The following is a 244,777-nucleotide window of genomic DNA, read 5'->3' as shown; positions in this document are numbered from 1 at the left end:
TGCTCTTGATTTAAGAGTTTTACAACCTTTTGAAACCAACAAATGGTAAGAAAAGTGTTTGTCAATAAAGAGATTGCGGAAAAAATAGAACAGTGTTTGGGGTTGCTAAAAGGACACATAATTAGTGTAACATTGACAAGCTTGAATGGCTGTGCCTGTTGGTTTTGGTTGTGTCTTGTGTATTTGTGTGTTTTATCTCCACATTTGTAAAAAAGACAAACGACCTCTTGGTGCGAGTGATCTTCGGTTTGCTTTATTGACATTCTTTAACTAGTAAATCATTTACAAGAAAGTTTAAAGCTAGTTAGACTTCAAGAATGTCTTGGAGACATCAAAACTTGGATAACAGGCAACTTCCTGATGCTAAACTCAGAAAAAACGTAAGTTATCCTGATAGGCCCAGAGCGCCTTCGAAGCCAGCTGTCACGTGATACAGTTTTTATGGATGGAATTGCTCTGGTACCCAGCAGCACCGTCAGGAATCTGGGAGTTCTCTTCGACCAGGATATGACCTTCAACTTGCATATAAAGAAGGACTGCCTTTTTTCATCTACGTAACATATAAAAAAATCAGGAACTTCCTGTCTAAAAGTGATGCAGAAAAAATAGTTCATGCGTTTGTCACTTCCAGACTGGACTACTGTAATTCTTTGTTATCAGGCTGCTCTTGTAAATCTCTTAAGCCTCTCCAGTTGATTCAGAATGCTGCAGCACGTGTATTAAAAAGAACTAAGAAAAGGGATCATATCACTCCTGTATTAACTTCTCTGCACTGGCTCCCTGTTAAATCAAGAATCGATTTTAAGGTACTTCTCCTCACGTACAAGGCACTTGGTGAGGCACCGTTGTATCTTAAAGAGCTTGTAACACCTTATTGCCCTACAAGGCAGCTGCGCTCCATAGATGCTGGGTTAGTTGTTGTTCCTATGGTTTTTAAAAAGTAGGCTGGGGGCCAGAGCCTTCAGTTATCAAGCTCCTCTTTTGTGGAACCAGGTTCCACTTTCAGTCCAGGGGGCAGGTTCGGTCAGCTCTTTTAAAGTAAAACTTAAAACTTTCCTCTTTGATTCTGCCTATAGTTAGGGCTGGCTCAGGTTAGCCCGGACCAGCCCTTAGTTAAGCTGCTATAGGCTTAGAATGCTCCTCTCTCACGCTCTCGTTCTACAATAATTCACGTTTTATTAATGCACATGACTAATTCAGCTTCTTTCCGGGAGTTTTTTTTGTGCTTTCTCCCATAGCAGGTCTCGTAGATCGTGGTTCCTTCGGGACCCTGGTCCTGACACCTGCCGTGGCCCTGCTGACGCCTGCTGCTGGCATCATCATCATCATTAGTATTTTTGATATTAATCATATTACTGTACTCGTAAACCAACATTACCCTCTCCTTAAGTCTCTGTGCTCTCCCTCCCCACAGGCTTCTGTGGATGGTGGTTCTATCTGATGGTGGTTGCCCCTACAGTGGTCCTGCTGTGCGCCTGGCTTACTACTCACAGTTACTTGAATCATTTCTGACATGGGAATTGCATGTATTATACATTGTTCATTCTGTACACATGGCATCCATTGTAGTCTGTCCATCCCGGGAGTGGAATCCCTCCTCTGACGTTCTCCCTAAGGTTTCTTCCCTTTTTTCCCTCTTGGAAGGCTTTTTTCATTTTTTGGGGAGTTTTTCCTGTGCCGATGGTGGGTTTCGGGACAGAGGATGTTGTATGTGTACAGACTGTAAAGCCCTCTGAGGCAAATTTGTAATTTGCGACTATCCATCCATCCATCCATTGTCAGACCGCTTATCCTGCACACAGGGTCGCGGGGGGGCTGGAGTCCATCCCAGCTAACTTCGGGCGATAGACAGGGTACACCCTGGATTGGTCGCCAGCCAATCGCAGGGCAACACAGAGACACACAACCATTCACACTCACATTCACACAACTACGGGCAATTTAAAGTCCCCAATTAACCTGATCCCCAGAGCATGTCTTTGGACTGTGGGAGGAAGCCGGAGAACCCGGAGAGAACCCACGCAGACACGGGGAGAACATGCAGACTCCACACAGAAAGGCCACTGGGCGGAATCGAACCCAGGGCCTTCTTGCTGTGAGGCGACAGTGCTAACCACCACGCCACCGTGCCGCCCTAATTTGCGACTATGGGCTATACAAAATAAAATGAAATCTTTAAATGAACAGTTGAATCAAGGTTATTAGAAATACAAATGGTATAATGTCAGATAGTTGAGATAGTTGGTTAATTGGATTTAATCCAAAATTGGTTTCTTGTCATATATTATTATTTCTTTCATGAGCTTAAATATTTACCTATGTTTTAACTCAACCTGAGTAAAAAAGACAAACGACTATTGGTATGAGTGATTTTCATTTTGCTTTATTGACATTTTGTAACTGGCATTGTAAATAATTTACAAGAGAGATGGTTTTTCAATCTTTAAATGAACAGTTGAACAAGGTAATCAGAAACAAAAATGGAATAATGTCATCGGACTGAAGTCTGTGAGATTATGCGCATTGAGCGCTGCAACGGCAGGCCACGTGGGCTTCGGCTGTTTCTCTAATGTCGGCGCTCTTCTCGAAGATACTGCTTAGACCCTCAGAGCGGTTCAGGTTAGATGCTGCAAAAAATGGAGGGAGTAAAGCAATTAAGTATGGCTTAATATAACATATTATATACGAATCATTTCCTTTTGTTTGTGCATGTTTTTTGCTGACTCACCAGCGGGCACGCAGTGGTAGGCAACATTGACGGTGGTTGTCCTCACTGCCACGCAGCCGGGCAAGCAGCGCAGCACAGGCTCAACAGAGTAGCATTTGGACTGTTGGCCATGGATGACCACCTGCTTCTCAAGCTTCACAGATTCAAGATTCATGTAACACTCTGAAAAGGGGGGAAATTGATTTTAATTATACATATATCTGCCTACAGCAGCAATCTTTTAAAGTAGTTTATTGATATTATTCATTTTATATTCTTCCAATGGCAAATGTTGAAGCAAGTTTTGTATTACCAGAGGCGTCACGGCAGCTTTTTCCAGGCAGAACCCAGCTATGAGCAAAGCTGACTGCGTTCTCGGTCTGGCGTTTGTTGGGTGTCTCGAACTCCTTTCTGATTTCGCCGTCAGCCGTTCCACAGAGTCCACAAGTCTTACTTCTCATCCAGTCCACAATTTGAACCTGGAAAAACCTCAAACAATTCAGTCTTTGACCCATTAACAGCTTGGATGTGAAAACACCTAAATCTTAAAGATAGCTTTTGGATTTCTGCAATCACCTTCACTGATGCCAGATCAAAGTAGACCTCCTGGAGACCAAAACGGGGAGCAAAGACAGAGATGCCCTCAGAGCTCTTTTTGATATTGAATTTTCCTAAAATGAATGAAGATTTTAAATATGTAAGTTTTCAGTTTCAGCAATTTGAAAAATTTGAGCATGACAAAATAAATTGAATTAATAGAATAAAGAACCTTCGGGTTGATCATAAGGCAGTTTGCTGAGTTCTACACCGTTAACCTTGGCCTTAATAGCACCGTCCTTGGGGTACAGTTCCACTTCACTGTTGGAAAACAATAGAAATACATGTATGTTTTTTTTTTATTGATTTGTTTTGTTTAGTTTGTTCCTACAATTTACTTAGAAATACTTGTTCTTACACGTTGTCGATCTTGACGTAGATCCAGTTCTCTTTCTTTGATTGATCCCTCTTAAGCAGAACAATGAATTTGAGTTCTTCGGTGCAATCCTGAGCCATGACCTGGAAGCAAGAGTGGGGCATCTCGATCCTGTGTTCCCTCTTGTTGAATGTGGTCAGCGTATCTTTGACCATGGAACACTCAGCTGAAATGGGAGGAAATGATCAGTAAGCTATCTATTTACTTGATTGCTGAGACTATTTCATAATACCTATGCCTTCAAATGTTTTCACCTGCATTAGCCTTGGTGATCATGTAGATGAACTTGGCGGCCAAGTTGTTCTCGTATGGTTTCAACTCAGCGGCAGCGTCACCGATTGGCAGAGAAATAGGGATAGGAATTCTAAGTTTGTAAAATGTCCTCTGTAATACCGAAAAATGAAAATGGTTATGAAGAGTGTATTAGCCAACTCTGTGACAAAGTGTGATGCAGACATTGTGTGTAAATAATGGGCAATCAAACCGTACCTTTGGTGTCTTCAGAACAACATTGAGGGTCTTCTCAGAAGCAGCAGCCAGAGACAGTTTGATCTCATTGCGAACATTTTGGACCTTCGCCTGGGTTATTCCAAATCTCGTTGTGTAGCGGGAAAGGAAGTCAGAGAGCCTAGCATTGCAAAAAGGGTTAATTAAGGTTATTTTAAATTAAAAACCAAATGTGTGGTAAACACGTATATCAGAAAAACTAAATTAAATAATGCCAAAGGAAATATATTATAGTAGTGATACAAATTTTGAATTTTCAATATAGTATACGTAGGTACACATAGGTAGGTATACATACGTATATGTAGTACATAGAGTATTTCGTAATGAATTTCTTTTTTTCCAGTAGTTTTTATAGCAAAACATTCCGCGTGAAATGAAAATCGCTGAAATCACAACAATTTACCTTTTTGCGAAGCGTTTCATGCTCTCTGGAAGTTTTTCCCAGGTAATCTTCATGCGGACTGCAGCGTCTTCTCCGATACGGCCAGTCTCAGCTGTGATCTCAGTCGAGTATTCTTTGCACTCAAGGCCCCAGGCAAGTTTAGCCTGCCATACATTTCGATCAAAATTAAAATCTCAAGTACCAGATAGATTTTTAACCAACGTTACATCACCAAATCCAATTTTTTACCATTAATTTGTGGTCGCTCAGCTTCACACCATCGGCACAGATTCTCCAGTGGTTATTCTGTTCCAGACTAGCGAAGACGATCTGCAGTCTCTCATTAGCTCTGTCAACATAAGCTGCGACCTGGTATCCCTGAACCTGGTCGTCAGCTCTCACAGCACGTATGAGAATGGTCACAGCAGGATTGAGGGTATAAGAAAGGTACTTGGCCTTTAAGGAAAAAGCAGAAATTGATAAAGATGACATTTTATATTGATTTTCCACCAATCACAAAAGTCTGTAAATGTCTTGGTCTTATGACTTACCCTATTGTAGATGTTCTCAAAGCTGTGAGCACTGCTTTTTCCGTTGGCACGTTCCCTGGAATCGGCATGCTGCAAAAAAAGAAACCATACATTTAGCCTGCTGAACATGTCATGAACAAAGTGCCTGTGTCATCAATCTGATGATTACCTGGTGGATGTGGTCCTTGGTGAAGTTCATTGCGTTTAGTTGTTGCTGCAATAGGAAATTAGATTATGAGATTATTTCATGTACATTTGGGTTTTAGTTTGTATTTTAGAGGTAAAGTTGAATCACCTTGGTCCTGTAGGTGATCCTGGAGCTGGAGGAGCTGGAGGAGCTGGAGGAGCTGGAGGAACTGGAGGAGTTGGAAGAACTGCTGCTGGAAGAGGACACCTTGCTCCTGCGGCTAGAAGAGGAGCTGGAGGAAGACTTGGATGACGCAGAGGAGGATTTGCTTGAGCGAGAGCTGGAAGTTTTAGCGCTGCTGGAGCTGGAAGAAGATGATGTTCTGTTCTTATGACCAGGTGCCAGGATTTTCTTGAGTTTCATCAGTATGTTCTTGTCCCCCAGAAGTTCGTCTTCCTCACTCATGTTAATCACTTTGATGATCTTCTCTGCTGCTTGTTCTCCAACCTGAATCTCAATTTCAATCCTCTCGACGGCTGGTCCGGCAGCTGCAATGGATCAAATGAGCAGATTTGAGCAATTAATAAAAATATTACGTACATACTTTTTTCCTTTGGGTTTGTGCAACTAAGCCTAGCAATATTGCACCTTTTAATTAGTGTTGGGTTTGGGAAATTTTGGCGAGAGGCACACCAACTAATTTAACGTTTTGCGTATTTGATTGCGTTTGCCTTTGAATGTTGTAAAGGGTTCTGTCCTTCATTGAATGCGTTTTTCGAACAACCTTGATTTGTTGTTGATTAACTACAGAAGCGATTTCATGACAAGCCAAGTCAGTCACCACAATTTTGATTAAGACAAACCCATATGTCTATATGCTACAAGTCGTCTAAAGCCGCTTCTAGAAGGTTGGTAAAGGGAAACTACAACATCATCCGTTGACTTACCTGGTGAAATCTCAACCAAGAAGCTGTGTTCTCCAATCATGCTGTAGAGGGGGCAGTCTTTGATGAAGGTGGCGTTGCGAGATTCAAGCTGAGAGCACGCCTTGATACCGAAGGTAAGGCTTTCAGCACACATTCTCTTCTGGATGGCCCTGGACCTCAGTGTGCTTTGAGCGTTACCCCCAAGGATTTCAGATGATGCTGACTGTAAAACAACAATAGAGGTCATAACATGAATTTGAAAAAGGGAAAAAAGGTGTTCAGTGAATCAAACTCACGGTGCTACTAGCCACAGAGGAAGCCACCCTTGACATCTTTGAGGAAAAGGTCCCCCTTGACACTTCAACTGCAGATGGAACCATTGGTGTGATTTTGGCAGCAGCGAGGTCTTCCACATTTCTTGCAATGGCAAAAGTCTCAACACTGTTGGAGGATAAAATAATTTGAGGCTACTAAAATGTCAAAAAAACTAGTTAATTAATGTTACCTGATGACCAGTACATACCGTGCGGATGCAATTTTACTGACACCCTTAAGAGGAAGGAGCTGAAGCTTGAAGTTGCCCTTAATCATGTCGAGTCTTGCTTCTAATTTTGCAGGAAGAAGTGTGTGAACTTTGGCTCTTGACATCAGAACAGCCTGGAGGAAAGCAGTGTTCACTCCCATAACTGCATACACATGTGTGGAAACACTGCAAAGGACAGAGCACATCAATGTTTAAGGGTATTCTATTCAAATAAATTTCCTTTTGATAGTTAAGCTGATGAGAAGAACCTGAGTATATTTTGAAGCTACAATTGTATTACCTGGGGCTAATGGTAGTCCTCATGCTTATGTCAGACTTCAGGAGCTGGGCAACTTGATAGTCAGCAGGCAGTGAGGGTGACACGGTTGCTTTGACTGTGAAAAACATTTTGGGCATTGGTTTTAATAGTTTGGAATTTAGTAAAATCAGGGACATTTAAACTACACAAATACGACTTACATTCAGCAGATGCAGCAGCCACAGCAGTAGTATATAAACTGAGCTCCATGGGCAGACCAACGCTGGTGGGAATGATGCGACGGACTTCAGACAACAGCAGCGGTTTAGCGTAGTGCAATGTGACACCCGCCAGCAGAGCATCCAAAGACTCTCTGCCATAGCTTTTCATTGCTGGTCCACTGGCAAGCTTTAAGCACATGATCTCTTATAAGACATCAAATATTTGGTGCACATTACATGTATTACTTAGCAGTCACTTCAAGTAAAGCTGTAAAGGATAATGGTGTACCTGAATAAGCTGATTGAAAACGTCCTTGTCAACATTGGCGAAGGCAACTTCCTGTCCAAAGACCTTCACGTAAACGGAGGCCAGGGGCTGGCTGGAAGGAGTAGCCCTCCACTCAGAAAGCTGTGCGAAGAAGAAAAGAGTTTAGAACACTGCATTCAACTTTTGGAAATGAAAATGTGCTTCGATCACATAATCCTTGAAGATTGGTAATATTTTTAACTTCAGAGTGGTCCTCCAAAACTTACAGCTTTCATCACTTGTCTCATCTTGGTCATCCTGTCAGCATTCTCAGGAACCTCCTTGATTTTCAGCAAGGCCTCCTGCATTCCCTCGGTTCTTACTCCAAGCTGAAAAAGACCCGCATTTGATGGTAAGTACTTTTTAAATGATTCCTATGTGAAAGGTTTACAAAACAATATTAATGCAGCTTGATTTATTGAAGGATACATTAATCGCCAGTTAATTTCCCTTTTTGCTATTATAATTTTACGCAGTATTTTGTGCAGAAGGGTAAAACAATGGACGGAAGATGGCCGATATATAATAAATAAATCTATATATATGTAAAAATAAAAGCCTCTCAGTGTTTAAGCTTGCTATGTCAGACATGATTACCTCAACAACATCGGCATAAGCTCCTGCCAGGTAGGTACGAGCTTTGGCCACAATGGATCTTGGCAAAACAGTTGCAGCATCGTTAATATAGAAGGCGCTGGCAGCAGCTCCCATCATCCAGGGGTCTGCACAGCAAAATACAAGGGTTAGCGTTTTATACATATACATAAATAACAACATATTTTAATCCTAAAATCTCTCTATCCTATCATGCTCTTACCGTTGTAGGTATCAACATAGAGAGATCTGCTGAAGCGATAGCTGAGTCTGTCGAACTTGGGACTGAGGATCCTCAGAGCAACATTGCAGGCAGAAGCACTGAAAGTAGCACATTATAACATAAGTGGTTATTGATGCTAACATGTTCAAATTGCAAAAAGGAAGAAAAAAACAAGATTTGATGATTCTTACACAGAGGCCAAGTCAGGTGAAGTGTTTCTGGTCATGGACTTCATGTAAGAGTAGACAAAGCTAGAAACCTGCAGGCTTTTCTCAGTCAAGAGGTTATTGGCAAGAGTAATCACCAGTCCCATGGGCAGCTTGGTCTCAAACAACACAATAGCAGCAGCCATACGGACTTCTGAGTGGAGAGCCTTGTCCATGAACAGCTGAAGAGCCATATCCTGGATCTGATTGACAAAGATTTGTTGTAAATAAAATGTCCTTGAATCTATCCGTTCATCCTTCGTAATACAAGGAATATGACCATGTAGTCTCACCATCTTGGGCTCCCTCTTAGCAATGTTCCTCATGGCCTGAACAGCCTCAATGTGAGCTCTGAGTGGCAGATCAGCAGCAGCACTTCCAATGCCAGGCAGGAACTTTGTGATTGGCTTCAGGCTGGAAGGATGTCCAGCATTTCCCAGTACTTTCAGAGCCATAATGAGTCCCTCAATGTCGTTCTTGTTAGCCTGGACAGCCAGTTCGTGGATGGGCTGTGGAAGGGACATGAAAACATTCATGTAACACGTCTTAGATGCTATAACTGAATGTAATATATGTATATATATATATATATATATATATATATATATATATATATATATATATATATATATAATCCCTCGCAATAAATGATACATACCCTCACAAGCTCAGCGGGGCAGGCTGGGTTCTCTACACAGTATTTAGAAACCAGGGTGCCGTATCCCAGCATGACAACCTCACGCAGAATTGGGTTTTCTTGGATCTTTTTTTCCGAAAACATGCTCTGAAAAGGGGTAAAAGAAATTGTGAATTGATGATAATCCATCCCAATTTTACAACCTTGAAATAAAAATGAAACAATGACGCTAACTTGCCTGTATCAGCGTGATGGCCTCGAGGTCAGCTGTCACCATGTGAATAGATGATATCAGTGCGTGAGTAGATTCTGCAACAGTCAGCTCGCCAGCGAGGAACTTCTCCTTTATGAACCTCAGAGCAGCAGAAGTACCAATGGCTGGGATAACATTCAGGATCCAGTGCCTGGGGAAAATAAATATCATATATAATTGCATTATCAATGGAACTTTTTTTTTTATGGCTCTTAAAAGTCACAATTACCTGTGATCGGCTTTAGCTTTGAACTGATTCCAGATGGCCTCGATACTCTCAAGTCTCGCCACACGCAGTAGCTGGATGAGCTCAAGGAACTTCAGAGGGGCATCTTCGTGGACCTTATCCACATTGAAGGTCACCAGGTGGTTCAGGATCTCAACAACCTGCCAGGATAAAATGTTTCTTAGCCTAGAGTTTGTCTCTTCAAGATGAATTAAAAAGAAAATCTGGGCGATCATTTTATAAAGTACCTGAGCCTCAACATTGCTGATCCTCAGCAGCTGGATGGGTGTCTGAAGAAGCTCGTTGCCGAACTCGTACTGTACTGATCCACGGTGAACATATTCAGCACTGTAAGGGGCCGATCGGGTTTCCTTAATCTCCAGGAAGGTCAGGTTTTGCCTGCAAATGAACATAAATTCTATCAATCTGCACAGTGACACTTTGAGTATAGTGCTGATAACACTGGTATTGCCCTCTTCTTTTTTATTTAAACTACTTACCTAGCCTCCATCTGAGCAGCACCGTTCATGATGTTGAGAGGGGAAAACTGGATGATCTCAATACCCGATGCATTCAAGAGCAGAGCACCGGTGGCTGTTTCCTTGATGACGTAGTTAGAAGCAGCGGCTGCCTTCAGGTTGTTTCCTCTCTGCAATGAGAAGACACAATATCACCACATCAGAGGTGTCAAGAAGTAAACTGTATTAGAGGTTATGAGCCGAGAGGGGAATTGCACTTACAGCCTCACACTGAACACATCTTTCCGTGTAAGTCAAACCAATGTCCTTCATGATTCTCTTCTGGCATTTGTTCAGGTCCTTAGACTTGGTCAACAGGATAAGCTCATCCTTTGCGTCCTCACTGAGGAGATAGTGGGTCTTGCACACACCTTGTGTTCCAGGCTAGTTGACATAAAAACAGTTTGTCAGTATTGTGGCAGTTTGTGAGTGGAAATGAATGAAAATGAGTTATTTGTACCTCTTGCAGCTCATAGACATTTTGAGTCTTCTTGATGTTCAGCTGGAAGATGTTAAGGACTCCTCTGTAGATATTCAGCACAGTTTCAGAGACACCAGCTGGAGCGAATACTTTTCCAACAACACCGTTGGAATATTCAAACTTGATGGGTGTCGTGAGCTGAGCAGCCAGGGCAGAAGTTATCTTGGTAGCTGGGGAGAAATCATCTTTGGGCCAGAGGCCACTGTACTCCAAGATTTCAGGCTCCTCAAGCTGCAAGGAACATGACACTTTGAGTAAATATAACACATGATTGTTTATAAATCACTTTTTCATTACAGTTAATTTGATATCACTCATAAATAAGCTAAAAAATTTAAATGGTCCTTACCTTCAGCGTGTAGCTGTTTTCCGCCTCTGCACTGATCCAAACTTTGCTGAGTAGTTTCACTCCGCTCCGTGCCAGACCCTCCTCGGGTAGGCCGCCCATAACAAATGCCTCATATTTGTAGACATAGGTCTTTCCATCAGCAAACTGGGGAGCTGAAATAATAGAGAAGAAAGCACAGTAGTGAAATATCCATTTCAGTTCAATTTTTAAACTGAGAAACCTTTTATATCCATGCACCATATATTGATAACGTAAAAGAATAACAACTTACCCAAATAGGTTTGGTGACACGCTGCAACACAGAAATATTGGTTATTAATAGTTATTTTGGCCAATTGTATTTATCTGGAAAGACAGTTTGTAAACCTGAAGAACCGTATGTTTATTTTTCTGCTCCATCATTGGTTGTGTATAAACAGCATTGCAGCAAGTGCTGAAGTAGTTTTTTGTTTAAAAATTTAATTCATCTTTCAGTTGATAGTTTTAAATACATAAAGAAAAACTCACCCGCAAGGGCTACCGTGAGGGCCAGCAAAATCACCCTCATGGTTTTTGGATGTGACGTTCTACAGGGAGAGGTCTCCTTTTAAAGCCAGGTTTTGCCGCTCAAAATTAATCATTAACTATGTATCAGCTTTCATTGTCGTTGATGTTACCTTGCCCTGACTATACAGACCAGACAAACAGAGTATGACACGAATGAAAAATGTCAGGCAAGTTGTCCTAACCTGACATCCTGGCAGCCTGATGTCCAAAATCTATAGTTTTGCTCTCTCTCCCGGCATAACCGTTTTGAGAGAATTAAAGGAAATCTTAATTTTTATTACAGTTAACACATTTATATATATATATATATATCCCTTACATTTCTTAACTAACAATACAAATCTTAACATGTTATTTATGTATGTATTTTTGTGTCACTCATTAATCAACAACAAAGATAAAACCTTTCAGTTTAAAACCTTCAGTTGTGAATTATCCAATGACTAAAAATACTTTCATTATCAAAAAAAACTTCCCAAATAAGACATGATAAAAAACAATTATGGAACGGTTACTGTTGCATAAACATGTCACCATTCAAATTTTTCATTAAAATGTCAGTGTGTCATGACCTGAGATTTTATCACGTTTTTGTCAGCTTGATCGAGAAATTGTTCACTCTGCAAACAACAATCCAATATCTGTTTACTTAAGCCACATTGTGTTACAAAATCACTTTGTGGAAAACAAAATTGTGGCTGAAGTGAGTGTTTTAGCTTTCAATACCCTTTTTCTGCAATAAAGTCTGAACAGTTTACTTTTACACATATTACACAGAAAGTTTACCATTGCCACAACAATCCAAGCGTATCCAACAGGACTCGGTCATTGAGGAAAATAGCACTGTGAGTCTGTCCTCTCCTGTTTCAGTTATAATTAATGACCTATTTTGTTTGAATATGCATATTTATTAGATAAATTAGATGTTCTCACAGACAGATGTTAGTTTGTCGGGGGCTCCAAATTTCAAGCCAAAAGACAAAGACAAAATCGTGGATGGATGAAAGCAGGTTGGGCTCTATATTCATAATGTAGCCTAATGCCGTTTTCTTTTGTTAAAATCATATACACGGCTAACAGACATTTAGCTTTTCAAAAATAGTTATTTGGGGAGTTCCCTAACGTTCGCGCGTATAGTTCTGGAGAAAGAGACTGTTGCTGACAAGTCTAAAAGTCTAAAACAAAATGTATCGTTTTCGACTTCGGTCTGAAAGTGACATTTTCAACTGTTCCCTTTCCCTTCAATTAGGCACACACGTTCGATTCATGAACGGCAGCTGATCGAAAAGAATCTCTCTGCGTTTTGGTGCGCGTTTGGGTACAAATGATCTGAGGCCTCATTTATAAACGTTGCGTACGCACAAAGGAAGGCGTACGCCGCTCTCTACGCAATAATTGGTATTTATAAAAAGCAAACTTGACGCAAGCTCGGACCCATGCGTACGCACAAAAACGGGTGAAATGAGAACCGTCGGAAAATGCAAGAAACACGCAAACGTGTGTGAAAGTGTGTAAAACTAGACTGTTGTAAAAGAAATGCCAATACTGCCTCTCATAAATAACACCTGTTTGATCGATCTGCAGCGTAAAACAAACAGAAATACAAATTAACACATTTTCAAAAAGGGAAAAGGGAAATATGTTCTGCAATAATATTGGCATGTTATGCAATTCATCCTCAAAACACTGCTGTTGCTTGTCAGATGCAATCAAATGGACGGTAATAAAATGGCATGATGCCATCACAATGCGTAATGACGCGAGATGGCTGATCTTGCGCTCTTAGAAGATGTGGCACATGGAAGTATTGGCGCTGTAGTGCAGCGCATCATCGGCCTGTTTAAGGGCAGATGGCGCTGCCTCGACTGCACTGGAGGGAGGTTACTGTTTACTCCTGAAAATGTGTGCAAAATCGTGCTGTGCTACATAATGTTGCACAGCTTCCAAACGTGCCTCGACCCCCTGACGCCGATGGCTGTGTTGGCCAAGACCCTGTCCCCAATCATTGCCGCCAGTCTCTCATCATTTCACTTCTCCTTTCCACCTTGCCAATGATGATTTCGACTTCACACTGAGTGAAGTTACGTTTCTTCGTTTTCCTCTCAGTGCCATGATTTCGCGATCGATGAATATTAATTTGTGGGGGTTCCACAGACTATATATGGGCAACTATGGGCGTGACATGAAGCCGCAAAACGCTGCGCTGCATTTAGAAGTGATTGTGATTTATTAAGGGAAAACTGCGTAGGACGTGCGTGCGCACGGTTTTATAAGTCTGAATATTTCTGTGCGTACGCACGTCCTATGTTTCATCCGTACGCCACTTCTGGCGCAAATCCTACGCAAGGTTTTATAAATGAGGCCCCTGGCCTTGTGCTTGAAATGGATGAAGATTGAGCCACGTCAGCCTCCGTAGCAGAGGCACTGCTCGGCCCACGTGACGCGTTCGCTGCTTGCAGTCTGACCGCACAGACGTCACTCGGTTCAAAATGCTTCCTGGCACTTTAACGTCGCGCTGTCTCCTGTTTTTGCCGTCGATAATCGCGGTGTGCGGCGCTGCCGCGTGCCCGTGCGAGGAACCCGAGCTCTGTCAACAGATCCGCGCGCAGAGAGACTTTGAGGTAACGTCACGTCTCGTTGAATCACCGCAAACTATCACGACGTGGTGTTGCGCAACGCGAACCTGCAGCACGCGACTACCAGGCTCATTGCCCTTTGCAAAGGTTCACCGATTCATGAGCTACTTTAATATCTAAACTCCTACAACACGCACAAGGGAGACAATGAATCAATTTTACAATCCTCAGTTCGCGATTAGGTCATATGGTTGACGTGGGCATTAAAGTGGCACTTTCTTCGAAACTACAAATTGCTCGCTGTCGAAACATGTTTAAAAATTAAAAGTATTTTTCGGGTTTTCTGTTCAATGTGTTTGCTGCATGGCAACAAGTAATATTTGCTCAGATTTCTATTATCACTTTTATTATTTATTTTGTTGTTCCTCTTTATCAGTGAAGTCAGTGTTTGTTTTACGGCCATGCGATGAATGAAAAGGCTTCCTTTTTTGGACACACGTGACCTGCTATTGAGCCCTTCTCTAACTGAACAATCCTCAATATCTAATATCTGATTAGTTGACACACTTGTAATGGACCCTTCTCCAATTTGACTTGACGGAAATGGGCTCGACTACTAACAATGATATTGTCCACTGTAACTCAGATTTTATTGGCACGCTGACATTAAGCTTAAAGTCAAAATAATTCTTGTTCAGTGTTTGCTGGTGTTAAATCATTAAATTGACATTACCTGAACATTTACTTTACATTGCTTCTTTTTCCAAAGTAGTTTTTGACACACCTCATTAGAAGAATGAACATTTATTGATCAACTTCATCGAAAGCCAGTTTTAACCAAACCGCTTAACATCAATCTTATTTTTAATACTTTTTAGTCCATATGAAACTATTTTTTTTTAGAAATCAGTCAGCTTGTGGTTGACATTTTACAGACCAAACTAAATTATTAATTAACATAAAATAAAAATCGATTTTGATAGTAAAAAAGTTATTTTGCAGCAACCATCTTCACCTGTACTTTGTTTATAATAGTCAGATAGTTATCAGGATGCCATTTTTTGTGGTAGGACAAGGAGTAACTGATATTAACGGACTATGTGAAATCAACTTCTGTGTATCAAGGTTTTTGTGTTTGACGTGGGCGGAAAGACATGGAAGTCGTACAACTGGAGCATGGTGACGACTGTGGCGACATTTGGAAAGTATGACACTGATCTCATGTGTTATGCGCACTCCAAAGGAGCACGGATTGTACTGAAAGGTAAGATAACCACTTCCTCTGTGGAATGGTATTCTTTTTAGCAACTGTAGAGTATGGTCCATTTTTCTTACTTTAGGTCAAGGCCTAAACAATCCATCTACATCAATATGACATGACATCCCCTGTCATTGAGATTTGTTGTGTTCATCCATCCAGGGAGTGTTATTGGCACAGAGCTTCAATCTAGAATCGATTCATTGCATTTAATACATTTTTCTTTCACTGTTCGCTCCTGCCGTCAACATGCATCAACCCCATTACCATCTCCGCCCCTCCATTTCCTTGTTGGTTGGAAAAGGCGACGTTCACCTCCCCTACATTGTGGACCCAAATAACAGGACGGCGTGGATAACCGGAAAGGTAGACTTGGCCAAGAGTCAATTTATGGATGGAATCAACATTGACATCGAGCAAGCCGTGGAGGAGGGTTCCCCGGAGTACCATGCTTTAACAGACCTGGTCAAAGAGACCACTGACGCCTTCCACAGCGCCATCCCGGGCTCCCAGGTGAAAGCTGTTTTTGACACGGTTCTCCAAAGTGTAGTTTTGATTATCAGATTTCTTTCTTGTTTTTCTTGTTTTTTTTACTCTTAAACTCTAAAACCTGGGAGGTAGTTTAGGTTTTCCATCCCCCTAAATGGGAATAAAGCGTGCAAGAAAATTAATGATTGAAGTACTGTGAGCCTTCCCTAACTGTCCTGTGCTCTCCCGTTTTATTGATATTATCCCTGATCTCAAGGTCTCATTTGACGTTGCCTGGTCCCCAAACTGTATCGACAAGCGCTGCTACGATTACGTTCGCATTGCTGAATCCTGTGACCTGCTGTTTGTGATGTCCTACGATGAACAGAGCCAGATCACGGGGGACTGTATTGCAACGGCAAATGCCCCACTCTCTCAAACATTGAATGGTTTGTTGCCCAGGTAGCGCATCACGATCATTTTTTTTGTCAATGCAGACCTGTTCAGCACCAACTTATGGAATGCCTGTTATTCTTTTAAGGTTATGACCAGTTTTTGAGTCTTAATATTGATCCCAAGAAGCTGGTCATGGGGGTGCCGTGGTATGGCTATGACTATCCGTGCCTTAACTTTTCCCAGGTAAGATGTGCTTGTATGTATGTTATATATAATTACACACACAGTGGGGCAAAAAAGTATTTATTTAGTCAGCCACCAATTGTGCAAGTTCTCCCACTTAAAAAGATTGGAGCGGCCTGTAATTTTCATCATAGGTACACGTCAACTATGAGAAAGAAAAAAATCCAGAAAATCACATGAATTTATTGGTAAATTATTGTGGAAAATAAGTATTTGGTCACCTACAAGCAAAATGTCTGGCTCTCACAGACCTGTAACTTTAAGAGGCTCTTCTGTCCTCCACTCGTTACCTGTATTAATGGCACCGGTTTGAACTTAGTTATCAGTATAAAAGACACCTGTCCAAACTCCACTATGGCCAGGAAGAGCTGGCAAAGGACACCAGAAACAAAATTGCAGACCTGCACCAGGCTGGGAAGACTGAATCTGCAATAGGTAAACAGCTTGGTGTGAAGAAATCAACTGTGGGAGCAATTATAAGAAACTGGAAGACCTACAAGACCACTGATAATCTCCCTCGAGCCGGGGCTCCACGCAAGATCTCACCCCGTGAGGTCAATATAATCACAAGAACGGTGAGCAAAAATCCCAGAACCACACGGGGGGACCTAGTGAATGACCTGCTGGGGGTTGGAAACATCATGCTTTGGGGCTGTTTTTCTGCAAAGGGACCAGGACGACTGATCTGTGTAAAGGAAAGAATGAATGGGGCCATGTATCGTGAGATTTTGAGTGAAAACCTCCTTCCATCAGCAAGGGCATTGAAGATGAAACGTGGCTGGGTCTTTCAGCATGACAATGACCCCAAACACACCGCCCGGCCAACGAAGGAGTGGCTTCGTAAGAAGCACTTCGAGGTCCTGTAGTGGCCTAGCCAGTCACCAGCTCTCAACCCCATAGAAATCTTTGGAGGGAGTTGAGAGTTCGTCATTTCCCATCGACAGCCCCAAAACATCACTGCTCTAGAGGAGATCTGCATGGAGGAATGGGCCAAAATACCAGCAACTGTGTGTGACAACCTTGTGAAGACTTTTGACCTCTGTCATTGCCAACAAAGGGTATATAACAAAGTATTGATGTACTTTTGTTATTGACCAAATACTTATTTTCCATTTCTTGCTATTGCTATCATCTCTATTATTTATTATATTTATTTTGTTTGTTGCAGTACATAATCATGCCTTTTTCCATACCAGGACGGAGTGTGTTTCATAATCAAAGTTCCTTTCCGTGGAGCCCCCTGTAGTGATGCAGCAGGACAACAGAAAACGTACAAGTGGATAATGAAGCAGGTGAACGACTCATTTTCCGGCAGGCTCTGGGACGACAAGCAGCAAGCTCCTTACTTCAATTACAAGGTACATTGTCTTTGTATTATATGGTTTAAATTATCTTTTAAAGCTCAACAATTGAGGTAAAGTTCATTGAGTCAGTTTTATCCAGAGTGTCGGCCTCTCCTCAGGCTACCAGACTGACTCTTCACCCATTGGACACAGCCATAAAATGGATACAACAAAAATAAAACCCGATACGTTTTATTATACTGTGATAAATCCTTTTCGGAAGCGAAGTTTTGATGACTCCAAAAACCTCCTACTTTCTCAAAGTTGTCATCCTGTTTATCAAAGTACCGCACTCATAGGTGTATAACTGATATTGCTCTTTCCAATAAGACTTACATTGGGTCGGTCAATCGGTTCATTCTCTTGGTCTGTTTCCATGTCATTTATGATTCATTGATGAAGTAGTCAACAAACTCAAGATTAATTGAGTTTTCAAATGAACATAAGGAAAAGACTGTCCCCAATGTAACTGTTTATAAACTCAAAGTAGCAATGAGGTCTTAAATGTATGGAAAGGCTCTTAGGGAATCATTCAGGTCAAATGTAATTTTATTTTTTCTCCCCTCAGGACCAGAAAGGACAGATCCATCAGGTTTGGTACGATGATCCACAGAGCATCTGTCCCAAGGCGCAGTCTGTGAAATCTAAAGGTTTGCGCGGCATTGGCATGTGGAATGGCAACATCTTGGACTACAGTGATGAACTGGTTGCCAAGCAGCAGACTGCAGGGATGTGGAATGCGCTCCTGGGAAGCTAGCTGGGGTTCACTTGACACTTCTGCAGAAATGTACATCACCCCTCATATGTGTTGCTTAATCAACACATCCCTTTGTAGCAGTAATAAGGTGCAGCTTCGCTCTTTTGTGGATGATATTGCTGTTGTCGTTGAATGTATTCACGTCTCAGACATTCCGCTGTTTAAACAGAAATAACTGATTCTGGAAAAAATGAGAAAAACAATCTCTTTAATGTGATTTGGACAGTATTTGTTATGACAAATATTGCGTTAACTGAGATCTTTGCACTTTAAGGCTTTTCATAAATTAAACATTTTCTGATATTCTGTTTTTCTATTTGTTATTAAAGTGAAATAACCGTTTAAACATTTTAGTTTTGGGCTCTTCCGTGATCCGAGATTAAGAATACCTTTTTTATAAAAGAATGTGTTTTGCTGTATTTGTCTTTAGTAATAACTTAAATAGTCTGAATACAGAAGGTTATGAACCTTGCTGTTGACAATTGTTGAATTTTCATAAATGAGACAAATGGAGATATAATGACTTGATGAACCCAGGTTTCCTTTGAACAATTTAATAAAAATATCTTTAGCCACATATATTGGACACATCTCAAATAAAAAAAAAATTGTCTTGATACTATTAAGTTGCTTTTAGGACAGACTATTAAAGGACTGTGCGGTGCCTTTTATTACTCTCACCGGGGGAACAAAATCACAGCACTCAACCAAGGGGGCTGTCAGACATTGTATAGTTTTTTTTTTTAATTTTTAATGGCACACTTTTTTTTAACGACATTCATTTTCTTTATTCTAAAATACCATTTTGAAAAAAAAATCAACTTCATATTAACGAATAAACAGGAAAAGTAAATGCACAAAATTACTTAACTGCAGCATAACAAATTAACATCAACTGGTCTCCCAACAAAGGAGTTATATTCAAAGCGCGTACGTTCTGAATTAAATGGAGATAGTATGAACTTGCGGTCAATCCCGTGTGGTCTTTCCAAAACCCAGAGAGGACAAGGGAACGGGATGAGAGGACTGACTCTTCTTCTGGGCCAGCTCAACCTTCAGGGCCTTCAGCTCTGTGGCAGCCTGTTTCCTCAGCTTCACAGTGAAAAATAACTTGTTAATAAAACGCACCAGCATATCTAATGTGATTATTACCCACATACAGGAAAAAAGATGAAACTCAAGATGAAACTCTTTTTATAGGGGTGTAACAATTCATTTTAACGATTGAATTCGAATCGCGATTCATGGTTGCCGATTTGATTCATGGACGATCTGGGTTAATTTAGAACAATTTGATTTGATTCAGTGACTTGAAATCGATTCAGTAACTTTACTGGACAGTGCAGGCAAAATTTCTGAGATCCCTGTTGTTTCTTGTAAGGAAATCAGGTTTAAATTAATTATGGATATTATAAACAAGCAAACAATTAATGGCAAATGTATTAACCTTTTATGTGAATCAAGTGCCATTTTCAATGTAAACATTACACAATAATTACACAATGTTTGGATCAATTCACAGAACCCCAGATTTTCAACTACATTGTAGGGTCGCATGTCTTTACCGATAAACTTGCCAATTGTTACTGTGATGTTGAGTTTGGTGCTGGCGAGGCCTGAGGTGTCTGCAGAGCTGGAGTTATCTGCTGATTTTTGTACTTAAATCCAATGTGCAGTTTCCAAGTATCGATACAATCGATTATGTACCATTTCAATCGATTTGTAATCGATATATGTCGTCTGGAATGCCGCCAATTTGCGGAGCACAGATCGATTCAGTTGGATCGCAGGAATATAAATCGATTAATCGATTCAGTGAATGAATCGTTACACCCCTACATTTTTAGTTTACTCGAGCCTTTCTATTTTAAGGAACTTTGTACTACATCTCCGAGGTGGAAGGAATAATATCCCGTGAGCCATCCATAATCTGGGATTATACCATGGTGTTGGTGAATACGTGATTGGCTGTATAGCATGTCTATTAATTTAAATACTGACAGTTTGAGTTTGTTGTCCTTCAGTCAATCATCCTTTAAACACAACAACAGTAGCTAGCTATTAAATCAGATTTTCACAACAATTGATAGGCCACCTGTATTGTCCACTGCAGCCTAAAGTAGCCAGTTGAATAGCAAATGGGATGTAATGGCGTGGTCAAAGTTGGAAGCCCGATTGTGCATATCTGACGTCCCCGTTTCAATTTGTCCAGGTCAACGTTAAGGTCACCAAATTGAAAGCGTGATCAAAGTTGGAGGCCAATCATTGTAATTATTAAATTATTTTTACTGTTAAAATATGCCAATTTTTATTGTAGATTACTAACCATTTTCATGCCTCCTGACCAACGAGTTATCAACTTCCTACGTTCTACTCATCTACTTTTTTTTCAAAGATTATAGAAACATTTATAGAGATTGATTGACAATCTGTTACCTTTATCTCCGTTACCAGCTTCATCTTGGCATCCTCTACCTTCCTCTTCAGGTTGTCAATCTCATGGCTCTCTGTCATGATCTGAATGATGAGCTCATTCTGCAACTCAGGAGGTTTCAATCGGCCTTTTGAAATTTGTGAATATTTCAAACTCGTACTACCTTTTTAAAAGACATTATGCATTAAAGCCAAGGTGAATTCTGTTTTACCTTCATGTGAGAGCTTCCCGATCGTCTTGGCTTCCCCCTGTTATCTCTGGCCTGGAGCTGGTGTAAGAGTTTGTTGTAAAATGTCTCCAACTCTCGCCGTAAACTTCTCAGATTTTCCTCCAATGGTGCTGTGGCCTTCTTGGTCTCAAAGTATTTTTTCTTCCAACTGTCACGTGCTTTACATCGATGAGAAAGGCGTGGGTCGCGTTACTTATGACAAACTTGACCTTTTCAAAAATATAGACATGCATTTATTTTATGTCTTAAGTGTCAACTGCAATTAAAAGAGACGTTATTCTACAACTCTGTATCAGCAACCAACAGTATTCAAACAGTGTTCGATTGCTCACCTTGGTTCCTGCGATGTCTGTTTTGAGCCAACAGATCTTTCCCCTTTCTCAGCAACTCCTGCCTCGTCCACTCCCGTTCCTTTCTCTCCTCCCTCACCAGCTTGATTTCCTCCATCAGTTCCTCCCCTAACAGCAACAAACGTGTTAGCAGGGTCACAGAATGAATTGAATCCTTGCTATGCGGTGACGGCTTACTGGTCGTCTGAAAGACGGGACGGACGGTTGTTTTTCGACCCGGAGGTGGAGAGGTGGGCCCAACACATCGAGACAATCCAACCTTAAAAGAAACAAGACATTGTGGACAGTCTGCTTTGAACGGACTGATCTTTTAACAGCAAACATTCTCATAGGTTTTGTCTTTGTAAAGTGTTGTCAGAAATTGGTCCACACCAAATGTTATACATTACCTTATTTGTTGGTTTAGTCCTTAAGGACTTCAATGCATGTAAATCTTTTGATTTGCCGAGCCTGCAAAAAGACACACTGTTAAGAAGCTAAGTAGTACGAGTGCTCACAGCAGGGTGCAAGTACTCCGCTCCATTATGCTGCAGTGTACCCGTCTGTGAGTGAGAAGCCGGAGTCTCTGTCCTCCAGAGTCTTCTGTGAAACAAGCAGCTTTGCCTTTTGATTATGAGGCTTCCTCGGGCGACATTCTTGCTCTGCCCACTCTGACTTGTTGGAAGAGAGACCTTCCTCTTCATTTTCTCCCTCTGCCTCTGAAGAACTATAGCTTGGGTCCTCATCTTCTTCCTCCTCCTCCTCCTCCTCCTCCTCCTCTTCCAGGCCCGGAGTGGGAGGTGGCTGATGGGAACACTGGGGGATGAGGGGGAATTTAATGGCCTCTTTTGTTCCAGGTGGCTGGTAACTGGTCTGGAGGTCTGGGGAGCTGCTGCTGGTGTCTGGGGTGAGCGAATTGGTGCAAACGCTGCAGTCGATCTCCACACTGGGCAGCAGGTAAAGTTCCGGCTGTGGGGCCTGCTGACAGGTGTCCACGTTAAGATTACTGGGCCTTAACTGGTACATTATGAAGATAATACATAGGCGCTACAACGCTATACAAAATTTATTAAGTTCATACCAAAATTTAAGGAGACATTAGCAGCGTTGATGGCATAATAAATACAAATTCAAAGCCATATAGTTACAGTCACACAAGTGAAGAGCTTTTACTTTAATAGACATGGCAATAAAATACGTTTGAAATCGTCTTCCTGTGATTAGACCTGCTTCTGCTTTTCAGACATTTTGGTTATATTGAAAACCTGAAGTACTATTAATTATAATAACAAAACGTAGTATTGTTTTGCAATTCTGTTTCTGATTCCAAAGAACAAAATAGCAAATATGGATTGTACATACATATGGTGGCGCGAATGTTTTCACTTTCAGATACTTCTCCTGTTTGCTCTTGACCTGCAGCAGAAAAGGATTTCTTTGTTGTGAGAGGCTTAGCAGTAAAAACTGTGTACTCAGTTCCCTCTCGTTTACGCGCACACACACAGACACACACACACACACACACACAGCTTGAATAGTGAACTTGGAAATCAAACTGTCTGTGTTGTTTCTCTCCACTGTCTGCTCGTTTAAAAACTGAACCGGCTTTAGAAAAGCACAACAAAAGGCAGCTGCACTCACCAGAGCCAAACTGCGGCCGACACATTTGAGGAAGGAGCATTTTTCGATTTGCCTCTCAGTGCCGAGAACAGCCACCAACTCGCTCCTCAGCGTTTTCAGGGTGATGTCGGGATAAACCCTGAGTAGTGAAAAGGAGTTTTGAGATAGCTCAACACTAATTATGTTTCCACACTTCCTTTGCATCTAAAAACCATCTATAAAACTATCAGAAATCTGGGTCTAAACACTGTCTAAGTAAATCTGAGGAAAATAAAACTTTCTGCTTTCAAGAATTCACGTTTAAATAGAAAAATCCTATTATGCTATTGAGGAAATATGACATATTACGAATGAAACATTTACAATGAAACATGCTGCACATGTGCTACAAAAACATCTTGAGATAGTAACTTTTTGGTTTCAATCGATAAATAAATAATATAACTTTCTACTTGTGTGACAGAAGTAGGCTGCTGATAACAGCTTTTTCTTTACCTTATGAAGCCGGCAGATATAAAGCTCTCTATGGCGTCAGCGGGGACTTTATTGAGCTTCACATTCCACTGGTCCTCTGGTACGTACAGCACATGGAGCTCCACAAACTGAACACATATAAAAAACGGTCAACACACTTCAGTTTGCATATTTGCATCATTACCTCCCCTGCTTTGATTTTCTAAGCGTACAGTACCTTGCAACTGGCCGGTCTTCCGTCCTCAGGATGTCTCATTGACTCACAAGACAGCTCCATCACCGGTCAGAGGAGTAGCAGAGAACCACACTAGGAGGTTTGTTTGTTCGCAGAAAGCCTCGTTTATTGGGGTGTGAAGGCGTCAACTGCTTGGTAACAATTTGGTGCATTCAAACACAGACTGGAATTTCTTTTATGAGAGTGCCAGCGCCGGTTGCTCTGGTGCCGATGATGACAAAACACTGCAGAGAGAAAGCAGCACATCCAGTTTGTTGTCACCTGGCGTTGTTCTTAAAGTTGCATCCGCTAATGCAGGCAGATTCAGTTTAATTAGTGCACGAGCACCGACGCAGACGGAAAGGAGGATTTATTGTTCATCTAATGTTTTTTAGTGATATTATTCCTTATGAAAACAAAGTCCTTTGGATAGTAGCAAGGTTGTGAAATTGGCATTTGAGGATATTTTTGCAAAAATTCTAGCGTTGAGGAAGAATTGTCTCACTGGCGCCCCCTTTTGATAGGCAACAATACTGGGTTACAGCTAGCTGCACAACATTTGGGATGTATATGTAACGTGATGGGACGTACAAAAGACCAACTCTTTCAAGAGATTTATTCTGGTTAATTTCATTCGGTCCTTATATTTTATTTTGTAATCATAACGGTGAGAATATATTGAACGGTCCAACAGTTCCAAATATTAACAGTTAGATAAGAATAATGTACATATGTCTAATTAAAGACAATTTTGGAATAAGTTTAGGATTGAAGCAGCTTTGACTAACTGTGGGAAAATTGTGGCCACATGCCGTGGCAGCAAAAAACACTCTACACTCAACATTCCTTTTCTGCAACATGTTTTGATTTAATATTTTTTTACTTTTATTTACACGACATTTTTTTCGATAAAATGTTTTGACCGCATATATTTCAACGTCTTCTTCCATGACATTTTTACTTCATAATATATGAAATTATATATTTTCACTTTTTTCGAAGACATTTATTCTAATGTATATTTGAATTTTTATTTAATTTAATATATTTTGAATGTCCCTGAGCAAGACACCCAAACCCTAATTGCTCCCCGGGCAAAATGTAAAACCACAGGTTAAAAATGCAATGTAAGTCGCTTTGGATGAAAGCGTCCGCTAAATGTAATGTAATAAGGATTTGGGATTTATGCATGAGCATGCTTCTATCAACTGATTGTCTTGGCGCCACCTACTGGCAACCCTGGCCAAATGCAGGAGTCTATAAATACTGCAATCCAGAAACCAAAGGGTTTTATGGCACACCACCAGAAAAACGGACTTCTTTGATGAAGTATTTGCAAATATTTGGACATTGTGGAATTTCATTGTCCCTCAACTCTTATGCAAACAGTGGTGGAAATGTACTTTACCCAAGTACAATTTTAAGGTACGAATACATGGGAATTTCTGTATGCTTGCACTACATGAAAGGAATTAACAAATATTGTATTTCCCTGGAATGCTTTATGATAACATAACCCTAACCTAGATTTGGATTGTTAATACTCAACTATTATCAAATTGATGACGCAGGATAAACACTAAATTGAAGTTGTTGCAATTTGGAGATGACTTCAGTTACTTTAGAGTCGAATGACTAAAGCAGAAACCTTTCTGGAAGTTTTGGACCCTTTGATGCCTCGTTGGAACTGTAACATCCTCAGTAGAGCTTCAGTCAATTTGGTGACGTGTAACTTCTTGTTTGTTTTCTTTGCCCTTTGTGTAATCTTAGAAATATTTATTGGTGCTTACGGGGCACAATATTAGTCTTAGCCTACTAGCTTAGTAACCCACTTCTGAATGGTACATTTTTCATTCCTGATTTAGAATAAATGCCATTTCCACAATTTAAATCTGCAGCAATGCATTTTATTAAAATTAGTCAATTTTGAAATGTGTTCGTTGCATCCATAATTATTTTCAAACTCCCATCAAATACAAATATGCTGCACTGTAGACATAATATGAACCATGTAACCGTTTCCAGACATGGTCATAATTAAGTCACTTCTTCTAACATTGAGCAGCATGTCAGGTTATGATCATGACCGTGATTCATTTTGAGCCACATTCATACAGTTTATAGAGATACATTAAAAGGAACTGCACACACGCCAGTACATCTGTGACATACACTTGTATTGAGGTTAGTGGGGTTCCTGTAGTCTTTCTGACTCCTCCATGGTCTCTCACATCCAACAGACAGAATAAAGTCCTTAGGATGAGCTACAGGCCCGTGTCCCCCACGTGGGAGAAGAAGCCGTTTTCAGGGGGAGTTTGAATCTACATCGATGTGATGATAAAGTCCAGTAATCCATGTTGTCGTCAAGATTAGTTGAAAGGACAGGTTGTAACTCGTCGTTCACCAAGAATCTGGATGTCCACTCATATGTCCTCGCCTGATCACAAATGCTGATTGTTGTTTTGCATTTAAAGTTGGAACTTTCGTCTGCAGGCATCCATCTCATGGCGCTGGAAACAGAAGAAATTCCTCTTTTAGCTTAACGGACATTATTCCTATTCTCAATTGCCGTTAAAAAGCACTTTGACAGTTTTCCAAGTGCAACAAAATTTGTATGACTATACGATATCCTGGCAGAAAATGTAGGCAAACATCAATGACCCGTAAGCAGCATGCCAAAGAGAAAATGACAATCGAGATGTTGATTCCATTGGTTCCACCACCACATCTCTTCTCAAAAAAAGAAAAAGGTCTGGCATTGAGAGACTCACCTTCAGGACCCACTCGTACTCCCCAAACTTTGAGTCAAAGGTGCCTTTCTGAAGAGAGCGCAGTTTGAGGGTGAAGCGAGGTCCCAGCTCCTGAATACCAACTTTCTTCTCATTCTTGAAAATGTACCTTGAGAGATCAGAGTATGCATTTATATACAAACTATATTCAAGATCAATGGCGGTGAAGCGCTTCTGAGAGATAAGGGATATATTACATTACTTTACATGTCATTTAGCGGACGCTTTTATCCAAAGCGACGTACAATAAGTGCAATCAACCATAGGGTACAAACTCAGGAGAACAAGAAACAAGAAAGTGCAATTTCCTCAAACAAGCCAATTTACAATTTGCTATAGATGAGTGACGTGGATATAATACCACGCAGGCCAGAATTCAGTTGAAATACCCACCGGTGAAACCTGAAAAAGACAAAGTCTCTCTGGTTGTGGAAGGTGGCGACCTGTCGACCCACAAACTGAGGGTCTTGTGGAAAGAGGGCAGCAAACATGCGGCCGATGCTGTGACCCAGACGCGTGGTGAAGTTGTTGAGGATAACCTCTGGAGAGTGTAAAGTAGGATCTTTACCCCGTCTCTGCAACGATAAAAAAAAAAAAATAATAATAATAATAATAATAAACAGCTCCTGTACCTACCTAAACCGTTAAAAGTTTTACTTTTGAGTAAGGAGGCTCATTTTCATTATGAACATTGTTTTCTTAAAAACACAAGATGCACATAGTTTGAATGAAATCAAATATAAACCATTCATATTTTCATTGAATTACAAAAATCTCTTAATCCAAACAGAATCAGGGAATAGAAATCAACTGGCCTTCATCTCCTTGCGTAATCGAACACTGCTGATCTTGAAGTGTGCAGTCGGTCCATCAGGAAGATGACAGAGAACCAAACCATCTGAAAGTCGGGTTAAGGGTAATGAACGAGGTTGGGCCTGGAGAACTAGCTCACCATGTCAACGTCTGCTAGGGAGTCATTCCAATCATGTAAATACTTATTGTATATTAATATCTTAGTTTTCATCATGAAAGTTGTCTCTGAACTTGGTGAGAGTCAAAGGTCATCAAATCAAAACGGCCTTGTATACAACTAAACACATTCCCCATTCAAAAGGCAGCAACATCACAAATATAGAATAACATAAAACAGTATACAGAGCATTGAGCACCATCCTCCAACCCCCTCACACAGATGGCAGAGGATACTGGGAACTTTGCGATCCTCATTGATGACCATCAGGTAGGTGAAGTTTCTGGCGACGCACTGAGGAATGACCTTCTTCAGGGCCAAACCTCTTCTGTAGTACACATGGGCGTCTGGGACCACTGTGGCCAACTGCTCACAAAACCTCACGGTCCTCTGAAAGACATTCATCACAGAGCTATTAAGCTTTCAGAAATGTATGAAGTATATGCAAAATATAAATTACACAGATGTTAAATATGCTAATAAATGTAACAGCTTAAAAACGTTAACTACTACACTGTGCCAAGATGCAAACTCCACTAAACAGCCACTTACCCCTCTTGGTCGGTCTGATGTCGTGATGAGCACTTTGGGGTTTGTCAAGCCGTTGAAATAGGCAGAAAACTCATCAGTTGCCTCGTCAAATGCAATCTGTACACGAGAAAAAAAAACACACGTCAATGCAAATCCATTCATTATAACCTGAGGCGGTTCCAACAAGCTCGACCGAACTTGGTAAAGACCTCTTCATCTTCTGGATCCACTGTGGTCTCGTCGTACACCCTCTGGTTCTCTATCGTCTTCGGGATCTCTTTCGGCGGCGCCTTCGCGAGGGACAGAATGAAATAAAACATGAATGTGCAGAATAAATGTGTACCAACTAAAAGGGTCACTTTAAAAACGTTAGTCTTTGACAACATTCGGGATGAGACACAGTATAACAAAACTTACCTTGTCACCTAAAGCTGCCCGTTCTTTTTTCTTCTTCTTCTTCAGCATCAGCTTCAGCTGAAATATGAAGGCAGAAAAAAATATAAACACCGACAAGCCAGGATTGTGATGTAACTTAAACGATCTTTAACGTAGAAAGGTGTAAACGTCAGACATTGAGAACTCTAGAACACGTACTGTCCTATAATGTTTTATGGAGTATTTATATTAAATTATTTTCATTTTTAAATCGTTATTTGCAGGACTAAAACGACGCATTAAATGTATATTTTGATCATTAACTGTGAGCACTTTAACTGGAGCTTTAAAGTAACATCAACGTGGCGGAGTGAGCAAACGCCTCACAACCTGGACGTTAACGTACAGTAGCTCTTCACCTTGCTTTTTTCCTGCTTGTATTTCATGAACATGAAGTGTCTTCGCTGTTTGTTCTTGATTTCGGACGCACTGAAGGCGGGGGGGAAGGCAGTTTCCTCGCTCTTCTCCATCTTGACGTCCTCCTTCGTCTCGACTCCTTCGTTTGCCGCCGGACTCACGCGCTTATTATTTGGCTTCTTGTTCTTCTTTTTCTTACTTGTGTTGTTCTGACTAACGGGGACCTCTTGGATGTCCATCTTGGGCTGTCTGTTTGGCAAAATAGTTTCCACGTGTGTGTGTGTGTGTGTGTGTGTGTGTTTGTAGCTAACTTCCGGTTCGCCTGCTCGCAACAGGAACCGGAAGTGACCCGGTTATGGTGGTCGAGAATAAAGGTGAGGGGACACCTGGCGGTGAGGAGTGGGAACTAACAACAACTGGCCACACTTTCAGGATAATTTTCAATGTTTAATAGAAATAGTAGTAGTAGTAGTAGTAGTAGTTGTAGTAGTAGTAGTAGTAGTAGGAGGAGTAGTATAATAATAGTTCCATTTAACATATTTAATATATTTTACTAGAAATAATCCTGTGATCCATGATCAGTACATTCAAGTATGATTGTCAAGGTCCCCGTCCACTCAACAATGTCTGTCACTTCTCCGTTATGTTTGAATCGTCACTGTGCAGATAGATGCATGTAAGAAAAGTATGCATTCATCTGTTTGAGTGGGGAGGTTTCTCTGCACAGCTTAACCCTTAATACTTGTATTATATGAAATCATTTGCAAACACATCATTGACAGAGTATTTATATTATGGATTACTATGGCCGCAGTGTTGGCAAACATGTGCTTGTTTACATGACTAACTAAATGAATTTGTAGGTTTGCATCTGTCAGATGAAGTCACATATTCACACTCAACATACCAACTCCTGAGAGAAATATCTGTCTCTTTAAGTGGTAAATGCTCACTGTAAGTGTTTTTTGGTTGTCGTGCAAAAAAAGTCGATGTTACACAACACAACGTCTTTCCAAGTATTTATTTAGGACATTTTAAAATGTTGACATATATGCTTTTAAGAGTGGGACCCAGAATTTAAAAGTATGGTGGGGTGGGGTGGTAGTGTGAACAGGAAGGTGTGGTGTCACTGGGCAACTTCCTCAATAATCAACACCAAAGTGCAACACACCCAGTGTATTTATTTACAAGTATGATCATCAGCATTTAAGTAGAATTGCCCCTTTTAGAAAAAGTCTTTTCTCACTTTTCACAACATTTTAAATGAAGCATCCAAAATCACAAGTAGACTAAAAACTGCAGATCCCATTTGTGCTCTTTGTCTCTCTGCTGGTCAAACCAGCATACATTACAACATTAACATGCCTCCCAATTGTATCCTGCAACCACGATACAGCCATACGAACCCAAGTGTCCTTCAACATAACTCTCAAATGTCAAGGGACTTTTTTGAGTGTTGTTCATTTTCTCGCGTTTCAAGTGAGAACAATTCAAAAAACAGAACACACCTTCAGCATTAGAGATTCAGTCACCTAAAAATGTTTCGGGTTGCTGTGAGTAAACTTATTTTGGAAAATTAAAAAAATCTTTATTCTAAAGTTGTGCTTCATATTCCTAAATGTGGAGCCAGTTAGGGCCATTGAGAGAGACCTTACTTAATAGTTTATGAGGGGTCTTAGAGGACCAGCCACATATTTTGCTCAAGGGGCCCCAAGTCAAATCTGTGCAAGTCTGACAAGCTAATCCGCTATGAAAAGGAAAGAACAAAACATAATATTTTTAATTCAATTTAATAAACATATAATTTATTACAATTAATTTCATCTGCAGTGATAACCTTTCTGATTGCATGAAAGTTCATGGTATAATAAAAAATAAATTCACTTACACTGAACATGGTGTATTTAACAACTATAATGTAAAGCTCACGGTAGGTTTAAGTCTGGGTACGTAAGGGTTCATGGCAATTAATGCCGGGCTGCAGTTTTGGTTCTTGGTCTGGTTGTGTAGACACGCCTTTCCTTACATTAACATAAAGGGTCGTTACTTTAAAGCTCTCTAGTTTGAGCACGAAGACGTCGTGGTGCAGGTTCACATTGTTCATACGAATCTACCATGGAACTGAAAGTGTTTGCAGCCGTACGTTTTTCAATGCATATTGCTCCTCCACCTCTCTTCATCTGACTCTGTTCCCTGTTCGTATCGGCTATGCAGGTCCAGTCACCATCAGGAGTCACGCACCACTTGGAATGATCTAATGTATTGTTAAAGGATTTCTTCGGCTTTGGGATCTTTATGGTCTCCACATTGTACACAATATGTGGGATGCTGGAGCTGCAGTTAGAAGGCAGAGGACCGGCCGTACGCATTTTCCCCCAACTCTTGACATACAGATTATTCTTCAAAGAGTTCACAATGAGTCCAGAGTAAAGATCTACAAAGGTTTTGAAGACAAGCAAAACAAAATAACTGTTAATTAAAAAAGAATTCCATATAGAATAGAGAAATGCAAAGGTAGCCCTAATTTTGTTTTGTTAAAAAAAAGCTTTGGGCTTATTATAAATCAAATGTGAAATTCTAACACTTGATTGGTTTATTGAGACCACTCACCGTCCCCAAAACGTGTGTATTTTGCAAAGCTGGTGAATTTGCGTCCGTTCCATGAAGTCAGCGCCTGCACACGAAACCACGGTTCCTTCTTTGGGAAGCATTGATTTCGCTGTTCAACACATCGCAGCTCATTGGGGAAGGTTGTTGGGATGTCAGAATCATATGGATAAGGATGGATGTACTTCAGCTGCAATCCTGAGAATCAAAATCAAGTCGTTTTGTTTGATGGTAAAATAACTTTCATGAATGTAACCAGCATTCACCTACCTATGTCCTTGAATGTATTGTAGGAGTAAGTCACACACATAAAAGTTTGACCATTCACGCTTCCACTATCTGGCCAGAAGTTTTTATTGCGATATTTTGGAAATCTTGGCGTACTGTGTGAGAGCCAAACTCCTGTTCGTCTGTCCAACATCACGACTCCTTTAGGAAGTAAAACAGAAGCACAGGTTTGTAACACAATGTTATACTTAAAAAAGTGGAAAATGTCTGCACCTACCTTTACTGTGGCCATATGATGCAGAGACACTTTTTGGACCTGGAGGATCTGGAGGTTGATCATTATAGAGCATGTATCCAAAACCTTCAGTCTACAACAAAACAACAGCAAATTGAATCAGTGTGCAGATTAAAATCTGTGTTGAGGAAGAGAGACACGTGTCCTTTAATACATCACCTTTCTGTCGTAGAAGTCAAGCAGAGGTTTCAGGGTGTTTGCCAGAGCACCAGATGTACTGCTGATTTGTTTTTTGCTGACTTGCCATCCGTTGGTGCTCTCATCCATGTACAGATAGCACAAACCGTTACTCTTCACTTTGGGCAATTTGTATAAAATATACCTAACGATACAGAGATAAATATATTCTATCACATACTCAGCTGACACTGATAATTGGCCGGGTGAAAAGATATCATATGAATAATTTAAAATTTCCACCAACCAGTCCACCTCATTTCCGTCATCGTTCCTGCACTTCACATCGGAATCACACCCTTTAAAAAGGATCCCGACACTGAGGAGTAATTCCAACATCGTTCGCTGAAACAAAACATAACAACAATAAGGACAGCAGTCTTGTTTTGCTGATCAATCTGTAGTTGATAAAACTCTTTTTACTTTTTAGACACTCAGACAATTACCAAACTTTGACAGATAAACGTCATATTGGCAGTAAGGAGTTTCGACAACCCAAAGTCCACGGAACAACCTTAAAGCCTACTGGCATGAATTACACAAATTTCTGAACGCAGACTACAAATAAAAGTAATCATTCGATGTTTTAATGATAGTAGTGGAGATTTAGGATACATCTGTATAACTGAACTTTTGAAGGGATAATTGTAACTGTAATTATCAATATGGGAATAGGAAACGCTGTATTACAATTTGTTTCAAGACTCACAAGTATTTCCTGTGTTGTTTTGGAAGGACGTTGATGAGTAATCAGAGGGCTAAAAGAGTTCTGCTTTTCTATAAATGAACTTCCTGGACCTACTAATCATTATCATTATTATCATTATCATCAGTGCAACACAACAGGTTTCATTTTTATATCAGCATTAGTATATAGTATTAACTATATAGTATTAACTATTAGGTCAAAACAAGAGTGAAGATTGGAATCTGAGAAAACATATTTTTACTGTAACAAAATATAAATACAGTAGTTCTTTGATTTAATCCAATTTAATTTCTTAAAAAATCTGAAACTACGAATTCATTTGAATACTTACGTATCTAGCCATCGTCATTTATCTTCACAGTCAACTGGGCATCTGTTTTGCGAAGCTGCGTTCGTGAAATCTCACTGTAAGACAGAGCTAAAAACCAATGTCTCTCATTTTCATTTGCTTCCTTGTTCCTTCTTCAAACACCACCTAGGTCACTAACTTACGTTGTGTCACACCAGAACCCGGATGTTCTCATAAGCCGGGGGCTAACCACAAAAAGTAAAAAGTACAGTGCTAAAAACTAAACTTGTTGTTCAAGGGAAACTTGAAGAACAGGTTTCTGCTGCAGCAGGAGCCCACAGACAATCAGCCACACGGCGGCCTGCATTTTACAGGCTTTGATTTCTCAATGGCCGTTGTTACCTGTAAACTTGCTCTATTTTCCGTTTCGCAGAATAAGGCCAATGTCTTTTTTAGTCCTAAGAATGTGACACGGTTCTAGAAAATCCTTAAAATAAGTCTGACCACAAGGAGACACTGTTTACCCAAAACAGTAATGTTATTCACTAAGTACATCTTCCTGACATGGTAGCAGCTACACAGACATAATGATGGACGATGCAATCCAAGTGTCTAACATAAACCTCCAATAGCTACACACGTGGTAGTTAAAGATGACGAGGAAAAGGAAGCAACTGCTTTTTACAGAGTAATGACCCATTGACATTTATATTGACACACTCCTGTGTATCTACAACTTCAGTCTGATATGAAGCTTGCTACTGGGCACAGTCCATTGAAGAATCTTTGGGGTTAAAGTACCTATTCGTGGAAACCCAAAGGTTGGAAGGAGGATTTCATTGCAGGCGAATGCTCTTTCCCCACACAGATTTAACTCACTTCCTCAGGCCGCCATTGTACTTGATCAATTACATTTCAATTTGTGACAGTGATGACTCACTTTTTTGTATATGAATTAATTCATTATTTTATTCATAGAGCCTCTTTACCTTTTTCAGCAGATTATCAAACCCGTTGCTATACCTCACATGCACATACATGTTATACACATACCAAGAGCCATTACTTCAGTCCAATCATGGTTTCATCTTTCATCATCATTTCATCATCTTTCTCTCTCGTTCAACAGCCAACGTACCGGTCCACAACCTGTCTGAACGCCTTGTAAATTACGGGGTTGAAGGTGCAGACCAAGCCCCCACCACGCCACATTTGGGCCTTTGCCCTGTTCAGATCCCCCAGGCAGGTGACCTGGTCCTCGTAAGACACGCACCACTTTGAGTGGTCATTGTAGGACTGGAACGGGAACGATCCGGGGATCTGAATCCTCTTGATGTTCATGGTGTGTTTGGGCAGGGAGCAGTTGGAGGGAAGCTTGTGGCCTTGTCTCTGCCAGGATTCTACCAGCAGGTCGGCATCCAGAGCCTGGGCGACCCAGCCTGTGTAGATGTCTGCGTGGGGGGGTTAAGATTAAGATGAAAAATGGTAAATAGAAAAATGTAGGTATGGTAATAGATAGATAGATGATTATAGGGACTGCAGTATATCTATGAAACACAAATGCAAACTTTTTGGACAAAACTAGAAATAATTTTTATTACTAAAATCTAATGTTCTGCAAAGTGTGAGTATGCAGTAAGGAGCCCTTAAATTCATATTCTGTATGAGCTACAATGTTTTATGCTGGGGGTTCAAAGATTACAAGATTGACGCCATAAAATGGGATGAGGGTCACAAGTAGGTCATGATTCATTCTAGAGGTTCACAGGCCAACAACATGCAAAGAGTACTTTGGAAAGCCTCGGGTGTGGTGTGTTCCTACGCCTCTGTGATAGTGTGTCTGCACCTGATAATGAGTCTGCAAAAAACACAGTTGCAGAAAAAGTGTTCTTGCTAATTAGTTTTTTTTTGCATCTATCTAATACATCTATCGTAAAAACTCTTTCCTCTGCACAGCAGAACAAATGACCAACAGTATGCATGGAAAATCTTACCATCCACAAAGTGTTCAGATTTGACGAAATAGACAAACTTGTCCCCTTGCAGTGAGAGAAGCTGCTCCACTCTCTTATCTGAGGCCAGAGGTGGTTTGGAGCCCTCGCATAACTTGGCCAACTGCGGCAGGTCGGCCATGAAGGCAGCAGGGACGGAGCAGTTATAGAACCGTGGGTACAGGTACACCATCTGCTTCTCTGGAGAGGGAAGTGAGTGCAACAAAGAAGAGGCGTGGTGTAGATTAGAAAACTAAAGGGTGCACTATGGAAAGCTTCGGCATCAAAATTGACAATATTTCTAAAAGCCAGAAAGAATGAATGAAAAAAAAAAACTTACATCCCACCTTGAACTAAATGATTGTGTTGACGCCATGCAATATTATACCAATAGCCACTTAGATTCAGTTTGTTCCAATGAGAACACAACCAGAAAACCTTCTCTCTTTTTATTTGTTTATTTAAATGCGTTGTTGACTTTCCATTGATAATTCAAAAATGTACTGAGCTCCCCAAAATCAACCCTCTCGGATCTTTATTATTTCTAAAGTTAATTTTGTCAATGAGAATTACTTCAACTTTCAACTTTTCCTTCTTTATTCTAATTTTTTTTTTTCAATTCAAGATCTCAGTGTACATCAAGAGTTACATCTGTATATGTGTTGGAGGTTGCGAGATAAGCACTCACTAACCTATGCGGAGGAACTGATCATAGGGGTAGGTCACGCAGAGGGCAGTCTGCCCATTGACTTCTCCGGAGGAGGGGTAAAGGTAGCCTCTCTCGGGGAATGACGGGAAATGGGGAATGCTGTGCGAAAGCCAGAAACCTTGAGAACGGTCAAAGAGCAGTACCCCTGCAAGACGCAGACAAACAACGCTTAATGCACACACCAAGTAACATGGCAAACATCAAAGTCATGTCACAGCAGTCATTAATCCAGAGTCAACGGCGGTTATCAGCTGTTTGCTCTTTGCCCGTTTCCTCCTACTGACACCAGAACAAACATATCGATCCGTTTTGAGGGGGGGTTCCCACAAAATCATAGAATTGCAAAGCTTGAAAAACAATATAGTGTCATTATCATGCACAGGTCCAAAAGGCACAGAGCGTTATCTTGTCACGTAGTCTAGAATCAATCAATGAAAACCCTTATTTTAAGGGCCGTACCTTTAGTGTGTCCGTATCCTTTTATGTAATCCAGGATTGGTGGTCCATCGTTGTAGAGTGCATACACTGAACTGTTGGACTGAGGGAAACACGTGTTTAATGTACACAACATATGGAATGGAATGCATTTGGGGGGGTGATTTGTTTCCAGTTATGTTGTATAAAGGAATAGTTTGTAAAACCTAATTTGCTTTCTTGTCAAAAGTCTTTCTGTACATGTGCAGAGTAAATGTAAAGCGACCGCCAGCAGAGTTAGCTTGTCGTAGCTCAGTCAATATGGAGCCACAGTCCAGGCAGCAATAGTTACGTAGGCTAAGCATAAAGCCCGGGAACTTCTTACTTGTCTTGATAACCTTTCTGATGTCCAAATACTGTAATGCACAATTGCAGGAGGATGATCGGCACGTTGGAGGACTTTGTTATTTGCTTCCATTCAGCTGGGGAAGTTGTTCCGTATCCAGCTTCAGTTCCCCAAATAAAACGAAAGACTGTCTACACAGCACCTTACGGGCCCTGTTATTATTGAATATAAACCACCTGACAAGCTGGAACACTAGTTCACCTTGTAGGCCTTTCCCATGTACAGCTGGTTCAATGTGTTCCCTATGGCTCCTTGACTGGAGTTAACCGTGAATTTGCTGAGCTGCCAGGTCCCCACTGAGGAGTCCAGGTACATGTAGTCCAGCCCACTGCCGATCTCACCAATCTTATACCTGGGCAGTTTGTAGATGATAAACCTGCAGTAGAAGGAAAATGAAATATTATTTTTTTTATTTTACAAAAAAGGTCGCGGGACATTTCAAGCGCCATAACTAAAATCTTTTGTGCAATGTATCAAATCAACTCACCAATCAACAGGCTCGCCAGCTTCATTCTTACAGGAAATGAAAGTAGTACACACTCGACAACACAAAAACATGATAATAATCTGGAAGCATAAACTGTGTGCAGCCATACTGAACGACTCCGACAGGCAATGTCACCAAAAAAGGGAATTTGAGAACTCGCGTTTGCTTGAGTGCTCCATGGTTGAGTAACTAGTGAAAGTGAAAAGCACTGCTGTATGTAAAGGCAAAACAGGAAGTCCTAAAATGTAATCACATGAAGGGGGATGTTCAAGGAAAAAATGAGAACTTATTGGAGCGATAATAAACTAAATGTTTGGAGGCTTTAATCTGTGTAACCACCCCAAGTCTCCTCACCGAACGTCTTCTTGTTCAGCGACAGTTTTCCCACCTTGTTACCTCCTCAGTCTAAGTATGTTCTGTGTTCTCACCTGGCAGCTTCCCAGTGCAACCGGACATCTTTTATTAGAGATGGAAACCACCTGATCAAAGGACACTTTCACCTTAGAAGAGAAAACTGAAGTAACACACTTTCATTTAACTTCATGCGTTCTAGTTTTTGTCAGAGGAATCACTTGAGACAGGTTTAATCAAGCATGTTAATACAACTTTAAAAGTTGTGCAGTTCATCTGTACATCTACATTACTTCCAAAATATAAAAACCCCCGTGAATGGTAAAACATGTCAGTCAACAATCAAATTATTGACATGAAGATCATTCAGAGACAAAACATTAAAAACATGTTAAGGTAGGATGAAGTCAGTGTTCATTCATGAATGTATTGGAATAAAATCCAGTCATCCTAAAATATGTCTTGTGCTTTTGAAGGGTCAAAAGAATACAAAAAAAATGAGGACACACGGCTGCTTCCCCTCTAGAAACTTGCTTGCGGCTGCATGTCCAGAGCACGTAAAAGGAAATAATAAATATAACTACCAGTATTATCTATGTTTTAAAATGTGTTTTTCACTTCTTTACCAGCACACAGTGAGTTCATACCAGAACATAGAAGCATATTGTTAATAGGATTCAGACATTACTCACACAATTTAAGCCGTGGTCACAAGTAAATGTTGTATATTGAGAGTAAAAAAAATGTAGAAAATCATGAAGAAAAACAACAAAAAACTAAAATAAGCCATTCAATAATATTCAGAGCATGGCATCAAAACAACTCTATCCTGTGTGAATATATAACTTTCTTGAGTAGTGGTTAAATCATATTTACACTTTATTTATTAACATATCATGGACAGATCTCATGTAAGAAACAGGATCATGATCCATGCAGGGTGTTTGAGCCACTCTGTCTAAAAATGTAACCTAAAGGGTTCAGTGAGTCAACAGGTGGGTCAATATAAAACAAAAAATATCTGTATTTATTTGTTTCTCAGACGTGTACATTGGGTTCTCTCACCATGTGCTTTTATTGAAGAGTGGGAATTTCTCTGTTCATCTACATGCCTAAAGAGTATTCATACAGGTTATAAAATGGGTTAAACTTCACCCAACGAGATCTCCAATAGCACCACCCTCTAAAAAAATCCTCCTCCCTCGGGAGAGACGTTTTATGCTGGAGAAGCTGAGCGCAGAGACAGAAGGTCAAGGAAAGAAATATATCATGGCAGCGGCTTCAGACCAGGTAACTATTTATTGTTTTATACATAACAGTTTTCTTTAATTTTCCAGATGTCATTTAAACACCTCAACCATGACGTTTCTCATTGTCAGAGGTCGACGACCATTGGGACAATCCACCCAACCAGTGTTGTCTCACAAAGACAAATAACGATGTCTTAATCATTCATCACGGGTCAATGCAGAATGTTTTTTTTATTTTCAATGTTGTGTTCCTCACAAATCCTCTTATTTCAAACAATACATGTTTGCATGAAAATTAATTAAATGTCTTCATTGATGCACATCTACAGATTTTTAAAATATATTTTAGAAACATCCTGTGAGCTTAATGTTAACACACACTCAAAAATCATGAAACTGTTACGGTTAAACACATTCATCTGTTAAAGGTGCAACAGAATGTGTTACGGCTGTCACCGTGGTCTGTATTTCTTGTCTTGTCTTGTCTGTACCAAGTAGGCTGTGCGGCCCTGTGGACTGAAGCCCCGCCTACTTACTGGTTTCGGTGGAGCCCCACAGGTTCACTCCAGCTCCAACCATTGGTCCACCGTGTCCCAGCGCGCCCAATGGCACGTCACCATCGCAGCCTTACCTCCAGCTCTTAAGCAGAGCCCACCAGTGGCTCTAGGCGGCTTGTCCTGGCCAGTTGACTTGTGTGCCTTCTGTGTTTGTAATTGAGTGCAACTGGGTAGAGTACTGTGTTTTGGTTCTGTGTGTTTTTGCCAGCACGGAGCTGACAAAAGGGGGTGAGTTAGGGCCAGAGTCTGTACTGATTTCACCACACGTAGTTCTGTGTTTGTTAGCTTCATAGGTGTAGTGGGTGCTGTGCTCTTTGTGTTTTTTTCTGGTAAGCGCCTACTGTTTGTTTAAACGTATATTCGGGCATAGTCCTCCTTTTGGGGATCTTTTATTTTACTTAGTTTGTCTTTTCACAGCACCCTCATCCACCCTCTTTTTGTTTGTTGTTACGTGCCTGTTTACCTCTGGTTGCCAATAAATACTACCCTTTTACAACCGACCAGGTTCTGCCCATATGTTTATGGTCCCCTCACCCCTAGACCATCCAGGGGGTCGTAACATATATGGGGGCTCGTCCGGGATACCTTTCTAGAGGAATCCCAATTGGCAGAGATTGGTCGCGTAGTCGATTTGTGTGACTAGCCGGAGCGGAGTACTGTAACGAGGTGCAGCTTGCCTGAGTGAGGGACTCATGGCCGCTGCCCGGTTTGACCTTGAAGCTTTCCTAAGCCAGCCCTCCGTGGAGCAGTTTGATGTGTGTCAGAAAGATGATTTGCTTCAGTTAGCAGCCCACTTTGGCATCTCGGTTCCCAAAACTATCCTTAAAAGGGTGTTGACACCTATGCTATCGTTAGCATTAGTCGAGAGGGGGATAATTGTAGTGCCAGAGCTGCCAGAGAAAGAGCTCATGTTCCCGGTTGCTGGTTCAGCTGCCAAAGGGGAGGTCACGCCTACCCCTGACCTTGCTACAGATGTATCTGATACCGACAGAGCAGGTGAGAGGCCTGCGACTCCTCTCACCCTGCCCCGGTTTGATCCTTCCTCTGACAGCAGTGCTCACTCGCTAGGAGGAGCGCGGCTAAAGGTTCGCCTTGCCCGCCTCCAGTATGACGCACAAGACAGGGAACGCCAGATGCGTTTCCAACTCTAAGTACGGCGAATGGAGATTGAGGCTGACCAGGCGGTGCGACTGCGGACGCTAGAGCTCGAGAGCGCCAACGCAGCCATGGCTGGTGGGGCCGTGGGTTCTGCTGGTACAGTTTCTCTCCCCCACTCATCCAAATTGGACTCGGTAAGTCCAGGGTTTGGTGTTTGCAAAAATATTGCTTTAGTACCTTTCTTCCGAGAAGCTGAAGTGGACTCGTACTTTCAAGTTTTTGAGTGAATAGCCTTGGCATTAAAATGGCCGCCTGAGGTCTGGTCTTTATTGTTGCAGTGCAAGCTACAAGGCAAAGCACAGGAGGCTATCGCTTCCCTTTCTGTAGAGGATAGTACAGACTATGAGACAGTTAAATCCGCAATCTTGCGAATTTATGAGCTTGTGCCCGAAGCTTACCGACAAAAGTTCCGGTCACATAAAAAACCAGTAACGCAAAGTTACAGAGTTTGCCCGAGAGAAAACCATACTCTTTGACCGGTGGCTTGCGTCATCTAGTGTAGCTGGGTTCAGTGCACTTAGGGAACTCTGCTTAGTAGAGGAGCTTAAACGCGGTCTACCAGAACGCATAGTGATGTACTTAAATGAACAAAAAGTGTTAACGTTATCTGCTGCAGCTACGTTAGCGGATGAGTACATGCTAATTCACCCCAGTGGGAAGGAAGAAGAGCGCCGTTGTTTCTATTGTCATAAGAGTGGACATGTTATTGCTGATTGTATGACTTTGAAACGCAAAGACCAGCTGTCATCGCGTGTGCATCAGCCTAAAGGTGTCGGGTTATTTAACGATTCGCAAAGCCCTAAACTAAATTGTGACAACCAAAGTGAGGTTGACGCCTGTTTTCGCCCATTTGTATTCAAAGCCCTTATTTCACTGACAGGATTGCCAGCAGACCAGCAGTCTGGTAAAGTGCTACGAGACACCGCCTGTTCCCAATCAGTGGTGTTGGCTTCTGCGTTACCCTTTTCAGCTGAATCCGCTTGTGGATTCGCGTCCGTCTTAAGGGGCATTGAAATGGGATATGTGCCTCGGCCTGTGCATAAGGTACACATCCAGTCTGATCTCGTCAGTGGGTTTTTTCCAGTAGCAGTGTGTGATGAACTTCCCATACAGGGTATTGTGCTGCTCCTGGGAAATGACATAGCCGGGGGTAAAGTTACTCCAACTTTGGAAGTGTGAAGACATTTCTTCTGGCCTGGGTTGAAGACCGATACAGCTACGTTTTGCCGTAGTTGTCATGTATGTCAGATGACTGGGAAGCCTAACCAAAAAGTTTCCCCTGTCCCTCTACATCCATACCTGTGATTGAAGCACCTTTTGGCAGAGTGATTATCGACTGCGTAGGTCCTTTGCCACGCACTAAGAACGGCAACCAATACCTGTTCACGATGATGTGTGCCGCTACTCGCTTCCCGGAGGCTGTCCCACTCCGTAACATCACTGCAAAGAGCATAGTTAGGGCGCTAACTAAATTCTTTTCCACTTTCGGTTTACCCCGTGTAGTACAGTCGGACCAAGGCTCTAATTTCCAGTCCAGGCTGTTTAAACACATACTAGGGACGCTCAATGTACGCCATGTTGTTTCGTCTGCATACCATCCTGAGTCACAGGGTGCACTAGAACGGTGGCACCAGACGTTAAAGTCTATGCTTAAGAAACATTGCCATGACAATGGCACTGACTGGGATGAGAGCACTCCGTTCGTTTTGTTCGCTGCTCGCGACGCTGTACAGGAATCACTAGGATTCAGCCCTGCCCAGCTGGTGTTTGGACATACTCTCCGTGGTCCTCTGCAGACATTGCATGACCAGGTTCTGTCGTTGCAAGGCGTTCCGGCACAAAACGTGCTAGATTATGTTAGTCAGTTCCGTGAGCGACTGCACAGAGCTAATGCCCTCGCTAAGCACATGTTGACTACCGCACAAACCGCTATGAAACGGAATTACGATCGTTCCGCTGTGGAACGTACCTTCAGTGTTGGAGACAAGGTCTTGGCACTACTGCCAGTACCAGGTACCACGTTGTCCGCCAAGTTCTCAGGGCCATATGAGGTTCACGAAAGGCTCAGTGACACTGACTATGTGCTAAGCACCCCTGATCGGCGTAGGAAAACACGTGTGTGCCACATCAACATGCTAAAACTTTATCATGCCAGGAATAAGGGCCCAGACTCCGAGGTTACTGCTAGGGGGTGCAGACCGCACTCCGTAATTGGGAAACCTCAGCTTGGAGTGGTAGCTTTAACTGTGTCTGACCCTATGCCTTTACCAGACGTCGACGATGTACGGCCGCGTTGTCCCGTCTATCCAGGTTCCCGTCTCACTAACTCGGAGGCGGTTGAGGCATTACCTACCTGCTTACCACATCTGTCCCATGCCCAAAGGCAGGACGTGATAGAGTTAATTACCCGCGTCCCATTAAGCAGCATCCGTACCGTGCAAATGTAATGAAAGGTGAGGTAGAGTACCTCCTTCAGCATGGCCTTGCCAAGCCTAGTTCCAGTCCATGGAGTTCTCCATGTCTTGTGGAAAAGAAGTCTGATGGTTCACCGAGATTTATCACAGACTTTAGAAAAGTTAATGCAGTCACTGTGCGTGATTCGTATCCCTTGCCGCGGATGGAAGATTGCGTTGATGCCCTCGGTACAGCCGTGTTTGTGAGCAAACTAGATCTCTTAAAAGGATACTGGCAAGTCCCCCTTACTGAGCGTGCATCTGAGATCTCAGCCTTTGTGACTCCAGATGACTTTTTACAGTACACTGTGATGGCCTTTGGGATGTGCAACGCTCCCGCTACCTTCCAGAGATTAATAAACACCGTGCTAGCCGGTGTTAGAAACTGTAATGCCTATATGGATGATCTCATTATCTACTCCAATACCTGGGAGAGTCACATGCTCACCCTCTCGGAAGTGTTTTCTCGCCTTGCCCACGCAAACCTTACCATTAACCTCGCTAAATGTGAGTTCGGGAAGGCCACTTTGACCTATCTAGGACGTCAAGTTGGCCAAGGTCAAGTTCGTCCAGTGGAGGCAAAAGTAGAAGCTATTTCTTCAAGTCCAGTTCCAGCCACTCGTAAAGCGTTGCGCTCGTTTCTCGGTCTGGCTGGTTACTACAGAGCTTTTTGTAGGAACTTCTCGTCTGTGGTCGAACCGTTGACCCGGGTTAGGGGGTTAGGGTTAGCCCTAAAGTCGACTTTGTGTGGACCCCAGAGTGTCAAGTCGCGTTCGATAGTGCTAAGTCCCTCCTCTGCCACGCTCCCGTCCTGGCGGCCCCCGAGTTTTCAAAGCCTTTTAAGCTAGAGGTGGACGCCAGCGCTGTGGGAGCTGGTGCCGTGCTTCTGCAGGAAGATGTAGAGGGTATAGACCATCCTGTATGTTACTTCTCAAAGAAGTATAACCGCCATCAGCTTAACTATTCGACCATCGAAAAAGAGACCCTTGCTTTGTTGTTGGCCTTACAGCATTTTGAAGTCTATGTGGGTTCCAGCTCTCTGCCGGTGGTGGTTTACACGGACCACAACCCACTCGTGTTCTTGGCCCGTATGTACAACCATAACCAGAGACTCATGAGGTGGGCCTTAATGGCACAAGAATACAACCTGGAGATACGGCACAAGAAAGGTTCAGAGAACATTATTGCAAATGCCTTATCTAGACTGCACACCTAATACAGCAGCAATGTGTTTGAGTCTAAACTGTCAAACTGGGGAGTTTGAGTTTATTGGGGGGGGGGGGTGTGTGTTACGGCTGTCACCGTGGTCTGTATTTCTTGTCTTGTCTGTACCAAGTAGGCTGTGCGGCCCTGTGGACTGAAGCCCCGCCTACTTACTGGTTTCGGTGGAGCCCCACAGGTTCACTCCAGCTCCAACCATTGGTCCACCGTGTCCCAGCGCGCCCAATGGCACGTCACCATCGCAGCCTTACCTCCAGCTCTTAAGCAGAGCCCACCAGTGGCTCTAGGCGGCTTGTCCTGGCCAGTTGACTTGTGTGCCTTCTGTGTTTGTAATTGAGTGCAACTGGGTAGAGTACTGTGTTTTGGTTCTGTGTGTTTTTGCCAGCACGGAGCTGACAAAAGGGGGTGAGTTAGGGCCAGAGTCTGTACTGATTTCACCACACGTAGTTCTGTGTCTGTTAGCTTCATAGGTGTAGTGGGTGCTGTGCTCTTTGTGTTTTTTTCTGGTAAGCGCCTACTGTTTGTTTAAACGTATATTCGGGCATAGTCCTCCTTTTGGGGATCTTTTATTTTACTTAGTTTGTCTTTTCACAGCACCCTCATCCACCCTCTTTTTGTTTGTTGTTACGTGTCTGTTTACCTCTGGTTGCCAATAAATACTACCCTTTTACAACCGACCAGGTTCTGCCCATATGTTTATGGTCCCCTCACCCCTAGACCATCCAGGGGGTCGTAACAAATGCAATACATACATCAAAATCAGTCAAAGCAGAGTTTAAACCTCCAACTTAAAAATACACTGGTCGTGAAAAACAACTGTCAGTAACATTATGCGTTCCTTTGTGTGCGCAGAACGTGGAGTTTGTGCGAACGGGCTACGGCAAGAACACAGTGAAGGTGCTGGTCATCAGGAGGAAGGCCGGCCAGCACTACATCATCGAGCTGAAAGCCGACGTGGAGCTCACACTCAACTCGCGCAAGGATTACATAACTGGAGACAACTCGGACATCATCCCCACCGACACCATCAAGAACACCGTCCACGCCCTGGCCAAGATCAAGGGGGTAGCCAGCCTCTCTCGCTACACACATCTACTGATCACACCACGTGGATCACTCTGTTGACAACAATGTAGGAAGTAATGGAGGGTAGTTTGGACCAAAAGGGAGTTTAAGACCTGACATGTCGACCCCTGCGAGTGATTAACGTTTTACGTTTTAAGGAATCGTATAAAACTGTGGTTATAAGCATAGTTTTTTGCCAGCCTTTTTTTTTTGCCCATCTGTTTTCTAGTGAGAAGGATGTTATCATGTTAAATTGAACATTGTGTGACTGAGGAGTTGTTGAAACTAAGTTGCGAATAATCAAGAGGAAATGGATTCACTCAGCTTTTAGCAACTACATGCAGCTGCACAGACGTCGAAAGGCGAGATTAAAGTAGATTAAACAGCGTTCATGTAAAGCACAGAACCTATTGCACCTTTTAAAGGTTCTTTTCTATGTGCTTAATAACGTTTTGTCAACCTGTGTTTAACTGGGATACTTTTCACATCTCCATATTGACACTAAGTGACACTGGTAACCTGCAGCACAAACGCACACTGATCAAATAAAATTAAGGGTTAACAAACCCTGTTGAGCTTCAGCGAGGACTTTAGTTTTAGGAACATCCAGCATGTTACCTTTCATCTACGAGAATGTCTTAAGATAGTTTTACTTACAATGTCTCACTCTGCTCTTTCCGTCATACTCACCTGTTCAGGTAAAGAGCATCGAGCGGTTTTCCCTGGATATCTGTCATCATTTCCTGACCTATTACAACCATGTGCTGAAGGTCAAAGTTCACATGGTGGAGGCTCCATGGAAACGGTTGGAGAAGGTAAAACACAGAGTTCAGTGACCAGTCCTGGATTATATCATTTGCATTTTTTTCTGGTCAAAACGGGAAAGGCGCATTTGGAGCAAATTCTTCTCCTGACATGCCAGAAGATCTGCACGATTTTCACTCTTTTTGTTTGTCATTTGTTTTGTTGTTCAGAATGGGGTCCAGCACGTTCATGCATTCATCCGCAGCCCAGAAGCGTATCACTTCTGTGACGTTGAACAGGATCTCAATGGTTAGCACAAAAAAAAAACCCACACACACAGTAAAAAATGCATTTGCTTGTCTGTTTGTTTTTTCTTCTGAGAGGTGTTCAACTTCCGACTTCGATTTTGTTCCTTTGCTTCTGTAGAAACCATGATTTTACTTTCTGTAGGTTTTGAGACCTAGCAGAGAACATGTGACCGCTACACGCACACTTGTTTTAATCATACAGATATTTGAGATATTTGTATATTATATTAATTATTTGCATGTTTTCAGGTGTTTATTTTTGCACATGAGGTTTTATGTGCTCATGTGCCTGTAGAGTGGTGTTAGTTAACCAGTGTTGAATGGGTCGGTAATCTGTGCTTATTGATTAAATCCTCTGTGGTTTGAACGTAGTGTAAATACCAGTTACAAAGGGATATTAAGCTGAAGTTTAGCCCTTGCGATTACTACTCATCATTAACTTTGCAAGCAAAATAATCCACGTCTACTGTGGCACGCGTCTCTTCTGCACTAGTGTGCAACTGTGAAGATGTTTCTGATATCTGTGCGCTCTGGACTGCAGGCGTCCCCGTTGTTCACAGCGGGCTGAAGGACATGACTGTGCTGAAAACCACCCAGTCCGGTTTTGAGGGTTTCCACCGAGACCGCTTCACCACTCTGCAAGAGGCCAAGGACAGATGTTTCTGCACCTCTGTGTATGCGAGGTGGCGCTATAACAAGACTCTGGATATCGACTTTGATGCAGCATGGTAATTAAATTCTAAAATGAACGTCACAAAATAGAATGAGTGTCTCAGCGCTTTCCAACCGAATGAGACGAGAGCCTTAGTGAAATAACAATTACCACATCACCGTCCTCACAGGAAGTGTGTGAAGGAAACGATTATTGAGAAGTTTGCCGGCCCGTATGATACTGGAAAGTTCTCACCCTCGGTGCAGAAGACTCTCTACGAAACACAGGTTACGGTCCTGGATAGAGTTCCTGAGGTAAGTCCACACTTCTCAAACCTCTAGGTAGTCGCTGCATGAAAATTAAGATTAAATTCAACACACACTTAAAACATCAACTCTAAGCCACACAGTAAGTATTCTGTCCTTTAGGTTGATGAAATAGAGGTGATCATGCCCAACGTGCATTACGTCACCATAGACATGACGAAAATGGGCATCACCAACAAAGATGAAGTAAGTTCTGTCATTACAACCAATCTTTCGTGTTCAGTCAACGTTGTTACTGACCTGTCATATTCCCCTAAAAAGGTTCTTCTTGCCTTGGATAACCCTTCAGGCAGCATCACGGGCACAGTGTGCAGGAAACAGCGAGCCAAGCTGTGAAGGCTCCTGCCCATGCATGAAATACTGCAGCTCATGTGATCTAAGTGTCAAGCTCAATAAGCCAATTAATATAAACGTAAACCCAAAAGGAAGTTCAGGAAACTAAAATGACCTTTATATACAACCAACTAGATTTCCTAAATGTGGTAAGCTTTGGATGTAAAGTAGAAGTAAATAAAATAAATTCATGAAACTAATATTGTGAGAAAAGAGCACCATTTATTGCAAATCTTAAATTCAGATATTCAAAATCCAGTGTTATGTTGCAAATATACATTGGTCATACACACTTCAATACAGTTGTCTTTGCAACATTTGTGAAAGCACCACAGGTAGGAATATAAGAATATATACACTAAGCTTTGCGCCTAAATAATGCAGGTGTGCAGGAACAAAGAGGTTTTTGTTTCAAGGAAAACAAAACGCTTCATTGTTACATGCCAAGGACGTTTCATGGACTCAGCTGCACTGTCCAGAGCATACGGACAGATTTGAAGGGAATCATGTTCTGCGGGTATCAAAATATCCAGGTACAACATATATAGTTGAAAAATGTTTATCATCTTTTATACAAATACTTTTTCTTTTTTTTTTTTTAAACCAGCATGGGTTAATTCACTTTGTACACACGTGCAAACACATGTACGATCACACACACACACTCACTCACTCACTCACAAAAATCCTACTTGCACAGTATTTGTACTTTCTTTCAAATAAAAAACAAACACACAGAAAAAACATACTGTATCTCAAGCAGAAAAAATAGAATGGAGGAAAGGGTAAACAGCTGCTATTTGTTTTGCAGTCCACGCTTCTAAAAACATACAGCATTCAAATTCTGTTAAGGTGCCACTGTGGCCAGAGAGGCCTTAGTGAAGTGAAGTGGCAGCTAACCTTGGGGGGGGGGGTGGGGGTCTCCTGACACAATGATTGTCACTGAGTTTGGCGCTGGGACGGCCTGCGGGGCTACGAGGCGTTGGTCTTGAGGTGTTGAGTTTGCAGCGGCTTCACGTGGTACTCGTAGATCTTCAGTGCGGGGCCCAGTTTTATCGACAGCCCCGTCAGGACGTCGTTACGCGTCATCAGCAGCAGGGACTTGCCGTCGATTTCCTTGCCGGGCGGAAGAGAGAAGCATCAAGACTGGGCTGTGTTGGTTGATTTTCGTCACGAGCAGGGGAAGGGTGGAGAACACCAACCTGATCCTGAAAAGCGGTGGCCTGCTCCTCGAACCCCGTGGCTTTGAAGTAGTTGACGACGTCGGCGACCCCCCAGTTGGCGGGGTCCGGCAGCTGGCCGTTCTCCACCGGGCTGCGCAATCACAGGGGATGCATCCGTCTCAACGTACACGCCGTTTAAACACGATGAATGTCTCACACTGAAGGGATACAATACCTTTTGGTGTCAACGGAGCCATTCGCCTTGTCTTCCATGCCAGCTGTAAGAGAAAGATTTTTTTTTGCTTTTTATAAGCTAATAAGCTTTGTCTAAGCTAATAAACTAAACTAAGAAATGCCAGTCCATTGACCATTAACAACTCAAGTCAAATTACAATAAAACGAAACAAATTGGGCAGTATAACGTATAGCAACGTAAAACACGGTCTCAACATTCCCCACAAGTTGTAACAAAAATAACTTTCTTTTCATGCCTCCTTGCTTTGAGTAAAAAACCTTCAGCAACATTCATTTAATTTTACACACATTACTTTTTTTTAGACTGGCGTGTTTGGTGTCATTATTGAAAATGTACACACTCATTTGTTGTTGTTTTTTAATTTTTTTTTAGATATTATGAGTTTAAACAATGCTTAGTCTGACAGATTACTGCTGCAATGTAACGAATGTTTAAACTTGGTACAAAAAGCTGCTCGAGTTGAGGTTTTCTTCGTAACTGACAAGCATGCTTTCTGCAAGCTAAAGCCATCCCGGGCTAAAGTGAGTCTCTTACAATCTGTAACGTTGCAGTAATTTTTCATCAGATATCTTCTCTCGGCAGCTCGCACACCATCGTCGTGTCTCTCTCTCTTTCTGTCTCTGTCGCGGGGTGTCTTCACTGCAACAAACATCCAACAAGTACAGGTGTTCCCACAGTCAAACACTAAAACGTGAAACCAAAACATCACCTACAGACCAGAACAAAGCTAACGCTAGTAGGGAGGAAAGGGAGGGAGGAGGAGGCAGTGTGTCAAAATGACGACCCCGACAAACAAAAAACAGAACTCGCGTCATTAGCTGGGTTTAAACATGGCACAATAACGTTACGCGCAACACTAAACTGCCTCAACTGTCACGTAACGTCACGCCGACAAGACGAGAAGCAGTAACGCAGGACGGCACGTTAGAGGAAAAGATGGCTCGTGCTGCGCAGCGACGGCTAACGCGTTAACACGAAGCTCTTCGTATTTGGTATTAAGCTAACGGGGGAGAGTTAGCCGGGGTTTGCTAATATGTCATTTAACGTTAACAGTTTAACGTTACCTTATTTTAGCCGAGTCCCGCTTGACAACGCGAGTGAGTTCAAAGCTGTACACGCACGTTGAATATATATTAAAAAAAGAGTATCACCGAGAGGTTTTACGGATGATTAATCGGCGGCATTCATTTGATAGAATCAAGATTTAATCAAGTAAAGGCAACTAGCCCTCTTCATCGGTTTAGCTTCCTTCGCCCACATGACAGCAGAGAATCATGGGAAGTGAAGTTTTTGACCGTTTCAACGCCATCATCCGTAGTTCAGTACGATCCGGCACCTGTTTAAAAGTATTTCACTACACACCATGTTTCATCACGTTTAATAATGACCATTTCAGTTATAATAAAAAGAATTTATTATAGTGACATATCATTTGTTACATAAAATCTGCTACAGCAAAGTATATTCCCCTTGCAAACACAAGTAAATATGGGTGGGAAAAATGTGTCAGCCTCCTAAATGATGTGAAAGATATCCCACAAACGTAATACAGACACATTTCAGATTATTGATCCCATACTGGCATGTGTGACTAGCTACGAAGAACTCAAACTGATTTCCTTCAGTCAGGAGTGTGAAGTGGCTCAAGAAAAGTGCTTGAATTTACATCAAATACGTAGGACAAACATTATTACACGCACGGGGGATAAATAACACATAAAGAGCTGTGGATTTCCTACACATTTTTACGGGAAGATTTATACACAGGCAGTTTGGATTAAAACATGCTGATTTTTCCCAGGTGTGGTTTTCAAAATTTGTCCAAATAGAAATGTCATCAATTCTGCATTACATTCTGTTCACCCTTCAAACTGGGAACTTAATGTTGGATCCCCTTTATGAAATTGGTTATTTTCAAAGTAATACAACCAAAAGGTTAAGAAAATTAATAAAACAATAACCTAAAAGGCTACAATTTGAAATCGGCATGAGAGGCATCAATGTGTATTAATTGTTGAAAATATTTTCTTTTAATGGTTTATTTTTCAAATGGACAAAGGTTGTACAAATAAATAAACCAAGATATTCACTAGAAATTACACTTTTTGTGAATAAAACAATAGGAGTTTCCTTATCTTTACCGAAAACTATGCAAGTCAAACAGTTAAAATGTCATTTTATTAGATATCTCTAATATAAATAAAAATAGAATACGAAAAAGTTCTTTTGAAATGAACCCGGGGCAAAATCAAATGTCACATCATCTGTTCAATTTATGAAAAGAAATGTTTGAATTCTGGCATAGCCAATGTCAATAAACAGCAGATCACTATCTTAAAAAAAGCACAGTCACCAAACCTTTTTCATATTTGGTTGTCTAGGATTGTTGAACTTGATTAAATTACATTTATTTCATTCCCAGACACTTGAGCACCATGTCAAACAATGATCTAAACCTCTGAAGACTTGTTAAAGGTGTGGACCGTCAACAATGCATTATCGTTTCCAACAAAAACTTTGGATTTCCCCAGAAACTATGTGCAGAAACCTGCAGAAATGACCTCAAACTGACCTCTGCATGGACAGCAAGGACAAACTTCCTTCTGGAAAATCAAAAGATTACTGAAGCAGGTGCAATTAAGTCTTCTCTGACTTCTGGAAGTTCAACGAGTGGACACCTTGGCCTTGTGGGTATTGAATCTTTGACATACAGACTCTATGATCCCCTGTTGAATGGGACTACATTTAAGCAGCAAGAACGGGCAATGTTCGCATTCATGGGGAATGAGTGGTGCTCTGGACAGACAGATCTTCAAAACCTCATTCTCTTGAGGGGAGAAATATGTATTAATTAGATGTGTCAAATATAACTTAACGGGAGGGATTTACAATGAAAATGTTCTTCAAGTCAGACTCTTTTGACCTTACTCTCTTTGAAAATCCGTAACAAGACAAAAATACTTCTGTCTGCTAAAGTTCTCTAACTGACCGGACAGCCTGAGCCATTTTGTGAGGAAGAGTGAGCAAATATTGCTTCATCACAGTGTATAAATTGGTTAAAAACAATGCAAAGAGAACACAAACTATAGTTGAGGTAATATGTTTCAACCAAGTGATGACCAAGATGAATACTTTAAGGTTATGATAATTCCGTTTTCTGTTATTATTCATGGTTAATGGTTTAGTTTAGCTTCCATGGGATTACTTAGAGCAATATGTCAGATCTCAGATCAAATCTTAGATCGAATGCATCCACATCCCAGGATATTAGACAAATTAAAAAGGTTAAAAAAACAACAACAGAAAAGTATCGGAACATTTTCAGGGCACTAGTAGCTCGTTGTGACACTGCTATACAGACGTAACAAACATGCAAAAGTAAAATTGAAAAGAAAAACCAAAAAAAAAAAAACATGGCAGTTGCACAATGTCTTCTCAGAGCTGTGTAAGCACAATTTACAAACAAAATCGGAGAGGAACCCAGGACAGGACAAAATACGCCCATGTGACCAACACAGCTTCCCAGCCACAGCAACATACTCTCGAGATAATCTAACAAACTGATCTTTCAGCAATTATACCATGTCAATACACTTCATACACTGGACGTACCAAAGACAGAGGACCCCTTTAGTGGTCCTTCCTGGTGAGTTGTACCTGAAAAATATATCTCATTCATTGCTTTCATTTTAGTTCCACACCCAGTGTGAGATGTGACCAGATATGGATAAACCGATGCTACAATTGACTTAATACAGCACTGACAAGTTTATGCTCCATTAGAACTCTTGTCACTTTTAATTTCTCTATTCAAGAACTGAGTGCTAAAGCAATCAGTGTTGCTATTATTTCACTGAGCACTAGTTTCTTTGTTGGAAATTTGGTCATGCTTTAAGAACACAAAGTGTTTGAATATGGTATGTCTCGTATATGTGTATTAATCTATATGCACAATGGTTCTGGGTCTTAAGAACACCAGAATGAAGAATAACGGTTAATGTCTAACAGAACCCTTAAACAGACAAGATAAAAATAGCAAGACTTAATGTCAGGAAATGCAAACCCCAAAAATCCTTTCTATTTTCACAAAGCTTGAATCACAATATGTGCAATACAAGCCAATACAATCATTCATTCTTCCTGCACCAAATGGGAATGAGATAGTTGCTTTTCAAATAACTATTTGAATTTAAATGAGAAGGAAGCGGCAAAAAAAAAAAAAGACAAGACAGATGATGACGTGGTCTAGTATTTTCTTGTGTTGCAGCACAAGGGGTGTCTGCATAATGTGCCTGTGTATAGGATAGTGCTAACTGCACGCAGGATCATGGCAAGAAGGACCTCATTATGCTGTGTGGAATGACGGAACGAGGCATTTGTTTTGAACACGCAATGGCCTCAGTTCCACCTTAACCCTCAGGAGAGTGCAAATATCCAAAAACTTGTGAGCCCTGACGGGACTCTTGCCCATCTACTAGAACTCGGCAAACTCTTTTGCACACTTTTCTGTTTGTGAGACACGGATGTCTTCCTCTTCGTAATCGTCAAAGTTGCTTGTGTCTCCTGGACCTCTGCACTTTGGCAAGAAGGGGGCTTCAACCTAGGGATGGAAAGAAAAGGATGGAATGCTTTTCAGATTATTATTTCAAATATGCCAGATACTGAACCTCATTAGGCCATTTCAAAGATAAAGAGAGTTGTGATGCCAACCATCAAGATAACATACGTTAACCTCATGTCTTCAGCCTATATAAGTACATGTTGGATAGTAACAGATGCTTCATTACATATTTTCGGGTTCACAAACAATGTTATTGTGACATAGTAGATACCTACCTTTCTCTCATAGATGGCGATCCAGTCTGTTTGAGAGAACCACTTGTGGTTCTTTATGTCATTCACACCATTCTTCAGGTTGCCAAATCTCTTTGTCAGGTCTACCTGCAGCAGGTTTCTCAGCAGATCCTTCAGGTCGGAGCTAAAGTGAGACGGAAATCGTACCTACAGGAGCCAAGCACGATCAACACAAGACATGTCATTCGCCCCTTTTAATACAATGAAAATGATGGGCTAGCGGATAGCGACAGAGTTTTAGAAAATCTCTGCATACCTTGCCAGACACTATCTTTTCGTAGATCTGGATCGGCTGATCAGCAAAAAAGGGAGGGTACCCAGCAGCCATTTCATAGATGAGAACTCCAAGAGCCCACCAGTCCACAGCTTTGTTGTAGCCCTGGAAGATTTTTACTTATTATTTTTGTCAGTACCTTAGACAACGACCAGAAGGGAAGGCTTAAGATATGCAGAGCAGATATATACAATACAGAGTGACACTTTTTTTTTATCTGGTTGCATAAAGACTACCTCAACTTTAGGGACACAAAGTAATGGGACAACTTGAAATCTCTGGTCTCAAACATGCACCCTACATGATCTGACATTACATTACATTACATTACAGGTAATTTAGCAGACGCTTTTATCCAAAGCGACTTACATTACACTTTCAACCCATGGCTTTTTCACATTTTTGCCCAGGGAGCAATTAGGGGTTAGATGTCTTGCTCAGGGACACATCGACATGGAACATGGGGCAGCCTGGAATTGAACCACCAACCTTGTGCTTCCCAGCACACTTTCTCTAACCCCTGCGCCACGACAACCCCCACATTAGTGGGGGCCTCGCACACTACAGTATATAATCAAGATCACGTGATCTCGTGAGGGAAGCCGATGTAAACAAAATGGAGACTGCCGTGGCGCTACAAGTTGCCGTAGTGATGCTTTGTTTTTGCAGGGAGAAAAAAAACGAGAAGCAGAAGGCCAAACAAAACTGGATAAGGAAATGTCTGGGGTCAACCAGACCCAGAACCAGCTATTCTTTCAAATTCTCTGGATCTGGTGGTGCGCTTCAAAGGTTGCTTGGAAACACAGTTATCTGTCCCGGCTTGTTTTTTCTACTGAGCAATTATAGTCCAGCTAATAAATATTGACGTAATAATTTAGATTTGAACTGGTTGAAATCAAACATGTTGAAATGATGGTAACAGATTTGGAGATCTAAAAGTAGATCTGTAATCCCCTTATGGTTCCTCATAATCAAGATCGAACATCAATAGCGACAAAGGTGCCGCAACGGAATTACCCCGATTGTAACTATTTAAACATTACATTACATGTCATTTAGTCCAAAGCGACTTACAATAAGTGCATTTCAAACCATTTATCTTGTACATGTTTGTATGTTTTTTATTGCTTAATTGTAACGTACTTTGTGATTTTGTTTTTTAATAGGATATAGAAATAACGTTATTACTGTCATAAAGAAAGCAACAATTCGTGACTATTTTCATGAAATATAAAAGGTGAAGGCCGTTTGAAATGGAAGGTCAACACTTGTATTGGGCACAAAGGGTTCACCTTGCTGAGGATAATCTCTGGAGCCAGGTACTCAGGAGTCCCACACAATGTCCAGGTCCTGCCTTTCACTCTTTTGGCAAAGCCAAAGTCTGTGACCTGAATGAAGAAGAACGGGAGCGTGATAAGAAAAGACGTGAAGGCAAAGTTCAAGTTTTAACATCCAACTTGGCTTAAGCAGACTAAATGTTTTAATTTGCCCATTTTTGTGTCACCTGTCTATAAATTCATGAGCAGTAGGCCCACCTACTCTTCCTTAGTTGTTTTCTATAAGCGAGTTTCTGATTACCTCTTCAGTTACAACTAATAGTTTACAGACAGAACTGATACCTTTGCATTCAGTTCACATGTTGTTATTATCAGTACCTGGATATAACCATGTTGATCTATGAGCAGGTTTTCAGGCTTCAGGTCTCTGTAGATGAGGTCTAGGGAGTGAAGGTACTCAAAGGTGAGTACTATCTGAGCTGCGTAAAATCTTGCATGGTGTTCGCTGAAAGAATGGAGGGTGGAAGGTCAGACATACTATATGAACACGAGGCTCCTCTAAGGGAATGAAAAAACTCAATGATTCATTGCACAGTCTGAAAACAATGTTGTTCATGAGCTGTTCCATCCATGACTTTGACAGACCACAGTTAGTAAACGAAAAGGGTCCAGATATTAGTGGCTGATCCAGTACTTAACAATACATCCCCTCCTCAAACATAATCTCAATGTAGACTTTACCTGAACCTTCCAATACGCCTGAGGTGTGAGAACATCTCTCCACCGGGCACATATTCCATCACCATGTAGAGGTTGGAGTTGTCCTGTTAGTCAAAGAAAGACATCTTTCAGCAGGAGGTCTCCAGTACCAACTGATGACATTTCATTTAATGATACAGTAAGGAAATGAAAAAACCCCCCCACAAATGTTATGGTACATTAAGAGTTTATCATTTGTTGAGGTGTGTTTTAATAAGCCCACATGTACCTTGAAGGAGTATTCCAATCTGACGAGGAAGGGGAAGGAGACGGCCTGTAGTATCCTCTTCTCATTTAGTGTGTGTTCTATCTGCTTCAACTTCACCACCTGGAAAAAAAGACAAGAAAAAGTACTACGCTTGTATCTTGATGAGAGAGCTATGCCAGATTTGAAAAGTAAACGAATAAATGTTCAAGCTAAATTGTGAGCATTGCATTTTTTTTCTCCAACTTCAGTCAACACCGGTTTCTGTTGGTTCTCCTCTGTCTGTTGCATGGGTGAAGGTGCAATAAGCTTGAAATGTCCCCCAATTTGTCCCTTTATCTGGCGAAATTGATGAGTTGGTGTGAATTTCGGACAAACATTACGTGAAAGTCAGGTGTTAAATGACTTTGCATTCACGGGAGGTTCTGAAAGTTAATTTACATACCCTACTGGAACATCTAAAGGGAAAACAATGACGACCAACACGTTGGAAAACCTGTGAATCCATGGCGTGCTTTTGAGAACGGCAATGGGGAATTTACATGATTAGTAGTGTTATGTATAGTAATATTGAATAAAATTCGAAACCCATGTGATACACTAATAAAAGTACAAGTGTGAATGTGAAAAAAAGGAGCCATGTGAGCGGACGTCGATGGTAATAAGGAACGCTTTCAGCATTACAGCTGAAACAGAAAGCACGAGAGCTTTAGCTCTTAAGCAAACTGTGTGAATTAAAAAAAACAGTGTACTGTTACATGAGGAAGGCGCGCAGGACACGCTAACAGATCGAAACTGCTATGTGAAGCGCCTCTGAGGTTTTCAACGATAACGTGGCCACAGTGCACGAGAGGAAAAGTTCCATTTCCTTTTGCAAGAGGTACGACATTGATGAAGTTACACTCCTTCTCAAGCGTTTTCTTTTTACAGATTACTTAGATTATAACACCAGTTCTTTCGAAAAGGGTAAAGAGAGTTCTTTAAAGCCACACACTTACTTTTTGTTTATCCAAGATCTTCATGGCGTAGAACTGATTTGATTCTTTATGTTTCACAAGCATAACTCGCCCGAATGAACCAGTGCCGAGCGTCTTGAACCTGTCGAAGTCATCCAGGCCAGTTGTACTCTGAGGAAACATAGCAAATGGAACTGAAGACAGCAAACTGATGATTGAAATGCTTTATTTTTTGCATGTAAGTTTTGTGCCAGTGGCATTTTGTCTCCATGAAGCTCTGAGTAAAAACACTTAAGCTGGGTGATGTTTATACAAAACTAGCAAACCAAAATACTATCAGCTAGCCTTCAAGTCAACAAGATCGGAGTCAGGAAGTGGCAAAGTGCTACGAGACCCAATGTTTATCCATCAGTTTGCCTCATTCACACTCAAAAAGTGGAAAGAAAATTAAAGTTAGAGTTTCAATAAAGCAAAGGAGATAACTTACCTGTGGTGGACACTCCCATTTTCTTAAAAAGTCTTCTTTGGCTTTAGCTAAGAACTCTTTCACTATAAAAAGAGACAGAGGTATCATTTATCAATCAGCGTTTTGGTACTCACACAATGTCAGTTAACACAGTGAGGAAAATAAACTGGACACTTTAACGTGTTGGGGAAAAACAAACATGTTCAGGGAAACCAATGCATCTAAGAGGTCAAGCAAATGTCAAGTAATTAGGATGCAGGAATCTACTTAACAAAACAACCAAAAAATATCCCCCCGCCCCTCCCTCAAAAACACACGCCTTAGCTGGACATTTTGTATTAATGAAGTGATGCAAAAAGCTTGACTTGACTTTACTTAACAGGCCAATTCAAAGACGAGCTTTTGTGCATCCCTTTCAGGAGCAGATGGGAGTAAAGGAGGGAGGCAGCAACACTGGGCAGAGCAAAAAACAAACAAAACAAAGTACCGAAAACATAACCGAGGCTACAGTGCAGGCAATAGAAAGACATTATAAAAGTCACAGCAGACATGAGATGTCCCAAGTCACAGAGCCATGGCGGGTATCCGTTACGGCCACATTCCCTATGCGGTTGCTGATTTAAGTGCATATACCTGGCATTGAAGAACTATGTGTGTTAACAGACTATCCAAACTAACCTGAATATTATTAATACTTATACGTAGGGTTATTCAAGCGTGGTAGAAATTAAACTGCAGGTTACACTCTTTCTCTGTGACTTAGGATGGCTCATGGAATAATGAGCATACCAAAAGTCTCTACAGTTCACCAAGGGTTTGCAGGAACATTCACCCACATGGATGGAGAAATGGTGGAGAAGAGAAAGAGAGGAAGAAACATTTATGAAGTGCCTGAAACAAGAAACATTTGACATCCAAGTGGTCTGAATGCGACACGTAACAAAATGACACAGGAGAGGACAGAAGTTGAACCTGATTTAAATAGTCTACCGTCAAGTAACTCAATGTTTTCAGTCAGAATTTCTTCTATTGCCTAAGAAAACAGTGCTGAAGCTAAAAGCAACAGTCAAGGGCTTTTAGTTACTTACAATTAAGCAATAGGTGGATATTTCTGTAAATGTAGGTTTGATTATAAACAGCAGGTAGCTTTAAAAACATAAACCTAACTGTCTTTCTTTCTTACCCGTCTTGTAGGAAGCTTTTACAGTCCTTCAGTGAACAAAATATCGTTAAACTACACGTATCTGTGACAGAGACAATACAACAGTGGTTGAAAAGACATTGTGTAAAGCACACATAAATCACATTTCACACTTGAAAAACAGTAAGCACAAAAAATGACGCAGGACAGAGATGATGCAAGCGACTGTGCTTGATACAAACTCGTGAAATCCTCAAAGCGTAGCGCTTCCCCAAAACCCGTCAATGGAGTCGTTCGACAGTAGACGAGAAAAGCCACTTCGGTTAAAGCTTCGTCTGAATCAGTTCCGGACACAAAATGTACAAACGCAAGCTGAGACTCGCCCCAACTCAAGGGCTGCAGATGGCATCCGACAAAGAGAGCGTAAACGCAACAGAACGCACTTACTGAACTTATCCCACATGATGGCGAACTCGGATATATGAGGCACCTCACTCTCTTGGACCTTCTGCTCTTGGCTACTCTTACGACATCTGTGGAATAGGCGACTGGCGAAGGATTGGTCCTTCCCCTGGGCCATTTTTAGACAGATTTCTTGCTGCGTGAGGGAAATGGCTCACAGGCAAAGTAAGTTTTCCGACTGAAGACCAATGAGTGATACACACTTCCTGTATGCAGCAGAGTGCATTGCAATGCTCGGCTAACCACACAAAAAGAAGCTTCCTGTTCAAGTATTCTGCTGCAGTTCAAGCGGACAACTGCACGCGTACTTTCTCTACACGGTATGAGAAACACTTGTTTGGTCTGAACAAAAACAGTGACGTTTTTTTTCTCACAAAAAGTATATAGATAAAGCCTAGCACGAATAAACGGCAGCCTCTTATGGTCATGTCAAAAACATTACACCGTTGTGGTACATTCCGAGTGCTGATAAAGGGAACTGCGGGGCCGTAACACCCACTGACTGACTGAGAGAGAAGTTATCTCCGGGTTATCATGCTCTCTGGCGGTAAAGTTTATCAACGCAGTTTCCCTCTGTGCTTAAAGTCACCCTGACAAACTGACTCCAAAAGCTGCATACTTTATTTTTCTGTTATTGAATCTGGTGTATTGAAAATGCAGGTTTGTTTTTTTTTGCGCTACAGCAGTGTGGGCCCTCTGAATTATTAAAGAAATAATAAATTAACTATATTATTGTACGGATCTTTCGATGCCTCCCTGCAGAAACTACGAGCACCGCGAGTAAGAAGGCTGTGCTGCTGCGAATAGGAAAGCAGGTCAAGATCCGTACAGTTTAGTGGATTAGTTTGGTCATTACTAACAAATGAACCCTAAACACGACACGCCGGCCTCTGGCGATCGGTCAAGGGATTGATGGAGCACTTTGGATTGAAAACACTGCCAGGTGCGATTTGACAAGGAGCCTCCTCTCCTTGATACTACAGCTCCAAGGCAAAACACCAACGACTTGATTTACAGTAAACTTGTCGACGGCTGACATGGCGCTTCCAGTGAGGGCCCTGGATATAAAGTGTGGCAGGGGGCCACAAACAAAAAAAAAAGCACTCACTAGACACCCAAAACATCACCACCTGTATTTCCATCCTAGCTTGCTTTGCCCACATCAAGCAGCCACCTGGTCAACTTGTCCTTCCATCTTATCAGGTACCCGGTACTTGTTGTTGTTGTTGTTGTTGTGGTTGCAGTGACTAGGCCTTGTGCTGCAACTTTAGTGCATTTGAAAACTTTACCTGCACGCCTGTATGATAAATAAATAAATACACTCACTTCGTTGTCAAGGACATACGTGCATTCGCTGCTGTGAGAGACCTTCAGCTGGATGCTGGGGAGCCTCACTGTCGTTTGCTCAAATTATCAAGTGTCAATAATGGGATTTATAGGTGCATCGTCCGCGGCACTGTTTCCCAAATGCAGACACCGTGACGAGGGCGCTAACAAACCCACACTGCCCCCTTTTACAGAAGATGGTTCTTCTCTGCAGCCCACATTACTGTACCGCTGCTGTCAGCTACCACTGGACAACAGCTGCTAACGGCTCGCGCAGACTTCATCATACGACGTTAACGTTAGCGCGACGTTCACTGATGACAGAATTGAGACGACTAACGGGGGCGGCTTAGCTGGACGGGGTTTTCAGACACTCACCGCTCTCTTGCTCGTTGCCTTTCTTGGCAGTCGCTGCGTTCCCCATCGTGGGAGGACAGGGCGATGCACAGCTGGCTGGGCGCGACGATGGTGGCGGTTAGCTAACAGGGTCCTCCGTTAGCTAACGCTAGCTAACGAATTTCAGCTCGTGCTGGCTGGTTGGCCGACAACAACATCAATGTCGTCCCTTTTGCGGACAGAACCCTCGACGCCCCGTTGGTCTGTACGTGCAATGTCCCTTTGGCGTTCAAGTATGACTCCGCTGGAATGAAAACATGATCCAGACTTTTCACCTCTGCCTGCTGTCGTTTTGTGATGCGTTCATGTCATGTGGGAATACCCGTGGAACAGACTTCAGTGGGGGAAACGCTGCTTTCAAGTACCGGGTGAAAATTGTAGTTACTCGTGTCACATGCGTTATTATGTAAAAGTTGTTTGTTGTATTCATAGCGTTTATATTATTCTGCAATTATTTATATACTAGACTCAGTCACTTTGAATGATGGCAAGTAATCGCTTTGTACCTATTCTGCCTCTCAAAACTGTTATTACTATTATTGTTTTGTTGTAATTACCATGTTGACCCAGCAAGTCTCCATCAGACATTACATCTAGGTGTGCTTTTCTTTGTTGACAAGAAAATTGGGTATAGAAAAAAAACGATATCGTCATATTTAACTATTTTAGAACATTTTTCGTATTTTGTATTCAAATGTGTTACTTAGTCAGGGATAGAGATTAACATTTTTAAGCCCTCAAAATACATTTTTGGTAACCCAAATGAAAATGTATGTATGTATAAGTGATATGTAATAAAAATGCATCCCTTCCTTTACATAGTGAACTGTCAACTGTCCTCTCTCAGTTCCTATAAAAGTAATTGTTGCATAATGAAAATGAATAGAAAATAAATAATTAAACACAACAATTCTCCTGACTGACTTGAAGCTTATTACCTAGAAAGTAAAAATGTCCATTTCAATATGGAGGCAGAAGTCAGTTCTTCCTATTCGGAGTAAACATTAGTGGAGGACATTAACCAAAATTAGGAGGGAATCCTTCCCATAAGATCCATCAGTGATCACGGTAAACCCTTAAGTAGTAAAAGCTTACATTTGAGGTCAAATGTTTGTTATATGTAAATGTTTAACTCCATAGTTTTACCACAACAACTCAGCGTTATGTAACAATATGTAGAACTTGTTAAACATACCGATCTTGATCTTCCTGAGATGCTCTAGAGGTGTTTGGACAGGGGCACAAGTCCAGTATTACATATCCTTCAATCAGAAGCGTTACATCATAATACACAGTTTTACACAAATCCGAAGGCAATTGTGTCTTGTGATTCGGAAGACCCTGTCCACTCGACGTCTCACGATAGTCAGAGATGTGTGTCTCAGAGTAAAGGAAACCCTCTGATATCTTTCCAGTATATCTGTTGACGCTGAAGAAGACCTTTGAGAAGCCTTGAAGCATATCTCTGTATAAATGGTAAATTATATCTCCTGCTTGCAAGTATTATTTAATAAACGCCCTGTTTAATTATTTTACACCAGTATTGTGTAAGAGAACAGAAACTTAAGTACGCCGAAGTCTTTAAGGTGTTTGAATAAATGAGTATACGAATGAATTGGTTAATAGAACAAGAATGAAAAATAAAAAACACTGAAGAAAGAACCACTGAAAAAAGCCAAAGTAGCATAATTTAATCTAATGGAATAAATTAGATTTCAAAACAGTGATGTCAAATAAAAAGAAGGATTTATTCAATTAAAGATGATTGAAGTAAAACCAAACCAAACACTAAACAAAATCGATGCTCTGAACTTCTTGAAAAGCTTGATTTTATTTCTCAGTTGACCGATAACATGTTAACAACCAAATAGTCCAATTAGCTGTTTATTGTAACGGTTATTTGGATATAACTACGTAAAATACACAAAATATGAATATGAAATAAAGTGTCGGTTTGAGATTATTGTCACGGCAATAAGTAGTCACCTCTGTGACCTCTGAGCGAAACGCAACCACGATCGATAGGTGCACTTTTAGCACCACGGTCAGCGACACAGTCGCTAAGGAGCTTCCCTGTGTTTGTATCTGCGAGTCGCGTGGAAACCCACGGAAAACAACGACCCGAACGACGGCCGAACTATACCTTACAGCTTTGGTGAGACTTATGCTGTCATTCACTTCTAGTTCAAACGAAAACAATATAATTTATATAACTACACACGTACTACCTGACAGCACAGCAAACGTTACGTTTGAACCAGATTGAGAATGCAAACTTCAGCACTTCATTCAGCGCCCCCCCCCTTCTCACAGAGCAAATGGTTTAGCCCATGGACTCGCTCCAACACACAGCACACAAGAGACTACAAGATACAGATTTAGTCAACCAGCCTCCGTTCGTAATAACGCCGTTTCACACCACAAACACTGTTTTGTTCTTTAAGCTACCGCGGCGGCTGAACTGTTTGTTTTTTTATTCTTTTAAAGAAGACCCCTGTGTACTTAACGGCGGCCGTGTCGCTCGGACGTCACGAGCGAAAGAGCCGCACTGTCTGGAATAAATAAGGTAACGTTAACGGGCTAACTTCCCCCCCTTCGCCTCTCCATCCTTGGCTAGGTAGTGCGGCTAAGCTAACCGTGCAGCCCAGGGTCACTGTGTGTGTTTCTCTCAGGTATTAGACCGCATCCCATTTAGCAGTGTGTCGTTTCCTTCGGACGCTGCAGTACACGGCGAGGCCGTAACGAAATAGCTGTCTGCAGTTACACTTGATGGAGTTAACCGGGGAAGCAGCACTGCCTGATTGCTTCCTTGTGTGATCCTTCCACCTGACCTATGCAACGTTAGCCACCCGCATTGCTAGCAACTCATTGACAGCGATAATTCACCTGCTGTGGAAAATGTGAGCAATTTCAACCCCTCGGAGGACAGGTGATAGCCACGATGCCCCTCTGCGCGGTTTAAGAAATCCACTCCCGAGTTAATCCCGGAATACAGACAAGAAGAGACGTTAAAGGGGATTGGCCTACTCTTGTTTCAGTGGTGAGGGTGATACCATGATGACAAGCACTGGTCCCCTAGCTGCTCGTGTAGCATGGCTTCTTGGTTCAGGCTAATGCTCTGTATGTAAATACATCTACCCCTCATGTGTTACATGGTCTTTGAAGAGCCATCTGATTTGTAGGTCAGGGGAGGGGGTGGGGGGGGGGGGGGGGGCATTTGGAGACCACGTTCCTAAAAAAAAGCAGATGTGTTACATAACATTTACAACATAACATCTGAGTTCTAGATGTCTTCTGGACTAATCCCAAGGGATACGGGAAATGTGTGAGCTTTTGTATTAATGCAGGCTAAAGTTTGCATCCTGCAAACGCTTCGGTCAATACGGGACACTCATTGCAGCACATTGAACCATCGATAACTAATCGAACAGACTCGGTTGCTGTTTGACACAAGGGTTAACACTTTTTAATTACATGCTATTTGCACAACAGTTCTGATACATTTGCTGTCACCGGTTGTTTTTTTTGTTACACTTTCGGACAGGGACCTTCCCTTTAAAGTGTCTCTGAGTTCCCTTATATCTCGCTCAGACCCTCGCTGGGTTCGTCAACCGTGAAGCACAACCTGAAGTCTCATTTGGAAAGAATCAGATTGGATTTTGCAAACTGTTCGATTGACAGTTGAACTCATAGGTGGTGAAAGTACATCTGCGTACAGCTCACCTTGAGCATGTTGCTTCGGAAAAACAAACAGCGATGTGTCGCCCACCGTTGAAACTGTGCCTTATTTGCTCTACAAGGTCAGACAAGATCCTAGTTAATGTCAAACTGTAATCGCGTAAGAGATGTCTGCATTTTACAAATAACAACTGTAGATCAAATCGAATGAAGTTAAGCATAGCATTCAGCGCTTGGTTGGTGTATTTCAGTACCCGGTGGGCTGACAGCTCCCACACTCGTTCCTATCTGGAAGAAGGCCCGAAGCAAGAGTTGGGTCACTGGTTTGAGCTAATTTTAGATCCACCGGCAATTCTAAACCAACTTCTTTGCTGTGAGAGTAGCCAGCAAAACTGGCTATCGTCTTTCCTGTTAGGACAATGTGGGGATAACAGCAAATTGGGCGATATAATTAGTTCTTACAAAGGGGCTTTTGCAGGCGTACTGAGATGTACACAATCACATTGGCGTTGTGCCTTTCGGTGTCAGGTGAATAGGGTTCATATTTTCAGGTCAAAAGCCATTTTGTTTACATTGGCTTTTCAGTGTTCGTTAGTATAACGTATAATGTATCCAGCCTTAGACAGTTTCTCTGCCCGTTTGAATGGTTGTAGATACCTTGAGGTCTCTGCAATGTTGTAACTACAAGACTGGGGCTCACTGCATGTAGAGAAAAGAAGTGCTGACACAAGGCTACGGGGTGTTTCCCCAAGCCTCTCTGTTGATTCTGTATATTTGAGGTTTTCAAGGCGTAGTTTTTTTGAAGAAAGGAAGAACTTAAAACAAACCCTAGGGAAGTACCTCCGGTTGTTGTGACACCGTCTGTCATGAATAAACAAGTCTGCTGCTTTGGTTCAGGTTTTCCTTTGGCACACTTTGTGCAAAGTGCTTTGTTCTGTCCTTTTGGATTTGCTTTTTATGCTTGCCGTGCTATTCTTGAAGTGTGATTGTCTTTTGACAGTTGGATAATAACATTGGCAAAATTAATTTCTCGATTGAGTTCTGAGCGAGAACTACTTTACTTCTTAGTATTGTGTCAGTATTTTTCCGTGATGTAGTCTTAATGCTGCAGAAGGAAAAGCATTCCTGAGAGAGGATCCTTGAGGAATAATTACGTGAATCACACATTTACAACTTCGACTTGTGGCAGGGCAATTAGGGGGACATTCTGCATAACGACGCCTTTGTCATGCATTGAGGACCCGTGAGACAGGGAGCGATACAGAAGAGCAGCATGAAGAGCTAGCTGTCCACAATGAAGCCTTTCTGTGCTGTCGAGACCGTGGGGAAAAGTGCATGAGATCAGCATCAATAAAGGTTCTGCCTGTTCAGCACTGCGCTGCCTTTGTGGTCCTACGGCTCCCTCTGCTGGACAAAAGGTGTCATTGCATTATAGGATTAACAGACTCTTTGCAGTGAAAGCAATGCATTTAATACTTCACTCAAGGATTAATTGTGTTGATGCTATTAGTAGAGTATATCGTCATTTTGAAGTCTTTACTCACGTTGTATTCCTCACAATGTTACACAAAAAAATAGGTGAAGAAAGGTCACATATTCTTCAGCATAACACAGTCTACTATCAATGATGGTGTTGTAATATAAATATAATTATTTTCAAGTAAAATGCAGTGTTTCTATTTTACTAAATTTTAAACAAAAAGACTGCACACTAGGAAGTATTGCGTGTGATGGTGACCACCGATCTCATTCCAAACCTCTATCAATCCCTCTAATCTGGTGTCGGGTTACACACAAGTCCCTCTCCTGTCATGTGAGTGCAGTTAAAACCAGGCAGTCTTGCCGCCGATAACCACCAACTAAGACAAATGAATAATACTCAAAGTCTCTCTGCTGGGTCATCTATCAGTGTGCAACCACCTGTGACCTCTACAGTAACGGGATCCATGCAAACAAGCATAGACAGAAATATAAAATCTAGAGGCGCCAAGGAAAATATGGCATCACATTTTCAGGGATGAAATTTAAAAAAACGGAATTTCTAATGACGAAGGTGCTCTATTGCTTTGAGTTGTCACCATAACACGATTTTAAAGTTGTGGTCGGAGGTTAATACAAACTACAAGCTGATGCTGATTGCATTTTTAGGGCTTTTATGTGATGTGAAGATGTGTACATCCAGAGCTTCAGCTACATCTGAGTAGATAGAGGATGGGTTTTTCGTGCAGTGGCACCACTAGAGGTTACTGTTGATCTCCGAATGAGAACGAGAATGCAGAAGGAGCAGCGAAAAAACGGTGTACTTTCAAAACAGCCCGGTATATATTACCGATGATTGGTCGTTCACGTAGTTATATATTTTACTATACTTCATGGACTGACAGCCAGTATCTTAATGAGTCATTTCTAACCGTGGCAATTTTTCCATGTAAAATGACACATCTTGATTAGAATGTGCATATCCCCGTTTCAAGAAGCTGAGCATGAAACTGCCTTACACACATGCAATGCGTGGTTCTGGTTTCTGGTTCTTGAGTCAGGAAGATGAATATGCCTCATTTTTCGTTAGAAAAAATATCAATTTTTTTCTCTCTCTTAATTGTGTCACAACAATTTATCCTTTCAACCTGTCGGTATGCATCGCTGTCGATTCAAAGTGGATCAGCTACATGCACGGTTTGACTTGTGAGGATCATGAGCAGCTAGACTAGTTCCAAGCATGCTGTAAGGTTGGAGTTTCCAGTTCACCTGAAAGGTTCATTGTCTTTACAAAGGATTTCAGGACACCTGGGTTTTAGTTTTGGGGGGGGGGTCGTATACCCAGAACTTTCTTTATTTTCTATAAACAAGTTGTAATTTTGAGGCTTTTCTTTGCACTCTTGCATCTTATTTGCATTTAAAGTAGGCTACATGTCTTCATCATTAAAAATATAAGGTGTGTACCACAAAAAAAACCCTGTTGTTTATATTACAGATTCATTAATTGTAGTGTTGTTGAATATATTAGCATATTTGTTGGTAACTGGTATTACACATCACAAACAGAGTACCTTACTGCTACCATCACCGTTTTTATTACTAGTTTGAAAAACTGTTGTAAGGAAACTTTTAACACATTTACTAATCCAGAACAATGTTGAAGCACTTGATTGAGTTTCTCTCTTTTTTTACTGCACCTCATGTACCTAATAGAGATGGTTACTTCAGATTAGATTTAGATTAAAATCAGAATAGCAGTACAAAATATATCATGTACAACATAATCTTACTAATACATTAAGATATATTATTAGTACACTACCCAGCATTACATAACAGAATAATGGCTTAACCCACTTCCACCAGCTCCATTGAAGTGATGAACAAATCATTCCAAGAGTCCTTTCACCACTGTTAACATCTGTTGATATTAATATTGAAATAGTATAGTAAAAGGTTTGTCTGTGTGTCTTTCTCTCTCTCCAGGCATAGCAGAAGTGTCTTAGACCATGCATTCTCTCCACTGACCAGCAGGGGGTCTGACGTCTTTACTTGCAAAAAGAAGTCTGAATAGAATCGTAAAAGAAAAACAGAAATTAGGCCTCCATCATATCTTGTAAATCAGAGTGCATAGTTTACCCTTTCTTCTTTTTAGTATAAATACAATAAGATAGTTTTTCTCCATTTCTCCTCCAACATTACTCTTCCCACTGTGACTCACTCGGCGCTCAGTCAGACCCCAAGGCAACGAACATGAACTGCATTTAATTCGACAGTCTGTTGCGTTATGAAGCCTATCGCACATTCACACACATTGCATTTAAATGATGTGTGCTGATGCCAATGTCTCTGACAATGTGAGGAACCTAGAACAACCTACAGTGACAAAAAGAAAAAACATGCAAACTCCACACAAATATCACAAAGACATTCCTTTTTTTGCTGTGATGCAACCATCACTAATCACTGGGTCACTCTGCGTACCCTGCCAGCATAAAACGAAATGTGACAAGGCATCTACGCAACGGTTGATGTTTGAAGACACACTCCGACCACAGCCAAACAATAACAAAATCTGGCGGGTGACTGGTGTTAATTTCCCCACACAACTTCATAGCCTGAAGCGTCCTTTTAATAAACCACTGCAACGATGCCATCTGTTTGAATGAAAGTGACCTCGGCCGTACACGGAAACCCAGCTGGCACGAGCGTCACACACAGTGAGATTCTGCGAACCTCTTTGCTCGACAACCACATTAATATTTCACGGTGGTTCCATGGAATACCAATTAGTCCGGGCGGACGTCACACTGCTTGAGAGTATTTCATTAGTTGTACTACAGCCTCGGAGCGGAACTAGGCTGGGTGTCAGATTGACTGATGTCGCCCGTGAAAGGCCTCTGTTCTTGCTGCTGCTGCTGCTGCACTGCATGAAAAGCGTGTCCAATGCCCTCCTGTCCAGCGAGAGCCTACGCGCACAGACTCACAGTGTGCGCTGTTGACACCCTCTGAGCAGCCAGCCTCCCACTACTGTACTGTAAAATATCGCTTTTTCCTTCTCTTCGCAGGCCCTGCGATCCATTCCTCTGTCCGCCCCCTGCTTCCTTCCCTCCTGTAGGGGCTGAAACAGAGCTGGGTCTGTGTAGACCGGCTTCCCCACCGCTGCCAACTCCGCTGCCCCTCTCGCACTCCGCTGCCGCTCTTTATGTGGCTGACCGGCACCAGGGAGACGCTCAGATGATCCACTGGGCCATCCTCAACCACATGGTCCACACGTCCAAAGACAGCGAGGACTAACTACTGCGAGTGCGAGAGAGCCGTCGGAGGGTGGTGTGAGTACCCTGTGAGGGCCGCCCTCCCCGTCGGGCCCGGCAGAAAGCTTGGCTCTTCCCTTCACACTCCCCCGGCCCCTGAGATGCCCTCTCCTCACAATGAAAGAGGTGAGTAAGAGAGCTCCATCTCTCTCTCTCGGGGGTAGCAGGGTTATTCTGTTACATGGTTAGTTGGCGTGCATCTTTTTTTTTTTTGTTGACACGCACAACGACCTGGTTATATATGTAGCCGCCATCCTCAGTGCCACGCTCTCCTGCACAGAGCCACACAAAGCACACGCCTACACACGAGCACACACACAGATCATGATGCATGCGTCTATAGCAAACTAGACGCCTAATTCATTTACAGCCCAGCTCCGTAAACAAACCCCACTAAATCCCCCGAAGACACGAGCAAAATATATTACAATACTCCAGCAACTCCGGCTCCCCTCCCAGTGTGGTGCACAAGCTGTGACTGTATCTACTGTTGTTTTATGCCGTCTTTTCCCTCCAGAGGATCAAGGAGCGTCCCCCATGAACAGGCCATCTGTGGGCTCCTTCCAGAGCATCGGGAAAAGGAAGGTGCGCACAAAAAAGAAGAAAGGCTCCATCGCCGCCAACGTCACCGGCACCAAATACGAGATTGGTACAGTATTCTGTTTCTAACACTTTTCAAATCACGTTAACCCACGGCCACAAATATATGGAAATGTTCAATGAAGACTTTGCAGTGGGACATGTTAGAAAAAGGAGCTGAACCGGGCAGGTGCACTTCAGATATACAAGACATCTCCTGATCACAGAGTTCGTCCTAATGGGAAACTAGTGCAGGATGAAAAGAGGCTTTCTTTGACATGGGTCATGAAACCCTTTCATCGATGTACATTATCCTAGTATTGATCTTTTTTTGTCAGAAAAGGGGTCAGTTGCCTGAAATGTTTAAGCCGCAGTGTCAATGGTTGGCTTCAGAGGTCGTATTAGTATAACTTTTCTCAGGTTACTGCTTGCTTATGAATGTTGGATGCCCTGCTAACTCACACTAAATTAAAATTGTCCTGGAAACCTTATTCCCATTTAGCTACATCGTGTATACTAAGCCTGTACCCCAAAGCCTCAGATATCACGCATTCAAGCATAATGATTTTCTTCATGAAAATTTCATGAGTGAGCCAGGACCAACATCTTGGGGGGTCCTGCAGGTAAGATGAATGTGCTGTGACAGTGGATTGTATATTCATTTTGGAAACTGCTCTCAGTATGGCTCAGTCAGTCCCTTAAAACACAGCAGATCTAATAACAATGTTGTCCACAATAAAACAGTACCCTGTGACGATAAAGTCTAATTAGCTTTGTTGGGTTGTTTGAAGGAGACCATTGTTATTTAACGTCTTAAAAATTAAAACTAATAGAGTTGCAGTCCTGCAACTAGCTGGCACTGAAGGCCGCTCGGCTCTGCGTGCATACATAAATCTTTATTGAGGTAATTTACCTTGGCAGTCAGGTCCTTTTGAGAAGGGCAAACAGAAGCATAGTAAGCACTCCTCACATGGTCGGTATATGCCAGTGTGGCAGCACCGCTCTCAGGGGTGAGCTCCAGCCTATGAAATGAAGGAGTCAGCAGCAGAAAGTGGAAGTTGGGGGCCTCCCGGACCCCGTAGGTGGATGGGAGTCTAGCTGTGATTCAGTTTGCCTGCTGTGACGAGACCCTCACGGTGGGCATTCGGAGAGTAGTGCAGGGCTACTATAAAGTAAAATTAACACTAAGGGCCAGATGGATGGCTCATTTCTGCTGTAGCCTTTTCTTCCCCAGCTGTCTTTTTTTTGTTTCAGAATTGATAGTATTACAGGTAAAGGCTAAAGGTCAGGGAATGTGGTGTTGGAAATGTGCTTTACACCCACTGAGAAGGGAATGTACACTCTGGCCTGAGGGGTGTCTGTTACGCAATATGTCTGAGTAAGGATTGATTACAGCTTTGCACTCAAAGACCCTACTGGTATCTGTAAGCATGGGGCCTGCTGTGATTCAAGCCCGGTTGGCCTCCACCGACATTAACAGATGGAGGAAGTTACATCGGAAACACCTTTTTCCCATTCAAGTGCCATCATGCAACATTAGGCAAGCCTTCTCCAGGTTTGTGAAGGCTTTCAAGAAATTAATTAATACCACGTTTCGTTAGGGCATATGAATTTTTCATTACCCACTGAATAATGAATAGTTGTTGGATTAATGTCCAAATGGGCTTGCCACCTATCTCTCATACCATGAGGTTTCCAGTGGGATTTGAATGCATTACAGACAATTAATTTATCTCTCTGAAGCGAGGCATTACGATAGGTTGCTCCATGAATGGTAAATATTGCTGCAAGCTTTTTGATATATAATCTCCCGGATCCATTTCTCTCTTAACGTATGCAAAAACAGAAAACAAGCCTAGCAGAAAGTGAAACTCTTTGAGTGAAACATTGATCTGTAGAGTGGAAATAATTGATTTGTGAGTCACATCTTGTGACATCTTTGGTGTCTACAACAGTAAGTTAACTTGTGTCATGAATAAAACGTTTATTTAAATAATTCCTGACCTAATTCTGCTCCTGGAATACAATCTAATGTGATTATTCTTTTCCCAGTTCGTATAGTCATCAACGAGGTGGACTTCACCAAGACCCGGGAAGATGACGAAACTGCCAACCTCATCTGGAGTGACTCGGCCGTGCAGCATGAGAAAATCGCTGAGCTCAGGAATTATCAGGTACACGCCATGGCTACCATGTCAAGTCAGCAAACATTGTTCAGGGGCACTCAAGTCTCGAGGTTAGAGAAGAAAATAACGACGTCAGATCCAATAGCAGCACTGAACAGGAAAAAAAAAACCAAGACCTTTGCCTTTATAGTAGGTCCAATAAAGCTATTCAGTGGCCTGCAGCAAAGGCCGTGATACTGATCAGCTCCCAGCGGATGTGCTGTATGTAACTTAGGAAGTGAAAGGCCTCGAACTGCAGTTCAGAAAAAGAACATTTGTGTCCAGCTAATTTTAAAGGCAAACCAAATGTTAAAGAAAAACCGCCCTACCTCTTATGTGTTTATCACTGGTCGGGCGAGGAGGGATTTTTGCTGAGGAATCCTGAGTGAAAAAAAAAAGGAGCAAGATATGAAACAGGGCACAAGTGGAACGGCATACAAAGGATGAAATAAATAGGGCAGCGACTGCAACCTACCCGTGCTTTTTCATGAGGATTGTGTCTAAATGATTTTCCCAACGAAGAAAAACAAATTTCCTCCTTCAAACTAGTTTGGTAGGCGTCGGATACAGATGACACAATTACCCGCAGTAAGTTTTTACAGCACAAACCATTTATGGATCAGTTTATACACTCTCTATGATAGATCAGTGTGATGCAAATGCCACAACCCTGCAGTGGTTTGAAAGCATAATACATTCTATTTGTCATCAACTCATTAAAGCTTATTTATTTCACTTAATTTGTTTTTTTCTATAACAAATGACTGTGGGAAGTTGATATTCAAATAAGAATCATCAAAACCAACTAAAATCAAGTTTCCAAAAAGTCTGCATACCACCCTGGCATAAAATATCTTTTTGTAGTTGTTTTGGGTAGAAATAAAAGTATAGGTAATGAAAAACGATTACTGTTAACTATATATAGATTCGAGCAGATGGATTTGGATGGTACGTAGAGACGTTTTGGTCACAGTAGTAGCAAATACCAGATTGCAGTAAAATGGAATAGAACAAATGAAAAAGTGGTGACGGATGGAGGACTCTGAAAGCGGCCATCTGCTTTTAATCAGACCCTGGGAGGTAAGAGGGAGACAGCAAATAGGAAAGAGGGAGAGGGAACAACACAGCGTACACAGATACAGATAAGAAGATTGACAGCAAGACCGACAAGTTGTGAGCAGCGGGGGGGTTCAGGCCAGGTTGGATGTCTCCAGCGATGTTGACAAGACGGGCCTAAACAACAAGGGTTGCTTGTGTAGTCTCCGAAATGATCTTACCTCTGTTTGACCCCCACCGCCCTTGTCCTGCTGACTGAACTGGTTTCCCTTCAGCTCTGACCGTTAACCATCCATCTTCCAGAGTGCTTATTTGATTAGACCGGGCACTAATGATCGATTAAATCACATGCTCAGGAAGAGCATGGCTTGTTAGGACAGGGGCAGCAAGAGTTCAGCGAAGCAGATTGAATATTGCGAATACTGTAACGGCTTAACGTGCAGCAATGTGGCAAATGTTTCTGCGTAGATCTGGTGATTCGCTGTCAATTGTTTGCCATTTGCTTTCGCTGCTGTGTTATTTCATAAGATCATTTCTCAGTAGAAAAGTGGAAGTCCCTCAACAATTGCTTTTGATTTCCCCTCACAAGCCACGTCGTCTCGCGGCATCGGCGTAATTGTGCAATCTCTTCCGAATCCCTAATCACGTCTGTCTCGTTTGGATAATAATCATGGGATCCTTTTACACTCTTCCCCCCCCCCCCCTTCGCTTTTTCTGTCTCCCTCCTTTAATTCTTTCATTTTTTCCCGTTTAGTGATGTACTGTGAGTTTGCTGTCAAGTTTCTCTTCATATGAGCCTAATTAACGCCCCTGTTCAGGCTCATTTGGTCAAAGAATACAGAAAACCCAGAGTTTTTCTTTTCCTTCCCACCACCCTTTTGGCGCATTCAAAGCAATTCATTCAACTGTCACTGCAGGAGCTTGCGATGCAGAACCAATTACCTCGGCCCCTCGCAGTTGAGATTGATCTTTTTTTTTTCTCGCCTCTTCCCTCCCCAACCTTTAAAGTTTAAAAAAAGAAAACATGCTACACTAAATAAGGGTTGAGAAAGGTCTCAGCGTCACCTTTTTGTTTTGGGTCCGTAATTGGGCATAAATGTCAGAACATTGTAAGCTCACTTCAGGTTGCTGCCTTTAATGTGCACATTTTTATGAAGGGGTGGGGGTGGAATTGAGTGGCGTAATGGGCCTAACAACATTATTATGTCTGCCTGTCCCTCTGCAGAGAATTAACCATTTCCCTGGCATGGGCGAAATCTGCCGGAAGGACTGCCTAGCAAGAAACATGTCCAAGTAAGTTTTCAAAAGAGATTGCCTTGGTAGAGTTAAATGTACAAAAGTGGCGTATTTCAAAGCTCAGTGTTTAGGCTTCTGGCCGGCTAAAGTGGGTGCTTGTTGCACTCCACCACTACCAGCCAAATAACTAGAAGATACTGAAAAAGCGCAAAATTCATCTTCAGTTCTAGAAAAAAAAATCTTCTTGTAACTTTAAAATGTACAAATGAAAAATCTTGCTTCACTCCCACACAGACAAACTGTCAAAAAACCTTTTTTTTTCCAGAATGATCAAGTGCAAGCCTCAAGAGTACAGCTTCATACCCAAAACTTGGATCTTCCCTGCCGAGTACACTCAGTTCCAGAACTATGTCATGGAACTACGGAGGAAACGCAAGCAAAAGACCTTCATCGTCAAACCCGCCAACGGAGCCATGGGTCACGGGTAGGTCAGAGGCCAGCGAGTGCCCTCTACAGCCATCTAACAAACTGGCTATAAGAGGCACAAAAGAGAGAGTCGCTGGGGCAGAGGATAGAAACTACCCAAGATAATGAGTGCGTTGGGTCAATGAGTAGAGGAGGAAAATATAGAGCAAATAGATGACAAGCACAACAAAACAAGGCAATAAGAGGTTTGTGTCCCTGACATGAGTGTCTATGGAGAAGGTATTAAGGCCAGGACCAGAATGAGTATTTGAGCTGAGAGAGTGTGGTGAATGTCATTGTTGGCCTCATTGTCCTCGATGGTCACAGTCTCCATAAATCAGAGGTTATCGGTGCCGAAAATGGACCAAGATGGCTGCTGCAGGGGCCTCTGTGTCTCGCGATAGCATCTCTTTTTTCAAAACAGCTGGCTGTGGCACCCGAATGCATATTTCATACTTCCAGTCCCATTTGGTTAGCGCCACTCTCAGTTTGTGATCTAAGACTCCTAAGGCATGTCTTTACTATCCAGGATGTCTTACAAGCCTTAATTATTAAGAGATCAGCATCAAATCATGGTGACTCCTTACTGTGACACGGCGTCCAGCCCCCACATTGACCAGTTTATTAGGTGCACTTTTACCCTCTTAAGCAATCAGATGTCAAATTCCAGCAATCAACACACTTTCAGTGAAGCCCAGAGTGTGAAAACAGGTGTGGACAAAACATTACAAAGCAAAGTTTACCAAAGGGTTGAATTGACCGCTCTCTGACACAGTGTCAACAAAAGGTAACTCTCTAAGCCTGGGTGAGTATCGGGGTGGCATTGATCTTAAAGCTGCTTGCTTGTGGAAGAGTTCCTGGTATCACTGACTGAGAGGAGATCTGTTGACTTAAATCAGCAATGTGGATATTTAAGCTTTCCTGCTCAATCTAGTACAAAACACTGACCGGGATACTTTTTTAACCAAAGTATGGTCGCATACAACACAAGCATCCAAAATTGTCTCCAATTGATGTAACTGATTCTAATATTCTCTTTAGGAGCAATAGAAAATTTGACACTTAAAACTGAATTGTTCTAATTTACTGTGTGCAGGTTGAGCTTGCATTTACTATGGATTCTGGGTTCTGAACACTACTTGCAATTTATTTTGCACATTGCACAATACAGAATAAATCGAAACTGTTCCGTTTGCAAAAAAATTAATAAGTATTTTACTTGCAATTCTCTGAAACTGTGATCCCTGTCGTGTGTGCGTGGAGAAACGCTTTGGAGTGCATTCATCACAAGCACCAATAGGTGGGGATATTGAAGTACAAATAGCTCAGTGTGCCTCACCTCCTTCTAATTCCCTTTGAATTTGTCCGTTCTGGTATAATGTGAGCATTACTTATAACTCCATGCTGCACTAAGCCCTTATTTATTAAAGAATAAAAGGCAGCAAAGGCTGAATCACAGCAATACATTAAGAATATGAAAGATGATGAGTTTAGCTCGACCACTCAGCGGCGGGCGTTCACAAGATTAGATTTTTCTCTATTTTTTTTTGCACGCTGTTACGCGGCAGGAAATTAACTTATATCTACCCCCTGTAATTTATTTTTCCGTCGGCCAACTAAATTAAGTTATTGTTTGTGTCTGAAGCGCAGCGTGTTATAAGGGAAACAAAATAAAAGCGCATAAAAAAAGCCGGCGATCCCCTCCAGTGCCAAATTAAATAGGCAGGGGAGAGTGGGCCGTGATTATCTGACACCCCAGCTCATCAATCATGGAGTCTTCTCCTCAGCTACTCCTCCTTGACTAACCAACGCTGTTAACCCCGTCTTCATCACTCAGCCTGCTGTTTGAAAGGCCCTTCACACACTCGGCCAGCCTGCTATCAACTTGTCCCCGTTCCTTTCTATTCCATCACTGTGATAAGCGGGCCGATGACACGCTTGTCCGTAAAGCGGCCAGATTTCAGTCGGCGGGAGCAAGTGGTGATGAGGAGCAGTTGATAAACCTGAAAGTAACAAGAGCGTAACTGACCTGAAAAAGCGATACCTGATCTGAGTCCAGATTCAGACTAAGAGGCTCATCCCCAATGCTCCAGTTTTTTCCCGTCATTAGAATGAAACAAGGTAAACTATCTTGTTGAATTACAACAACACAGAATGCTCTGTTCCAATGATACGTAACGTTCTAGCTGTGATTACAGAGCAGAATGACGTTTGCCCCCTCCCCCTCCCCCCTGTGGCTTTGTGCACAAAATATAGTAATACCTCAAACTTTTTTTTTCTTTTTCCTGACCATATATTGTGTTTTAATGTGGTGTTCCTGCTTGCATGTCTGCAATGGAGCCTTCCAGGCTGTGCATGTAACCAATTTAGTCCAAGTCTGCCTTGAGTAAGAGTGATGGTGATATAGGTCATTCGCGATGCTTGTACATAGTGGGAGATTGTTTAGAAAAACCGCCCCTCACCCTCCCAGCACACACACGCATACACCCACACACATAAGAACACACTTTCACATTCACCAAGTTTTAAAAATATTGCCCCTCAACCTCGCGTGCACGACCACATGAATGCACGTAAACTAACACAACTCTTTCTTGAGTCCAGCTCGCAAAGGCCTGCATACCATAAGGCCTGAGTGCCAGTGACATGAGACCAAAGCAAATGAATTAAAGTCAAGGTCTGACCAGAGCACAATGTCTGCCCCTATTAACCTGCGGCCAGCTAAAAGAGTCTGCTACAACATTCAATGCACCTTGCCATTCAAACTCATGGGGAGTTTGGCTTCAGAAAATCACAACGTCACCCAGACGCCTGCCAAATATTTGTCAGGACAAACCAGCATTGTGTCATAGCTGTCTGTTGGTTGTACATTTATTTTTTGAAAGAGTTGTATTTAAATGGCTGTGGAATGAAAAAAAGTAGAAAAACGGTTTAATGCCCCTCAGAGCCAAACAGAGTGTGCTGTTAAGACCAGACCAAAGGCATGCTGAGCGCACGCATTTACATATGTGTTTTTAAGGGAATGTTCTGTAGAAGTGGTCGCATCATGAATACCATCAGGGCACGGTGACTCTGACCCGCTCACTGCTAAGTGCTAAATGTCTTCAGTCATCTCGTGCCCAGTAAGGATATATCTTCCCCCTGTGATTGCATCTAGTGCTCGTTCTACTTTTCAAGTGAGAAGATTAAAAGTCCCAGCATAAATGGCAGATGTGTTCCCCCCTCCCTCCCAGTAATATGTCATCAACTTTTCCTGATGATTTGGAATGACATATCGTGCTAAAACCCATCAAATCTGTATACTGTTTGGCTTAATTCTTTTGCTTCAACGCGTATGTGAGACGGTGCCAATATCATCAGTCATGTTCATGGTCTCCGCTATGCTGCCATCGATCATTTTTTTAATTATCTTTTTTTGTCTTTACAACGCCATATTTTATTATCCTGCTGACGACATCCCAATTTCCCCCCCGAGGATTAATAAAGTTTCTGTCTATCCAGGATCTCGCTTATCCGCAACTGCGAGAAGCTGCCGGCTCAGGAGCACTTTATCGTTCAAGAGTACCTGGACAAGCCCTTCCTGATGGAGGGGTACAAGTTCGACCTGCGCATCTACATCCTCGTCACTTCCTGCGACCCACTTCGCATTTTCCTCTACAATGACGGCCTGGTTCGCATGGGCACGGAGAAGTACCACGCGCCCAGTGAGGCCAACCTGGTGAGTCAAACAATAATAGCGCTGATGAAGGCGATGGTAACCTTTGTTAGTGTAGGACTTTCCCCTATAGACTGAGAAAAGCGCACACATGCTCACACACGAACCTTGCAGCTCATAACAGGACTTGCGTCTTTGTGCACAAGGTCAGTTTGATGAGTTGTAGACACAAGCTCAACGCTTCATGGATTTAAATTTGGAAGGTACCTACAGAACTTTGTGTGTGGCCAATCGCCACAGACGGATAGTAGAAGGAGATTCACAACACACTCACGTGAACCGAAGACGTGGGCTTGTGGAAGTAATCAAATTAGACACACAAACACGCAGGAGACAGCGGTTGGGAAACAGAGTATGATCGCTGCATGATCACAAAACACGCATGCACTCATACACACACAGTCAACAGCGTCCCCAAATGCAGACAACTGTGAGGCTGATATTGGTTCACGTGCAAAATCGTGCAGACACCCACACACAGAATGGAAAAGCATACTGTATGAACAGTGTAAATGTCAATGTGCCAGATGTCTCCTGTAATATCAAGCCGTTCCTATTTGCCTCCGGGTTCTGCACCTGCTGAAGCACAGTCTGTCGCTCACAATGGGATGCATAGGCGCAGACACACACATACGTACACACACACACGTGTACACACACACACAGCTTCCCATCAAGTGTGATCCTTATCTATAATATGAACACACGCTCGCATAGATGCGCCGGACCCCTCCTGTGACACAAATGTGTATTGTCTTACCCAGTGTGTGACACATGATGGAGTGAGTCGTGCCACGGAGATGGATGTTCAATCCCACAGAGAGTGGCTCCCAGGCAGCCATCATGGGCTGGCGTGGCCCCCCGGTCACAGCGTTATTACCTTTGAGGCTAAGGACAAGGATGTATTGTCTTCAAACCGTGAGGGATAATGTTTAAAAAGACAGATCCTAAAAGGTTTACAAAGCATTTGGTTTTAATCATCATTGGTAATTCCCATATAGCAAAGCGAGCTGTTATTTCTACTGCACTATTTCTTACCATCTTTAGTTGTTGCCAAGGGACACAATTGTGATGTTTTTATTTTTTCCTTTATTCATGTCCTTATTACTTAGGAGAAAATGTTTCACATTACAATGTGGGTATGTGCACTGTGGAGATGAAACCATGGACACCCTCGAGGATGTTGTTTGCTCAGATGATTATAATCACTGACAAAGGTATAATTATGCTAAAGAGCACTTGCACGGGTACAATATACAGTTTATACTCCCATGTATTGAAATAACATTTCATTTTACCATGGAACTTGCTTCAGTGCAGTAATTTGTAGCCATTAGTACTATGTAGAAGATTTACCTGACAGCTCTCAGCTATGAATCCATCTAAATTTGAGGAAGGAGCTAAACAAGAGCCTGCTTTCTTCATCAGCTAAGTGAAAAAAGACATACAGAGGAGACGCCCTCTGAACTCCCCTTTGTCTCCACAGAGCCAGCTCTACATGCACCTGACCAACTACTCAGTCAACAAACACAACGAGAACTTCGAGCGGGACGAGACGGTGGACAAAGGCAGCAAGAGGTCCATCAGTTGGTTCACCGAGTTCCTCCGCGCCAACGACTACGACGTGGCCAAGTTCTGGGGGGACGTCTCTGTACGTGGGTAGTCCACACAAACAGACACAAACACAAAAAAAACTCTTGATACATGCAGACGTACGGCGGCGGATGTGCGGCATGATGACAAAGCACGCCACAAATGCAAACAACACAGGCACGCATCCCTAGGTGTAATCTGTGCACGCATACACTCATATGGACTCGTGCTCTTTCCACCAAACAAAACACGTTGCGCAGAGAACACAAGTAGACCAGCAAAAAGGTTTGATGTGATTTGTTATGACAGTGATTCAGTGAGCTTCGGAGCTTTGTTTAAGAGCTGAGTGAAAACATCATTCCAGGAGGATGAGCTTTCTCCATCCGGCCCTCTTCTCGGCTCATCCAAACACCTTTACCAGCATACATTTTCTTTTACCCATCCATCCCATCCTTTACCCTGACGTCTTTCTGTTAGTATTGTCGTAGGTACATCTTTCTTCTGGACCCGTTTCTTCAGCCCTTGTTCTTATGTCGTTTTCTATTTCATTCTTCTTGACCTTGACTTTTTGTCCCTCTGTCTGTATTCATTTAGGGTATATGGTCCCTCAGTGATTGTTCTATGTTCCACTGTCTGTTCTTGTGCTGCAAGCGTTCAACCTCAAAATCAAATCCCATTGGTTGTTATACTTTCCTCAAGGCAATTTCTTCTCTCCATCAGCTTTTGCTCTTTTTTGTGTTCACTTTGAACAAAGTGTTTTTTTAAACAGTTTTTACCTCGCGCTTTTAAGTTCTTGTTTAGGTAATGTTTCCTTTTATTACGCTCCGCTCCCATCCATCTTCTGTAATCTCTCCATGTGCCCCATTTTGTCTGGCCAGTTCTATTTTGTTTTTTCCTCGCTTCAGTTTATTTTTCTCACATCCTTCCTGCCTCTCGGTGACACATCAGAGTGTCATCCTTTGCCTCAGCCAGGCCGTCCTCCTCTCCTCCTGCTCTCTCGGCATTTTTGTGTCTGCTCTTTCCTCAGAAGCTGCCTCACTCTGGTGTTAGTGCTGTCCGTTTGCACTCACACACTGTGTTTTGTTTCAACTCTGTATTTATGCTCCCCGCTCACTCTCCTCGTTCCTTCTCTTTTTATCCCTCCTCTTACATTTTGTTCCTGTACGGACCAAGCAGGCCCCTCCCGCCAATGGTCACGGTCACAGAGTCCGAGAGTTTGCCAAAAGATTGTCTGTGGGGGTTAAGAATATAGTGAATGTGTTTCTCCCCTTCCCCCCATGTCTCACTGATATCTCTTTCATATTGAGGTATTATTGATGTGCTGTACGGGGCAGAGTGTCCAAGGTTTGGCCAGAAAAGCCACAGTTTTTATCATGTGGGGGTCATTTTGAGAGCAGCGTCTGACTACCAACGCTAATTATAGAGTGCACATCAACACCCGCGTGCCGTTCTCCTGCATCCCGCAGTGGTACCAACAAAACCGCAGGTCAGCAGCACTGCGTGGGGCTTGACTGTTAAGGGGAAAGTTAGTGTAGATGTTGTGTGTGTCAAAGTAAACAAGTAGTATTGGGCACATACATGCATATGTCAACCTGTTTAAGCCCTGCAGTATTTGCGCTGTTCAGTTTTTGTAAGAAAAATATTATGTCCTGAGTCAAGTCCCAAGTTGTAATCTTTAAGTTTCAAATCCTAAACAAGTCCTCATGAGCTCTTCAACAAATGTATTACCAGTTGCGTCTTTTTTGTTGAACCCTGCATAGTTTATGTATGCAACTCAATTATCTTTAATATCATTGTCTCCATCTGCTGTTTGTTTGGTTCTCTCATGCATCTTGATTGGATACCGTTGGATTGGTTCTAAGTCAGTGGAACTGGGGAATTAAGTGTCGACTTGCTGTTAATGAAAGCAGTTACCGTTAGTTGATTGATGATAATGATTGATTCTTGGCAGGTTTTTTAACTAGCATACATTTTAATCTTTGGGCTTGGGGGGACATTTTTTTCAAAAGACTTGAGTCCAAATGAAGTCACAAATAATTGATGTTAACGTCCATGTCTAGTTGTGCGTAATACATTTTGTGACTCGTCCTGTGACTTGAATCCACAACTCTGCACACCGCCGGCTGTGCTACAATGACATCGAGAGAGAAGTGACGCTACTAAAACCGAGACAATATAAATGTATCATACATGCAAACACATAATTTTAAAAAGTATGCCGGTAAAATACAAAAATGTATAGATAAAATGGTTCAAAGAGGATTCTAAAACCGTTTCAGCCCAATGCGAACAAAAGCGACATGCACAGTGCTGGGGGGAGTGGGGGCTCAGGATAAGGTGGGAGTTGATGGGAGTAGGGACAAAAACACAAATGCACACCAGCCAGTACTGGGGACTTTGGGCATAAACGGCGCGAGTGGGAGCAGGTGTTTGTGCGGCCTGTAGGTCAGACGCACTGATGGAGGTGTGTGAGCAACAGACAGAAAAGGGATGGGGCTGCCGCCTTATCAGGTCAGGGCCAGACCACCATACCCCACTCCTGCACCCGGCAGTCAGACTGGGAAGATGGCAGGCCAGCAGCACTTGCTTGGGGCTTGACTGGTGAGGGTAAGCTTTGTGCAGTGCTGCACTTTGGGGCTTAGGCCGGCAAGTGGCAGCCAGCAAAATGTGCACACACACACACACACATGAACACAGGTTGGGAGCCACTAGCCCCACAGATGGACCACAGGCCACACTGGTGAAAGTCTGTGTCTGAGTAAAATTGATATTTTTATACTTGTACATAAGTATCTTTGAACAAGTGAATAATTTCCCACCTCTTTAAAGCAGCTCTGTTGATTACAGGTGTAGTATGTGCTGCGATTACTCACTTGTCGGAGTTTAGTCCTGAATCTAAAGGTTCAAGCATCTGTCTGCAATCACAACCTGCAATTAAAGCCAGACCTTTAATTGCAGCATTTTCCGTTAAAGAGGACCTGCATAAAAAAGCAAGAGCTGCTATAAAAATTGCAGCATATAGCTTTTCAGGAGGTAGGCAAGTGACAAGCTCAGCATGGTAAACTCCATTTTTTTGTGTTTTTTGTCCTGCCAGGAGCTGGTGGTGAAGACCATAATAGTGGCCGAGCCCCACGTTCTGCACGCCTATCGCATGTGCCGACCCGGCCAGCCACCAGGGAGCGACAGCGTCTGCTTTGAGGTCCTGGGTTTTGACATTATCCTGGACCGCAAACTCAAACCCTGGCTGCTAGAGGTACAGCGCTGTGTGTCTATGTGTGAGGGAGGCGGGGTGAAATGGGCCAATCAAGTTTTTGTTTTTGGCATACTAAAAGTAATTGTATTTACTACATTTAAAGGCATTGTATCATTTACTGATTTATAAGTTGTAATTGTTGTTTTATATTTTGTCACATAATGAAAAAAAACCCGAAAAGCACTGTAGGGGACTTTCTTCTGTGATCTACAATGTCATTATAGGCTGTGTATGGGGGGGGGGGGCAGTCTAAGAGGGGAGGGCTGCAGTCTGCGCTGTCTCACCTGTCTGTGCTGCGACTAAAGTGACAGCGGCTCCCAAACTGAAGTAACGTGGCATCAGCGGGAGAGAGGGAGTCGTTGCTCCGCACTGACAGAAAGCATAAACACACACTGATTTTGCTTACACATTTTTGTCCCTGGTTTCTCTAACACACACACACACATCCACACAGTCTCAAGTATGTATTTATGCACAATCAAACACAACCAGAAGACACACTCTCATGTAAAATGAAAGGTATGTTCACAGCCACAAACATGCACACACAATTACATGGCTGTGTGCATTCACACACAGACACACACACACACACACCCACGACTGCAAATGGAGATGCAGGCGTACACAGCTGCATATAAGACAAGACAAAGACCCCTTTTCCCGACACAAAGGCAAACATGAAGGGTTTGAACACCCATTGTCTCCGTGTCAGTCTCTCCCAGTGTCACTAAAGCAGAAGATGGGTTTGAGTTTAGAATCCGCTCCAGGATTTCTGTCTCACCGTTCTGATGTCAGCCAGTCAGTTAAAGCTTGACCTAAATCCTTTAACCCAAAGTGGTTGCGCGCCTGCCCCCCCTCCTCTCCCACAAATTAACTCAAGGAAGAGAAATGCCTCCAGGGTAATTGTTTGTTTTTTTCCCCATCATGACATAATTACCTGACTCTGTGTGGTTGAGCAGTTGTATTAAGTGACAAAAGGTTGTAGAAGAGAGAGCAAGATGATGGTGTTCCTTTTGCTGCCATTGCACTGCGATAGTACGTATGTGTGTTTGTGAGTGTGCGTGTGTTTGTGTACGAGACATGGCAAACAGCCGTGAATGCAGTTGTTCCACTCCAGCAGTAATGATCCCCTCTGTGCTACTAGCAGCTCTCTATAGCTCATCAATTAACATCCCACGCACACACACGTACGCACACGCAACCAGACACACAAACAATAGTGTTTCTCTTTCACGCAACATTTACAGCAACAATCATTTATTTCCAAAATAATAGCTGATTAGTTAGGAGATACTTGTAAGCATAGTCTCAAATCCTCACTGTGGAAGCTGTCAAGCCTCAGAATAACTTTATTTCCTTTTTTTAGCCTGTTGACGTTCATTGTCACTCTGAAGCGACGCTACACACACAGTGTGTCCCGTAGGCTGGTTGCCACAAACGGTGCCCCATGGCAAGCCCTCTGGTCAAAATTTAATTTTTCAGCAGATTTTGTGGCAACACAAATGCATTTCACTGCATTTCAACATCTTTCATTTTTTTGTTTCTGTCACCCCTTCGAATGGGAAAACTTTAAAAATGGAATTGGAAGACAATAAAGGTCTCACAGGTTTGTTTTGAATTTTTGGACTACAGCTCTCAAGTTTCCCTAAGAGTGTCACTGTGAATTATGTGTGCCATGCCTCGTTGGGCCTTTACCCAGACTGCCGTTCCGACAACGTCTTCCTCTCTTACTCTTTAAAATGTCAAAATTGGTTGCTGGACATGCAAACTCTCAGCCAGGAAATGAAAGTTAAACCTGTGTAAACTCCAAGTCAGTCGGATACCTGAAAGCTAAATAGTATCATATACAAGAAACTGTCAAATAACATTAATCCTGCCCTTTGTATTTGTATTTGGGTCTGCTATTTTGTGTGTGTGTGTGTGTGTGTAGGAAGCTAAGGAGGCAAAATAAACATGATTGCCTCTCACATCCTCCAATTACAACTCCAGAAAGTAGCCACTGTTTTTTTTTTCAAGACCAGGTATTCAAAATAGTGCAACTCCAAACCCCTGTGATTAGAGGCAAGTTGTCGCCTCTATTTTGCCTTTGCAAGAAGAGCCCTGTTCAAGATTCAATACAGCGACTCTTTGTAAGCAGGCAAGCACAAAGAGAAATCCTTCCAAATATACTGATAACAAATAGGGACAGTCAAGAGGAACAACCCACAGACCAGTACAAACCTGCTAAACAGCTTGTCACAAGGGAAGAGGGGGGGTGGGGGGGGCAAGAGTGATGCTTCTCAAACCAAGGCCAGGCATCAAACACGCTTTACAGTATAGAAGGTTAAAAAGAGTGAGGCCGGCTTTTGTGGGATCCTTATCTTAATTCAGCAGAGTTTTCAACACAAGTTCTACCTGCTATTGACATTCAAAACATCAGCACTCCATAGGCACACACACACACACACACACTTGCTCAAATGTCGAAACCCGAGATGTTCGCTTTCACTAAACCAGCCCAGACAGCATCTGTGTCTCGTATGGGAAAGGCGTTTCATTGAGCCGTGATCTTCTCTTAACACGCGCACATGCTCACACGCTCACACACACACACACACACACACACACACACACACACACACACACACACACACACACACACACACACACGTGCACACATGGACAGTCGGCTTAGACCGTAGTCTGTACGGTTAGTATCCAGCCTTTTGCTTTAAAGCCGTTTAAATGTAATTTTTTTTTATTTCTATCGCAAAATAATGAATAATAGCAGGAAAAAAGATAATAATTGGAAAACAGAAGAGATAAAAACAGACTTAGTTAAGCTCAGGAACTTTCTGCTTGAATCTGGTGGTGTCTTAAAATTGGGGTACATGGATCAAAGAGAACGGCAGTCATTTCAAAAGTCAGTGTGTCATGAGGAATGAATTCTACTCGATGGAAAATATGGCAATGGGACAGCATTGCCACCTCTGCACCCCCTTCCTCTCTCAAGTATTTCCAGGGCCCATGTGCTGTAAGCCGGCGTGACAAATAAGAAAAAAATTACTTGAGGTTTGGTTTTAGTGGGCGTGACAAAGGGAATATTTTCACACGCAAAAGAACTTCTTTAAATGCTCTACTCTTTGTTTTGGAGCATAACTCGACAATGAGCACAATTAATTGTTCTCATGTCACAAGATCGGGTGGATTGAGGCACATCCTCATTACTGGCTGTGGCTGACTTCATTTTCTGTTTGGTTAGAAAAAGAAGCCGGTTTTAAAGCCTTTTTAAGCGCTGGCCAGCTCTAAATGAGAATGGAACAAATGTTTGCAGTGAGCATGTATAATTCCAAAAGCTCTGTGAAAGGCTGTCCATCTATTGTCGGGCTCCAGCAGCTAAAAGGCCAGTCGGCACACTCGTTAGGCCGCAGCTTGTGTGTGTGTGTGTGTCTGCTTGTATCAGTACATTCTACCAAAGCCAACTCCCTTCTGCAGAACGACTTTTTATCCAAACAGAGAGGCATCGGAGGATCCTCGCATAAAAAAAAAAGAAAAGATAAAAGCAGTATGAAACGGATTGATCAGAGGAGGAAGAAGCCTTGTGTGACGGCTTTTTGTGTTGTTTTTCGCTGCGTGCCGTGGTGCCATTGGACACAGAAGCTTATGCGGCTCGATTATTGATGGCTGCAACTTAACTAGCGTCTCCTCATCCATCTCTCTTGCTTTCTCCCCTCGTGCCCCCCCTTCAGGACGGCTCGTGCAGAGTGATTGGCAGCTAATGAGGCGGGCACGGTTTGGTCAACCGTGGCACTGGTTTGTTTGCGTCTGAGTGTGTTTGTGCGTGCCTGTGTGTGTGTGTGTGTGTGAATGGGCATTTCGACAACAGACTGCAGCTGGACTGCTCCCCTGAGGGCGGTGATTCTTCACCCCTCCTCTCCCTCCCTTCACCCCTTCCTGCAACTTTCCTCTCGTTCTGTGCTTTGCCCGCAATTGTTTCAAGATGAGTTTGGTTTTGCCTCTCCATCCCTCAGAGCCAACATAATCCAGACTTCCTCTTCTTTTGAATGCGAGTGGTATATGTGTGGGTGTTTGTGTCGGGGCTGTGTTTGCGGGGAGTAATCTGCGCTGGCAAATGTAAACAGATGCCACCAAAGCCCACGTACACATAGAAATAAACACTACTACTATATAAACTATTGCACATCTCCAACAAACATAAAAAAGACACTCGCAAATGTATTACAACTCCTGAAAATACTAAAAATTCAGTTTCTTCTGTGCCGAATTGGATGAAGACTCCTTCCGTAAAAAAAGTGTAGCCATTCAAAGTGTAAACAGTTTTCTTAGGAGTTTTAGAAGAAGGAGTTAGAGGTTACCCTGTCTTTCAGATGTTTTCAAGCCCTTACAACAAGCGAGTCAAACATTGTTGTGTATTCAGGGTGATTAAGGATGAATTTACTTGCTACCCATGCTCTCCAAATTTCATCCCCTCGTGATTGAATTTTCTAGGGTGAAAAATGATGCAGGAGAACAGATACAGTTTAATATACTCAATTATCTTTCAGAGTTTCTCTTGCACCCTTCCACCTTTCATTCTCATTTTGCCTTTGATCAATCTTTTGCACTTAGTGGGATTCATTCTTATTTAAATGTAGCGCTGAGGGGGCGTCTTTCTCCCTGCGATCCCTAGGTGGCAGTAGTTACCTACGAGCCGCTCTTTGGCTTCTATGAGGTTTATTAAAGAATAATTAGAATGATGTATGGGACTGTCTGTCTCTATCCACATCCATTTTCCCCCAACATGACTATTTCATGGAATAAGTATCAAATTAGGAGAGCACAGGCCTCGTATGTGGGGCAGTGGAAAACACACCCCAACATTTAGTCATTTATCATCAGGCATGTACGGCAGCAGCAGTGACAAGTGTGTGTGTGTGTGTGTGTGTGTGTGTGTGTGTGTGTTTGTGTGCATGCATTTGATTGAGGGGGAAGTTATATATTGCAGGTTTATGAGTGACATATGGGACCGTAGTGTGTGTGCGTGTGTGTGTGTGTGTGTGTGCTTGAGTGTGTTAGAAGCTATAAAGGGATAGAGATACTCTTGCATATTTATGACATACACCTCAGGTGTGTTTGGTTGTTGTATGCACGCGTGATTTTTGAAAGTGTGCGAGCACGGCTGCAAAACTATGTACACTTTTACCTTTCGTGCAACTTTAAAGCCCCCCTTTTGCTTTCTGTGGCTGCGTCAGATCGTATCTGTGTGTGTCTTTTAAAGAAGAGAAAAGAGTAACAACAAGAATTGCAGCCCTCGCTGCACCCCGCCAGCCAGCCAGCCAGCCAGCCAGCCAGTCATGCAGGTCAGGCTGACTGGTGACTACGCTAAGCGTCGGCCCGCTTACTCCCAGGACCTTTACCGCCAGCTCAGCGCGCGCAGCTAGATTTTCCTGTGTCTGACTGGACCAATAGCAACGCCACGGAAGGAACAAAAACAGTGATTGATAAGACGGCTGCAACAAGAGAGTGACTCCAACATGGCGGCCGGCTGTCTGTCTTTCTGTCGCTCCGCTACTCGCGCTCTCCCTTTCCGCCTCGCTCTCTCATTCCACCATTGTGCGGCAACAAACACTTTCTGACAGCGGTTGAACTGTGCCGATACCCTCGAGTGTGCGGGGCAGGATGGGAGGCTTGTCAAAGCAGTGGTTGTTTACACTCTGCCAGGAATAATAAGAAGGGGTTTTTTTTTTTTTTTTTTTTCTGAACCGATTAATCACGAGCAGCCCTTGCACTTGTCTGACGAGTTTTACAGACGCAGAATGGATGTCGATGGGGGGAAAGAAGGCTGGTGATTGTTGTTGATCCATGGCTGCTGCTGTGTCATTAGGGTTGGTGTGACACAGCAGAGGCCACATGCAAAAACTGCTCCAGGCTCACATTTTCAACAATGAGCGAGTCTGGAACGACGAGCGAGTTGGATTGGGAGTCATTGAGTCACTGAGATTCAGTGAATTCTCTCTCCATGTGAGCACCATGTCCCGTGGCCATGTTGATGGTAGTTTTATTGTTAGGGTGGGAATTTGCTGACTTATTAACTTTACTTGAGTAATTTTCCCCTCCACTCCCACACTACATCATATTAAACAAGGCAAGTTGAATTTGCTGGTTGCACTTCTACCTCTCCATACTTTTAGGGCCTGCAATAAAAATCAGTAGAAAGGATTTAGTTCACAGATAATTCAAACCTAATGGATAGCCGAAAAATAATAAAAGCCCCCCTCCCCACCCCCGTTATTTATGATCAGATGATCAGATAAACCTGTCCTGTGAAAAATTACAGACTGATATGTTCTTCTCCTACATGCTGGTTCTGCTGTTTGGCCAAGTGCTATTTGGGCTCCACTGATGCAATGCTGATGCTGAACCAAATCAAAGCATGAGTAAAAAGGAGTTTCTAATCTTTTCATCTGACATTTTTATTGAATGCGTCTTGGAGCAACCGAAAGCTCCTTTAAGACCCTGCCAGAGTCACTTAAGGAAATCAGAGTTGGGGTTTTGGGAGCCTGGAGGGGTTCATTAGTCCCAGACTGGTCCAACGTTCTTTGCCAGAGAGGAAAAGCAGAACACAGAAACACGGAGAAAGAAAGAAGAAGCGAGGTAATGACCAGAGCGTGAGTGGAGGGAGGGGAACGAGTGACCGGGCAGAAAGCGGCTTGAGTGACACAAAGACACCGAGTGGGAGGAGAAACTAACCAGAAGAAGAGGGCGACCAGAGGAGAGTAGGCGGAGAGAGAGAGAGAGAGAGAGAGAGAGAGACAAGAGATTGAGGGAGAGCAAAAGGGAGGCCGGGTGAGCCGCCATGCCCGTCCACTCACTGCCCGTGACAGCTTGACACCGCAAATCAAACTTAAGAAACGCAGACAAGTAACGAGACAACCGTCGCCCCGGATCACCGCCAGCCTGGCTGTTACCTGTGGGCCGCGGTGCTCTGAAGCCACACTCTTTTCATTGCGGCTGTCGTATCAGGGAGGGCGCTAAGTGGAAACAGACCCTTTCCCTCTTTTTCTTTTGTGTTTTCTTTCCTTTCAGCAAGGTACTGTAGGTCGAATGGGACAGTTCATTCTATTGAGTGACAGAGTTGGATAGCCGACCGTCCCCCTATCGTATATATTTGAGCCGCATGGAGCAGTTTCACTGATTCACTTACCGTCCAGAATTTGTATTTCTGAATTTTTCTCGGATTAATGTGTTTGAGTGGAAATGGACTAGCTGCCCTTTCGGCTGGAAACACATTCAACCCACTTGGCTCTCACTGTTCCTTGGACCCTGGTTGTGATGTAAATATGATCTTACAGAACTGTTCCCAAATCTGCCACACGGCATTGAGCACCTTTGTGTCAGGATTAGTAATGGCTCTTACCGTGGAAAAAAGAGAAAACGAGTTTCTGAGTGCTGCCCGTCTTTGAGGTTCTGTTGCGCATTTTTGCCCAAATATCTTACAAATGGCCTGATTTTGCTCACCGATGTGTTTTCCCTTCAGTATTATAACCCACGGTCCCTGATTGGTTGATTTTATGGATCTAAATACTCCGATTGGTTCAATGCTGCCGCGTTTATGGAAATCTCGATCCGTGATTGGCTGCTTTGCTGCTTTTTATGAGTTCAACTGTATCCAACTGCTTTTTTTCTAAAGGAAGACAGGAACAGGACGAATTATGTCTCTCCGACACAAATATTCATCCCAATTGCCGGTTATTGCTACGGATAGGGATGCATTTCGAGCCACAGCACGATTAGCTGTGACCTTTCTTTGATTGAAAATGATCACAGATCTTTACCAACGTATGCAGCCATGTCGGGTTATAGAATAGGAGTTCCAAGTTCTATAACTGAACTTGTGGGGGGTGGGGAGGGGGGCAAGTTTGCGTCAGTATGGTAAGAAACCAATGCTTTATTTCCACCCGAGAGCTGAGAAAAACATCAAAAGCCTATTTAAAAAAAAAAAGCAAACGAGTTTTAACGACGTTAGGACGAGACCTGACTTATTTCAACTATCAAGGTTTATTAACCTGAGCCAGCCTTTCGGAGGCCATCTGTTGCATTCTCATTTCAAGTCACCTCTTTGGAAGACACCATTTCCATTGCGCTTGCCAGTTCATTCGCACTGCCGCCGCACTTCTCTCCAGCTTCTAATCCTTTTTGTTGTCTCCCAATCTGTTTTCTCACCTTGGCAAGAAGACAAGAAGGAGCAAACAAAGAGTAAAAGGGAAGAATTGATTTGTCGTGTCAGTTATAATAACTGATATCTGAACAGCTGCACCATCGTCGGAAATGATTAAGAATGCTAAGCTGCTCTTGAATTTGTCCCCTGGTGCTGCTGGCTTTTGTACCTCGAATCACAGGTGGCTTATCCTGTTCTCGCTCAGTTAAGTCTCCCTATGAGCTATCTCAATTTGATATGATGGGATTGAGCCGAGCGCTGGTAGTCCACTGATGCTCACAAAGAGATTACCGGTGGCAGTGGTACGGATTGGCCTCGCAGTGCCTGGGACACGTAAATGACAGAGTCATGGACAGTTTGCCGGGGTCACTGATCTAGTGACAGTTTAACTTTAACACAATCTGTTCGTATGCATGCAGTCACACACACGCGGACTCCTCTTCATGCACGAGTTTACACACATCAGTGTCGGACAAGATTTAAGCCGAGGCAGTGAGTAAGAGATCCAAAGTGTCCTTCAAGAAGACAAAACTCTCCCTTTCCATCTCTTTCTTCTCCCCGCTCTCCTCTTCTTATTGCGGGAACAGATGTCTTCTTTTGCTTTTTTTTTCTTCTCCCAAATGTGCCCTGAATACACTCCTGTAATTGCATTTCTGTCTGCTGTGTTGAGAAGAAAGAGGGGGAAAAAAATGAAATGAAGTAGGAAAATATTCTTTGAATGTTTCTCTCCTCTCCTCTCTGGCAGATCAATCGAGCGCCGAGCTTCGGGACCGATCAGAAGATTGATTACGACGTGAAGAAAGGGGTGCTGCTAAATGCTCTGAAACTACTCAACATTCGGTACGGTTCTCCACCGTGGTCCTACACACCCGCGCGCAGGCTTGTTGATAAACATACATGAATCAAATTGAATTGTAGGGGCCCATTAAGTATTATGTGCAGAGGTAGACAAAGCTCACGGCAGAGCTTATTTTTCGGCGCTCTGAATTTCAAGATTTCAAATCGATTCTTTCAGGTTTCTTGGAATTACGTTGATGCACGGCACAATGCAGCTTTCATCCCGGTTCTCTTTTAATCTGACGTCACAGTGGGAACATTAGTCTGAAACCAAGAGGGGCTGTGGGTGTAAAAAATGTCTGTCCTTGTAAATGTGTGTTGGTGCTGCTGTAGTAGATATAAAAACAGACAATGGCCGAGGTACAAAGCTATGCTGCTACTGTGCGCTTTGTGCACCCTTTAATCAGGCATGCTGTGTGCGTCTGTGTGTGTGTGTGTGTGTGAGAGAGACAGAAACAGGATAACAATAAGTTCTGCTATGTCTATTTAAAAAGTTTACTTTTTTCTCCTGCTCTCTATAAGCTCACTGTGAACTTTTACTTTTGCTGTATTTGATTGCCTGTTTACAGGAGGTTATGCACACGCTCATTCTCGTTGTGTGTCGTGTCTTTTTTGTGTGTCTGCGTGCGTGTTTGCTGGCGTGCTTTTCTGTCCCCTGGCTACAGAGAGCCGGTCCATTGATTGATCATCGTACACCAGACCTCTGGATCTCTGCTCTCTTTTTTTCCTTTCTCTCTTTGTGCTTGTCCTCCTCTTACTGCTCTAAATATAGTAGCAACTCGGCGAGTCACACACATGCACAAATGCAGCAAACACACAGATCAATTGATCAATTACATGCATCCCCGTAGATGTAGTTTGGCCAAGCGTGGTGCTGGGTGCAGCCATCCCACATACCCCCCTTGCCCCCTCCCGCCCTGCTTCAGTCGACACAAACAAATCCCTTATCAAAATGATTGGTTTCATGGCCGATGTTTGCTGTGTTCCCACAGATTAAAAGGGGAGATTTGATTATTTCGTGGCAAATAAATCGTAGGAGGCCTTGAACGGCATCGGGGAGGTATTTTTCCACTGGACAAACTGCTTATGTTCATGCTGGAGTGAATGAAGGCTTTGTTCTACCTCGCTCACTTTTTCCTTATATAGTAATGGCTGTGCTTCCCACCAGGGAGGGGTCGCTGGTGTGTAGAGGTAGGGTCGGGTCTCAGCTCGGCTCCCAACAACTGTATCAACTTGGGATCAATTCAGACCCGGTCGGGCATGGACATTGATAAACCTCAGCCGGCCAACGGCATTCAATATCCAATTTAAGGGGCCAGCGATTGACTAAAATAAATTGCCCTTTCTCCAGACCGCAGGAGCCCACTTGTTCAGAATTAGCCGTCTGGTCCTGTTCATCCTATGGTTGTCACTTTGTTTGTGCCGCGGCTCTGTCCTTATCTCTGTATTGTGGAATTATTGTATTGAGGATTTTTTTTTTTTTTTTTTTTAACTACCACAATGATGTGAAAAGGCAAATTGAGGTTGGTCCAAATGTCACAGATGAGACCTGCATGCTGTTTCATTGTTTACATTCATGAACACTGCTTTCTGAGTTGTAGCAATAAAATACTGCTTGTGTATACTGAAAGAACTATGACAGTATGTTATGAAATAGATATGAGAAAGGTTATGAGAACACGAGCAGATTTAGACAACAACATTTCATAATGGTGCAGTTTAACCTGCTCAGAAATTTGAATTATTGATAAACAGCAAATGTGCTTTTTTCCTTACATAGAAATGCTATTTTGAGTGCTCAAGGATCAAGTATAAAAATGTAGACACCGTTTTCAAAGGTTTTGTGAAAAAAACTCTGTACATGTTTTCTCAGAGCGAGTGATAAGAAACGCAACCTAGCACAGCAAAAGGCAGAGGCTCAACGACGCCTCTATGGACACGGCTCCACGAAGAAGCTATCGGCTGCCTCCTCCGACTGGGAGAAACAACGGCACACGCTGGAGCGTAGGAGAGAGGAGCTGGTAAGTCACATGATAAAGAAGCAAATGATTACACTCTTTGGAAACGATGCTGAGCAAGACTAGAGATATTCACGCACATTCACACCAGTAGCCCCCCCCCCACGAAGACTTTCAAAACTAAAACTATCCTGTGCATTCGCACTGTACCTCCGGATCTTTTTAGGCCACACCAAAATAAGCACAAAAGGTGGCTTTGCTTCAGCAGCAATTGAGGGGCAGTCGCTCATCTCTTTGAAATGAAAGGGTCGAGGGAGCTTTTGGGGGGAAAAGTGGTGGCTACTAGTACTTTAGGCCTCCCTCGCTCCTTTATTAGCCTTGGCAGTAATCAATAGGAATAAGGAAAGGTGGCGCAGAGGCACAATTTTAAAAAGAGGACTACCTTGTGGTTGAGTACTGTTATTGCTTTAAGTGCAAGAAGGGGATCAGTTGGGTTGAAGGCACATATCGCTCAGAGCTCAATGAAACGGTATTGTCAGTATTGGAGTCAATCCCTCCTCTCGGTTTCATGCTGAATTGGCCAACTAATCTCCATAATTATACCTCCCTTACATATCAATAAGGGAATAGCTGGAAATAAGCCTCTTAATTATAAGGTATTGCTGGGTGAGAAGCCTTTTTGAATTCATCTTCCCTTTTTTGTCTCCTTTTTATGACTATTCTCTACTACTAGTCTCTATTCTTAAGAAGTGGTAAGTGGGGTGTTACGGTGACTTTCACCTGCGAGAATAAGTCATTTTCCTTTGCTTTTCCTTTGCTTCTCCCCTATTTCTAGAAAGAGCGACTGGCCCAGGTTCGCAAGCAGATCTCTAGGGAGCAGCATGAAAAGCAACATCTGGGGAACTACAGGTAAGGCAGAGGCCAACAGCTGGGTATAGAGGACTCTGACTCCAGAAACTTCCCACTATATCGGCACCCGCTCCGCTCACATTTCTGGGGTTATCTGCACACAGCTGCACTCTCAGGAGAATAAATAATACTGCTGCACAGAGAACAAACACAAGAGAACACCCAATGTCTTTAAGGAGGCGAGGTGGAAGAACTAAGACAGAGAATAAGTAAAAGGAAATGGGAGGTAGTTTGCCATGTCTAATACTAAACTGTTACTCATCTATTCATCATGTTTTCAGCATTTTACAAATTATAATGTATGTATACTTTGCCTGACTACTGCAATCTATTCTCGATCTCCTCCTTCCACCACATTTCTACGCTTTCCCCCTTTGACTCCAGCTGGGACTTTAGAAAACACTGAGCGCGTCAATTCTTTATAGTCACCTCACAGATGGAGCAGATCCATCTTCGTGCATGACTCACAAACACAAACTTCTGATTTGGCGATTATCACTTTCCAACTAGTTAACCCTCGTCAGTCCCTCAGTCTGTCTTCCTGCTTTTATCTCTTTGTCCAACAAAGTCTCTCTTCCCCAGACGCACATGCCTACACAATTTGCTCACACACACACACACACACACACACACACACACACACACACACACACACACACACACACACACACACACACACACACACACACACACACACACACACACACACACGCCTTGCTGTCTGCCCAAGTGTAAGTGACTTTTTGACTCATCACTTGACTGATAGTGAGAATACTGATCCTAGCCTGCGTGAAGTGCCGTCACATCTTTCCTCTTTTCAGACATGCAGCCAGACAGTCAATCAGACAGGCTGAGGTCTGTCTGGAGCATCCTTAATAAAGACCTCTTAGCATTCAAATGGTGTCCCAGCGCTGCACTGGAGTCTGATTAACACACTGCTTCTCATTAAATGAGTTTGGGTAATGAACTTACTTACATTCTGCTATTAGATGAGAATTGTATCAGCTACAGAAAAGCCAGGACCCCACGGTATCAGAAAGAAACCCAGCGGGCTGATGCTATCGTAGATGTTCATTCAATTGATGATTTGCACAGTAGCAACTGGGAGGTTTGAGAGACACCAGAACAAAACTATGATACCAGGATTTTTTTTTGTTTGGGAGGAGAATATGAACTGGCACGAACATTTCACTTAAATTTTAAAAAATACTCCAGGGTCACCCTCAAATAAAATGTCCATATGCTGCCAAAACGAGGGAGCAGTTAACACCCACTCCTAAAGTTTTGAACTTTTGCTTTTCACTCAAGTGATTTATCTGGCTTGTTGAGGATTTAAAAGTTCTGGCTCTCTTTATATATTACGATTTGAATACAGTTTATCCCCCTGTTATGAAGATCATTTTTTCCACATTTCTCACACATTTCTCAGGTTTGCTCTCAAGAGGAAGAGAAAATTGTCCATGTACCTTAAAGATGGTTAAAAATGGTGGCAGTTATACAATCTAATATAATAAGGGAAGGTAATAAAGTGATCCATGGAATTGGGTCAACCTCTCAACAATATGGAAGTCATATACTAAGAACTTCTAGCTTCTATGCATAAAGTTTTTAGATGGCAGATGGGACGCAGTAAAAGTTCACAGCTTAAACATTTTACTTGGCATTGTGCATCCATTAATATAGACAAATTGGAGGCCAATATGTGTGAATAGTTTGTATTAATGGCTTAGTCATGGCGCTGCATAAACATTACGACTTTGCATCTCTTTGTTTAGAGAAAACCCGGCTGTACTTTTAAGTCCCTTTAAACTGTTGATTTAAAAGGCCGACGCGGGGGGAATCTGGCTCTCGATGTCTGCAAAGACGCCAAACTATTTCCTTGCTTTTACACTCCGAACTGGCCCATGCTTATTAAACCGGTCCCTGTTTTGATTTGATGGCTAAAGTGACGACAGGAGGGGAGTTTGGAGATGTGTTATGAGCATAACCAGCCAGAGGTTTAAACATTTTCCAAATCCCGTATAGCCTAAGATAAACACTGCGCATTGTTAAGAAGAAGCAGAGCTGGGAAGAAGGTGCGTATAAGCCCATTAAAGTGCCCATCACAACGAGGGTTTATGAATATGTACTGCATGTGTGTGAAACAGCATTAATGCACTACTCCACCCGAAAGGGAGGAGTTTGAAGTTTGAAGTCTGTACGGTTTCGTGCCTCAAGGTCTCCATTAATACTTCTTCACCTTTCTTTTGTCCCTCTATCACGCCTGAATTACTTATAATTCTCCCCGCCTGTGTGTTTCTCTCTCCTGCTCGCTGTCTTTTTGTCCATCTTCCACACTCACCTGCTGTGCCTCGACCTCCCTTTGCCTCCCTCCATCCACTCCTCCCTCTTCCTCCCCCCCTCCCCCTTAATCTTTGTATTCTTTTCTTTCCTCCCTATTTCTGTTTCTCAAACAACCTACTTTCTCCACTTTTATTACCCTTCTTTTTTCCCCTCGTCATGGCTCCCTCCCTCCCAATTGTCCCCATTCCTCCTCTCACCTCATATCCTTCTTTTGCTGAACCCCAATACACCTCTTCCATTTCTTTCTCCCGCCGTCATCACCCCCACCCTCTCCTTGGTGAACCCAACCTGTGTTTTCTCTGTTTCATCATCTCTCCTCTCACCCTTCTCATCCGCGCCGATGACCCTCCTTCTTTGCCTTTTCTCTCTCCCTCTTTCTCCGTGCCTTCCTCATTCTCCTTGCTGTTCTCTCTCTCTGCGGCCCACAGACGTATTTACCCCCCAGACGACAAGCTGCTGCTGGAGAAGTATGAAAGCCTGCTCTCGGCCGCCTTTCAGACCTTCCTCGCCGGGCGAGCTGCCTCACTTCAAAAGGAAATGAATAATCCTCTGAAACGAATGAAGGCACGTACGTCAGTGGCAGACTGTCAAACACGCACACACAAACACAAACATCATATAAACATGCATAGACACACAAACATATAGACACAATATGCTCTTGTGGACCAGCACATTCTAAAGGGAAAGAAACACACATGCATTTCTATTAGGATTCTGCCCACAGAGATGCGAAAGGATGCGCAAATAATGTGGAAAGTGTGTTGCAGTCCTTTAGATTTGTTAAGACGTCCTTCTTCTCTATCTGCCTTACTCTTCGACTGTCATTCACTCACTCCCTCTGCAAATATCTATTGTGCTGTGTACATGAGCTCTTAAACGCAGACCAAATCCCGCAAAACAATGTCAATCCCGTTTGTTTTTTTATTCTTTAAGATTAAGGGACACACATTTGAACATGTATATGAGAACACACGCAACCGAGGACATGCACGTGCTTGGATGGAGGTAGAGGAATATAAATGTCAAGTCTCTTTTGGTACCAGAACAAATGTAGTTTCAGTTAAACCCTGAAGTTATTAAAATGTGGGAAGAAGAGAGCTAGATTTACATTACATACACCTTAAGAGTAGAAAGGGGGGTATGTGAATTGAAATTTATCTCAAATTATTCTACAATGATCAAATCATTTAAAATTAAGATTTAAAAATGTGAGCTTTGTGTGTAGTATAGGTCATTCACAAATGCATATCTCAATCCACACACAAATTCCAAGCACGATAGTTCATATTATATCAAGATCAGGAGATCAGGTGAACTGCATATCTACAAGTAATTACATTTGGGTGTTGAGTTTCTGCCCCCTGTTCAACATAAATCTATGCATACGTGCTGCGTTTAAGTGCTAATGGAAAACTGGGATTGCCGTGTTTTCTGAGAAAACGCATGTAATTTCAAAGTTGTGAATATGCTTTTCCGCAATAGACAGAATAACTTGTCACCCTTTGATTAAAACACACACATTTTCCTTCTATATACTACTGAAGCCCATGTAAAAATCATAGTTCTGTTGTACATCGAGCCACGCTAGCTGGTTCCGCCTGTCGCTGTGATATGGACACGTGGCAACTGTAAGGCAACTGTTAACGAATACTTAAGTCAACAGGTGCTGCGGTTTAAACAATAGGCTTCACAAAGAACAAATCAATTAAACAAAAAGACACAGAGGAAGCCGTTGTGGGATAATAAAACACATGGAGGTTCAAGATGCATTGAGTAGGAAAAATGCAGATAAACAAAAAAAAACATGGAAATAATAATAGTAAATACTACCCCTTTTTTTTATCTCCAACTAGTTTGGACATTACACATTTTCATCAAAGCACAGGGATGAGATGTAATATGCAATGATTGCATCGTTGATAGAAACAACGCTTCCCAAACAGCAACTAGCCCCTCGGTCGTTGTCTGTCAAGGATCTCTGCAGAGAATCCTTACAGAGATGTCATTTAAATACCAGGCGGGAGATGGTACAACAGGCCGAGGTGAATTTAATTAAGTCAACACAAAGAAATCTGACTGTTGTTCAAAGTAGGAAAAGAAAGAGATAATAGGAACATACAGTGCTCAAAAATGTGCAATCTAATAACATGATCATGAGTGACAACTGGACCGCCCGTATTAATGGACAGAGTGGGTGATACTAATCTTGGCCATTTTTAGAGAAGAAAGGATGTTCCTCAATTTGAATATGATTTTCAGCAGACAAGGGAAAAACACAAATTCATTTGAGTTACTTTTCTTTACAGTCTTCCTGTGGGGTTGCTTGTGCTCCTCACCTTTGCTTTTTGTTAAGTCATTGTCACTGATAGCACTGCACACACACAGAATTTAACTCCTTTATAGCCTGCTTGATTTACACTTAGTTTGAGTTCTATAAATGCCAATTCAAGTTGTTGGGAGTACTAGTTTTGCTTTTATCACTAACGTTTGTGTTAGTGTCAAATTTATACTAACCAATCTTTACTTAATACAACTGTTTTAAACTTTGTGGATGAACCTATTCCTCCTTACGGTTTCTACTGGAACAACAATTTATGATTGTGTGTTAAACCAAAGCCATTAACTATGTGCAATGTCACTGTACTTTGGCCCACAACCCTGGTGGGATCAATAATCTGTCATAATCTGACGTGAATTGCGCGTTTGGATGCTTTTTCTTGGGGCCAGAGGTCATTTGCCAGCAGTCCATCAACACATCTGTCAAGCCTGACACACATTGTACCTGCAAGACTCATGTTTGATGCCTTTGTGGCTTCACGGGGCCATGAATTGAGAAATGTCATGGACTGTCACGCTATCAAGGAAAATAAAACGTCTGTTATTATCCTGGTGAAAACATGCACTGCTGAGCTCGGCTTCATTGCTGTGCTGCAGACAATACACCCACTGGTTACTCCGGTTTCTGCAGGGTTTACATCACTCTTCTCCCCACTTTCATTACTGATGTTTGACAGGCATGCATCAAATTGTATGTTCTGTTGTTAGGTATCCGTGCTTTCCAGCTCGCTCAGCTGATGCATTCCCATTCTTCAATTTTTCTCATATGGACACTAAAAATAGAAAAATAAGAATGCAGGTGCTTGCTCAGCTGGCCTTTAGCAAGCTGTCAATGTAATGAAAAATGTTTGTGGGAGCACTTCACAGTCAGAGGTGTGAATCTTCACTGGCTCCGCAATTGGATTTGACTACAATCCACCTGTCAATGAATCAAGAAATTCTAGATGCATCTCAATACATTCTCAATGCATCTCAATATTTTATATTACGGCAGATACTTTCAGAAAAATCGGAATTATCTTTTTGAAAGAAAGAAAAATGCTTTGATGGAAACATCTGTGTGCATGCAGTGCGTGGTTGAAACATAGCAGCTAATATCGGTGGATACGGCAACAAGTTAGCGGATGGCGGAGTGCGTTTCTCAGCTCCCTGTGCACACAAAGCTTTGCCCTCGGTCAAAGGAGAGGAGAGAAAAAACACAGCGGGTCAGTAAATAACAGCAAAACACCAGTAATGACTGCCTGAGATGAAATGAAATCAAATACTCCTGTTGCGGACACATCAAACTTGACTTCCAGTACTTAAACCAGAATAGGAACATAGGAAGAAAACATGAGCTCTCCATGAGCTGAGTTTTATCGCGAAACACCGAAGGTTATTTTGAAAATACATTGTATATATCCAACAAGCGGATATTGACAAATGTAAAACTGACCCAGCGAGTCGGTGTAGCTTCACTGACCAAGTTGCTACATCTGACGAGTTGGCCGGTATCATCCAATGCAACGCTTTTCATCCTGCAGCTCCAGCCCGACCAGTGCCACCTACAGGCAAAAACAAAAACAGTAGCAGCTCTGAGCTGCCACCCATGTGCATGAAACGATCGGGAGAATTGTGTTTTTCACAGCTGCTGTTTGTTATATAACAATCCTTTAAAAATAGTGACATATTTTCAGTGAGAAGAGTCCCTACAAAGCTTATCCTTCATGCTTCGAAGAATAAATGAGGTGTCCTTTGGGTTTTTCTTTTATTTGTCTAAAAGAATGAGCATGATTTTAGCAAGAGGTTTTCTTCTGGCTCGGGGGGGTATGTTTTTCTTTTTTTTTCTAAGTAAAGGAAGTAAATCCCTCACCACGATGAGACAGACTCATCCGTCAAACAGCCAAGAAATATGAAGTCAGTGAATGTTATGGTAAAAGCTGCCAGCAATAGAGAAAATGACGGCTTTGTAATAATAATGGATAAAAATACAAAAGCTCTCTGGACAAGACTACAGACTCTGTCGTGCCAAAGAAGCACTTTGTTCGGACGATATAGTTTATGATCTCCATACTCAGAGATTGTTGGCGTCACATCCAGCCACATGGGCTAAAAAAACATTATAGTCTAAAATATTTATTTGTAAAAATTAGTCGGGAAATAGAATTAGAATTAAGATGTTAACTCTCCTTTTGATGTTTTCCACATTTCTTCTTCTGAACAGCTAAAACTGTCTGATCAATTCAGGCTTAATCATTTACAACTTTACACACCATCGCGCACAGTCGCACAAGGGTATTTTCATACTTCCAAACGTGAAAGTATGCCACTGTGCACGTACCGTTTGTATCCACACACAGATGTTGGTGCACAAACACGCCAACACCGAGAGCCAGAGCCCAGTGACCTTTTCAGGAACCCCGGAAAGCTGCTTGATGCCTAATCTGAGAGAAAACAATCACTTTTCAACCGTATTTGAGCGTTGAGTGGGAGCTTTTGATGTCCCCAGCCGTGAAGCAACATTAATCACCTTTGCTTACATTTCAGCGACGGCCAAATGGCCAAGACCCCAGTACTCTGGCCGTGACTCCGCCTTTTTTCAAAGTCAGCCTCCAAGCGCTGCCAAAAAGCAATGCATGTGCAGCCAGGGCCTTTTTTGTAACCCCCAGATAAGGTGCACATGCCTTAGTCAAACTTTTTCACGCCTCACCCTTTTTTAAGTAAAGTTTCTTAATTTCTTAAACTCATTTTGACTGCAAAGTAGTTAGAAACCATCAAAGAATTTAGATTACCAGCGTTAAAATTGAACTACTTTGTTAGCCTTTGGCGATGCATGAAACTTTATAATATGTTCTTAATGTGACAAACATCCTAGTTTGGGCGTATTCTCATTAACCTTGTGTTTTTGTTCTTTCCAGGAGGAGGACATCTTGGACCTGCTGGAGCAATGTGAGCTGGACGACGAGAAGCTGATGGGCAAAACCTCCAGGCAACGAGGCCCTAAGGTGGGTGAGAGTGAGACGGGGGACAGGGAGTCACAGACGAGACAGAGACGAGGGACAATAAAGGTCCACAAGGGAACCACGGAAAAGGTGCAAAGGAGACTATCAGAGAGAAGGAAAGAGGAAGAGGGGGACAGCGCAGGCAGATGCCTGAAGTCAACGCCCACGGAAAGCATACAGGACACGATTCTTAAAAATAAAGAGGGGGCCACCGGTGAGAAAGAAAAGAATCCCAAAAAGATCCAAAGAAAAGACCCGACTCCCCTGGGGGACGGCTGTCAGGCTGTCTCTCGTGCTCTCTGCGTGCTATCTTTCGTTCCGTCTACCTCCCTCTCTTTCTTTCTGTCCCTCTGTCACATACACCTCTATGCCCCCTCAATTTCCCACGACAGCACATTACTCCCTCCATCACCTTGCTTCCCTCTTCTCCCTTCACCTCATCCCTATTCTCTCTCTCTCTCTCCCTCTCCCTCTCTGCACATCTACATCCGTCCCTCACTCGAGGGCTAAATTGGCTGGAACACTCAAAGAGTGTGTTAGGGACTCGACAGCGCAGCATTAGAGAGGCCTTAGCTGCAATGAGGGCTTGTTCAGACACAATCACTGTTGTCCAAATTAATTTGGACTCCGTCAGTTTCGATTTTGCCGAGTGTACTGAGAGAGACATTGAGAGCAGGGGGAAAGAAGAGCTGTGACGGATAGATTCGCCCCTCGGGGGTGTAGCGCTCGCGAGCCATCTGGTGAAACGGAACCGGCGAGTGCGGGAAAGCTCAGAGGGAGAGAGGAGTGAGGCTGAGGGATTAGAGACAGGATTTTGAGGGAAAGGGAAGGGACGCTGAAGTTTGCTATTGCCGAGGAAATGTTCAGACGCAGAGGACAAGTGGTAGAGAGCAAGGAAGGCAGGAAGCCAAATGGTGAAAGGAGGGAGAGCAAGCCTCTCCTCATATTTAGTTGTTTCTTTTAATGGCTTCTTCTGTCCAATTTTTGTAACTAAGTTATTCACTGTATCAAATGTCTTCCTCGCTGTGTCCTCAGCTGACTACATAGGCTGTATATTGATTCACTCTCACTCAGTCACCCGAAGTTCTCGCTCCTCGTCTGTTCAGATGACCGGCCGTCTCTTTTTGTCTCGCGCTCTTGTGTTTATCCGCTGTGTGTTCCTGTCTCCTTTTCTCTCTCCCAACGCGTTCATTGTCTCTTTTGTCTCTCCATGCGACTTTCTCTCTCTCTCTCTCTGTGCTCATTTCCGTTCACTCCGTCCATTCAATGCCTCATCTCGGTTCCTCCCTGCTCCGATACTCAGATTCACCTTGTACTCCTCTTTATTTCTCTCACCATCAATCTGATGTTCCCATCTTCCCTTTTTATTCTCCTCTCGTGTATTTAATCTGTCTGTCTCCATCCACCTCTATCAGTCACCTATACAGCTACCCAGCGGTGACTGCGCAAGCCCTGTGATCACTTCCTGCCCATTAATTCTGGTGGCCTGACAGCACTGCCCGAGCTAACCGTTGAATAACAGATGTGTAAATCCTTTATTAACGCTATCAGTGTGTCCCCTTACAGGATGTGAAACAGACAAGGCTCGACTTAATGAACTCCTCGCTGTGAAAAATGTGTTTGTGTTTTTAGGGCGAAGTAGATCTTCATTTTACAGGCGCAGAACAAGGCCCACTTTTGATATGTGAGGAAACTTTTAAAGTCATATTTCTTAACTTTTTTACATCGACCAATCGGGTGCAATTTGTTCAAGCTGCCGCTCCCATTGACAGCCGGGTGCATGTGTAATCGTGCATCCCTGCATAATGAGCCCGCAAGCAAACATGCACTCATGTAGGGACGTGGACTCGCCGAGCCACCAGCAGGTCTCCCAGGGACAGATGGTAACAGACTGAGGGTGAGGCGAGGCTCAGGGAGGCTGACAACGTCTCAATGTATTTACGTACACGTGTGTGAGGGTTTGTTTACTGTTGTCCTCACGTCCTTTAGAGGGTGTTTGAGTTGTACACTTCCCAAAGGAGTTACTTCAAAAAGGCGTAAGGCTAGGAAGTCAACACAGTCACGTGATTTTGTGTTTGTGTGAGATCACGTAATAACGATCACGTCTGTGTCATCTAATGTAACATAGTATGTTTTTTGCCCATTTGTATTTGCCTTACGTGTCCATATCTGCGTTTGTTAGCCCATGACCGCCATGCCAGAATGCAGCCAGACACCAAGGCGTCAACGACCGGACTACCTGGCTGATTTCACCAGCTGCAGCAGCGCCGATAACTCCTGCTCCTCCTCAGACGAAGAGGAAGAGGACATGGGGAAAGCAGGAGGAGGAGGAGGAAGTTGCGGAGAGAAGAGGGAAAAGAAAGTGTCCTACGACCTCGGGGAGAGCAAGGACAAGAACTTGGCTGAGCGCTCAGGTAAAGAGGCAGGTTGAGTAAAAGTATCTCAATGTCTTCATTAAGAAGCCTGAGCGAGGAGGTTTGACAGGGACATTGATTCCTGCCATTTCTTTCTTGCTTTGGTTTCTTTTTTGTTTACTGTGTGTCTTTTTTAACCAGAGCTTTCCATCTGATTACAGCAATTAGCTTAATTGCTAACAAAACAAGTTTTTCCCGTATCAGACACATACACATTTTCTTTAAGATGTCTCTTACAGCATTTGGTTCTCAATTTAAATATCACAGAGAGTGCTTCCTCCAGCCTGATACAATTTCCACTTTAAACAGTTTGAAAAACAGTCATAGTTGTAAATAACCCATTGCCTTTAAAAATTAAAAAGTTTTTTTGCTTTGATCAGTACCGTCAGCTCACGTACACAGCACAGGGCCGGTTGTGATGATGTGAACCAGCCAGGGAGGGCAATAGAGATGTTTCTCATCCCAGTATTTATGTTCATATTTCACGTGATGAAATGGAAGGCAGGTACTTAGATTTTAATTAAAGTGCTAGCATCATGATCATTGTCGTGGTTGTTGGAAAAAGTGGATTTTTTTAAGTTAAGTAGTTTCCTAGCTTTATACACTAGCTGGACACACACACACACACACACACACACTCAAATGATGAAGGACTGAATAGCACTTGAGGGAAGGAAAGCACTGGGAACAGTACAGCAACACTCAACGGAAGGTGACGGCAGCAAAGAGGCAGGGAAAGAAAAGAAGACCCTCTTCGGTGTTTACCTTGAAAACACCTTGGGTTTATTAATAGAATATTCTTCGTTTTAAAGTGACAGCGATAAGTCCCAAGCAGTCCCACCAAATCGCATAAGTCACAAAGACTGACTCACTTGCAGCGCTTTGAAGTGAGGCAGACGGCACCTTTCACTGCAGTCTCTGTGCAAACCTTGTAAAGAATAAATTCTCTGGTTGCCTGTTGGGGCGGAGGGTTTCACTTTTCACTCGATGGGCTCATTCCATTTGTCACCAAATACGGGACAAAGCCATGAAAATTCCCAACTTTCAGATCTGTGTGTGTGTGTGTGTGTGTGTGCAAGTGTGCAGAGAGAGACAGAAACCCTGCCAAGCCCTACTCCATACCAAGCCACCAAAGGGTTGATGGACTAAGCCACATAATACTTTCATTTGGCAAAATGTCCAAACCTCGGACAGTTGGGCAGCGCCACGCACACACATGCACGCACATTCATAATCACTTGTGTGCAAACTTGATGTCAGGCGGACACAAACTGCACAAATCGACAACACACTAATATGCTGGCTGCTAGATAATCTGGAGGAGTCCAAAGGTTGACGCAGACGGTTAGTGCGGAGTTTCAGCTTGTGTGTCTCTGTGTGTGTGTTTGTGTGTGTGTGTGTGTGTGTGTGTGTGTACATCTGTGTGTCTGAAAGAGAGAGAGAGATGCTCTTTAATCCATCCCCAAAGCAGACAGGACTACTGTTCACTTTCTGGTTTCCACTACACATGCTACACACACACACACTCATACTAGGCCGCTGTGCCGGCGCGCCGGGGCGACGCGGCACTGGGAGTTTTAAAGCCACCAGGCAACGGATGGAAAGCAGAGAAGAGAGCTTGACAGTGACCGGAGCACAGAGACAGGATCAGGGAAGAAAAGAAATTGAAATGTGACAGTGTGTCGCTGCCCCCCCCCCCCCCCCTCCCAGCCTTCCCCCCTCCCCTCCTCCCACTCACTATCCCTCTCTTCTGTGTCTCTGCAGGTCGCATGCACTGGAAACCTCCAATCAAGTCACTCAAAACCAGCCCCGCTGCCTCCGTTTCGCCAACGCTTTCTGGTCCAATCAGACGCTCCATATCCTGCCCACGCTCCATCGCCTCACTCTCATCGCCCAATGAGCTGCGGGCGCCGTCTTCCAGGCCTTCTCCCACAGTTCCCGCGGCCACTCCCCTCGTCAGGCCGAGCTCCGCCACGCTGCGCTCTCACTCCCTGAGCCGCAGCGGCTCCGCCCACCGCGTGCCTCACAGCAACAGCCTGGGGACCATCCACTCCAACATAGTAAGATACTTGACTGTGTTACTCACAGCAGAATTTACATTACTTCGGAATGGCGGTCGGTCATAGAAAACTACGTGAAATTCATTTTTAAGTAGCGAAGCTGGCATTTTGTGGGAATCCTCTGCTGAGCTACTCCTTCAAGAGAGTTTAAAGTGAACAATCTAGAATTCCTTTTAAAAGGTATTTTTCACTAAAGTCTGACCAAGAAATTAACTTCTGCCATCGTTACGCTTCTCTTCCTGTGGCATATATTATATCCGGGCCCTGAAAGAGTTTCCCAAGCAGCTCCTTCAATACTGTATAAGCCCACTGCAACCTTCTATTATGTTGCCATCTGTTGCTTTCCACCTGCCTCCTCCATTCCCCTTCCTTCTTTACAAGTATGCCGGTAACCTTTGCACACATTGTAACAAACCTGAAATGGAGCAGAATAATTAACATTGAGGATAGAGCTAAATGGAAAACCTTTCTACTGAAAAAGGCCACGGACTGTCCCAGTTGTGTTCATGTATACTAAAACACACGTATACAAAATGAGAGATTTTTTCTTACACATTTGCATTCCTTGTGGGAATCAAACCTCTTGGGATGAGTAAACTAGTACAGGAAATCTCATATCAGATTTTAGTTCACCGGTGAGTGCTAATAAAATGGTAATAAATGAGGAGGGTTCATGTATATTACTGAAACTGCTCCGCGCTAACTGCTACGTGAACACAATAATGAGCCGTGACTATACTGGTGGCAGCAGGATCATAAATTAATGAGAGCTCTGGGTAGAAATGGCAGTTTCATAATAATGACTAATATTCATAAGTGATATCACATTACACCCTGCTCAGAGAATTGTTGTTTTGACAACACGTTAACACATTTGCATAGGACACCTTAATGCTTGCTTGTCCCTCGGTCATTTGGAGGACCCCCCCTCCCCCCTCTACATACACAAGGAGTGTTAATGATTCATTTTCCTAAGTGATATGTTAATTGCAACCCTTTCAAGTTATTACGTCTGCTTGGTGAACTTTGCTATAGAAAAAGTGTTACATCGCCGTAGCTTTGAGTGAAACTTTATAGACTTTATTGTTATGTGCGTCTTTAGACTCATCCGTTTCTCTCGTGTGTGCGTGTAGAGCGATCCGCTGATAAACCTGAGGAGTAAAGAGCAGGAAACCGAGCTGGTGCGTCAGACTCTGGCTGCACTCACCGCCATGAGAATCAGGTTTCCGGGCAAAACCGAGGAGGAGGCTGAGGCAGTGCTGGATGAGGTGTGTGCACCATTTCTACTCGATTTGTGGATGAAAATAACGTGTTAATATGCATTTTATTTTTCAAATCAAAGTTATTCATATTCAGAGGTAGATACAGACTGGAAGAAAACAAACCACGGGAGAAAAAGACTAAAATAGACAAAGTGAAAGCGAACATGGATTACAAGAGATACAGGCCCGCTGTATTCCCAGAGCTCCCTCTGGGACCAGGTGCGGTCACTCTGCAGCCTAACTAAAAGTGACCTCCTTGCCTCCTGGCACAATGGCCTGTCCGCTCCGGCCTGGCTCCCATTGTCTTTCAAACAACCCCAGTGACAACATGTCGGTCAGTTTGCTGGCCCACACTATTCCCCACTGCTCCTTTGTATTAATCAATGCCACCTCTATTTCTGGTCACATCTCCATGTCCTTTTATTTCCTGTGTGTTTGTACAGTATTTTATTGCTTAAGTTATATTTTAATATATGAATGTATACCTGTTTTAAGAAACCACAGCTGTGTTACTTTATTCGGGCCAAAAATAGAAAAAAAATGGTAAATTGAATTAGCATTTTGTCAAAGCATAAACAAAAAGAAAATTAAAAAGGGGGGGCGGAGGCTAACCTTCAACTCACAAAGCAACGCATCAGCGGCACAAAAGTACTGTGAAAGCGTTCATCCGTCCAGTCCACGTTGTCTCTGACCTCCGTTATGGCCGCCGCCGTCCTCAGAACCAGCTGTTTGTTGAGCAATACAATACAATACACTCCCGGGGTGCTGAAAGGACAGCAGCCGGCCAAACTGCCTCCACCAGGCTGAGTAATTATACAAATACCAATGATACATGTATATAAAAAAGATCACAGTTGGCTACAATAACAAAAAAAGAAGTTGTTTATTCATGTTACATAATTAACTGGCCGAGCTAATTAAAATAGTTGGATGCCTTCGATCGTGTGTCGCTCTGGGTACAATGCTGTGTCTAAGAAAAGTCAGGGAAGTGCTTGGGCACTAAAATCTTGATTTGCAAATAATTTGAACCATTGTAAGCTTTGAAATATTAATGTAATTTAGCATTATCTTATTGCCACAAACACATAGAGTGCCTAATATTCTTTTAAAAACTCCAAACGGATGCTTTTAGTTGTTGAAATTAAGGTTAAAATGTTGTCTGCTTATACAATTTCCTCAAAGAAGAGCAAAAAAAAGGTTCCTGACATCTGGGTGTGTCCGGGTCGTGAGAGACAATTAGCACCACACCTGTACTGTTAACAAACCCTAATGAGAGCAGCGTGGAAACGCAGACGAGCCGTTGCATCTGTATTGTTCTCTTCTCGCCTCAGGAGAGACATGAGTGTTCTCTTGGCATGAAAAAACAATCTTTGGCAATTCCTTTTTTTCCACGTTAAAGTTAACATCTAATTGGACTAATGATGTGTTTCTATCTGAGTAATTACCTTTATTATCCTTCACTCAAAACCTTTTTTTTGTCACATTCGGAAAACAATTTAAAGGGGGAATGTATGGAGTGTGCTTTGTTACGCTGTAATTGAGGGTAATTTGTTTACTGCACAACACAAATGTGACAAATAGTCGAACATCTTACCAGACAGGGTTCATACGGTTTCATTGAGAGGGAATACTAAACAAGCAAACACATAACTTTCTAAAGCAATCAAACATGTTCCTGTGCACCTCTGTTTCTGTGAATCACCGATGATGGTTTATTTGTGCCTGTCTGTGTGTGTGTGTGTGAGTAAACATAAAGTTTACACTGGAGCCTCCCAATGGGAGCACTGTTGGATGTAAAATGCACGTGAGAAGTGTATGTGCACCACTGGGGAGATGCAGACTAAGTCAACAGAGCAACAATAGCAGTGCCTGTAGGTATGCAGTGATGTCGGTACCAGGAGCAAGTGCATGGGAATGTCCCGCCCAGCTTTTGAGCATTACGACAAATGCCCCAAAGGATTTTTGACACATCTGTAAAACATTGGGGGGTTTTTCCTTCTGCTTAAGAACCGAAGATCGCTGCTTGACTTTCCTATTATCCCCGAGCCGTGCTATGAAAACAGAACCCTGTTACAGAGAAGCACTGCGTTATCTAAATGCTCGCCAGAGCCAAAAGTTTGGACACATCTGACGTGTGAAATGTAGTCTGCAAGGATAATTATGTAATTGCGTAATTTTATTGTGTGGTCTTATTGCCTAATTGTTTGGTCAGCACTCCAGATACGTAAATGTGTGTGCACAAAAAAAATGTGTATGTATAAAATTAAAAAAAAGGGAAAGTTCTAATATTTGATTTTGCTGTAAATTGTCAGTTGCAAAAAATGTTACATTTTGTTAAATGTTACATTTTTACTGTAGTTAAGTAATTAAATTGAACAACCCAATGTCCGCCTTGTGAGAGTGTTCTGGTAGCCCCAAGTTCTGATCTGGACTTTAAGCATCATATGTGATAAAATGTCAGCCAAGTAGACCTGCAGTGGGGGGGTTGTTGAAAAGAATAACTTAAAAATATGTAAATGGTTACTTGATGTTCAAATGATGAGATAAAAAAAATCACCAACTTTTTTTTCCCATAGATCCTGGACACCTGGAAATATCACAAATCAAAAGTGGCCTCCTATTGGTTAGTGAAGCTGGACTCTACAAAACAGCGTAAGGTGAGTGTTATGCTAGAATCAGATCATAGATATCTGAGCTAATTTAAATCTTACTGGTGCCTCCAGCGGTGGCGTGGTGGTTAGCACTGTCGCCTCACAGCAAGAAGGCCCTGGGTTCGATTCCGCCCAGTGGCCTTTCTGTGTGGAGTCTGCATGTTCTCCCCGTGTCTGCGTGGGTTCTCTCCGGGTTCTCCGGCTTCCTCCCACAGTCAGGGGATCAGGTTAATTGGGGACTTTAAATTGCCCGTAGTTGTGTGAATGTGAGTGTGAATGGTTGTGTGTCTCTGTGTTGCCCTGCGATTGGCTGGCGACCAATCCAGGGTGTACCCTGTCTATCGCCCGAAGTTAGCTGGGATGGACTCCAGCCCCCCCGCGACCCTGTGTGCAGGATAAGCGGTCTGACAATGGATGGATGGATGGATGGTGCCTCCAGAGAATTTTAATTTGTCTTCTGTGGCTACCGAGGCTCAGCAAATACTGATTTTCTTCAAGATACAGTACGCATACAGAATTTGGATGAGCGGTCACTGCTTCCTGAGGGGACTAGACGATAACCCCACTGATAGAAAATTCAACAATAAAGAGAAGTTGAGAGTTGTAGGAAATGCTGAAGGAAATGTGGCCTCAAAATGCAGAGATTAGCGGGTCCCCAGAGTACGAGAAATATTCAGAGATCATTGTCAGAGAAAATGCTTTAAAAAAATTTAAAAATTGGCCGGATTTATCTTTTGACACCTGTACAAGTTTCTTGCCTTAGCCCTTTCATTCCAGCCTATACACTCACCCGGTATAGAATGGACGTTGTTAAAACTGGTGAATAGGAAAAATGTCACCACTCCTACCTACTCTGAATCCTTTTAAAAAAACTTTTAAAGTGCGAAAATAATCCCCAAATCACGCTTCAGGGAGAAAAAAAAAGAAGAGAAAAACAGACACGCCTGCGGATCATTATCATGTCAGTCAGTGAGAGGCAGAGACACCAAATAGGATGTAAACATAACAGAAGAGGGGGACAAGACGAGAAATGCCATCCGGTAGGCGTGTCAGTAATGATGTGATCTCTCAGCCGCTGCTTTCTGCACAACTGTGCTCGCCGCTGTTGTGGGCTGTGGCTGTGCGAGCCGATGTTTTATTTGGAGTGGAGCAGCCTAATGAGCAGCAGGCAGAGGTCAGGAATGGAGCGCCATCTGATTACCATAACCAAAACATATCTGTGAGTGAGTGAGTGTGTGTGTGTTTACTTATCTATCAGTTTGTTGGTGTGTGTGTGTGTGTGTGTGTGTGTGTGTGTGTGTGTGTGTGTGTGTGTGTGTGTGCAAGTCGCCTCATTCTGGAAATCTTCCGTCTTTGCATCACACGCACACACAGTCAGACGGGAACGTCAGTAATGAGGAGCCGAGGAATCAAAGCAGAAGAGCCAGAGTGCTGCACTCTGAGCGGGGTGAAAAGAGACAGAAAAAGGGGGAGGCAGAGTAGGCAGTAAGGTGGGTCGGGGTGGGAATACGAAGAGAGGAAGATGGAGGGCTGGCGCAGGTGTCCTCAGACCGCTTGGGAACTTCTGACACCTTCTTTCGAAGACTGACGTCGGTGCAGCAATTAGTCCTCTCCCCTGCTCTCCACTGTCTGCCCCAGCATCCCCCACACGCCCATCCTTGTTGTACCACAGGCACACAAGCAGACTACACACGTTGTGTGCGTCCTGTGCCATGCTTTACCGCGAATGCGGCGATAAACCTGCACAAATCCTCATTATCTCTGTTTCATGTTTTCAGGATGTGTTGGTTAATTTATAATACGTTGCCGGTGTGCTCAGGTGTGCGCATGCATCCGCCTGTGTATTCATTAAAGCGCGCTCGCTCTGGGTTACTGAGTGAATGCATTAGCCTCTGTGATTGCTAATTTTAAGGTAAGATTTTTAAAAAAAGAGAAAGAAATAGTACTTTTGGAACAAAGGCCAACCCATGCATTTCAATTAGAAATGCTGTCACCTTTTGTCTCGCAAGAGTCATTTCCTACTTTTTCTCGATATTCTCGATATTCTTCTTCTATTCTCGATATGTAACCGTTGAGGCTCTCTCTTCCCTTTTGCGCTCCCACTTCCTCTGTCACGCAGGTGTTGGACATTGTTCGTACAAATGTCCGCTCAGTGTTGCAGCGCATCTGGAAGGAGCCGGATGTAGAAAGTCTCCACCTCTACCGGCTCTTCAACCGCGTCTTCAACCGGCTGCTCTGGAGTCACGGCCAGGGCCTTTGGAACTGCTTCTCCAACAGCGGGTAGGTCACCTCAAAACTGAAAAAAGCCTACAATCAATCATGAATAGGACTGCAGTTGGCAACTTCGAAACAAGAAAAGAAATCAGATCCAACCAGGAGGGAAGAGGGACATTTCACCATTACAAAGAACACCATTGAATGAACAGACAGGTCCATGGACACTAATTCTTTGACGCAACACAAACAAGTGACTGCAGGCCAATTATCACTCCCTTCATAGCAAAATGCCACTATCTCATCTCAATAACTACAAGTTCGCGCTCCTCACAATCTCCCCATGTCCTTAAGCCCAGTGTTTGTCGAGATATATCATTTTCAGTGACAGAGACAATTTGCCATTTTTATTCAGTGTGACGAGGGAAGCGACTGCAGCTGAATGACACAGAATGAGTGACAGACCGACCAGGCCCCGCTGCACTTTCCTGAAAGCTCTTTGGGATGAAAGAAACATTTTCTGGGTGCAAATTAAGGTCACAAATCGGGGCTGTTAATCAGGGCTTTTTCACAGGTGAGAGCAAGAGAAGGAGAGGGGAGGAATGGAAGCAGGAAGGAGGTGAATAGAGGCTGCTCAGTTCTTTTATTACGGCGTGTTATCAGATACTTTGAACTTCTCATTCGGCTTCTTCTTTATTTATTTCTCCTCCTTTTTTTTTTGATGCGACAGTAAGTGGCTTCATACAAGATGGTGACAGCCAACTTGATCAATTTCCCATAGAAACCCTCAAACAGCAGACACAAAAACACACACACACACACACACACACACAACCACAGAAAAAAGACAAGAATGGTTCTTATACTAATTATTTCACACTTATAAGCACGCTTAAACAAAAACCGCTTATGTAGCACCAGAGACAGAGACACACAAACAACCCTCACATTCAGACAGCTGCTGCGCCGGAAGCTTTTCATCTCGTCGGGGACGGAGGTGTGACCTTCTCCCCCACCCCCACTCCATATTCTTTACAGTTCAGCAGCTCGGTGGCCGTGTTTTCCTCGACACACGGGGCTCAAAGGGTGTAATTGAAGTCTCTGTCCACCTCTCCCTTTTACTCCTCCCCAACTTCCTCAGCGGCAGTCGTAATCGAGGGAGAAGTGAGAAAGGCAGCGGGCGGGTGATAGAGATGAAGGGGGCGATAAGCAGAAGGTGATGGTGGGGGGAGGCCCCGGCGACAGAGAAAAAGAGAGGAGATTGATTGGGAAAAAAAAGCTGTCGAGAAAAGATTGGCTGGAGGGGGTAGATGCACGGCAGGATTAGCCTAGCCTAGCCTCAGCTACCCCCCACCTCCCAGCACGCTTCGCCCGGAGCAGCTTTTGTCCGAGGACAGCCAGCCGCGCCGATCCAGCTAGGAGGCCGGCCTACCGCCTGGCCCCTCCCTACCACAGGCAACGGCCCCAAACATGGATGAGCCCAACGGGGGGTCTCGACACCCTGCGGCGACAGAGGACGCCGTGGACCTCGAAACGCACACTCCAAATCAGAGATCAGCCCCCCGAATCCCCCCAACTCCCTCCATCTCCGGTTTGATACTTTATCTGAGGGGACTTAACAACAATCAAACGGCCCAGCAGCCATTGTGGCCGATGAATTCAACAGGCTTTGAAAACGACTTAGAGAAAAAGAATTAAAAAAAAAACAACTCCGTTTTTGAACCCTTTCAGAGGAAGCACGCCCCACCCCCTGAGGAGAGAAAGGGGGTGGACATCAAACGCAGCCCCCTGGGTTGTGTGTCTCAGTTGTTGAAGCTCCCTCACAGTCAGGGGTATGTCCGGCATTGTAAAGGGGGTTAACTGTACTCGGATTTGTTTCACACTTCCTCCCTGTGTGTCTTCTGTGTGCATGTCTGGGTGTAGAGTTTCTCACGCGTGTACAGTGACCAAACGGTGTTAAGGACATAGAACTGAATAGATTGCACTTAATCCGTGTGGCTGTACAATGCATGAGATTGAATACACGGTGACGATTTATCTTCAACTACTAACTTTATTTGACGCCCGCCCTCTTGTTTGTGCTCCAGGTCATCCTGGGAGAGCATCTTCAGTAAGAGCAGCGAGGTGGTGTCCCCCCAGGAGCTGCTGTGCTCCCGCCGGCTGGTCCGGCTTTGCCAAGACTGCCTGTTGGTCGTCTACAAGTTCGTCTCAGAGTCCCGTGGCTCTTTGACCGGACTCAGTCCAGAGTGGGACGACACCAGGTGAGACACCCTAACCCTTCAATGACTTCCCCCCCAAGGTCTTTAGTCTTTATTTTCAAACGGTTCTTATAGCTTTGCTGCTGTAATAAATAGCTCCTCGTAGAGTCGGGTGGTTGCATACGGTTCAATAACAGGATGGGATTCATGAGTCGACTGGTTCCAGGCTAAAGTTGTTCTTTGGTATCATTTTCAGATGTGAAAATCTAAATGCGTATGTAAAGTGACGCCAGTAATGAAACACAAAAAAAACGGTGTTATTGTTCTGTTCTTTTGAATTGTTGAGTCAATGAATGAACCCCCTTTGACACACAGTAAACCTCTTAGAGTTATTATCATCTTTATCAAATAACCCGATGAACAAAAAAGAAGGAAAAAAAAACGCTCATTCTATTTTTACGGTTGATGGAGACAGCAGCTCAGGTTCGGAGGGAACTTTTAAAGCACATATGCTTTGGGCTGGCAGACAGTGAGGGGGGAGAGGGAGAGTGCCGTTAACAGGAAATAATGGCCCACAGATTAGCGTCAGGTTAGCCCGGGGCCCCCCGAGGCCTGCTTAATTCAATTAGAGCGCAGATGAGCCTGTGCAGCAAATGACCTTACGAGAGAGAGATTTCTTTTCCTGGGGCCTCGCTTTACATGATTCATAACTCTTGCGCATATTTTAACAGGCTATCACTTTGCGCCTCCAGAATAAAAACCTCTGCCGTTAAAAGATAAATGTGTGTGGGGTTTGTGTACAGTTGTAGAGCCACTTGTGCTTGTGACTAATCTCAATTTGTTTCCATTGATTGTTTTATTTTAACCATATTCATTTTGAGGGGGGGGGGATTCAACATGATAAATTAGTGGACTGCGGACAGCACAGGATTTTGAGATAAGAATGTAATTGGATTTTATTAGTCAAGCAAACACAAAATGACACATGTACCCACGTTTGCAGTAGCCGTGCTTGAGAGTCCCTGTTAGCGTGCATTGGTTTGTCTCTCCTTATTTCTTCTGTCTATATGTCTGTGTAAAAAAGCTTACCATTTGCCGCCGGACCAGCCTCTACCCATGGCTCCACCCCTGCTGCTGTCGCTGCCGCTTCTTCCTCCTCTTCCTCCGTCTCTTCGCCCCTCGACGCAGGTCTTTGCTTGGTGTAGTTCCGCTAAATCCCCCCCCACGCCCCCCCATCTCCAAGCACCGTCCCTGTTCCCTGCTCCTCCGCTGCTGCGCACCACCTCACCGCTGCGACAAAAGGCTTGGTCCCACCTGCCACACGGATGTTTTGCTTTAGCTGCACAACCAACAGTCTAGCATGGTCTCCTCTCCTTCCCCTCGCTAATCTTCAAATAAGTGGATCTACTTATACAGGAGAATCGGATGTATTTCATATTAGATCTGATGCCCAAAAACTCCAAACAAAATATTTGAAAGGAAGGAGGAGACAGGAGAAGAAAGCACATGAAGACTGTTGACACCACTTTGTCCACATCGCAACCATTCGGCCGGCTTGCTGTACGTCACCAGCCAATCCCCCTGCTGCCACATGCTCAACTACGCCGCCTTTCACTCCAGACGTTTATCAAGAGCTTCTTACACTGAGTGCATTTAGAGAAAGAGGGGCCTTAGTGGGAGCTGACAGCCTCACCTACATCGCATCAGTGCCATGATCAGCGTAAGCACCGCTCGTTTTCTTGTCAAAACAAGACAGAAAATGGCTCGGCTTGCATCGTGTGGTTTGCCGTTTCACAACACACACGGCTCACATCTCCCCATCAGGCATGCATGGAACAGACGCAACGCGTCGCCACTTCAGATAGAAGAGACGCAATTAGGATTATTGCCTCATTTATGCATAAGCTTTCTCTGGGAGGGTAAATGGTGTGTGTGTGTGTGTGTGTGCGTGATCATGCACATGTCATGTGAGCGTTGCTTTACTATCACTGACCCCTCAATGTTTTACACAGAAACCAACCATACCCTATACCCATCAATTCTTATTTTTTTGCCATTTCCATTTTTTTCCTTTTTTTTAAACTATATTAACGTCATCTGTAGCGGTTATTTGGAGAAAACAATTAATATGTAGGAAATAAATGATAGTATTTAATCTTAGCATTACTAGTTTCAATTATGTTTTAATAAATGCCTTGAGCCAGTGCTATAAAGTTAGACAGATCCTATCTGATATACATTTTACATTCCTTTAAAAAATTCTCCTTCGAGCAGCCGTATGTATTAAAGATTTAAGAAAGATTACAATTGAACACATGATGGCATAACTTAAAGTTAGCCGTTTGCTTTATAATAAATTATAGGGAAAGGCACTGCGCTGTCGGCAGACGAGCACGTCGCCGTGGTAACTCTGAGCAGCATGCATTGAAATAAATTACCAAATAAGAAGTGTCTCAATAATTGTTGTTCCAAATGGTTTTACGGTCGTTGTAATGATTTGTGTGCTTCATGACTTCTTAACTCACCAAAACCTGTTGGGTGTGACTAGTGACTCTGTGCTTGTGGCAGCCGTGCGCAAGTATCAATGTGATCAACAACAGAAATATAAACCGACCGGCCAGCCACCGGTGATCGGCAACTAATCAATCAGTTCATCTCTAATGGTATTTAAAACAATACTCTCATGCCCATATGGATGGAAAGAGGAGTGAGAATGTCCTTCCCAATGACTTGTAAATACAAGATTTAGCAATGATTAAATTCCAATAGATTTATTTAACTGACAAAATCACTGGAGAAAGAATGGGTCAAGAACACAGCATTAATGACATTAATGACTGGTTTTAACAAACCCTCCCTGTGTCGATGACTTGAACCACTTCTAACTCCATATTCACACAGTCTCTTGTGCATGTACACACACACACACACACACACACACACAACATGCAACAGTTCTTGGCACGTCACAAAGTACAGATCTTTAGGCTGGGGTCTGTGGCGTCTCCATTGTTGACCGCAGCTGCCCGCTCTTGTTCAAGCCTCCGTTGAGTGTCCTCATCAGGTATGTCAACAGCCCCGTGCGTCCCTCAGTCTGTGTGGGCAGATGAGAGGAAGTAACCAAATGACTTTTCCACTAATGACTTTCTTGTTAAGCCTGGAATTACTGTCACTACCCAAAGACAACTTCCCCATGATGACAAAAGTTTTAGATTCTATTAACTTTCATCTGTCTGAAAAGCGTGGCAGTAATTAGGGTTAATTGGGGTGTTGAGCTGAATGTGGGCTGCAGATAACCTTCAAGGCACTTTGTACCTCTTGGTTTGTGATTGCGTCAGCTATCGCGGCAGTCCGTCTTTCGCTCCATCCGTTGTCATGGTATTTGGTTTTTGTGTGGCGGCGGTTGCATCTCGTGGCCGAGGAGCGCGGAAGGCCTGTCGGGAGGAACAGCTGGCGGTTGTGGCTTTGCATGTCAGCAGCGGAGCAGGAGAGTATCTTTACGTCTCCCTGTCAACGGATGGATTGAAGAAAAGCACAAGTGCATTGAACAAGCCTCCCTCCAGGCTTTCAAGCATGCGCGTTATTAAGACCAGCTTCGTGATCAAAAGGACGACGGACCTGGAAGATACAGAATGTGAATCCAATTAAATATAGCCTGCAGAGACGGGGGCCGCTTGGACGTGAGAATCGCTCCTACCCCAGCCTCTTACCAGCACCATGATGCTTTCTAGAAGCAGAATATTCTCAAAGTGAATAGCGGAGGATCTCTGAAGAACACAGAACTCCCAATAGATGTTCAATATTTGATTTGATTTTTTTTTTTCTTGACTGTCATTTCCATGTTTGGGTTTGGGTTTTTTCAGCCTAAGCCTTAAGAAAATGAAGGGGATGGGAAAAAGAAATAAAAAAAATCTTACCACAAATTCATGAATAGAATCCCAACGGATGAATCGCATTGAACCGCACAGAGGGGGGGACTAAGCTGCCGAGCAGGGGGAGAGAAATGTAACAAAAAGGAGAAGGAATTGAAAACAAGGCTGACACTAAATCATGGTATGGATTCACTGAATGTCACCTTGAAGACTTCACTCAGGAGTAAACGTGAAAGGCTCGTAGCCGAACATATGCTCCCCACTTGTTCTCTTGAGTGAGTTTCACAAGTGCCGGACTGAGCCGTTGTTCAGTCCAGTCGGAGCCGAAGAGGACGCGCTGGAGGGAAACCCACGGCCCACTTGAAGCCGCTTCGAGGACACTCTCGTTGGGACTAAATGAAGTTAATTTGGATCTGTTCTAACTCTCCTGAGTCTGTGGCTGTCTGGATGCGGCCGCCCTTAGCGACATGTACTTTTTTTCTTCTTTTTCTCACCGGTCGACTTTAGAAGAAACAGCTCGGCTAATTTGTCCGAGAGCTATTTCACAAGGAGAGAGAGCTGTCAGCGGAAAACGTATTCTGTCTCTGCACCGGCTTAAATGAAGATATCCTTTCTTCAATCTGGGATCCTCCAGCCCGGTGGCTCCCTTTTGATTAGATTGTGTCCTTTTAAAACACTTCCACAGGGACGATTTCTTTTTGTCCATGCTTCTCTTTTCAACTAAACGATTATTAGATGCATTTCTCATTGGCTAAAGATCCCCGCTGCGGAAGTGGCAAAAAGGTCACATCATTTTTAACGTCACAATATAACAAGTTCTGCCGCCAAAAGCCCGTAAGAGAAAGTCATTCCTCCAACTGATCAGCCTGGGAGACCCAGTCGTCTGAACAGCACCCCGACATTTGCATAACCTTCAGTTAACCTTGCCTGCGATTTGATCATCTCATCTGACATTGCTCTGACAACCATATCTGACTCATTTCCAGTAGCTAAGGAAGATGGAAGCAGGGTTCAGCCCCTCTCTACTCGATCTCAACCTGACGCTGGTCTCATTCTCAGGTACTGGAACGCTGTTAGCAGGAGCTGCCTCACTGCTCTGTCTCGGTGGAAGGTGTCATAGAAAAGTCTTAGAAAGGTACTGACACCTGTGCCTCGGAATGATAGGTGAGGATTTTCTGTTCATGATACCAACCATTTAAAAAAACAAAAGGTCAAAGTTGAGAAATCCCATTGTCCTGAAAGGATCTGCTTCTATCAGTATGAGGTCAATCATTTATATTTTTACAAGCACATACATAAATGCTGCGTATGAGCTACTTACACCGGACTATCTTGGTTTAGTTTCAGCACATTATATAAAATTAGAGCTGGAATGAATAATGGATAACTCAATTAAATTATTCAGATTTTAACCACTGATCGTAAATCCACTTTTCAAATTGAGGATGTGATGCTTTTCTTTGCCATCCAGTAAAGTAAACTGGATATATTTGGGTTTTGGACTGTTGGTCAGACAAAACAGAACATTTTGTCACGTTGGTGTGGGAGGAATTGAAGAGTCATTTCCAATTAATGGCTGTCATATATAGACAAAATGTTTTATTGATTGATCAATTAAATGTTAATCCTCAGCAGCCGTAGTAAAAAATAACCTGGACCTCATTTACTTCTCATTTTCAAGGGGAGGGTGATGTCATGATATCTTCACCCAGCTGTTATTATGGTTGAAATGAGCATATGGAGACGGCTGTAAAATGGAACAACGGTAGAAATATATGAAAAGTCTGCAATGTGTGGTCTCAGTGCCGCGCACTGATCGCCCTGACCTCTAAAATGTGACCTATGCCTATCTAATCCTCTCATTATGTTCATCCTCTCCCCTAATCCCTCCGTCCCTCGCTCGTTTCCGTCTGTCCAGGTATCTGCTGCCAGTGACCTCCCAGTTCATCATGAAGTGGCCTTCGTCCAGGTTTGGCCGCATCTCTTCTACGGTGCCGCGGTCACGCGGCCTTTTGGCTGCCAGGATGGGACACTTCTGAGGTCACCGGGGGCAACCATGGCTCCCTTCACCTTGCCTTTTGACGCCAAACCTCCCTCCTTCCGACTCTCACCCCAGCCAAACACCGATCTCTGCATGTCCGGCACAGATCCGAGGTCGAGGCAGCTCCGGAAAGCGTCCGGAGCCTAAACCTGTGCCGATTCCCCCATTGACCGACCACAAAGAAGGGACAGGTGATTACGGATTGCTGAAGGGACTTTTTTCAATTTCGATTAGTCTGGGCCGGCATAGAGCAGCGGAGCGCTGGTACCCTCAAGCTCCACCGTTACCCCCAGTGACAGCAGACTAGGGGTTCTTTTCTCATTGTAATTGCTGTATTATACCTACTCACTGTACAGTTACAAGTCACGGTACTGTAAAAGGAAAAAAATAACAAATACTTAACAATGCAAGGATTATTTATTTATGTACTTACTTATTTTGGAAAGTATTCCACGAATGCAGTGAATGCTGATGCACAATGCAGATATGGAATGATTAACAAAACTATCCCTTGTTTAATGTATGGATGTATGTCTGTCTTTGCTTATTTGAATTTAATTTATTTCATAACTTATATAAGAGGCTTTATGTTTATAAGTGTTTCAATAGTCACTTTATGTTCCAGTTTTTACAATGAGAGAGGGGGTGGTCTGAGGATTCAAACCTTTGAATGTTGACGCTTCATGTTTTACCTTCGTGATATTGAGAGCTGCATTATTAAGCAACACAACGTTTAGAATGTCAATGTAGTAAAGCCAAGCCTCTTTGCCTCTTAGAGATGGAGCTAACTCTGATGCCACAGCGCAAAGGGCCAAACTTAAGTCTTAGGAGAGCACCCGGTTTCCTGATATGCACATTGCAGTACGTCACAGAAAGAGACAGCGGGTGCACATAGCAGTAGTGTTTGCATGTTTAGATTTTTAGTCGCTCGACCAGATGAGGTGGAGCTGCGTTTGGAATATACTTGAAGTTTTCTTTTGTTATTCCGTCATTAATTATTGTGTCTTTGTAGCGCTTTCACTAGGAAGGAGACACTTCACTCTTAGATTTGTAGTCCGGAGTATGGATTTGTCAGAGATAACAAGGACATCGCTCTTCAGCTTGTGTGGCACTTGGATCATCAGCGCAAATGTTCAGGACTGTAACGGCGGCATGTTTTCTCGGGACGAGCTGCTGCTGCCTTTTCTCCCCCATCGCACTGTAGGTACAAATGCCAGATCATGGATGTGCCAAGAATAAGCACACGTGCTTCATGTGTTCAGGGCTTTTACTGCGGTTACTATGTCACGAAACACAGTAGGACCTCATTTAAACATAGCATTACATGTCGATAGGGAGAAACGCAGCGTTAGTTATGTACTTTTCTGCGTCAATGAGATTAGAGACTAGACCCTTTAAAGATGATCCTCTGTCAGTGTGCATTTTATAACATCGATCCTGACTAACAAGTGTCGCAGCAACGCTGTGCTGAATCTGTCCCATACACCTAACACTACTGCACAATGCCAAATATTTTCATTTTGCCTGATTTCTTCTGTGTTAAGAGTAGTACTTTTTCCATTGAAGGTATGAGATTTTTAATTTTACATAGCAATAAAATATTTAAACAAACGCATGTGCTCCTTTTGTCTTGTGTTTTTATAGTTCCCGATGTTACATTTTGTGATTGCAGACAATTCCATGCACACATATACAACTTTTGCTGTGGGACCATGCTTAATTAAAAAAGGTCACCAGCTCTCTATCAGGCTGCAGAATGGATGACTACCGTGGCAACAAATGACGGCTGACATTCGTTAAGCTGCGACAAATGACTCATCACTTGACATGGCTGTCTCAACCCACTTGATTCTGAAATATAGGTGGTACAACTTGACAAGTCAATAAGGGGGGAGCCACACACACACCTTTTGTGCTCGCTTCAAATCTCTTTTCCAGTCCAGTGAAAACCCCGATACACAACGGAGATGGTTAATGAGAAAGGATGTTAAATTCCTACATAAATGGATGACAGAACTCGAAACTACTTGTCGTAAAGTGTTTTTTTGGGGGGAGGGGGGACCAGACGGGTGGGCATCACGCCTTCTTATCGACACCGTCGGTGCGAAGGCGTTATCAGTCATGGGCTGAGCAGAGAGGGGCACGCTGCATGCACCAACAGGCACGTACGGCTACGCAAAAAAACGCTCTGATTGCAACACAAGCTCAGGAAAACAATCATCACTCTACATTCTTACCTGCAATGGACGGCAGATTGTGTGGAGACAGACGGCAAATGAAGACGGAGCAGAGCGGTATGACACGCATTTGGGCGACAGGCCGTGGTTTAGCTAGAGACCAATTCCCATTGATGTTCTTTGAATAATGGTGAGGCAACTTTAATAATCTTCACTGTTACTTTTCAGTTAATTAGCCCAGATAGTATCGACAGAAGTAGGAGCTGTGAAGCAAACACTGGGGCTAAATGATTCAAGCAGAACTAATAAGAAACACCTGAGGTGCCGTCAATCTGATGGGTTCAGAATTTCCTTTCCACCTGATATCCGGTATACTGGAGCGGCCTTCTGGCTATCTGGGTCAGCCTCTGAGGGAAACTACTTCTCACACAAGAGGACCGCGATGGGCAGGTGTCCCTCGCCTCCGAAATGAAAAAGTGTGTGTACCCGGGCAGTTATTTCTTGCTCCATCTTGACCTGAACGCCACTCTGCACGGATGATCATTTGTGCGCACACACACCTCCCCTGAAAAAAGGATGAAAGCCAGTTCTATTTAGACCTGGAAATGCGGCACGGCCTTCAGGTCCTTGCGACCTTTCCACCCCCTCCGTCCCTCTCTCCTTCCCTCTTCCTGTCAGCAGAAAAGGTGCAGGGTCGTGACCTTGAGGCTCCCCTGCCTCCGCCCTGGCCGGGGGCCCTGAAACCGGCCTAGAGCGGAGGCTGACAGTCTGGTGCTGTGACCCCCGACGTGCTGTCCAAAAATATCTCCCCGCGCAACAGAGCTGCGCCGCGCTGCTGTCCTGACCTTTCCACTCGTCACTCTCCTCGGGCCCATCCCATCAATTGCTCCTCCTCCTCCTCTCTCTCTCCGCTACCTGAGTGTGGTCCAGTCAGCCTTTGCAGCCAGACTCCAGCCTTTTCTTTTCACAACACCCAGATGACCCAGTTTTCGGTGCCCTGAGCCGACCTCTCCGGCTTTGGGAGTGAAAAGGGCGACTGGGAGCCGGCGAGAGAGGTAGATGGTTCAGATGAGATAAGGAGGCAGACAGAGACACACACACACACACACACATAAGCTCAAACACAGATGGTCGAGCTTAAAAAAAAACAGATTTTATGCTCTTAATCCACTACTTCAAATGACATGGAGGGAAAAGAGCAGTGTGATTTGTTGTGTAATTACGACTGGCTGAGCGAGGTGTCCGGGCGGCTCGGCTGCCCTCTTTTCTCTTCCTAGTGTAGCTTTAAAAGTGCAGCCTGTGGTGGTTTGAAAGCTTCTAAAAGTGACCTTTCTTATCAGACAAACATTGCTTGTGTTCAGCCTGTGTATGACACAGTGTGTGTGTGTGTGTGTGTGTGTGTGTGTGTGTCTCTCCTACCCACACAGTGTGCAATGAACTGTGTTTGTGTGTGTGGCATGTTCACATATGTTAACTGCTGTGTATTAATAGTTTTTCAGACCTCACACCTGCCTTTATGTCCTGGTGTTTGTGTGTTTAATGGGTATTCTCAAAGGGACACGTTCAATGACACCTGCTGCAAAACATTATCTGTCGGGCCTCGTTTGCGGCGACTTTGCTCTCAGCGGGGGGCTTTAAACCAACAGATAAACACACGCACACTGAGGAGCCCGGATGGTCTTCACGCCGCTCTTCCCAGTTATTTACCACACACACATTTGTGTTTCCTCAGCAACACAAGTCTTTGACCACAGGATGTTTAACTAGGGAGGACATTTCTAGCAGGGTGCGAAATGATTCAAATGTGACTTCTGACTGCTTGTTTTTCGGTTTAATTAACATAGTGGCAACATTTCATTTTATTTATATATATGTATACTAGAATAATATAATTGGGGGTTGAAGTGTTATTTAAATGATGTTGTTTTGTGGTAAGGCTAGTGCTGGACTAATGCTGGAATGATTAGTCCACTAATTAATTAGCAGATTGGCATAAAATGAATAAAGATTAGTTGTTTTCAATGAAATAAAGACGATTAGGGTTGTGGTTTCAGTTCAGTTTATGCTAGTGGGGGTTGGAACCGCTTTCCCTTTTAAAGGCATCATATTTCATATTTTTTGAATGTTCAGATAATTGTGAAAAGTAAAATTGATTAATCAAAAATAAAAATATACATTAGTCACAGTCCTCTTTAGGACCTTCATCATAATTTAGACTCTGACCCCGCTCATCTTTCAGACGTTTGAGTTGGTCACTGACGCAATTAGCCGACTTACAAGAATCTTCCTGCAGCTTCTATGATGATCAATTAAGTGTCGTTTTTCAATCTTGTTTTTGGGGCAAACAAGGCATTTGAATATGAAGACTGAGAAATGAATTAAGAAAATAATCACAGATTAATCAACATAAAGACAAAAAAAAGCAGTGGAAAAAGGAGAATAATTCCTAACCATGGGGACAGCATCCACACGCAACCACGCATGAGGAACCTGCAGAATATGGAGCTTATTCAATGTGTTTATTCAAGCAGAGGTCATCACACTTCCGTCTTTCAACAAGCACAAACAGCTACATTAATTAACAAACTAACTACAACATGTTTTATCGTTTGCAATGAAAATAATAATCAATTATTTTGTTTCATGGCCAAACATGCCCACATTAACACACAAACACGCACAGCACTGTGCATCGCTCCCCATACACTTGGTTTGCCCTATTCGAATGGTAGGTCATTGGTTTGTTTGGAGCCCTGCGTTGTTTCGTCTCTGATCCGCCCATCAGTCACCTTGTTTTGTAGTTGTTTCCTCTATTTACCAGGAGGAGGGTAGTGCTGAGCTTGCAGCTCTGCTTTGTTTCACATTCACTTCTTAACACACTTCTACACCTGGGAGTTGTGCGCTGACAGCCGCCCGCTGTTAGCCGAACAGCGGTCACATGACTCTCACAGTGATTTCCTTGAAGGTACAGCAGCAAGTTTCTTGTTCACCTGTCCGGTCACATTTCTTTACACACACACACACACACACTCACTCACACCTTTGCATTTTAACCAGTGACCCAACCACACACTTCCCTGCTCTCACTGGAGCCGCCGACTGCGTCTGGCTGAATCAGACTCATTGCACTGCACCACTCCGAAATCTTAACCTTGGTTTCAACGCTCAAGGAGCCTGCTGTACTTTGTTCCAACCACGGGGGGGCTGAGGGGGGGGGGGTGTTACAGATGAGCGCAGTTCTGCATACGGCCATCATTCACAGCCCCGGGCTCCCCCAGAGTGTGTGTAACAAATGGAGCCGAGTAGTAAAGGTATTAATGTGAAGGAAAGGGCCCTGTGGTGGAAGTGCAGCAGGAAGTCACTTTCTCTCCCATCTGGCCCCTCTAACAAGATGGAGAGGAGCAGGCAGGTGTGAGAGGTGGTCTCCACCTCCGCTGGCTGGATTAGCACTTCTGATGGGAGAGAAGAAAGGAAGACGATCCTCGGAGTGGGCTGTCACTCTCTCTCCCTCTCCCCCTCTCTCTCTCCATCCCCTCTCTCATACCTCTCTTTCGCCTCCTCTGTGATCACTGCTCACTCTGCAGCGAGGGGGAGAGGAGAGACTCAGAATGAGAATAAATGAGGTGTGGGGAAGGCGTCCGGGCAGCGCGCCCGTTTGCTTTCACGTGTAGGAGTGTGTATGTGTACCTGCCTTCTATCATGCTCAGATCGCTTTCTCTAGCTGCAGTGTCAGGCGGTGGAGCCAAAAGAGCGTCCAGGGACTCTTCCTCCTTTTGCTGCTGAGCGCCCCAGGGGATGATTGAGCCTTGCAGGCCGGGATATTATCAATAAAGTCCCTTCAGGCGGCGGAGCCACTGACTCACTCTGCCCATTACTCCACAGCTGAGTGACGGTGTTGGAGGGTGGGGGTTGCGAGGAGGGGGCAGCTACAGTTTGAATGGGGCTTTGCCTCATCTTTACCTGCTTAGTCCTTCTGAATTGCCTCCTCTTTGTCCCGTCCTTCCTGATCCTCCAGTGTGACGTCCCTCCTCCAGGCCTTGCTCCTCCGTCCCTAACAGATGTCTTCATAATTGTCATTATTTGGTTAATTTCTTACTCATTCGTGTGGCTTTGACGGCACGGCGGTGCGGCTTACACTCAAAATGTGCGGCCCACTCCTGTAATTACACGGATATTTTTCCACTATGTTTCGCAGTTGTTTGATATTCCGCTGCCGTAATGAGGAGGTTGACCTTGTATTTACATTTCTTAAAATTAGTTGAGGGCTAGTTGAAGCTGTCCACATGTTGACCAGAAGCCAAAGAACTCAATTGAAAATTAATTCACTGAAAAAATAATTTGCTGTGATCGTTTTATGCACTTTTTTTTCCACAAACTGAGCCAAAGGACGAAGATTCAGATGTGAACGGCTAAAAACACATATTTGTGGAGGCATTAATACATACAATACAGATCCAAAGACGACTTGAGGGGAATAAAACCATTACTCAAAGATACTTTCTTATTTTCAATTGTGGTCATTTTTATTTCAGCTTACACCTCATTGCTGCCAACTCCACAAATTCCAAATCATCCCCAATCATCCCTTTAACCTTGATGATTCACAGGGACAGATCTCTGGCCGATCTGCTCTCAGCGCCTGCATGAAGGGAACCGGAGAAACCCCTTAACAGAAACCACAGCTTAGTCTCTGGAGCCAGCAGCCATTTTGAATCCATCTCGGATGGTTTAAACAGCTATAACTGTGACCTCATCTTTTTCTTAAAAAAAAAAATTAGAAGGAATTGTAAATGGTGACCCTGTAAACCCTCTTAAAACTGGAAAGTTTTCTGCCTCGTGGGTCAGCTATCCCTTTTACCTTGGTGAGTCCACTTCACGTGACTCTTGTTACGGCTCCCCGGTTCCCTCTGTCCGAGACATTATCCTGCAACAATAAGCCGGACACAGGTCACTGGGTTAATAACCCCTCTGGCGATCCTTTGGCTATCCGGCTCCTCTCCAGCCAAGGGAAGACAGACATGTCTGGTGTGGTGAACATCCCAGAGTGACTCACAAAAAAGATTTTCTCTCCCCCCCCCCCAACTCACCACGGCCAGAGTATGATCCGAAATGATTGTATATACACGTCTCGTTGTGAGCCTGATCTGTTAACTTTTTTTCATTGCGTGCAGATGTTCTGCCTCACAGCATTTTGTTTACTCCGATTAAATGCAGGACTTTCTTTTAAACTGGTTGGGCAGAATAGCTTGGCTTGAGGAGATTAGACTGCGCAGATTTAGGGAGAGATTTGTGTGGCAGATGTGTTGTGTGTGCATTTATTTGTGCAGTGTTTGTACGTGTGTGTGTGTGTGTGTGTGTGTGTGTGTGCGGTCACTGTGTACATTGTGCATTCGGGCAAATCAGTTTGTTTGTGTTTCACTGGCAGTACGGTAACATTGCATGAAATCACTTTAGTAAATATAGCTGTTATCTTGTTCCCATTATGTCTCAGAATGAGAGTCTTTTGAAGCTGACATTTTAAATATCTCTACCCAAAAGGGAGAGGCGCACCACTCAGGATCCCTCAGAATTTCGGTTTCTTTTCACCGGCGGTAAAACTCAAGTCGCAGCTGCTTGAAATACTTCTGAAGTTTAAGGTGGTACATCAAAGTAGCTTACGTAAATGGAGGGCTACAAAACAAACTTTTATTCAAATGCATAGCTGACGTTAATTACCCGAGGTACTCAATGGGTGCAAATTGTTCAAGAGTATCTGCAGCTTTCCAGCAAGTGAACAAGCTCAGTTTTCTATAATTAGTGGAGCATTCTTACAGCCACTGAAACTAGAAATAATTGGCTTCTCAGACTGTGTCTGCAGCTCTCGCTTGTATGTACAGCTTCATCTTTGGACCGGATGCCTTGCCTGCGCAACGTCACGCCGATAATAATTGACATTATCACGATGAAATAGCATGCATGTTGAACACATAAAAAGTTAAGTACAATTATATATAAAACCGATTGCAATTTCCAAGATGGGTTTATAAAAACATGCTTCTGCAGAACTATCCCCCCCCCCCCCTCCTCATAGTAATTAATGCTACTTCACCAAAAGACCATATAAAAACAAAAAATCGAAAAGAATCTGGTTACATATCAGAAATACCAGCGACGACCAAATCAGACCAGGGGCATAAAGTGTGTATGTGTGACAAAAACCCATATCTAAAACAATTATAATAATCTCCATATATATGGGACCTAATGTAGCTATCAGTATAATAATTACACTTACATATATTACAAAATTGTCAGCCAACAACAATGGGGAAGTGTGATTCACTAATAACCGACGTAATGGACAGTTCAAATGAACCGTGACACAATGAAGCTTATAATTAGTACGACAATTTAAAAATGTTGTGGTAGACATTGAATATTTTTTACCCCGGTTATTTAGTGACACGACAGCTTAGTGAGAGCAACACAAGAGAGAATATTAACGGATAAGTCCGGGGATATTCTACATTTTTTGTCATCTAATCCCATGAGCAGACCGAAACCAACTAAGATTTGATCCCACTATTATTTTCAGAGGAGTCAAAGCCCGATGTAGCTTATTCCTCTTATTCCTCCTATGAGATTAAAAACATAGTGTTGCACCCTCATTACCATGAACACACAGTGTATTGCTATCCTGCTGCCTAATGCTCACTTGAGCGGCAAATACGTATTAATCCACAGTTGAAATAGTCCACAAGAAATTCACTGTTTAGCAACTCCTGTTTGAGTAACAAAGTTACTGTTGAGTAATTAAAGGCACGGCTGTTTTAGGAAATAACTGAGCATTTTAGGAAAATTAAAGTACATAACCCATTTTCAGAATTTACATCTTCAAGTCCCACAGTATTGAGATATTGATCTTTTTTTATCTGATTTGTTGACAAAACAAAAAAGGGAATTAATATGAGGCTTATCCTCGAATGTACTATTAGGTTGATATTTTGAGAGCCTAACTTTTGACAATCACACACTGTTCTTAAAATAAGTGCTGCCTACTACATACTGTATGTTTTAAGGGACACTGGAGATGAGTTTAAATCTACTTGGTAATTTAGGAATCCACATGGATACGATGTCAGGCTAATAGGCAAGAGTGTCAGAACTGTAGCCCGGGGGTCCGGAGTGAGCCACTATCAGCTGGAGGTACAAATTTTGTCCGCAAATCTGTCACTGGAGGATGAATGACCGGATTTACAACCTATTTCTGTTCCGTCATCGAGGAATACATGCACTTGGGCTACGGGCTCTGCAGCTCTAGGAAGTGATTGCCCTGGTTTGTGGAATTTGCTGCATCAGACAGACTGCAAGTCGTCCCGTCTCCTGTGCGGCGCAGAACTTCAAATGCAGATGAGAAAAAGGTGCCAAGGGAAAAAAAATTATATATATTATTAAAATAAGCATTCCTTTGCTGTGCAATGCTTTTAAAAGTCTTACATGGATTTTAAACATTATCGACCACCAGGGGGTTTTCGGGGACGTCAGACTCCCTTGATGGAAGAAGGCAAAGAGAAAGCCTTCCCTTGAACTCTGCTCTTCAAATATACACAATGTCGAATAATTAATCCCAATCCTTTTCCTTTTATTTTTGGATTGTAAGCGACCAACGATAACCGACAGCAGTTTCGCTATTCAAGCAGGAAGAAGAAGTCTCTCCGAAAGACGGGAGGCAAAAAGTTGGCTTTCCCTCACAGACAGACCGAGAGACAGATGGGTAGAGAAAGAGCTGTTGTGGGGGAAGCAAACACGCAAATACACAAGTAAAAAGCATTACTTCTATCGTTATGATGATGATGCCAGCACCGCACTGACTGGTATAGGGCGCCGTTTGTAAAATGTTGTACGTTCTAAAAACCTGCGCAGTATTTCCACATTTAGCATTATCATATGAACAAAAAAGAACGACAATATTCACATGTCACTTTTTCAAACATTTAGAGAGAATTTCATGTATAACTTTTCCAAGGATAATGTTTGGCAGTAACAAAGTTGTTAAATAATATAAATGTTAAATCTAAATGTAAATGTTAAATGTTACATCTAAATGTTAAATGTTATATATAAATGTTAAATCTAAATGTTAAATGTTATATCTAAATGTAAAATCAAAATCTAAATGTTAAATCTAAATATAAATGTTAAATGTTATATCTAAATGTTAAATCTGAATGTAAATGTTAAATGTAAATGTTATATGTAGAGTCTACATTTAGCTCTACATTTAACATTTAAGACTGAACATTACAATAATTAATAATAAAAACAGAGTTAGGCTGCCGCGTGACACGTGTGTTGTTGACGTGTAGCCTTTTGTACTAAGCATGTCGCTGAGCTACCACAGTCTAAGTCAAATTAGGAAACATGTAGGGAAGAGGACAGGGGACAGGCTGGTTTAAAAATCTGTAGTTGGACTAGTTGGATTGAATTTTTTACATTATTGACAAACGTTAGCCTCGTCAAAACCTTTACAAATGATTTAGTTAAAGCTAGAATTTTGCTCTTGTTTTGACATCTTTTTTTATAAATGTGCCATAACATGGGTTCGGCTTGTATTACCATTATCCAATACAGTGCTCATTCATTCATATTTGTAAAACTACTCCAGTACAACAGCACAGGGTACAGCAGTATTGGGTTTGTTAACCTCTTGCATTATAAGCCGCCAAGGTGGAACGCAACTCGGGTTGAACACGATCAATCAATCAAAAACGGGTAGGTTCCACTTTGCGCATTCGGCAGAGACATTAGCCGCGGTGACGCTTGCCTTGTCATGGACACACGCAGCCACTCGAGTCTCCACCGCATCAATTAGTCTAGCCATCAGCGGTGTGTCGGCCTGGCATAACCTGTCACGCTTTCAGGCAGAGCGTGGATAACAACAACATTGGCGAGAGTCAAGGGGGACAACGTGTCCTAAACGTTGAGTCTGGAATCGACTGAAAATGTGCATCAGTGCATTGCATTTTTTGTTAACAGATAAATGCTACAACTCCTCAGGATCCGTGTGGAGCTCTTGTGTCTTGCTTTTCAGTCAGCTATTGATTCAAGTGGAGGGAAGGGGGGGGGTGACCTTTGGTTAAAGGTGGACCATTAGTTTATATGGTTATTAAGGACCAATTTCCAGACACGAGTGTAACACAGTGAAAGCACCTTCCTCTTTAGTTCTGGAAGTATTACTGATTAGTGAACATTTCAGGGAAGAATGTTTTTTTTTCATAGGTTTTGTGGGGCTGAGACGGCTCTTACTACTAAAACCCCAAATGGGCCTCAGGGATGCTTCCAAGACTATATTGAATATGAAATAAAAGTGATGTACACTCAATCACGTTTTTCTGCAGCAACGCAAAGCAAAATGGAAAGCTACACTTTAAATTTTAATCAATCTGGTTAAATTAAACAAATTGGACAGTCCTTTTTTAGACTCAATGTTGTACGGAATATCTGTTCCCATTTCGAGAGATAGGAGTTAAATCCTTTACTACTTCTCACAAGAAACTTTAAACCGCCAGCCGAACCTCCGAGAGCTCCGACACAGTGGCAGCATGTGAATAGTTGCTCGCCTGTGGCTTCACATTAGATACGAATGTGTGGCTCGGCGTGTTATTGTGCGCATTTATATGTGTGTACTGAATTTGCAAGTACGCGAGTGTGTATGTGTGTGCTGTGTCACTGTATTCGTGTCGGTTTCAGTGAGAACAACGTGCCCTCTCAGAGTAACTGAAAGTGGATGAGCCTGAGGGGCCCGTAGGGGTTGGTAAAAATAGCCCCGAGGCTGATTAGGAGCGCGGCGGCGGGGGGATTTTAAAAAACCTGCTCATTACAGCACCTGTAAGGCCTCTTTAAGTAGCCCTTCTGCAGAACCCAGATGCTCACATCTGCCAAGAGCTGTTCGCCATGCCCGTAAACTTCTCCCGCGCATTCCTCCAGGGGCGGGACATCACGATGGAAGACGACGACAATGGTGGGTAAAAACTCTGGCCTCAATACATCCCAACACAAGAAGGTAACTTCATCTATACTTCATCTCTATGCTTGAATATTTAATAACACCCTCATTTTGCTATCACCGTTCCCCATATGGACCAGGAAAGTTTTACGTTCAACCTTCAGTTTAAAGACAAGCTTGATCCGAAATTTCCCTCCATTTTGCGTATGGAGGCCGGCAATGGTACGAAGCGGAGGAGAGGTTTATGAGCGACTGCACCCCACGCACTCCTAATGGAAAAAGTGACACGGTTTAGAAAGCAGAAGGAACCCACCACTTCTTTAAAACAATAACACAACACAGCTCAACCGTGGTTGATTTAAGTCGTCCTCTACGAAGGGTATACAAACTTTCCAAGAGCGGTGCTCGGCGCCGTTATTGAACCAGCAATCTGTGGGGTCTGAGGAGGCTACGCCCCTCTGTCAAAGTGCTGCTATGAAGCCTCAGCCTGCCCCCGACCCCGGTTGACTCCCATCAGCCCTCCTGCTGGGACAATAAAACAAACGAACCCCCACAGACAGGCTGTTTTGAAATGTGCTGTACTGAAGTCTGTTCCTGGATGACTCTTGGAAGGAGACACAGAGGGAAAGACAGATACAGAAAGAGAACGGGAAGGAACTTTGTCTGTTGTTTATATCTGTGATAACAAATATGATCAAACGATTTTTTTTGCCCTAGATAGCAAAAATATTTCATAAAACTGCATCATAACACACTTGTAGCAACAACAATTCATCGTGGTTCTGCTTCTGATGTTTGGACATTGGTTGATTTCAGCTCTGTTAGTGATATATGTGGAAATTCGGTTCCTGGCACGGGTTTTTGGCAAACAGCTTGGTTTGGATTTAATTCATGATGTGATGAACTACTGGATGCTGCCACGTTTTCTGCTTGGAATTCTTTCAAGCATTTCATTTTCTCTTTTATTTACCCAATCTGTGTGCTATGTGCATGTAGATGCACACACCCATACAGATGTAAGAATAGATCATCGCTTTGCTTGGTCAGAATAGCAAGTTTTCATAGAGTTTCTCATCTTCATAATTGTCTATATGCAAGAGGTGTATTGATAAACAGAAGTCACAGATCGGTTCATGGTCAGAAATTGAGAAAATCCTTGCTGTGGAGTGAGGTAGCTTGGTGCTGCACCATGTGCATAGATCTACATTCCTCTGCGTGTAGCTCCCCGTACCGAGGTAGTCCAGTACAGCGCTGCTCAATATATAGAGCTGAAATACACTGATGTTGTACTTGGAAAGCTTAAGCCCACTTCAGTTTGTAAACAGGTGTATCGACACACATCATTTCTAAACGGCCACGTTTCATATATTTGTATTCGTCAAGAAGTGTAGGTAACCTGCTCCTGGTTGCCGAAACTTAAATTTACATTTAAATATGCACACATTCATGATTGAAACCTGCCCAGTAAATTACAGTCATCCTGTGCGTGCTGGCGACTAACCTCCACATGTACACACAAATGCAAAAAGGTACACATATATGCACCTCCTTGCATACAAATGTCAAACACAAGCTTTCCACCCGCGAATCTACCACCCATCCTTTAATCTTTTCTATCCTTTCTTTTTCCCACTGCAAACACACTCCAGCCACAGCTGTAGGTTTTCACCTAATCCCACTGTCCTCTCATGTTATAACAGCTCTGAACCCGAGCCCTCAGAGAGAGGGGGATCGCCCACACCGTGTTTTCACAGACCCGCAGCATCTGGGCCTGTGGACGTCACTCCTACAGTGTCCTGTTCAGGGTCAAGGACACATTGGGGGATCAAAAAAAAAAGGAGTAGAAATATATCACTTGTTAAAGAAAATATAGTTTGGGAGAGGTGGATGAATGAATGATCCTGTAGCAGATGTTTCAAGCTCGGTGAGATCTTGTAGATTTTTCTATAGAGTTTTACAAACCACCTTCTTTTTGTGTTCAGTTCCACCAAAAAAATACAGCAAGTGTATATTGCAGTAATTAATTTGTGTCTTGATGATGTTGGCAGCTTAAACTGGACTTCACGCCACCCCCTCCTTCTCTCACCTTTTCTCTTTTCCTCCACAGTTTATTTTCTCCTTTTCATCTCCTTATTCCATTGCCTCCTCCATCTCTCTGTCTCTCTCTCCTGGATCACGGCCCTCCTGACCTGCTGAGTCCAGAGCACACAAACACATTTCCTGTGATGTCTGCCAGCTGCCTGGTTAAGCTTGGCTCACCCCAGATCAGCCATGGCTCCGCTTTTTCCTGTTGGCCACCGCTGAACCGCCCGGCCTGGCTGAAACAATCATATGGTCCCCAGCCTTTTCCAGGCATTTCCTGGGTCACCTGAGCAGCGTACGGCCCTCCCTCTCCCACATCCTCCCGCTGCCTGCCCCTCGCTGGCTCTTCCTGCCTGGTTTGGAAGGTCCTGAGAGGGGTCAGGGTGGCCTGGCGTGCATGAGGGAGCCACACTGCGGATATTTATTATTTCATTTAAGTCCTCCCTTTGCTCCGGAGAGAGTAGCGGGACCACTGATGTCTAACGAAGGTTGAAAGGTGACCGTGTGAACTGTTGAACCCCCGAGAAGCAAGGTTGTTGTTTTTTTTGTGGGTTTTTGAATGTGTGTTTGCGAGAGTAAACGGCTCTTAAAAAAAGGGCCCCCTGAAGAGTTAAGCAACCATGGGTTTATGTGATATGATAAATTCAAAAGAGAGCATGAGAACGAAGGGCCACACGCAAACACAGACACACACATGGTCACAGCTGTGCAATTTGGGGGAGATACGTGGAGTACTGTTTAAGTAATTGCATCATTTGTTTTATGTTGTTTGGCAACAGCATAGCATCTACACCTTTACACCCACTCTGTTCTCGCAATGTTATTTAGGGGAAATTCCAGTTACATTAAACCCGGGTCTTATTTTCGTAGCTTTTGCCATCGATCCTATCTGTGATACAACGTATAAAAAAGGTAATTGCCGAGATCTGGGAACATGGACACAGTTAAACACAAGTTCCACAGGGCAAGAAGCATGATCGGTCAGATGATCAGATTAGTTTTTAAAATAGCTCCCTGGAAAAACACGCATTACTTCTGTGGAAAAGCGAAATTTGACCAATTGTAAAAATCTATCACAGTTTAAGCTGGAATTAAAGCTTAATGTGCGAACCCAAGGTTGTACGGGTAGACGTAATAGGTCGCTCGCGTACTACCAATCTGATAATGTTATTTGTGCTCTTGGACTGTGTTTAAGCAAGGTAACCCCATTCCACGATCACAGCAATTACTTTGCTAAGTACAGTGTTGTCATAACCTCTAGAAACGACGGCCACGGAGACGAAAAATAAGACCAATTTAAAAAAGTTTGCAATCTTGGTTGAAAAGAATTTAACAAGCAGCAGTCTGTCTGTGGCTCAGTCATTACACACTCATGCTGTGCAGCCGTATATCGTCCAGCCGACATGACTTTATTTGGAATTCTGAGTTCCAAAGTTTCCAAAAAATATCAGATATGTTTGAGTTTTGGCGAAATGTGTATTAAATGATGCATCAGCTCCCTTAAAGAAATTGTAAAAATAATGATGCAGCTGCAAAAAAATTTTTTTTTTAAAAGTCCTGGGTTTGAAAATTTAATTCAGTTAGTGTTGTCAAGCATTGGTACCACCGTGATTTAATATTTATTTTCTGCAGCATTGATACACTGACTACCACCTGTTCTTTGTTGTCTCTTCTCTATGACAGCCAGTTGACACAATCACGGCTTTTTATAATAATCTAAAATGTAATGTGCTCATGGTGTGTTCCGTTTGTCCTTTATTTGTATTGGTATTAAGGAGTTTTAACATATGTCTGTATACAAAGTACTTGCACTACATTTGTGAATGAGTGTGTGTGTGTGTTTCATTATGTGTTCCTGCATTGCCAAACGGGGGTTCGACCTGTTAGTGGAAGTTCCAACGCAGTCTGGCCAATATCATTTTCTTCCCCAAAGCCAAATGGAGGTTGATTGGGGAGCCGGAGCACGACAAACCAAAGCAGCCCAGAGTTCTAACATCATTATCGGGCTGAGAGAAGCAATAAAGCCAAGTCTGGGGAGATTACCTCTGCTGCAGCCAGAGTACAAATCCACCGCTTTCAGGTCGGTGCATGTGAACTTTTTGTCCAGTCTTGTACAACAACATGATAGATGGTGAAGTCTTGAGGCCGCATGTGACCACATCCTGGTTTTCATCACCCGGAGAACCCACGGATACATTTATATGTCACTGCTTATTGCAGAGCGCTTGCTACAACCTCAGGTCGGGAGAGAGAGAGAGAGAGAGAGAGAGAGAGAGAGAGAGAGAGAGAGAGAGAGAGAGAGAGAGAGAGGAAGAGAGAGAGTTTTCACAAGAGTTACCACAAGGCTTTAATGTCATATTGTAACTTGCTGCCTCGGTACCACGAAGCAACAGATAAAGGTATCGCTTAGCGGAACAGGACAGAGATGGATCCCATCTGCATCCAGTTGCTCCAGGGGGGGGGGCAGGGAGACAGGGGGGAGGCGATGAGATAAATGATTTTTACAAACATGATGAATGGCTGAGACCGGCGATGACAGGTTTTGAGTGACGGGTTACAGGTGTAGACCCTCCCAATTCCCAAAACTCTTAAACTCAAAAACCCACGGTCACTCCCCTCCTTTCCTCTTGCGAGGAAACGAGTGCGACAGCCGCTCTCGTCCAGCCGCCGGCGGGCCAGCCGCGACGGCGTTGGCCCGACTTAGGTTATTAGGAAATGCGTGACCTCTGACCCAGTGTAATAAACACGGTTAGCGACGTCTGTGAAGTCGGGCTGTCGGTAGTCACCAGCTGAATCCCCGGGACTTTGCTGCTTGTTTGCTGCACTCCGTCTTTGTCAAGCCGAGAAACAGTTAAGCTGTCACACGTCAGAGGAGTAGCAGCCTGTAGTGCAACGCGGTACCAGTTGGCCTGATTGTTGGGAAGAAAAGGGGAAATCAAAGGGGCTGCAGAAACAGCTGCAGATGAGGATAGAGTTACAAAATAAAGATGACGAGGACCAGGCCGGACTGTGATCATTTGTTGGGAGACCGACTGTCGAGGTTTACAGCCATTACAGACGGGCTGGTATTTAAGTTTTGACAAGACGTCGCCTTTCACTAACGTCTGCCATCAACATTGCTTCTGATCTGGAGTGGCGTCAGAATTGACGCGACGATTGAGAATACGCTGAAACCGTATTAATGCGCCCTGTCATTTACTTTTAACGTCGTTCCTCGCTGCCAAAACACCCGCTGTTTTGACTTCCTCTTTTTATTCCGCCTCAAAAAAGTAACGTTTCGTTCTGGCCGGTCTGGAGACTAATGGTGTGGCTGTCTGGTCGGTTTCTTATAATTAGGTCTAGGGGCTGTGAACCTTTCCGTATGACAATATTTAAGATTTAACTGTAAATCCAAAACTATTTCCGATTCAAAATCCATTCTCCCTTCAGCACATAACAGTCATACCATACCGTCATGTCAGGTCATGCTCCATTTTACCCTCTTAAATGTAAGCAGTAATTATGGCATCAAAGCAGATAAAGTGTGTATAGGGGCTTTTTTAAAATTAATTCTAAGTGACTTCAAAAACAACAAATTCAACCTGAAATGCTGCCAGTTGCATCAATAAAAGGGCGAGGCTAGCAGGCTTCTTCTTATTGATATCACATTGAATTAGCACAGAGTTAGACATGTTTTTTCTAATTAAATACTGACATAATAACTCAATATCGATTCTTTTGTTGAAAGAAAGGTTTTAAAATGTGTTATTGGAACTTGTGAATAGATTCGACACCTTTCAAGAACCTTGATTCTTACATACAATAGAGGTTCTCTCCCCATCCTTAATTAATAAGGAGGGCTGAAAATGAAATGACTCACAATTCTTTCAGTCTACTTTTTCTATTAATTAACTAACTGATTCATCATTTCAGCTCAAGTTTTACTGCTCTTCAATATCTATGTTTAACCATTTCAGCTTTTGCGCTCCCTTTTACAATGAGTTATAATATTTCTTTAATACACATGTCTCCTGCTGTTATCTGTAAAATTATTATTTTAACAAAGCACAGACATTTTCTCTACCTTTAATTTATGCGAAGATATTAAATTGTGAGGGCTTAATAAAAACATCACAGTAGTTGGCATTACATCCAAACCTACGATGAACACTGGGAACTATATGAAATGAAAATTAAACACGAAAGTCCCGGTTGCTTCAAATTAACCAGTATATCAATTTAAGTTAGTGACAATTTCAGTTAGAGTAACTGTTTGAGTGACTGATTAATTCATTTACTGATAAACCATCGTACAGGACTGGCATGTGTGTAGTTGCATACCGCCACATGATCGTTCATTTGTATGGAAAGGAAGAGCTTCGGGTTAAAAAGAGAACAGTCCGTGGGGGCCGGAGGGATGAAGACAACGAGAAAAAGCTCTTCTTCTCTTCGGCTCCTCTTCTCATGCAGCACTTCTTCCTTAGAGTCAAAACAAAAAGGCAGCAGCAGGGAGACCACGGGCCTGAATCGCACCAGTCCATAAATGGACCTGATATCTACATGAACTTCTGATATCGCATCCTCCTCTTTTTAGTTTCTCTCTCCTCACACGCTCTCTCTCTCTCTCTCTGCGGCCCTGCAGCGGCTCCCCAGTAACTCTGGGAGAGATGTGTGTTGTGCATGTGACCATTAACACAAGATCACATCGCCAGAACTAAAGTATAAAGTTTTCAGCGCAACCTTTTACATGGCCAAAGACAAGGAAGCCTGCTTTTCTTTCCTTTGGTTTCTCCTTTTCTCTCTTCCTGTCTCCTTTTCTGCATCGGTAATGACCAGCAGACAGTGAGTAATATGGCAGGGAATTACGCGGTAATGTCCATTCTTCTTACGTGAGCGGATAAACTTGTGAAAGTAGGACATTGGCGATCAGAAAAGCCCCCTCCTGACTCTAAAGAAAAAATAAAAAAAAAATAAGGAGAGGCAGCGGTCACCTTGGATACAGCGAACCTCCAATTTTCTTTTGCAATAACACAAACACATACGGACGGAGGCACACACATGCCTGCAAAATCAAAGACTTGCTCCAATTCATATTCTCTCTCTCTCTCCTTCACGCACACACACACACACACACACACACACACACACACGTATGCACACCCAGTGGGAGAGTGCCTCGATGTTCAACCTCGCTGTTGCGCAGAGCTCATGAAATCTGGCTGTCATGCATCCGCTTGACAGGTATCCTTGACAAAGCAAATCCCAATCTATATGCAGCGTGGCAGGCGGGGACCTTGTCAAATGCTAATGCCAGGGACACTTTAGAGGTTGTGGCCCTCTGTGGCTATTTTCACCCAACGCGCATGCACCTCTCCTAGGCATCCTGGTTTGTGGCGCAGTACCAGAGCGAGCCAGCTGGTGGCGGTGCTGCACTCCCTTCATTAATCCCCCCCTTTCGCTTTCTCTCCCTCTGCCCTCTCTTCTTGTTATTCATTAAAGCGCCTCGGAATAATAAGTCCCCAAGAAACTGGGAACATGTGATGAAGTCGTAGTTAATAATGTATACGCCCCACCCACCCCTCCTCGCCTCCCATACTTCGTCTTTTTATCCCCACTTCTCCCTCTGCCTCCCTCCCTTCCTTCCTTACCTCCCTCCCCATTGCCCCCCCCCACCTTCCAACAACACAACTGCTGTTCAGCTTCGCCGCGCTCAATGCGCCAATGCCCTTGCTCTGAATGGGGGGTAAACATTCATTAACATATTTATATCTTAAGCCTCCACCCCCCCTAAAAAAAAAAATGGCGACGTAAATGGGCTCGTTGGGAAGCTTTCAGAACACAAGTCCTTTCACACCTCAACGCCGTTCTCTTTAATCACGCTGTCTTAATATGGCGGTGACCCCTAACGCAACCAAATACCTGCCTCCTCGTTGGTCGCTTGGATATTCTGGCGGTTTAGAGACGTCCAACACAGATGGAAAGTGAGCTCACACAATCTCTACCGCTCAGGCTCTTGTGTAGTGCGTGCGTCTGTGGGGAGAGATTTGGATGCTGTGATCTGCTTCGCTTCGCCTCGACGTGATGCTCACGGTGACGTAGCGAGCATCGCGTTTGCGTGCTACATCCGACTTTGACCTCTGTGCGCTCTGAGCCTAATGCGGATCACATCCCGCCTCGACATGCAAGTTCAAACGGAGTCAACCACCACAGGCTGTGAGAGCGTGTTTAAACCATCAAAACCATTTTATTTTATTACCATTTTTTATTATTCCCCCCCCCCCCTTTTCTCCATTTTCTCTACAAGAAATCCAACCTCAACCCTAAAAATATCCAGGATTTAATCAGCATTCAGGCCCGTGGCTTGTGGGGGGGGGCGACCTACGAATTGTCCTCTCAGCCTGAGCCAGAATCCATACACAACATGTATGGATCCATAGACAGTATGCTTGGATTCTGCAGATGCCATTGTGAACATCTCGCAGTCACTGTGCACCTACAGGCCGCTGCTTTCAACGGCACCACTGGAAACAACGGGGCGCCCATTGTTCTGCTTTGGCGGCTCAATTATTGAAGGGCAAGAATCGATAGCGTAGCTCCGGAGTATTTTTTATAAGGATCTGAGTAATGCATACAGCTCATGACAGTGTCACAGGAAATGGAGGATAATACGGTGTACACTGTGGAGAAGCAGGCGCAGGAGAAACCAAATCGATTTAATTTAATTTGGCTCAGCCCGCCTTATTTCAAGGTGGGTTTTTTCACTCAAAAGGGCAAGAAAAGGAGAATCTGGACTCTCTTACACTCCAGCAGGCTTCCTTCTGTTTTTCCCTTTTCTTCCTTTATTGGTCCTGGAAAGAAATTACTTGGGTTACTGGATGAATTATTTACTCAAACAATTTACTGTATCCGTCATGCGTCTCTCGCATTCCCTCTCAGTCCTTCTGTCTCTCATAAGCTCCAGATGCAAATGTGACTGTGTCCCTTTCCCCTATAAATAGCGGCCGCCAGAGGGTTTCTTCCAGGAGTCAGCCACAGTTTTTCTCCCGTACCAAAATAACCAGAGGAGGGGAGAGCAACACTGTGGCAATACAGACATTGTCACATGCAGTCGGAATACTCCATCGGCATAGAGATAAGTAAGGAGGGGAGGAAAAAAAAAGTTGAGTGATTCGTCAGCATGACCTGGAGGAGGCTCCTGATTGGACACCTCGCTGTTGGTGCTCTGTCATGATTGGTTGTTGCAACGTGCCCCAGTTTGGTGTGTGTATCTTCCCCTCATGGTTGGAGACTTGAGTTGAATCTCACAACTGTCCATGATAATAGGAACTTCCCAAATGTCCTTTCGATGATGGTCTTGTGTATTGCAGTGTTATTAACACGGATGATGAGCTGAGGCCCATTTAGAGAAATTGAGAATATTGCAACGTCTTTAGTGATTGCCTTGTAAATTTCATTGACAATTTTATAAGTTGCATGGCAACATCTTTATTTTTGCTTTTAAAAATGTGTCAATTCTTACTTAATTATTGATCATGTTTTAATCTGTTGAGTGTCTCATGCCTTCTATGCGTTTTTATCAAATGTATTTCAGGGTCATTTTGTGGTTTACAGAGCAGCGACTACATGGCTGAAGGAATGATTCAGAGGGATAAAGTGAACCACCAATAGACCGACTGTGACAGAGACACAAACACAGATATTCGGTATATCACTATTTCGCCATATTTGGTGAAGTAGATTAACAAATTGCTGCAAAATCTCACAAAATGAACGGTAGGCGCCATCTTAATGGTAAATGCATAAACAGACTACATAGATCTAGTTAGGTTGTAGTTATAAAGAAAATGATATTCTGAGAAAAAGGAATTAAATCAATTGGGATATTGTTAAGAAGCCGTATTGTGGTGTCTTTTTCCTTACAAACTACTTTTGTGAATACAGCTCATGAAAAATTAAACATTTTTCATAATTTCCTCAAGTAAATTGACAACAGCTGCATTAAAATGTGTTTTTATATATGTTTTTTTCAGTTTTCTTTACCAAGAGACACTAGTGTTCTTGAAAATGTTCATTATTTGTTAATTGACCTGATTGAATATTCATTACACACATTTGAAATGTAAAAACTATCCAAATTTTAAATGTTGATCAATAAAAACTAAAAAAAATACTAGGCTCTTTTTATGAAATAAAAAGCACTAATGTGTAAGCCTTTCTTTTTTTTTCAAACAAACTTCTAATTCCATTTACTGACAATCCAAATGTTTGGGTTTTCTGTGTTAATTAAATTTGTCACTCGGAAGGGCTCCGCTTCTACTTCCTTCCCAAAAAATGTTAACGATGAATAAACTTCTACTTTGTGGTGACAATTCATTTGGATCTCTTCCTGGAGGATGGAGAAACGTCCTGGCAGATTTTTGGATTGAAGAAAACTCTTGTGGAGGATCTGAGCGAAAGTGACGCAAACCCCATTAATACACACTCACTCCGATCCCTTTCACTTTCATTTCAGTGGCACAACCCATAGATATTATGCAGAGGTGCACAGACAGTCCCTCCTCTCCGTCCTCATAATGGAGGCTGTATTGTTTCACAGTTGATTGTGAAGACGGCACAAAGTGATCCTGATGAAGTCTTCATTTTCCATCCTAGCAAACTAATCAATTTCATTTTTTTCCCCCTTGCCCCCCCCGCCATTCTATGCCTGCCTCCTTCTCTGTCTCTTCCTAAAAGCCCGACACAGAGCCATGAGTGAGACAAACATCCATGGAAATCATTTTATTAAAGACTGCCATCATATATCCGTGGTGCTAACACTGTGAAAGCAAAATTCATAGCAATTCAATTAACTAAAAGGAACAGGGGAATGGAAAACGTCTCTGCTGGATAATATTCGCTTTACTCGCCAAGCTTATCGGAAAAATACAAAAACAAGGACAAATGTGTGAGAAAACCCAGCTGTACAAGTGAAGAAAGTTATTTATGAAAACAAACGTGCTTGTAGTTTTGTAGATGTCGCTGCGATGTGATTGCATGGGTTTATTCATACATTCAAATCTGTCTAAGAGTGCTGGTAAAGAAATGCAGTATGTAGGGTCACGTCCGTGGAGCACAATTTGAGGAATGAGGATGAAATAGTGTTGAAAAAATAAATCCAAAATGCAGACAAAGCTATTTTGCTTGCGTAACCACAGCGCAGCCATGCACGGCCTTCAACACGGAGCGTACTGCACAATCTAAATAAATGGCAGCCTCTCGTTACTTAATGCATTCAGTCAAACAAACCTGAACTGCATTCCCCGCGAATGATATCGCTGTTGAAAATGCATGAACTCTTGTTCACAAGCCCAACCTTTTCCTGAAGAGACTGTGCTCTTGAATTGTTTAAATCCCTCTCGCTCTCCGTCTACAATTCCCACTACAGGACACAAGGCGCGAGGCCCGCGTCGCCAAGGAGTCAAGCCGCCCTGAGTCCTGAGACAGGCGGCCTATAATCCAGCGGTGTTTTCAAAGCAAGATGAAGGGGCAATGGAGTGCACACAAGTGCAGATTTTAGTGGAGCAGCTAAGCTATGGTAAAATATTTGGACCCAACAGAGCACGGATTTAGCCTCTGAAACTGCTCGCTCCACTCCACTCCACGCCATTTTTAGAGTCTGTGAATATATGGATGACTTTTGTCAAATTGGGTTTGTGCTCATTTCAAGTATTTTGCCTGTCAGAGGGGGAATGTAAGGAAAGTCTACACAATGGGATCCAATTTTGACCTTGAGAAAGAATAAAACTATTTTTTGAAACACTAGCAGAAGAAGAATTTTATTAAAATTAAATAAATGCAACTATCCAGCTGGATAATATACAGATATGTATTTTCAAAAAATAATAATTCCAAAATACTCTACAATAATATTAAGAATATTAATAAATAAAAAAGGGATTTTGCTAATGTTTGCTTGTTTTCTCTTCATTCTACAGGGAGACTAAACTAAATGGACATCAAAATCCATTTTGCCCCACAGAGGCTGCTGTGTGCGCGCTGCCTGCCATTTGCAGGCCTCTGAAGCTCCATTAGTTGGCTTGGTGAGCTCCAGCTACGGTTCCTCACGGGACAGCAAATAACAGCCCTGCTGAAGGCTCTTTGAGAATGACCGATTATACATTTGTGGGAGAAAGCTCACCGTCGAAAAAAAAGAAGGAAAAAAAAGAAAAAAGAATTCCATTGTGATTGTCCACATTCACTGAAACTGGAGGTTTAGTCTTTCCACTTTTTTGACTTCCGCGCCATATTTGCAAGTGATGAAAATGAGATTGTGAACTCCAAAGGATATTTCTGTGGACGGGCGGGCGATATTTATCTCTTTGGGTCTGTTTACTTTTTTCAACGCCGTAATATTAACAGGATTCCAACATTTAGTGCTCCAGTAATCCCGGTGATTAAGACCTGCTGACAGTTGAAGGTAAAGTTTATTGTTACTCTGGAACCCACGGTGCGCTGCCATATTAAAAACCGACTCTGCATGCAGAGCTGGCCGTGAAAGCAGACACAAGAGACGAGGCGAGATCAAAGGGCCCGGTGAGGATCTCACCACTACAGTGGTACTGTTCAGCTGGGGAATGTGTGTGTGAGCTGCTCTGTAATATAGACTCGGTTGGAAACAAAATAGCACTGTGAGAATGAATGTAGAGGGAAATAAAGATGCAGATAAAAAATGACCTTTAGTTTTTCAGACTATCTCATTACAGAGAAGATGAAAAGACCAGAATCGAAAAAGGGCTCGGAAAATACATGTTTTCATAAGATCCTCACGTTTATGTTTCTTAGGCCTATGATATCGCAGTTTGCCTTCATGTCACATAAAATTGTTGATTTAGCAACATTTTTTATATGAAATCACGAGATCTTTTGTCATTCTAGGACATTTGCTCTCCATGTACAACAACACTAATAATAAAAAAAATAAACAGTATCCAATTTTTTTTGCTTTTCCGTCCAATGTCCAATCAGATGCTTCGGTTGGAAGATAAAATGTCACTTTTCCTGCAGGCAGCCTCTGGACATGTCATTAGGAGAGTGATTTGATGCCCCATACAGCCGCTTGGAACTATAAAGTGCCAAAAAAGTGAAAACTCATCAGTTTTCTCCAAATTTCACCGCGTCCTTGACTCAAGCTTCGGTGAGAGAGAGAGAGACAGAGGAAGACGGAGGGAGACAGAGAGAGACCGAGGGGGGCCTATAGTATTAGGCCTTTAGGTGTCACTGTACTTTCAAGAATCCGTTCTGCCCCCACACACAAACACACTGCAACAAAATGGTGTCACGTCAGGGCATCTATTGTTCGAGAACGCTTGGTTTGGCTTTCAGTCTGTCATGGCAGCACAGAGAGAGCCTGTGCTACACTGGGTTCCCCTCTCCAGGGACAGGTGATTAATGGCCCAAGCAACAACTTCAGCTTTTTTTATTTTTTTTTACAAAATCAAATTTCTCACCGAGTCGCCAATACTGACCAACTTTGACTTCCACGGTTTTGTTGTCTGCAGTCAGAACATTTAGCCTTTTTTGGGCTAAAAACTTCAGTCTTATCCTCCTTTCTTTTTTTAAACAGCAAGATCTCAACAGCAAGACATCTGCAAAGTGCCGTAGTTATAGAGCAACAACTACTTTATGAAGTGTAATTGTGACAAATTATACTGCTGTTTACTTGTAATATACCTTGTAATTCCGTTCTCGCAGAGTTAAATGCCTTTTTGAAAATGCAGTGGAAAGTAGGGAAAAAAATGAGGGATGAAAAGAAGGTTTTTTTTTAAGTCTCAACATTACACATCCAACACTGCAAGAACAAAGCCCTGCCATAAATACATCCATATGCTCTCTGTTTGTGGCTACGCATATTTCTATTCAAGGAAAAACATGCGGGTTTATGCTGAAACGTTTACTATTCAGAAAATAACCTTTGTAGATGAAAAGATTTGAAACAGTTTCTTTCCTCCCTCTCTCCCGCTTTCTCCCCTTTTTCTGTGCTTCCTCTGTCTCTCTTTGCCCCAACATTATATTACTGCTGCATCACCCCAGATAGATCTGTGGTCTATGCTGCATTCAAGACTAATCAGCCCTACCTTTGTTATTATGTTAATATAGAGACAACCCTCTGCTAAAAAAAAATGACAGGGCCCGAGAAACGGCAACAACAAACAGCGCTCTCATGACTACAAATACCACCATGAACACAAGCTAATACACCCGACACAGAGGGATTTCGGGCTGATCTGGGGAATGGGACAACCAGTGCGACACATTTAACCGATGCCTGCCCCCCCCCAAAAAACTGATTTGATTTGTTTATTTGGAGCTGCTCATGTCGTTTAAAACGTTACCTTGTGCGGCTGGTGTCGTCACTCCGTCCTCACCTCGTTGTCATTGTTTGTGTTGCTGAGAGCATCCTGCGAAAGCTGCAAAAGGAGCTAAAAGCAACGGCTCAAGTCTCACCGGGGAACATATAAAAAAAAAAAAAAAAGAACGAGAGGTTACCCGTTCTGGGCAGGATGAACTGGCTCGACAATCATGCAAATCTTGCACGTGGTCTATTGGATGCAGCTGGCTATTCCCAACATGTTAATTACCTGAATGAAAATTTACACCCTCCTGACTCTTTACCCTTTACGACCTGCTTTTTGTGCATTGCGGTTTTTGCTCTTTCTTTATCACAGGAAAAGCGTTCTGGGACAAACAGCTGTGCTTGTTGAAGTGAAACAAACAATTCTGACAAGATTTGGTGGGTGAGGACATTTTTGCTCTGCCCTGTCCGGGATTTCGCTACCAGCCCTCAAAAGCATTCAGCGAAGATGGTAAGCAGCAAGCAGAAACAGCCGTTTTCTCCCTTTGCATCCTCTCCCCTCCCTCCCTCCTGTTACCACTGATTTTTTTCTTTCTTTCTACTTTATGCTTCTGTTGAAAATTAGCTGGAAGACAAAGGATCCATGTGTTGCAACGCGGCATGCTAACTGTACTGGTGGGGGTGGGATTTCCGGTGCACGACCTGCCAGGCTTGGCTACACAGGTAATTAAAGCTCATTTGGATTCTTTCTACATCTCTGCTGACAGGGCTGCCGGGGGCGAGACTTTAGGGGACAAAGGTAGCTTGGCACGTTTTTGTTGGGTGCAAGGCCAATGTGATTCCAACCGAGCATGTGTGGGAGAGAGAAAGAGAAGGGAAAATAGGTACGAAGGAATATGGATTTTCAATCACGTGTGTGTGTGTGTGTGTGAATAGAGTAGTCAGGAGCGTTTAGGGGGCCGTGTGTTTAAGCAGAGATAGGCAGCAGCCTGTACAGGAGGCTTTGTGACCTAGATTGAGCAGAAAAGGGGTGATAAATGGGAGAAAAGGAGGAGTAAGAGACATGGCAAGGAGGAGAGGGGAGAAGGCAGGGTTCAGGATAAGAAATGGAGAAAGGAGTATGTGATAAAGAGGTATAGAGAGATAGAGGTGAAAGAAAGAAAGAGTAAATGACAGGAGGTCCCAAAGAGAGAAAAAGGAAATGGGCAAAAAAAAAAAAAAAAAGGGTTGGGTTTCAAATCCAGCGCTCCCGACAGTGGCATGCCAGATGACCTTGGGCATGTCACGCTGCCATCTGTTCCCTCTGTCTGGCCTGTCAACATACCTCTGACTCCAGTTAAAACATGACATTCCAGCTTCCTCACACACCGAGGGGCAGTCCGTCGTCACCCGGAGCCATCGAGATAGAGAGACAGGCGGAGGGAGGGAACGATAGATACAGTACGGGAAAGAAAAGGAGTGACCTTTTCTCCAACAGCCCTATCTTCATGAGCTGATATTGTTATCAATGTATTACTCCCCCGATGGCCACTAGAGCTACAATAACGCCATTGAACCGGCAGTCCATCATCATAGGACAAAGAGGGCCGCTAACTCTGACATCCTTTGGGGCATTGGGTTGCAACTGATTGCACTCATAAATGAGCACGGCTCTCATAAAATCATGTGGTAACTGCTTAGCGGTGCACAGGGTGATGGCTTTTGTTATCAACAGCTCGAGTGCTACGCAGGCCGCCTGTTTGTACCAGCGTCCGAGTGGCCGGCTCCTGTTTTCAGATGGGAAGTTAATCATGCATTTTTGTTGAAATGTATTATTGCAGAGCAAATGATGGGAGGGAGAGGGAGGCACTTAAATTGTTTATTTTGATATTTTTGTATTTTATTTTCATACGAGATTTCTCCCAAACTATTTTCCTCTTATATTATTTGTCTTACTTTCTTCTGTGGGATTAGCATTTGGAACAGTTGGAAAGGACAAATCCGTTATTGGTTACGATCTTAGCAGGGCAGACCAAGTAACAGATATTTAGTGTTCTTTATAAAATAGATCCCTAATTGTTAATGCTGGGTGTATGCAAGAATAAAACCTTAAGGTTGCTTCTAGAACGTGAAAAAACTATATATCAGGGAATATCAAAAAGGAGGCTTGAGAACTCTTGAGGTTTCTCTTGTGCCCATGGATTGCTTTACTTCCATAAAAAGAGCAACTAATGTCCCCTATATCTCGAGAGTGGGTTACGTTTCCAAATATTGATTGTGTTGTCAGGGGCAGTGGATGCTTCATTCCTTTTTTAGATGTTAAAAACCAGCACCAATCGTTTATTTCAGTTCATAATTCTCATCACTGGATGGCCATAAATTATTATTCACTTACAACAGGTGTTTTTTTGGGGCGGGGAGTTGAAGGGGGATCTACTTGAATTCACTGCTATGAATATGAAGTTTGAACCCTTCTTTGGAGATTCCAAAACAAACCAGAGAGAGGGGAGAGACCAGTGTTATTTGGGTCAAGAAAAACCCTCCTGAAAAATAAAAGCAGCAAAAAGCTCAGTAAAATAATCCCTTCTACCGGAGCTACTTAAATCATTATTAAGTGCTATTTGGGGGAAAGTCTCACTTCCACCCTTGATGTCTTCACTTTCAGTTTGCCAGCAAAGCATCCCTGTTCCCTTATTGCTGCCAGGTGATGTGATGACGTTCGAGAAGGACCAGGGGAAAGAGTTGTGGGACAGTGCCAATATCAAGAGGCACAATGACAGCTGTGAGGAAATTCCCCACCAATAATGAATGTACTACTTAAGATTTTAGGTCGAAGGCTGAATAATACAACTTCTGTAGCTTATTACATTTCCCCTCACATAACCCCAATAACCTGGCAAACTACAGCATACTTCCCTCAGAGTCCCGCAACTCCAGGGATTAGGTGTGTGGGGGGGTGGTAATTCTACAAAGACCATGCCTTGCGCTCTCCTCCTCATCATTCAGTGACTGATACCTAAGGGAAGTGGGACCTTGACCCACTCCTGACTTAGGGAAATTGCTGTGACCTCTCTGTGCTTTTGGGAGGAAGTCAGACCTGGCACTGCTGCCGCGGCTGCCTCTTATGACCCCCCCCAAGACCTTAGGCTGCCCTGCCCCCCCCCCCCTTCGGGCCCTTTATTCACAAACCGACAGACGCACACGTAGCTCCTGCTGGACGGATTGGGTTACTCCTTAGAAACGATGCCTCCGTTTTGCACCCTCTCCCCGTTTTCATCGTGGGAGCCGAGAAATGACCCAGTCATTAACACCAGCAGCCTGCCTGTAACCAGCAGCTAAAAGGTCCGCATTCATGAGCGGCATCCTGGAAACCAGATGTTCTCATACTGTGGGAATGTGTGTGTGTGTTTATGCAGTGGCTGGAGAGAAATTCCAAGTGTTTAGAAACAGCAGATCAGGCCATGTGTGTGCTTGAGCCCCCAGGGCATGAGTGGTGCACAGGTCACCTAAGAAAAATTGGAGGTCGGGTGGGAGGATCACACGCATACACTCCTACACAATTTTTGTGCATTTAGTATTTCATCTTAATAATATGTACCTAGAAGATAGAAGACTGAATGGCTGCCTTTATTTATTTAATTTATAGCAGCACAGTCATATTTTTTCAATACAAATTCATCAAAGAACTGTAGAAAGATGTTTCTAGACCCACAGTTATCTTCGATTGCCAAAGTTTTTGAGTTGTAACCCGCTATGAAACCGAAAAAGAAAATTGTTTCTAATGAAAGTTGACAGTAGGGTCTGTGATTATATGAAGCAATCAGGGCATTGTTTGGAAAAAAACACACTGTTGACAAGATTTTCAAACAACATTTCACAAGGGTGGCAACAGAAGTCTGCAGCGAATATCTCGAAACCTCTTTAAATTAAAACTGTCTGCATGTCTTGTTATTTGGATAATACCATTTCCTTTGTTTTGGTGAACTATTTTTAATGTGTTGCTAAATCAGCAAACACCCAAAACTTTATTTCTACTGGATGTGAAATACAATCTTTGGTCGGCCCATCAGACATCCCCAGGATGTGTAATGTTTATCATTTTCACCCATTGGGATTCCTCTGATTTTAGTCAGTGGGAGTCAATAGGCTAAAAACTAGCTTAATATCAAATACAACTCATCTTAGTTGACACCATAGGTTGGAATACTGTAAACCGCTCTTATTAAGGAGTTTTTATTCTTGTCTTTAATTTGTTTTTTCCCCCCACACACAGATCCAAGACAGAAGATACCAAATGCTGCCAACTAATCTTTGCCACCCACAGAAAAACAACAATGCTGCCAGGCCCAAAACCAAATGAAAATACATTGAATACGTTTCACAGTCAATTATTTTCTTCCAGTGAGAGCATCGCTAACACTGGGCAGAGCGGTCCCATTTTGAAGTGGCAATCCATTTTGGCTAAGTGATGTCATGCAGCCTGTCACGTTACTCTGTGTGAAGCAGAGGGCCGATTCCTCATCTCAGCGGCCGCTCGCTCATGGTGGGGACATACGACATTTCTTCTCATTTGAAAGGAAATAACGGGGCCAGAAACTGAGCTGGCAGCCCCAAAAAAAACAAAAACAAAAACCTGCGCCCAGAGCTGCATTGAAGCAAGGACGTCTTTTAAAAAAAAAAGTTTCATCTTTCTCCTTTTCTTTCATAGATATACTAAAAGAGCTGTGAAGATGTGCTCTGATATTACTTGGATTGTTTCACTTTTTGAGTTGCTATGTGTAGTTTTAAACCTTTGTGTGTACGACAAATGGACAGTAATTTCCAATGCACACCACAAAAACAGTAGCTGTGTCTTTGGTTGGGGAATAGAAAACCCCTCAGCCCATTTAGGTTGGCACAGTAACATATCTATTCCCTCTATTCCAATTTTCATGACCTGCTCACGGAAATCCTTACGCCAGAGACAGCTCCATTATTAGCGTGCATTGCACAGAGCTCAATGGCAGGATATTGCATAGAGAAGCATATAACAGCGGAGCAATTTGAGTCGGGCAGCTGGGCATGCAGGTATTGTAATTTTAAATCCTTTCTCCATTCCCAGGTCCCTGTACAGTAGGCAGTGTTTCTTCGAATAAGTTCAGGGGAACGTTTCTTTGAAACTATGAGGGGCAGAAGAAGAAGAAGATATGATTTTATATAACATTTTGCTCAAATTATAAACCACTTATGGCATTCCCGATTGCCACTTTGCAAACTTTCTCGCATACTTTCTTTGAAAGTGCCAAACAAATCACAATTGGATTGTGATACTAAAATAATTAAAAACAAACACCAGCAGAGGTTTTCTTTGCTGTGGCATAAAACACTTTTTGCTGCTTAGTGCAAAGCAAGTATTACAAAGTCTCCTAGTAAAATTCGAATGCAACTAATACATGATCGCTTCTGCTTCCACCCTGACATTTGCGGAGTAAAATGCCTCCCTGTTATCCAACATCTAAATGGCAATTAGCTGCACTAACCCAATTAACAGAACAAGAACACCGCCTTCCATTGTCCTTCCATCAGAGGAAACAGGAGAGGTTTGATGCATTCTGATCAAATGTACCGCATGGTGATTAATGATTGCGCTCCCACCATGTTGACAGGCTGCAACAGCTCTAAAATTCAGCACCACATTGGCGCTACACATATTTGTCTGTATAACTGACACTTGAAGGAATAAATTGGGCAATAGCTCCATCACCAACCTGACTACCTATACCCAAATCTCTCTCAACGAAGAATAGGAGTGAGATCCTGTCAGGACAACGTTCCCTTCTTGACATGCCACATCTGTGCATCCGGAATAATGACCAGGCTATAAATATTTGAAACCTAGCAGCAAATTGCTTAAAAGGTCGTTTTAATTATACGGATGAGCTGTCGAGCAGTCACGCTCCACGGAAAATAGAAACAAATGTTGTAATGGCTGAACGAGGAAGTACCGTAGCCCAAAGCTTGGTGAACACCACCACAGCAAGCTCCCGTGCGAGATAAAAGTATAGAAAACCCATGAGAAATGTATCCTCTAAAAGAATTCTGGCCTACATCCATGTGAGAGTTTTTCTCACACTTCAAAAAAGAAAGAGCCAAAAGTTCTGAGAGACCGTTAGAATCTGAGGGAAGTGAGTGAAATTGATCAAATCCACAGCGGCAAAGACCATCCGTGTATGTGGGTCATTTTTTGGGCCTCAAAACACGTTTTATTTACAATCCTCTAAAAACATTTGTTCGCTGCAGTGATAATGCCGTGCGAGACATTTTCCCCAACAGCTAGAAAACGAGCGTACGTGACTTACATACATTAGCGGTGGCATGTATTGGTTTTTTAAAGACTGAAATGTGTTAGGGAGAAGTAAATCCTAAAAAGAGAATTAAACCCTGTCTGAAAATAAAGAGTGGGGAAGAAAATGGACCAGAGCAACACATCAAGACAGATAAGATGAACAGAAAGGCGAGAGAGAGAGAGAGAGAGAGAGAGAGAAACCATCTCTGCCCTTGAGGTATATTTAAATTATCCCCATTTGAAAAAAAAAAAGAGTTTGAAGCACTTATCAAGCCATAAATCTCCAGCAGAGGAATTAAAAAAAGTAAAAAAGAAATAACAAACACCAAACGTCATGCTGCTTTGAATGTCTGCCGTCTTTCCCCCACACCGCAGGAGTTCAAAAGAATAATAACTTTGCCCTCACTCATCACCGCCCAGAGAAGCGTTAGGGCAGCTCATAATATTGTTTTTTTTCCCCCTTCTTATTCTTTTTTTTTTTTAATTAGTAACTAATCTGATCATTAGGGACTGCAAAAATCAGCATAGCTGTAGTACAACTGTGAGCCAGACTAGTAATTCAAGTGACGGCGGAGTCGTAGTTGGAGAAGTCACATCTGTCTGATGACACTTTCTGCCATCTCTACTAGATTACGTGCTGTGACCAGAAGGCAAACGGGACGTTAATTGAGAAACAGTTGGGAGAATGGGGGAAAAGTGTGACAGAGTGCACGGAACTCTTCGAGAGCAACATGTAGAATAATAAATATAGATGTTACCGTAAAGCTGCTGGAGGAAAAAGCTTGAAAACACAGTTTGATATTCAGAGGGACACCGCTTGAACATCTGCCCTTTAGCTAGATGCAATAAATGTTTGCATCCTTCGAGGTATAAAAAAAAGGAGGAAGGTTGACTGACAGTGAGGGCGATGGCCAGAGGAGAGGACGCAGGCTGTACAGTGGTGAAGCGGTGGAGTGGTACTGTAAGGCCACTGATGGGGAACAGATGGACGGCACAGGGGGTTGTGATTAGTGCTACATGGGGACCGGGGCTCTGCAGCGCTTGGTGTCTAGTGGTGGTTGGGCCCTTAGGCGGAGTCTTCATCGCTCATTCATCTCCCAAGGATACCGCCGTCACTGGCCAGAGAATGCCAGCGTGGATGCCTGTTCCACCATCCAGTCAGCGCTGTTCAACACCGAATCCGTTCCTCGGCATAAACAAGATGTCCTGTTGGCATGAAAGTGTTCCTCGAGGAATTACGCAGTTGGTCCCATCGTTTTAAATCTGCTCGATACAGGAGTGGGGAATTCATTCTGAGATTGTATTTATTATGATGCTGTACGTTTGTCACGTTATTACCACAGATATTGCATTTGTTTTGCATTTTTATGTATCTAATTATTTATTATTATTAGAATTTTTTTTTTTTATTCCACATCCGTTCCAGTGCCGAACCCCCCTGGCGGCTTCAATCCAACCATCACTCAGCGCAGAACAATTTCAGCCACAGCCTCAGCCGGCCGAATTAGGGTAACTTGAGCTACTCCAGATTGTAATCAAAGCGAAAATAATGAGTGCAGGACAAAGACCGGTGCTATTACTCTAGCTGGCTTAACATTTCTCTCCCTTAGGTTTTCGCTTTCGCTCGGCCTCCTTTTTCTCCCTCGGAGTCCAGGGAAACATAAACAAACAGCAAAACAGAGGAGATAAGGAGGAGGAGGAGGAGGATGGAGAAAGCGAGGCTGGTGGCGGGGACGAAACGGAGGGAGGTGGCGCGTGGGGGCAGCGGGCCTCTACCGGCCTCCGCAGACAGGGACCTGCAAATGAACTAATCACCTGAGGGGATTCTTCTCAGCTTACTTAAACAATCAGTAAGTTAAACACACATGCTTCTCAGAGTAGCACCGTGTGTTAATGTGTGTGTGAGAATTCGTGACCTGCTACCCAACTTACTGAGGCAGGCAGCAGGCCGTCACAAAAAAAAGGAGGCATCTGCTCCAGTAAATCCTGGCATAGGCAGAGACAGTGAGATGAACCGGGAGGGAAGCCGGAGCCTGGGATGAGATCACTGTTCCCCGTTTGAGGTTTTCTGATTGTTTTCCTTAGCAACAATGCAGAGAAACTAAATGAAACGTAACTGCAATTTGTTGAGAAAACATTGGGCCTGCTGAAAATTGGGCATGCTGCACTACTTCCACCTCTTTTGCCATGTACATAAACGTGGCCTTGGGATGTGATAAGAAAATGAAAAAAATGTTTGGTGCTCACCCTTTTTTTGCTGTCAGGTCCTAGGTTTTAAATGAGTTTCAAAAGTTTTTTTTTAAGATACTTGCAGGAGTAATTGAAAAAAACAAAAACGTCCATAAGTTCTGCCATTGGGGTCCCATCATATATAGATATATCAAAAAAGGTACACAATCCTTTCAAATATCTTCTACATTGTAGTCTCCTGTACAAAAGACGGCAAAGCAGCACATCTGATTTTTTCCACTCCCACTATCCAGCTCTTCTCTCAAAGCTACTTCTTGACTTGCTGCACAACCAACATTCAAGGAATTCTGTAAATTTCACACCCTGCTGCCTGCCAAAAAAAAAAACCCTGGGCCTAGATTCTGTGTTTCTGGCCTCTTGAGTCTCATTCCAATCTTCCCCCTGCCTGCTACCAGCAGAGGACCATGTCCCCGCTGCATCCCTATTTGGAATCAGCTCAGAAAACATCTTGAGATCACCGAATATGGGGTCACTTCTTACAAGACGGAACAAGCTCAGATCTGTGGCAATGTGCAGTCGGCATTATGCTCGGAGAAACTTTGACGAAACCAATTATATGATACGACCAAAAAGGCAAACAGCAGTAAAAAAAAAAAAAAAGTATCGATACAATGTGGCATCTAGAGCCAACGTGAGAGAACAACATCCTCTGTTCTTCTCTCGGCCATGTATTATCATATGAAATGTAGGGAGGCCGGAGAGAGTGAGACTGACTCTTATCCCAGATATATTATCGCACAACGCACATGGAATATCATCCAGTGTTTCCATACATTGTCTCTCTCATGAGTTGTCATCTACTGGACTGGCAAGCTGCCTTTTTTTTTTTACCCATTTTGTTTCCGTCTCTTGTGAGGACATCGTTCTAACAGAGAAGTCATGAAAATGCGTTAGGCAAGAGAAACACAGTACCTCTCCTTTAATTCCATCCGACCAGCATTTACTTTAGAGATGGGCTGCAGGCGGCGGACACATCGGTGATTGTTATGCATTTTGAAGCCCCAATGCCTGGGGGGGTGGAAATATATCGATGGAAAATAGAGGTCCTGAGTCAAGCAATTTATAGGTCCCTCTCTTTCCCATATGGGGAAAAAGTTAAGTGAATCTCAATAAGCGCAGTTGTGTTGTGTGCAGAGTTACAGTTGTGGCCTTGCTGCATTGCTTCTGTGAGGAGTCTTTACAAATTCCTATGTTGGATACGTGGTATGGTTACTTCAGTAAATGTAATGCAAAATTCATAGAACAATAACATCATTTGTTTTAGGGATTCAATGCAATTGTGTGCAACTAAAAAGAAAAAAAAAGATTTGCAGCCCTTAAAATATAAGGGTATGCATTTGTGCGCGCACAGTATATTTTTTGCATCAATTTTATCTCTCCATCACAGAATTGAAACAAGTACCAAGTCTTCCCATCCAACCTTCAAGAATATTTGCCTTTTTACAGCATAGGCATTTTCCTACTATACAATTTTCAAGCACATGGAAACCACTAAACATGGCATCCCTCAATTGATTTCTCCTCTATTTCCCAGTCATTGGGGAGATCATAGCTGGGTACATGTTACCGGTACATTTTACGCAACATTTATTGTGCCACTGGCTGCAAGAAACACGGAAACCTAGAGCTTTGCCAAACCACGGGTACAACTGCGTAAAATACAATTATCATTTTTATTTGCTAAAAAAGTGCTAACTAAATAAATTGAGATTATATTTTTTTGCCTTTGTGGAACAAACAATGTGGCCACACAGAGGGTCAAAAGGTTAATTATTTTGCTGGTCAATTCATAGACCTCCCTGGTTTCATTTGGATGGCGGCAGCGTCTCGTAAGGACAGCCAGTGGGCTCCAATCAGGAACGGGATTTGTTTTGCAGCATACCAGTAATTAACTGATTGATAATTTCTGGCTTGGCTTCCTTAATTACGGGCCTGATTGCAAATGAACATGGTGATCCGGTGAGTTGGAGGCGACCTACAGAATGTGGAACACCTCTTCCAGATTTCTGCCTTGTCTGGTGACCGCCCACACTCTGTTGGCTGCCTAAGTGACGATGAAGAAATCTTCCCCTGCAATGCCCCCTCCACCACACTTATATTATCCTCTTAGAGATACAATACAAGCCGGTCCTCATTTTGTCGTCTAAATTTTGTTTATTTATATACTATCAATTTGATATCAAGTTATAAGTGGCATTTTTTGAAATTCAGATTTGATCTGTGTATTTATAACCATTAGATTATTTAGAACACATACAAATGTTTTTTGCAGACAGGCATTGTCCTTTGCATGAAAGCACAGCAAATGAATAACAAGGTAAAAAAAAAAAAGAGAAAAATGCATATTTTCTTTTGTGATGGAGTGACAATGCTTGAACAGAGGGAGCCACCCTGCTGTCATGGAGTGCTGCTTTAACAAGACAACATGACGTTCTGTCTAACAGGTAAACATACAGAGTACTGCCGTTTTTTCAGCTGGTCGATTCAGACACATCCTTGATTTGAGGGGGAGCACTTCTTAAAAAACTGAATTAAAATTTGCCAAAATGAATATTTCCCTATCAATGAAAAATTAAACATGATTTGTTTAATATATCCATGTTAAAGTTTCCATGAGTAGAAATAACAAGCACTTCATGCGACGGCTCGGAAAACTGTCACTGAAGTAATTATTATTTTTTCATTAAAGTGCTTTACGTTGTAGTTTCACTTGTAGCAGAACTACAAGTGACATTCATTATAAAAACGGTCCGAGGGGATGGCAGGTTGAATACGAGCCCGACAGATGATTGAAGGAGTTCAAGAGTCACGCTGCCAAGTAGAGGAGTGTTCGGCGGCAGCTGCAATCAAGGCCTTTAAGGCGGCCATTACTCCCAGTTGACGGGGAAGGCAGAACCTCCTCATTATGGCTGCCTGACATGGATCAAGGCCAGTAAAACCTGCACGACCTCCGAGCTACCCGGGACCCAGTTGCTCACCTTCCAGTAACATCAAAAAAAAAAAGAAAAAAAAAAGGGGGGAATGATGGCATTCTCTACACTTTCCTCTTCAACCCCACAAATAAGAAGCAAATGTAAAAAAAAAAAAGAAAAGGCGCGTTCGCTTTCGCTCGTTATAGAAATATCAATATCAGCACTGGTGGTACTTGGATGGCTATGGATCTTCTGTAGTTTGGAGCGGGCTACTTGGCAAAGCACCAGTGAGCTTTGCTCCACAAGATTTTCTTGTCTCTTTATTTCAACATCTCCTGGAAAGGTATGTGGAAATTCTTTTGATAAACAGGGCTGGGGGGGGCTCAAATTCAGAACAGGATAGTGTACAGTGAAGCATATGTCTCCCATTCGGCTTTAAGTCCGGATGAAGTCACAATGGAGTTTTGTTTACGCTATCATCAACATCGGAGCATGCCTTGGCAGTGCACGCACAATTGCAGAACGATCACATAATCTGTTTGCAGGCTAAAGTGTTTTTCTATATCTGAGCATAGCGACATTTTCCAAATGATTGTTTATTTTGTAAAAATAACAATTCGAGAGGTAAGGAAGATTTGAGGCCTTCTATATATCATACGTCTTTTAAGATGTAACATTTGACTTAAATGGAACGGGCATGTTTGCATGAGAGTCCAAAAAACCCCCACAGTTGAAGTTGAAAAAGCATCTTTCAACAAGCAGGGACGAAACACATTTACTGAAAAACCTGTATCTCCTTGAGCTGCTACCTCAATATAAAAAGTGGAAAAAAAAAAAAAAAAACTATTGCCTCTCTATTCTGTGAGAGACCATGGAGCCATCCATCACTATTTTCCACACTGCTTCGCCGCCCAAACCGCTCTCTCTACATGGAAATGAGTAGTGCGAGCCTGGGCAGAGGTTTTTAGCCTCTTCAAATTCATACACATTGGAGGTATAGCTAACATCGATAACTGCTAAAATGTATAATGTAAAATGTATTGTAAATCATCCAATTCTTTTTTATTTTTTAAACTGAAATAATGGTTATGTGAAACTACCAAAAAGAATTATACATTACATTGAGCTGAAGCTTATTTTTCAAAGCAGTCAAGAAATTACAATTCTTTAAAAAAAGAGCCAAGGTACAAAGTGCTGTAAGTGTCATTTTCAGCGCTACTAAAATCACCCCTATTCAACTGTAATGCGCAGTTGTAAATTATGAAAAATGTCTTAAAAGCAAACCAAGACGGACACAATTTGATTTGAATAATAAACGATTGTAAATAAAACAAAATCAACAACCGCCCCCCAAAAGATCCCTTAATTTTGTATTCATAGCAGTCGCAGGTTAAGTCTCGGTCAACATGCTTTCCTTTCAGCGTTAACAGTAAATTATACATGACAAGCAAGCTTCTACCTAACCCATTAAAAAACAACCTAACCTGCAGGTCAGGCAGCACACAGCAATAACAGAATCTACCATCGCACCTTTCCTCCCCATGTCAACTGAGATAATAAGGGCCTCTGCTGGGGGCGCGACATGAACACATTCTGATACTGCGGCGGAACAGAAGCGGGGCCACTGAGCGTCCCTGTCAAGTGCCACAGAATAGAAATACAGTCGTTGAATAGCCATGCAGCCAAATCCAGCAGCATCGCGCCCTCAGACAATGGGTGCGGTGCTAATCCCCCTTCATGGGGTCTGCATCCCCTGTCATGCCCAGTGGCGAACCATGCTGAGACGCTGCCTTGGCGACTGACACCTAGACAATTGCGGCGTCCCGGGCCGCCGTTGGGCCTGCGTGCTCTGCACTGCTGTGCATGGAATCTGCATTTGGGGAATAAAAGAGATGAGCAACGGGTTAATCAATAAGCCGCCCGAGCGCAGAGACCCCCGTCAAGAGCCTCGGTGTGGCCACCCATCAAAAACCCTTGAGCCCGGCATGTGGAGGAGTGGCAAACAACCCCGGCACATGCCCACCTTCCTCTGCCATCCACCCTTATCCGTCTCGTGTCTGCTCTGCTGGACCTGACAGCTGTTACCGGGGGAAGGTTATTCAATCAGCGCGTCTCTTCATACACACACACACATACACATGCACAGACAATGACCCCAAAAGCCCCCGTCTGTCTAGCCAACCAGCTCTTACGCCCCACGACCAACAGACAGGGTGGAGAAAACGAGCTGACGGTGTCACTCGTCCGCCACTTGCATTTCACGCTGCATAAGCGCCCGGAGACGGCTCTTTTTCACCCCCAAAATAAGTGAGCTGACTGAAATACACCGTTTGTGTTTTTTTATCTTTTACAAGTCGAGGGATTGATGGCAGAAAATTAGGTCAAACAGCCCGCAGATGTGGTTCAACTGAAAATGGCTGCTGTCGAGGGCGTTTTCATCAGAATGGAGGGCTGCAGTAGCACCGAGGAGAGACGGGTGGCGCTCCTCCCGTACTTACAGTTCAGCACGAACACAATTTGGTTAGTGAATACGAATAGTGAAAAACGGGTTAATTTCTTTATTCCGTAAAAAAGTAAATGAGACGTTGTTGGTAAAAATAATGCTCAGCGTGCTATTATCCAAGTCTTTATATTAGAACATTTGTGGTGATACATTAAACATAATAAATATTGTACGCATTTCTATAATTCTCAGGATAGGTTGCTTAATATTGTCATTTCTTTGAATCAAATCATCATTTTGTCATTTTGAGAGCATCCTTACCATTGCTCCATTACCTTATTTGTTTAAAAAAATTGATTTTAAAGATAATAACATGCAAGATTAGTTTTCCATATCCTTTAATTACATTTAATTAATTTAATTATTTTCCATTTGTATTCCTAAACTTGAATGGGTTACCATAGACTTAATTATCTTTAATAAAGTTTCACATGCAGTGCACATGCAAGGTTTTGTCCTTTCTGAAGTCTTTTTACCTGTAGTGCCTATGAGTTTATTGTTATTTACAGATAGTATAAATGAGAAATGTGTGCCACAGTATTTAAACCTTCGGTGCTGATATGGTGTTTGATAATTGGGAAATAATGAGGGTAATAATGGCTAACCACTCATTAAAATTAATCTGTTGAGCCTGTTTATTTCAGTTTAGTATGAGTGGGAATTAAATGACACATTAGAATACTACCTAATTATGTGGGCACATTTTAAAAGGCTGCTGTTGGTGAACAACCTAAATATATCTATATAGCCATATTGTAGCATTTTTAGGCTGTAATATTATATATATATATATAAAAATTATATTTTTTGCTAGAAAATGACCTAAGCTAAGCTAAAAGGATATAGCCTTGCCTCACTGTAATGCAATAAATAGAGAGAAGTTCCTCTAAGCCTTCGCCTACTTAAAGTCAAATGATCGGCATTAACACGACAGACCAGATTATTATGTTGAAAAAATATTTTGAGAGCACTGCGAGAGTTGGGGTCATTGTTTTAAGTGGAAAGAAGACGGTAATACCGACAGGAGCAGGAGGTATTTATCTGGATGTGAACAGGAGGACCGTCCCTGTGAAAATGTGATGTTTATGGGACCTTGGGTAAGACTTGACCCACAGCGTTCTAGGCTTGGAGCGGCCACCTGACACCAGGCTGAAGCGTAACAAACAAGCTTCTTCTTAGCCATTCCGAAACCATTTAGAGCTCCTGTGCAATTTAATGAAAATATCTTTATTTGGCATCAGTGTACCAATGGCGCATCGCAAGCAGAAGAAATACAATATATTCGTGGCAGGATATTCTGCAAAGCACACAAACACACACACACACAGTAAATAATGGCAGCATATAATGCATACACTTGCATGCAGCCATAAAAAAAAAACACACATCCATTCTATCTCTCAAATGGCAGTGCTGGCCCTACATTGCTCTCTTTGCCTCCATCCCTGGCAGCAAAGCTGCCCTGTGAGTTTACCTTGCCCCGGGACATTGATGGGACAGCCTATCTGCCTCCCCCCCACTGCCAAATACCTGTTTATGACCTAATTGACTCTCAGAGGAAGGAAGATTGACAGTGTTGCTCCCACATCACTTGAGTCAGTTTTTTAGCCCGAGCAACCCCTGCGTGCCATCACCTGTTAATAATACATTGCGCCTTTACTTTATTTTAGTTGTAAACGCTGCCTCCCCTCGCACTGCAGTCAAATGCAGCCCAGAGGAAAACCGTTAGAAACTAATCAGGTCTTGAAATTTGAGGAGGGGACTTTCTCAATCACCTTTGACCGGCTCCATCTCACATCCATGATCAGAAGATTCAGTTTCAGGGAGGCTACATGTCCTGACAACCCAAAAACAAGCCTGGCATTTGTATTCCCACAAGTTGTATTCCCAGCAGTCGTGATCAAATGAAGCCCCTAATTGGGTCCAGTGTAGAAAGACAATTACAGAGTGCCGCTGCTGCCAACAGTTGACAGAAGTTTGGAGATAATATATTGTCAACCGTATTTATCATGCATTGACGGATGGGAAGACAGACTGGAGTTGTTACAACTCTAAACAGAAACGACGAGATTGATTGAGACTAATTGACAGCATAGGAAAATAATGAAAAAAAAAAAAAAACTCGATTTGTGATTTGTTTAATTCCTCCTCCCCTGCCACTTACCTGTCATCACCTGACAGGCAGCAACTTTTCTTTCGGCGATACACACTGTGCATTCGACACCTCTGCGAAAAGCCAAGCCTGCCTGTCGAGATGGCAGAGGATGCGTTAAAAGTGCATCGGGTGGGAGTGCGAGCCAAGACGGCCCTTGTCCTCATCTGTCGGAGATTATCTCGTGGGTCGCGACTGCCACGCCGGCGGTTCGTCACGCGTCACTTGCTGTGGTGTCACTGAGGCCACCCTGGCAGATCTTTGGCCAGCTGGGTGCCATCACCGAGCCTCATCACGTCTCAACTATAAAGAGCCTGTGCCTTTTTAAAACCCTGCGGGAGGAAAAGATATTCATAGGGCGACATTGTTACGTGATGAGCGGGGATATTGAAGAATAGGTGCCTGAGCGTCGGCTCTTTAACAGGTAAACAAATGACTTTGGGTTCCCTGATAAAACGCCGGGATGTCAGAATGAGATGTAAGAATGAATTTCTAGGTGTAGCAAAGCACCGGTTTCTCAGTGGAAAGGAGGCAAGAATTTAGCCATGAAAGATTTTCACAAGACCTTTAGAAGAGCCACAAGATTTCTTCTTTTCCTGTGATGGAAGTTAAGTATAATCCGTAAAAGGTAGCCTGCTGAGTCATTCACTGCAACAAGCACACTCCCGGCTGAAAATAGGAGCTTGGCCTAGTGTAATTTCTCCCCTTAATGTCGGATGGTGTTAGCACTACTCCAGTAAATTGTTTCGATGCCACACTGAAAGTTTCCTTACGACCTAAGTGTGTGTGTTGCAAGTGTGTAGGTGTGAGTGTCCGTTGGACGGGTCGGGGGCTAATCTCATTCTCCTTTTCAATCTTGTAATTACCTTGCCAGCATGACAAATGATCGACCAGCATCTGCCCCCAAAAGACACAAATATGCCGTATAGGACGCTTCTATGTGGGATTCCACTCGGCAAAAAAAAAATACATTAGAGAATTGCTACTCAAATGCAATCATATTGAGCAGAGTTGTGTCTGATATTTAGAGCGCCATGTGTGATTGAAGGAGCAAAAGAGAACAACTGCGCATGAGTCATGTGTACAGAACAACATATTCTTGCACCAATGTGTCAAAACATGTAGTTTTGTCGGCACTGCTAAGCTTCGTCTTTGGCATCTGTTTTGCACAGCATGTAGATATTGGATCGTAAGATGCAGTGTCTTTACAAAATAAACATCCACCTTCACGGGTAAATCAGGTCAAACGAGGCCAAAACTTGCAGCCAACTTGGTTGTTGTTAACTTGACTAGCACGTGATGAGGTACTCACATGAAACGAACAGCAGCTTCCTTACTAAATGTCCCGCGTATTTTGGACCCACAGCAAGCATCCCTTTTTGCTTCTACACTTTGGCTCACCCTGTTCGGTCTAATGGCACAGAGGAGTCGAGTTGTCTAAGCAGAGCCTACTGTATATCACTGCTCCGTCTCTCCCTGCCCTCTACCCCCCCCCCTCCCAGCATTAATATATCCCCCTATCTTGAATACCTGATGTGGCTGAGAGCTTTGCACTCTGCACTACGCTGCTGCTGCTGCCCGTTCCTTACTCTTAGTGCAGGGTGGTTCGCAGTGCACAACTTAAAAACACATACGCATTATTGGAGACTTATCCAATTACAGACACGCATACACACATTATGCATACACAAGAAGACGCTCTAAAAGCATCGCTGAGCTGCGGTGGATTTCTTTTTACAAACCAATATGCTTTGTCTCATTCATATGCCATTTCGGGGCCCTGTAGCACAAAAGGTCCCTATAGTTGCTGTGTCACCTGTTTGGTATGTCACAACAGATTAGACATGAAAACTCTAGGCAGCTAATTCAATTTGGTCGTGTGCAGCTCTATATTACATAAAACTGCATCATGGCATCCAGAGACGGAATATCCAGATAATGGAATGCATCCGATATAATCTTGAAAGGATATTTTTGAGAGCATTAGAACAAAATAAATAAATAGATAAAATAATCCCTTCCTGGCAATGCAACCAGGCTTGCTCCGGTTACTAATATTTACACAGTACAAAATAATAACAATGCTAATGTCAATAGAAACACAATAATGTCCCAATCTGATTATGAAACCCCTGTGTCTATGGCAAGTAGTAAATTCAATTTGAAATTTGAGAACTGCTGCTGTCTGTAATGTATTAAGGTGGGGGCTGGGTGGTGGAGGTGGTAGGGGTAGAATTTAATAACCCCCCCCCCAAAAAAATGTAAATGCATATTTGCCCAAGATAAGGAGGAGACGGTCCTTTTTTCTAAAGTAATTATGAGATTTTGTTCATTTCTGTCATTAGTCAAACTGACAGCTGGTCCCTGCAGGCTGGACTCGTCCTATTCTCACCTATCTGGGAAGGAACCTCATAATGAATGTTTACAACACACAGGTAAAGGAGTAAATATTGGACTCATCAATTATGGGAGGGGAGGGAACTGGCAATCAGATGGCGTGATTACCGTTACCGTCGGGGACAACATGAGCCCTGACAGCGGCTGGTTGGTCACACGTGCTGCACAGCGCCAGAACGGACACAAACGCAGGTATAATGGAACACATGCACCGAGACAGATAGTCAGACACGCAAGCGCACACACGGCCCTCTCACCTTGTCATTTTGTGGCGCTGTCTCACCCACACCAGATAGGCCAGAAAAGGAGCTTGTTAACATTTTGTTCAGGAGAAGGGGAGCAAACAGGAAAGAAAAACAAGGAAACCGAGGAGGAAAGACATTTAAATGATTCGGTTATCATCAAGGGCAGTTGCTCTGGTTTACATTTTGAAAATAGACACATAAATATTTTTCACCTTAAGCGTTTCTAGGTGAGCAATGATTACTTTAGAAAAATAAACGGCAAACAAGGAGCATTGGTTCCTTTGTCGGTGTCGCGGTTTTGTTGTTTTGTTTGCTGCAAAACTTAATCAACGACCTGGAGAAAAATAGCTTATGTCGCAATTGTTACTGACACCAAAGAAGTGTATGTGTTTGCTTCATAATAGTCCAGAGATTACATTCGTGTGCCCCTCAAAAGAACTGCCTACACGGCTACTTCCTCTAACTTTGTGCTGATGTCTGCGCCTTTAGTTTTGACAGCACCTCTCTCCCGCTATTCCACGTTTTGGACAGCAGGACCCACGGCTCAGAGATGGTTAATCTGACACCATGTCCCAATTTCCCCAAAACTCCCTCATTACAGCAAAGGATTGCTGATGGGGCTTTGAAACCAGCCGTTCGTTCAGAAAAGGAGGCTATAGTTATACAGGCACTCCCCAGTACCTATTTTTGCATTTTCTTTTGCTTTTTTTTGGTCAATTAAAATTTTCCAGCTTGAGCAAAACCTGCAGGTGCTTACACACACTGATAGCAACACCATTTGTATTTTATTTTTGTTTAGTTTGTTCCCCAAACACAATTAACAAGTCTTTGCAGATTTCATTTCGCAGGCTAAGGGTCCCCCAGCACCTGTCTGGGCCTCTGAAGAAAGCTGAAAGGACGTGGGAGCGGCGCAGGTGTCGGCAGAATGTGGACCTTATCGCTACATTCCTCCGATGTTTGAGCCTCGATCAGACGACTGCAGCGCTACTCGACACACAGCTGATTAGGGGTCATTAACATGTAATTACACACAACCAAGAGAACGCACTGGCATCACTGCAGCATACACTCAAACTCCTCCTCCCACGCGAGCCGATCTACGTTTTTTACGTCGCACACCTGTTATGTACTGTGCATGCATTGCATAGTTAGAGTAGTACACATACACCAGGAAGAGGACTGAAATTACATCATTGCTCCTGGTAAATGCAACCGTAAAAAAAAAATTGTCAACTAAGTTTCGGGGAAAAAAAAGGTGCTCCTACACATTTTTAAATTAACTAGAGGCACAATGTGGATGGACATAATGACTCCATATTAGAATAGTGGTACAGCTGTGCCTCTGCCATAGAGTTTGCCAAGCTGCCAAAGGGCTGGGGACACGCACGCCAGCGCACACACGCATGCACAGCAAGCTAATAAATTGCCCCGACACACCCTTTGGCAGCAGCACAGCCTGCCACAACCACATCCCCCCTCGCCCACAACCAGTCGGACTCCTAATTTAGCTGGGTTTCGAAGTAAGAAATAGACTCCCACCATGCAGACGCTATTTCCAAATCAGGAGCAGCAGGGAGCGGGGAAAAGACGGACAATTGTCTTACATTAAGGTCGGAGGATCTGGAAGGATTAAACTCTTTGCACTTTTGGAAAGCTAATTTGGCTTGAAGTTACTGGGGGAGGCTCAGAAAGCGGCTGCAGGATGTCACATTTAAAGACGTGCACACGGACCGGACTTTATGGGGATTAAAGCGATGCATTGGGAAAGTACATGTATCTGCTTTGTACCTCGGTTAACCTGCCATAATGCGAGCCATGTAAACATTTGGCTTCCTTCAGTTTGACAACTCTGCAAAATGAAGCAAATTAATAGCACTGCACGGCTCATAAACATTAAGAGAAATTGGCAGTCTTTCCAGACTTGCAAGAAGCCAGACGTCTGATGTTTATCAAATTTGAAGCAGCAGTGGTGTGAAGTGGTTATTGCCAGCACCAAGGGGCGATTTCACCGCTCATTTCATGGCAAGCCAGATCATTTCGTAGATGTACAGGGCAGAGTTACGTGTCTATGTACAATGACCCACTCAGCCTGCCCCTCCACATGTTCGCAATTCATCGCATCTTTCCTGAAGTATGTTGAAAGCTTTACCGCCCTCCTGATCACTCACCACGTACTCACCGTAGTTTTCATGCAAAAATCATGATTAGATTTCGCTCACAGGCATTTCTTGTGCGTTTAAAGCATCCTCTGGTCAGTGTAGAGTGTTGCAGAGAATAAACGAGAAAAGTTGTGACTCAGAAAAGCCACTTTTCCACAAGCAATAAAAGCAGAGTGCCGTCACTTTCCTGTTAGCAGTGCGCTACTCCTACAGCCAGTCAGTCACAGCACAGCCACTGGATGAAGCTTGCATAACTAGGTATGCTGGTTGGAATACACGGTTTGCCTCATTAAGTGCCCATGTTAGCTCACATTTGCTTGTAAACTGCAACAGGGGCGACGGTGGCGCGAGGGGTAGAGAGGGTGCGCCGGGAACCGCAAGGTTGACTGTTCGAAACCCTGGCTGCTCCATGTCCCTGAGCAAGACGGCCAACCCCTAACTGCTTGCTGGGCGCCCCTACTCAACTAAACTAAATGTAAAAGCATGGGTTAAGAATGCAATGTTAGTTGTATGTGTGTAAGAACAGGAAGTGGAACCTTTGAGACCAAATAGCCACATCGTCACCAGTCTACAAAACTCAACAGTTTACATCTGTGACATCACACGTCATCGTTAGAGTGGAGCGGGGTGGCGCAGTGAGAGGTATTAACCCCCCCCCGGGGGTGTAAAACTGGGGTGAAACTGGTGAGGCGTGAGGCTAACCTGAACCAAGTAAGCTTGAATTGAGATTCATATCTTATTTTTCTCAAGCTGTCTTTGCTTGCTGCACTTCTGTTTAGTGTGGCTAGGCGGGGTTCTCGGGGGGACATTTTGACTAAATTGTAAATAGCCCGGGTGCAGCTGTTCAGTTAGTGAGAAAAAGAGGTCATTGAATAGCCGCTAATTCTTCAGCATTGACAGTCTCTTTAAAGGGGTATGGAAGACGCCCCCCCCGAGACTTCCATTAGTGAACACACACACCACTCGTCCATAAGTTACCATTGATACGGCTTCCCCTTAGTGGTGCGCCATGGTGTCAATAAGAACTGAACAGCCTCATGTTGAATGTCAACTGGACGGTTGTTTTGAAGGCCTACGGGGGTCTTCGAAAATGGAATTACAAGGCATGACCAAACACACAGATTTTGTTCCCTTTCTCGATTCACTTGAAGCAACATCTGGGTGAGTAACACCACCAGGAGCGCGGACACCACAATGAGATCCAGACCTCACGGGCTCCATCAAGTCTAATAAATGTATCATTAATTACAGCCTTTGGGGACTTATTCTTGAATTAATTAGTCAACGACTCAGGGCTCAGCAAATGTTAAAATAACTCACTTAGTACGACGCGGTGGTTTGTCTCTCATTTTATGCCGTTTTCTTTACCTTCTCTCTGTAGACTTAACAGTCTGGTTCACGGTCAGCAATCTGTCCACTGGCTTGCCTTCATACGTCCTCTCTGATCACCGCAGTATGGTGGAAGACATTACTTGATATGTAACAATGTACCGTTCGATTACATGGGAATTGTTCCATCTTTTGAACACGTCAGCCTACTGAAAGAAAAATGTTTATACTGCAAGCACAGTATTTAGCCACTCCTGCGGAGGAAAACATTTTTTTTTTATACCATTGAATCATAATAACAAAAAGAACCCGACACTGCTACACTAACAGAAAAACAAACTGAAGGATTAAGAAAATAAACTTTGTGAGGCCAGAAAAGAAGCCAGAAAAAACAAACATGGATTTAGGATGGGACATTTATGTGTGCTGTCATGCAGCGTAGAGAAAACAACCCTAACAATAACGGGGTCAGATTTTTAAATATACTGTGGTGAGACTTCTTGCCATAAAATGGGCAATAACTTTGCAAGGTGCTTTTAATAAAAGATGAACTACTACACTGTGTTAGAGATGTGTGATCGGTGGACTACTCCATTATAGCTGCCAGCGTCACTACACAGGAGCGGAAGTATTAGTTGTTTTACTTAATTATGTTTTATTAATGCACACATTTCATTGTAGGGACTGAAATAACAGACCCATCTTTCTGAAACAGCGGCTCCATCCAGCTTGTCTGACACGGCTCGGTTATCCATGACGGTTCACCCCTGACTTCACAATTGTTAACCGAGAGACACTTATTTTACAGCGTGGAGCTTTTAAGTGTGTTTAAAGGTTAGTAAAAGTAGGCAATTGTTGTTGTTTTTTAAAGGCTGCCACTACACCGTTTTGCTTAATAAAAACGTAGCTGCAGAAGGACCCCACTTTGGAAGGTGAGGCCAACCAGAGAACTACTTTGACGAGAATACTAATTTCCTTGATATTGTAAGGATTTGTCACAATGGGGAATGCTCTCGGACAGAGGGTTCTCGTGCTGTGCAGAATTCAGATTTTTCATCTCAAGCACAAGGATTTTAGCATCAATACACACGGAAATACAACTACTACAACTATTTTTAGTCAGATTCGTCTGAAAATTGTCAAATGAATCGTCCATCCTTGCAGGAGCAGGAGCGGAAGGAGAAAACAGACGCGTTTCGCTGTGTTCAACAAAGAGAAGTGGGCACATGTAAAAATAACTCTGGCAGCGTATTTCTAGGAGGAGAATAATAATGGTGAAAAAGATGGAAAGTCAAGCAAGTCATATGTGAAAGTTTCCTTCCTCACCTCTGTTAAGCCCAACCACTCGGGGCGATTGCCTGCTGAATTCATGCTCGGGCAACTTTAGATCGGCAGTCGCATCCGTCCTTTAAGAACCAGCATGCCAAACATGGCTATCAGCTTTTCTTCAGCTGCTGTCCATCAATGTCATTCTGGATCAACAATGCAGAACCCTTTCTGACTCTCTGCTCCCCTGTTGCACAACTGCAACCCTTCCACATTTCTCCACACACACACAATAGTGTAAAGGGAAAGTTGTAAACTGCAGTGTAGTTGGCTTGTTTTTTTTGTGTGTCAACGGGCGCGGCAAACAATACGAGTACTCTGCTATGAAATAAAGCAGGACAGTCATGAGACAGATTAGGGCTGCTCAACAAACGGAGGCCTTGCTCGGTCTGTTGCGGGCGCACAATTGATCATGCAAACACTACACAAAACACACATACACACAATAATTAGGAGAAAATGTATGTATAATATCCCAATGCAAGGCAATATTGTACGAAGGCTAAAAATGCTAATTGTAGGTAGAATAAAACATTACCATGGGGAAGGAGGAATATTCAGATACAAACTTGCATTTTCTAGATTAGTTACGTGCATATAAGAAAACCTGGATATTCGCTTTAAAGTCGCTCATTTTCCAGAAAATGTGTCTCAAATTTACGGGATTAAAAAGTCATACGCATTAGAGGAACAGATAGACGTGGTGCAAAACCGTTGCAGTGACATTTTTAGGGGGATTTTTTGTCAAGGAACATTGTTACACTTTCTCCGTCTCCCTCACCCCCTCCATCTCAACCAAATTCCAAGCAAATTCCAGATGTCCTTCTCTCCATCAAACTCAATTGACATAATCCACCATTATCCATTATTCAACAGAAGCAGTTACCTTATGTGCCTTTTCTGTTTTTTCCCCTCCTCACACTGGCACAGGTACAGTTGAACATGGCGTCAGTGTGTAACTACAGTAACGCAGTGTGTAAGGACTAACCTCATTAGATGCATGCCTTCCTGATGTTGAATTTGTTATACAGCATCAGCTTTTTGTTCCTTTTGTTTTAAATCTTCCACCTTCTTATGAATCTACTTTTTTTAATCTGGTTAATTCAATGTTTTTTTCTAGAAGAATAACCCCCTTCCCCGGTTGGATTTTATTTTTCTACTTACAAAACTCCACCCTGCTGTACTAATAAGATAAAATATACACACAGAAATTATTTATTTTTGCGTGCACAAAGAATAGTTTTCTGACTGTTTTATCCAGATAAAATATAAAGCATTCATAAATAAACAACCTGAAATTAATCATATATTCAAGAGGGTTATATGTATAGTTTTTCAAGGTCAGTTGTGAGGCACTTTGTCATATTGGTATAATTTCATCCCTAACTCAAGGCAGCTCTAAATGAGATTCAGAATTCAAATCAAATCAAACCATCACCAAAGCACATTATTCGGTAAAAACAATGCAGGTCTTGTCACATAGAAAACTAAAAAGTGATCCAGATTGCCCACTTTGAAGGCAGCGCTGTCAGCCTAACCAACGCAAACATAACACAAATTTCTTGACACTTGAGAAGTTACAGTTAATATATTATATTCACTCCTCCAAGAGAATCAGCATTCGGAAGAGTTTTGAGTGTTTCATTGTCTCCCCATGACAACTGTGCTCCCCACTCTCAACCCACCTAAATCCAGATACAAACAATTTATTCCATGTTTTGAAATGAAAATGTAATGAATTCATTCTGACCTTGAACCCTCCTGTCTTATGTCTAAAAAAAACTAATTAAAAGATAGACCGTTCTTAATTTCTTTCTACAATGCTCACTTTTCTTACAGCAAAAATACAACAGCTGTAGGGGAATTAATTTGTCCACTATAGTCATACAGTAATAACAAATATTCAAAGCATTAAACAGACTTGCCCTATCAATAAGGGGGGAATAGAAAATACAGCAGGGGTGCTGAATTACTGCTAAAATCATAGTTACATTTATTTGGGTTAAAATTGAGAGCACAAATATTTCAAGTAATTAGAATGAAAATGTTGTAGGCTGAATTTTCTTTGGATGAGTTTTCTGGTTTACCATGAAGAAATCATTTCAATCATGAATAATGATGTATATAAACGGTCATGACATGGGAGAAAATGGCCCATCCAAAAGAAAATAGTAAAAAACAAGATCCGATGGGTAGTTGAGCAGGAAGCCCCATCTTTGGCTGCAAGGGGAGAAGGCTCAGCGGGATCCATGGGGCGAGCAGTGCTGTGAAACCAAGCGGCCAACCTCACCCACAGGCTTTTTAAAGACAAACTAGAGCCGGTCGCACCGCACCACTACAAAAGAACTGCACCCAGCAAGGGCCAGCCAGCGCCGGGGATGAGGTCCCATGAGGGGATCCACCCAAACCCAGCAGGCTTCCCTAACCCGCCGAGCGGGATGAAAGTGCACCGCTGTGAAAAAAAAAATACAAATAAAAGTTGCACTGGATTTTTAGCGAGCCATGAAGGGCCAATAAAAGACGGTAGCCTGCAGAATAATGGTTTTATGACAAATATCGCTTTCGAAGGGTCACTTAAAGTCTGAATTAAAATGTCACGCTAGCTGAAAGGACAAAGAAAGGGACACATGGTGTGTTGGATTTGCCTTGTTTCTTTTATGTTAGTTTTTTTCCAAACGCCGGCCCCAAAGGACACATAGAACAACCCTTCCCAAGTCAGATTTAAAATGTACTTTTTCTTAATTCTTTGGCCTGGTTTGTTCATCAGGTTGAAAACCCTTAAACCCCAAAAGTTATCAAAAAAAACACATTTTAAACTATTTCAATTAAACAAATAATCATCCCAATACGAAACATTAAGTTACCATACCAGTGGCTTCTTTGGTTGTACGGCACCACGAGTAGATTATTTTGGTCCTCTCTCTCTCTCAGATGTTTGCTGAGACCTGCCACTCACATGTGTTCCAATTTGAAATAATGAGCAGTCCGCACCGGCCTGCTGGTGGTGCATTCTGGGACTTGCAGTTCTTTAGTGCAAAGTCAAGTTAGCTGATGTAAAATACTTGAAATGTTCATTTTGACATTAATAATTTTGACATAAGTTGGTTTGTCATGTTTCCTAAAAACAAGCATATAAAGAAGTACGAAATGAATCCATGCTTGCAACCCGTCGCTCCCAGTCCACTTTGTAGTTTATGTCTGCCACATTGTTACTTTATAAACTGTGTTATCGACGAGGTGATTCGGATTCTAAACGGTCTGGATGCTCAAAAGTCTTTTATGCTCCCCATGATACCATGGGAACACTAACACTTAAATCAAACTTGAAATTGGCAGCTGGGAATAAAGAGGCCATCCCTGTGACCCCCACGGCCCCACCGTCTCCTATCTTGCAGAAACACCTCTGAGTTTCACTTAGAGTGCAACTCCCATAAAATATGGTCTCAATCATCGCCGAGAGCGACAGGCCAATATGTGGGACGCCATTCTCACCAGAGAGAAGCACCTCAACGACCCATAACAATACCCTCCAAAAAAAACCCTGTGAATTCTGAAGGGACGGCATTTAAGAGAGGAGCTGACTCTCTTCAAAGCTCTTATTACACTTTTACATTAAATCTCAGCCTGAGTGTCAGATGAGTTTCCAGCCCTCTCCTGACACAAAGAGACAGTGTGAAGAAAAATATAAGAGAGGGAGCGAAAGACACTGCATAGGTGTCACCTAACAGAAAAAAATTAAAAATAGCAAGCACGTTGGCACACTTCACCGTCTTCTTTAAATGGGATTGTGCACAAGACTTGCCCCTCTCTGGTGAAGGCATTCTGCCCTTTGCCTTGACACGGATTGTTAGGGTTTCGGCAACAGCATGTTATTTTACACTTAATTGCGACAGTCCGCCGCTAACTTCAGTTCTAAAAGAACAGTAAATTGACACAACACAAAAAAAACCTGCTTTCTCCCCATCCTTTGAAGGACATCTGTAAGGCCACTTTTAACATTCTGTATGGTGAGAATTGGAGCCTAGCAAGCGGCTGGAAGTGCATTGGCTTTGAAAAAGACAAACAAAATATATTGCCTGCGCTGACGAGGGATGGTAGGTGCACAGAGGAGCATGTGTAGTAGTTAATGGCATGTCACTGACGGGGAGGAGAGGTCAGACCAAACAACTGCACAGGGAAGCACACCGCCTCTCAGTAAACACCCCCCCCCCCCCCCCCACACACACACAACAAAGCCCGGTGTATGTCATCATTTTAGAGAGTGTAGAATAGATACACTGGTGGCCAGAATGCCCGTAGCGGGGCCTGGTCAAAAAAAAGAAAAGGAAGAGCCTTAGTGAATCCATAAATAAAACCTGCTGGCTGGTCTTTTTTCTCTCCTTTCATCAACCACCGTGTTATGCACATCTTGCCTTTGAAAATGAGGAACAACAAAGTAAAAAGATGAATAAAGGAGAATGTGCACCCAAGTTATTCCCTCCGCTGCTACATCATTTACTACTACAACAAGGAACCAGGGGATGAATTGTGGCTACTTCCACTGAATTCTGCAAACTGAACATTACAAAAGGAGCTGAATCAAAGCTTTGCTGTGTACTAAATGGGTCCGTGTCACAATATGAGCTCCATCCCCTGCGTGAGGAACTATCAAAGTCTAATGTTCTCTTAGTTGCAGATAGGCACTAACTATCGTACAGGGGAGAAAACGGTAGGCGTTGCAACCCTGCAAAGAACAATGGCCTTATTATATGTCCTGATTTCCCAGGGCTCCATATTACTCTCCCCTGACTTCTCGAAATGACAGAGGCGCCCGTGTCATGTGTTTAGTGCGGGTTGAGGTCTTCATTAACTGCTTTAGCATTTTAACAATGACCGTCCATCTGTGGGATTTCACTCATTAGCACATTTGCTTTCACAGAGACAGGGAGAATGTGTCGAGAGATCCTGAAGTCTATAATAGAGTGAGTGTGACTTTTGTCTTGTCAAGATGGATGAAACAGTATCCCACAAGAAAGACGCCACAAGTCCTCTCTTCTCGCAGAGCGGCGCCAGAATGAGATCAGATAATGCAATCACTCATTACAAAACTATTTCTGCTACTTTAACTTAGCTAACAATCATGCAACCTCACACATGAGCAAAAGACGTCGAGGTCCTTCAACACTGCTTAACAAGGAGCTGACGCACTTGTTTTTTGGAGATTTTGTAAATATTTCATCAAAGGTGATCTTGAACTTTAGAATTTGAGATCAAACGAGTGTTAATTGTGTTACAGGCCTTTTCACAAACTTGTGAAAGTGTCAATAACTACTCAGCTCTTCCCTGCTATTTCCTTTCTGTAATTTCCTATCTTCATTTCCAGGTCACAATGGGCAACTGATTGCAGCTATCAGTTACTCTGTATATCATAACACATCAAATTAGGTTCTGCAGCTCATCGCCGAGTCTTACCTTTGACTATCCACCACGCTGGTGGGCAAATGTTTGTTACCCAAACCAAGGCACAGAGTCTTTTTCACTTTGATTAACGAGCGTGCCGCTTCGTGCTGCTTCTGTCCGTTCCAGTCGGGGTTTGATACACACACACACACACACACACACACACACACACACACACACACACACACACACACACACACACACACACCACCAGATGTGCGCTGTCATTGTCGTGATAGAGACTTACATTTCATACTGCAATACAAATTTGCCTAAAATTGTGTTCCGGTCACAATTCAACCTCTATTATATGTACTGGAACAAATGTATGTATATTTGTTGGGAAAGTATAATTTTGGCTGCTAAAGAATATGCTTGGTCGGTTAAGAGTATTTATTGTTTTTGGACACTGCATTTAGTGTTTGTCAACAGGAACTGGTAAGTGGGCCCAGTAAACGAAGCCAAACTCAGTTCTGTACTTAAATGTTCCATCACTTTGTACACCCACCCTTGACATTGGCGTGCTGGTTGTACCAAACCGTTCAACACCTCTGGCTCCAAAATACAGTGTATGATGCTTTGTGGCATTGCCTGCGTTGCATAGCAACACTAGCCACATTTGTGTGACGTCTTGTATTATTTACATGGCCTTCTGTTTAATTTGCACTTGAAAGGAGAACTAAGATCCTGTTTGTCAAAAGTCTGGTCCTTTTAAAATGCCACACTAAATTACAGCATTCTTAAGAGCGGGAATACATTTGTAACTTAAAATCTTTATGATTGTGCAGCAAGTACTTTATGACCTTATAGTAGCATGTTACAAAAAAGGAAAATTTAAAAGCAACTCATTTCGAGAGAAACTTTCCCCAAAGCCATAATTCAGCCAGCATACATACAAATACTTTTCAGTTATAGTGATCATCTCCTCCTGCTGAGATCAATAGTGCTACACAAGTGCATGCCTTGTGGTGTGACATCCCCGGAGTGACATGCAACTTATCATCTCAAAGTGGGTGATTCTGGTCTTGTTAGCTTTTTTCTTGTCCTCTCAGAGGAGGCCATTGACTTCTGCAGCAGCGAGGCGGTTACTGCAGGCCATCTGGCCTCAGTTCAAAGCCTCACGGTAAGAAGAGAGTATCTTCCAGAGGGCCTGTACTGCACAATGTGCAACAGCCGTGTCCTAATATCATTAAACCCCAGCAGGACGAGTGATTCTGCTGCTTCGTGCTCAGGCAAAAAAATGTGCTAAAATACCTGGACAAAAAAGGTCACTTATGTAGAGGAATTAACGATAAATTAGAGAGAGAATGATTTAATTCAAGTTTTTGTTATGAAGTCCATTAGAGGCAACCGTCATTTGTTTAAACATTAACTGCAAAGGCTTGCTTCTGCTGAAATAGAATTCATTATAACACATAAATATGACATAAAATGTATAATTCAGCCATATTATGGGTCAATAAACACATTGTAAGTGACCGTTGGTTACTCTGAAAGAGAAGATGGAAGGCTGATGGTCGACAAACACATGTATTTCCCATTGTCTGAGGGAGCCACACACTGATACGTTCTTGGATTGCACTCCAGTTTAAGTGAACCACAAGCACTTTCTTTCCTCCACTCTGCAACCTCCCAGAGTGAAGTGAGAAGACGCAGTTGCAGGGTGGAATTCTGGGAAAGGATCTACTGACGCGCAGCGACGAGTCTACCGGGACTAGTTTCGCATCGTCTCATGTCTGCTTGCCGTGGACCGCGTGGACACGACAGGTAACGTTTTGAGGCTGATCTTGATGGTTTTCTTATTGTCCGATTCATAATGACATAATATTACAACTCTCAAAGGTGGCGGAGAGTTATTTTTCTCATCAATAACTATTTATTGTGAAATTAAAATGAAGATGGCGTCTTTTGGGGTATTACTATTAGGCCTGCAAATAATTATTATATTTTTTGTTGGCAGATTTTGGCAGATTTTCTGCTGATCCATTAAGAACTTGGTCCATAAAATACCAGATAACAGCAGAGAAAGAAATATCAATAACAATGAACCACAGTTAACATATTGTAAAATATTCAAAGATATATTTAATTCATAAGCAGTTTCCCACTTTTTAAACCAACAAAAACCGGAAGCGAGAGGTTGGCGCCAATTAATGTGTTTGTGTTTTATTCTGTCCATCAACTCATTGAATTATTATCATCAGTTAATTCTTTTAAAAATGTGATAAATTCACATTTTCAATTCATGATTTTTTGAAAATTGAATTAGCATATAATAATAATCAGGTCAGCTTTTTTGCAACTGAATTACATTCACTTCCCAGCCCCTATACTAATTTCACAGACTTAACAGTGATGTATTGCACAGATGCCAAGAACATGACCTCAAATCTCCTTATTTCCAAAAGCGCTCCACCTCAGGGGGTATAAAATCTCTTTACACGTGAACTTGTGGTTGGACTAAATGCATATATGCCACAGAATCATGTTAAAAATGTATGAATTTCTTCTTGTTTTCGCTTCAACGTCAAAAGAAAAAAACTGTTCTTTTATAGTATTATATGGAATATGACATTTTTAGGCTTTCTTATGAGAGGTTTAGCCCTTTTGGTGAGAGATCAAGATGGTATTTAGCTGTGCAATCATTCACAAATACAAGGCTCCGTAAATAAATTACCATTATTTCATAAAAAGAGCAGAAAATCAAAAGCAGGAGGGAATCCCATACAAATGACTCCCTTTAAACCATTCTGCCTATATTGTCACATATGCATTCCACAAAAAATGCCTACACTAGCAAGTACCTGCCTGACCGAGGACGTGGACAAAACTAATCTCTGAGGTAAGTTTCAGCATAAAAATAGCAATGAAGTAGAAGGGATTCATAAAAAAGATTTATATACATATATACATACATGTATATCCTAATAAAGCTAAAAATGACACTCTCCTCATTCTCATTTCTATTGAACACGGCCTGAACGCATCAACGTTTGATAATGTATGCCTCTTCCTGCAGATTCCAACACGGATACGTTGTTCACAGAGAAGTATGGTAAGGTCAGAAATAGGGCGCATCACCTGGATGAAAAGAAATACTATCTTTTCCTATCTTTCCGCATTTCTTCATTAAGTGAACCTTGAAGCTTGAGATGAATTAAATCTATTAAATGCAAAGTGGTAGTTGTTTTTTGTTTTCTCTATGCAGTTCCATTGTCGAAATAAAAGCAAGAAGTTCTTTAGCAGCTGGCGGTAAGGCCATCTCTGAGTGTCTCATATACAGATATAGTACGTGCTTAAGGTTTATCTTTTTCTGGTCTAGCTGAATACCTTCATGACCTACAGCTCGCTTACTGAAAAGAAAAAGCCTTTAGGGAAATACTATGGAAATTAATCTTCTATGGCAAGATGAAAACTTTTTTGATAAATTACGATTGCCCTGACGTCAAAGTTTAACAATCAGGTTACTGTAACGAACCTTCAAAAACTGCGGCACAACTGTCTCCGTCAAAGGCATCATTAAAAAAAATATATACAACCCTCGGGAAAAATAGTTTGTTGAACAGCCGGTTGAACCGGTACATAATAACTAAGTCTGAACCCATGAAACAATTTCCATCTGTTTAGCTGTAAAGGAACCCAGTAGGTGTAAATAGCTGTTGTTATTGGAGGAGATAAGGTTTTTCAAGCAGGAACAATTGCGTGTTTCACAATCAGAATAAGTATCTTGCAATATGTTACTACATCGAAACACCACCATTCAATCAGTGAGCGGAAATGCATTAAAGAAAAAGTGATTTTGTGTTAAACTTTCCCACACTTGCTCAATTTCTACAAATACACCAAATCCTTTCTTCTGTTCAGACAAACAGAAGAAAGGATTGAAGAGCCAGTAGGACCAATCAACAAGTATATGTGCTTTGGTCCTTTGGCCGTAGATGCATTGAGGAAGGGAGTGGGGTATTAAGCTCACCATGGCTGATTATATAGCTTAATGGTCTTGGCCTTACCTCATGTTTTACAAGTCCAAATGGTCCCAGTGGTCTGATAAATCATCGGCATATCGAGTCAGAACGCTCCAATGAACATTCCCATGTTTCTGTCTCAGGGAGCAGACCATATAGCCGGCCAATGTAAATAACCTTTAATGCTGTTTTGGCAACATTGAACAAATGTTTGGTTTTTTTCTCATGTATTTCTTTGAGACATTTGAAACGGTTGTCAGCTTGAAATTGTGTGTCTTTTTAATGGAGACAGAGTCTCAAAACAGCCGATTAAAAAGCATGATGGTTCCGCTCTAAATCTTTAATAAAGCACAATACATTGCCAGGAAAACATCCAGCGCTCCACAGGTGGTCTGCGTGGGGGATTGAAGCTTTGAAAAGGTTACAGCTGACAACTCAACAACTGCTTTTATGCTCCTTTCTATCTGAGAGTCCCTGTCATGCTGAATGCTATCAGAATATGTAAACATTTTGTGCGGCAGGTATTGCAGGTGTTATTATTGGTGTGTTGAGACGGGAACATGTATTTTATTCAAAATGTGTAAATAAAACCACATATCTATACACACCAGAAAATAACCCTAAAAAGAGCTATGAGAGCAGATAACATCCACAAGGAAGCTACCTGGTAACTACGGTAATACAGCAAGACCCATTCATGTCAGAAAGTCCCGTCTTACGATTTATAAATGTATAATAGACAGTAAAAATGTATTTTTACATTGTATTTTAAATCTTGATGTTCTTAGTGTGTATAACTATTTTAATCCGACAAATCTTATACTATTTTAAAAAAAACACATTTTGCTTAAACACACCAGTCATCACTGTGTGTGTTCAGGGAAGACACTCCTTAAACTAACTAAAGAGTTACTTAAAGTAGCTCTTTAGACAAATGCGACGTGGCCCACCAGAGACGTTTGAATTAAACAAAAACATTATTAACATCAAATCAGGAATCAGGAAACATTTATTGCCATAATATGTCAGACATACAAAGAATTTGACTTGGCAGTTGGTGAGTAACAGCAGACAGTACGACAATGGACGAAAAAGACAACAGTGCACAAGGAATAAAATAAAAAAATAATGCTATGGGTTGGTTTAAAATAAAGGAATAAAAGTTAAACTTCAAAATAATTAAAAATTAAAGATTAAAAAATAAAGTGCACCAGCGAACAGATGTAATGTAACAAGTGAAAAGGGCCTATTCCTACAAAAGAACACATATCACACAATGTTAAACTCAAAAGATATAAATGTACAGCACATATTTAAATTCTGATAACATGTCAACCCTGTCTTTAGACAAACAACGGAAATATGTACAGATGCACCAATTCATTGGATCTAAGCAGCTCATAATACACACATACATAATACATAATATTGATTTTGATTATTTTCGGGAAGGTGGTGAAAAAAGTTTACTGCAATTAAAGTTCTCAGAAAAGGACAAACTTTCTAAATGGGGTATTTCAACTTCCGGTTCATGGTTCATACAAATACAACATGCATAAAAGTCCAGAACATTTTTATGACTTATTTTATGAGTCACTTACTTGACATCCTCTTGGATGACAGGGATTTGAATAATTTGTGATTCACCAGCAAACCCTGAATAATAATTTCTCCAGGCCCGTTGCTCTAATTACTTCCAGGTAATTAAAAACAGTCAAACTATAAAAGGCTTTGTGATGAAAATGCCCCTTTCCACGTGCAGCCTCGACAATGTCAAAATTGTGCTATTGTCAGTGATGTGTTCAAGTAGCATCCATTCAACATCAATTTCATGAACGGAGTACTTTCAATTATCTAAAAAAACATGCAGGAAAGAGCTTCAAATGCCAAACTAAATGCAATTAAGTATTGGTACTAAGCTCGCATAATAATATTAGGTTTAATGAATAGTTGATTCAAATTATTAGCCACAGTTCCACACAAGCTGCAGTATTAAATTGCCATCAAGAATGCTACTGCCAGGGAATCTTGGGAGAGGATTGAGAGGGCATCCTGTTAACTTCCTGTTAAGATCATAAGTTTACTTAACATAATAATCAACAACCCACAAAAAGAAGGTCAGATACCATCAGTTGTGATCCGTGAAGCATGTAAAAAAATTACAATTATACATTTTCAAATAATGTATATAATTAGGCAATAAGTAACCTGTTGGGATACTGAGATCGTCATGACGATCTTTGTGTTCAGGGCTGCTAAAAGCGGTGGTGAGAATGTGACGCCAAACTGTCAGCGATCGATTGAAGAGACACTTACGAGGCTCTGCAGAGGACAGAGAAAGCGAGCAGTGGAGGGAGATTACGAACACAATAACAATCCACCTAGTTTGTAGCGCTTTATAGTTTTTGGCACGTCTAACTAATTTATTTGAGAGTTTAAGGGAAGGATTTTTTTCATGCATTCTGATTTCTTTGTGTAAAATATTGTGTGGGGTAAAGAAAACCCTATGTTTTTAAAGACTACAGTTTATAGATCCTATAGACCCGTAACCCATCTTTCATATTATGAATTCATGACTGCATAATAAGGCCAAAAAAAGCGAGAAATGCTGTGAAACTGCCAGAATCTTTAAAAGTACTGTGATAAAGATGTTGGGTCACCACTCTAACCTCATTCCATGCATTTATATATTTAAGTGAAAGAGCTCTAAAAAATCCAAGAATATCTAATACAACATCCAGTTACTATAACCACTATTTCTAGCCCCAATGACAGTACTTCACAATATAGACCTTTGCCCACAGCTTGATCTCATGCATGTGAACACAGTAAAACTATAAAAGGACTTTGTAATGAGCCACCATAGAGCCCTTGAATAGTGGAAGCATTTTACATTTCTGGATATCATTTGATATGGATTAGAAGCCATGCGGAACCTTTAGAGGTCACCAGTTCCTCCACAGCACAATTCAAAGTCATATGTGAACTCCATTGCCGGCAGCGAACTTCAAAGTGTTTTGGAAAGTCAAGGAAAGGGATTTAAAGACAACCATGATTCAGCTTCAAGCTGCAATGGTGTGCATGTGGAGCTCCCCAGCAGAAGTATGACATTTAGGCTTCCATTTAAGATGTGTTTGGTCTAGATGAGCTTGACATTCCTTACCTTTACCTGGCAGTTTTGCATTTCCCTTAGATTGCTTCCTCTTCTTCCCATCCACACTCACTTTTTCCGATGCAGATTTCTAAGGGCTATGTTCTAAGAGACACAAACTAAGCAAAAACTATGATATGATGAGTTAAAATACATGATTAAGGGCATGAGAAATAATATTGGTGAAGGTAGCAACATAAATGTGCAGTCTGGCCAAAGGCAAAGGAAGCCAAAAATCTAATTCTGAGCTTGAATCTCAGAAAATCAAGACCAATTTTAATGATATGTAATTAAAGCCTAAACAATTTTTTCCCAACGGATAAGATTAATGGGGAACTTATTACAGCCTATGGCACCCAAGGGGGTAATACGTTCATGCTAATCTCATGGCTGTCAGCCTAGGGGTTTCATTGCAATTGAAATGCCTTCATATTAAGGGCAAGAGTAGACAGGAGGTAGAGAGTCTTGGGAATTCAAATTAGAGGTCCGATAAATTTGCAGCACTGTTACTTATGAAGTCAAAACAAATGACAGTCGGAAGCTACGCAAAAACAATTAAAAGCTGCATTGAAATTAAACGAACCGTGCCGTTAAAGGGAAAAACTAGTGTTTGACAAAGAGATTGAATGTGTTATATGTGTGAGGGCCAATTTAGCTTGATGTTCCTTTACGCAAAAGCAACCACAGATGTAGACCCTGATAATAGAAAGCAACAAAAAAGCAATGCGTATTACGGGAATCAGTGTTACGTCTTGTGTGTGTGCTTCTGCGCTTGTGTCTGTGTCTTTGACTTGGGAATGTGGAAATGGGAGTACCGGGCAGGCCATGTGAAACCCAAGGACAGAGAGAATCACAACATCAACCGAGGCTGGGTAGTTTAGGAGCGCTACATTCCATATAATGATTATGCATCACTGGCGTATGACAAATCACCACTTTTGGCATTGTGGCCGCATTAATTGCTTGCACACAACCAGCTCCATTACCCCAGCTGGGCGGAGTTAAATGCCTGCAAATAAAAAGTGCCTCTCAAATCTTTCAGCCTGCAGACAAACTGGAGACAGTGGCATTGACAAAAAAGTTAATGTCAGAAGAGGGCCAGTGATTGATGACTCCTTACCTGAAAGCTTCGAGTGTGTCTATAGCACAGAAACAGCCTTCGCAGGGAGAACAGAGCACACAGATCATAATCGGATATTGAGGCTAAATGGTTTGCATGTTTGGTGTTGGATTCTGCGGGTAAATCGAGGCGGAGGCAGATCAAACGGGAATATACAGGATCTTCATCCAGAGATGGAAATTCGGTATTACTTCACGATAACAATTTCAGATGGTCACTTAGGACATGTTGAAAATGTCGTTATTTCTAGTTTATCAAAACTTTTAATTGAGAAGAACATCATATCCATAGTTCTGTTAAGCGGATAAAATAGCTGAAAACACATCAGTTTAATAACCCCTGAGTAAGGGAGATGTCAATTCAAGTGTAATAATTAGGATCATTTCTCTTTTAGCTAGCTGGAAGTCATTAAAACATTCACTGACTGTGGTGTAGGCAGTGGCTGGCAAAAAAATATTTTGATCAAAAAAGGTTGTTTGGATTAGCCAATTCATTTTCTTGCTTATTTCTATGTACTGTGTAAGTACGTTGAGGCAAATGTGTAACAGCAATGTCAACAAAGCTGATTCTTTTGCTCATTCTAATTTCACCCTTGCCAATAACAACTCAAACCACATGAATTGTAAATATACAGTAATTGAGAATTCTTCTAGTATATTGAGACTTCTATCTGGCTGCACTCCTGCAAGTTTTGTGTACTACAACAAAATACACACAATATTTATACAAGGTGTGAGTGCAAAGTAAAGCGTCTGTTTTAATATCCAAATACAGAAACCTAAAAAATAAAAGTAAAAAAAAACATTATCTTAATTACCTATCAATGTCTTATGTCAACTAAAATGTATATATTTCAGGTCATCTAGCCTTTTCATAGAAATGTCAAATGTCTTATTGATAATCAATAAACTAAAAAAAAAAAAATACTACAGTTTAAGCTAAAACTAAAAGATATGGAGAGGTCCTTTTTTTAAATATTGTATTAATGGTCTTTACAATAAAAAATATAATGAAGACAACAGTCAAACTGCTTAAATATCCATTAATATTATTCAACCACTCACGGGAGACACGGCCCGTTATTCCGAGGAGGATTGGCGAGCTCTCTGGTGGTTCCTCACATTCAACTTCTCCTCTCTTTGCTTCACGCGAAGAGCTGGTTCAACTTCATGGTGTTCGACTGAGATCGTGGACCCAAACAGAGACGCCATCAAGCCTCGTGATTCAGTCTCAGCTTCCTGGGACGGCCGGAGTAGTTAGAGCGACATCCAAAAAGTTAAAGACATGGAAAGGTGAAGAGCGACAGAGGGAATGTTAAAGCAGACATACAGACAGCAAGGTAGAGATATCAATACACTATACTGATTAAATCAGTGAGAAAAGGATGTTTCAAACTACATAAATGCTGTTATATTTCTCTGACGTTTACCACAAAGTGCAATTTGACTAACAGTAAATAATAGACAGCATCTGACATTTAACCTAAAATGCACACCTAATGGATCAGGTCATCGGGTCATGTGGGTTCCTTAAGTTTTTTGCCTTTTAAAAAAAACAACTGCTTTCTAGAATCCTTCAAATAGAACACTTGTTCTTTAATCAAAGGAAGTATTGATTCCAATAACTCTATCAGGTATCGAGGATGACACTGTGCTCATGCAATACTATTATAAGTTACTCACAAAACTACCCCAATACAACTTCTCTCTAAACCCCTACGGCAACGCGATGATAATTAGCTGAGCCTCGGAAGCTGCACAGCTGCAGTGTTAACCCGATTCAAAAACAGGTTAAATCCATGAGAACAGACCGGCCTTGGAGCGTTAGCAGCCGCCATGTTGCGTTCATTGTCATGGACACGTGCAGCCACTTGAGTCTCCACCGAAATCAATTAGTTCAGCTGTGAGAGGGATGGACAAAGAGAGCGAGGGAGAGGGGGCTTGTGTTTGACAGTTAGTATGAAGCAGTTTAGTTGCGGCCGTGAAGGTGCCACTGCAATGGGTCTACAGTTCATTTATCTTTGAATAAATAATACGATTCCTCAAGACCTTTTGTTCTGCTCGTCGGCCAGCTGCTGATTGAGGTGAAGAGGTTTGGCCCCCGAAGTTAACAACACCTTTGGTGAGTTTAAGATGGGTTTACCTTTAAGTTAGACCAGATTGTCTCCTACAGTCAGAAAGTCATTTTCTGAACTGTAGCGTTATTATTACATACTAACAACAGTGCTCGGCATCAACGAGTAATCAAATACATTGTAAAAACCCAAAAGGACCTGACTAAGAAAATCTTGCAGTCTCAGTGCAAAGTTTTAAAAGTATACTTGAAGATTTGAATACTTCAAAGAATCTGTGTTTGAGAAACTGTATACACACTCCGGCTATAGTTTATGGTAACTTGAAACAATAGTTCAACAGAATAAGTACATCACTAACTACAGAGCTTACAGTGTTAAATATAAGCCGGCCAATTAACCTCGCCGTAAATGTTTCCTCCTGCTCAATAAGCATTTGCACAATCCCTCCATACATCCTGTGGTTGTTGTTCGCATTATTGTCAGGAATGCTCCGAATCCAACACAGAGAAAAACTGCCCGCATTATTAACACAACAAATTGGCCCCTCAGTTCCGTATGAATGCTGGAGAGTAGATGCACATGGTTAAGTTGGCCTCCGAAACATCAAGCTAATGGGCTAAATTGCTTTCAGATTGAATGACTAGCATTATGTAGGAAGAGAAAATGACCTGGATATATGAGATGAATGAGAGGAGCGAGGGGGGTGGGCGGGGTCAAATTTATTGAAGCTACCATCACTTAAATGTAATAATAATATTAAATACACATAAAGTTGACTAGGAACAGACGATGCCAATATGAAGCATCCCTTTTTTTAATGTGTGAATATCGGCTCCAGAACAACCAGAGGGAATACTGTCCAATTTCTTAAATAATAGAAAACACAGCGACATACACACTCAATACACACACACACACACACACACACACACACACACACACACACAGTACTAAAGAATGAAAATATCTGATAAGGTCTTCATGTATACTTTGTTTGTGAAATCCTCTGAGTATTGCCTGTGGAGGTGGAACAACATCGCAGGCACACTGGGATCACGTTGCATATCCTCACTTCTTGACTTGCCTTATTGCTCAGGGTACCGCCTCGTAAGATGAGAGCTGTGTATGCTCGGAGTCTTTGCTGGTATCTGGTTGCTCAGAGATGTGGAGGAGAGAAAAGGGACGATGGATTTTGTTTTCTTAGATGTGACTTTTTTGTGGCAGGGGAACCTCCTGCAGCTTGGTAGGGGGATCAACACAACGAGGCACTTTCTTCCAAAACAGATAATGAATATGACTCTCTCACATTATTATAAGAGTGTGTCCAGCAACGTCTGCTTTCAGTCCAGGGATTCCATACTCTTACAAGCAAAGGTATTGATAGTCATCAAGAGGCATCCTTTGGTGGTTACACCACAATACTCAGAAAGCTTTGTCTTTGGGTGAAGGGACACGCTGGCTTTTCAAACGCTAATGTGTTTTCCACTGCCTTTGTGTCAGACCCAGCATCTGTGCCAAATTATGCCCACAAAAGCAAAGCAGTAGCAGCGGCGGCATTGCATTTAAGATGGAGGTTTACTTGCCAAAGCACTTTGCATATTCCCATGAAGCCCGTAAAGTGAACCCTGCAGCCGACGCAAGCCCAATCAGAAAACACCTAATAACATTCACTGACAGTAATCAGAAGGATATGTTGCAATCACTGCTACACAGCAAGAGTCCCGCTCGCAGGAAACGGCATGAGGTCTAGCTATCGCACAGCAAGAGGCTCACCCTCCACTGTCAAAATCAATGCTTTTTGACTTACTTATTAATAAACATGCCCAATTAAAATGCAGAAATTTTGCCAACACTTTGTGACAAGTTGCTCTTAAACAGTGCAGAAACATAGCAATTGTTGTAACACAATAATAATCCTATATCTGTACACAATATTTAATAAATATTTCATGACAGCGATGACAAAAAGTATTGTAAAGTTAACATACCCATTCCTTCAGTTTTTTACACAACTCTGTTTGTTTGTCTATCATTTTATTTTTCCTAATTTGGATATTGTGAAAATTCCCTGTTTCCCTTAAACTTTTGATACTTTTGTTGATAAAGTAATCAAAAGGAGGAACTGTTTGTTTCTCACTATCTTGTCTGACTCTTGGGAATATTTGTCCCCTAGTTGCAACTGCAAACTCCCATCACTTAATGTTTCCAAACTGTCTCCCCGAGGCGATAGCGCTGATAAACACTCAGGTACAGGCAAAGGCATCAGCGCTTTATAAGCCGTCTGCCGTTCTATTGGGGGAGAAAGGCTCACCTGTCTCTCACCAGATCCTGTTCGAGTGCCAGCAGAGAAGAATAACAAGCACTTAAGTATTTTCTTCTGCTTGACCCATGACATGTGGCTCCCATGGCTGAAACAAAGGCAAAGACGATGGGGGAAACTCAAGGCCAGACCAAAACACTGTTCTGTCAGCACAACGGTTGTTTGAGAAGTCCCTGGCATGTCTGCACAGAGCTAGGCAGCTGATAATGTTGCCACTACTTCCAGGGAAATGAAGAATGACTGTTTTTGTTTTTTTTCTGGCGATCTTATAACTCTGAGCCGTAAGCTTTACCATGTACTCGCTGATTTCCAGTTCTGGTTGCATTTAAATGCAAGCTGGGTAACGGTAATGGAACATTATTTTGTGGTTCTGCTTTAAAGTCAGTCAGTTCTCCTCGGGGAAAACTTGAACATTGTCGTCTCCTATGAATGAACCTGTGAAAGGACGAAAATCAAAGATATTATTTATATTTGAAAAGAGGTTGTACTTTGGTACATATTCCCCCTTTCTTCCAATTCTCCACATTCACAATGAGCGTGAAGTGTCAGTTTAATATGAAAATAGCTTTGAAGAAGCGTTCATAAGCATTGTGTTGCATTTACAACATATCATTTCTTTGCATGAGATCCTTTTGATTACACATCTGTCATTTCTGTGAGGATTGAAAACCCTAATTAAAAAGGTAAATGAGGCAAATCGGTGCGGTGTAATGTTTTTTCAAAGTGTGAAATCTGTTACCGACACTGATGGTACAGCAACAAATATTGTTATAGTAATAATAATGTAATAAGGATAATTGCAACAGTATGTCTCAATTTTAGATTTATTTATGCTTTATTTATCACAGTAAATGGCGGAAACTATTTCATTATATTATACAAGAAACAATATAATTTGTAATGAATGAGCTTGACATTATAACTTTCTAGTTTTGGGATTTATATTATTTTAATCTGTGTCACTGATACTCCTATGGACAACAAACCAATCACTCCAGGGGAATTCATGATGAGTGCCGAGTAGTTTTTTTCCAGAGATGTAGTTGTAGTAGAAGTCAAGAAGAAAATCCTACACACAAAAATCATAATCGGATCAGAATTCTTCCTCCTTTTTTTGTGTTTTTCTGTTGTTTGCAAAAAAGTTGCGATCAAAAACTAAAGATACATTCTATGTTGGACCAGAACCATGCTTACAATTATTATAATTTAATGGCAGGAATCTTTTAGTGATATGAAAAGCTTACTGGGCAAATCAGCACAGTACCGTGCGTGTCACTGTAGGTGCAGGTGTTGTGTGCAGCCACCCGTGATGTCACAGTGCGCACAGGGGGCCATACACACCGTCCGTGTCGAGTGCCGTTGTGTCATTAGAAGCCGGTAGCACACTCTCAACGCAGCATGCAGACGGAATAATAATCGCTGCATAATAAACAGGACGTGCGCATCTAGGGAGCGAACGTGATAACATGACTTGCTTCGGAGCGTTGATGCACAGTGGCGCTGGGAAATAGGAAGGCGGTGTATGTTGATGGGGTGACACGCATCAACCTGCAATGACACATGTCATGACACCACAAGAAATCAGACGGGGCAGGTGTTTTGACACTTGTCATGGGCTGCCAGGGTGCGTGGCCCCTTAGAGGCAGCCAAAGTACTACAGCATTCCTCCAGATTGTTATACTGCATAAGGAAGCAAAAACACAGACAAGATGAAGTTTGACCGACAATCTGAATAGGTAGGAGTTTCTCTACTTGCAGGCCATTAAGTGGCTTGTGCCAGTGCTGCCACGGCTAAGCCCCACCACTTTGTCTCAGCCCACAGTATAATTTACCCATTTTAGTGCACTGATATAGGTAAATTATACCCAAGGACTGAGATTATCATTGCCCTGTCTCGAACAGTCATTGAAGGCAAAACGGAAGGCCCCATTTCAAATGTTGGACATTTTATCATTAATCTCCAGGGAGAAAGAGAAAAAGACAAATTAAACTGAAGTGAGGAAAGGAGATGGTGTGAGGTGGAAATAAGAAAACTGTCTATTTTCCATTTCCGTCCAGTCCATTTCACAAACATTTGAGATGTAGGGCGAAGGCACACGTTCAGAGTACAGCATCTATCCACAGAGCATTAGGAATGCACTGTAGATACAAGAGATCATAAAAAGATGGGCAGCGGCTGGGGAGAAGTCATTGTCAGCAACAGTAGAATTTACACTGAAAGCAGCTCCATTGTTCTGAGAAAACAAGAGGTGAGGCGAGGGTGACGATATGTGGATATTGTGAGCACATTTGAAGCATGTATGCCAGGGAGAAGTTTTTCCGTACATTTGCGTAATGTGGAACATTTCTGTCAGGCATCTGGAGAACACGCTATCACCTGCTGTCATTGCCTCTTTCCGCCCGTCGTTCTCCTTGTGCACTGGGAAGTTTTTATGCATTTTTAATTCCAGCGGTTACCATAGAAATAGGAGGGGGAGAGGGTGTAGGGCGTAATAGACGGGTGGTGCATGGCAGGAACCCAAAGTGACAGAAGTTTGAATGTTTTACCAACTGTGAGATGGAAGGTTATTATTATTCTTATCCTGAAATAATGAACCTCGCTAACAAAAAAACCCATCTCAGACCTGCTAATTGCTGATTTACATGTGACATTATTCCCTGTCCACAGTGGAATTAAATGAATTGTCTGGTCCTCTTTATGGTCCTTTGCGTCAAAAAGTGTTTGGTCCCTAATGCGGTACACTGAGATACCATATCAGCTTGACAACTACAGAAATATAAACGATAAGCTTGACATTCAAAAAACATATTGATCTCCTAAAACTGACAAACTTGTAAACATTTGCGTCCCATCTTTGTTGCAATAGGTTGTCAAGTTCGCACCCTTGAGCACTGTTCACAATAAATCATCTCAATATATTTGGAGGAGTGAGATGAATGACCAGGTTCAAAGGTCACTGATTGTGAGGCAGGTAGTGTGAGGGTAAAACTACAAGGGTACCGGAACGTAAACAACACCGAGCAAGCGAAGGACGAGACGAGGAAGCCGTGATCTCGGCTTTAACAGTTAAGAGACATTTCTCCAAGAGAAGTGGGTGCTGTCTGGGAAAAAGGCGAAAATATTCCTTGAGATTCCTCCAAGAGCCTACGGTACATCCCTGCTTCTGACAAGTGTCACTGCTAAATGTACAGTTTTCCCATTTCCTTTTCAGGTTGCATTTTCGACTCGGCTCCAGAATTATTTTCACTGGTGTCAGTTGAGTGTTTGTTTTTCTGATGTGCCAACAACATCCAAACTGTGTCTGAGAAAAATGGGAAAAGCTTCACCAGGGAGGACAAAGCACAACTCCATGAAGCCCCGAGGGTCCCTCAGGCCATATTTTAAGGGGGCTGGAGGGGGAATACAGTCATGTGTATACTCCGCTCGTATCTGGCATATCTTCCACTGGCTGGAAATGACTGACTAGATGCTAATAAGCTTGCTCTGTCATGCTTAGACTGTCAGACCTGGTGCAACTGCATGTTTAGATAAAGAGCCTACGTTTGGTAATGCCAAATCCCAAAGGTCCCAGAGCCCCCTTGAGTTTTAGCATATGAATGAGCTTAAGTAATGCAAATCTATTTCCAGAAAACTTTGCTTGTCCTTCTTTTCTTCTCCCAAACTATCGGAGAAACTTCTACCTAAACATAAATCCATCTACACTCCAAGCTGGCGTCTCTGCCTGGAGATAGCTTTTGTTCATGGCTGGCTGGCCTTTCATTTTGTGGTCAGTGATTGGCAGTGTCCAGCGGGCCAGTTCCTTGAAGACTCCCCCCGTACTGTCTAGAGGTCCACTGCTATTGATTTCCTGCTTGCGCTAGCTGCTTGACCTGCCAATCAATGGTCAGAACAGTGGGATGTCACTGGGAGCAAGTCGACGACGTGAGATGCTCGGCAGACGTGTAACTGATGACACTGAACCAGCGAAACATATTAGGGAGAGGGAGCGAGGAAAAGAGTAAGCCGGCAGACTAAGGCGTGGCACAGCCCCGTCTTTGTCAGAGGTAGAAAATGAAAAGTTAATCTTAAATTAAAAAGCAATGAGGTGCTTATACATTTGGGGGTTGGAGGGCGGGGAGTGCCTCGGAATCCAATCACTCTGAGTGAATCACCTCACGCCAGGCGATGATTTAGTCGTGGTTATTTTTCGCTTTCTGTAAAGGGCAAGCAAGTGTGACACACTGTACTCCTCTGGATCCAAGTAACAAGTGATTAGCCGCGAAGAATAAATCGTCACAGAAATTCATTCGAACTGCGGACAGTGGAATGGAAACTATTGAGAAACATCACACTCCCCGGGTTTCGCTGCGTGACTTTGGAGACAGACGCGAGGCGCGGCCGAGAATAAATAAATTACACTTTCTTCTAAGAATCAGTTTGTAGGACTACTCTTTCTAATTCAGTGATTTTGTGGCAGTGCTCTTTGGGGGGACAGCGGACTTCATGAGGCAATGGCATGTAAATTCCTTCAGCAATGATTAAAACACTTCTTACTTTGTGTATTATTTTTTACCCTTTTATTGGGTACAAAGGGCAAAGTGGCAAACAACAGCTGATTTTTAAACTCCCTCTGAATTAAGGGGAGTTGAAACCTTTGACTTAATTTCAGGAGCAAAACCACTTTGTTGCCTCCAAACTGTCAGGCTGAGCAAAGCAGAGATTGAGAGTGAGGATGTAAGAGTTTAAATATGCCCGACACAATGCAGATAAAGTATATTGATACATAAAATACGGTAGTGAAAAAAAGAACAGAAAAAAGCAGATATCTAATTGAAAAAAAAAATGTATATATACACGAGGGCCAGATCATTTTTCCCCTGGAGTAGGTGATGCTCTGAAAAAATTAAATAAATTGTTTTTTTGTTGTGTTCAGAATTCTAGAAATGTTTACTGATATGTTTTTTATGTGCACCTAAGGTTTGAGGAAAGCATCTCTGAAAATAGTTATGAGTTATAAATATCATTAGTTATAGAATTGATAAAGTTTTAAAAATAGTATTGCAGAGCAAATGTTAAAAGTTACGCAGAGAGGGGAATCCCTCTTTCTATTGCTGACATCATTTTCAAACAACTCAGTATAATTCAAACTGTAACTGTTGTCGCTTATTACCTTCTGACAGTTAACAGAGTTAAGCAAGAAAACATAATCAATTTTTCATCAGCTTGTTGTCGTAATGGTTGCTTCTCCCCCTTAATGTGTCCCACTCTAATCCTTATGGACCAGTCAGCATGAAATACATATTGACTTACTTTAATGTTGTGTTGATGTTCGCTCCGTTCCCGCAGTTCTAGAAACATCACTCTTTAAATTAGTCAAACAAGGATATCTAACCTCAGCTAAAACTATGTTTAATATCACTGCGTTCAATTTCTTACTATTGAGATATTATTTTCTCTCGAATAAGCAGAGAAAACTGGTGACACTTCGCTCTCAGTAGGCAATTTTAACTCTTTTTTTTTTTCTCAATAACTTTGCAAGGCTGGCCGAGGCAGAGGTTCAGCTGATACAATGCTATTTTGTTGTCAAGGTTACTTGCGTCAGCAGAATCAAAACGGGCCGGCGGCACAGCATCAAGTTGTCTGCAAAGGAAACACTTTAACCACAGTCTCTGACAGTTATGAGAAACCACCATTAGTGCATTATGCATAATTGTACATGCACTACTACCAAGTGTCAGGGAAAGACAACGGCTAGAGCAGCTCTCTGTCGACTATGGCACATTTGTTATTGTGAACCATCAGCATTTCTCTACAAAGGGCCATTTTCCAATCTGCTGCCATGAAATCACTCTACCTACCACTGGTAATGACCACCTTGGAGGTGGATTTCCACTCAATTTATTTTCACGAAAGACGGGAAGTATGCAAAAAAAAAAAGTTTTTATATGAAGATACATATTTTCTACATTCTTTAATATGCAGACCACACTGTTTGTGTCATTGATGCATTGTCTACCATATAAAAATGAAAACATTTTTCTCTTTTTACCATGCTCATTAGATAACATGCAAACAATACCCCTTTTCTGGAATTGTTGAACCACATGAGAATACTTAACAAATGTTCTGTATGTCTTTTTATAGCTGCATAGTGTATTGATTGCATGTGGAGAATGTTCACTTGCACAAATGTAACGGGCAAACACACTGACCCACAGCATGTCTCTTTCCCGTACATTCGCACATCTATCAATGTGCACGCACACTAACACACACTAAAAGAAGCAAAGTGGACGGATGACTTATCTTCAGGGTATCAAGGTCATCTTAACAGAATAAATATGATCCCATAATGATTGTACTTCATGCCCACATTTCTCAGTCTTTTTGATCAGGTTCTCGCTTGTGTCTTTGATCAACTGCTTATCATCACTGATTGGCCACGACGTGTACTTGACAGTCCAGTGTGTGATTAGACAAGGATAGAGAGCATAGCAGAATATGGAGCTGGAGGGCTGCGGGGCAGCCTTCCCATCAAGACGTGCTCCGCTGTAATTAGACATTAGCACCCAGCAGGAAGCCTGCTAACATGAGTCAAACCCCGATTAGAATGATTATCAGAGATAATTCACTTTAATAAGTACATAACAGAACACCGGACTCACGCAAGTAGAGATAAAAATGGATGCTTTTGTAATTACTGCCAAATTGGTGCATGCAGGGCAGCTGATTTTAATACGAGATTCTAAAAGACTGAAACAACCTTTGCATTTCACCAAAATGATTCAAATCCTCCATTCAAATCTTTCTCCGCCTGGCACCAAATATATTCAGGATGAATATTTTACAAATGTATTAATTCATTTTACAGAGATTCTACTAGTGAATGTTTAAATATCAAAAATAAAATGAAGTATTGCAAATTCAAAATAATCTTTTATAAAGAAACATAACAGATACATTTAGTAAAATCAATATCAAGCCTACAAATGTTATATTCCGCTGAAAGTGCTTTCAGCTTGAAACGTAAAAATGTTCACAATATTATGGCTACGAGTGCCTTTGTTGGAAAGAAAAGAAACCTGTCTCCCCAAATGGCCCCCTCACAGATAGTGCTCTTTAATATCAGAGACAGTTAAGCGTAGCTCGAAGCTACTGACATTGACAAGCCAGGCCTGTGGGGACGAGAGGAGATAAGCGCGGCACACGAAGAAATAAAACCACTTGACTCTTCCTGCTCGTCAGCTACAGATGCACAGGGATTACAAAGTCAATGGCTGTTCTTCCGTTTGAATGCAATATCTATTTAGGACTAAAAATATATATATATATATATATATATATATATATATCCACTCCCACCAGAGTGGGATCAATCATCAACTAATTTTACCGGACTGCTCATGTAAGACGCTGTTGGGAGTCCGGGCTCCCCAGACGGGCCTTAGTGTGTTGGGCTGCTGCATTAGGGTTTGCAGGCATGATTAAACTGTTTGTGCTTTGCAACACACGCGTCTATAAACACCCACACACACATACACAAACACACAGTAAAATATGAATGTTGCTTAAATATATCATAGAACAAATAATAGATTGGTTGCAATCTCGAAAATAATGTAGAACCATTGAACGTTTGGAAAGAATTTCTTATTAAAAAAGTACTAAAATAGAGTTAAAAGCAAAAGAAAGGACATAATGTAACTTCTTCTACTGTAAGTTGTTGGATTTTTCCTGTCACCTTCTCGTCTATCTCTCTCAGCAGCAGCAGCAGCATCTGACGGGGCCTTTGCGGACACCTCACAATGGTGTCTCCCCAGGGGGGCGATAATACCCGCCGCCAACATTGTTTTGCTCCTTTCTTCTACAAAATCATACTCTCCTCTACTGTATGCGACTTACTGTACCAAGGGCCAAAGACGTTCTTACCCCGTGGTTTGAGTACCTATATCTTGTACAAAATCGTGGACGTTAAGGGTGACAATTACCCCCAGAGGATTGTAAGAATCAATCTGCGACAAGCACCGGAAAGGATGTAAGTGTGTGTGTACAAGCGCTTCATTTGGTTTGCATTTCGTTCAAACATTTGAAAATGTCAACTGAACTTGACAAATGTCGCATGGATACATTTGACCCCACAAGGTCTTGGAGTAGCTTTTCTTGCTACACGTTTCCGTGAAAATCAAATCTTGTATTCCTTCCTTCCTCATACACACACATATATAAATATACATATGCTACCCTCTGTGTGAGCCCATAAAAAGATCAAATCCACCGCTCAGGCGCATTGGTTGAAGCAGTATCAGGATGCAGAAACTACACGGGGCTCAGAGTTGTGTGATGTTTGGATGGTGCTATGAATGAGAGCGCGTGGGTGCTATGAGTGATGTTGCTTTGCATTCTCCATTGATGACAACAGTTACAAAGCTGCAGAATATCTTTTAATGCCACACAGGCGCTTGGAATTCTTTCCTTACCGCATGACGTTTATTATTAACATGAAATATTATGGTGCAATGTCAAAGGTGAGCTGACCCTAAAATAGAGAATAGTTTTACGTGAATAAAAAAGCCTTACTGTAGTCGGTCCAGTATTGAGAGTGAGGGATCAAGCAGTTGAGCACAGGGGTCTTCTTGCATTGCAGGAACATCCGTTTCTCGCTATATGTCTCTGTACAGAATGTGGTCTTTGTTCGCTGAGAGGAGGAATATTTTTCTCAATTTGCAAAGCTTAAACGGTTGTTTGTGAATTTAATTGCGGAGGAGAGCACACATTTTATTTTTTCCCCACCACTTTATTGCTAGGTGCTCCGAATTGTTTGCCGTTATTCCTAAAGGTGTGAACATGGGTGTGTATTTGCGTCCTCCACTAATACATAAAGTGTTACTATTCTGCAGTCAATCCATTGTAATTTATTCTGTTTGTATCCAGATTGTATTGTCAGATATTCAGTTAATCTCATTTCACAGCATTCTGTCTCGTTAATTTTGATCTGATTTCCTATGGGTAAATATTGCTTGGTGTTGGAGTGGTTCAACTTTGGGAATAAGAAGGAACCGGGGAATAAACTGCTTGAAAACAATGAGCAAGAATATATTACTTTTCATTTTGACAGGTTTTTGGTGGATTAACTTGACTTGGGAGCAGTCTCATGAGCTGGCTGCAAACGTATTGTCTGTTAGTGGCAAGAGCTGTCAAACTGTTATACAAGTCAATAGATGGACTTGTCTGGGTGAGAGAAAAGGTTGAGATGAGCAACAGGACATATTCCTAAACTTTTTTGTTATTTAAAAAAAATGATACACATATTTAGCTGTTCTAGTCTGTGGATCAATTTTTAATCCACAGTGGTAATGGACATAACAAATAAAAAAAAAAGTCTTAAATCAAATAATGATCAACATATTTATTAAAACAGACACCAGGAATATAGTAACATAATAACATAACATAATAATAACAGTGTCATCGAAGAGATAATTTATTTACCAGCAAATTTGTGGCAGAATAAGTATTTCAAGACTATAACACAACAATACATTTCTATAAAATGAGGTCAAACACAACATTAGGTGAACTAAAGAAAATATGTCAACATGAATAATGAAATGGTTAAACATATAAGTCTGTTAATTATCAGTGCTATTAGTAGTAGTCTGATTATTCTTGATATTTTTCTTGTTATTATTATTCAATATTATTTTGTAATTCTGTTTTTTTTATTTTTTTTATTTATTTTTAATTTTTCCCATACATTATTCTGCAATTACCGATTGGCAAGTATTTCTTGACACCTGACTTGATATGAACACAGGTTTGCATTTATGACTGCAGTACACACATTGTACATGCTATCCATATCCTAATAACGGATTAAAACAAAGATACAACTGCACAAAGCTAGCTTTGTGAAAGCTATGCTCTCTTTCTACTGCTATTGAACAGAAAAATATTTGATATATTTCCCCAACGTTTTGTATCTCATCACACTTTTATCGCTTCGGTTTTGCATTGCAATGTGAGATTTAGCGGATTGGATTTATAATAATTTGGCTCACAGTTAATGGACCATTATGCTGTTTCCACAGAGTACGCCCTTAATGTTCATCATGTATTCTGAGCAACAAACGAGTGAAATTAAATACGATTCTGAATTAATAAAGACATTCTTTAATAAATCATATACTACAGGACCATGAAACACAACTATGTTTCCCATTTCAGGGGTAAAAGGTCTGTTTCCTGCAACCGTCTAAAGTCCTGCCACAAGTCCAGGAGGGCATGGCCTAAATAATGTGGAACACAATGTCTCCACAGGCCGCATAGCGAAAGCAGCCCATTAGCCGTGTGACAGCAGCAGCTCACCTGTGTCTACACAGGACGCATTCAGGCACATTGTCACATGTGGATCACCCGTGGCAGGCAGCACTCCAATACACAATAACCGCTTCACTACTTTTAGTGTCAAACGGGGGAAAATAGACTTGAACCATGAACATTTCAGTAATTGTTTTTGCACGACGTGTGCAAGTGGAATGGTGGAAATGCTGTTACGGGCACTTTGAGGACAGCTGTACTGATCAAATAGAAGCACATGCACTCAGACAGTCAGACAGAACACTGGAAATGATAGCTGAAACGACTGCCGCGCATACGAGACCCTCATAGGCCACAAAAGCAGGAACGTCTGACTTTTCTTTTTCTCTCGGTTGTGAAGAAAGGTGGGCGTGATCACCTGTAGACCAACGTAGATGAGCATTGACAAAGCAAAGTGTGTTGGCCGTCTGCTAAAAGAGCTGACCATTACAATGCAGGGGGCGTGTGTCAAAAACTGCGGTTATAACTTATTGATTAACAATCCAAAATAACTCTGTCTACAGGTCTACAGTCATGATACAAATTTCAGCTCACTGATTCTATAGTCTTGTAAGACCCTCATGGCCAGCAGAGTGTGAGAGCATTTGTGTCAGCTTTTGACCCTCACCATGTGTAATGGCTTTTAGGCATAACTTTAATTCACAGTGTATTGCCGCTCATCTGTCGCCAACTCCCCGCACCCTCTTATCCCTTTGCTCGCTTAAAAAACGCATATGTGGCAGTGTGAAAAGAGGTTGAGTGGCACTTAATAGGCCAAGTGACGGCAGTGTAATTAAAATATCTGGGCTTTTTGTGACACAAGGCCCCTTGTATGGCGTCTTCATCTGTGCTGTAGGGAGCAGATACTTTGCTTCTTTATCCAGCGGCAGTCAACATCACCCGTTAACAGATGGCTTTCATCCACTCCCCCCTCCCCACCTGGTGTGAGTGTTCACTGGAGGCAGCAGGTGTCTAAAATCACACCCATGAATTATCACATAATATGGATTGACACCAGTCATTGACATGACAATGAAACGGACCAGTGGACTTTTAAATGTAATGGGGGAATGCATTGTAAAACAGAGCGATCGAGATCTGCGCTCATGCACTAACACACAACTCACTTAGGCGCCATTCGGCAAGTCCGTCCATCAATCCTGTTCAAATGAAGCGGCACTTTGACTCGCTATGGAGGATTTTGAGATCTCTCCGATGGAATTCAACATACTGTATATTATACTCGTTGTCTCTGTTCCCCTCTGAAACCAAGTAGAACACATCTGCTGTTAAATTCTTAATTGCGTTGGAAAAAATATGAGATCAGGTTTTTGGCGCTATGCTGGTAGGACGATTAAGATTTTCTATTTATTGATTGATTTGTTGATTCACTGTGAGAGATTACTATCTTAAGATCAAGTGGAGGTGCTTCTAATTTTGACATTATTAAGTGTCACTAGGCAGGATAGTGTATACATTCATTGCAAATTTATATTACCTTTTCATTAACTTCATAATAATGTTGTCTTAAAAATATAATGTAATCCAGACCTTATAAGACACACAATTTACTATTATATATGACAGAGCATTAAAACCTCACGTTTGAGAAGCTTGAACCAGGAAAGGTTACTAAGACATTTAGTCCACTGTTGAAATAGTTGCAGATTAAATGTTGACTAATTGAATATTCATTTTAGCTCTAAATTCAGCTGGCCCTGGTGCAGTTTTTGTTTTTACCAGTATTAAAAACGTGTTCAGCCGTACACCATTCACAGAGTACGCCCATTTTCCCCACCGACCTCTCCAAACTGCACCAAACAATGCCTGGGATTCCACCGGACGCTCTGCGCCACGTTTCAGAAGCTGCCCAGACGGCCTTCGGCTGTGTTTTGCTACAAATCAGCACCTGCACAAAACCTGCACCAGAGAGACCAGACAAACAAGCAAGAGCCTCACAGAAAATATTTTTCCTGGTAAAAAAAAAAAGAGTCAGTTTAGCAGTTAGTTCAAAGTGCTCTCACCGTGACAAACCTAAAAAAAAAAAAAAAAAGCCTGGGGAGTTGCTTTCACGCAGCAAATTTCCATGAGCCAGCCGCTACTTATATGAAATAGCAGACAGACAAATTGAATATGTAACTTGAGTACACTTGTCAAATATAGGAAATAAGAGATATTAACTGGAATCCAACAAGGGGGGAAAACAGCAGTGAATCATAGAAAGACACCAATGGGATGCTTTTTGTCTACTAGATGCCAGAGAAGGTAAATGCTAGTGAACATTAGTTAATAAGACAATTTACTGAGATTACAGGAGGTCTATAAGGTGTTTTGCATTTAAAAAATGTCAGATAAAAGAGGGCCTTTGATTTGTTTCAGTAACCCCCCCCATCCCTCCCACACAAAACAAAAAAAAGCATTCTGAACCTTTATTGGCACATCAAATATTTTGCGCTACAAAGGTGACAAAGTGAGAAATGACTCATATGTTTAACATTTACAGATTGCAGTCCAACAAGAATCAAGTGCTTTGAGAGTTTATACAGTGGACCCTGCTGTCATTTCTGTGTACCATAGCAGGACAGAGCAAATGCAGAACAAATACAAATCTAAGTCCTCCAATTGATATGCATTAGACGTTCTCCCACCGTTCTGATAGAGATGCCTCTCCAAACAGTCGTTTGGAGATAACAGGACAGGCCTGGCCGTGTTTGCCGCACTAGTGGAACAGCGGGGCGAGGGGACGGAAGGTCGCCGTATTGACGCGAAACTTGACGAGTCTCGTTCCCGCCGTTGCTTTTACTACCCGAGACCATGTGGATCCGCTGAAAGTCAGGCAAGCAAGGGGAGAGAAAGAGGGAGGAAGAGAAAGAGAGGGAGAAGTTGGCAGCACGTGTTAGCAGCTAATGGACTGATACAGATGTGTGTGTGTGTGTGTGTGTGTGTGTGTGGGTGGGCGCACATGTGCTCGCGTCGCAGAGCGAGGGGGACTTGGTCCAGGACTGATGAGATGCTTCAGGGATAATGCCAGGCGTGGAGTTGATATGTGATTTGGGAGAAGGCTTTATGCAATTTTTTACTCATTATTCTTAATCACATACTTCAGCGTTTTCTTCACACTCCCCTTCCTCTCGCCACCACCAACCACCCCCCCCCTCCCCCTCCATCGCTCCCATTCTTTCTGCCGCCTTCTCATATCCTCAGTCTGGTGGCTGACAGTGACAAATAGAGGAACACCAGAGCAGTGTCTCCACACGACTGGAGGGACAAATTATTGCAGGTTATTTTCCTCTTCTTTTCAAAAGCTGTGCTTATTCATGTGGGACTGCAGACTACACAGAGGCTTTCGTTCTGAGATGCTTAATGTCGCTTTATGGATAACACATTGTTAGCCCCCCTGTTCATTGCTCAGTATTTCCACACGACTGCATCCGGTTGATATCTACTTTGTGAGGCAAGATGTTGAGACGGTTCGTAACTTAACTAATGACGGGTTTTACTTGCAGAGCACTGAATCTCATGTTCAACTGGGTGTTTCTTAGGAAGGCAACCGAATCAGCTTTATGAAATGGAATAGTAGGTTACGTTAAGAGAGGCACACCCGATTCTTCTTTTGGATTCACATGGCACTGCCAACTTTCAAACGGCTGCGAGCTCTCAGATCCCTCTGCATCCAAAACGACTGGTATGATTCATTACTAATATATTGCACGCATGTGCCATCATTTTACAACCCCTGCAACAGGAAGAGAACAAATGATCAAACTCAAAGGGTTAATTCCATCATTTGAATTATCAGTGGAGCGATCATAGTTCTTCCGTTTTCAAATGATTCTTTCTGCGTGACTGCCAGGCAGCTTGGCTGGTCGTTGTGAATACTCCACGAAAAAATGTATTCAGTTATTGACAATAAACTTCCCTCGGTGGGCCAGTCATGGGTAAAGGACAAGTAAGTATTCCGAGGCGTAGGCCCCATCAGGGGAATAACTCATAAACATGTCATCTCTTCTTCAGGGAAAGTGGCTCGCAGCCGAAATGCCACGCTAGGCAGAGAACTAGTGGACTGCATAATTTCCCTCGCTGCAACTGACACCTTTTTCCATAGATAGGCACTAGACTGGGCTTAAGTGTGATGGCTATGCATCATTATGCCCAGGAAATAGAGGGTGCAAAAGTGCACTAGCAGTGACTGGCTTACATCTGACAGTTGGCCTTGTTTTACATTAGTCACATCAATTCAAATCCCTTCTCTCGACAGAGTTGGGGATCAAGTGCCAAAGACTTCAGTAACCGAGGGAAATAATTCATGAGTCAAAGACTGCTTTGAGTTTTTTTTTTTTTTTAAATGCTTTGCAGCTGCTTGTTTGAAATATTGCCATTGTCAAGAATTATTTCACTTTTTTGCAAACATAAACCCTGTTTCGGTAAAAATAAAAAAGGGTTGGCTTGTCCATCTTACACAAACCTCTCGTTTCTCATATGGTATCAAACTAACAGTCTTAGGACTGTCAATGTGAAACGTAGAAGTAGTTTGAGGAAAAGAACTTTCTATTCCGCCTCACTGATCAATACTACAGTATAATGTTACCCTAAGATGTTGATTATAATATAATTCCATTTTGAGAGAAAAGCCAACAGTTTTTGTTTGTCTGGTTTATATTTACAGTTTCCTTACTTATAACTCTCTGTAATGCAAATAAAAACTCATGTTTGCGATGTATACTAATCTACATATGAAAAAGGTTGAACATGCCGCTGATTGGAATAAATGTACAACTGTAAAAATAAGCCGGGGTATTTCCTCAATGGGAGAAACGTACAGATGCTGGACAGGACGGTTGTTATGGAACTGTTCATTAAGCTACCTGAGATTTCTCTTGGCTTGGTCACATTATTCTTTATTACCACTCTTTCTTGAATATCTCTTTCACACATATCATTATAGATGACAGCCATAACAAATAATAGGTGGCTACCAGTGCCTTATCAACAGTTGAACCAAGCGAAGCCTGTTGACGAATAACAGTTGTCTGGTTGACTAATTTATCTCACTGTGAGATCGGTTCTTTATGCAGGCTGGCGATATTACGGCCTTATCGGAGGAGAAATAATGGCCAATTTTTTAACCACCGCACTGAGCTAAGTTTATTTCCCAGGACACAGAGCTCCGATCTCTCAACAATTGCACATTCTCCATTAGTGTGCGACAGAAGCCAGACAACGGCGATGTTAACCAAAATCGGATAATTTGAGTGCACGTCATGCTAACTTTTTACCATCACTGCTCCAGTACTGCTGATCAAGTAATTCAATAATGAAATCTCTGATAATACCAGTCCCTACAATTGATCAAAGGCTGCTTAATTTCATGCATTAATTACCGCTGAGGTAATGAAATGGCCCATCAGTCTCCTCATAAACCAGTAAACAGTGTCGCAAAAGAAATTATCCTTCAGGCACGGACGTGATTATGTAAAAGCACTGTTCATCATTGGGACCATGTTTCTTCACATTTTATTTTTCCCTCAATTGCTTAATGTTTACCAACAGTAAGATGTTTTATTTATTAGTTTTGTCATTAAGTTCTGTTTCACATGAATCTGGCTGATCATGCATGCAGTATGAGTGGTGAAATTAGCATCTCATTACTTGCCATAATTAGGCCAATGGCGGCCAGATGTTGTTGATGTTGGACGCGTGTAGGCAGATAGCTGGATCTAGCCTTTCATTATGATCAATTAGTACTTTATAAGAAAGCTTTACTGCTGTCTTAGAATAGAAGCGGCTTTTATGAATGATATAGCAGACAAAACACAAACACTCGCTCGGTTGACTCGCTGCGGTGTTGAGTAGTCAGGGTTAAATAAGTTCAGTGCTAATGAAGTCTTATATCAGGGATTCATAATCTGATTTTGAGTGAAATACTATATCAACCCTCTAACACACGCGAGTGTCATGATGATGTTCGTGGCTGCGGGGCAGCATGATAAAGATTATTTAATTAGAAGTGTTTTTAATTGCAGCAAATGGCTATGTCCTGCAATTCCAAAGCAGTACGTTGAAGCGCCGTTTCTCCGTTTACAAAGCAAGCCGTCAGCAACTCGAGGAAAAACAAAATAATTGTATCCGTAGCCTGTTTTACTGCCAGCGTGTCAGAGTGTAAGCAATATTAAAAGTCAGGTTTTCTTAGAGACCACAATGAATATACGCACCATCCAGAAAAGCAGAGATACTCACATAATTGAGTAGATTAGTTTGTAAGAATTTTTTGTTCTTCAGTCAATGCACGCTGCGACAATGAGATTACAGAAATTCGTAATTATTCACCAATGTTAACATTTCTTTCAAATCAATAATCGTAGCCTTTTGCGGTCCATCACGACTGTACCATGTACTCAACATTTGGCTTGTCTTTAAGATGAGAAAGACTGGACCACCGTAAACTTTAGGCTAGAAGATTAGCCCAATTTAAATCAGCCATGTCAACTTTGTCACAATCGTTGAGGCCAATATGAGGAAGAGCCTTGATATATGAGGTATTCACAATGTTGTATTGGGTGTTTTTATTAATTCTATCAATAAACAGTCCAAAACGTTTTTCAAGAATAATATATTTATCATCATTTTACAACTTGAAAGAGGATTTTCATCATTTCTCACTGCTAATCTCAATGGCGTGAGTGATTTTAATTGTTTATGCAATGACCACAATTTGATTGTGTAACTGCTTTGTTTGACGCTTAAAATACGTAACCTGGTTTCAGTCAGACTGACTAAAGTCAAACTTTATAAAGTGTCACGTCCTTGCAATTAAGCCAAGCACATCTACCTTCATCTGCCGCTAAACATGACAGATGAGGAAGAAATGAAGTGTGTCAATTGCAGTTACAGTGAACTCATTGCAAATGCATTTCCCTGATACGACTTATTGCAGTAATACATCACATCTCAATCCTCAACTTTTCATTTGTTTGTGTTGCATCTAATATCACGCGTCTTTGCCATTAGCAGCCAAACTGGGAAAAAAATAAACGACTTGGCCGGCATACGTCCTAAATTTGATGATCGCGCTTTGTCCTGTCTGAGGGCCATTACTGACCATCCTGTATCTATCTTTAAGCCAATTTGTCCAAGAAGGTTGTTGTCCTTCTCATCATATCAAATCATTATTATGGATGCTTAAAACAAACAACTACTTTGGCTTTCAGTCAGTGCTGATAGTTGCGTTGAGCCATACAAACAAGTCGCATATGCTTTGAGATGCATCCAAATATAGATCATTATATCTGCACAAAATGATGCAATTCAAGTCTCTAATCTTCCAATTATGTAATATATATGCAAATTCTTAGGGTTAAAGCGACATTGCTCTGTCAGTTTTATGCTGTTATCACTGTCAGCCGCAGTGGATGCTTCTAATAACCAGTCCTCCGGAGGGATATTGGTCGCATTGCTCTCTATGTACTTAAGTGTGGCTGAAAGGCACATCCAGAGTCATTCAAAAGGGAGTGAGATTTAAAGGTCACTTTGCGCATATCTTTTTTTATTTTTTTTTATTTTTTACAAAAGCTCACATTCAGCGTGTGTTATTCTGCACGACGCTTGGCCTTGCGCTGAAAATGATTCCTTTCTCCCCGAAGAAACAAACTTTTTCCTCTCGTCAGGAAATACAAATACTGCACGAAATGCTGGATACAGAGTACAAACTCCAAGCTTCCTCTTCAGAAAATGGAATGACTATGGTCACCTGTGGGCCTCTCATGGACAAGAACAGAATGATCATGTTGAGAATATGTCAATTATCAGTGGACAGCAGCAGTGCTGGTGGTCCTCCTGGCTCAATAAAGATCTAACATTAATAAACTATGCTTATCGCTGGGAAGACAGCCACCGATTGATTTTTGAGAGAAGCCCGGAAGAAAGGGAACAATACATTATTTAAACAGAAATATATTCCACAAAAGAAAAAATGTAATGAAATACACCAAAGAAAAAAATAGACATATGACTGCATTATATTAGACTTCAGTCCCTGCCGGGCATCTAATGTTTCTCATCCATCAGCTTCTGCTCCTGTGCCTCCCTTAGCTCTAAACATAACCCAAGGAACATTAATAGATACTTAGAAACATTAAATGAGACCCTGGGTCACCGCCTCTGTGTGTTGGCAACAACAACACTTTGAACAGATTTTGAAGTTTGAGGACTTCTAATTAGTCTCCAGAGCTCCTTCTGTGTTCTTACTCTCATCATATAATATCGGTTTGCAGAACAATAAGGCTAAACAACGGGTGCATTGGAAACTAATGAGCCATTTTACGGAATAGGAAACGGAAAGGAAATTGGCTCAAGCTGCCATTAAGTTCTGACACCCAGTAAGGAGGTGAAAAATAAAAATAAAAAATATAAAAAGAGCAGCCAACTAAGCAAATTATTTTCTGCATGTTACATTATTTGTGTGTTTTGATTTCTATCAAGCTGGTAAAGGATGGAACAAGCATGGCTTTATTGCCATTTCAAGACCAATTGTGAGCTTCGCATAAGAAGAAGCCCTTGGAAGCGTGCCGCGAGGCTGTGATTGTAACGATCAAAGAGAAATGTTTGTCGACTGAAATCAATAGCATCAGGGTTCCTGGAAATTGCTATTAAAGATTCCCATCGATTGCGCGGCTGTAGCTCAGTGACCGAGCGACGGCTCTTTCACATCAATGGTGAATGTTTCCTGGGCGAGTCACATTCAGAGGGATTACCATGATGTGAAATATAATCAAGCCAGAACTGTTTTTTTTGTTTTTTTGTTGAGGCCCCGGGTGAAGAGTAATCTACCTGCATCTAAGTCATGTTGTCTAAAAAAGTAAAACAAGGTGTTCACAACAAGTTGAACCTTTGAGTCCAGGGGGGAAAAAAAACATACAAAAGCACTTATTTGACTTTGAGCAAGGAAACGAAATCTGTGTATTTGTGCATCTTTCTTTCACTGTTTTTGTGTTTCAGAATGGAACACAAACAGTTCCGTTTGTCGGGTTCATGACATTTATGATGGATTTTCATGACAGTGTTGGTCAGTCCGTTTGCTGGACAATGTCGTTGTTCTGCAATAAAAAGGATTTGAACTGAAACTTTATCTTATTGTATGAAAAATGTGGCCAAAATAATGTTTTGGACGATTTTGTATTGTGGTAATCTCGTATGTTGGTAGCTCTGGTGATTCCCACCCACGATGGGGTCTGACTCCCAGTAGGACAACTCACACCGAGAGAAAAAGTTAATCTATTCAGGGAAAAATATCTTCTAAATGTATTAAATAAGTGTTCAGTATTTTTCTTGTGGAAAGTTTTTTACAATGCACAACTGAATAAACAGACAACCGCATATCAAGTTCGCTCTCCCCACACGGTGACAAACTATAATTTTTCAAATCTTTTACACGCAAAACCTTTTAAAACCCAGAATTTTGTGACGCCCTCTCTAAACTTTTACTCAAGGAGCACCACATCCATCCTTGTACAACTTAATCGGCTCCACTGTGGCGCACATACTTCTTCCACTACATCTGTATGTCATCATTTAATATCCATTATATGTACTAATAGAAAGGCATTGGCAGCTTCTTCCCTGACTCGCATTGCTTCCGCTGGGCAGAAGATTGGTGAAGTTGGACGAACTGTTCTCATCAGCGTGGAAACTTTTTCTCAACAGGGTATTATATCTCAGCAAATCCCAGAAGTTAATGACCGCTGTGCCACAGAGGGTTACTCTGTTTTTTTACCAGATGCTGGATTTTTGGAATTCCCCAGATTCTAATGTGCACCAGAACAGCAGTTTTCCAGCTTGAGTACGAGGCAGCATGTAGCATCTCATTATCCCCGGTCACTGATCGAGTGTGACAGACATGAAATCTGACACATACTGCAGACCTCCACCATACATTTCATCTGGTTCCCCATAATGTTTAAAAAATGACTTTCTGCAATGGCAATTGTTTTTACTTTCATGGCGGTTGCCTCAGATATTTCCTGTCGGGTTATTTTCTTTTTCTTTTCTGCCTTCATGCCATGGCAAATGTCAATAACTTTTGTGCTCTTTGAAGGAGATCTTTTGAGATGTTGCACGGATGAGAAAGTTACTCAAGTTGAGCGATTACGTCTCAAGTGTAACAGAAGACATAAACCACACTGAAGCTGTAATAGTATCTCTATTGTCACGTTATCCTTGGTCCCAAGGTGCCGTGTGGTTTTGTAATTTGTAACTGCTTTATGTATGTCAAGGTCCTCTTTTACACATTTAAAAAATGGTCTATATTTAGCATCGCAAACTACATTTTGAAAAATGTGTGACATGTCATCTTTACTGATAAAAATACTTTTAAGTTAACTGACTGCAGCACATATTGCAGGATTACAGTGACACTCACATGCACAAACACCTACATGCCAGAATCACGCACACACACACACAAAAGCAGACTATAACACTGCAGCCAACTGGCCCTTGAGCGCCACTGCGAATGGACCACAGAGTAGGATCTAGTTTCTCTGCCCTTTCCCCTTGCCTTTGCCCCCCCTCAGCACTGACAGATGCTTCCTAACGAAGCCCACTCACTTCCAAGCAGACCCTGTGATAATGAGGCTCTGCCCAGAACTACAGGCAACCAGGGAGCAATGTCAACAGCTCGGAGCTGACCTTCTGAACGGGCTGGCTTCCCCTCGTTCAACGAGAGAGCAAAAGCTGCACCTCATTGTTTGGGTGGAGAGCGGATCCTTGCCTCAGGGAATTTCCCATGTCCAATACTAAAACTGAGCTAAAGCTGTGTAGAGGCTTCCATATTGCATATTGCATACGCATGAACGTGCGCCCACCAGTGAGGGGGCATGTGGACAAGAAAACACACACACGCACACACACAGAGACAGGCAAAACACCACACAATGTGGAAGACAATTATTAGTGATATGTCCATGTCACAGAAAAGAGGATTTTAACAGTGGTAAATCTCAAACAAATTGAAAAATACCAGAGAATCAGCAGACCTCACCTGCATTATATTCTGTGTCAACAATGAATAAATCAGACCAGTACTCGCAGTCAACGAGAGGCCGAAATCTCCACGGAGTTAAACCGTTTGCATTGTTTATAGATACATAGTGAAAACAGACAATTTGAAATTCAGTCTTCATGCATTAATCGTGCATCTCATGTGCTGGCCGCTGCAGATGATTCCTGTTCATTCTAAAAGGTACTTATTTAAAAAATACTACTTGTTGGACCATTTCATGTAATGTCCAATAGCTGAAAAGGGTAACTTGAATTACTAGGTTCATCTTGGGATGGTCCAGCTGCAGTCACACAGGCATGCAATAAAAAGATGGACCTCAGTGGCTTCATGGAATAAAACATTACCAGGAAAACAGACAGCATGGGACATATTGTAAGTATATCTCTCCAATGCATCCCTTGGTGGTAGAGACCCTTTTAAAAGACCAGTCAGTGTTTGGTTTGGTAGTAACACAAACCCAACATTAATCACACTGGATAAGCTCTGCAATCGACGGCAACAGGCACCAACAGGCACCCTCAGTAATGAATAAGTCAACTAATCTGTGCCAGCTTACAAACTAGAATAAGAGAGGCCGAGGGATAACTGCACAGAAATAGAGTAAATAAAGATGTTCAACTCAGAAGCGTGTCTGGTGAAACGAAAGTGTTGCCCGAGCCTGCAAATTTTTTATAGAACGAATTGACTCAAAAGGAAAATAGTTCAAGGAAAAGTGAGCAATCCAACAGCATGTCTTGCTCAAGTGTGGTGACAGTTTGTCAAAACTCCAAAAAAGTTGCAGCCCCTAATTTGTCAGTGAAACGTTCTGGCAGACTCACTAAATAACTAAACCCTTATAGGCTGTTGAAAGAGAGAGAATGAACACACTGCTGCCTTAACAAGGATAGATGGACCAAAGCAGAAGCAACAACGTGGAATGCACAATTGAAATCAAGCATCAAAACACCAGAGAAAAACAAAGTCCCAACATGTTATACATTGAAGTAAAAACCCCAAACGGAAAAGATTAACTTTTCAAACAGCTGCAAGCGTTTGGTTCCATCGAGTGCACATCCGGTGAGGATGCCAGCTGCACTAGCAGGGCCTTCCATGCTCATCAAAGTTTAGTGGAAACGTTTTCTTTTTTTTTTCAACCTCTTGATCCAAAATCAACACATTTCTCTTGCAAAAGATAACTGGATAACTCTGAAGGTGTAGCCCGGTTTAGTTTGTCAAACTGAACAATCACCAATCACCAATCAAACAAACCTGATCATAACCGGTACTTGGTATAATCTTGTCAGGGGCGGCGGCACCTGACTTTGTTCAGCTGGTGTAAACTTGGCGTCTTTGGATAATGAACTAGTAATTATTCTTTAATGCTGCGTTTTAAGATGTTAGCTAACTCAATGAATTCATTAGGAGCATAGTTTACACACTTCCGTGTTATCTATGCTGTTCCACGGTTCTATCTTCTGTTCTACTTCTATGATCCCAATTTATGTTTCATTGTGCAAATAGTTGCCTATATACTGTAGGTGCCTATTACTGCTGGAGGTATTCTCTCTCTTGCTTTTTCATTTTGATAGTTGTTATAACTTGCTCCTTCATTTGACATGTGACAAAGAAGAACAACATGCTGCTTTATAAAAAAAACTTTACTAATGGACTTTTAGTGTTTCTATGTGACACATCAGAGGGAGCAAAAAGTTCCAATGTTCATGGAATAATGAATCGTCACAATATGCAGAATAACCACTACTTCAGCTGTTCTATTTGACTGTTCACTTAAGTGGCTCCCAGTCTCATTAACAATGATCAAGTCCTGCTGGCCCTTTCCTCTTCAGAACAACTTCTGTGGTGCAGACGGAAACATGTAAGACGATTATGGTGGAAAGTACAACCGTCATGGTCGTAATTCCAACAGTTTAGAAACCACTTGAATTTGTGATTAATCCTTCTTGACCGGTCTGTGAGCAGATGTGACAAGTTGAGTTATTACCCCCTTACCAGGAAGCTGTGAAGGAATCTTGGAACATGTGGTGACTTACGCTTCCATATCAGACTATAAATGTTGTTTCAGGACAGACGCTCCCAACGGTGTCTAAATTAAGGACTACCAGCAAGAGGTTCTGTATGACTCATTTTGTGACTCAAGGATACTCCCATTCATCTCCGATCATCAAAAAAGTTGTCACTGAGCTATGACTAATGCCAAATTCAATTACTAAAAGTGAAGACTCTCTCTATGTCCGACTCTCAAGAGCCACAGAGATAGTGGGCTAAATCAATCGGGATTATCTGCGTTTCTGGCTGCACTTTTGCATCATCTTGGAATACTGGGACTCCATCATTTATTTTTGTCCCTGAAATCAGTCTAATCTTAATATGGCACATAATTAAATCTGTGCCACATGGAAGTACCCTCAAGCCACATGTACCTGTGAGAGCACAGCATCTACAAAAGATTTGGGTCATTGCAGATGTGATGGCATGGTGATGGTCAGGAGATTTGAAAATGACGTAACAGACATTACTAGATACAGTATTAACCGAGAGAAAACTAGTCAGCGGGCCCTAAACCCAGTTCCACAAACCGCCATGGCTCAGAAAGTGGAGATGCATTTTTCTGCTGGTCAAATAGTAATTGCAAATGTGCTGCCACAGAACTTGATCCCGGAATGAAAAAGAAAAAGTGGTGTATTGAGTCAGCTTAGACAATTATTACATAACCACAGGGTTCATACTTTTCTGTTGCATGCAGGCCTTGAGGGTCTTCACATAATTTGCTCCCCTGTGTCAGTAAAGATACAATCATACAGTATCTCACTGCACGCCCGCTCTATTATTACGTGTAGCGTCTACTAGTTAACATCGCAGAGAAATGAACTGAATCTGCAACACAGGAATTCCTCACAAAAAAAACATGCTGTAAATCCTACAGCACATCAACCACAGCAAATTTTTCTGACAGGTTACATTGCATATCTTGACAGAATGAGGGAAAGCTGCTCTTTTTCACACATCATGGTGTGTGGGACAGAATTGTGAAACTATTCATATCTCGCTCAAACGACTGTCTCTCTTCTTGCTGGTTGGATGATGAGAGCACCTCCACTGAGAAACAATTAGGGTTTATTTGCATTCAATTTCCAGGCCTTCTGTTTATCTTTTCTTGATTCGCTTAATCAAAGGAGCATGAAGTATGCTGTCATAATTTGTTAATAAGATTTTTGTACCATTTATTATTTGACTAGAAAAAAAAGTATTTAATTAATTTAGAATATAAGGACACCTGCAATAATGTAACTCACAGTCCTTCATGCCTTGCACTTGGAGCTGTATACCAAAACGCCTACAGCGGATAGAAAAGATTAAAACACTGAAACATAGATTTGTACAATTAGGCACCTAGGCAGAGTAAAAAGAGAGAAGAATTGACTTTCACATTTGTCCTTACTATATGGATACTCTTTATACACTGTAGTATGGAACATGAATATAAATATATATATATATATAACAATTAGAAAGAAACCAGGCATACACAGTATTTTATTACACACAGAAACAAACATTTAGTAATGGGCAGACCATCAATTAAGAAAAGATATTCTATGGAGAAATAATTGTCTCCCTGTCACAGTCCAGGTCCATTTTAATTTCCTGTCAATCACCCACAGTATTAATAAAATCTAAATTGCTTTTTCTATTTGTAGCCTCATACCTTTGTGAACACACAAGGGTTTATCTCCAAAGTGCTCAGCTGCATTAAAAGTCAGAATAACAGTTTTAATATTTTTAAAAACTGGATATCCTACATGATTGTCATTGAAGGAGAACTATTTTTTGAAGTCAAAGCCTCCCGTTGGACACAATAATTTTTAAATCACGGGACATCCTGCAGACGTGCCAAAAAAGGCCACAGATCATAAAACATTTCATGTATAATATTGTTTTATCATGCTTATAAAGATAATCTCCATAGTAAATGTGGGCGAAACTGTGTCTACAAAGAATTTGGAAAAGTCTGTATTTTTTTTTTTGTGGAGCGTGATGAAGGAGGGTGTCTGAAAGACTGTCCGGTAAAGCTGAGCTGCAGGAGGTAAAATCTTCTCCACAGTCTCAGGCAAGCTGGATGCATGTCGCCATACTGAATGAATAATTTAATCCTCAAAGTGTACTTCAAAGCTGCTCACCAGGTGGTGAGTCTCCCAACAGCTGCCTCGCAGCCCCGCAGACAGTCAAAGATCGAGCAAAATGATTTTTTCCCCCAAATGTTCGACAAAACTGTTCCCGGATGATAACATTGTGTTGCCGTACAATCATACCTGCCAGCAGACATCCCCCCCCCCGTCTTTTTCAGCTTCTGTCCAAGGGGACGACCGTCGAAACAGTGGTTATTCTAATGAAAGGGAAAGCTTAAATTGAAGGGGGGAAGCTACCCACCTTGCGAGATGATTCCACCATTTGTCAAAAAGCGGCTTCTCAAGATCAGGAGCATATTGTGTTGCTGCGGCATGATCTTTTTCTCATGCCATCACTGAGGATAGGGACACTTGATACAACTCCAGGAGATGATGGGCATCTGCACATTTGTTTGAATTCCAAAATAAAGGAAAGTGCCATTGAGTTGGTGGGTTTCTGATGAAGGCTACTAGGATTTCTTTCAGTGAAACCCAATCCACAATGGAAGGCCTTGTGGTCGGTCATTATTGGCATTGCAAAATCGGCCGGCAGACCAAAAACTGCTGAATGTTGAGGATCTCCCTGACATGGCCGAAACCAAAAGAAATCTTCAGGGGAGAGTAATTTGCATTGAGGGGGTATTTTTGAAAAAATAGGACCTTGTGTGTTTTGACAGATTGCAGCTCGCCCTCAAACTTTAGGCAAGGCGGTACACAGGAAACAGCCAAATATAAACCTCATTATAGTCCACGCCGTCGTAGTTTCACTGACACCTGAGGCATGAAGAAATGGCAGAGGTGCAGAGAGAGCGGTTGCAACGGAACAAAGATGTGTCATGATTGGATGTGACGGTATCAACAACAGACTGTGAATCAAAAACTTTGCGTCGCATTCCCACAAGATGACAGTCTCATGCTGACAGCTTTTTCTCCACATAATGTGGTGAATTTAAAGACATTCTACATAGTGTTTTGGGAAATGCATTGTTTTCAATGAGCATGTGGATATTTTAAAGTATTAGAATTTGAATGGTTAGATTTGATATACTGTAGATGAGTATATATTTAATGAAGCAAGTTTATGTTTTTGTAGGAGCGAAAGATCTTTTTTTCTGATGCAGCACCTTACTCTGCTTATTTAGGGCTAAGTGCATATACCTATGGATATTTAGGGATCTCCAGAAATGGGATATAGCCATGAGGCTATGAGGCTTGAGGAAGAAATTATGAATTGTAATAAAACTGAGTAAGGGTAATGCGTGAAAACAGATTCATGATGCATTGAGTCATCTTTCTTTTCCATTGACTTATCAAACAGAGTTACTGCAGGAGGCAAATGATCGAGCTCCCCTGGAACTCACTACATCTTCCCACTTAACAGGGAGGAAAGAGCTCGCCAAACCCTGCAGGCTGGCCATGCTCACCAAACAAATCATGGCAACACATCCACAGGCAGTCCACAGTAAATTGTTGTATTAACCCCCAGGCAAGGGTCCCTCCTCAACAATTCAATAAGCAGAGACACATTCCTTCACATCCTAAAGGAGAGCTAAGGATTTGACAGCCCTCAGAGCAGCTAAGGAAAGGCTGTCAATGTTATGGGTCACTGTGTTAATTGTTTTCTGTTTCAGGGCGTTAGTCTTTCATAGCTTGTTCCGCTGAAGTCATCATGCTGTGTTTTTGTAAAAAGAAAAGAGTTGAAATGAATGACTCAGCAGTTGCTACAAGGCACATTATTTGGACAGTTTGCAATTAATAGAGTTCTTCTTCTTGGAATAATGATGAACCTGGAATGACAATTTTCCTTTTTCATTTCATTTTTTAGACACACTTTTGAGTTACTCGGTCGCAAAGTTTCCACTGGTTTGTTATTGGAATAGTCTCTATTAAAAAGGCCAATAAAATAATGTCTCTACCATCAACATTCATTATCCCAAACAGTATTTGGAAGCCAACTCAGATAAATCCTTTTTAATCAAAGCCTACATAATCTTAAGCACGCATGCCGCTCTGTGAGGTCTGACTTCATGACCCATAGTTTAGGGAGAAATCCGATGGGTCAGCGGGTGAAGGACACTGTCAGGAAACATTATTTGGGCTTACTATAATCACCAGATCAGATTAATTCTGGCTCGAATTAATCTAAAGTATTATGTGATCTGCAAGTCACGTCTCCCTGCCAACAACATGTTTAAGCTGTCTGATGCAGTGTACATGTTGTCTCGTGTCTATTCACACACCCCATGACACGTGTTCTGTTGCAGGCATCGCTAATTAGGGGAAACGCATTTGTCCGTGTTGCCTGTGCACAGAGCGGACTACAAATTAAGCGGACTGCAACCATTTAAAATCCAGCATGATGTGACTGCCACACTACTGTTCTAATTTGGGCAACAAAAAAAAACACTTGTTGATATTTGCATTTAAGGACGGCTATTCCTGGCAAACCATTCTCTATATTAAAAACGCAGATTTTAAAACCGGAGATAAAACCATTAAATTAGCGATGTATGCTAATGTTGGCATTTTACTCCTGCTTTAAGTAATGCTATTTTGCAACGGGCTGGCTTTCTAAACTCTTTTTTGGCTCCGTGTCTACGCTATAACTCAATTATCCTCAGATAAAAACCACGGCAACGTCAACACGCACAAAACGTGTGCAATAATTGATATTTGTGTCTTGCATCATTTACATAGCAGGACGCAATTAAATATTTAGAAATCTAAAAGCGCATCATAATGGCTTTAAGGTCAGTGTTGTCAGCATCTCCTGCCGAATGAGAGCATTTTGTAAACATCGCGAGGACCTGTGTAATAGGGGGAAAAAAAACTAACTGGGGAAAATATTTGTTTTGATTAGTGCAAATAAGCAGATGCTGTGTGGCGGGGTGAAGCCAGGTTACGAGCAGGGGGTAGATGCTTCGTCGGCCTACAAGACAGGCTGCCTCCATTGCTGCTCACTTTGTGTGTATCAGTTTAAAGCATTGTGTAGCTATTCTTAAACCGCAGTAAAATGGCTTTTAGAAATGCATCGTACGGATGACTAACAGCGTCTTTCATTTTTTAAATTGCAAACATGCTGTGTTTGTCAGTTTACATAATAACTAAATCACTCGAGCGGATTATTGAACATGAGGATAATGTTTTAAGCAAACCCAAACCACCTGTGTGTGCACATTTGTCACTCAATTTTCATACACTGGCATTCAATAATCAGTGGGAAATATTTCGAAATAAGCTTTATCGGTTTGCTTTTTGTAAAATAATTTTGCAGTGGCAGCATGTTTCACTTACTTTTTAGGTATGTTTGTTACACTGGTAATGTCTTCTCTCTGTATTCTCAGTATTTTCAGATTTTGTCTGTCATCATAAAAGTTATGGTTGCAGTCGCATCGTATCTCGTTCATACAGATAGCATAATGTTTTGGATTGCTTCCTATTTTCCCTTTTTTGATCAAACATAAACCGAGTGCCCATGTGCCTTTCAAAGTCAAAACTTTAGAACTCCACTCAGGCTGCTCAATTCTCATGAAGGCAGAACATTTTCCCAGGTGCTGATTTTTTTTTTCCTCCCTTTGCTGTTGAGAACCTCTTCCCCTCTTATAGACATGATCTGACAGGAAATCTTTGAGAGGCAGCACTGTGCTAACTGCCCAGAGATTTCAACTGTCTGTTCTTGCTGGAGGAGAAGCTGAACGCTGGCCTTCTATTAGTCTAAACACATGAAGCCCCCCAATCCCTTGTCTCTCTTTTTTTTTTGCTCTCTCTCCCTCTTTCTTTTGCTCTATTCCTCCCTCTCTCGATCACTTTCCCCTCTCTCTCTCTCTCTCTCTCTCTCTCTCTCTCTCACTACTCATCCCGGTCCTGGCGAGGGGGCTGACAGCTCTCTGCGTCCCGGCCTGTCAAAAAGGGCCTGTTATTCAGCACCCTCCCTCTGGGACAGTCGGAAAACACACACACACACACACTCGCATTAATCCGCACACTCACAGAACATGCTTTCACAAAGGCCCTCTACACAACACACACCGACGCACTCTGTCTCTCTCACACGCATACACAAATATTTTCCTATGCCCATGAAACACTTGCAGATTCAAAAACTTTTGACTGCTCTTAGAGGATGTTCCGCTTGTTGTCAGCATTTCTCCAAATATGCTGACATTTTACACGCGCTAATCAGGATCAAATGTATCATCCATACAGACACTAATTTACTGAGCTTTTGCCTTTTACACAGCAGCCTTGGCACAAATGTGCCTCTTTATGGAGTCCTCTTGTCAATCCATTTGATTGGCTGAAATTCACCAATCATTAGCTACAATTTAATAATGTCTGGTGAATCGGAAGAGCTGACAGGTGTCCAATCAGGAGTTTGAAATTATTCCTTAGAGATTTTTGAATGCTAGCTTGCAAATCAACCTGCAGGTGCCTCCACAGCTGTATTCCCAAGTCCGTCACAATTCTGTGTTCTGTGCATACTAAGGAGAAGAGATTGCTCAACGCTCAGCCTGCTGTCTTGTCCTCACAATTTAGGGGATTTTTCAGATTTGAACGGTAGAGATACGAAATGGATATAGAACAATGAAAACTATCTAAATATATGATTAAACTGCAAAATAAAGGTCCAATAGATTATTGTTAATGCTTGTAAAAGCTGAAAAGATTCAATTTGTTTAGTGGTGGAGACAGTTATGAAGTTAGACAACAACATTTTTGATTTTCGATCATGATGTCTTATATGTCAGAAAAAAAGCCACTTAATAATATTATTATACATTTAAAAAAATAATAGAAAACTTAAACCAAACATTTAATTAATGTAAGTTAATCATTTAAAGAGCCCCTTTCACTCTTGCAGGTCTATTAAAAATCGTTTCATCCTCTTCCTACGATACACATGTTTTACTTAAGAAACCAACAAATATTTACAATTAGAAATTCTAATTTTATAATATTGTTCATATTATCATTCTGAGGAATTGGGATAAAATTTAACATTTGCATAATCCCAGGAAATCTTTAAAAAACAATCGGCAGAAATTGCCCTGGATGTTACTCATGTATTTTCTGTTTCCCCACTGAAAAAGTACACTTTATTCAATATTTGTTGCAACTCATTCTCAATCAGCACTTTGTACACGGAGCACACAAACACAGACGCACACATAGTCAACATTTACCCTGACTTGGGTAATCACATCCACAACGAGCTTTTGCTGTGTAGAATTTTACTTTTTTCTTTTTCATATTTGAAACCCACAGCGTTCAGAGTTCTAATCCCCGTTCGACTCCAAGGAAAGAGAAATGATTGCAGCTGATCGCGAGTGGTGCCACAGTGCTGCAGAAGCCTTTAAAAACCATCACGGACTGGAAGCTATTTATTACTTAATCGGCTACACAAAACTCTCCTGCATATTCAGGCACAATGTTGGAAATAATAGCAAAAAGAAAAAATGCCTCTCGTCTTCAACCTTCACTATCTGGAACTTATCAAAGTGAGATAAGATCAAAACAATGGAGAACTACTTTTTTTGAAATGCCAGCTACGCATGAACACATTCCCTTTCATCCCATGTGGCCACTTTCTGAATAATTTCCCTCAAATCGTGAGGAACCACAGTAACAGTGCCCTTCTTAAGAAAATACTTCTTTGACGGCTAAATAAGGAGCTCCCTTAATTTCCCTTCTCAACGCCGGCTTAATTGCGTTAAGAATTAATGGCGCATTTTCACGGCCGAGCTCACCACCAGGCACCGGTTACACCACTCTTCCCGCTGGGCCTAATGCCACACAGCGGGCCCAGAAGTGCCTGTCGAGCGCCAACCCCCGGTCTCACTCCTGCTCGGGGGTGAGAAACTTTGCGCAATACATATGCATGAATATCTTTCATATCTCCCCAAAGGCTGCTATATCTCACCATTAGTCGCTCTCAAAAGTCTTCTGCGGCGCGCGGTATTGACTTCTGGAACAATTTCAGGCAATCCCAGACGTGATTTATGATGATGCACATTATTGATCACTTAAGGAGATATTTAGCTATTCAGAATAAAAAGTTATGTTCTCATTATGTTGATGGCGTGAGGCGCCAGGCCAGGGAAGGGCGCGGGGAGGGTGTGGGGGGGGGCTTCATTGTACACTCTACTTTACCGGAGAAGTAATTAGCACGTCTGCCTAACAGAAAAAGCCCCCCACACTCCCTGCTCACCGGCTGCTGAGGCCTGGCTGACTTGCCTTCACACAAATTGTTACTGTCGCCCCACAGGTGGGAAACTAGCTCTCATCACCTCATCACCCCAGAGGATGTGAGACACAGCAACATATATTAACTGCCATCCTCGCAGCATGCGGCTAGTGTCTTTATGAGATATTTTACTCTTTATGGAGCCCATGGGGGGGACACACAAAACCAACACAGCTACCCTTTTAGAGGGGCCCCGGCGAAGACATGCATGCAAACAACTGCGATTTAGAGTGGTTCCTCTGCCAGTGCCTGCGGGCATCAGCACTGGCAATGCCGTGGGCTCTGACACAACAAGAGATGAAGGGATTTACCTAATGTGAGACGGTGCGTGGTTAAAGTCTTGTGGCAATTTCACGGCATTCACGGCAAACATTAAAGCACACAGCAGGTGTGATAAACCTCACATTTGCTGTGTGCTTTAATGTTTGAAATGACCGTAATTGTAACAGTTGCTGTAGTGTTTCAGTCTGGTGAATCACAGTTTTGAACTTCCACAAGAATCATTTTCAAAGTTAGAAAACTTTTTTTTTTTACATCTTCAGCCAAGCAGTTTGGCTTTAAACCAAGGATGCCATCAACATCTTTGGGGCCCGCTGACGGGAGACACCAGACTCAGTTTGCGGCTGGGAAAAAAGTAACGTGCACAACACTTTCTAAAGCTGTTAATGTTTTATCCCATAATTCACAGGCCCGGGACTTAGGAGCATGTCTTTGTGGGAAAGCCTTGGCTGGACACGGTGGAACCAGCATCATTAGTGCCTGTCTCCCCGGGGTGGCATGTGTGGAAATTACTGCCCCAATCAATAAGCAAAGTCCAAGTGTTGAAATATTTATCCAGACAGAGCTTCATCCTTGCGGTGCACCGTCTGAGCACTCTTCCTGCACCTTAAAGGGTTATTCAGAAAGCCATATATGGGCAAGAGTACACCTTGAAATCAATGGGGTGCCACTCTCTGGCTGAGTGCTGAGTGCTACAGAAGTCCATTAATTTACTGTCGATACATGGGGCGGAAACAGGGATGGAACGGAACCCACCTTAAGGTGTACTCAAAATAGTGCTGTCACGTTAGTGGAGTTTCTAACGTTGATACAACGTATTGAATCTTCTATTTTCATCCATAACCGCCCAAATATTTTGAAATAAAAATGTTTGTGTGTCACTGTCAGAGTGGGAAAATGGCCGATTGGTTTCTCCAGACTTTTTTCTTTGGCACCGCAGAGAAAATAAAGCTCATGTTGAAAGTGTATATAGAAATAATATATAGTCATAGCAACAAGGAAACAAAATTTAAATGTAATTTTTATTGAAAGAAAGAAATGCAGCCGCATGTTAGTGAAAGTGTATCAACATAATATTTTAAAGAGCTTAGTGACTGTCTGTTCACATCATAAACATTGAAGATTAATTCTACAAGCTCCAATGCATATATACCCGACATTATAGTGCGATTCTCTCTGCAAGACTTCCTTTGAACTCCAACACTTAGCTTGTTATCTCACTTTATCTTCCCACAGAGCATGTTACGGACGATTAAAAGCTCTATGTGATGTGGGCTAACATCTCATTATGAGAGTGAGCCCATTTGTATTGCTAACCTCCATAGTTAGAGTCCACAATGGATGACAGCTGACTTCCCCTCCTCAGCTTTGTCTACTCTGCTGAAACATGTGCTCATTAAGGAACCACAAAAATATTAAAATATCGCCCTCCCTTGTTAATATAACATTCTCATGTGTGAAGTATGAAATGATTCAGTCTCCATCTTTTGTTGTTGTTTGTTGTTTGTTTCCTATTACTATTTCAAGATGGCAATTAGACTCCGTTATTTTGGAGAAGATAATTGGTCAAACGGTGTCTCAACAACTCCCAATAACCTTTGATCTGTTACAAACCCTCGACCTTCATCAGTCTCATAAATAAACTCTGCAAAACAATGCTTCGCCCTGTAGGCAAAATAGCTGATGACTATCTTCCATTTGTCCATCTCGCTGTGGCGTGAAACGTCCCAGGAATTTACAGTCTCCATAGAAACCCGAAGAATGAGTTTTTTTGTTCTGCAGTGGAGCCCTTCGAGTAAAACGACACCACGGCATCATTCCCCTAATGATAATCTGATCATGTAGATAAGCTAAAAGGAAAACAGGAGACACTCTAGGCTACTATAAATCTCAATACTGGCATCAATTTTAACAACCGCCACGGGGATATAAAATGCTGATGGCCACGCTCGAGTGTGTGTGCACGTACCACTATTACTGATAAGTGATCAGAATACTCCTTGTGTCCATAATCACGTTGCACTCATTAACTGGTGGTCTTCATTAGTCGGGGCATTGCAGTGATCCAACGCGTTTAATTAACATTATCAGCATTTGTAATTGTTGTCTATTCGCCGTCCCGTCTAATACCTTTCAGTTATGATGACAAAATGTCTCCGTGTGCTCCTATTTATTTGAGACAAGATGCCTTTTGGATACCGAGAGTTCGTCGAGGACGACATAACGGCGGAAGCCGCTGTGCTCTGTTACTCCCCACTCGTCGGAATGAAGATGCGACAGGCATGTGGCGGGAATGTCAGAACATGAAGTCCTTCTATTCGGCTCCGGTGTCCTAAAGAAAAGTAATGTTACCGAGAGAATGAATGAAAAATGGGAGGCCGCAGGAATGTGTCCGCGTAGCATTCATGGAAGAGATATGGCATCTGCAACCAATCTGTCCGCAGCATCAAACCCCGGCGATAAATCTGCAGTGTATCAGCGATTCTACGTGCACACATGTCCATTTTTTATAATGTTTACTTGTGTGTTGTTGTGCATACATTTTTGGTTGAATGTGTAATTACGCACATGTGTCTGCATGAACGTAATTGAATGTGCGTGGACGTGTGTACATCCGTTTTTTTTATTTTTTTATATTGTTTGATTGCAAGCGTGCATTCGTGTGATCCGGTGCCTCACTCTGTTCCGGCAGGGGTGAATGTGTCCGTGACGGTTCTACAATCTGTCTTTCATGGTTTAGCGTGGACGCCGTCCAAAGCGCCCAGCTGCTTTAGATCAACACTCAATCATGGCTCACCTCATCGTAGCTTTTTTCTTTCTGATTCACATCGGCCCGATCCGACCACCTCAGCGCGTCCCTCCTCACAGTAACTGGCGCTGTCTGGTGAAATTGGTTTCACATCCCACTTGTATTAGGAACCTTGGAAGTCATGTGTGTAGTGTTTGTGCACGGACGCAGATGGCAAATCAGAACCAACTGCAAAATCTAATGTCATCCAAAATAGCATCTGAATCCATAGCCATATAAATCCAAACAATTTGCAAGATGTCACCTGTTCATTTGTATTATGTTTGCACTAATTAGAATCGGATTATGTCAGCTTGGCTTAGCTTAGCCCAGTAGAGCTTGAATATCATGCTTTAGTCGGTTAATGCACTTTTGTGGAACATTTGAAAAGTATTTTTCATGACAAACTAGAATCATTCTTGTGAAAAAAGGCTCACCCTCTACAGGTGCCAGATTTCACCTTTGACAGTAAAAAAAATACTTGGTTTGGCAAGAATTAGTTGAAACTGAAATACGCTGCCTGAGAAATCCTAAAGTGAGATTCAAATGAGGCGTTTTTCTCCCCGATGAGATGCACCCCCAGTGTCTGACACATAATACGCTAGGCCTCGAGTATTGGAGCAAAACAGCCGGAAAGCACGCTTCTTGTGCAAAGACAAAAAAATGTAGGAAAGTGGAAAAACAACAAACTTCATCCTCTCTGTAATAAGATGACTGAGAGCCCTTGCCAAGATGGTGTTAGCCGCCAGTCACCCCCCCCCCCCATTTCACATGCTAAAATCCCAATGTGAGTAATTCCGAAAACCTGCAGAAGATTTATTCACTGCTACACTACTCCTTTTTAGCATTAGAACAATAATTCTTGTGTTCACCACCTTCAATTGTAGAAATAAATGAGGATTTTTATAGCAGCATACCACTTTCTCAAGACGTTTTGGTGCACAACGGGGATCCCATAGAACTGATAATTAATATTATATGATATTATATATATTTGTATAAAATTAAAATATAAGTAAAAGCATGAGCCTAAATACTGCTGAATTGATTTCAAATTATTTCTAGCTTGCAAGCCAGGCCAGAGCAATTTGAACTGAATTTGTGTGAGGCCGGTCTTCATTTCAATGTTCATTATTGGTTCATTATTGACTTCCTGACTTTGAAGCAAATACCTTTTTACATCAGTCCTCTTCAGACAATAATTGTTAACATAACAAGTCTTGCTTCAGACATCCGTAACCGGCCTATTGGGTCTAAATGTGTAGCCACTATTGTGTGAAGCAGTTGAGAAAATGCTCTAAAGGAAACTACACAACTTGCAAATAAACACAAACACACTCAGTTTAATTTCTGAAGAATGCATAAAAATTGGATAAATTAAATTAAATTAAAATACTAAAATTCTTACATTTCTAATGATCCGAATTGATCTCTTCAGCATAGCTGTGGTTAAATATCAATAAAGCAGAAGTGACACTTTCTTGAAATCAATAACAATTCATCTCATTTTTAAAATGAATAACATCTTATACAATATATTAAAAAGTGAGGGTATTATCTGTGATGCTAATATTAATCATGCACAACTTTAATTAAAAAAATAATTCATGACCCATGAACAGTGGCCGACAAAATCCCATCTTGTTTTTCTCATAAATTGCTTTGTTTTCCCATCTCCTTCCAGGGTTAATTGTACCAGTATCAACTATTTTGTAAAGAAATATCCTCTTAAGTGGGGTCTACTGTGTTGAAATCCAACACCCACCAACACCCACACACAGTTCTCTTTTCCTTCTCCTAATGCACACATGTGGGGTTGATTATCCCTCTCGCTCGGTAAGACAAGTGAAAAGTACATGTTCTATCCCAAAGATGCTCCAGCTAATAAACGCACCTAAAGTCCAGGAAATAAGGACCAGTCAAAGGTCAGGACTGAAAAGTGGAGCAACTTCTGAAGCTTTTTGGTTCTTCTTTTTGTGACGGTCAAACTTTTGAAGTCAAATCTGTCCCTTGATTTCTTTCACTTATCAAATTTGCTTAGATGTCCTGTATTTATCAGTACTGGACCATATGAATAGAGGAGACAATTCAGTCAACACAATAAATACAAAGGAGGCAAACTAGCCTTAATATAGTGTACAGTATTGTGTAATAACTGCAAGATAAAACAACAGCTGTCTTTCCAGTAAATATAGGTGCTAGATTTAAACCATGTGAGATATTTTCCTAGGCTCAGATACAATCTCCTAAATTGATGCAGGTGTTATTGTTTTGTCTCTATCTAATGTTTGTTGACTTCATATGTCAATCAAAACACTTTTTTTTCCATGCCGTACTTTTACTCTCAAAGCAAGAAATCCAAACGATATAAGCATATTATAAGGCGCTATTTTAAATTCATTTGAAAACCTTCAAGCCAGCTCACAAAAACCACGGCTATTCACAGCCAGCGGTCTTTGGGGGGTGCACTGACAACACATGCCAGATTACCAACCCTCCTTCAATGCAGACGCAAGATTTTCTCTCCGCCTTCTCCCTGCGTGCTCTGTTGGGCAGATGCCCACACAGGGATGGGGAAAGCCATTGTATCTAATTGCAATGCTCAGGATTTTGATTACACTCTTGCCTTGAAAGCACAACACTGTAAAAGAACAATTGCTCAGAGAGCACCAAGCAGCAGGAGGTGCAATTTCAGCCCCTTCTTAATGAGAGAACATATCAAAAGGTAAAAGGGAGGCCTTTATACTTTAATTCCATTTCTGATGTAGCAATTGTGGGGGGCTTAATCTATCAGTATATTAAAGATGAAACTAAAGCTTGGACTATTATTCTTCCCTTTGTGTTTGAGGATTGTTCCATCCTGGTCTGTTTTGCCCATATCTTAGAAATTATTAACCTCAAAGCGCAATTCCCACAGCAATTGAGTGATGTAATGTCTTAATAAAAATCACTATAATGTGCTCTATAGCTTCTCTGTTTCTAGGACATACTTTCCACATTAAATAGAACCACATAAAAGTTCACATGTGATATGGCCGAATAGCAAGAACATCTGAAGACGTTTAACTATTTGCCAAACTACATTTGAATTTAAATCAATATTTCCATGAGATCAGAAAGTGGGAGCCAGATAACCATGTTAAATGCGGGTTATTCATTTATTGAAACAATGGACTAAACAGACAAAACTGTCTTTAGTCTTTAGGAAAGGTTTTGTATCTTACATACATGTACTTTTGCATAATTTAATTGGTATGTAAAAAATACATGAAACAATATATTTTCTTAGTGTCATTGAAAGCGGTCATTAAACACATGCTCTACAGAGGTTCCATTCAGCTCAAGGCTAGAAAGTCATGGCATCCTATGAACAAAATGTTAAAAGGTGCCACTGTGTTGCTCCAACTGGTAATTAGTTATTTGTATGATTCACATTACATTTGGCCCTGTGTGGGAAGCTTGTTTCTGGGGTTCAATCATTTCTAACACCCTCTCACATCGTGAATTCATTCTCAAAGAGGCATTTTTGCGTAGTTGACCCTGTTGTCTACAATAGGAATTGAAGTGTGGAAGGGGTTTGCATAAAATAAAAGCTTCTCTTTGCTGATTGACAAATGATGGCAGCCTCTTAAGTCAAACTGGAATCTTGAGCACAACAGTCTGATTAACAGAATAACACTTGAGATCTCGAGTCTTTTGAACGTATTTCAAGGACCTTAAATGTACTGCACCTATAGAGGAAAAACACATTCTTCCTGTGAAGTAAGTTTGAAGGGCAGTTTAATCCTAATGTGTTTAATTCTAGACCGCAGATTATCAACCTTTGTTGCTTTGTTTATACAAATCTTCAAAATCAAAACATTTATTATAATTAAATAACAGTCAGTAAATCATATTCCGGTCTTTAACAGGTGTACTGCATTTTTTCTCAGTCTGTGTTAATGTAAAAGGCAAATGTGTGCTTTGAATGTCTTCAATGAAAAAATATATATATATATATATAATTTGTATTGTTTTAAGATTTAATTTATTTTAAAAGAATACATTATCTGTTGTTCAGAATTTTTTTCCAACTGAAAAAAAGAAGAATAGTCACTCTTTAAGAGGATTAAGATTTACAAAACAATCCATAGAAAAGATTTGCCATGAAATACAAAATAAATATTTAGTTTTCATTGCAATGCACCATTATTATTTAAATAGGACTCCAAGCTATTACGTCACTTTGTCCGGTGTATGAGGGCCATAATCCATTTGTGCTCCTTTAAAAATAATTATTAAATAAAATACTTGTACAACAGTAATTGGAAGCCAATTTGTAAGTACATGTCTACTGTTGTTAGTCACATATGACTGTATGACGCTGTAGCAACAGCTTACATATCAGGAATCAGGAAACATTTATTGCCATAATATGTCAGACATACAAGGAATTTGACTAGGCTGTTGGTGCGTAACAGCAGACAGTACGACGATGGACAACAAGACAACATAGTGCAAAGGGAATAAAATAAAATATAATGCCGTGGGTTAGTAATATAAGGCTATGGGTTAATTACCTGCCCTCTGTGTAATGGGCCATTTTAATATTTCTGCAGTTACAAATAATTTTTTGGATAATAATATTAACAGAATCTGATCAAAATGAAGACTTCCCTCTCGTGTATTATTAATACATTAACACAAAATTGGTAAAATAATAAAACCATATATATCACAGCTCAACCCTTGTGCATTTTCCCATAAAACCCGAGAAATACTTCAACACCAGAGCCGCTGATGTGGGTAGTTAAGTTAAGTCATGTATTGTTGTGTGATTTATGCTGTTTGCCTCGAGTCAACAAGCTGCGAAAACAACAACCTCCGAAGGTAAACAACGTTGATGCACCGGGGCATAGGCCTACTCGTCTTGATTAATGAAAGGAAGTCAGATCTCATGCAGATTAGTGCAGTGTTGGGCAGCATCCTCGGTGAATATTAATTTCCCTTGAAGAGGTGTTCTCGCCTTCTCTCTGCAAACACTGCTCAATATATTGGACGAGGTCGCCGAAGAAGGTCACAGACAAAGTTCTATGGCAGCTAAATAAAAGTGCGTCATTAATGCACTGAAAAGGTTTTAAATTCAATCAGTGTTTAGCTGTTATTTCTTTTTCTCTACTGACCATTTCCTAATGGATGCTAATTTGTTCAAACAAAGCTTTTTGTTTCAAATCAAGATATTTTTCTTTCATAACGCACCCTTTGTCTTTTTTTTATTCATTATTGATCACTCTCTCCAAATATGCAGCATTAATTTATTGGTGAAGGCCATGATGAAGCCCAGTTGATTTATTACGTCTTCGTTTTTTGTTCGTGTTGAAAAAATATTTAAAAACAAATGACCTTGACAAAGTCTGATACAGTAGCATGCCCGCATGGTGACTGATGTGAAGAGATAGTAAGATATAAGACTTATCCAGTCCATTCACCTGTCAGTGTTCACGAGGGAGAGGGGGTAGAGAGGCGGCCGCAGCTTCAGGGTGTCGGTGACAGAGTGAGTGTGTCTGAGGAGATCGGTGAGGGAGATTAATAGCTCAGTCCATCTCTGTCGCTGTCTCTGAACCTTGACACGGCTTAGAGGTATTACGAGGTCACTGAAGTAAATGACGCGGCTGCACCGGAGCTCGGATGCATGCAGACGCTCCGAATGGATCGATTGATGCATGATTATGCAATGATGCTTCAAGACATCCTGCATGCCACCCGCAGTGCTCAACACAGGGCGTGTATTACTAAAGCAAAGATGACGATTCTCCTCTCCGTGGCCATGGAATGTTGAGCATGTGCTTTTACAGTGCCTGTGTGGTTCTGAAAAATACTACTTAATGTTGCAGGTATAGTGTGATGAAAGGAGCCCCCTTTAAAATCAATATCCCATTCAGGGGCAGCATAAAAACACATAATATGATTCAAGGCTGGTCGGGGTTGCTCAGAAATACAGGGTTGGAGTAGAAATAAGGCCTTTGGTAGCAGCTTTTTATCATAAATGTGGCGTGGCTGTATTCATGGACTTTTTCATGGAGTATTTTCACTTAAACTTGACAGCAGTGGAAGTTTTATTATGTGGGCTTTGCAGTGCCAGCCTTGCTCAGCTGTCTGGTTAATACTATCATCAAACACTTTTTCCTGCAAAGATGGAACGCACACTTTGTCTGGTGCAAATCTCTTTGTCTGTTTTGACAGAATGTTCGGAGAAGTATAAGCTAACACAACTAACAAGCAGGTTTTCTCCACAAACGGCACCCGGTTTGTGTGTCTGTGTGTGGGCCTTCATGCTTCTGAGCAGCGATACAGCTCTGTTTGTAAATGTGTGTATTCGTCCTCCCACAAAGCTTGTTCTGTGCTAGAGGTGTTTCTATCCAAAAATGAGCCTGTATCAATAGCGGCTTCAATATCTGCTGCTATTAAGTTAGATTTCCCACGTCTCCTGCTCAGCACATTTTGGATAGATTAAAAAGCATTGCAGAAGGTGCGCAATAAATCATGTGCAATGCAATGACTCTTGCTTTTGGGTTCCAGATCCTGTGTGCAGAATATGAAGAAGAAAAAACGAAGATGTTTTTTAAAGTTAGTTTAACTTCTACAGCCCCAGGAATCGCTTCCCCGAACAGAAAGAACTCAAACCGGATGGCAAATGAAGAAAATGAGAAGTGCTTCACTTACTAGCTAGAGAGTGCAGGGGTGGTGGGTGTTGTGTGGTTAGATAACTAATTCGTGAGCAGGATGAGGTGGTGTCTACCCATGAATAACAGGAAAGCAGGAGACAATTATTGTACAAGTACAACTATTATGTATTTTTGTGTACGTGTGGAAGTCCAAGTGTGTGTGTGTGAAACAATAAATCCTTTTTTTTAAGTTATGGAAGGTACATGCATTTTGTATTTAAAAAAATCAGGGAAATGAAGTCAAAAATGAAAACTTTGTGAGGACTTGGCAAACTAAATTGGCTCGGAACATGTGAGGGTGTGTGTTTTTGTGCGAGTGAGCGTCAAGGGGAGAACAATTGTGTGTGAGTGTGTACCTACTGCTCTCGGGTGCACAGTAGGTGACAATAAGGAACCATGACAAACACCAACACTCACAACGATTTACAATCTGAATAGCAGTCGTATGCTGTACGTTTCAGCGACTTGTCGGGCGCTTACGCTGGCATCCATCATTGATAGAACAGGTGGCCTGGAGCTGACCGGGACAGACTTGTGAATATCAAACTCAAATGTGTCACAAATAAGCATTGGATTTTTCACTCCCCTCCGTCCACACCAGCATTGGGTCCGCAGTGTTTTTGTGCCGCGAGACTGAAACTGAAATTCAGACATGCAATGTGGAATCACCCTTGGAATATATATATTATTATTCTTTTTATTCTTTTTTTTTGCAAATTCAAGGATGTCTGCAAAATACAGCGTGCAGCTGCGTGAAAAAAAATCTGTGTTCCACATCCTTCACTATATATTATACATTAGGACCGGGCTCTCCATCGGCGCTGGGCCAAAAGATAACCGGTGCTCCACCCCTCCAGAAGGGAACAACGTATTTCCTCATAAGAGGTTCCATAAATATTGACAAGATTTACACTAAAATTTACACCGGTGGCATTCTAAAGGGCCATTGTTGAGAGAGACTAACAGTCCAGTGAAATGTCCAGGAATCTTTCCATTTCCCCCATGGATGGAAATTCATGGTAAACTTTATAGGAGAGGAACAGCCGTGTGTATATCCAGAACTGCTATTGTGACATTAAACTTTCCCATATGTTTTGTGCTGTTTCTAGTCTCCAATCCCGCCATGTTATGACCTCTTGCTCCATGAAGACCAATGTTACTGAGTATGTTGGTATTTTTACAGTTGTAATTAATTCCTTTCCATTTTTATATATTGCTTATTCTTAGAGAGGGTGGTGGGGGTGAGGGGGTATTTGTATTATGAGTAAACTTGTATTTGGTACAAACTACACATGAAACTGTTTAGACCCACAGACATGACAATCACTCTTCTATTAAGTCCCTTTATATGTTACATTTAAAATTGTGAAGAAAAAAAATGGTTGGGATGGACTTGACACTACATTACTAAAACATTGTTTTAGTAAAGAGATGATGTGGAAAAAAGACAGTATTATGAAGCAGATTGATTTAAAACAATATACAAAAGTATTTATCCATGACAGTTCTCAGCAAATATTTCTCTATGCACCGTACTTCCTTGTGTATGTGCTCCAATGATGCACAGAGCAGCTGTCTTGAAAAGGTGTCTAACAGGAAACTGAGTTTTGTACCGTGCAGTGCCATGTGTCTGTGCATGCACATCTCCCCGCTTATTTGTCTAGTGAATGTTTTGCTTTCTCTTCTCGGGAGGTTCGGCTGACATTTGGTAGGCATATTCACCATTAAAAAACAGGACCACAGGGGACACCAGCTAAAGATAGGCACGAGGAAAATGCAACAGCAATCCAAAGCACATGTGGTTTGATATTCCATTTGATAAGTTCCTACATCCTGGGTTAAATTATTTCATATGCTTAGGGAACATTCAGAATTACATTTTTGGGGAAACTAAAGGATGATATGTATACTGGACATAAGTAGTACCACATGATTTCTCTATTACATCCAGTATACTGTAGACAAGATTTAACATTGGGATCATGTTGGCTGGAAAATGTAATATTCATTGACGTTATGGAAGCTTTTTTTTTTTTTTAGTTTCAGACAACAACTGCAAATAATAATACACAAAGGCCAGAAAAAAATCTGTTTGGAGTTAGTTAAAAACTAAATAAAATGTACAGGGCTTTGTCAGTAATGTTGTACTGATACTGATGCACGGCTTGAATCCAGCTAAAGCTCTTTCAGTCTCAATACAGAACCGTACCTTTAATCACATTGTTTATGCGAGTGCACTTCGGCCGCAGGAGACTATATTAAAGCAGATGTTGACAATATGGCTGACCCCGTATGATCAGAGGTCAGCTCGCTCTCCTGCCGGCTCTTTATAAAGATATTTAAAAACGAGTATAGGTTTATTGGTAAATACAGCACACAATAAAATGCATATTTCATTACTGACGCTTTAAGTTGGAATGTTCCAAAGTCAGAAGACTTTCTTTAATTGTCTTTTTACATTGGTTGGTTTTTAAATGATTTTGAATGGCATTGAGTCACAAATATTGTGTGATCAGCAAAAAAGTGCCTCCGAATGGATGTTATAAGACAGTTAGAAGACTTTGCAGTGATAACATGTATACATCAAACACGCAGAGAACATGCAGACTCCACACAGAAAGGCCCCTGGACAGAGTCGAACCCAGGACCTTCTTGCTGTTAAGCCACGGTGCTAACCACCACACCACCTGACACTACTAGTGAATCAACTTAATGTAATATTATCCAGAGGGAACAGAGATTTGGGTGATTTTGAAATGCCTGCGATTCTTTAAATTAGTTAGGTGGGAAATGTGGAATTGTTTACTTCTTTGAAGGAAAGCATAGAAGGCTGTGTGCCTACATTGTACAGACTTATCTAATTAACTCATATATATATATATGGGGTTTGACCCATGCATAATTTAGCAATGCACATTCCTCAAATTAGAAACTGCAGATGGAACACACATTTAATTCTTGCAGCTGTAATGTAGTGGCTTCAGGTATTTAATCAATATAAAGGACCTTCATCATATCTCACTAAGTCCCTTACATCTCACAAGCAGCTTTTGACATTTTTTTGTAAAAATCAACCCTTCCTCTTGTGTCGTGCCTGCATGTAACAAAATAAATAAAGCTGAAATGACCACCGCACAGGGTTTTCTGAGAAAACACAGGTGCTTTAGTTTTCATTTGAATGTGCATGTTCTTTTTTTCTACCAATGTCTGTCTCTCCTCCTTCACTTAGCACCGTGTCATGTATGCAAACTCTCAGGACTAAATATCAAGGGCTGAATAATTTACAAGAACAGTGCGATATTTCAACAATAACAGTTACAAGTTCTTTGGATACCCTGTAGAATTGACACTGTATAGAGTGCAAAGTTCTGCAGATGACACCACGGTGTTGTTATTTACAGACGCGCCTGCCAAGACCAGGATAGTCTGTCAAACTCTATTGCAATTGCCAAGCGTGTAGCCGGCTGACGTGTGTGGCTGATGCTGGGCTGAGCTGGCTGTGAGGTAAAAGGACTTCCAGAAAGCCATTGTAAGCGTCTCAGAGTGTTTTTCCTTCCTTATCCCACTGCCCTTCCACAGTAGATTGCAATTCATCGTGTCAGGGACGGATTTGACAGTCTACCTGCCTCTTGGATTCAGCAGCATTTACAGACACTGCAGAGGGCAAATTACGCCCTCGATATGGATGGAATCAACCTTCTGAGGGGACAACTTTTGGGCTGCAGATTGGCCTGTAGGCAGCGAGGCTGTCTAACAACTGAAAGGATGTTTCCTGAATGTCTGTCATTGACAGGGGGACATTATTTTATGCTATACATCTATGAGACTCGCCAAGGTTGCTGAAGCGCTTTTAAGACTCCTCAAAGACTTTACAGCCGACCCTCTTCTGCACTGCTTGATTTCATTATCTTGTCTTATCTTGTTGTTCAGCTGTTTTTCAGCCTCGACCTTCAATCATCGAGAGACAGAACATTATCACTTAACGACAGCCCTTAATTAACACGTTGCTGATCATTAAGAATTAATACATTTCTTTTTGATGAGCTATTACAAAGTAATAGTAAGTAGTCCCAAATAATATATATGTATATATTTCAACAAATCACTTTTGCATATTTTTTGTTAATTATTTACAATCAGGATAACACTGTTATTTAAAACACTGTGATTCAAAATCATGAGAGTTTATTACTCAATGCTGAGATGCTGTAGAATACAACACTTACTGTAAAATAATGCGTCATTTGTCAAGACACGTAGTCCAACAATTCTCATACAGACTTTTCTTAAAAGATGTCTTTCTTTCTAACACTGAGAAAGAACTTTCACTTCGGGTCCATCACTCATGTCGGACTTTAAGGATTTCTGGACCTTAATCTCAATCAGAGCTCTAGCTTTAGTTTTGAAGCTGTTCCCAGTGTCGAACGTAAAGAAACCAGTCAGCCAGCCACTGTTTTATTTTGCCCTGGGAACTGCTTCCCGTTTATACTTTTCATCCTCATTTCTCATTCCTCTTCCCCTACTCGCATTGGGCTTATCCCCCAGACTTATTAGAATGGCTTTGACCTCGTTATTCTGCATAGACACAGCTGCTTTCTGCGTTTTAATATCAGCAAAATCTACAAAGAGTAAGATGTGAGTATGTGTATATCTCTGCGTGTTTGTGTGCGTGTGTGTGTGTGCGTAGAGGTGGGTATTGGTCATCAAATGTGTCTGAGTCCCACAAGCTGTGAGTCAGATAGAAATGAGAAGAACAGGAGGCGCACTGGCCATCAGGGAAGTGTGGGCAGACCTGGGGAGACAGCAAGATGCAGGTGTTTGGCTGGTTTCCGTGGAGCAGCTGTGTTTCGTGCGCGTGTGTGTGTGTATGTGTGCATTCTGGTGTAAGCGTAATACTAGCCAGTGAAATATTGAAATAAGCACCGACACCTCTCGGATTGTGAAGAATAATTTTGACGAGGGTCTGCAAATGATTTCCGCATTAGTGTCCTTCCTCAAAAAAAAAAATCCCCAACAACACCTGCACACCTCCGGCTTTGTGAGCCACATCGCACACAGAGGAGATGGATGCGGATGCCCTCGCTCCACTCGCTCTCTCTTATCACGCACACAGATGCACACAGAAACAACCTTAACACCCACCGACATTCATGTGTAGGTGGCCCGGAGGACGTACGAGTAAAAAGCAGAGTTGCTAATAGTTATAAAGGGATCTTTGAATGTGTGCGTTCTATTGGAGGTATAAATTAAAGCTCTTTGGTCTCATTGTAAAACACAAAAAAGAGTGTCTTGCGTGTAGTTGAACAAAGACATGAATATGAACACGGAGTGTTGTTTTAACGTCTATCTTCTTTGAGGTAGTTTATCCAAATATGTTTTATTATGTATCATCTTTATCTTTATTATTCATGCTTGTACCATATTTTCATAGACATTCATCTTTTGGAGTTTGGGAAATAACCAGCCAAAAGATTCACTGAAGCATTTTCTGTGTACTGAAAAGAAATCCTGAAAAAATGTGGTGTTATGCATAGTTCAGGGCCCTGTGGTAATGAAGTTTAATATCCCTCCATTAAGATAGAAGCTGACCGGCCTTGTCTCCTAAGCAAAACAGAGGACGCCTTTCCTCGACAGCACAGAGCTGCTGAGAACATTAATAGGATCCCTCATTAAACGTTGCAACTTCAAAAAGGTCCAAAATAAAATAAATAAGTCACAATAATTCCAATTGAATTATGGATCAATTTCAAATGAGAACACGTCGATTCAAGGATGAACACGTTACACAATCATGTCATTGTTAGTGCTCTAACTAGGCTTCATGGGCCCTTTTCAAACACCATGGATCCGAGGAGAGACGGGGTCCCACGCAGAGGGCCCTAATGTACGTATATTTGCAAACGTAGCGCCGTGATACTTTCGCTTACATCGCATACGCCTGGAGTGGGCGCAGGAGCGATCATGAGGCCCAGAGGGAGAGAGAGAGAGAGAGAGAGCGTGGGATCACAACAGTCGAAATAGACAGTAGTTACCATGTCGTCTTCGTCGTGGTACCCAGCGGTAAACATCTGTGCCATTACGGGTGTGAGCTCTTAAGGATGAGGCCTGGGAAGAATCCTAACAGGCAATTAGACAACCTCAGGCCAGCTGCTCTCGATCCTGCAGCAGCGGGGCCTTCTTCTCTTGGAGCTAATTACATAACAAAGACAGTCTTTAATCAGGTCTTGCTAGTCTCTTCTCCTACCCCCCCCACACCCCACACAAACCTCCCAAAAGCTTCTTTCCTCCCGTCTTCTATCTCCCCTTCTCATCCTCTCGCAAACTGCGTTTTCTTGCAATATGTGAGATGAGCGAGGAAGGAATAGGGGAGGAAAAGGGCTCGTGGCTGCTCACGCTCAGCCACGCTGCTGTCTGACTTGTTGGTGTCTTGTTTGTGGTCGGCCTGCTGACCTCCTCCAACGTTCACATATAGATTTCTTTTGGATTTTTTTCACTAACCCTTATGTTCTTCTTCGGTTCATCCTATGATTTTTTTGAGATGGTGTCTTGTTTCAGCAATTTGCAGACATAACAGATATTACTTATGGTTTGGGTCCAATGGATTCCAGCTGCATGACATAGTTTGACAAAATAATTTTCAAATTGGCAATATCTATGCTTAGTGTTAACTGTATGTTTTAGGAAAAGGTTGCCACTCAAAATCCCAGATCTATTTACTTTTCCTTTTTCTTTTTTTTTTTAAATTCCTCTCCTTTATTCCTCATTTATATATATCCCTAAGGTTCCTTCCCTTTTTTTTTCCCTCTTGGAAGGGTTTTTTCATTTTTTGGGGAGTTTTTCCTGTGCCGATGGTGGGTTTCAGGACAGAGGATGTTGTATGTGTACAGACTGTAAAGCCCTCTGAGGCAAATTTGTCATTTGCGATTTTGGGCTATACCAAATAAAATGAATTGAATATATATATATATATATATATATATATATATATATATATATATATATATATTCAAAACATATTTCGTGAATTTTGTGATTTGCTCATATATGTATTTAGACAACTCCGTTGAAAAGGTTCTAATTTTTTTATATCTTTGGCTTGCTATTAAATGTACATTAAAATAAGTCATTGCAGTTATTAAGATCATTTCTAGATGCAGCAGTCGGTGAGGCCAAACTGAGGAAGCAAAGGCTAAATCAACACAATTTGAGATGTTAGAGATGTTTTAACTTTACTAGGAGGGAGTTGCATCTGGTTCTACATCTATTTCTGTTTCTGCGTCAAGCTCTGCTTCTGACACAATATTCGTTTTTTCTCACTATTAAAAAAAATCAAGTGGCTTTATACAGAATTCCACGTACATAAGAAGCTCAGATTTGTCGTTCCACTACCACAGATAAAAGGGAAAACATCCTGGTGCAAAATATATATATATATATTTTTTTTTTTTCAGAGAAAAATAAAAATATCAGCAAAGTCCTTGAATTCTTTGTATTTTCCTTTTTACTACAGATACAATGCAATAAACACATTCCAACAATCTAATAAAAAGAGTTACACTTTCATTGATTGATTTACAAATTCATCCATTCATCCAATTCAAGAAAGTGTTGTGCTGCTAGTCCGACTTTGACAAAGGATCGGCATACTTCCTCCAACACTTTTTATTGCCTCTTTGCATCGCACAACACGTCCCAACCTTGTGAAGGAGGGCAAAGCAATACCGCTATCCTGAGTTAAGTGTTGAAGAATGCCATTCTAACCCAAAACATATAAATATTGCACACTTCCTCGGTTTAAAATTCTTATCTCTCTGTTATCAGTTTCCAACATTTATGAAACAGAATCAGTTTTGTTTCTCTCTTTTTGTCTAGAGCTCCTTTCCTCTTGCGTCGTCAAGGCACAGCTATTCTAAGTCAGCTAAGTCAGGGATGAAACATCCATCCCAGTTAATGTTCTTAAGGGAACACCGGGTTATCCTAATTATTGCAAACACATACTAGCACAATTTACTTGTTTAATCAAATCGTGTGCTTTGTTTAATTAGCTGGATATGTGCAGAGAGGGGAAGACGGTTTTTGGAGGGAGAGAGACAGAGTGAAAGAGAGAGAGAGAGAGAGAGAGAAGGCTATGCATGTACAAACATTCTTTGCCTGAGGACAGAGAGAATTAGAAAGAAAATTACCAAGCTATTGTAGAATTTGCACTGAAAGCACAACATTTTCAAAACGAAAAAACTCCTGCAAAGACCAATTCAAGGTACAACTAAATGTGCTCAACATCCAGGAAACTGCACTTGACAGAAAATAGTGTTTTCAATTGCCTAACTTATGCATCATTTAAAAAATTCTTTATGAAACAGCTTTAACTCGCATCTTGCAAAGTATTTATGGCTGTTTTTATCTTTTCTTTTGATACAGTTTCAGCCTTCTTTTTACAAACTGTCATGGTTATAATTTTTTTTATAAGTTAGGCTAATGACGCATTCAGAGGTTAATTGCATCTCAACTTTTCATGTGTAATCCACCTTGACTTTCCGCTTGTATTTGCTTTGTTTGACACAGTAAGATGAGGAGGAGGAGAAATCATTTCCTTTTTTGAAATCGGAGACGATTTTAAGAAAAGGGTCCACAATCGCATTAGTCTGTACTCTCCCGATCATAATTACGCTGTCCTCTCTGAATCGAATATTTAACACTCTGACCTTTGCTAATAAAACCATTCAGTTTCCATTTAGTATGATTAAAACAAAGGACAAAATCAAGACTATTGCAAAACTTTCTTTTTTCATAATCTAAACTAATGCTGTAAGGAAATTATATAAAGATGTATCATGATTAAATTTATCTAGATTTGTTCCTAATTTCTTTTGGAATTTTCTTTTCAAGCCAGCAAATATGTATATATATGTATATAAATACTATATGTATATATAATAATGTAAGTATTATCTTCCTAAAAAAAACATACAAAAACAATCCCTCAGTATATTCAAAAGCCTAATTAGACTTCATTTACTTCTTCTTAAATATCATTATTATATTTTAGAAATTATGCAATTATGCAAAGTCATAATTCCAGGTGTGCATGTAGTGAAGCAATGCAGATCTAGCTCACAGTGAATTTCTAAAAACAAAAGAAAACATCTGTATTGATCCAAACAACAGGGGAAAGTACCTGAAGTCTGTATTGAAAGTGTGTTCTTCTCTCTGGGACACAAGTATTGCATTGCACTGGTCCAGCGGTCTCAATCCAGCCTGCTACAGTGTCAAATGAGCCCAATTAGGTCTCCCACCAATCAATCGTTCCCAGCAACTGAACCAACATCAAACTTATTGATTGAGAACAAAGCTACGGTCAACGTAAGGTGATCAACCCCTCTCAACTGCTCTCAGCCACATTGATTATTTTGGCACTGCACTCTTGGCAGTTAAATAGATATAGTTAGATAAAATACGGTAGAGCACACCTTGTGTTAAGCGTAACTTCAGCCGGGTTTTGACCCAACTTCTAAAGAAATTATGGTGGAGAGAAACAGAGCTGGGCTGCTCTCGGGAAGTTCTCAGGAGATAAGATCATGTGGCCACATGTTGAACCACACACGGAGAAGACTATAGAATCTGGGAAGGATGTTCTTGGTTTCACATTTTAGATTTGAATCAGAACGGCACATTTTTGATGTGACCGATACACATCCGTTCTATTCTGGATAATAACGCAAACATAAATATCCATCAACCAAATCAGTGACACAGATTTAGTCACAGTGGCAAAGTGATTAGATACATTTTGTCTATGCACTTTCTGCAGCTATTGCATACAGAAAAATTAACTACATTTACTGCGTCTATTTGAATAGGACAAAAGAAATGTGTGTATTTTATGTGTGAAAATGCCAAGTTGTTGTTCTTCAATGTGAGTGGTACGAGGGAGAAAAAGGTGGATGCTTTGCATTTCACGTGTTTATCGGCAGGGATCAGTGTCTGCATCGGTTCAGTGTCTGGTTTGTTTGAGGCAACAGAAGCATTTTGGTTCAGGAAAGAAACAAGTATGCATGCATCCTCCAACTGTGTAGCACAAGTGAATATTCTCATTATGGTATTTTAAAACGTGATTGAGGCAGCACTATGTTTAAATGTGCTCGCTGCTGAAAGTATTGTATTAATGTAATCTAAAAGGGAAAGAACATGAATTTCAATGTGCGGATGGTTTGAATTGTAGGAAAAAAAATAATTGAATTATGTGTCAGGGGATTCCATCGGTGGTTAGTACAGTGTTTCCTGTTCTGTAAAATAGTCCTTTAAGCCATGGTTGGCTAGAGGGCAAGTAATATCTGAGTTTGTTGGACTTCGCAATGACACCAATACTCCCTACAGCTAAGATGAGCTACATGTAGGGAAAAGAAGGTAGGCGAAGACAAGATGTTGGAGAGAAATACATAGAAACATTGTTTTCTCATTTCTAAATCTTAATAATATTCAAATGATACATGTGCATTATTTTTTTTTCATTTTCACAAAGCTCCAATATGTGTTTTTGTATTGTTGCTGAAGATTAATGCAATTTCTGATTGATAAATAGATTATACATAGCGGAGGAATACGCACTTCTCCTTAAGCTGGCTTAGTGGATTCAACATGCCATCAGTTAATGTGATAACAATTCAAGTGGTCAACAGTGAAAGGGTTAAGACACAATAAGTAGAGGATACAATGCAGTGACTATTAAATATTAGCGCGTATTTAAGAATTTCATATGCCCAATGGCATTTCATTGTGTTTGCATGGTGGTATGAATCATTTCTCATGCAACCTGGATGCCAGGCGATGGTATTAAATACACCTTGTGCTGTCTTCATAGACTTTATACCCTTTACTTTAACAAATGTCCATCCCCATTGTTCCTTTAAAGGTAATTTTTAATAATGCACACAGAGAGTTGTCAACCTTGTCGTTGAAAACAATTGTAGTGACTTTTTTTTCTACCAAAATTTATTTTTTCTGCGTCGCGTCTGTACAGACTTGGGAAAACCAATTATTTTGCCCTTGATGCAGCTCAAGGACACACAATGCTGTGTGACCAGTATTATCAACTTGTTAAAAAGAAAAACCTTGAGAGCCTGAGGCTACGACCGCCTGTGTGTTTTGAATGTTTAATGACGCTTACTTGTTGCAGAGCGCCGAACTTTAGAGTCGCCAGGTGACGTCAATGATTTCGTACAGAATGTGCTCTTTTCTTTATGCCAATGAAAGAAAAACATATTTTATATTTCTTTCCGGCATTATCACCATTGAAGTTGAATTTGTCACTTGGCTAATTGTCACAAAATTATTGATGAGGAGAAAAGAATGTAATGTATAGTAGCGAAAAACAAGTCTGCCATTATTTTAGATTTAGAGGGATTTTGTCACTCTGACTGTATGAATTGATTACAGTTTGGTGCCAATTAAAAGGTACATATTACAGTTTCAAATGTCAAAACTAAGCATGATCTCGGTTTCATTTATTTAAGAAGGAACATACAACAAACTTTTAAAATATTAGAACGTTGGTAGTTTCTCCTATTTCAAACACAAGTGTGAAGCAATGAGATATCAGATGAGGAGTTTTATTTATTTACTTTTTTTTATGTGCACATGCACATAAGGAGTCGTTGGGGATTTCTTGTATATACGGTACAATGAAATGTTATTTTTTTCGGTAAGCATACGTTTTATATTTTTCATTCATCTTACCAATTTATCCATTAGAAAAGTCGAGGAGATACATCAAACATCTGGAATCGGATGCCAGGCTAGTTAGGAAGCACACGTTGCTTCAGAGGTGGTAGACTGAAACATCTCTCTTAGTGCTCAGTATGCCTGATATCACATCGTGCAGATGTGAACAATAAAGTAAACATCTGTAACAGATATTACTCCAACCTAGATTTCCAGGCTCTCGCTGTTAGACCGAACAAAACCAAAGAACTTCCTGGCCTGTTTTTTTTTCCATGGACCATTATCTTGTTTAAGTTTCCTTACAATTGAGCCTGGAAGCTGTAAAACTGGAGTCAATTTGGATATTCTGGGACTGATCATAGAAGCAGCAGTTAAGTTCTCCTTAACTAACAGCAGTGTGTCTGCTTGTCCATCACGGTACCCTGAGATGCAGCTCACACGCATTGGAGAGGAGATTAAAAAAAAAAGTTTTAACTGAAACTGTGTGATATTATAACAAATACTCCAGATGATACAGTCAAGGACAGAGTTATCTGAAACTGAAACAGGATAGAACGTATTGGACTAACAAGTATCAGATAAAAGAATGGCATTAATCCTCTGTCTAAACCAAAGTTAAATCCTCTGTTAAAATAATCCCCTAAAATTGCACTTTTCCAATAGATTACGCTGCCTTACTCCACAGAGTCATAACGGCAAGAAAGAGCAGAGGATTTGTACAGATATTCTATCAACTTGGATTTTCTATTTGTGACGTTGGAGGTTTAAGTTACTTTGACCAAGACTTTTATATACATTCTTTGACAGTTCTGTGGATCTGTGTTATTTCGGGGGAGGTTAGAGTTGAGTCAGGGCTCCATTGGTTTGTTTCTTCTTTTGGACGGTCAATGCTTAGATGTTCAAACATAACTGTCCACGTTAAACACTATTTGTTGTAGCTTAATGTCGAGCAGCATTTGTTTCACATTCAAGTCAAAAAGACCTCTAGGATGTATTATGACTATTCAATCTTTGTGAGACTTTTTTTTGGTTCACACGGGACACAATCAGAAGCGTTCTAGGTAAAAGCCCTTTGTCTTTTGTCCTATTCAGCACTCCGGCCTCATGTTTGCATGAACATTTGTGGACTTATTTGGACTTATTTGTGATTGGTTACAAACAAGCAAACCACAGCTAAATGTGTTTTCCTCAAAACATAATTCACAATACCACTTCAGCTCTAGAAGAGGGGGCTAAAATGATGTATTTTGTCATTTATCTTTAGTATTGAAGACTACCAAATGAACA

General features: G+C 42.0%; 11 protein-coding genes and 1 long non-coding RNA gene across 25 annotated transcripts in view; 3 read left to right on the top strand and 9 right to left on the bottom strand.

Annotated features, from left to right (window-relative positions):
- Positions 1–2,363: 2,363 nt before the first annotated feature.
- On the bottom strand, positions 2,364–11,568 carry LOC100190880 (vitellogenin-2). 2 transcript variants are annotated; one of them, XM_078108361.1, is made up of 34 exons: positions 11,460–11,568; positions 11,224–11,244; positions 10,953–11,104; positions 10,583–10,834; positions 10,345–10,506; positions 10,105–10,253; positions 9,853–10,003; positions 9,608–9,765; positions 9,364–9,529; positions 9,147–9,272; positions 8,782–8,997; positions 8,474–8,691; positions 8,283–8,380; positions 8,063–8,187; positions 7,693–7,794; positions 7,448–7,567; positions 7,159–7,345; positions 6,980–7,073; positions 6,679–6,864; positions 6,452–6,596; positions 6,177–6,378; positions 5,398–5,777; positions 5,272–5,316; positions 5,124–5,192; positions 4,822–5,028; positions 4,594–4,736; positions 4,170–4,308; positions 3,935–4,064; positions 3,663–3,846; positions 3,477–3,565; positions 3,284–3,378; positions 3,021–3,186; positions 2,729–2,890; positions 2,364–2,627 (listed from the first exon to the last, which is right to left on the bottom strand). In XM_078108361.1, the coding sequence occupies exons 1-34, from the start codon at positions 11,497–11,499 to the stop codon at positions 2,515–2,517; spliced, it is 4,992 nt and encodes a 1,663-aa protein (XP_077964487.1). In that variant the 5' UTR covers positions 11,500–11,568; the 3' UTR covers positions 2,364–2,514. The 2 variants fall into 2 exon arrangements, with proteins under 2 accessions (XP_077964487.1, XP_077964486.1); XM_078108360.1 differs by having other exon boundaries at positions 9,608–10,003.
- Positions 11,569–13,841: 2,273 nt separating this feature from the next.
- ctbs (chitobiase, di-N-acetyl-) lies at positions 13,842–18,885 on the top strand. The gene is made up of 7 exons (XM_040184477.2): positions 13,842–14,119; positions 15,200–15,338; positions 15,637–15,845; positions 16,078–16,249; positions 16,342–16,439; positions 17,636–17,797; positions 18,351–18,885. The coding sequence occupies exons 1-7, from the start codon at positions 13,988–13,990 to the stop codon at positions 18,537–18,539; spliced, it is 1,101 nt and encodes a 366-aa protein (XP_040040411.2). The 5' UTR covers positions 13,842–13,987; the 3' UTR covers positions 18,540–18,885.
- spata1 (spermatogenesis associated 1) lies at positions 18,638–24,018 on the bottom strand. Its single transcript, XM_040184464.2, has 11 exons — positions 23,843–24,018; positions 23,647–23,753; positions 23,173–23,290; positions 22,894–22,947; positions 22,091–22,509; positions 21,942–22,002; positions 21,730–21,811; positions 21,535–21,660; positions 21,185–21,360; positions 20,976–21,074; positions 18,638–19,631 (listed from the first exon to the last, which is right to left on the bottom strand). Exons 1-11 carry the CDS (start codon positions 23,900–23,902, stop codon positions 19,509–19,511), a joined length of 1,425 nt encoding a protein of 474 aa, XP_040040398.2. The 5' UTR covers positions 23,903–24,018; the 3' UTR covers positions 18,638–19,508.
- Positions 24,019–25,724: 1,706 nt separating this feature from the next.
- rpf1 (ribosome production factor 1 homolog) lies at positions 25,725–29,257 on the bottom strand. Its single transcript, XM_040184483.2, has 9 exons — positions 28,924–29,257; positions 28,547–28,603; positions 28,339–28,419; positions 28,151–28,246; positions 27,835–27,988; positions 27,444–27,526; positions 27,022–27,203; positions 26,611–26,737; positions 25,725–26,349 (listed from the first exon to the last, which is right to left on the bottom strand). Exons 1-9 carry the CDS (start codon positions 29,158–29,160, stop codon positions 26,308–26,310), a joined length of 1,059 nt encoding a protein of 352 aa, XP_040040417.1. The 5' UTR covers positions 29,161–29,257; the 3' UTR covers positions 25,725–26,307.
- A 669-nt stretch (positions 29,258–29,926) lies between these two features.
- Positions 29,927–33,694, bottom strand: LOC120823963 (deoxyribonuclease-2-alpha). Of its 3 annotated transcripts, none has more exons than XM_040184476.2 (7): positions 33,269–33,694; positions 32,476–32,573; positions 32,211–32,373; positions 32,034–32,124; positions 31,799–31,957; positions 31,532–31,726; positions 29,927–31,355 (listed from the first exon to the last, which is right to left on the bottom strand). In XM_040184476.2, the coding sequence occupies exons 1-7, from the start codon at positions 33,284–33,286 to the stop codon at positions 30,970–30,972; spliced, it is 1,110 nt and encodes a 369-aa protein (XP_040040410.2). In that variant the 5' UTR covers positions 33,287–33,694; the 3' UTR covers positions 29,927–30,969. The 3 variants fall into 3 exon arrangements, with proteins under 3 accessions (XP_040040410.2, XP_077964483.1, XP_077964484.1); XM_078108357.1 differs by having other exon boundaries at positions 32,211–32,316; XM_078108358.1 differs by having other exon boundaries at positions 32,211–32,307.
- A 472-nt stretch (positions 33,695–34,166) lies between these two features.
- On the bottom strand, positions 34,167–37,683 carry dnase2b (deoxyribonuclease II beta). Its single transcript, XM_040184484.2, has 6 exons — positions 37,234–37,683; positions 36,948–37,122; positions 36,386–36,464; positions 35,910–36,071; positions 35,221–35,418; positions 34,167–34,677 (listed from the first exon to the last, which is right to left on the bottom strand). The coding sequence occupies exons 1-6, from the start codon at positions 37,338–37,340 to the stop codon at positions 34,349–34,351; spliced, it is 1,050 nt and encodes a 349-aa protein (XP_040040418.1). The 5' UTR covers positions 37,341–37,683; the 3' UTR covers positions 34,167–34,348.
- A 1,083-nt stretch (positions 37,684–38,766) lies between these two features.
- Positions 38,767–47,851, top strand: uox (urate oxidase). The gene is made up of 8 exons (XM_040184470.2): positions 38,767–38,874; positions 45,076–45,288; positions 45,987–46,103; positions 46,263–46,341; positions 46,882–47,068; positions 47,183–47,306; positions 47,421–47,504; positions 47,580–47,851. Exons 1-8 carry the CDS (start codon positions 38,803–38,805, stop codon positions 47,652–47,654), a joined length of 951 nt encoding a protein of 316 aa, XP_040040404.1. The 5' UTR covers positions 38,767–38,802; the 3' UTR covers positions 47,655–47,851.
- Positions 47,852–47,853: 2 nt separating this feature from the next.
- Positions 47,854–50,387, bottom strand: samd13 (sterile alpha motif domain containing 13). Of its 4 annotated transcripts, none has more exons than XM_040184502.2 (5): positions 50,135–50,387; positions 49,605–49,709; positions 49,050–49,092; positions 48,854–48,965; positions 47,854–48,767 (listed from the first exon to the last, which is right to left on the bottom strand). In XM_040184502.2, exons 2-5 carry the CDS (start codon positions 49,630–49,632, stop codon positions 48,624–48,626), a joined length of 327 nt encoding a protein of 108 aa, XP_040040436.1. In that variant the 5' UTR covers positions 49,633–49,709; positions 50,135–50,387; the 3' UTR covers positions 47,854–48,623. The 4 variants fall into 4 exon arrangements, with proteins under 4 accessions (XP_040040436.1, XP_077964485.1, XP_040040437.1 ...); XM_078108359.1 differs by having other exon boundaries at positions 50,222–50,331; XM_040184503.2 differs by lacking the exon at positions 49,605–49,709 and having other exon boundaries at positions 50,135–50,336.
- A 706-nt stretch (positions 50,388–51,093) lies between these two features.
- prkacba (protein kinase, cAMP-dependent, catalytic, beta a) lies at positions 51,094–62,066 on the bottom strand. Of its 3 annotated transcripts, XM_078108356.1 has the most exons (11): positions 59,450–59,582; positions 59,245–59,337; positions 57,883–57,944; positions 57,438–57,566; positions 56,464–56,562; positions 56,217–56,299; positions 55,854–55,980; positions 55,491–55,586; positions 54,181–54,303; positions 53,907–54,071; positions 51,094–53,670 (listed from the first exon to the last, which is right to left on the bottom strand). In XM_078108356.1, exons 1-11 carry the CDS (start codon positions 59,580–59,582, stop codon positions 53,545–53,547), a joined length of 1,236 nt encoding a protein of 411 aa, XP_077964482.1. In that variant the 3' UTR covers positions 51,094–53,544. The 3 variants fall into 3 exon arrangements, with proteins under 3 accessions (XP_077964482.1, XP_040040407.1, XP_040040405.1); XM_040184473.2 differs by lacking the exons at positions 59,245–59,337; positions 59,450–59,582 and adding an exon at positions 61,169–62,066; XM_040184471.2 differs by lacking the exon at positions 59,245–59,337 and having other exon boundaries at positions 59,450–59,584.
- Positions 59,268–123,610, top strand: ttll7 (tubulin tyrosine ligase-like family, member 7). 6 transcript variants are annotated; one of them, XM_078108353.1, is made up of 23 exons: positions 59,268–59,629; positions 69,412–69,783; positions 70,175–70,306; positions 72,289–72,410; positions 74,683–74,750; positions 75,019–75,177; positions 78,660–78,876; positions 80,360–80,524; positions 83,561–83,719; positions 92,665–92,759; positions 94,630–94,777; positions 95,550–95,623; positions 98,395–98,530; positions 103,204–103,290; positions 105,470–105,701; positions 107,466–107,761; positions 108,895–109,029; positions 111,600–111,680; positions 113,794–113,954; positions 115,976–116,149; positions 117,171–117,274; positions 121,018–121,122; positions 121,877–123,610. In XM_078108353.1, exons 2-22 carry the CDS (start codon positions 69,759–69,761, stop codon positions 121,098–121,100), a joined length of 2,853 nt encoding a protein of 950 aa, XP_077964479.1. In that variant the 5' UTR covers positions 59,268–59,629; positions 69,412–69,758; the 3' UTR covers positions 121,101–121,122; positions 121,877–123,610. The 6 variants fall into 6 exon arrangements, with proteins under 6 accessions (XP_077964479.1, XP_077964481.1, XP_040040356.2 ...); XM_040184422.2 differs by lacking the exon at positions 59,268–59,629 and adding an exon at positions 63,435–63,752; XM_040184424.2 differs by lacking the exons at positions 59,268–59,629; positions 117,171–117,274 and adding an exon at positions 63,435–63,752.
- Positions 118,842–120,136, bottom strand: LOC120823986 (uncharacterized). Its single transcript, XR_005712895.2, has 2 exons — positions 119,402–120,136; positions 118,842–119,180 (listed from the first exon to the last, which is right to left on the bottom strand). It is a non-coding gene; the product is annotated as an uncharacterized LOC120823986 (long non-coding RNA).
- Positions 123,611–203,322: 79,712 nt separating the features above from the next.
- Positions 203,323–244,777, bottom strand: part of adgrl2a (adhesion G protein-coupled receptor L2a) — a 153,461-nt gene continuing 112,006 nt past the window's right edge. Inside the window, exon 23 of the mRNA XM_078108339.1 lies at positions 203,323–203,360. Within this exon, the coding sequence (XP_077964465.1) occupies positions 203,338–203,360 (23 nt within the window). The 3' untranslated portion in view covers positions 203,323–203,337. The remainder of the gene's footprint in view (positions 203,361–244,777) is intronic.

The sequence above is a fragment of the Gasterosteus aculeatus genome, chromosome 8 (genome assembly GCF_964276395.1).
Source record: "Gasterosteus aculeatus chromosome 8, fGasAcu3.hap1.1, whole genome shotgun sequence".
Lineage (NCBI taxonomy): Eukaryota > Metazoa > Chordata > Actinopteri > Perciformes > Gasterosteidae > Gasterosteus > Gasterosteus aculeatus.
This window is presented reverse-complemented; position numbering and strand designations above follow the sequence as displayed.

What these genes read in the sequence shown, in the direction of transcription:
- LOC100190880 (XM_078108360.1), bottom strand. Translation starts at nt 11,499, where the DNA reads ATGAGGGTGATTTTGCTGGCCCTCACGGTAGCCCTTGCGG. An exon ending in CTTATGCCGATGTTGTTGAG is followed by an intron (nt 7,795 to 8,062) that starts GTAATCATGTCT and finishes GGTCTTTTTCAG; the next exon opens with CTTGGAGTAAGAACCGAGGG. An exon ending in ATGAAACGCTTCGCAAAAAG is followed by an intron (nt 4,309 to 4,593) that starts GTAAATTGTTGT and finishes TTGCAATGCTAG; the next exon opens with GCTCTCTGACTTCCTTTCCC.
- ctbs (XM_040184477.2), top strand. Translation starts at nt 13,988, where the DNA reads ATGCTTCCTGGCACTTTAACGTCGCGCTGTCTCCTGTTTTTGCCGTCG. An exon ending in ACTCTCTCAAACATTGAATG is followed by an intron (nt 16,250 to 16,341) that starts GTTTGTTGCCCA and finishes TATTCTTTTAAG; the next exon opens with GTTATGACCAGTTTTTGAGT. An exon ending in CGTGCCTTAACTTTTCCCAG is followed by an intron (nt 16,440 to 17,635) that starts GTAAGATGTGCT and finishes TTTCCATACCAG; the next exon opens with GACGGAGTGTGTTTCATAAT.
- spata1 (XM_040184464.2), bottom strand. Translation starts at nt 23,902, where the DNA reads ATGGAGCTGTCTTGTGAGTCAATGAGACATCCTGAGGACGGAAGACCG. An exon ending in AAACATTCGCGCCACCATAT is followed by an intron (nt 22,510 to 22,893) that starts GTATGTACAATC and finishes ACCTGTCAGCAG; the next exon opens with GCCCCACAGCCGGAACTTTA. An exon ending in AGCTGGTAACGGAGATAAAG is followed by an intron (nt 19,632 to 20,975) that starts GTAACAGATTGT and finishes TTCACTGTGAAG; the next exon opens with CTGAGGAAACAGGCTGCCAC.
- rpf1 (XM_040184483.2), bottom strand. Translation starts at nt 29,160, where the DNA reads ATGGACATCCAAGAGGTCCCCGTTAGTCAGAACAACACAAGTAAGAAA. An exon ending in GGGCAGCTTTAGGTGACAAG is followed by an intron (nt 28,420 to 28,546) that starts GTAAGTTTTGTT and finishes TCCCTCGCGAAG; the next exon opens with GCGCCGCCGAAAGAGATCCC. An exon ending in GTCTTTTTCAGGTTTCACCG is followed by an intron (nt 26,738 to 27,021) that starts GTGGGTATTTCA and finishes TGATCTCTCAAG; the next exon opens with GTACATTTTCAAGAATGAGA.
- LOC120823963 (XM_040184476.2), bottom strand. An exon ending in GACGGAAATGAGGTGGACTG is followed by an intron (nt 32,374 to 32,475) that starts GTTGGTGGAAAT and finishes CTGTATCGTTAG; the next exon opens with GTATATTTTATACAAATTGC. An exon ending in TTGACTTCTACGACAGAAAG is followed by an intron (nt 32,125 to 32,210) that starts GTGATGTATTAA and finishes GTTTTGTTGTAG; the next exon opens with ACTGAAGGTTTTGGATACAT.
- dnase2b (XM_040184484.2), bottom strand. Translation starts at nt 37,340, where the DNA reads ATGGCTGCACACAGTTTATGCTTCCAGATTATTATCATGTTTTTGTGT. An exon ending in GCTGGCGAGCCTGTTGATTG is followed by an intron (nt 37,123 to 37,233) that starts GTGAGTTGATTT and finishes CTTCTACTGCAG; the next exon opens with GTTTATCATCTACAAACTGC. An exon ending in AGGATACGGACACACTAAAG is followed by an intron (nt 36,072 to 36,385) that starts GTACGGCCCTTA and finishes TGCGTCTTGCAG; the next exon opens with GGGTACTGCTCTTTGACCGT.
- uox (XM_040184470.2), top strand. Translation starts at nt 38,803, where the DNA reads ATGCTGGAGAAGCTGAGCGCAGAGACAGAAGGTCAAGGAAAGAAATAT. An exon ending in ATCGACTTTGATGCAGCATG is followed by an intron (nt 47,069 to 47,182) that starts GTAATTAAATTC and finishes CCGTCCTCACAG; the next exon opens with GAAGTGTGTGAAGGAAACGA. An exon ending in GCATCACCAACAAAGATGAA is followed by an intron (nt 47,505 to 47,579) that starts GTAAGTTCTGTC and finishes TCCCCTAAAAAG; the next exon opens with GTTCTTCTTGCCTTGGATAA.
- samd13 (XM_040184501.2), bottom strand. Translation starts at nt 49,776, where the DNA reads ATGTTTTGGTTTCACGTTTTAGTGTTTGACTGTGGGAACACCTGTACT. An exon ending in GGCTCCGTTGACACCAAAAG is followed by an intron (nt 48,966 to 49,049) that starts GTATTGTATCCC and finishes GTGATTGCGCAG; the next exon opens with CCCGGTGGAGAACGGCCAGC. An exon ending in CCACCGCTTTTCAGGATCAG is followed by an intron (nt 48,768 to 48,853) that starts GTTGGTGTTCTC and finishes CCGCCCGGCAAG; the next exon opens with GAAATCGACGGCAAGTCCCT.
- prkacba (XM_078108356.1), bottom strand. Translation starts at nt 59,582, where the DNA reads ATGGCCCAGGGGAAGGACCAATCCTTCGCCAGTCGCCTATTCCACAGA. An exon ending in CATCATGTGGGATAAGTTCA is followed by an intron (nt 59,338 to 59,449) that starts GTAAGTGCGTTC and finishes GAACTGATTCAG; the next exon opens with ACGAAGCTTTAACCGAAGTG. An exon ending in TCGCCATCTATGAGAGAAAG is followed by an intron (nt 53,671 to 53,906) that starts GTAGGTATCTAC and finishes TTCCATCCCTAG; the next exon opens with GTTGAAGCCCCCTTCTTGCC.
- ttll7 (XM_078108353.1), top strand. Translation starts at nt 69,759, where the DNA reads ATGCCCTCTCCTCACAATGAAAGAG. An exon ending in CTAGCAAGAAACATGTCCAA is followed by an intron (nt 74,751 to 75,018) that starts GTAAGTTTTCAA and finishes TTTTTTTTCCAG; the next exon opens with AATGATCAAGTGCAAGCCTC. An exon ending in CTCTTCGCCCCTCGACGCAG is followed by an intron (nt 117,275 to 121,017) that starts GTCTTTGCTTGG and finishes TCTCATTCTCAG; the next exon opens with GTACTGGAACGCTGTTAGCA.